The sequence below is a fragment of the Chelonia mydas genome, chromosome 12 (genome assembly GCF_015237465.2).
Source record: "Chelonia mydas isolate rCheMyd1 chromosome 12, rCheMyd1.pri.v2, whole genome shotgun sequence".
Taxonomy (NCBI): domain Eukaryota; kingdom Metazoa; phylum Chordata; order Testudines; family Cheloniidae; genus Chelonia; species Chelonia mydas.
The window spans coordinates 4,895,726-5,132,838 of NC_051252.2; the positions used below are offsets into that span (position 1 = coordinate 4,895,726).

Genomic DNA, 237,113 nt, shown 5'->3' on the forward strand with positions numbered 1-237,113 from the left:
CTCGAGCCGGTTTGCATTGTGTTATTGGAATGGAACCCCTAGATACTGAACCCGGCCCTTGTTGCTGCCAACTCTGACGGGCAGAAGGGTGACACATAGACCAGGGGGGGCCAACCAGGGGCTCCAGAGCCACATGGGGCTCTTCAGAAGTTAATATGCGGCTCCTTGTACAGGCACCGACTCTGGGGCTGGAGCTACAGGTGCCAACTTTCCAATGTGCCGGGGGGTCCTCACTGCTCAACCCCTGGCTCTGCCCCCGCTCCACCCCTTCCTGCCCCCTCCCCTGAGCCTGCCGTGCCCTCGCTCCTCCCCTTCCCCCTTCCCCCCCAGGGCCTCCCGCACACCAGGGAAGAGCTGATCGGAAGGTGCGATTGGGCAGGGAGGGAGGGAGAGGGCTGATCAGGTGAGTGGGGGGCGGCAGGGGAGTTGATGGGGGGCTGCTGACGTATTACTGTGGCTCTTTGGCAATGTACATTGGTAAATTCTGGCTCGTTCTCAGGCTCAGGCTGGCCACCCCTGACATAGACGATTGAGAGATGACTGGTTACAGTGTATAAATACTTTCCCAGGGAGAAAACGGTGGGTACTAAAGGGCTCTTTAATCTAGCAGAGAAAAGCATAAGAAGAACCTATGGCTGGAAGAGAAGGCCAGGCAAATTCAAGTTAAAAATAAGGCAAAGATTTTTAACAGTGAGGGTGATTAACCCTTGAAAGAAATCAAACTACCAAGGGAAGTAGTGGATTCTCCATCTCTTGATGCCTTCAGATCAAGAAGGGGTGCCTTCCGGAAGAGACTTTAATTGAACACAAGTTATTAGGCTCAATACCTGGGTAACTGGGTGAAATTCTCAGGCCTCTGCTAGACAGCGGGTCAGACTAGATGATCTAACGGGCCGCACTGGTCTGAAGTTCTCTGAATCGAGGGAGGTGTGATGTGCGATGCGGGGTTGGTGTACAGTGACGACACACTGCTGATTCCTGTAGTATTTCTGCAGAGTTGGGTGAGGGGCACTGCAGGAGATGGGCCGGGGGATGCCGAGAAGGGAGAGGCGATGCACGGCGGGAGAGCGGGCTAAGAGGACGATGCTGAACAATGTCAAGATCCCCAGCCCCAGGAGTGAGGGCATGAGAGAGTCAGCGCAGCCTGGAGCCGGTGTCCGAGAGAAGAACTCCCAAGGGAGGCCGGTGGTGACGGGGCCGTGAAGCTACCGGGGGCAGGGGGAGTATGCCAACCGGCCCTGGCACTCAGCTGCCCTGTTGCGGGGCTGGCGTGAGTCAGGGGACCTCCCAGCTGTGCCTGCAGCGGGGGTGGCTCCCGCCTGGTGCTCGGCTCCTTGCAGCTGCTGAGCGAGCGGCAGCCGGAGGCAGCGGGTCAGAGGGCAGTGCCGGCACAGCAGGGCCCTGCGAGGAGCCTGGGGACACAGCTGGGAGCAGAGGCCATGGGGAAGCGTTGCTGCGGGGGATCACCACGGGCCTCCCCTCCCCTTTACTGGCTGTCAGAAAAACAGGCTGTGTTGACAAAGCCGGCGCTGTCCCCGCTGTCCGGGGCTCTTCCTGGAAGCGGCTGCGGAGAGCAGGCCGAGGCTCATTTAGCTCGTTACCGATGCTGGGGAAGTGCATCGAGTGAACGTTTCTCCCGCAGATTAAAAGCTTTCAGTGAAGTCTGAGGCCGCCTCCCTCGTTACTGCATTAATGTCTTCCCCGAACCCACTCCTCCCCACAGAACATCCGCAGCACGGGCCGAAAACATCCCTAATGAGCCCGGGACGCCGGGGCCACGCAGGGCGGAGCAGGAATTAGCCATGCCCTGGGCTGCAGGCAAACTGTGGAAGTCGCAGGCATTCTGCATTCCTGGACAATGACCCCTGGCTTTTGCTCATCGACCCACGGTGTTAAGGCCAGATCACATGGTCTGGGCCCCAGAACACAGAGGCCAGAGTCCACCCAGCAATTCCCGCCTTGGGGAACTCCCCCCCTGCTTCCCAGGGACACAGCAGACCCAGTAGCTGGCACTTCAGTGAGGGACTATTTGCACTAGGAGGGCAAGGGCTTTTCAGTGGGCATGTGGGGTTCCAAGAAATCCCTCGTCTCTTCTGGGGGCACAGCCCTTAGTCCTCCTACCTACCTCCTGAATCCTGTTTCTTCACACAAATAACTGCCCCTGGCACATCACCAGGTTGTTACGTTGGAGCAGAGTGGCCCCTGTCATGATTCGGGGAATCTCTGTCCTTAATCACAGAATATCAGGGTTGGAAGGGACCTCAGGAGGTCATCTAGTCCAACCCCCTGCTCAAAGCAGGACCAATCCCCAATTTTTGCCCCAGATCCCTAAATGGCCCCCTCAAGGATTGAACTCACAACTCTGGGTTTAGGAGGCCAATGCTCAAACCACTGAGCTATCCCTCCCACCCCAAATCACACAGCGTTTAGTAAGGAAACCAGCCAACACAAACAGGCTTCTGCCCCACTTGGGATTTAGCAGGGCTAGCGTTGCCACCCTTCTAATTGCTGGTAACTGGACCCCTGAGGCCCTGCCCCCTGCCCCACTTCTTCCCCCAAGGCCTCACCCGTGTTGCTCCCTCTTCTCTCCCCCTCTCCCCTCGCTCGCTGGATCATCTCAAGGAGCCTGCCTGGAGGTAGGAGGTGGCCCTGGCTGAGCAGGAGCTGGTGCATGTTAATGACCCGGCACCTCCCCCTGCTCCGCGGTAACTGGGCTTTTGGGTTGGGTGCCATTTAGGGTTGCTCAGTCCCCAAAACCAGACATCTGGCCCACTTAGGAACTCAATGCAGCAAACCAAGACGTGCAAGCCGCGATTTCCCACCCTATGGAAGGAATTCAGCTGCCTAATTTTTATGAAAGTGTAAGCAGAGTCAGGATGAGCTCTACCCTGACATCCGGTGGCGAGTCGTGGTGGGTTGTGGAAAAGAACTTCAGGGGCTGATCTCATTTGCATAGGCACACCCACCCCGCCTAGATGGTCACTTTGGCTGCTGTAGGAGCCCCAGTTTCTCTGTTACTGGGGCAGGAAGAATAAACGGTTATTATCCTGATTATGTGAATCAAGGACAGTGGAACTGTATTTGGCCTTTTGTTATGATGGAGGGACTTGCTGTCAACGAAGCAGCACTTGCTAGGCAAGGGTCATGGGTTCCAACTCTCAGTGAATTGAGAGAGGTTGGGGGCAAGTATTAATACTTGGGGTAGGGGTGCCTGGTGAGGGACCCACATACCAATTGCACCTTTCTCTCTATCCACTGTGGACTATCAGAGCTAGTTTTGATTCTATTAAGAGCCTAATTATGGGCTGCTGAGCTGAATTCACTTTGGGTCAATGGTGCACCAGCACTGAGGCTCCCCTGCTATAAGCTGAAATCAGTGAGTGCTGCGTTAAGTAGTGGGTGGGCCTGAAGATATATTGTGGAGTAGCTCATGGGTTAGCTGGTGGAGTGGAGCAGTTTGCGGAGTGGCTGGTGGAATAGAGTGGTGGGGCAATCAGATTCTGACCTGTAAGGTGCCCCTTAAACCCCCCCCCCCATTTCCACCCAGGCTGGGAGGTAAAACTCTGCAGATAAACTTTTGAACTCTGGGGCTGCACTGACCAGGGACAGAGACTTTTGGGTTGTTGGATTTTTGGGACTTTGGGTGACTTTTGGGTTGCTAGACTCAAGAACCAAAGGGAAAGGGCACGGCCCAATTTGCTTGGGGTGGGTTTTTGCTCATGGGTTGTGTTATGAATCCTGTTGGGGGTATTTCCCCAGCATAATGCCACATTGTTTCTCTCTGTTATTAAAAGGCTTTTGCTGCATTCAGACTCTGTGCTTGCGAGAGGGGAAGTATTGCCTCTTAGAGGCGCCCGCGGGGGTGGTATATATTTGTTCCAGGTCACTGGGTGGGCGCTCAAGCCGGTTTTGCATTGTGTTAGTGGAATGGATCCCCTAGATACTGAACCTGGCCCTTGTTGCTGCCAACTCTGAGGGGCAGAAGGGTTACAAATAGATTCATAGATTTTTAAGGCCCATTTAGACCATCTAGACTGACCTCCTGCATGACGCAGGCCAATAATTTCATCAAGGGATTCCTGCAGTGAGCCCATAGCTTTTAATATATTAAGATCAGATCTTTTAGAAAGGAATATTTCATCTCAATTTTAAAAGACGTCACGTGATGCAGAATTCTCTGTGTCCCAGGTCACTTGGTCTAAAGGTTAATTGCTCTTATTGTTAAAAATGTGCACCTTGTTTCCAGTTTGAATATGTCCAGCATAAGCTTCCAGCCACTGGCTCTCCTTTTGCCTTAGCTAGATTTGAGAGCCATCTGTTCTCAGAAATCTTCTCTCCAGGTAGGTACTAATAGACTGTGGTCAAGTCATTTCTTAAACTTCTATTACGTAAGTTGAACGGATAAAACTTCTTACATCCCGCACCGTAAGGCAGGTTTCCCAGACCTCAGATCATTCTTGTCGGGTTTCTCTGAGCCCTTTCTGATTTTTAACATCTTTTTTGAAGTGTGGACACCTGAAGTGTGTACACTTCAGTAACTGTCTCACCAACGCTGTGTACCGAGGTCACACTACCTCCCTCCTCCTACTCGATATTCCCATGTGAATACATGTAAATATTGCGTTTGCCCTCTTAGCTACAGTGTCGCCTTGGGAGTTCACGTTTGGTGCTTCTGCACCATGCCCTTACCAGAATCACTGCATTGCAGGATATAGCGCCCCCTCCTGTATATATGTGTACGTGACTGACCTTTCTTCTTCGTTGTATGACTTTGCATTTGGCTGTATTAAAATCCATGGATTGTGAATAAGCCCAGTTAATCAAATGATCCACATTGCTCTGTAGAACAGACTGATTCATTATCATTATTTACCACTCCGTTGGTTTTGATGTCATCTGCAAATGTTACTAGCAGTGATTTTATATTTGCTTCCAAATCATTGATAAAGGTGTTGAATAACTTTGTAGGGACCCTTCTCAAACCCTCCCCTCCCTGGATGGTGATCCCTATTAAACAGTTACTTTCTAGCTCTCAGTTACCCAATCTCTAATCCATTTCATATGAGCTACATTGATTTTGTATAGGGCTAATTTTTAAAACCGTATTTTAATGGCATTTCTGCATTTTAATCCCCTATGTAGCTTTGAAAAGATCCACCTTACTGGCTCCGTAAAATACTAAGATCAAAGACATCGTATCTTCCTCCTTTGGGATTTGAACTCACTACAGATGCTAGGGAGATGGATGGACCTTAGTGAGAGAGACAAGGTAGGTGAGGAATATATTTTATTGCATTAACTTCTGCTGGTGGTAGATACAAGCTTTCAAGCCACACAGAGCTGGTCTTCAGGTCTGGGGAAGGAAGCGAAGTGTCTGAACTGCATACAAGTTGGGACCAATTGTTAAGCAGAAGGGGTAACACATGTGGAGGCGGTCACTTGAAATGAAGTGGGCAATTGCGGGTAGATTGTTATACTTAAAGGGCTAAAAATGGGCAATCAAGGGTAGCAGGCTGTGGAGCATGCTACAAATTGTTGTCATGAGCCATAAAACCAGCGTCTTTGTTAAGTCCACAGCTTTTGGTGTCTAGCAGAGTTATTAACTGATGTTCCCAAGCTCAACTTTTGAAGGTGTTGTGCAGGTTTCCCTTGAAGACAAGTATTGAAAGATCAGATATGGAGTGATCACTCTGTGAAAAGTGTCTGTGCACAGGTGGTAGGGTGTTTTTGTCTTTTATCATTTTTCTGTGTGAGTTCATTCAAGAGCATAGTAACTGTCTGGTTTCACCCATGTAGTTGTTGTTGGGGCAGTTGATGTACTGGATGAGGTACCCCACATGTTGTGATAAGCATCTGTAGGACCGTGGGACTTGACAGGTGCGTTGTGGGGGATCATTGTAGCAGTGGAGATATGTCTTCAGGTTTTGCATCTATTGGACTTAAGAGGGACACTGGTTTTATGGCTCATGACAACTTGTAACACGCCCCACAGCTTGCTACCCTTAACTGCCCACTTCAAACCCTTTATGCATAACAATCTGACCCCCAATTGCCCACTTCATTTCAAGTGACCATCTCCCATGTGTTACCCCTTCTGCTTAACAATTGGTTCCAACTTGTATTTAGCTCAGACACTCTGCTTCCTTCCCCAGCAGTGGTGGATTAGTGACTGGGCCAATGACCAATTGGGGGGGGGCCCCTGGAAAAATGGGTACCCCTGCACCCTGACCTGGTCTTCCCACCCAGTGCTCCTGCTGAGGAGCAGGGGAAGCCCCCATGCCATGAACCCACTCCCCAGCATGAGCACTGGGCAAGTGGGACAGGGCAAGCCCCTGCACTCTAACGCCGCTCCCCAACAGGAGCATGAGGGTGGACTGCAGCGTGAAGGGGTGGGGAGGGGCCCCCACTTGCTCTGGCCCAGGGCCCCACAAATGCCTAATCCGCCTCTGTTCCCCAGACCTGAAGAAGAGCTCTGTGTAACTCAAAAACTTGTATGTCTCATCAACTGAAGTTGGTCCAATATAAGATATTACCTCACCCACCTTGTCTCTCTCATATCCTGGGAGCAACAACACTGCAAACCACGTGCCTTAGTAACAGCCTTGGGATCACTTACCCTTATCACTGTCCTATGTGACTCAGTTGCTTCTGTGCCATTCAAGTGTTCCTTACAATCCTTCCATGTGCAATTTCTACAGTAGGGTCAGAGGTTGCACAGCCACAAATGCTCTCTGTCTGCTGGGATCCAGCCCCGCTGGGTCTAGGCACCGGGAGAGCAGATTGTCGCTGGGTGTAGGCACCGCGTGAGCAGACTATCACCAGGGCAGGGGTAGTTTTTGCTCATTGCTCAGTGGATATTTTCAGTATCCCCATGCAAAGAAGCCTTGCGTATCTCCAATCCCTCTTTACCGTGCTCTGGTCAGTCTGTGTCCAGCAGGATCTCAATGAAATGCTCTTCTCTCTCACTGCAGCTGAACTCACCCATCCCTTCTCTCCACCCAGTTCAGTTTTTACTGCCTCTTCCAGATGCCAACTCCCCTCCAGTGCAGGAACTGGAGCCCTCAGCTGCCTGCCCCAAAATGGGGCTGTGTTATCCAGCACAGTCAGAATAGCTCTGTTGCTTAATAAAGCTAAGGCACAGTCTTCCTGACACAGGGTTCCCTTTCTTGCCTGCCCAGCTCTTTCAGCGTCTCCCCATGCTTGAGGGCAATGCGGGAGCTGTGATGTGACTGTATCTTATCAGGAAAGCCTCACAATCCTGTGTGAGGTGCGGGGCAGCTTCTGCGACGAGCTCCACCCGGGCCTCCCAAGGAACGAAGGACTGCTTTGGAACCCTTGCCAGCCCCGCCTGTGGGTGCTGGGCGGGACCACAGCCTGACAGAGGGCCCTTGAAAGAAGGGAGGGAGTCCCCCAGTGGACTCGCATCAGTTTGTTTGTTTTCAGGTGGCTCCTTTTGGACTCAGCTGAAGGGCTGAGTTTCCTCAGCCGGGACCTGCTCTCTGTCTGCCCAGACACTGAGGACTGAAGGCAGGGTGAGTACAGGACACTGTCGTATCAGAAACCGGCGCTGTGGGAGACCATGCCCCGACAGTCCTGCTATCCAAGGGTGCTCCAGTGGGCCAGCAGGACACGGACGGACACTACTCTCCGGGTAGCTCTGCTTATTCCTGGCCAGCATCCAGTCAGCCTGGCTCATTCATTGCACTGGCTAATTCCCTGTATACTACTCAAATGCTGACCCATGGTGCTGAAGGCATTATTGTCCTGTTCACCACAGTGACAAGCCCCCGGACTCGGTTAATCAGTCTCTTGACTGGGCTCCAAGTTGCAGTGAGGAGACAAGTAGCAGGGTGGGGCTGAGACGGGTCAGGATACGAGGGAGTCAGGGTCAGGCACCAGGTTACAGATAGTAGGCAAGTAGCAGAGTTGGGGACAAGCCTGAGTCTAGCGTCCACAGCAAGACGAGGTCTGGAGCAGAAGCAAGCAGCCATGTGCATCACTGGTCAGACAGCTCCCCAGGCTGGCTTCCTGGTTTATACGGCAGTATGAGCCAATCAATGGGTTGCAGGGGGCTACCACTCAAGCACTGCTGGGCGGTGCTTTCTGCAGTGCCTAGCTTCACAGGGCCCTCCAGCAGAACCCCAGCCTAAGCTTCCAGTGGTGATGTGGAAGTGTTTGTGGTGCACAAGCCCCATGTTCCCAGGTTCCAGTCCTGCAGGTTCTTACATTGTTCTGCCCGTCAGGGTGGTGCTGGTCCAGACTTGTCTGGGTGAGTCTGGTGGAATTCCCCCAGCACGGCAGGGGCATGGGAAGTAGGTTCCCAAGTGTGCTTCTTGGGGCTGTAGCCTTCCCAGTCCACCAGACAGTACAGGTGCCCACTGGGAATTGAGGACAGCATGCACTTTGTACTCCTCGTTACCCCTTAATTGAGGGGATGGTGTGGTTCGATCAGGGAAGGGGTTCTCAGCTTAGGGCTTCAGAAGAGAATCCTGAAAAAACTGGGTGTGTTTGGAGACCGGGGAAGCTGTGGTTTAAAGGTAACCAGGATGATCTGCTGGTGTATTGGACTGATAGTCCAATTTCCGGGAGGGCTGACTGCTCTGGAGGTGCTTGTCAGCAAACCACACCCTCTGGCCTACTGTGAACACAGAAGCTTCTTGTCCCTGATGGTCTGCATGCTTCTTATAAGCATTCTTCACCTCTTCTAGGCTCTGTTGTAACCAGTTGTGGCGGCTGGGTTTGGGGAGGCTGCTGGTAATGCCAGGTGAAAACTAGGCTGGAACCCATAATTAGCGAAGGGGCTCTGACCTGTAGAGGCATGGTCAGTATTATTATATGAAAACTTTGCATATGGCAGGAGCATGGACAAGTTATCTTGGTGCTAATTTCCAAAACACTTCAAGGTCTGCTCCCATGTTAGGTTCACCCTTTCGGCTTCCCCATCTGTTTGGGGGTGAGGTGTATGGTGGTGGTGGATATGTGGATGTCCAGTAATCTGAATGCTTCATGCCAAAAACAAGAGGTGTACTGCAGGCATGGGTCCAAAACTTTGTGGTCTGCAAGTCTGTGGAGCTGGACCAGGTTTTGCACCAGGAGTTGGGCAGTAGTCTCAGCAGGGGGCAGGTGGTTGCAGGGATGAAATGGGCCATTTTAGTTACATGATCCATGATTGTTATGACTGTGGTGTGGCCATCAGACAGTGGCAGTTCCACAATGAAGTCTAGGCTGATGGCAAACCCAGCCTAGCTGGGTTCTCCAGGGGTACTAGGCTGCCGAGCAGTCTGTTCTGGGGTGACTTTGTACATGCACAGCACTTGCAGGAATCCACATAAGCTTGGACCTCAGCCTACACGCAGGACCACCAGAAAACACAGGTGACCATGTGGGAGCTCTTCTGGCAGCCAAAGTGACCCAGGCATCATGACACAGCCATAGCTCCTCCAGTCTGGGGCATCAAGATGGACATATGTGTGCTCCAAGTGTGTTATACCATCCCACACAGAAAGGTGCATCTCAGGCCCTAAGGGCACAGACTGTGTTCCTTGGGCAAGTGGGTCTTCTTTCAGGACAGACAGGGTGAGGGAGAGCAGGTCTTGCTGGACTGTGGCATTGACACAATTACTAGGCTTGAGGAGATAGGGGAGCTTGGAAGAAGGTTCCTTGTTTTCCAAGTAATAACCCCCTTTTAGCAATAGCACGTTGGCTTTCCCATTTTGGTTTCCTGTGTGGTAGGTAATTGTAAACGTGAATTGAGAAAGAAACAGGGCCCACTTTACCTGCCTCTGGCTCAGGGCTTGGGCCTTGTGGAGGTACTCAAGGCTTTACGTCAGTGAAAACCTGTACTGGAAACCAAGCTCCCCCAAGGTGGTGATGCTATTCTTCAAATTCAGTTTTGATGGTGAGCATCTCCTTGTCCAGTATTCCATCATGCATCTCTTCAGTGGTGAGATTCCAAAAGTAGAATGCATGAGGGTGCAGAATGGACTGAGGTCACTGTGAGAGTACTGCCCCGCAGCCCAGGCTGGATGCATCTGCTTCCATTACAAATGGGTGAAGTCGGGTCAGGATGTGCCAGAATCAGGGCTGTGGTGAAGGTAGCCTTTAGCTGATCAAAAGCAAGCTGGGCTTCAGGCAACCAAATTAATCAAATTGCTTTACGAAGAAGGGAAGACCGCAGGCTGCTTGTTCAGAGAAGTGGTGATGAATCGCCTATAAAAATTTACAAAGTCCAGGAAGCTCTGAAGTTCTCAGAAGGTCCAGGGCACTGTTCAGTTGCAGATGGCTCCCATCTTCTGCAAGTCCATCTAAATGCCCTTTGGGGAGAAGATGTAACCTAAAAATTCAATGGTGGATAGTGTACTACTCTAGTTTGGTGAAAAACCATGCTTCCGTAATCTCCCTAGGCCTGACTAGACATGATGACAGTGCTGCTCAGAGTTCTCAGAAAACACCAGTATATCATCAAGGTAGATGATCGTGTACTGCTCCAGGATGTCCTTGAACACATCATTTATGAAATGTTGTGGGGGCATTTGTTACGCCAAATGGCATTACTGTGTATTCAAAGTGGTCTTTCATTCGTTCCTTGGCTTTATGCGTGCTAGATTGTATGCCCCCCAAAGAGTTAGTCTAGTGAAGATCCTGGCAGTCCTCAGGCGTCCAACAATTCCAGGATGAGGGGTAGGGGGTACTGGTTATGAAAAGTCACTTGGTTCAATGCGCGATAGTCTTCACCGAGACATAGTGGACATAGACATAGTCTACACCGAGACCTTTTTTCACACAAAGAGGAATGGTGCCCCCACTGGGGAGGTAGATCTTCAAATGAAGCCCTTTGACAGATTTTCCTGGTTATACACACATAGTGCATCCAGCTCTGGTTCAGACATGGTGTATATCTGACCACTGGGTGCCTTTGCCCGGACTCTAGGTCTATTGAACAGTCATAGTCCCTGTGTGGAGGTAGTGAATCTATGTTTTTCTTTTCTAATACATTCAGGTAGTCTCAGTACCTGTTGAGAAGCTGAGGTTCTGGTCTGGAGCTGCTTCCTTCTGGCTAGTCTCCCTGTCTGGGGTCTCATTTCCAAGCATCTTATCCAATCCTGGGGCCTGTGGTGCAGATCACCAGGTTGGTTTGTTGGTTTGTTTGAGGCAATCTTTCTGGCAATATTTGGAGGGGAAGCTAATGCTCCTCCACCACCAAGAGAAAATAGGTCATGCTGCTCCAACCAAGCAATGCCAAGAATTATTGGGAAGAACGGAGAGTGGATCACATCAAAGCATATTGTTTCCTAGTGCCTTCCGCTACGGCCTCTAGGGGGATGGTTTCTTCGGTCACTAGTCCTGATGATAGGGGTGATCCATCAATCGCCTCCACCAGGTTTGGGATGGTTTTTGGCCAGATTGGGATTGGGAGGGTTTGGACTGCCTTAGACTCTGGGGCTACTGCCAACTTTATGGATGCTATCATCACCATTTACAGGGGGATCTACCACACCTGCCCCAAGACCCACAATCATAGCAGCAATTGGAAATGCGGAAAGACCCCCTGGTTCCTGGGTTGGATTCTGCTTGGGGGTGGTGGTTCCAAAGCATGGAGCTCTGGTGATGCCCACGCTCTACCCCGCCACTGGGACAGGGCTGCTCCATTTCCCAAGCTCTTTTGAGGTGGGCAGGAGGCAAGATCATGTCCTCATGCTTCCGGAGAGCAGCCTCTGCAGACCATATGTGATGTAGGTCATCAAAGGTGGTTGAGAAGGCTTGCAGGAAGGCGTCCCAGTCATGGGGAAGCCCAATCGAGTGCTTTGTTGGTGAGAAGGCTGACGACTGCCCCCACCTTAGTTTAGACTATGGGGTACGCTTGAAGGTGGAGTGGGAAGAGCAATCTGCATTAGTTCAGGAGCCCCCAGAATTTCCCCAGGGGATTAGAGAAGGGCAAACACAGCACCCGTCTTTAAAAAGGGGAACAAAGAGGACTGGGGAATTATAGGCCAGTCAGCCTTACTTCAGTTACTGGGTAGATACTGGCATAAATTATTAAACAATCAATTGGCGAGCACCTAAAGGATAATAGGGTTATAAGGAATAGTCAGCATGGATTTGTCAGGAACAAATCATGCAGAACCAACCGAATTTCCTTCTTTGACAGGATTTCTAGCCTCGTGGCTAGGGGGAAGCAGTAGACATGTATAGGCCTTTTGGAAGGGGTGCTTCTGAAATACCATATGGATCATCTAGGGGAATCATCCCTGGACTACAGCAGCAAGGTAGCCAAGGTTCAGGACTCCATTTCCCAGATTGCCTAGGGTTCAGGGCAGAGACAGAACTGGCTAGCAATACTACCAGAACCAATCATGAGCCAGAACTCAGAGATAAATGGGTTTGATTTTACTTTTGGTTTTGGCTGTGTTTGGAGCATAGCAAGGCAAGAAGCATCACAGCCAGAGAGGACCCTTCTCCCCTCCACATTCCTACCCCAAGGAAGACTCTGGGTCCTTTTGGGATTTCTGGGACATTGAACAGTGTCATCTTAGCAGAGACCAGAACCTCAGGAGACTGAGGAGAGTAATAGGCTACCATGAGCCCGCCTAACTACACATTGGACTCCAGACCAGAGAGCCCCAAGGATGACCTCACAATCCTTGGTGGGAATACTTTGTAAGAACACCCTTGTTTATTCTGATATTTTGTTCTAAGCCCACCATCAACTTCAGAGCTGCACCACCCACCAAAACCCGAGCCTAAGTTTACTATTTGCCTGGAGGGGTGCGAGGAGGGAGCACAGCATGGTTGGTACTGGCTGTAAATGTTGGGAGGGGTAGAGTTTATGTATTGTTGTTTTTATCTTTTCTTATCCGGATTTTTTTTCCCCCATTGTCCTGTATCCCTGAATTCCCCAGACCTAATAAAGCTCTGGATACTGTTTTATTACTCTGGAAATTGTGATAGCTGTTTTATTCATGTGTGCTCTGACTGACACTCCTCTGTATGAGATTGTGTGTTAAATATTTTCTCCAGGGACAAGCCCTTTGTGTTCTATGCACTAGGAGGGGGTTCCTTGGGTGGAGGCACCAAGTGCCTTTACATATGAACTCAGGACCCATGCCCCTGAGGAGAAAAGGGATAAGGCTGCAGCCATGATTCAGGGCTGGGTTACATGTGATTTAGTAAGGCTCGTGACACAGTCCCACATGACATTCTCATAAACAAACCAGGGAAAAGTGGTCTGGATGCAATTACTATAAGGTGGGTGCATGCTTGGTTGAAAGACTGAATACAAAGAGTAGTTATCAATCGTTCAGTGTCAGACTGGGAGGGTGTACCTAGTGGGGTCCCACAGGGGTCTGTCCTGGGTCTGGTACTATTCAATATTTTCATTAATGACTTGGATAATGGAGTGGAGAGTGTGCTTAAAAAATTTGTGGATGACACCAAGCTGGGAGGAATTGAAAGTACTTTGGAAGACAGGATTAGAATTCAAAATGACTCTGACAAATGGAAGAAGTGGTCTGAAACCAACAAGATAAAATTCAATAAAGACAAACTGGAACTAGTGCAGAGAAGGGCTACTAGGATGATCAGAGGAATGGAAAATCTGTCTTATGAAAGGAGACTTAAGGATCTTGGTTTGTTTAACCCACAAAATGGGAGGGGGAGATACGATTGCTCTCTATAAATACATCACAGGGATAAACACCAGGCAGGGAGATAAGCTATTTAAGTTAAGGGCCAGTGTTGACACAAAAGCAAATGGATATAAACTGGCCACCAACAAGTTCAGGCTTGAAATTAGATGAAGGTTTCTAACCATCAGAGGAGTGAAGTTCTGCAACAGCCTTCCAAGAGGAGTGGTGGGGCAAAAAAACCTATCTTGTTTCAAGACTGGGCTTGATACATTTATGGAGGGGATGGGATGATGAGATTGCCTACCATGGCATATGGCCTACAGTGTGACTGTTTTTAGCAAATATCTCCAACGGCCAGAAATGAACCACTAGCTGGGGAAGGCTCTGAGTTACTGCAGATAATTTTTCCCAGGTGTCTGGATCTTGCCCGCATGCTCAGGGCCTAACTGATCGCCATATTTGGGATTGGGAAAGAACTTCTCACTGGTCAGATTGGCAGAGGCCCTGGCCATTTTTTGCCTTCCTCTGCAGTGTGGGGCAAAGGTCACTTGCTGGTCTGAAACTAAAGTAAATGGCTTCCCTGTAATTTGAAGTCTTTAAATCAAGATTTGAGGACTTCAGTATCTCAGCCAGAGGTTAGGGGTCTATTATAGGAATGAACAGGTGAGGTTCTGTGGCTTGCAATGTGCAGGAGATCACACTAGCTCAGTGGTTTTCAAACTTTTTGTTCGCGGACCACTTGAAAATTGCTGAGGGTTCGCGGACCACTTAATGCTCTTTCCAAATGTTGTTTGTACCGTTAGCTAACTATTGTGAAGCACTTTGGATAAAAGCGCTATATAAAAAACTCAATAACAATTAACGTTTTTTTGTTCTACAGATAAAAGCACGACTCATCTTTTAATATCAGTAGTCTTACCCGCCACGGCAGCCCCCGAGCTGGGGCTGGGAAGGAGGGGGGTCTCTCCCCACCACGGCAGCCCCCAAGCTGGGGCTGAGAAGGAGGGGTGTCTCTCCCCGCCACGGCAGCCCCCGAGCTGGGGCTGGGAAGGAGGACTGTTTCTCCCTGGGAGCCGCAGCCCTGGAGCTGGGGAAAGTCTTTGGCTGCTACAGCCCTGCACATCCCAAATTCCCCCCACCCCCTCTTCTCACCCCACTGCCCCCTCCCACCTACCCCCTATTCCCCCGAAGGCTACCACCTCATCTTACATGTGGGTCTTCTCCAGGGTCCAGGCACCTAATTAGCACAGGTGTGGCCCCACTAATTAGGGGGTGTCAAAGTTTGACTCAGACTCACAATTTATCAGACCACTCTGTTTTATTAGCAAAGCTGCTCCGCTAATACATTTAGAAGTGAGCCCCCCGAGTGGGGCTTGTGTCTTTTAATTTATACAGTTTTTTGGAGAACAAGTTACAGAGAAGTTACAGACAAAAGAAGAAAAAGATTTTAGTCACCACCCTTCGAGATCCCTGAGACCAGTCACGTATCTTCAATTACCTGCCACCCTTAACAATCTCCTTTAACAGCTTCCAGTTAACTTAACTAATTGCCCTTCACACCTTTCATTCTGATGCCTGCTTCTTAGACGTGCTGGCTCTATCTTAATTGCTTCTCCATTCAAAAGCTAACTGTCCCTACGTGTGCTCCCTCAGATACTTTGTAACATGTTTTGGCATGCCCTCTCATATACAATGTATCCAGCATGTCCCCTTATACACCGTTATACTTATACAGTGTTATACTTCCACAGGGGGTGGCCCTTCATTGTCTCATGTGCGGCCGCCAAGGTGCACACCCTAGAAGGGACTATCCGCAGACCACCTGAATGGAGCTTGTGGACCACTGGTGGTCCATGGACCACTGTTTGAGAACCTCTGCACTAGATGATCATAATGGTCCCTTCTGGCCTTAAAGTCTAGGAGTCTATGAGTCTAAGGGCCAGATCCCTAGTTGGTGTAATTTGAGGTTTCTCCTTTGGAGTCAATGGGGCCAGTCACCATTGGAGTTAGTGGAGCACCACTGATTATACCAATTGGGGTCTGGCCCTTAGCTCCTTAGATGTTCCTTCACACTGCCAATTTCTGTTGCTCTTTTCTTAACTCCCTCCGGATGACCCTGTATTTCTGGTTAGGTGGTGCCCAGAAACAAATGCAGGATTCCTAACAGGGTCATGGCAGGGATAATGCCTGCCTTTGGCATCATGAGGACCATGCTTCTCAGACTGCAGGATATCCATACATGTAGCAGCTGGTGCCAAGACGGGGCTTGTTTGAATCAATGTGAGTCTGTGGTTGAATTTGGTGCATATGGCAGTGAGGGAGCCAGTCACCCTTCCTGGAGCCAGAGCTTGGCAGGGTGTAGAGAAGCAAATTCTCTCTCCCCCCCACCTGGACTCCCCAGCCCTTCCCTCAGTTGAGGAAGGATATGGACATAGATCTATTTGCAGAGAAGCCCACCTACTTGGTAGGTTAGCACAGTCATGTGGCTGAAGTACTTAATTACAGAAAGCCAATATAAACCCCACTCAGCTAGCAGAGGGGAAATCTAGACACAAAGGCACAGCATCTTTCCCAGAGAGATCAGCAGAGCAGAGCAGAGCAGAGCCCGGTAAGCCCCGTGACCATGTTAAGAAAGCTGTGTTGTGCTCTGTCTAGGACTTGTGGCATGTGAGGGTTATGTGGGAAGGTGTATGCAAACTCATGGTGACTGGGCTGTGGGTGCGGTGGTGTTACACTCCTGGGGAGATGGAGTGCGGGTGTGCATATGCATTTCACATTTGTGTGCTGGTCTCCGACGGTGACTTTCCTCAGACGGTCTCTAGTGTGGAGGTTTCCTGGAAGCAGGGCAGGTCTCTGGGAGTTCTACAGTGAATGGGGTGGGGAAATTCTGCTGGGAATGGAAACGTTACAAGAGAACAAGTGAACTTGCTCTGAGACAGCTGGACTGCCGAGAGCCGGGGGCTCCGTGTGATTCCCACTCCAGTGCTGATTACATGGCTTTTCAAACCACCCCGATGTGCCGCAGCAAGGGAGAACTAGTTCCATGATACCTGGGTGCAGGGGTCAAAGAAGTGAAAGAGAGGTGGAGTCAGCCCTGCGTGGAACCCTTTAATCCACCCAGGGGCAGCCGGGCGTTCTGCCACCTGAGGGACTTTGTAGTGTTCTCTTTGCAGTGCAGTCGTGCCCAAAAGGCCTGGTCCAGGAGCTGGAGCCCATTGTGCCAGGTGCTGCACAGACACGCAGGGAAAAGCCAGTTCCTGCCCAAAGAGCTCCTGGTCCAGATCACAACAAGAGGCAACAGGCGACTGAGATGCACCCACAGTGATGGGTGGGAATGGGAGCTGGAGCGCTTTGCCTAGGCTTGTTTTAAATATGCCAAGGAACTAGACTCCCAGTGCTTCCCTGAGGAGACAATTCACCGGCTCAGTACGATGCCCTGGCAGGAAGGTCCCCCCATATTCGGTGTCTATTTTGTTCACCTTAATTCCATCCCATTTTCTTCGCCTCACTTCCTGGGTTCTTCCCTCACTTCCAATCTTAGAAATTCCTCCTCCACCTCTGGCCTGATTTATCTGCTCAGGAAACCGCCCCGTCCCGAGTGCTCTGTTACCCAGGCTGCCAATGTTTCCTCGGTTTCCTCTTTAAGTAACTCCGTTCTGGCCCCTCGTCATTGCTTTGCTCCCCTAGGAGCTTTCCCCACTTTGTTTGTGACACTCAGGCGCAGAGGCAAGCCGAGCCTCATCTGCACCTGCACGGAGAGAAGCAGATGGGAGCCTTTTACCCTGCCTTGCCTCGGAGTAGGTGAGACGTGAGAGACCCAGGGACAATGTGAGGGGCTGGCCCTGGGGAATCCTGGACCACATGAAGGGCAGGGCACAGGGTATGAGGGACGCTGTGGAGGGAAGGCCGCGGGGAATCAGGGATGATCTGAGTGGTGGGCTGTGTGGAATCAAAGATGACGTGAGGGGTGGGACAGGCTGCCGGGAATCACCCCATAGTCTGCCCCATACCCCCTCCACAGCCTGCCCCCTCCCTCTCCCTGCCCAGTCCCAGAACTTATCCTCTACCCCTCCTTGTCTGGTCCCACAGCCTGCCCCATGCCCCCTCTCTGCCCTGCCCCATACCCTTCTCTGCCCTGCCCCGCAGCCTGCCCACTCCCTCTCCCTGCCCTGCCCCACAGCCTGCCCCTGGAAGAGAATGTGTCTAATTTATGGGAGTCTGAGGTGTCTCTGAGGGGTCAGCACTGAGCTTGGGGGCTGGGGCAATTGCACCATGGGGTCCCCTCTCAGGAGGGGGTGCAAGATGGGTAGTGAGAGGGACAAAGGCCGTGAAGCAGTACACGCACTCCCCTGGCTCTGCTCCTCTTGGGGATGGGATGAATGCCCCAATACCGAACCAGCTGTGCCCTCTGGAGAAAAGCAAGGCATTTGTCTGGGAAGGGAACCCACTTGTGAAACAGCCGAAGTGGGCAAGAACTCTAGGGACTGCCCCAGATGAGCGCCCCTCCCTGGCATTTACCGGCACTAGCACAGACCCGATGGGAGGACACCACCTCGACCAAATCCCCTGGGGAGAAGCAACTTTCACTGTGATGTGGTGCAAACAGGCAGAGAGGAGGCCTGTCACTGGCTGGCCGCCCAGTCGCTGTGGCTGCTCGAGGAAGGGGTGCTTGCAGCCTGCCCTGCAGTTGTACCTTGGCAGGAAACACCCCCTTGCGTTTCCTCACTGAGCAACTGGAGGCTGCCAAGATCAGTTCCCTAACGGAAGGCTGCTGCTGGGGGTCTCCCACTGAATGGAGCTGTGAGGTCCTGGGTACAGGACTTGCAGTCTATATCCCAGGTATGGAGCTAGTCTTTCTCCTCACAGCATCAGGGGAGAACAGCATGAGACACAGGGGACATCACACGAGATGTCCTAAAAGAGAGGCACCAAGAACCAGAGCGGTCTCTATTGTGAGTGAGTCGAGGTGTCTGCATTTGTCTTATTGACTCAAGTCAATGTCTGGTGACCCCAGTTTGTCAGGAAAATGGGGAAGAAAGGGTGCCTAGCCCAAGGCGACTCCAGGGAGAGTGGCCTTAGAAGTGATCACACCAATGGAGTGGCTCTGAGAGCTGGATCAAAGGCCTCATAATCCCTCTTCACCAGCAGGTCTGTTTGCTTGTCCCATGGAGCTTTCTGGCCCACCAGGACAATAGCTTTCCTAATGAGGCAGGCAGTGGACACCAGCAAACATCTCAGATGTATCCTGTGACAACACGATGTGACCAAATGCTCCCCTGTATTCACACCTGACACACTAACCTTTGCACAAAGTATGCCTCGTAAGGTACCCTTTGAAAACTTGTACCTTGCTGGTCAGTATCGTCCCGGGAAAATACGTGTGACAAGATTGTAAGTGAAGCTGTGAGCTTCCACTGTATGGTGTTATTAACGGCAACGTTAATAACGTATGGTGTTACCATATAACGTAATTACCATATAACGTATGGTGTTATTGGCAAACGGGTCTGTTGCAAATAAAGGAACGTGTGCTCTGCTTACTGTGCATTTAAGCAGTAAACTGAGTCATCAAGCAGGAAGGGGAGACAAAGGAAGTGCAAACAGGTGAGAACAAAGCTGCAGGGAACATCCTTCCACACAGACGTTTTGTCTCCTGGTTCTCAGCTGAAAATATTTTTCAAAATGGGGACTGAAACTATAAATAAGAGGGACCAACACCTCAAGGGACACCCCGCTTTCCCCCTGCCCATTGATTCACTGCACCTGAAGGGATATAAAGGAAGCAGCTGTTGGACTAGGGGTGGGCTCCTGCCGAAAGAAGTTTGGTCAGTCAGACTGCTGAAAGCAGTTGGTGAGAAAACTTTGCTTTGAATTTAACATAGTTTGTTGAGTTAGGCACCAGTAGAGTTTTATCTTTATTTTCTTTATAACCATTTCTGACTTTTATGCCTCATTCCTTGTGCTCACTTAAAATCTCTCTCTCTAATTAACACACTTGTTTTATTGTTTTATCTAATCCAGTGCGTTTAAATTGAAGGGTCTGGGAAACTCCATTTGGGGTGGCAAGTTGTGTGCTTAGTGTTCCTTTTAAAGAAATAACGGACCTAACATAGCTTGTATTGTCCAGGAGAGGGCTGGGTGGTACAGGACATACATTTCTGGAGGAAGATCTAAGACTGGGTGTATTGGGTAACCCGGCAGTATAACCAAGGCCACTGAGAGCCGGAATGTAACCCAAGTGTGGCTGTCAGGCTGCAGTCACACACGGACACTCAGGGTGTGGCTTGCATGCTAGAAGGCTGCTTGTGAGTTGCTATTACAGCAAGGCATTGTGGGGCACCCAAGGCAGCAGGGCAGGAGTGCCACAGCTGCTCATTAGTCTGGATTGTATCCTGGTAGGTTACACATGCTGGGTGAGCTGCACATCTTCACAGACACGGCTCAGGTGCCATTGTTCTCTGAGAGGACGAACGGTTTCCAGTGAAGGGCTCCCCGAAATCTAAGAAATAGAGGGCTTCAGGAGTCCCCTACGCCAATGCTTGTTTTCTCTAGCGAGTCAGGGCTGGGGTGCCCAGGCCCTCTATTTCTTAGATTTGGGGAGCCCTTCATTGGAAACTGTTCATCCTCTCAGAGAACAATGTGGCCTGAGCTGCGTCTGTGAAGCTGTGCAGCTCACCCAGGCCAAAGGCTGCTTTCCATCAGCAGTGTGTGAATCACAAGGCAGGACTGGCGGGCAGCTGGCAAAGTCACGGAACCTGGAAGTAGCAGCTAGGCCAGGTGCCCCCCGCCAGAGTGGACTCCTCTCTAAGCCATGGCAGGCCTGTCTGGGTATTCAGGCAAACCAGAGAAATGGGATCTTCTCAGCCTGAAAACACCAGCCAGGTTCTTTTTATCTGTCTTCTAGTTCCTGAGCCTTTAGGGGAGTCACTTCATGGTTCCCAGGTTTTCTTTGCAACCAGGAAGGCTGGAAGCTTACTTTTCTTTTTTTGATGAAAGCTAAGATTCTCATGCAATCAGCTGACTCCAGCAGCTGGGGCTCTAAGAAATACAACACAGATCATGAGACTCATGATAAAATCAGGAGAGTTGCCACCACCGAGTGCAGGTACCGTACCCAGAGTCCATTCCCGGTGCTCAGGGTCTTTGCCTTTCGTTCAAGTGAATAAACATGGTGAGCGACTCTAGGCCTTGCCTGTTTGCCGTGCAGCCAGCCAGCCAGGCAGGCACCCTCCCTCTCAGTACGGTGTCCACCTGAGATGATCAGTTCAGTGATTAATTTACCAGGGAATGGAGTTTGTGTTTAATCCATGTCCTATCATTCAGCCCGCAGAGCGGACGTTTTGAACTTCGGCCTTTGTGCCCAGCTCCTGATCCCCTTCCTGTTGTGCAGGTTCTGGGGGATCATGCTGAATATGCTGTTGCTGGGTTGGGGAGTGCTGCAGGGAATCCAGGCCATCCTCACCGCTGACCTCAGCAGCAGTCACCTGTCAGAGTTGCGCCCCATTCTGGATGGGGCAGAGAGGTCCAGCTACCCCAGCCTTCTGCAGAAATTCAAGGAGGCACCCGTGGGGCCCGCAGGTGAGTGTTTCCCTCCCGAAGGCTGCCTTGTCTCCCCAACGAGAGCAATGACCAGTGAGCTAATTGGCACATGGCAGTGGCCACAATCAGTGCTGCCGCTTCGTTCCAGTTCACAAGCAGGAGGTCAGACTAGATGATCCTGGTGGTCCTGTCTGGCTGTAAAGTCTATGAGCCTAGGAAAAGAGGAACCATTTAAAGAAATGCAGCCCCTCGTCCTGGGAGAGCCCAGCTTCCCTCGAGGGGTGTGATGTTCAGAACCACACCCAGGGTCCGGTGTGTCAGGAGTAATGGCTCACCCTTCTGCTCCTGCCCCAGCTCACTCACACAAGACAGGAACACAGTCGGTCCCTGGTTGACACAGCATCCCTCACAAGCTTAGTCATTTCCACGGCAACATTGCATCCCCTAATTAGCATAGCCACGCCCAGACTTGTAACTTGATACCTGGCTGACTCTGCCAAATTACTGCATGTTATCCTATGAGGTAAATAGAGATCCTCCTGCCCTGCAGGATCCCCCCTTTTCCCCATGCACAGGCGTCTACAGGGAAGACTGGGCAGTGATGGAGATCCCCTCCTGCCCTGCAGGATCCCCCCATCTCCTGAGCATGGGGATCTGCAGGCAGAACTGGGCGGTGATGGAGATCCCCTCCTGCCCTGCAGGATCCTACCATCCCCTGTGCGTGGGTATCTGCAGGAAGCACTGGGGGTGATGGAGATCCCCTCCTGCCCTGCAGAATCCCCCCTAACCCCTGAGCATGGGGATCTGCGTGGGAAGCAGCGGGTGGTGATGGAGATCCCCTCTTGCCCTGCAGGATCTCCCCTATCCTCCATGCATGGGGATCTGCAGGAAGCACCAGGCGGTGATGGAGATCCCCTCCTGCTGCAGGATCTCCTTACTGCGACTGTGACTGACAATAACTAAGAGTGTAACAATATTGGACTTTTTCCTCCCTTGTTTGGCTCTGTCACTCCTGAGCCTGGGTTCTGAGTTGTTGGACAGGAGAAGTGCAACCGGCTCCCAGCTAACACAGGAAGGGCATGATCGAGATCTTGGGGGCTTCTTTCCCATGGGACTCAGCCTGGGGCATTGAGATCTGCAGGCCGCACCCAGTGAAGGTGGTGGGCAGATGGGAGCTGTTCTGTGTGTGTTTAGACTTGTCCCAGATTGGTGAGTCCGTTGCACCTCTGAGGCTCATCATTGTTTAGTGACATTTGTGACCATTTAATCTCTCCCTGTCCCCCTTCACTCTGGGTTGTAGAGAAGTGTGTGTGGGGGGGTCGGGTCGGAGTGGAGCTCTCGCTCAGCCAGTCCCCAGAAGCCAATCAGCAGCGTCCTTCACTCTGTCTGTATTCCACAGGGACTTTACCAAGACCTGGGTTTGACAGGATGGCTATGGAGCTCCAGGTAGCTGATGAGGACCTCATGCAGGAAGCCAGTGTACTGGAGCCAGAGGTAACTTCCTATGACCCCTAACAACTAACGTCATCTCACTGACTAGATGTATTCTGAGACATGTCACAGATTCCTAGATTCTTAGGCCAGGAGGGACCACTGTGATCGCCTAGTCTGACTTCCTGCAGAGCACAGGCCAGTGGTCTACTGCTGAGCAATTCACTCCCTGCCACGCTTTTGTGCTCCAGAAGCTGAGATTTCATTGCTACTTTTCATGGTTGTGAAGAAAATCTTACACATGATTCTAGTGTAACAGATGCAGGATTGTCTGCCTGAGTCTGTAGAGAGCCTGAGACAAGCGCTGTGTGAGGTGTGAATTACACCATTCAGCTCAATGACATGTTCATTCCCAAACCTAAAGATGACAGTTTAAATGTCAGTATTGGTCACTGCTTCACCACTGATCATTTTAGTAGAAACATCCAGCAAATGACTCCCCACAGTCTCTGTGTGCCCCAAGCCCTAACTATCCCTATCATCCCCGATGCTAAAACCTTCAGCTCTCCCATGCCTGGCAACTGCTGAGGTGTGTTATGAGTTGTCAATACAGAAATCCACTGAAAACTAAAATGTGAGATGAGTATAAAATAAATTGAAATCAATAACAAGATAACCAGTCTGGAGGCTGCTGCATGGATTGGGTCATTATCTGTTTACATGGTTAATTCATTATGTAACCCTTCTGCCCGTCAGAGTTAGCAGCAACAAGGGCCGGGTTCAATATCTAGGGGATCCATTCCAATAACACAATGCAAACCGGCTCGAGCCCCACCCAGTGACCTGGGACAAATATATACCACCCCCGCTGGGCGCCTCCAAGAGGCAATACTTCCCCTCTCGCAAGCACCTAGTCTGAGTGTAGCAAAAAGCCTTTTAATAACAGAGAGAAACAATGTGGCATTATGTTGGGGAAACACCACCAACAGGATTCATAACACAACCCATGAGCAAAAAACCCACCGCAAGCAAATTGGGGCATGCCCTTTCCCTTTGGTTCTTGAGTCCAGCAACCCCAAATCACCCAAAGTCCCAAAAGTCCAATGACCCAAAAGTCTCTGTCCCTGGTCAGGGCAGCCCCAGAGTTCAAAAGTTTATCTGCAGAGCTTTACCTCCCAACCTGGATGGAGATGGGGGTAAAAGGCACCTTACATGATCTGAAGCTGACCACCCCACAGCTCCATAGGCCTTCGCTCCGCTCCGCTAGCCACCCCACGAACTGCTTCGCTCCGCGGCCCACAAGCAACTCCCGCCGTCCTATGAACTGCTCCACAAGGCACTCCAGCCACCCCGCAAACTTCTCCACAATATATCTTCAGGCTCCTCCACTCCTTAACACAATGCTCAGTGATTTCAGCTCTCAGTCAGTTCAGCTCTTTGGTGAATTCAGCTTGTAGTAGGGGAGCCTCAGTGCTGGTGCACTATTAGCCCAAAGTGAGCTCAGCAGCCTGTAACTAGACTCCTAACGAAACCAAAATTAGCTCTAATATTCCACAGTGAAGAGAGGAGGAAGTGCAATTAGCATGTAAGGCCCTCACCAAGGAGCCCATACCACCAAATATTAATACTTATCCCCAACCTCTCTCAATTCACAGAGTTTTGGAACCCATGACCCTTGCCTAGCGAGTGCTACTTAGTTGATGGTGAGTCCCTCCATCATAACAAAAGGCCAAGTACAGTTCCAAGCACAGTTCCCATAATCAGGGTAATAACAATTTATTCTTCCTGCCCCAATAACAGAGACACTGGGGATCCCACAGCAGCCAAAGTGACCATTTGGGCAGCTATGGCCTCATTCTAGGCGGGGTGGGTGTGCCTATGCAAATGAGATCAGCCCCTGAAGTTCTTTTCCACAACTTGCCACACCTCACCACCAGATGTCAGGGTGGAGCTCATCCTGACACTGCTTACATCTACAAACCTCACTTTTATCTGAAGCTACCACCCAATGTCACCAGAGTCTGGGGACTTTGCTGCAGAGAACACGGGGCCTGGACTTCCAGGCCAGACTCACCAGGTTTGTGTACCCTTCCCTGGAGATATGGGGACATACCCTGACATTGTGGTTCAGACCCTCTGTAAATGGATATCATCTTCAGGGCACTCTCTTTCCCCCGCGGAGCCAGTTCTGGCATATGCCTGTGCACCTGCTCCATGTCCCTTTCTGGAGATCTGATGAAACCCACATGCAGCACCCCTAAATCAATCCAACTTCAGTGCAAGCACAGCAAATGTTTAAACCTCCGCCCTCACACAGCATGCGACGGGGGTCCCAAGAACACACTGAGCGGTTCGCCATTCATGTGCATGTTTGTCCTGTATGAAACCCCTTTTCTTTTGCTCCTCCTGCAGGTGTTGTCTGCTGCACTGGAGGCTCAGGGCCGAGAGGAGCGCGCTCCCCGCAGATGCGTCCGCTTGCTGGAATCCTGCCTTGGGCACCAGCTCCCCTGCTGTGATCCTTGTGCCACCTGCTACTGCCGCTTCTTCAATGCCTTTTGCTATTGCAGGAAAATCAGCGCCACACTCCTGTGTGGCAAGAACTAGCGTTGGCGTGCTCCCCGGCCCCCCTTTTTTCACTCCCTGGATTAGTAACCGGGTTCTCTTACGCCCGGGTGCCCTTTGCAGTTCCAATAAACGACCTGCTAGTAAATAGGGTCACCAAGTGCAGTTGTTCTGCCCCTGGCTTTTTCTTTGCCTCTCACAGGGGTATTCTCCTTTAGCAGGAAACAGCAAATATCTTCATGCCCATTAGCGAGAAGCGTGTTACAGAGACCTCCCTGTGTCTGATTCAGGGAGCGCTTAAAAAGATCTTCTGCACTTTCCACTGTATGCATCCGATGAAGTGAGCTGTAGCTCACGAAAGCTTATGCTCAAATAAATTGGTTAGTCTCTAAGGTGCCACAAGTACTCTTTTTCTTTTTGTGAATACAGACTAACATGGCTCTTACTCTGAAATCTCTCAGAGAGGTGACTGCTGGGAAGGCAGGGGCTATCAGTCTTGTGCGAGTGCTGAGAGCCAGGTCATCTGTGTCCTGTTTCCACCAGATTGCCTATGGCATGGGAGTCTGTGGAATTTCACAGAGTGCTTTCTCCACATTGGAGGTGGTGTGGCTGGAAAGCAGAAGTGGTTCCTGTTTCGGGGGAGCAGCAATCCTCCATGGCACACAGATGGTCTCATACAATAATGTCTGATAACAGATGACCTCAAGAAAATCCTCACAAGTCCACCACGGTGATGGAGAGCAGACCTGTCGGGCTCATAGACTGTGGCCTTTAAGACTAGAAGGGACCATCATGATAATCTGACCTCCTGCACATTGCAGGCCACAGAACCTCACCCACCCACTCCTGAAATAGACCCTTAATCATAGGCGCCAACTTCCCCTCTCTTCCCTGGGTCCTCGACCCCCCCCATCCCGCCCCCACTCCACCCCTTCCATGAGCCCCGCCTCTTCCCACCCCTTCCCCACCCCCATTCCAACCCCTTCCCCAAAGTCCCTGCCCCATCTTCACCCCCTCCCTGGCAATATTTCGACTCCTTCCCCAAATCCCCACCCCGGCCCTGCCTCTTCCCTGAGCGTGCCATGTTCCTGCTCCTCCCCTCCTGCTTCCCCGAGTGTGTTAATGCAGCCAAACAGATGTTTGGCGGCAGCCGGAGGAAAGCACTGGGAGGTAGGCAGGGGAGCGGGGATGCGGCGCTCTCAGAGGAAGGGGAGGGGGAGGAGGTGGGGTGGGGGTGAGGGGAGCTTGGCTGCTGGTGGGTGCAGAGCACCCACTAATTTTTCCCCATGGGTGCTCCAGCCCTGGAGCACCTATGTAGTCGGCGCCTATGCCCCTAACCACTGGTTGAGTTATTGAAGTCCTCACATCATGGTTTAAAGACTTCAAGTTACAGAGAATCCACCATTTACACTAGTTTAAACCTGCAAATGACCTATGCCCCACATTGCAGAGGAAGGCAAAATCCCCCTAGGGTCCCTGCCAATCTGACCTGGGGGAAAATTCCTTCTCAACCCCAAATATGGAAATCAGTTAGACCCTGAGCCTGTGGGCAAGACCCACCAGCCAGACACCTGGGAAAGAATTCTCTGTAGTAACTCAGATCCCACCCCATCTAGTGTCCCATCACCAGCCATCAGAGATATTTGCTGCTAGCAGTCACAGATCGGTTACCTGCCATTGTAGGCAGTCTCGTCATACCATCCCCTCCATAAACTTATCAAGCTCAGTCTTGAAACAAGTTAGTTTTCTTGTCTCCACTGCTCCCCTTGGGAGGTTGTTTCAGAACTTCACTCCTCTGGTGGTTAGAAACCTTAGCTTAATTTAAAGCCTAAACTTGTTGATGGCCAGTTTATATCCATCTGTTCTTGTGTCCACATTGGTGCTTAACTTAAATAACTCCTCTCTCTCCCTGGTATTTATCCCTCTGATGTTTTTATATAGAGCAATCATATCTGCCCTCAGCCTTTGTTTGGTTAGGCTAAACAAACCAAACTCTTTGAGTCTCCTCTCATAAGACAGGTTTTCCATTCCTCGTATCATCCTATTAGCCCTTCTCTGAACCTGTTCCAGTTTGAATCTATCTTCCTTAAACATGGGAGATCAGAATTGCACACAGTATTCCAGATGAGGTCTCCCCAGTGCCTTGTATAATGGTACTAACGCTTCCCTGTCTCTAGTGGAAATACCTCGTCTGATGCATCCTAGGACTGCATTACCCTTTTTCATGGCCAGATTGGTGACTCATAGTCATCCTGTGATCAGCCAATACACCCAGGTCTTTCTTCTCCTCTGTCACTTCCAACTGATAAGTCTCAAGCTTATAGCAAAAATCTTTGCTTTATCAAATGCGTTACTGAAATCCAGGTAGATTAGACCTACTGCATTTCCTTTGTCTAGAAAAATCAGCTATCCTCTCAGAGAAGGAGATCAGGTGGGTCTGGCACGATCTACCTTTGGTAAAACCATGTTAAATTTTATCCCAGTTATCATTCCCCTGGATGCCCTTTCCTACGTTCTCTTTCCAAATTTGTTCCAAGACCTTGCACACACTTGGAGTCAACCTAACAGGCCTGTATTTTCTCTGATCGCTTTCCCCCCCTTTCTTAAAACCAGGAAAACTAATATTAGCTCCTTGAGACTTAACCCAGGAGCCATATAACGAATCTACCAACCGGGCTCATTATACAAAGTGAGGATACTGATGTAAGCACCTTTAGATTGGTGTGACCGTGTGCACAGTAGGGGATGGTGCCAATTTAACTACATCGGTTTCTAAATTGTTAAAGTGGTACAAACGCTGTGAGAGATCCTCTCTCCCTCAACTGCTGTTGCACCCAAGGCTAATTCTGCCAGGAAGAAAGAACTGGTTAGCATATGTATAATATAAGCCAATGCTGCAGAGGACAAATAGTAATGTGCCTAATGTATTCTTGCAAGGACTAATCTAAACCGACAAGTGAAAATGAACTTAGTGTTTCTCTCACCCTACTTCCTATTTGTGTACGTCACAAAAAAGTTACAATTGACTTAAGAGAGGCCCAGACTGGGCACAGAAGGTGCAGAGCATACTCGTAGGGGCACAGACAGGGCTACAGCATGGCAGGGAAGTCAATTTATTATTATTATTATAGCTTGTTGGAGACACTTAGGAAGAACCACTTTCCACTGGAGAATGAAGCTCTGTTGAAACTGAAACGCTTTGTGAAATTGTGTCAATTTCGTCGAAATTTTGGAGAACAAGCAGGAGGGGGGAAAATTCTAAAAATGGTGAAACATCGTTTTTGGACATTTTTTAACCAACTGTTTTCATTTTTTGTTTGAAACAATGAAGCCACATTTTGAAATCTTGAAATAGTTTGTGAAATGGAATTTCCACCTTCTGCACAGCTCTGTTAATTCTCAGTGTCCCAGGAGGACATTGAGGCGCCCTCCAGGATGGGAGGGCTTTTGCAGGAGCTGCTGTACATGCTAATACACGGTCCCTGCCTCGAAGCGCTCACACGCGTGACGGATGGCGGAGCAGCTGATGCAACGCGCGCACAGTGATCATGGCACTGGGGGGAATGTTATGTTACTTCCACAGGGCAGGCAGGATTTTCTTGTGCTTCTTTAATACACACAAAGAGACACGCAGAGGGGCATCCACATGCAGGCCTGAGCCTGCACAGCACAGCACACGCCTCTGTTTACACCAGGGCGAGGGACACCCACCGCCCTCAACAACACCACCCCGCCCCCTCCCCTGCCTCCACCCCGCCCCCGCCATCAACCCCGCCCCTGCAACAGCCCCGCCCCCTCCCCTGCCTCTACCCCGCCCCCTGCCATCAACCCCTCCCCCTGCCGACAGCCCCGCCCCCTCCCCTGCCTCTACCCCCGCCCCCTGCCATCAACCCCTCCCCTGCCGACAGCCCCGCCCCCTCCCCTACCTCTACCCCCACCCCCGCCATCAACCCCTCCCCCTGCAACAGCCCCGCCCCTCCCCTGCCTCTACCCCGCCCCCTGCCATCAACCCCCCCCCTGCCGACAGCCCCGCCCCCTCCCCTACCTCTACCCCCACCCCCTGCCATCAACCCCTCCCCTGCAACAGCCCCGCCCCCTCCCCTGCCTCTACCCCCGCCCCCGCCATCAACCCCTCCCCCTGCAACAGCCCCGCCCCTCCCCTGCCTCTACCCCGCCCCCTGCCATCAACCCCCCCCTGCCGACAGCCCCGCCCCCTCCCCTGCCTCTACCCCGCCCCCTGCCATCAACCCCTCCCCTGCCGACAGCCCCGCCCCCTCCCCTGCCTCTACCCCCGCCCCCTGCCATCAACCCCTCCCCTGCCGACAGCCCCGCCCCCTCCCCTACCTCTACCCCCCCCCCCGCCATCAACCCCTCCCCCTGCAACAGCCCCGCCCCCTCCCCTGCCTCTACCCCCGCCCCCTGCCATCAACCCCTCCCCCTGCCGACAGCCCCGCCCCCTCCCCTGCCTCTACCCCGCCCCCTGCCATCAACCCCCCCCTGCCGACAACCCCGCCCCCTCCCCTGCCTCTACCTCCGCCCCCGCCATCAACCCCTCCCCTGCCGACAACCCCGCCCCCTCCCCTACCTCTACCCCCACCCCCGCCATCAACCCCTCCCCCTGCAACAGCCCCGCCCCTCCCCTGCCTCTACCCCCGCCCCCATCAACCCCTCCCCTGCCGACAGCCCCGCCCCCTCCCCGCCTCTACCCTCGCCCCCCATCAACCCCTCCCCCTGCCGACAGCCCCGCCCCCTCCCCTGCCTCTACCCCGCCCCCTGCCATCAACCCCTCCCCTGCAACAGCCCCGCCCCCTCCCCCGCCATCAACCCCTCCCCCTGCCGACAGCCCCGCCCCCTGGCCCCCCCTCCCTGGAGGCTCCTCGGCCAATGATTCTCGCACCCTCGGTGCTAGGCTGGTTGGGGGCGGCCCCGCGCGGGGCATGCCGGGATCTCTCCCCCTCCCCGCACTCGCCCCTCTCTGTCACGTGAGCGCCGCGCGTGTCACGTGATTCGCAGCGGCCGGTCCCCCAGTCCCCGGGAGCGAGCCGGGTCCGCGGCCGCCGCCATGTCGAGCTTCCCCGAGCTCTACTTCAACGTGGACAGCGGCTACCTGGAGGGGCTGGTGCGGGGCTTCAAGGCCGGCGTGCTGAGCCAGGGCGACTACGTGAACCTGGTGCAGTGCGAGAGCCTGGAGGGTGAGTCCCGGCCCCGGCCTGTCCCCGCTGGGCCCGGCCTCACCCCGGTCCCGGTCCCCGGCCTGTCCCCGCTGGGCCCGGCCTCACCCCGGTCCCGGTCCCCGGCCTGTCCCCGCTGGGCCCGGCCTCACCCCGGTCCCGGTCCCCGGCCTGTCCCCGCTGGGCCCGGCCTCACCCCGGTCCCGGTCCCCGGCCTGTCCCCGCTGGGCCCGGCCTCACCCCGGCCCCGGCCCCGGCCTCGGCCTGTCCCCGCTGGGCCCGGCCTCACCCCGGTCCCCGGCCCCGGCCTGTCCCCGCTGGGCCCGGCCTCACCCCGGCCCCGGCCTCTCCCCGATCCCTGGCCCCGGCCTCACCCCGGTCCGCAAGTCTCTGGGGCCGCGCGGCGGGGCTCCAGGGAAGGCGGCCGGCCCCGGCGGGTCTGTGCGGGGGCGCCCCGGGCAGCGGCTCTCTGCCGGGGGGCGATCCGGGCCACCAGCCGCGGCTGTTCCGTAATCCAGCCGCGCTCCCCCCCCCGCCCCCCAGCTCCGGCGGAGACACGGGCCCGGCGCGGGGGGGGCTGCTCTGCGGCACGGCCTGTGCCCTGGGGAGGGCAGGCCCCCGCCTGAAAGGACACGGGCTCCAGAGAGGTGGGGGGCAGGAGTGGTCTTCACCCTCCAGCAGGGGCTGGGGCAGGCAGGGCGGATAAGGCCTTTGCTCTTCACCCTTCGCCTAACCCTAGAGCAAGGGGCCTTCACAGAAACTGAAAGGAGCAGATTTTATAACTCGCCAAAGGCCACACTTGCTTGTGCAGTTAACCACTGGAACTCGCTGTTAGATATTGGAGACCAAAAGCTGAACTGGAGCTTAAGAGCATAGGATATTTACAGTGCCGGGTTTACAATGGAGCCGGGCCCATGCTCAGAAGGGGCCCCAGCCTGCTCTGCTTGTACCCCGCCAACCCGCCGGCTCCCCCCACCCCGCCCACCAGTTGCTTCCCTCGGCCTGCCCACTGAGGACTCCTCTTCACCCCCTGGCCCCACTCGCCGGCTTCTCTCTGCCCCCTGGCCAGACCCCAGGGCACCTCCGGCTCCGGGCAATCTCTGCTTCCCACCACCTGTGGGGGCCCCCACCTGTCTCCCCAGAGCTGAGCCGCCTGGGACAGGTGCAGAAGCCTGGCCAATTGTGTGGGGGGACAGGGTGGGGGGCTTGACTGGGCCCTTTCAGGCAAGTGGGTCCTGAGGGAGCCTGGCCATCGCAGGCCCTGGCCTGGCTGATCGTACCACTCCTGAGGGGCCGGAGCAATTTCCTGCCCCGGGACCAGCCCTGGCTGCACTGGCAGCTTAGCTTGGCAGACAGTTGCCTCCCAGCAGGGCTGGTGAGTGAGGCCGGGAGGCAGGGCATGGGGAGTGGGTCTCTGGAGGGCCTGTGGGGGTGCTGCTGGGCTGTGAGGGGGTGGGGAAGGTGTGTGTGGGGGCAGTAGGGAGTGGGGGTTCTGCGTGGGGTGCTGGGCAGTTATGGGGGGGGCTGTGGGCAGGGGTGCGCTGGGCAGGGATGGTGTTGTCCAGGGCACTGTACGTTTGTGGAAGGGGTCTGGGGGGGCGCTGGGCATCGTGGGTCCGGGAGGGGTCTGGCCACAGGGAATTGGAGGGCTGTTCCAGTGTTGGGTGGGGTGCTCTGTGGCGTGGCATGGGCCCACTCCCAAGGGGAAGGGGCATCTGGCAGCACTGGGCTGGGCGGGCCACTGTGCATCTGGTAACTGCCGGTTTGTAAATAGTGTCCTCACACTGGGCTGGGCGGAGCAGGGCTGCCCCTGCCATGCCCCTGGCCAGCCGCTTGCTCCAGGGACTGACCCCCCTGCACAATGCTCCACTGCCCCCATGGGAGCCCACAAATATGGTGGGTGCTGGGCCCACAAAAGGTTAATCCGACTTGTCTGCATGGGGAGGTTATTCTGGAATCAGGTACTGTGAATTCAAAGCACTATCGCTATTCCAGAACTAGGGTACAGTAGTTTATTGCAGTCAGTTTCTTAAGTAGACAAGTCCTAACTGGTAGAAATGAAGAAGAACCTTTCTGTGGGAGTAGGTTATCCCACCGCTGCCTTTGGCTGGATGTTTGTATCTTCCTCTCAAGCAGTTAGTTTGGTCGCTGTTGGAGGCAGAATAATGGAGTAGATGAACCACTGGTTGGATCCAGTCTGGCAATTCCTATGTTCATGTGAAGCCCTAAAAGCTGGAAAAACATTCACTGAGTTGTGTACTGTTCTTTCTCAGATTGACCTGTTTCTTACTGTCTTGGGTGCTCGTCAGGCCTGGTCTCTCAAATATGTCTTCCAACATTTCACACGCTTCCATCCTGTTTCATACCTAGTCAGTTGGCGTTCTTCTGTGTGTGTGCCTGATTTGAATAAGGTTAATATTAGAACTATTTAATGTAACCTTAGTTGTGATTTGCTTAGGTTTTAATATGTTTTTAATTATGCGTAATGATATATCTTGTTCTGAACGGCATTTAGCAACCTGAACTACCAGTAATGAGGGCTCTTGTATGTGAATTTACTAGTTTTAAAAAAGGAATCCTGAAAGTTAAAATCAGGCAAGCGTATGTTAAAAATGCTCTCAGCATGTGAAGTTTTATACAGTACTAGGTATCGAGCATTTAACACAGAAAGCTGTTTACTGCATACAAGCTTTCTGTGGCAGAGGAGTTTGTCCTGAAGAGTTTTTGGTACCTTTTCCTGCAGAGAGGTGTGTGGAGGTTTTTCAGGTGACTCGGTGATAGGGTTCTCGGAAGTGAAGGGGAGTTACATACTAAAAGATACTGGAATCTGGAATCACCTGAGGCACGGTGTACATTTTAATTTTTAATCCCCCTGCAGTGGGGCAGTTGCCCCACACCAGGAAGAGGAAGGGTTAAAGAAAGCCAGAGGGAGCCTGTGCAGAACCCTCCCATTAGAGGAGGGCTCACTAAGCGAGCCCATCCGGAGGTGGCTTGTTGCAGTGGACAGGCAGGGTCAGCGGGAGCCATATATAAAGGGCTGCTCAACAGAGCAGAAGGCAGTCTCTCCCTGGCCGCCTAGGAGCACCATGGCTAGAGCCGTGCTGGGCAGTGTAGCAGAGCAGAAGGAGCTTCTGGCTGACCGCTGTCAGACTGAGGCCCTGGAGGAAGGGCAGATGAGGTGCTAGGGCTGCCCCCACTTGCCCTGAGGGAAGTGGCCTACACAGGCTGCAGTTTAGTCCCTTGTCCCAGGGACAGACTGGTGACTGCAGCAGGCCATTGAGGCAAGTGGCTGGATTATAGACTGCTGGGTCCCCCGAAAGCAGGGGAGACAGCGGAGTGGGGCATAGTTGGAGGGCTGTACACAGAAGAGGACGCCATGGTCCAAGAGTGGTGGAGACAGCAAAGCGGGAGTAGACACCAAGTAGGCAAGTGAGACGCCACCGGAGGAGGGCGCCTTGCGGAAGGACTTGAGATAATTCCAGAACGGCCAGCAGGAGGTGTTGCGGTAGGGAGTCTCGCTCCGTTACTACACCCCCTTTCTACACAGTCCTTTTCCTTTGTGAAGCTGGAAAGCATCTGGTCCGCTTCACTCTGCTTGGGGTGAAGCTGGGGAGGATGACTCGGAAATGAAGAACATGTGGGGAGAAGACCCCTTTTGCGGTAGCCAGGAGTGTTTGGGTGGGTGGGAGAAGGTGGAGAGAGAATGCATCTTCCCTGTATCAATCAGGTTGTTTGGGAAGTGAATTTTGCAGCACGCTCCCACTCAGACTCTGAGCAGCTGGAAGCTGATACAATACACAGATCCTCTGAACAGGTCTAGGAGCAGCACTCTGAAAGGAATCCCAGCAGCTTGGGAGGGTTGGCATCTTGCTTGGCTGATACCCTGTCTGCGGGGGTGGGGGGTTGGTATCTCTTGTATTGCTCTTGGCTAGCAGCCCTAGTTGAACTCTTACATCATGGAGTCTTTAAAACGAGATTCAGTATCTTTCTACAAGACCTGCTTTATTCCAGCTTCTGGGGAAAATTCTACAGCTTGCATATCCAGGAAATCAGTTTAGATGATCCTAGTTTAGACTGGGCCAAAAGAAATCTGATGAGGTTCAACAAGGACAAGTGCAGAGTCCTGCACTTAGGACGGAAGATTCCAATGCACCGCTTCAGGCTGGGTACCAAATGGCTAGGCAGCAGTTCTGCAGAGAAGGACCTAGGGGTGACAGTGGACGAGAAGCTGGATATGAGTCAACAGTGTGCCCTTGTTGCCAAGAAGGCCAATGGCATTTTGGGGTGTATAAGTAGGGGCATTGCCAGCAGATCAAGGGACGTGATCGTTCCCCTCTATTCGACATTGGTGAGGCCTCATCTGGAGTACTGTGTCCAGTTTTGGGCCCCACACTACAAGAAGGATGTGGAGAAATTGGAGAGAGTCCAGCGAAGGGCAACAAAAATGATTAGGGGACTGGAACACATGAGTTATGAAGAGAGGCTGAGGAACTGGGATTGTTTAGTCTACGGAAGAGAAGAATGAGGGAGGATTTGATAGCTGCTTTCAACTACCTGCAAGGGGGTTCCAAAGAGGAAGGATCTAGACTATTCTCAGTGATAGCAGATGACAGGACAAGGAGTAGTGGGCTCAAGTTGCAGTGGGGGAGGTTTAGGTTGGATATTAGGAAAAACTTTTTCACTCGGAGTGTGGTGAAACACTGGAATGCGTTACCTAGGGAGGTGGTGGAATCCCCTTCCTTCGGAGTTTTTAAGGTCAAGCTTGACAAAGCCCTGTCTGGGATGATTTAGTTGGGGATTGGTCCTGCTCTGGGCAGAGGGTTGGACTAGATGACCTCCAGAGGTCCCTTCCAACTCTGATATTCTATGATTCTAGTGGTTTCTTCAGGCCTTGGTGTCTGTGAAGTTGGGAAGGAAAAACAGAAGAGAAAAGCTAGGATGGTGCAATAAGTGGAACTTTTTGAGTATTTGTCAAATACTTCCCCAGTGTCTGTCCAGTAATTCACATGATAAATGCTGCTTGTGGCATTCAACAGCTAGCTCTGGGAGATCATGTTTTCTGTTGGATTTATAATGCAACAGATGTGGGAGAAACTTGTCAGATGTATGCAGTGAATGTTAGTTTGGCCAGCCCATTAGTGAGATACATTATTGTACATTGCAGAGGACATGGCCTTGGGCAGGGTGTGGCACACAGATGTTAGTCTATTAGCCAGAGTAAAAAGTCCTCAGGCTAGTAAGGGTCAGATTTTTTTCAAACCCTGTTCATAACAGCACAATGCATCTCTTTGGCATACTTTCTTTCTTCCTTTGAGGGGTTCTCTGGGGCACCCATCACTGTACTGCCTCCCTACGCTGTGTGCTCTTTCCCCATGTTCTCTCACTATTCCTTTTGTCTTCTGTCCCACACCAGAACCATGAAGTTATGCGCTCCCTTCCCTAGAGTTACTCTTGTGTCTCCCTATGCAATCAGGATTGGCAAATGTTGCCAAGAGCCAGAGGAATGACCTTACACTGGTTTTTGGCAAGCAAAAGATAGGGGCTCCACTGCTCAAGGGAAGGGCTTGGTTCAGAAGCCCATTTTAATTCCTTCCCTCCCTCCCCCATTGAAGCTTCTGGGAAAAGGGGGGATGCTGGGATTGGCTGAACCCAACTCAGGATTCCGATCTTGTATATCCACTTTCATCTAGTTTGTGTCAGGTAAACCTGAGTCCTCCCTCCCCTAGGTCCTGGGTGCTGCAAGGGAGAAAGGAGTATTCATTCTCTCTTTGCCCCTTCCCACCTCAGAGACCTCTGATGCAGGATGGAGGGTGCGTGACTACTACTCTACTTCTCTGTCTGATTTGAGGAGGTTAATCTCCTTCCCCTGGCTTCTGTTTTTAGATATTCTCCATTCTCTGCCTCTGGTCATTGCTTTGTTGAGCAGCAGCATAGAGTGAAATTGACAAGTCTTGTTGGTTTCACTGCTTCCTACAGAACTTTGAAAAGCAACAGCCCACAGCTGCCAGGACTGTGGCCAGTTCTGTGCATCAGTTGCACTCCGATCGCACTGAAAGATCTTCATGACTCTAAGAGCTAAAAAACTGACTTTTTTTCTCAAAAATGAAAGCTTTAATTCTGTGGTAGCTGATAACATTTGCAATGAGAAACTTCCTGTTCACTGCAGGTGAGCATGCTTTCTTTAATCTTCAACAAAGGAACAGATTGTCACATAGGGAGTTCTAGAGCTGGGGTGGGGGGGTGGGGAAAGCTAATGTTTAAAAAGAGTAAATGGATGACCTGGATAACTATAAGCTGATTAACCTGACATCAGTCCAGGACAAAATCTTGGAAAGACTGATGGGATACGTATTCTATCAGCATTTATTTCTTTATTGATTGTAACATGGATTTATGAAAAATGTCATGTCAGATTAACCTGCTATTTTTTTTTAAAGTTTTCAAGTATGGTGGATAATAGTAATTGTTGATGTAATATACTGGGACTTCTATTACGCTTTTGACTTAGTCCCACATGACATCCAATTGAAAATGAGCACCCCCCAAAAAAGTAGCATGCTGAATGGGTTAAAAACTAGCTAACTGATAACAAGTCATTGTAAATAGGGAATCACCATCCAATGAGAGTGTTTCTAGAAGGGTCCCACAGGGATCTGTATCTGGCCCAATTCAATTCTATATCCAATTATCCTGTTTTCTTCCCAGGCGACATAAAATTGGTGGAGTAGTAAATAATGAGAAGCCAGTTTAGTTTCATAGAGTTGAAGACCTCAAGAGGCCATCAGATTATCCATTTTGACCTGCACACCCCACACCATCAACCTCCCCCAGTGCCCCTGTGTTGAGCCCAATAACTTGGGTAGATGAAGGGATCTGAGTCTTTAGGAGGCTAAGCCCTTGTCATAGGCAGAGGACAGGAGACCCCAAGATACCACCAAAGCCCGAGGCCTCTGCAGTGTCAGGGAAATGATAAGGTGAGAGATGCCCACGTAGTTCATACTCCATGCTGCGGAAGAAGATGGGTGTGGGGGATGCAAGGGCCTCACCAATCTGATTTGGAGGAAAATTTCTTCCCACCTCCAAATCTGGTGATTAGGTTGACTGAGCTGGACTCACCAGACAGACCTCTTCTCTTTCCACGTCAGAGGACTAGACCACCCTGTCCAGCATCCCATCTCCAGCTGTGGCCAGCCCTGATGCTTCAGAGGAAGGCAGGAAAAAACCCAGAACACATCTGACCAATTGTGCTTCAAGGGGGAAAATTCTTTCTTAACCCCTGCAGGGAACTGGCTGTAGCCCTGAAACCTGATACTGGATTAGAGTCAGTGTCTTAAGGCTGAGCTGCAAGTGTTCAGGGCATTGCAGAACTTCTGTTCTCTCTGTGGCCTATGAAGGGAGAGGATGAACAGGGGGGATTAATACAGATTCAGACTCCGAGGTCAGAAGAGACTACCATGGTCATCCAGTTCAAGGCCCCACGCACGCAGGCTTTAGATTTCTTCCAGAAACTGGATTAAAGCTCGTCTTTTAGAAAGATTTCTAATTTCAGACTCCAGCTGATGGAGAGTCCACCACCTCCCTGGTAAAGTGTGCCACGTTTAATTACTCTTGCTACTAGGAAATTGCATCTTATTTCAAAGCTGAAACATCCCCCACTCTCGGGTCTCTTTTTTTCCATGTGTATGCGCCTGGACACAGTGATCAAATCACCTCTCAGCCTTCCCTTCGGTAAACTGACTAGACAGGGCCCTTCATTTTCAGTTTGTATTTTGTTAAATTTTTCTTGGGAATTTCTCAGTGTTTATTACCACAACAACAAAAACAGGTGAAAATCAGTGCAAAAAACTATTACTTTTTCTGGGTAAATATCAGGGTGTGTGTGTTTTTTTTTTTTTTTTGTGGATGGAAAGATGGAGGGGAAAAAGTATTCAGTCGATGAATGCTTTGAATTCCATTCACCAGTGTGGTTTGCTGCTTTTCCAGGACCGCAGCCTCCCTCCATGCCTTGTGCAGTCTCTCAGTACTTATATGGGGAGAAGGTATCTGACAGTAGGGGCTCTTTTAATTTAATAAAAAAATCAAAAGATGGAGTGGTTGAAAGCTGAAGTTAAACAAAATATGGCACATTTTTAACATTGAGGGATGTGGCGGATTCTCCCGTCAGTTGGAGTCCTCTAGAAAGACATCTAGTCTTGATTTAAAATACACTGTAGCTCGAAGTGGAGTAATGGTTGTGATACAGGAATCACTGGGTGAAATTGTTTGGTTTGTCCCATGCATGAGCTCAGACTAGATTCCAAGGCCAGAAGGGACCACTGTGATCATTTAGTCTGACGACCTGTACAACACAGGCCAGAGAATTTCCCAAAATAATTGCTAGAGCATATCTTTTAGAAAAACATCTATCTTGATTTTAAAATTGCCAGGGCGGAGAATCCACCACATCCCCTGGTAAATTGTTCCAATGCTTAATAACTCACTTTTTTTTTTTTAAAAGCCTTAATTCCTGAATTTGTCTACCTTCAACATCCAGCTAATGGATTGTTGTGCCTTTCTCTGCTAGATTGAAGATCCCATTATTAAATAATTGTTCCACAAATAGATACTTATAAATTGCAATCAAACCACCCTTAAAGTTCTTTTACGCTAAATAGATTCAAGGAACTCAATCACTACAAAGCAGGTTTTCTAATCCTATAATCATTCTCATGGCTCTTCTTTGAACCCTCTCTAATTTATTAACATATTTCTTGACTTGTGGGCACCAGAACTGGACACAGCATTTCAGCAGCATTTGCACCAGTGCTAAATGTAGAGGTAAAATATCCTTTCCACTCCTACTCAGCATTCCTCCCTTTATGCATCCCAGGATCACATTCGCTCTTTTGGCCACAGCATCACATTGGGAGCTCATGTTCAGCTCTTTATCCACCACCACTCCCAAATCTTTTTCAGAGTCTCTGCTTCCGAGGATTGTCCCCCTCCTATAAGTTTAGCCCACAATCTTTGTTCCTAGATGTAAACGTTCGCATTTAGCCATATTTAAACACATGATGAGGTGATCATAATGGTCCCTTCTGGCTTTTACAGTTGTGCATTATTGTGGTTTCCATCATGTCCATTCCATCCTGGCCCTCAGAGACTGTGTACAGGCTTTGGAGGCCAGGGTGGTGGAACTGGAGGAGCTCAGGGAGGCAGAGAGGAATGTTGATGAGGCTTTCCGGGACACTGTAGATTTGTCCCACCTCCGGTCAGACAGCCCTGCTCTGTTAAGGAGGATGAAAGGCCCAGAGAAGGAGAGCAGCCAACGGGAGCAGAGGGAAACCTTCCCATAGTTGGGACCCTCCTTCCAGATGATGTTGGGGTATCCTCTCGCACTGAGGTTACCTCTCCGGGGGAGGGAATTCCAGTCATTAGGAAAAGGCAGGTGTTAGTAATGGGAGATTCGATCATTAGAAACATAGATAGCTGGGTTTGTGATGTCCGGGAGAACCGTGTGGTGACTTGCCTGCCTGGTGCGAAGGTTGCAGATCTCTTGAGGCATCTAGGTAGACTTATGTGCAGTGCTGGGGAGGAGCCGGTGGTTGTAGTACATGTAGGTATCAATGACGTAGGGAAGGGTAGGAGAGACGTCCTGGAGGCCAAATTTAGGCTGCTAGGAAAGAGACTGAAATCCAGGACCTCCATGGTGGCATTCTCAGAAATGCTTCCAGTTCCAGGCGCAGGGCCAGGTGGGCAGGCAGAGCTTCAGAGTCTCAGTGTGTGGATGAGCCGATGGTGTAGAGAGGAGGGGTTTAGATTTATTAAGAACTGGGGAAACTTTTGGGATTGGGGGAGCCTCTACAGGAAGGATGGGCTCCACCTAAACCAGAGTGGATCCAGCCTGCTGGCACTTAACATTAAAAAGGTTGCAGAGCAGAGGCTATCAAAATAAAGAACTCAATAATAGTGGGGGATTTCAATTATCCCTATAGTGACGGGGTACATGTTACTTCAGGACAATGAAGAGACAAAATTTCTCGGTATGACAAAATGACTGCTTCTTGGAGCAGCTGGTACAGGAACCCACAGGGGGAGAGGCAACTCTTGATCTAGTTCTGAGTGGAGCGCAGGATCTGGTCCAAGAGGTAACTATAACAGGACCGCTTGGAAATAGTGACCATAATATAATAACATTTAACATTCCTCAACAGTCCAGCCCTGGCATTTAGTTTCAGAAAGAGGAACTATGCAGAAATGAGGCGGTTAAACAGAAGTTAAAAGGTACAGTGACTAGAGTGAAACCCCTGCAAGCTGCATGGACGCTTTTCAAAGACACCATAATAGAGGCTCAACTTAAATGTATACCCCAAATTAAAAAAACACAGTAAAAGAACTAAAAAAGAGCCATGGTGGCTCAACAACCATGTAAAAGAATCAGTGAGAGATAAAAAGGCATCTTTTTAAAAAGTGGAAGTCAAATCCTAGTGAGGTAAATAGAAAGGAGCATAAACACTGCCAAATTAAATGTAAAAATGTAATAAGAAAAGCCAAAAAGGAGTTTGAAGAACAGCTAGCCGAAAACTCAAAAGGTAATAACAAAATGTTTAAATACATCAGAAGTTTACATACTGCTAAACAACCAGTGGGGACCCTGGACGATCGAGGTGCAAAAGGAGCACTTAAAGACTATAAAGTCATTGCAGAGAAACTAAATTAATTCTTTGCATCAGTCTTCACAGCTGAGGATGTTAGGGAGATTACCAAAACTGAGCTGTCTTTTGTAGGTGACAAATCTGAGGAATTGTCACAGATTGAAGTGTCTCTAGAGGAGGTTTTGGAATTAATTGAGAAACTTAACAGTAACAAGTCACCAGGACCAGATGGCATTCACCCAAGAGTTCTGAAAGAACTCAAATGTGAAATTGCAGAACTATTAACTATGGTTTGTAACCTGTCCTTTAAATCAGCTACTGTACCCAGTGACTGGAAGATAGCTAATGTAATGCCAATATTTAAGAAGGGCTCTAGAGGTGATCCTGGCAATTACAGACCTGTAAGTCTAACATCAGTACCGGCCAAATTAGCTGAAACAATAGTAAAGAATAAAATTGTCAGACACATAGAAGAACATAAATTGTTGCGCAAAAGTCAACATGGCTTCTGTAAAGGGAGATCATGTCTTCCTAATCTATTAGAGTTCTTTGAGGGGGTCAACAAACGTGGACAAGGGGGATCCAGTGGACATAGTGTACTTAGGTTTCCAGAAGGCCTTTGACAAGGTCCCTCACCAAAGGCTCTTATGTAAATTAAGTTGTCATGGGATAAGAGGGAAGATCCTTTCATGGATTGAGAACTGGTTAAAAGACAGGGAACAAAAGGTAGGAAAAAATGGTAAATTTCTCAGAATGGAGAGGGGTAACTAGTGGTATTCCCCAAGGGTCAGTCCTAGGACCAGTCCTATTCAACTTATTCATAAATGATTTGGAGAAAAGGGGTAAACAGTGAGGTGGCAAAGTTTGCAGATGATACTAAACTGCTCAAGGTAGTTAAAACCAAAGCCGACTGTGAAGAACTTCAAAAAGATCTCACAAAACTAAGTGCTTGGGCAACAAAATGGCAAATGAAATTTAATGTGGATAAATGTAAAGTAATGCACATTAGAAAAAATAACCCCAACTATACATATAATATGATGGGAGCGAATTTAGCTACAACTAATCAAGAGAAAGATCTTGGAGTCATCGTGGATAGTTCTCTGAAGACGTCCATGCAGTGTGCAGCGGCAGTCAAAAAAGCAAACGGGATGTTAGGAATCATTTAAAAAGGGATAGAGAATAAGATGGAGAATATCTTATTGCCCTTATATAAATCCATGGTACGCCCACATCTTGAATACTGCGTACAGATGTGGTCCCCTCAACTAAAAAAAATATACTGGCATTAGAAAAGGGCAACTAAAATGATTCGGGGTTTGGAACGGGTCCCATATGAGGAGAGATTAAAGAGGCTAGGACTTTCCAGCTTGGAAAAGAGGAGACATGGTAGAGGTCTATCAAATCATGAGTGGTGTGGAGAAAGTGAATAAAGAAAAGTTATTTACTTTTTCCCATAATATAAGAACTAGGGGCCACCAAATGAAGTGTATGGTCAGCAGGTTTAAAACAAATGAAAGGAAGTTCTTCACACAGCGCACAGTCAACCTGTGGAACACCTTGCCTGAGGAGGTTGTGAAGGCTAGGACTATAACAGGGTTTAAAAGAGAACTGGATAAATTCATGGAGCTTAAGTCCATTAATGGCTATTAGCCAGGATGGGTAAGGAATTGTGTCCCTGGCTTCTGTTCGTCAGAGGGTGGAGATGGATGGCAGGAGAGAGATCACTTGATCATTATCTATTAGGTTCACTCCCTCTGGGGCATCTGGCATTGGCCACTGTTGGTAGACAGGATACTGGGCTGGATGGACCTTTGGTTTGACCCAGTATGCTCATTCTTATGTTCTCCCCCCATGTGTCTCTTCTAACTAAACAGTCCCGGCATTTTCATTTCCTCTACATGGGGGAGGTTTTCCAGGCTTGTAAAGGGGTTCACTCACTGCAGGAGTGCCTACTAATCTCCAGGCGTGGCATCTTTCACTTTGGTGCCCCTGCCAACAGTTGCTCCTTGCTGCGCTGGTCTCTTTTAACCCGGCCCTCCAGCCAGGTCACGATCTTAATGTCCACCCCTTTTGGGATAATGAAATTCAACGAATAATTCCAAGACCTTGCGTCAGGTCTCCGGCCCCTGACTCTGGGCTCATACCACTTTGACAGTGGCTGGTTGGGGAACCCAGGCCCCCCTCCTAGGCAGGGTTTCATCCCCGGGACCTGATAATCAGCAGCCAAGGTTGCACAATTGAAACAGGCTGTTATGAGCCCAGCATGTGACTGAGCACACACTGACCCATCACTTTGAAGTTTACCTTCTGTTTTCTGTGCGTACATTACATAAGGGGACTGCCGGTAGTTCATTATAACAGGGATGCATACGCTGAAGACAATATAGGTAATGTTAGTTTCATACAGTGTCTCACATCTTTGATCTTAAGGTTCACTGAACACAATTGCATACATAATGTAAAGACAATTAAGGCATGAAAGGGACTTGTCACCTACAAGCTAATTTGGTTATTTCTAACAGGACATAGGTAAACACACACAATGGTTAGAGACTGCTAGCCTAATTAACATTTCTTTGATATCCCCACACAAGTGAATTGTCCTGATTATAATTGCAGTGCCTCTTGTTAGGATGTTTGGGTCATAAGGCTATGATTTAGTCACAGAGGTCATGGCAATCACGGATTCCGTGACTTTACCAGACCTCCGTGACTTCTAGGCCTTCAGGAGGAGGAGGCAGGACTGTGTGCCCCTGCTCTGCAAGTGGGGCTGGCTGGAACCAGGACCCTTTAGCCTCATCCCTGCGGCTTCAGCCGGGGGCTGCAGCTGGGTCTGTGTGCCTCAGCCCGGTGGCTTCTGCTGGGGTCCGCAGCCAGGGCTGCGCACCCTTGCCTGACTGTGTCCCAGGCTTTGCGGGGGCTGCAGCTGGGACAGTGCGCCTCCCATTGTGGCTTCCCAGGGCTGTGTGCCCCCTGCTTTGGCAGAGGCTGCAGTTGGGCCCATGCACGCCTGTCATAGAATCTCAGGGTTGGAAGGGGCCTCAGGAGGTCACCTAGTCCAACCCCCTGCTCAAAGCAGGGTCAATCCCCAACCAGCTCTGGAGTGGGGGTGTGTGTGCCCCACATGGCTGCGCCCCCCACTGTGGCCACTGGAGCTGGGGCTATGCTCCTGCCATGGCGGGGGGCTCAGCCTGTTAGTTGTCCCCTGCCCCAATGGGACTCCATTCCTCCCCCCTACCTAGCCCTGCCCCGCCTTCTCCTCCCTGGTTATTTTTTAGTAAAGTCACAGACAGGTCACGGGCTCTGTGAATTTTTGTTTATTGCCCATGACCTGTTTGTGACTTTTACTAAAAATAACTGTGATAAAATCTTAGCCTTATTCATACACAGGTTAGCAGGTTTGCCCCCTCTGCCCTCTTTGCTTGGCTACTGTACCTCTCTGCCCCAGTGCAGGGATGCTGTAGCTAACTGCCTACTGCTCAGATCACGTTGCCACCTCCATCGTGTTCTGGTTTCCCCACTGGTTCTGCATCTTCACTTCCTAGGCTCTGTGCAGTGCTGTCTTTGCTCATTGCTCATGGCTCTCTCGCTCCTGCTTGCACTGTGGTTCTGCCACCTCCCAATCCCCTTCTCCACTTGCATTTTGTCACACTGACCTGTATGTCTGAAACAGCTTCCTGGGCACACCCTGTGCTCACTTATCCTTCAACTCACACGACAGGCTGACTTCTCTGTTGCCTTTCCGTCTGTTCTCCCTTAGTCTCTAAAACAGGTTCCTTACACTCATCTTAATTTAGTGACTCTTCTGGCTCTGCTCCCCGGTGCAATCCTGTAGCCTAGGCTGTGAACCTATGGCAATTGCCTCCAGAGGAAAGCAGCATCAGGAAAGTACGGGTGAATTTTTAGCCGTCTCTAGTGCAGTAAGTGTGGTGTCTCTTGAGGGAAGTTTATCACTCTGTGTCCTCTTCGCTCCAGCTCTCTGCTCATCTGAGAATGGGGGAGGATCAGCACTAGTTGCCATTCCGGTGAGGGGTCTGACTACAGTTTGGAACCGCTGCTCATAGACAAGGATATTTTAATTCCCCCTCCTCCTCTGCGTGATCCTAGGAAAAGACACATTCGATTGTGCAGCTCCTCTCATGGCCAGGTCAGCATTGCATCCCTTTCATGACAAAATATAACAGGACACAGAGGGGAAGAGTGAGGGCACATAAGTACGTCACTGTATGCAACTCTTCCATATGTGAATAGATGTTATCGTACCCCTTCCTGAGGCATGAGTTAGTTTTTTCTCTAAGGGTGCTACAGTACGTAGCTCTTTCTATGCTGAGTGGCTTAAAGTGTCCGGTCTCCATCTGTTTTCTCAATATAATAGGAGAGGCTGCAGCCTGTTTCTTGATGTTGATTGTGAGGCATCTCCTATCCCCAAAGCGCGCACACATCTGGTGAGCTTCCTATATGCTCTCCTAGTACCTGTGCAGCTTTCTGCAGGTGTGCTGAATCAGAGGCTGTTACAAGATCTGCCTGTAATAGGCATGTGGGATCCATCATAGTCTGTTTATAACGTTGAGAATATCTTAGTAGAGCTAGTTGTGTCTTTCACATTTGGCCAGCTTCAGGACTAGTTCTGCAGTATCTGCTTCAATATTCTGGTAGTGGGTCAGGTTTTAAGTCCCAAGTAAATAGTGCTTTTGGCCCTGTTTGGGGAATGACTCCACAGCCGGATTCACCTTGCTGTTAGGTAATGCTTCCCGATACTTGGCCTAAATTGTTCCTTCCTTATCCTAATTCCTGTGAATCACACAATTCTTCTCTTCTTTGCTGTTTACATCCAGCCTGTATTTGTAGCTTTTTATCCATCTGTTCCCACTTAGCTATTGCTCAGCCAAGCTCTTTAAATTGGAGAGGTGCTTCCCTCCATACTGACCAGTCATAGAATCATACCAATGTAGGGCTGGACGGACCTTGAAGTCCATGCCAGACCCCTGCGGTGAGGCAGGACCAAGTAAACCTGGACCATCTGTACCTGGTGTTTGTTCAAACTGTTCTTAAAAACCTCCAATGATGGGTTTCCACAGCCTCCCTTAGAGTTAGATATTAGGAAAAACTTCCTAACCTAAATCTCCCTTGCTGCAGATTAAACCCATTTCTGCTTCCTTCAGTGGAAATGGAGAACAATTGATCACCGTCGTCCTTTATAACAGCCCTTAACATAATTGAAAATTCTTATCAGGTTCCCCCTCAGTCGCCTTATCTCAAGATGAAACATACCCAGTTTTTTAACCTTTCCTCAGAGATCAGGTTTTCTAACCCTTTTCTCATTTTGGTTGCTCTCTCCAATTTGTCCTTATCTTTCCTAAAGTATGGTGCCCAGAATTGGACACACTACTTCAGCTGAGGCCTCATGAGTGTCAAGTAGAGTACACACAAAAGGGAATTTTCCTAACATGCAGTGCTCCTGTTAATCTACCCCAGAATATTAATTAGCCTTTTCACAACTGCATCACATTGCTGATTCCTGTTCAATGTGTGACCCACTGTAACCCCCAGATCCTTTTCAGCAGTGCTACTGCCTAGCTAGTTGTTCCCCATTTGTAGTTGTGCAAAATGTATACTTTGCTTTTTTCCCTTCCTAAGTGGTGTATTTTGAACTTTGTTCTCTTTATTGAATTTATCTTGTTGATTTCAGACCAATTCTCAAATTTGTCAAGGTCATTTTGAATTCTGATCCTGTCCTCCAAATTGCTTGCAGTCCTGCCTAGCTTGGTTTAGTCTGCAGATTTTATAAACACACTCTCCATTACCTTATCCAAGTTCTTAATAAAAATGCTGAATATACCAGACGTGGGGCTGACCCCCTGCAGGATCCCACGGGTACACCCTCGCAGAATAACAGCAAGGCGTTGATAACTACTCCTTTAGTACAATCTTTCAACCAGTTGTACACCTGCCCTGTAGTAATTTCTTCTAGACCACATTTCCTTAGTTTGCTTATGAGAATGTGATGTGGGACTGTCAAAAGCATAAATAAAATCAAAATGTGTCACATCTGCTGCTTTCCCCCCACATCCACTAGGCTAGTGACCCTGGCAAATTCCCGCTCTCTGGTTTTCCAAGCACTACCTGGTTATGATCTTCTTTCTACTCATCCCTGGCTGCCTCTCTCTCCTCCTCAATGACTTTAATCCATTATTAGCCTTTGACTTCTACAAGGAATCCTACAAAAAGTAGAAACAGGGATAAATTGCTAAGGAGTACAAAAAACTAATGTAAGCATGTAGGGACAAAATCAGACTGAGGCAAAAATGTTATACCGAGCAAGGGACATAAAAGGTAATAAGAGATTCTATAAATACATTAGGGACAGGGTGGATTTGATTTAAATCATTGATTTAAATCACTAGTCAGGAAGACTCTATTTAATCATGGATTTCTACATAAAAGTGCATTCTTGTTGGTTGTTATAACCTTAATACATCTATCTCTGAGTTTTGAAGATTATGTAGGTTTCATTTTTAGAAGGTACACTATACATTTTTAAAGTGATTTATTTTGAAAACTTTTCAGATTAGTTTTACAGCTATATCAGAAAATGAATGATCGTTTGGTTACTTCATTTACCAAAGGCAATTGAAGCAGATAGTTCACCTCCCATGACTTCATAAATATCTCCAATTCAACAGGTTAATCATTAATATTTGGAGGATTTTCTTGTCGTGCTGTATTAGGAGGAGAACATCACCAGACAGACATTTAAATTGTTTTAGTTAACTAAAACAACAATGTTGTGTTCTGGATTTTTTTTCTTCAAGAGCAAACATACAATATTTTAACAAAACAAGCATGTGAATTTTTGAATTTAAACATTCAAGTTTTTTAAACTCAGGTTTGTTTTTAACTATTTTAGTTAAAAACAATTTTAAATGAAATATTAACACCCCCCCCCCCCCCCAAAAAAAAAAAAAAAATTAAATCGCCTATGTCAGCCAGGTCAACGTGAGAAACTTAAAATACTGGCTTCTGCAGCTAACTCGGTCGTCTTCACCTTCATTTTTTGTTCATAATCTGGAAAAGAAAACCAAGCGTTCCTGCTTTTTCAGGTCCCAAACGATTTTTCAATTTGGAATGAATGAGTCCAAAGGAAGAAAATATTCTTTCTACACCAGCAGAAGAAGCTACTGCTGTTAAAAGTGAGATTATCACTTAAGTGACTTCCGTCAGTTAACTGGTGTGACTTTAAAACGTCATCAGCAAACATATATTTCTTGAATGGTTCTTATTCCCAAACTGGGTCTCTTTTACGGCCTGCTGCCATTATAGGTTTTCCCCTCTAGTGAGAGAATGGTATTGTAGATCTCAAATCAATGAAGGCTACACTCAGAAAGACCTTAAGACTTCTGGAATATGCTGCTCAAACAGTTTCACTTTTGTTTCTACTGCGTGTCCCTCCCTTCTCACGTTTATCTCCAGACTTCTTCTCCTTGTCCAGATCTGTTCCACCCCCAACAATCTTCTATTCATTGAACTTTTTTAAACTTTGCACTTTTAGAGAGAGGTAGAGGATTGACTCTGTGTACACAAATTTGCAGAGGGACAATAGGGTTGTTGTTTCTCACCTCTATATATTATTTATTTTTAAAAACAACATGCTTGTTAACAGCAAAAATATCTCTGGAGACACACATCCACAGTTTGAGAACTGCAAAACTAAGCGTCTCTGATGGTATCTTCTAGTCTGGGGACTGAATCCCATTGCGTAGATAGAAAGATTAGCCTAAATAATCTATACAGAAGCCTCCATAAGATTGGGCCCCTAAACCATGAACTATTGGAATTCGTTTACAAAACTTTTCTTAAACATTACATGAATATATTGTCTCATACTCTAGAATTAGAATTTATAATCCCTATTCCATTATGAGATATCTTTGAGCTATAATGTGTCTTTATCTTTAGATTGGATTTTTTTTATAAAATGCTTTTTGAGGAAAAAACCTATTTTTTTGGTTTTAAAAAAAATGGATTTTTTTTATCCATCCTGATTAGGAACAAGAGAAAAGCAATGGACCTACACTTTCCTTTGTCTATCAGGGAAAGAGAGCTAATAACAGATTACATCAAGGTGTTTAGTGCCTGTTTTGCTTCAGTCTTTAATAAAGCTTAATGGTGACCAGATACTTAACACAATTAACATTAACCACAAGGGGAAGGAACACAAGCTAAAATAGGGAAAGAATAGGTTAAAGAATATTTAGATAAGTTAGACATATTAAAGTCATCAGGGCCTGATGAAATTCACCTTAGAGTAGAGTACTTAAGGAACTAGCTGAATCAATCTTGGAACCATTAGCGATGATATTCGGGAACTCCTGGACGATGGACAGGTAAGGTCCTGGAGAACTGGAGAAGGGCAAACATAGTACCTATCTTTAAAAAGGGGAACACGGGACCTGGGGAATTATGGACTGTCAGCTAAACTTTAATACTCAGATACTGGAACAAATAATTAAACAATCTATTTGTAAGCACAGAGAGGATAATGGGGTAATAAATAATAGCAAGCATGGATTTGTCAAAAACGAAGTATAGTTATCAATGGTTTGCTGTCAAACTGGGAGGACATATCTGATGGGATTCTGCAAGGGTCTGTCTTGGGTCTGGTACTAGTCAAAACTTTTATTAATGACTTGAAGTGGAGAGTAGACTTATAAAACTTGCAGATAACGCCAAGTTGGGAGATGTTCCAAACACTTTGGAGGATAAAAATAGAATTCAAAAGGACCTTGACAAACTGGAGAATTGGTCTGAAATCAGCAAGGTGAAATTCATAGAGACAAGTGCAAAGTTCTGCACTTCAGAAAGAAAAAATCAGTTGCACAGATACAAACTGAGGAATAAGTGGCTAGGCAGTGCCATGTTTGTCGTACCTGGAGCCCTCTGGCGTTCTACTCAATCACTTTGTCAAAATTTCAGAACAGAATGTGTCGTCAGAGTGGTGAACAGGCTGCCTGATCTGCGGGCTCCTTGGTGATGGCATTGGAAATTTGCTTTGGCTTTAGTTCACTGCTGTTAGTGAGATGGTGAAAGGAGGTGGGGGACTTACAGTTTCTGCTGCTGGGATTGCGTGCTGTCAGTTTCAAATGCTGTGCCCTCTAGCACATTCAGACGGGATGTGTGGGCTATTGATCCCATAGTGCCCAGCCTTCTAAAGTAGGCAATGGATCAATGTCTTCTCCTCCCGAGTATGCCCTGCCCTATGTAGGCTTGTGTGTCGCGTGCAGGTGCACAGGGTTAATATCCCTGCTCTCTGCCCGTCTCACCAGAAAAGTGCAAGATCTTGTGTCCAACACAAGGTGGCACTCATGTACTACTTATCTGGCTCTGCCCCGTTCTCCTATGTGCTCAAACCAACCATATTGGAGAGATGTTGTGTCCCTTTGGGGACCTTGTCGCAGATAAGGGCGCCTGAATCTGCTGCCAGCCTCTGTTTCGTCAGAGGATTCCCTTCAGGGCTACTAAAAGCTGCTGCTTACAGATTTTGCCTGGAGCAACGATGTACGGTGCTCTCTTGGCATGCCCAGTTTCGGCTGCTCTAGAACTAAAAACATGTGGCATGATTGCAAAGCACGGTCGCTGAAGTACTGGACTGCCTTCTGCTGTGCTGCACCGAGCTTGTAGAGAAGGAATTTCTTCAGGGAGAACCCCAGAAATTCTCCAACCCTCCTAGAAATCAGTTGCCAACAAAAGAAATTGCCTTGCTTAGAGCTGCTCTTTTGGAGAGGTAAGGTACACAGTATAATCTGTGTTGCAGCTTGGGTGATCTAATGACCCTAAAGCCCAGTGGAGAACCTTCTATAAAACAAAGGCTACTGGGGAAATCTTATTTTAAGCAGCATTTCTCTGCTTATTCCATATGCAAAGATTTCCTCCCACCATTGCTTCCCACTCACGCCTCTTCATTACCCCTTGCTCACAAAGAGGGAAAGTTGCAGGCAGAAATGTTGTTTGGGTTGCTGGTGCTCAGCACTGCCCCGTCCTTCTTGTGCCTATCCAGGTTGAGAGATGCAAATCCCAGAGCTCAAATACTGGCAAGCCAGGGCCTGCCAAGCTAAGGTGACCCCCTCCCACACGGCCTTAATCCTGCCCCTGTGCTCCGTGTCCTGGGGAGTCCCTTGGGCATCACAGTACCTTTACTCCTCCCTCAGCCTCTGCCAGCCAGCAGCAGGTGTTGCCCAGCCCACGGCACGTGTCTGTGGGCTGTGGTGAATAGGAGGGCTGACTGGGAGTTGTGATGGGCCTGGACAGTGGCAGGCTGCGTTGGGGAGAGGTGAATTGTGATATTCCAAGTTCCTGTTGCCATCCCCGGGGGGCAGAGTTAAGGCTGGGTTGTGTGGGAAATGTCACCCCAACTCAGTGTTTCCTGGCTTTGGTATGGGTGTTGAGTCAAATGCTTGTGCTCTGCGAGGGCACGGGGAGCATGGGTGGTGCTGGGTGCCAGCACCACGAACTCTAGTTGAAAGGCGGGGGGAAGTAGCCTGTCATTGTAATCCCCTCAGTGGTGCATCTGTCCTCACTAAGCAGTGCCACAGGGCACCACTGAGTACAGATGCTGGTGGTGCCTTCCAGTGGAGTCTGTCACAGGGGCGTGAGCCCTTGCAGGGGCGGCCGGTCTGGAACACTGAGTTAAGCAACACTCAAACCTCTGAGCCAGGAAGTAGTTAAGATACACCCCATTCCTCAATGCAATATTAACTCTGCCACCCTGGAGCTGGCAGTAGTCACTGAGAGAGGCTTAGTATGGGCAGGTGCAGTAAGTAGCTGTGAAGAATGACTAAGAATGTGCCATTGTTTGGTTTGGTTTTTTTTTTTGCTCCATATTTGAATTGCAGCACTTATCGGCATGCGCTCCAGCTGTGTCAGGTGTAGCTGTATTGAGTAGTGGAGGGGTTAGCTGGAGCAGAGTGGCCCAACCTCTTGCTGCGATATGATGACGGACTAAGTAAGCATAACAACGAGGAGTCCTTGTGGCACCTTAGAGACTAACAAATTTATTTGGGCATAAGCTTCCGTGGGCTAAAACCCACTTCGTCAGATGCATGTATGTTCCGCTCCAGTAGGGAGGTATAAATACACAGCATATGAAAAGATGGGAGTTGCCTTACCAGGTTTGCGGGGGGTGGGGGGAGGGTGTCATTGCTAACTAGCCAATTCAGTTAAGGTGGAAGAGGGCTTTTTGTCAACCGTTGACAAGAAGGGGTGGAAACCACTTTTTTAGTGCTAATGAGGCCAATGTAAACAAGGTGGCCCATTTCAAACAGTTGACAAAGGGAGACTTTCTGGTTTGGCCAGTGTACATGTGAGAGGGGTATTGCTGGCACATGATGGCATATATCACATTGGTAGATGTACATTGTTTCCATGCTGAGTTCTCTAGGTTGTCAGAGGATCACTGGGTTTTTCTTGCCTTGGGGATTGTAAGCAGTCTGGCAACATACATGGCAGTGGGCTCAGGGCTTAGTGAAGGCCACGTCTCAGAAGGAATACAGAAATCCTCAGGGAAAGGCATGGTAACACAGCAAGTCTGGGGAGGTTTGTGTGGAGTAAGCTCAGTGTTTGAATAGAGGCCAGGTGCAGTAGCTTCTGCTTGCCACGCTTGACCTAAATCTGAGTTTTGCCTTCACAAAGAGGTGTCGCTCTGTCCTACGGTGCTCGTGTGCCTTGTCCCCAGCGTGTTCTGTGGCAGCAGTGAGGGCAGAATGCTAGCATGTGTGGTGTTGGTGTGTTGGGGCAGCGTTACTGTGTTGTGGGGACGGTGTTGCCTTAACTCTTCATTTCCTGGTTTTCAGACAGTTGCGCATAGCGGAAATCAGCGTTCCGGAAGGATGCAAGGCCCCCCAGGCAACCTCACCCCTGCATTAATGAAGCTTTTTGGGCAGTTAATTTCCTTGGTTTTTAAAAATAAATCTCAGCACCTTCATATTCAATAGTCCATCTCCCGCTCCCCACAGCCTGGAGCTCCTTGGCAATGAGAAAACCAGCCATAGCACGAACTGGCTGCATGTCAGCCCATCAGTGCCCCAGCGTTGTCCATGTCTCTCTGCCAATCCAGGACACCCCAGTCCTTCCTGCCCGCAAAGGAGGGCACAGGCATTGGTGAGAGACTTGCAGGTCAAGGTGCCTGGCAGAGGGTGCAGAAACAGGGCAGGGACTGACATGGAGTCAGCAGGGGCATGTTTTAAGGGGAGACAGCTGACCCCCTCGCCCCCTTTTCTCCCCACACTCCCCTGCGCTGCTCTGACCTCCTCCTTCACCTGGAAGCAACAGCACTGGGGGTAGTGTGAGCATGGTTTCCCTTCCCCACTACTGGAGGCAGATGGGGAAGGAGAGGTCTAGGTTCCTTCCCTGGAGTTCCTTCCCTAGCCTTGGGCAGTGGCGGTATGCATAGGAGAGATGGAGCCATCTGTGTCCTTAGCCACTACTGCTCACTTCCCCTTCCCACAGGATGTCACTTTGAAGGGAAAATGACCAGCTGGTTTTGCTCTGTCAGCACTTCTGAGCTCCTGAAGGTCCCTTTGATCCCTTATTGGCTGAGGGATCATAGAAAAATACAATTGGAAACCCAGTTCTTCATCAGCAACCAGCCATCAGACTGGATTTTCAAAACAGTGGCTGGATGGCACATAGGCTGTGCTCTGGCACAGCCACTGAGGGGCCGGCACAGCCCTGGGGGCTTGTCTTCACATACAGCAGTGCCGCTGTAGCGCTTTCGTGAAGATGCGGCTATGCCAATGGGAGAGGCGGTAGCTCTGTCGATGGGAGAAGCTCTCCTGCCGATGGAGCGCCATCTAAACGGTGGGTTAGCTTGGTGTAACTATGTCGCTGAGCCCTGTAGTTATACCAGTATAGGTCTGTAGCTTAGATCTGGCCCAGCTGACGACCCTTACTAGTGAAAGGTATCACTCAGTCACTGCACTGCTCCAACCCTCCATTTTCCCGAGCTCTGCCCCCAAAGTTAAGAATCGGAAAAATTTACCTTGAGTAACCTTTTCAGTATTGGTTCCCCAAAGCGACAGTGGGTACACTGCACTGGCTGAGATAATCCTGAGTGGGGGAGATCACTTTGAGGAGGATCAAAGCTGCAGTTTGAGCCCCAAGTGTGGGCAAAACTGTTACAAAGTCACCTGGCTCTTATAAGTGTCTGATTTTCTTTTTTTGGGGAGGGAAGGCTGTATTTTGGAACCCCCATGCTCACATGGTTCCAAATTTGGACCACTAACCTTACCCCATGCCTCCATGCGGCACAGTAAATTTTAAGACCGTCTGAGTCAGTGTGTGGCTTTTAAAACTTTTAAAACAGTTGACTTTTAAACAGTAAACTTCTCAACCTTAACTATATACCTGAGGTGCTACTCGGCTATAATTTAGTGCATTTTATCCAAAATGGTTCCAAGATGTACAAGAACCTTATTTGTAGAATGAGTCAGTCGATGTATTTACAACCTGAGTCCAATTAATGTGTGTGATAAATGAAAGGGGGCCTGGGGGGGGGGGGGCAGTATTAATTTTTTAGAGTCCTTGCGGGCCCCCACCTTCCGCACTGGAAGTGCCAGGATGGGGAATCAGCCCTGACAATGTGTGCATGCAGCAAACAGCATATGATAAGAGTTGGGCAATTTAAAAAACAAACAAAACCAGCATCAATTAAAAAAAGCCAAACTAAACCATCAAGCTGCATTTTAAGTTGCATTTTGTGGAGGGTTGCCTCGTTCTAAATTTCCTTGGAGTGTAGTTCCAGTGTTGCTCTAGTGCAGGGGTGGGCAAACTTTTTGGCCCAAGGGCCACATCTGGGTGGGGAAATTGCATGCAGGGCCATGAATGTACGGCTGGGGGCAGGGGGTTGGGGTGTGGGAGGGAGTGCGGGGTGTGTGGGGGGGTGCGGTGTGCAGGAGGAGGCTTAGGGCAAGGGGTTGGGGTGCAGGAGAGGTGTGGGGTGTGGCAGGGGGCTCAGGGCAGGGTTTGGGCTGCAGGGGAGGGTGCAAAGTATGGGAGGGCTCAGGCAAGGGGGTAGGGCTGCAGGGGGCTCAGGGGCTCAAGGCAGGGGATTGGGGTGCAGGAGGGGGCTCAGGGCAGGGTTGGGGGTGTGGAGTATGGGCCGGGGCTCAGGGTAGGGGGTTGGGGTGCAGAAGGGGGTACAGAGTGTGGGAGGGGGCTGAGGGCAGGAGGTTGGGTTAGGGTTAGTTGGCGAGAGCAAATAGGACACATGCCTGCTTTTGCCAAAAAAGTCAGGGCAATTGGGCCAGGGCTTAAAAAAGGCCCTGTCCTGGCTAAAATGGGATGCCTGGTCACCCTAGCATTACAGCTTCCCCTAAATCCATCTCCCTTCTTTCTGTTTGAAAGACTCGTGTATACAGGGCAGAAATGGACTCTGTTGCACACAGCATTGTCAAATGTGAACTGAAAAAATAAGTGACTACACTTCTCTGGTGTCCCTCCGTTTCAGTGACCCAGTTGGTGGGAAATGTGAGCCAGAAGTGTGCCTTCTTAAAAGCGGAGTGTGCCCAGATCTTTAGGGTATATGTCAACCGCAATAAAATCCTGCGGTACTGAGTCTCGGAGCCTGGTCAGTTGACTTGGGCTTGTGGGTCTTGGGCTGTGGGGCTAAAAATGACAGTGTAGCCATTTTGGAGTTGGGCTGAAGCCTGGACTCTGAGACCCCGCTAGGGGGTTTCTTATTGCAGTGTAGACCTACTCAGTCCATCACCCTGTAAAGGTATCTTCACCCTCAGACCCTGGTAGTTGGCCTACCCCATCACTTACCCCCAAGTGCAGAGAACCCATAACTGGCTAGTGAACAGAGTGCTGCTGGCTGTGGGTTGGTTCTGAAAGGCAATTAGTCGTTACATGCCCCCATCTGACAGTGGGGCTAATGAACTAGCAAATGACCTGAAGAAGAGCTCTGCATAAGCTCAGTAGCTTGTCTCTTTCACCAACAGAAGTTGGTCCAATAATAGATATTACTTCACCCACCTTGTCTCTCTAGCAAGTGTTGATACAAATACAAAGGCCTGACTGTGCAGTGAATGAACATGATGCATTCAAGTTCTAACAAAAGAATGAAGTCAGTCACTTCCCAGAAGTAGGTGCCCTGGAGGGCATCTGTCTGGAGAATGTCCTACTGCTTTGTGGTCCCCTCAGTGCTTCCTTTTTACTGGAGTGCTGAATCCTGTTATTGTCTAGAGAGCCTGGGGTGACTAATTTTCCCATCACTGGGGTCTATAGCATCCTGTGGCATTGCACACTGAGGGCTGTCTACGTCTGAGGGGCACTGGAAGAGTTAAGCTTCCCCTTTATTCATGTACTTATGTGCTGCTTCTCTGTCCCTGCGGTTCTGGAGTTCATGAACCTTGACTGAGGGTGGTTCTGTTCTTGTAACGCGCTCAGCGTGGTGCTCCCCAAAGCCCTTCACCTTCTATCCGTAGCTAGCATGTTGGGTTGATCGGAGGTGTAACATGCTTCTGCTCTATGCGGGGGCAAGCTAATATCAGAGTTGTTCCAGCTGCCCCTTCCTTAACTCACATAGTCGTCTTCTGCATCTTCTGGATTGGTATCCAGCCAGAGGGCACCAAAAATGGGGGATCTCTGGCTCCTTTTCCACTCCACGTGTCACTGCCAATAAAGCAGTCTTGAAGGAGAGTGGCTGGTGGGAGCTTGGGTTGTTGGGGGTCAGAGAAGCCACTTCCCTGGCGCACATGTGAGTGTGAAAGTGCTTTACCGCAGGAGGGAAAGGCTCCAGAGGGGCTAGAGTAGTGATGCTTAGACCTTGGGTTCAGGAGGCAAATTAGCAATTAGCATTCCCCAAACGAGCTACAGGTATGTGAATTGTCATTTATTTATGTATTATCACATAATGGTGGTGGAGTCTGCTATAGACCACTGGATCAGGGGGATGAGGTGGACGAGGCTTTCTTCCGGCAACTAACGGAAGTTACTAGATCGCAGGCCCTGGTTCTCATGGGAGACTTCAATCACCCTGATAGCTGCTGGGAGAGCAATATAGTGGGGCACAGACAATCCAGGAAGTTTTTGGTAAGTGTAGGGGACAATTTCCTGGTGCAAGTGCTCGAGGAACCAACTAGGGGCAGAGCTGCTCTTGACCTGCTGCTCACAAACAGAATTAGTAGGGGAAGCAAAAGTGGATGGGAACCTGGGAGGCAGTGACCATGAGATGGTCGAGTTCAGGATCCTGACACAGGGAAGAAAGGAGAGCAGGGAACTGATGGGCAGGATCCCCTGGGAGAATAACATGAGAGGGAAAGGAGTCCAGGAGAGCTGGCTGTATTGTAAAGAATCCTTATTGAGGTTACAGGGACAAACCATCCCGATGTGTAGAAAGAATAGTAAATATGGCAGGCGACCAGCTTGGCTTAACAGTGAAATCCTTGCTGATCTTGAACACAAAAGAGAGGCTTACAAGAAGTGGAAGATTGGACAAATGACCAGGGAAGAGTAAAAAAAATATTGCTCGGGGATGCAGGAGTGAAATCATGAAGGCCAAATCACGCCTGGAGTTGCAGCTAGCAAGAGATGTTAAGAGTAACAAGAAGGGTTTCTTCAGGTATGTTAGCAACAAGAAGAAAGTCCAGGGAAGTGTGGGCCCCTTACTGAATGAGGGAGGCAACCTAGTGACAGAGGATGTGGAAAAAGCTAATGTATTCAGTGCTTTTTTTGCCTCTGTCTTCATGAACAAGGTCAGCTCCCAGACTACTGCACTGGGCAGCACAGCATGGGGAGGAGGTGACCAGCCCTCTGTGGAGAAAGAAGTGGTTCGGGACTATTTAGAAAAGCTGGACAAGCACAAGTCCATGGGGCTGGATGCTCTGCGTTTGAGAGTGCTAAAGGAGTTGGCGGATGTGATTGCAGAGCCATTGGCCATTATCTTTGAAAACTCATGGCGATCGGGGGAGGTCCCGGAGGACTGGAAAAAGGCTAATGTAGTGCCCATCATTAAAAAAGGGAAGAAGGAGGATCCTGGGAACTACAGGCCAGTCAGCCTCACCTCAGTCCCTGGAAAAATCATGGAGCAGGTCCTCAAGGAATCAATTCTGAAGCACTTAGAGAGGAAAGTGATCAGGAACAATCAGCATGGATTCACCAAGGGCAAGTCATGACTGACTAATCTAATTGCCTTCTATGACGAGACAACTGGTTCTGTGGATGAGGGGAAAGCAGTGGACGTGTTGTTCCTTGACTTTAGCAAAGCATTTGACATGGTCTCCAACAGTATTCTTGCCAGCAAGTTAAAGTATGGGCTGGATGAATGGATGATAAGGTGGATAGAAAGCTGGCTAGATTGTCGGGCTCAACGGGTAGTGATCAATGGCTCCATGTCTAGTTGGCAGCCGGTATCAAGTGGAGTGCACCAAGGGTCTGTTCTGGGGCCGGTTTTGTTCAATATCTTCATAAATGATCTGGAGGATGGTGTGGATTGCACCCTCAGCAAGTTTGCAGATGACACCAAACTGGGAGGAGAGGTAGATACGCTGGAGGGTAGGGATAGGGTACAGAGGGCCCTAGACAAATTAGAGGATTCAGCCAAAAGAAATCTGAGGTTCAACAAGGACAAGTGCAGAGTCCTGCACTTAGGACGGAAGAATCCAATGCACCGCTACAGACTAGGGACCGAATGGCTAGGCAGCAGTTCTGCAGAAAAGGATCTAGGGGTTACAGTGGATGAGAAGCTGGATATGAGTCAAGAGTGTGCCGTTGTTGCCAAGAAGGCCAATGGCATTTTGGGATGTATATGTAGGGGCATTGCCAGCAGATTGAGGGACGTGATCGTTCCCCTCTATTCGACATTGGTGAGGCCTCATCTGGAGTACTGTGTCCAGTTTTGGGCCCCACACTACAAGAAGGAGGTGGAAAAATTGGAAAGAGTCCAGCGGAGGGCAACAAAAATGATTAGGGGACTGGAACACATGACTTATGAGGAGAGGCTGAGGGAACTGGGATTGTTTAGTCTATGGAAGAGAAGAATGAGGGGGGATTTCATAGCTGCTTTCAACTACCTGCAAGGGGGTTCTAAAGAGGATGGATCTAGACTGTTCTCCGTGGTAGTGGATGACAGAACGAGGAGTAATGGTCTCAAGTTGCAATGGGGAGGTTTAGGTTGGATATTAGGAAAAACTTTTTCACTCGGAGGGTGGTGAAACACTGGAATGGGTTATCTAGGGAGGTGGTGGAATCTCCTTCCTTAGATGTTTTTAAGGTCAGGCTTGACAAAGCCCTGGCTGGGATGATTTAGTTGGGGATTGGTTTGCGTTGAGCAGGGGGTTGGACTAGATGACCTCCTGAGGTCCCTTCCAACCCTGATATTCTGTGATTCTATGATCACAGCAAAATAACTGACCAAGTATTATCGTTTTATCAGCTACGGTTGGCTAATAACATAGTAGAAGCATCCTGATTGGTTAATAATTAAACTAGAGTGTTTTAATAGCATGTGCTGCAAAGAGCCACAGGAGACCCATTAAAGAGCCGCTTGCAGCTTGGGAGCCTCAGTCTGAGTATCCCTGGGCTAGAGAAACTCCCTCCTCCAGGAACTGGTTGGCCTAGATTCCCTCTTCTGTTGGGGACAGGCTGAAACCTTACTGCTGAGTCTGGGTCAGAACCAGCTAGGACCAATGTGTGCTGGACATATCGCAACGTGGTGCCTCACAGTTTCTATGCCCTTCACTAATGTCTTACGCTGTTTCCTCACTGACAGTCAGCCGAATCACGTGGGCAGCGCTTTGGGATGGTATTTAGCACCTTTTGGAAAATTCTGATGGCATTTGCACCTCTCACCTCAGGAGAAGGGCTCGGGCATAAGTTCCTGGCTCTAAAAAGAGTGGGGAATTAAGCCCAGTTCTGGGCCTGTCTCTTGTAAACCTGGCAGTAAGAGGTGTCTGCTCACAGATGGAGGCAATTCATACGATTTATAGACCTCAAAGAACAGCCTGTGCACTCTAGAGACCTGCAGTCCATAGCTGAGGTGAGCACCACTTTCACGGTGCAGCTCTCTCCTTTGCCATTCATTGCTCCCACAGAGCTTCTCCAAGATCTTAGCAGTGGCTGCTGCTACATGCACAACTCCCTTGCTGGGTCATGGTGCAAACAGGAGGAGGGTCGGCACTTCCAATCTGTTGCAGAACTTGAATTGCTCTTTGGATTTGTGATTGATTTTGGAGCAAGCCCGTCGTAAAAGCTGAACTTCCACACATCTTGATAGGGCCCACTTTACATATGGCCCAGTAGTGAGTCGAGGTTCTTGTTCATTTGTATTACGGCAGTGCCTAGGAGCCCTGCTTCCGGACCAGAACCATGCTATGCTTGCTGCTGTAGAAACACACAAAGACGGTCCCTGCCCCAAAGGGCTGACAATCTAAGTCACAGATGGCTACACACAGACGTAGTGGGGAGGGGAATATGCAAAGGAGTGTTGAGGGCTGTGAAGGAAGATAGAGTGGGAACTTCGTAGATATATGCGAGAAGCTCCTCCCCAGCATGAGGGGAACCACGGGAGAAGGCACAAAGGTGCTTGCTTGAAAACCGAATTGGGCAGTGGAGGCTGGTGTCCTCGTTGTGGGCTGATGGGAGGCAGGCGGTGACGTCTCAGCAGTGAATGAGAGATGCTAGGCAGGGTGGGGACCGGCTGTGAAGGGCCTTGAAAGTGAAGAGTAGTAGCTTATGTCTGAAGTGTTAGAGAAGAGGGAATCAGTGGAGGGAATGTGTAGAGATTGGGTGACATGGTCAAAATGGTGGGCTAAGAAAACAGTGGCATAGACTTTACATTGATATCTGGTACAGAGGCCTGGCAGGCCCAACATCCGGTAAGCTGGATGGTTTGCTGCCAGGATGCAGTTCAGAGCGCTGCCTTGCCTGCACTCTTCTGACTGGGTGGGTCACAGTCTGGTAGTCATGGTATAGTCAGGTCACCCTCCCCACTCCAGGTTTTGTGTCCCTGAGATGACAGAACTAATCTAGGAATCTGGCCAAGGGCAAGCTCTGTGCAAGATCCTGACAGGCTCATGCTAGCTGGGAAGCTTCCAAGGGGAAATGGAGGCAGTGGAGAACTAAGCCAAACTCCAACATGCCCAAACATGAGGCAGGGAGCTCACCTCCTGGAATCACTGTTTCGGAGTATCCAAAAATGTGGGAAGGCAACGCATCGGTGTCAAGTTGGGTCACATTTGGAAGGGTAGCTGCACAACCTGAAGGGCTAAACACGTAAATGAAGGTGTAGATTCTGCAGAAAATGAATGGCATGTGGCCACAACTCCTTCACTGGGCTGGGTATTTAGCAACTTTGCTCTAAAATAGCTGTCTCCTGATGGGTCCAGGAAGCAATGGTTCAATCTTATGGGAAGGCTGGTAAATCTCTTCCCAGTCTCTTAAGCATATTTGTCAAGGTCTCTTTCCACTCTAAGCCCTGGTCTACACTAGGAGTTTAGGTAGAATTTAGCAGCGGTAAATCGATGTAAACCTGCACCCGTCCACACGATGAAGCCCTTTTTTCGACTTAAAGGGCTCTTAAAATCGATTTTCTTAATCCACCTCTGACAAGTGAGGATTAGCGCTTAAATCGGCCTTGCCGGGTCGAATTTGGGGTACTGTGGATGCAATTAGATGGTATTGGCCTCTGGGAGCTATCCCAGAGTGCTCTATTGTGACCGCTCTGGACAGCACTCTCAACTCAGATGCACTGGCCAGGTAGACAGGAAAAGGCCCGCAAACTTTTGGATTTCAATTTCCTGTTTGCATGGTCACCTGCAGCTTGCCACGCTGGCCAGAGCTCATCAGCAGAGGTGACCATGATGGAGTCCCGGAATCGCAAAAGAGCTCCAGCATGGACCGAACGGGAGGTATGGGATCGGATCGCTGTATGGGGAGAGGAATCCGTGCTATCAGAACTCCGTTCCAGTTTTCGAAATGCCAAAACATTTGTCAAAATCTCCCAGGGCATGAAGGACAGAGGCCATAACAGGGACCCGACGCAATGCCGCGTGAAACTTAAGGAGCTGAGGCAAGCCTACCAGAAAACCAGAGAGGCAAACGGCCTCTCTGGCCAGAGAGGCCAACGGTCAGAGCCCCAAACATGCCGCTTCTATGATGAGCTGCATGCCATTTTAGGGGGTTCAGCTACCACTACCCAAGCCGTGTTGTTTGACTCCTTCAATGGAGATGGAGGCAACACAGAAGCAGGTTTTGGGGACAAGAAAGATAGCTCACAGCAAGCAAGCGGAGAAACCGGTTTTCCCGACAGCCAGAAACTATTTCTCACCCTGGACCTGGAGGCAGTTCCCCCGAACCCACCCAAGGCTCCCTCCCGGACCCGCCAGGCGGAGAAGGGACCTCTGGTGAGTGTACCTTTTAAAATATTATACATGGTTTTAAAAGCAAGCATGTGAAAGGATTAATTTGCCCTGGCATTTGCAGCTCTCCTGGATGTACTCCCAAAGCCTTTGCAAAAGGTTTCTGGGGAGGGCAGCCTTATTCCACCCATCATGGTAGGACACTTTACCACACCAGGCCAGTAGCACGTACTCGGGAATCATTGTAGAACAAAGCACTGCAGTGTATGTTTGCTGGCATTCAAACAACATCCGTTCTTTATCTCTCTGTGTTATCCTCAGGAGAGTGATATCATTCATGGTCACCTGGTTGAAATAGGGTGCTTTTCTTCAGGGGACATTCAGAGATGTCCGTTCCTGCTGGGCTGTTTGCCTGTGGCTGAACAGAAATGTTCCCCACTGTTAGCCATGGGGGGGGGGGGGGGGGAGGGGGGAGGGGCTAGCCACATGGTGGGGGGAGGCAAAATGCGACCTTGGAACAAAAGCACATGTGCTGTGTATGTAATGTTAACAGCAAGGTTTACCGTGAAAGAGCGTAGCCATTGTTCTAGAAAATGTCTTTTTAAATACCACTGCCTTTTTTTTTTTTCTCCACCAGCTGCATGTGTTTCAATGATCACAGGATCTTCTCCTTCCCAGAGGCTAGTGAAGATTAGAAGGCGAAAAAAACGCACTCGTGATGAAATGTTCTGAGCTCATGCTGTCCTCCCTCACTGACATAGCACAGACGAATGCGTGGAGGCAGACAATGTCAGAGTGCAGGAAAGCACAATATGACCGGAAGGAGAGGTAGCGGGCTGAAGAGAGGGCTGAAGCTCAAATGTGGCGGCAGCGTGATGAGAGGAGGCAGGATTCAATGCTGAGGCTGCTGGAGGATCAAACCAATATGCTCCAGCGTATGGTTGAGCTGCAGGAAAGGCAGCAGGAGCACAGACCGCCACTACAGCCCCTGTGTAACCAGCTGCCCTCCTCCCCAAGTTCCATAGCCTCCTCACCCAGACGCCCAAGAACGCGGTGGGGGGGCCTCTGGCCACCCGGCAACTCCACCCCAGAGGAATGCCCGAGCAACAGAAGGCTGGCGTTCAATAAGTTTTAAAGTTTTAAACTTTTAAAGTGCTGTGTGGCCTTGTCCTTCCCTCCTCCACCACCCCTCCTGGTGCTTCTCTCCTCCACCACCCCTCCTGGGCTACTGTGGTAGTTATCCCCCTATTTGTGTGACGAATGCATGAATGAATGAAGCAACAATGACTTTATTGCCTCTGCAAGCGGTGATCGAAGGGAGGAGGGGAGGGTGTTTAGCTTACAGGGAAGTAGAGTGAACCAAGGGGCGGTGGGTTTCATCCTGGAGAAACAAACAGAACTTTCACACCGTAGCCTGTCCAGTCATGAAACTGGTTTTCAAAGCTTCTCTGATGCGCACCGCACCCTCCTGTGCTCTTCTAACCGCCCTGGTGTCTGGCTGTGCGAAACCAGCAGCCAGGCGATTTGCCTCAACCTCCCACCCCACCATAAACATCTCCCCCTTACTCTCACAGATATTGTGGAGCGCACAGCAAGCAGTAATAACAGTGGGAATATTGGTTTCGCTGAGGTCTAACCGAGTCAGTAAACTGCACCAGCGCGCTTTTAAACGTCCAAATGCACATTCTACCACCATTCTGCACTTGCTCAGCCTGTAGTTGAACAGCTCCTGACTACTGTCCAGGCTGCCTGTGTATGGCTTCATGAGCCATGGCATTAAGGGGTAGGCTGGGTACCCAAGGATACATATAGGCATTTCAACGTCCCTAACAGTTATTTTCTGGTCTGAGAATAAAGTCCCTTCTTGCAGCTTTTGAAACAGACCAGAGTTCCTGAAGATGCGAGCGTCATGTACGTTTCCCGGCCATCCTACGTTGATGTTGGTGAAACGTCCCTTGTGATCCACCAGTACTTGCAGCACTATTGAAAAGTACCCCTTGCGGTTTATGTACTCGCCGGCTTGGTGCTCCGGTGCCAAGACAGGGATATGGGTTCCGTCTATGGCCCCACCACAGTTAGGGAATCCCATTGCAGCAAAGCCATCCACTATGACCTGCACATTTCCCAGGGTCACTACCCTTGATATCAGCAGATCTTTGATTGCTTTGGCTACTTGCATCACAGCAGCCCCCACAATAGATTTGCCCACTCCAAACTGATTCCCGACTGACCGGTAGCTGTCTGGCGTTGCAAGCTTCCACAGGGCTATTGCCACTCGCTTCTCAACTGTGAGGGCTGCTCTCATCTTGGTATTCTTGCGCCTCAGGGCAGGGAAAAGCAAGTCACAAAGTTCCATGAAAGTGCCCTTACGCATGTGAAAGTTTCGCAACCATTGGGAATCGTCCCAGACCCGCAACACTATGCGGTCCCACCACTCTGTGCTTGTTTCCTGAGCCCAGAATCGGAGTTCCACCGCATGAACCTGCCCCATTAGCACCATGATGCCTATGTTGCCAGGGCCCCTGCTTTGAGAGAAGTCTGTGTCCATGTCCTCATCACTCACGTCACCGCGCTGACGTTGCCTACTCGCCCGGTATCGCTTTGCCAGGTTCTGGTGCCGCATATACTGCTGGATAATGTGCGTGGTGTTTAATGTGCTCCTGATTGCCAAAGTGAGCTGAGTGGCCTCCATGCTTGCCGTGGTATGGCGTCTGCACAGAAAAAAGGCATGGAACGATTGTCTGCCGTTGCCCTGATGGAGGGAGGGGCGACTGACGACATGGCTTACAGGGAATTAAAATCATCGAAGGGGGTGGTTTTGTGAGAAACTGAATGGCCCCCTCAAGGATAGAACTCAAAACCTCAAGGATAGAACTCAAAACTGGGTTTAGCACGCCGTTGATTTCACAGAGGGAAGGAGAGAGGGAGGAGAAAATGAATACAAAACAAATCTGGTCTATTTCTTGTTTTGAGCCACTTCCTCTATCTTTATACATCTTGCTGGCAGCAGACTGTGCAGTACGACCGCTAGCCGTCGTCATCTCCTGGGTGCTCGGCAGAAGACGGTGCAGTATGACGACTAGCCATCATCTTCTGCTGGCTGGAGGTTAAAAGACAGCACACTGCCGGTAGGACTGAATCGCCACGAGACGAAACAAGGGAAATGACCTGGCTGAGTCACTCCCATGTTTGCCCAGGCGCCCGATTAAAAGAGCACCCAGGACTACGTCAATGACGGCTACCAGTCATACTGCACTGTCTGCTGCCAAAAAGCAATTAACTGCTGCTGTGTAGCAATGCAGTATGACGTCTGCCAGCACCCAGGACACATACGGTGACGGTGAGCTGAGCGGGCTCCATGCTTGCCGTTGTATGGCGTCTGCACGGGTAACTCAAGAAAAAAGGTGCAAAACGATTGTCTGCACTTGCTTTCACGGAGGGAGGGAGGGAAGGGGGGCCTGACGATATGTACCCAGAACCACCCGCGACAATGTTTTAGCCCCATCAGGCACTGGGATTTCTACCCAGAATTCAAATGGGCGGTGGAGACTGCGGGAACTGTGGGATATCCACCCACAGTGCAACGCTCCCGGAAGTCGACGGTTGCCTCGGTACTGTGGACGCACTCCACCAACTACATGCACTTAGAGCACTTGTGTGGGGACACACACAATCAACTGTATAAAACCGCTTTCTACAAAACCGACATCTATAAATTCGACCTAATTTCATAGTGTAGACATACCCTAAAAGAAGTTATGTATCCAATGAGGAAATCAGCAAGACAACAGCCTGGGCTTCTGCTTGGCTCTTCCATGAAACCGCAGCCTACAATCCTCCCTTAACTTTCAGGAAATGTCTAAAAAAAACTAATTCTCTTCCCTCTGAGTTGGGAGGGCCTTGCTAATTCCCAGTAGACTGTTTCAGATGGATAGATTACCTGGGCATGAGAAGACAATTTTGTCCTTACCTGGAAGTTTCTTAAACAGGGACAGTTTGTAGCCCTCAAACACTGACAACTGTTGAGTGAAAATCCAAACAGTGGCCATTATATATGAGGTGGACAGTGCAAGTTGAGAGCATATGTCTGGGTAGCAGCTGGATGCTAAACTTTGACCCAGTGAGCTGACTCCATGAGTACCTGTGAATATGGTGATCCAGTAGTTTCCTTCAGACTGATGGGTGACTGACTATGACAAAACCATCCTACAGGTAAGCACAAAATACTTGCTGTAGATTGCAAACGCCATGTGGCAAGGACTGGTTCCTCTGTTTCCTTACTGCGCTGAGCATGCTGTTGTCGCAACTTGTTTTAAATGACATATAAATAACTACAGGGTTATACAGTCAAACATGTAAGAAGTTGAGAAATGCTTGGTTGAAAGTAGCCATCATTCAGCTCTCTTGTGTGCATGTTATGGCGGTCTTTAATTATACTCTCTGCATGGGACGATCAGCAAACAAAAGAACAGGTCTCTGACAAGTTGTTGAACTCTTACAAATGGCAATTTTCTGGCACTTACGGCACTGCCATAGCTGGACATGCTCAGGGGAAGAGCAAAGGCACTACTCCGACCCAAGTGGGTGCCCTGGCCAAAATTCAGGTTCCTCCTCCCCAAATCCTTTAAGGGCTAGAGCCATTCACAGAATTTTGGGACAGTCTGAGCTGGTGAATGTACCTCCTCCCCTTAATCTTCAGAAATGGCTGAACGGTTTTTTCCTCCTGAAACTTAATTTCTTGAGGCAGAGGCTAAGCGTGGGAAACTCGCATCTGAATTGTCGCTTTTTGGCAGTTACAAGCAGCTGAAAAGGAGGGATTATAATGGAAGTGTGAGGAACCCAAAGAACAAGGGGCATTGCCAGTCGTCTCCCTAAGTATCCCCCATTTCTCTGCTGCCTTCTTGTGGCAGCTAACATCCGCTAGGATGTTCTTGCTGTTGCTCCTCTGCATGTATTCCCACCAAAATTCATTCCCACTTAGTGTCCCAGAGCCAGAGGTTGGCACACTTGGGACTTGTTCAGCAGTTGGCTCTTGTTTTTATTCACTAGCCATAGCGATGGCAGGGGCAGGTTTTCCCACTGTTTCTTTCTTGGTTGGGTGGTGCAAGCCATTAGACTGAAGTGATTGGTGATCAGCATTATTAAATGACTGGTCTCCTTGGCTGAGAACAGGTGACTGGCCCCTGTGGATGCAGGAATGCAAGTCAATGTGGGGACCACGTATGCCTGTCTGAGGCATCAGGGCCACGGAGTTGGGAGTTAGAAAGCAGAGCTAATCCAGCCTCCGGGAAAGTGCTTAATCTGCTTGGATACTAATTCATAGGCAGCGGAGGAGCCTAGCTGAAATTGATTCCTAGTTTCCAGAGTTATTGGACTGGCTCCCCTCTCACAGAAATCCATTCCAGTGTTACATAATGTGTTCCCAATTCCAGCTGGCTTTTGCTCTACTGAAACGAGTGCCTCTCTGAGTACCTCCGCACGCCATGCAGAATTGTCCAAACAAACGGCTAACGGACGCTTCCTCGCAGCCTTCCAGTTGAGAGGTTGCTTGGCAGAGCTTACTGCTTGTACTGCTCCTTCATCTGTTATCTTGAACAAGATTTGAGTGAAGCTGATACAAATAAAATGCACCTATTGGGAGTTAATAGTGCAGCCGTCCCTGCGTGTCTTTATGTGCCCAGAAATCACAGCTAATGCCTTACCAAGAAATTCCCTGACAAACAGACTTGCCTGTTTTGGGTGATCCCCTAGAGATTTTGGGGGGGAGCAGTGCATGGTGAGCACCTCTGAGAATTGGGCCGCGTATTTCTGTACTTTTAACATGGTATTCAGGGGCCTGATTCTAGCTCCCAGGGGCAGAGGGGAGAGCATGTTGGAGCAGATATGCCATCACAGGCACTGCTGTGGGTGTGGCCTTTACGCTGGCCACCAGAGCAGGGCCATAGGCGTAGTTTGACTTCGGTGTTTGAGGGGGGGCAGCTCCAGTCAGGTCAATGGAGTCGTGTGTGGGAGGCGGCGGCAAATTCCACACCTGACTGGGGCTTGCAGTTTGGCAATGTCCCTTAATTCCTTCCCTCCAACTGTGGCCAAGAGCAGGGCCTAGTTGTGTGATCTGTCACTGGACTGAAGGATGTGGGGATAGTGGGCGGGTTTCTGACAGGTCCCCCAGGAAAGAACTAAGTATCTGTGTAGGGATCCTTTGACTTGAAAAGGGCATCAGTGTATCAGTCAGCAGCATAGCTAAGCAGTGACAAGGGTCTGGTCCCAGTAGCATCAAAGATGGAGCTGGAGGATGGAACGGTGCTCTGGGCAAGCCCCCGATATTCCCAGTACTAGGAAGGGCATGACGTTCTTGTGTGTTTCTACCACTGAGACTGCTGCGTGAAGCAGCTGGGAGGCTGAGCAGAGGCAACAAGTCCTTCCTGTGGGAAGTGAAAAAGCAGGATGGTTGTCCAAGACTCGTTAGCTTGTGCCTGAGACGAGGGTTCGCTGACTTGTGAGAAGGAGCTCACTGTGTGAGTTTGGAGCAAGCTTGTTGGGTTCTTCATGTGGGAAGGTTACCAAGTACTTGAAACCAATTCAGCTTAAAAAACATGAGCTCCTGGAATCTCCTCTCTTCCTTCCCTCTCTTGTGGTACGTTTGCTCTGTGCTCTGCCAAGTGAAATGTAGACGAGGTGCCAAGTTAGGCGTCCAGCTTTGCCCAGCGATGTCAGGGCCCAAGACAACACTCACTTGGACTTCAAACCAAGCAAGTGTTGTTCCTGGTGGACCAGCGCCAGCAACTGGGAGCCAGTGGGGGAAAATGAGGGTGGGGACTGGAGGCAGTTTGCTGGGATGGCGGGAATACTGAGACTGGATGAGAAGCTGGGGCCAGGAGACTGGGACTAGCTAGACAAGGAGACTGGGACTAGGAACCAGGGTGGGGTTGGAGGGAAGGAAATGGATCTCCCCTGCATCCCAGCTCCTTGTCAGAGGTGGGTCTGCCTGGGCAAAGAAACTGGGACAAAAAGGAGGGAGGCTGGGTGAAGAGCCTGGACAGGGGAACTGGGATACTCCTCCTGAGTGGAGGCTGGGGCTAGGTAGGCACAGAGAAGGAGAGTGCAGTAAGGGTCGGGGTGGGGAAAAGGTGACAGTAACAAGGTGGAGGGGCTGCTGCAGAAGAGGTCAAGCTTGGAAGTGGGCAGAAGTCTGTGCCCACTGGAGCACACTCCCTTCTAGAGCTTGGAATGGAACACAGTATCCCTGAGTCTCCCCTCTCCTCTGCCGCAGGGGTTTCTCAGATATCTGCTGATGGCAAAGTGTCTGTCACATCCCATTCTAGGGCTGGCCCATCTTGAGGGTAACAATCTTCTGTTGCTATCAGTCCATTAGCTCAGGTGGCAGAGGTCTGTTCGATGGGTCTATAGATTAACCCTGCTGTTGAACCATGCGGGGGGGTTGATGGGATGGAATTTGTTTTTTTCAGTTTGTTTTCTTAAAAAACCTAGGAAACTGCACAAACCCCCCTGCATTAAAAGAACATGAAAGTTGTAAACAAGCACTCAAAAGTTAGGAGATGCCAGATCGCAAGTTGCCTGTGCTACCTTAACTCAGTCCCCTTGTGCGCGTGCATTGTGACACGATCCAACTACGTTATCACAAACTGTTTCCACAGGGTCCCTGCCTCATTCAGTGCACAGGGTGGAGCTGCTGTAGGGGTGAATCAGGACTGTGCAGGAAAAGGTGGGGTCATCTGTAAGACCCCTGCCTCATTTGGGGCAGAAACTGGGAGGTGTGCAGTCAATGAGGCAGGGGATGCAGGAAGAAAGGAGAGCCTCATTGTTAACTAATTGAACGATGCCCTGGAGAATTAGATTCTATCCCTGGCTCTGACGCAGATTTCCTGTGTGGTGCTAAGCAAGTCTCTACACCGTGGCTTCTTGTGAAGTGCTTAGCACTCGCAGCTAAAGTCAGCTAGAGTGGTGCATTGACCATAATAAATGGTATGACACTCAGTACACCAAAAAATCATTTATTTTAAGCATCTCAAATTGGGCACCAAAGTCAGTGGAAACTTTTGACCTTAATCTGCCTCCGTTCCCCATGTGTAAAGTGGGGATAATTCTGCCTCCTCATCTCAGAGTGGTGTGGTGAAGATAGATTAGTGTTTGCGAAGCACTCAGACGCTATAGTGACAAGTGCTGTAGAAAACCCAGGAGGAAATTAATGATTCTCTTCCAAACAGGGTATGACAAGGGTGCAGTAAATAAGGCCTGGGACTGCACAGGAACAGCGAGGCTACTGTACCACATGCTACACTTACAGCATGTTCCTTACAGAGCAGCTCTCAGCCCCAGAGCCTGTAGGAATGGTACCTGCTGGCATTGGTGTTTGAGCTGATCTCCAGGTGAAACCTAGAACCCACAGGTATCGAAGAGAAGAGAGACCAAGTCGGCCTGCTTCTCTTCTCTCCCCACCCGTGAAGTCCACACAAGGGTCACTATTAAATATTCTAAACTGTGCATGTGCAGTTACTGTATTTACAGCACAAACTGGGTAAATGCACATAGAATCATAGACTATCAGGGTTGGAAGAGATCTCAGGAGGTCATCTAGTCCCACCCCCTGCTCAGAGCAGGACCAGTCCCCAACTAAATCATCCCAGCCAGGGCTTTGTCAAGCTGGGCCTTCAAAACCTCTAAGGAAGGAGATTCCACCACCTCCCTAGGTAACCCATTCCAGTGCTTCACCACCCTCCTAGTGAAATAGTGTTTCTTGATATCCAACCTAAACCTCCCCCACTGCAACTTGATACCATTGCTCCTTGTTCTGTCATTTGCCGCAACAGAGAACAGCCGAGCTCCATCCTCTTTGGAACCACCCCCCTTTCAGGTAGTTGAAGGCCGCTATCAAACCCCCCCTTCACTCTTCTCTTCTGCAGACTAAACAAGCCCAGTTCTCTCAGCCTCTCCTCGTAAGTCATGTGCCCCATCTCCCTAATCATTTTTTGTCCTCTGTTGGACTCTCCAATTTGTCCAGATCCCTTCTGTAGTGGGAGACCCAAAACTGGACGCAATACTCCAGATGTGGCCTCACCCGTGCCTAATAGAGTGGAATAATCATTTCCCTCGATCTACTGGCAACACTCCTACCAGTGTAGCCAAATATACTGTTTGCCTTCTTGGCAAAAAGGGCACACTGTTGACTCATATCCAGCTTCTGTCCACTGTAATCCCCAGGCCATTTTCTGCAGAACTGCTGCTTAGCCAGTCGGTCCCCAGCCTGTAGCAGTGCATGAGATTCTTCCGTCCTAAGAGTAGGACTCTGCACTTGTCCTTGTTGAACCTCATCAGATTTCTTTTGGCCCAATCCTCCAATTTGTCTAGGTCACTCTGGACCCTATCCCTACCCTCCAGTGTATCTACTTCTTCCCCCCCAGTTTAGTGTCATCTGCAAACTTGATGAGGGTGCAATGCAGCCCATCATCCACATAATTAATAAAGTGGGGGGGAGGATAGCTCAGTGGTTTGAGCATTGGCCTGCTAAACCCAGGGTTATGAGTTCAATCCTTGAGGGGGCCATTTAGGGTTCTGGGGAAAAAATTGGGGATTGGTCCTGCTTTGAGCAGGGGTTGGACTAGATGACCTCCTTAGGTCCCTTCCAACCCTGATATTCTATGAAGGTTTTCATATGTTGAATAAAACCGGCCCGAGGACCGACCCTTGGGGCACTCTGCTTGATACTGACTGCCAACTAGACATTGAGCCATTGATCACTGCCCGTTGAGCCCAACAATCTAGCCAGCTTTCTATCCTCCTTATAGTCCATTCATCCAGCCCATACTTCTTTAACTTGCTGGCAAGGATACTGTGGGAGATCGTATCAAAAGCTTTGCTAAAGTCAAGATATATCACATTCATCACTTTCCCCATATCCATAGAGCCAGTTATCTCATCATAGAAGGCAATCAGGTTGGTCAGGCATGACTTGCCCTTGGTGAATCCATGTTGACTGTTCCTGAGCACCTTCCGCTCCTCCAAGTGCATCAAAATGGATTCCTTGAGGACTTGCTCCATGATTTTTTCCAGGGGCTGAGGTGAGTTTCCCCGGATCCTCCTCCTTCCCTTTTTTTAAAGATGGGCTCTATATTTGTCTTTTTCCATTTGTCCAGGACCTCCCCCGATTGCCACGAGTTTTCAAAGGCACATGCTAATGGACAGCTAAATTAATAGAAGGGACCATTATCTAGTCTGACCTGTACAGTGCAGAAGCTGGGACTGGACAACAAGTGATGGATCATATTGTTCAATGCCCTGTTCTGTTCACTCCCTCTGAAGCATCTGGTGTTGCCCACTGCCAGAAGGCAAGATACTGAGCTAGCTAGATCATTGGTGTGACTCAGTTTGGCCATTCTTATGGGTTTGATGGACATCATATCTTTAATTTAACATTAGATATCTTTCTAAAAGATTAAATCGTGGAGAATCCACCTCATCCCTAGTTAAATTGTACCTTATTTTAGCTGAATTTTTGTCCACCTTGAGTTTCCAATCATTGGCTCTTGTTCCGTTTGTTAGCTGAGAGCCCTTCACTGTCAGAAATCTTCTCCCCAGGTAAGTACTTACAGACCATGGTCAAGCACCTCTTATCCTTTTCTTGGATAAACTAAATAGACTCAAGGAGCTCAATCACTGTAAGGTAGGTTTTCCAGACCTCAAATCATTCTTGTGGCTCTTCTCTGAACCCTTTTTTTTCCTAACTTAATAGTCTTTGGGCACCAGAACTGGACACAGTATCCAGTAATGGCATTATCAATGCTGTCTGCAAAGGTAATATCACCTCTTCCTTACCTTACTTGAGATTCCCCTGCTAATATGTCCAAAGACTGTTAATCTTTTTGGCACTCCATGATGCCATGGCTCAAGTTTGGTTGGTTTCCACCATAACCACCAAGTCCCTTTGAGTCTTTGCTTTCCGGGATATAGTCCCCCTTCCTGTATGTGAAATCTGTATTCTCTATTTTTAAATTTTGCATTTTGCATTGTTAAAATATTCAGATGGACCCATTTTACCATCCAGACTGGTCTGTAGAAATGATCTGTCCATATTTACTGCTCCACTAATGTGCAATCTGTAAAATTTACTAGCAGAGACTTCATATTTTCTTCAGTATCTTTATCAGTGATGTGGAATAGCACTGGGACAAGAACAGATCCCCGCCAGACCCCCTCTGAAAATGCTTTCAGTGGATTAGTATTCTCCTTTTAAAATTACTTTGAGCTCCATCAGCTGTGTTTTGTTTTTTTTTTAATCCGCTTGATGTATGCTCCATTGAATGCTGTCTGGTGATAACTTTCCTCTGACGGTGGTGTAGTGGAGTAACTGCGTGTGCAGTTGGCTGTAACTATGCCTACAGGTTAAGGGCACAGTTTAGCAAAATCAGGCCCTTAGATGTACTTAGCTCATTTCTGAGTCTGTCCAGTGGTGATGGATATGCACCCAACCTTGGTACCTACTCTTATTCTTGGTGTAAAGCTGAAGTTGTTACACAATTCAGTGGTAGGGCAAGAGTGGCTCAAACACTTCGGATTCCAAGAAATCAGGAAGAGGTTTTTGGGTAGCATCTGGTTCAACTAAACTTCCCTGCCTATCCCTTTCCACCTCAAGCCCCTTGAATCCCTGGGAGAATTGGCTTGCCTCACTAATGCTCTGACAAGATGAAGCTGAAGGCAGAAGAACACTATGTACTATGCAGCTAGTAACACTTTGAGAAATACATGATTCTAAATGACTTAACATTTTTGGGTTCAGTTACAGCCCATGGAGATGCATTACAAATCTTACTTGAGCCAGAAGGGTTTATCTTGACAAAGGAGAGAGTTTGTCACATTGGGGTTATCCGATGGCCAGCAATGCAGCTTGCAGTGGGTCAGCTGACATTGCAGGGGGAACTGAGGAACAGAACTGGTGTCTGGACTTAGAGTCAACTTGTTTGCTTGCTTTATCGTTCAGATTTTCCTTACTCTCTCGTACTAGGCATTCCTTCCCCAAGGAAACACCTTCTGTTCCTCTTCACCAGCTCCACCTCTGACCCTTGACATAAGACTTGACTTTACCATGGTGTATTGTATTACTCAAATGCAGTTGCTGACCAGTACCTGCTTGCAAAACCAAACTGACTTTGCTGCCACTTCATCAGATTCTGAAACTCCCAAGGTGGTGCTCTGGGTTCCAAAATTGGTGTCTTGATCTGTAAAAGGCACCATGCACAGAGCAAACACGTGCCTCTTGACACATGTATCCTTTGCAGTGGACGTGTTATTCCTCGACTTTAGCAAAGCTTTTGACACGGTCTCCCACAGTATTCTTGTCAGCAAGTTAAAGTAGTATGGGCTGGATGGATGCACTACAAGGTGTGTAGAAAGTTGACTAGATTGTCGGGCTCAATGGGTAGTGATCAATGGCTCCATGTCTAGTTGGCAGCCGGTATCTAGCGGAGTGCCCCAAGGGTCGGTCCTCGGGCCAATTTTGTTCAATATCTTCATTAATGATCTGGAGGATGGTGTGGATTGCACCCTCAGCAAGTTTGCGGATGACACTAAACTGGGAGGAGTGGTAGATACGCTGGAGGGTAGGGATAGGATACAGAGGGACCTAGACAAATTGGAGGATTGGGCCAAAAGAAATCTGATGAGGTTCAACAAGGACAAGTGCAGAGTCCTGCACTTAGGACGGAAGAATCCAATGCACCGCTACAGACTAGGGACCGAATGGCTAGGCAGCAGTTCTGCAGAAAAGGACCTAGGGGTGACAGTGGACGAGAAGCTGGGTATGAGTCAACAGTGTGCCCTTGTTGCCAAGAAGGCCAATGGCATTTTGGGGTGTATAAGTAGGGGCATTGCCAGCAGATCGAGGGATGTGATCGTTCCCCTCTATTCGACATTGGTGAGGCCTCACCTGGAGTACTGTGTCCAGTTTTGGGCCCCACACGAAAGAAGGATGTGGAGAAATTGGAGAGAGTCCAGCGAAGGGCAACAAAAATGATTAGGGGACTGGAACACAGAGTTATGAGGAGAGGCTGAGGGGACTGGGATTGTTTAGTCTACGGAAGAGAAGAATGAGGGGGGATTTGATAGCTGCTTTTAACTACCTGAAAGGTGGATCCAAAGAGGATGGATCTAGATGTTCTCAGTGATAGCAGATGACAGGACAAGGAGTAATGGTCTCAAGTTGCAGTGGGGGAGGTTTAGGTTGGATATTAGGAAAAACTTTTTCACTCGGGGGGTGGTGAAACACTGGAATGCGTTACCTAAGGAGGTGGTGGAATCCCCTTCCTTAGAAGTTTTTAAGGTCAGGCTTGACAAAGCCCTGGCTGGGATGATTTAGTTGGGATTGGTCTTGCTCTGGGCAGGGGGTTGGACTAGATGGCCTCCAGAGGTCCCTTCCAACTCTGTTATTCTATGATTCTATGATTTTTCATCATGACTGTGTCTGAGCCACATGAGATCCTGACTACTTCTCCCTGCTAAAAACTCACTGAGGCGGGGCCTGCAATGAAGCCTGAGACCAAAGCACTGCTGGGCACAATAAAGCGCTTGGTATTCAGATGTCGGATGTGCTTGTTGACACAGCTCTAAGAATGAGAGTAGCCCTCAAACTCAGGCAGATCACCAGCACGCAGGACTGTAAACATGGGGGTGCAAATTTAAATGGTTAAGGAGAGAGAGGACAAACGTGTTTGAGACATCTGAATTTTTTTCAAGGGTAGAGGAGGAGGAGGGCATTGCTTGAGGAAAACAAAGTTGGGACTAAGATAAATGGCTGGCCTCTTCCTGGGCTTGGATTTGCACTTGGCAGGAATTACAATGTGCTGAATTACACAATACAAAAGCAGAGGTATCTCTCTGAGAAGCAGGTGTCACTGTGTGCCAGTGTAAGGGGGGAATGCTCAGATCAAAGCACAGTGTTTGCTGGAGCTTTTCCTTTCCATAATAGTTCAAAACAAAAATTTCCTGAATGGTGGTTTCTACTTTTCAGATTTGAAGCTGCACCTCCAGAGCACGGATTATGGGAACTTCCTGGCCAACGAAGCCTCCCCCCTCACTGTGTCTGTCATAGATGACAAGCTGAAGGAGAAGATGGTGGTGGAGTTTCGTCACATGAGGAACCACGCGTATGAGCCATTGGCGAGTTTCCTGGACTTCATCACGTGAGTACGAGCTTCTCCACAGCAGCACTTGGAAGCAGACTTTGCTGAGTCTTTCTCCCCTGATGGGCATAACAGCTCTAGGCTTGCAAGTTTGTGAGTGAAATTGCCCTGGGATCCTGCTGACAGCGTCCTCGTCGGCTGCAGTGTCTTGGGCAGATGTGTATTCAAAAGGCTTCCACTCCAAAGATTCTCCAGGTGTCTCCCCTGCTAACACAACTGCCAAGATCTGCTTCAGTACAGACTGACTTAGTCTTCTTTTTTGAAGTTTTCCATGAGCATTGAGATCTTCTAGTTTAAAATAAACCCCAGGAGCTGCCATGCTAGCAGTATTTTTCCCCAGGAATTGAAATGGGGGGGGGGGGGGGTTTCAAATTTATGGGGGAGTGGGGAGGTCAGGGCCGATGAGGGGTGAGACCGTGAGGGTGAATGTGGACTGTATGGCACCATAGTAAAAACTGAAAAATGTTTTGTGACCATTTTATTAGATTTTAAAATCATCACACAAATTAAAGTTGGCTACTCAAGCCTTCTGTGAAGCACTACGTCTACATCCTTCTTGGTTTCTTGTTATAATTTTGCACAGCTATGTTAATGAACTTCTTGAATATAATACATTCAATTTTGGTGGCTTCTCGTGTGTCAGATACTTCCATTCATTCAGTTGATATGCTCATTAGTTCATTCACATGATCAGGCAGAAGGCGGCAAATTTCAAAACACAAAATTCTATTCAATGATGAAAAAGAACGCTCAATTGTAGCTGTTGTGACTGGGAGTAGCAAGAGATGAATTCCTGCTTCTTTCAGCCCAGGAAACAGAGCGTAAAGATCGGGTCGAGTCACTAGCGATGATAAAAAAAGAAGTTGAAGTCAAATCTTCCTTCATTCATCGTAGGATATTCCATTCTGTGTTCAAATTCTCTATTCTGTCCCAAGCACATGAGAGCTCCATTGCTGGTCGTGCCTCACTCCACTCAACTGTCGGTGTTTTATAGGACAGGCATCTGTAAAAGCTACGTAGAGGTTGAGTGGAATCTAGAAGTTGCTGTTATAGATTTTTAAGAATCAAGTCTGTGTACTTTTTCAGTTATCTTAACAAACACTTCTTGTCCTCTTCAATTAAGGATTCAATATAAATGCCTTCATTTGTCAACTTCTGGATGGAAGTCTTTGCTTCTTCCAGTACCTTTTCAATGGATAGCTCTCTGATCCAAATGTAGCTTCTATTGCTGGGCAAAGATCTACTACTGTTGTAGCAGATGCCTAGATGGCATTGTTTAATGACCCAAGTGGTTTCAGCAGTAGACTTATGAGACAGAACGGCAATAGTCTTCTCTGAATGTAGTAGCAAAAGTAATCCACCAGCCTCGCTACTTTGATCCATCCCATCTTGGTAGATACTTTCCAAAGTCAGTAATAACAGCTGGAGTAATTTAAAGACAACAGCCAAGGATCGCTCATGAGAAAGCCAGAGGGTTTTCCCAGGTTGGACTAATTTGAACTTCAGTCCCAGTGTATCTTCTATATTTTCCAAGATATTCAGTGTTTTTGGACTTTTGCTGAAAAAAGAATATAATGAAGACATTAAATTTGTAGCTTTTTAAATGTCTTTTGAAGAGTCTGCAGCTCGTACTAGCGCAAGGTGGAGTAGATAGCCTCTGCAGTGTGTATAGGAGAGACTAGGGTTACACTTTTCTCTGAGCAAAGCTTGTGCTCCACCATGTCTTCCAGAGAAGTTTGCAGCTCCATCAAATGCGCAAGCAGCCATCTGTTTGGAGTCCAATTGACAAGCATTTAACTCTTCTAAGATGTGGATTGTCACAGATGCAGCCAATCTGTCTTCTATAACTTGAACATCTAGAAATGCATCTACTGGCCTACCACTGACATCAAGATAATGTACACAATGACTTAATACTTGGTGACTATTTGCATCGGTGCATTCATCATGCAAATTTTTTGAATGTGGTGAGAGAGTTCTTCACTTTTTCCACTGTTGAGTCTTTCACTGTTGCACCACATGCATTTAGCCAGTCAGTTGAGTTTCCTGCAGAAAGACAGCGAGCATTTGCTGGTCTTGTTCGGAACCAGTGTTCAGCTTCAGGATGAACAAGTGACAGTGCATTTAACATTGGCCTCCAGTTTGTAGTGTGTGGTATCTCTTGCTTAAATAGAAAGGCCATGTTTGGTCACATGAACTGTGTTGTGTAACAGCCACATTAACACTCACTGGTGTTGTCCTTGGTCAGTGGAGACTCAGAGTTCAGAGCTGCTTTCATGTGAGTTCACCTCCCAGCTGGGGGGTAAGAAGGCACCTCGCTCGTTCCTCCAGCTGCTCGCTGTTCGCTCTGGCCACTGTTGTTGGTTGTGCCACCGTTCACTCCATCACTCTGCTTTAAGGCCCTTCACAGTCCATAGCCATTCTACCTGTCGTCGTCTCTTTCTCACGATTGAGATGTTGATTCCCACATCATATTGGCCCCTGATGCCAACCTCCATCGCCCCCTTGTTAAATTTTCAGGTGAACACCTTGGTGCTTTTTTTCCCTTGCTGCCCCACATGCTTGGCGAGATCTGCAAAACTAGCTCGTTGTTCTCTGTACATCTCTCCTTCACCATGAGGCCTACAAGAAACTTGAGCACCACCTGTCACGCTGACCAAGATTGTCTGATTGTTTCCTTAGACCAATGGAGGGAGTACGTCAGTATTGTGTCATTGGTCTCCTGTCTTGTACTTAATTGTAAACTCTTGGGGGGAGGGGCTCTTTTTTTGTTCTGTGTCAGTCCAGCACCTGGCGTGATGGGGCCCTCATCCATTACTGGGGCTCCTAAGAGCTACCATGATACAAGTAGTAGTCTAACCACAGGACAGAGAATTTCACCTTTGATTCTTTCATAGTCCAGTAATCTCTGGTTGAGCTAGAGGATCTTTTAGAAAGACATCCAATCTTGATTTAAAGACCTCAAATGACAGACTCAACCATACTCTTGATTTAGTTGTTCCAATGGTGGAATGCCTTCACCATTAAAACCTTGCCCCATATTTCCAGCTTTAATTTGTCTAGCTTCAGCTTCCAGACACTGGATCTTGTTATGCTTTAGTCTGCCTGATTTCAAGAGCGCTCTGCTATTGGGAAAACTTCTCACTATATGGGGGCTGGTAGATAGTGAGCAAGTCATGTCGTAAGCCTCTCTTGGGTAAACTAAATTGAACTTCTCTAATTTCACTGTCGAACTGGGTTTTCGTTGAATTGTTCTTGTGGTTCTTCTCTGAACCCTTTCCAGCTTTGGACACCAGCAGTGGACACGGCGTCCAGTAACAGTCTCAGCGATGCTGTATGCCCAGGTAATACCTTCTCCCTGCTCCTTCTCCTGTCTATGCATCATGGTCACAGCAGCTGCCTTAGCACAGCATCATGCTAGAAGCTGATGTTGGCTTCTACCGTGATCCAAGTCCTTTTCAGAGTTGCTGCTTTCCAGCATGCAGCCCCCTCAACCTGTAAGTGGGCCCTAGATTCTTTGTTCCTAGATTTACAAGTCTGCGTTTGGCTATAATAAAATACACGTTTCTGTACTCCTTTTACCGTGCAGTCCGGATTGTGCTGTGTATGTGACCAGTCCTTATTATTTGTCACCCAATCAGTCTGTCTACAAGCTATATCAAAAATTTATTTTTTTTCCTGAATATTTGATAGAGCTTTTGAATTGAGATTGGCCACGGCAGATCCCTGCAAGACTCCCCTTGAAACACCCCCATTGCCAATTGCTTTTTGAGATATGTCAGCCAGTTTGTAATCCCTTGAATATGTGCTACACTGATTTTATGTAGTGCTAGTTTTTAATCAGTCTTTGCGTGCTAAATCAAAGTATTTCATTACCTTAATAAACCAAACTTGTAATCTCTTCAGATACCAAGTTCATTTCACAAGTTCTGTTTTCCATACAATTCTATTGATTGGTACAGATTGTTTCCACTCTTTGATAGTCCTGTATCACCCCCTTCATTGTTTTTTTTTCACTTGGAGTTGGCTGTCTGATCAATAACTGCTTGACTTATCCCATTTGTCCCCTTAAAATATTGGAACAATATTGGATTTTTCCCTGTCCCCAAGAGCTGACCCTAGTTCTTTAAGGTTTATTAAAACACATGTGTGCAAGTTTTCTGTGCTTGCTGATTTTCAGTAATCTAAGTTGAATAGATGCTGTTTATAATCCTCTTTATTGTTGAAATAGGAAGTACCTTCCCATTATGATACAGCATCCAGCTTTTCCAAATACTGGTAATAAATATTTATTGAGCATTTCTGTCTTCTCTGCTTTATTACTGACAACTTACTATCTGTAACTTGGAATGGACCCATACCAGCGTTAAGATTCTTTTTTTTTTTTTTAACCCTGTAGGCCAAATATTTTTCACAGAAACCTTTGTAGCTTCCTTTATTAAGTGTCTGCTCTTCTTAACTTATAATTTATATTCATTGCCATCAACTGATCTTAGTTTCCATTTTCTGTGGTGCTTTTTAAGTGTGAAAGGGTGCGGGGGGGTGTGTGTCAATTTTTTGGCATCTTGGCAAATGTATTTTAGATTTTAAAGCTGAAATCTAACAAACTAGGTTTGCCAATTTGATAGTGTTATAGCCAATATTAGACTGAATCTAATAGGATAACCCCTTCTTATTGAGTCCAGGGAGCATTAGCTTACTAACTTTAACACTAGGTTCTTTTCAGGTCAACTTTTAACTTGAACAGTATTTCTCAAATCAAAACACTTGGTTATTCTTAACCAATCAGTTTATTAATGCACTCAGAACCACATCAACATACTTCACCAATAAAGCGTAGACACAACCAGTGTTCTAGGTGTGTACTGATCACACCAATACCAACTTGCAATCAGTTATCCCAGACTGTGACTGCGGCTCAGCAGTTATACCAAGGAACAGTGCAGATCACCAAGATTTCTTATTGTAGTTATAATAATCATAGATTCATAGATATTTAGGTCAGAAGGGACCATTATGATGATTTAGTCTGACCTCCTGCACAACGCAGGCCACAGAATTTCACCCACCACTCCTACAAAAAAACCTCTCACCTATGTCTGTGCTATTGAAGTCCTCAAATCGTGGTTTAAAGACTTCAAGGAGCAGAGAATCCGCCAGCAAGTGACCCGTGCCCCCCTGAAGGCGAAAAACCTCCAGGACCTCTTCCAATCTGCCCTCGAGGAAAATTCCTTCCCGACCCCAATTATGGCGATCAGCTAAACCCTGAGCATATGGGCAAGATTCACCAGCCAGATACTACAGAAAATTCTTTCCTGGGTAACTCAGATCCCACCCCATCTAATATCCCATCACAGGCCATTGGGCCTATTTACCATGAATATTTAATTACCAAAACCATGTTATCCCATCATACCATCTCCTCCATAAACTTATCAAGTTTAATCTTAAAGCCAGATAGATCTTTTTCCCCCACTGCTTCCCTTGGAAGGCTGTTCCAAAACTTCACTCCTCTGATGGTTAGAAACCTTCGTCTAATTTCTAGTCTAAATTTCCTGATGGCCAGTTTATATCCATTTGTTCTTGTGTCCACATTGGTACTGAGCTTAAATAATTCCTCTCCCTCTCCGGTATTTATCCCTCTGATATATTTATAGAGAGCAATCATATCTCCCCTCAACCTTCTTTTAGTTAGGCTAAACAAGCCAAGCTCCTTGAGTCTCCTTTCATAAGACAGGTTTTCCATTCCTCGGACCATCCTAGTAGCCCTTCTCTGTACCTGTACCAATCATCAGTTCTTTAGTACCTAACACACTTATCACACTTCCAGTATTTCTCCAAGGAGTAAGGATGTACTTGTCTTCAAGGCACTTGTGGGAATATGTGAGCCTTGCTATTTGAATGCATTGGTCCAAAAGGACAAATTTAGAATATCAAAAGCAATTGCTTAAAGTTAAGGCTCAAATCTCACTGGGTCAATTTGCTTGGACTTATATAGGAGGGAATGCATATAGCACTAGTTAAAATCTAAAATATGGTCATGTGAGGTCTCACTAAAGAATGCAGACTCAGCAGGGTAGCCCTCAGTTATATATGTTAACGAACAAAAGGGGAAATAGTCTTTGAAATCACAAAAAGAAAAGGAGGACTTGTGGCACCTTAGAGACTAACAAATTTATTAGAGCATAAGCTTTTGTGAGCTACAGCTCACTTCATCGGATTTTGAAATCACAGAATCATAGGACTGGAAGGGACCTCGAGAGGTCATCTAGTCCAGTCCCCTGCACTCAAGGCAGGAGTAAGTATTATCTAGACCATCCCTGGCAGGTATTTATCTAACAAGTCTCTGTGAAATCTCCAATCTGAATAATGACCTGTCGTGTCTTGCTTACAACACTCCTGCTAATACATCCCAGAATGAGTTCCCTTTTTTTTACAACAGTGTTACACTGTTGACTCCTATTTAGCTTGTGATCCCTATGACCCCCGGATCCCTTTCCGCAGTACTGCTTCCTCGGCAGTCCTCTCCCATTTTGTATGTGTGCAACTGATTTGTTCCTTCCTAAGTGGAGGACTTTGCATTTGTCCTTACTGAATTTCATCCTGTTTACTTCAGACCATTTCTCCAGTTTGTCCAGATCATTCTGAATTTTAATCCTGTCCTCCAAAGCACTTGCAACCCCTCCCAGCTTCTTCTAGTCCTGTTAACCCTATGGTGAGGGTAGAGTCCTTTTTTCATAGGGCTGGTCCAGGCATCCATCACACTGGGATTCTGCAACTTAGTGGGTTCAGTCAGTGCTTGGTCATGGGATGCTGGACAAAGGGCAAGGCTGTCCATGGAGGTCCAGTGAGCTCCGGGGTCCCACATGTTGACCTCAAGTTTATGCATCCTGACTCCACAGCGCTTGGGAGAGGACCACCAGCTGATTTCTGTTGGCTATTTTCCAACTGAGTGCTCAGATTTCATCTTGCTGCTTCTGTTGGCATCCAGAAGATGGTGTTAGTGTGTAACGCATTTCTTCAATCCTTGTCTTATCGGAGGCTTTTTATATTAGATTCATTTTAAGGATTGTATTTCTGTATCAGCTTGTGGTGTTAATTCAAATTAAGCAATTTCTTTTAATAAATTAAACTTTATACCCTGGTTTGGTGATTCTTTAACCTTCCTTTTTGTGCTATACGATGCCTGTCTCTCCTAGAATGCAACAATAATTTGTATTCCATACATTCTTTGACTGTATAGGAACGTGTCACATTATTTCGGGCTTACAATAGAACAATAAACGTTATTCACATAGAGAGAGTTTGTCTGAGTCACAGGGCAGGCAAATGTGCAGCTTCTGATTTGAGGTGAAAGACATGACTGGAGAAAACATGGCATATTAGATTTATAAGGCAAACAAAGTATAGTTGGTCACTTGGGGTGAAAATCATGTGATTTGCATTTCTTGGGTTAACAAGCAGTGCCTCCAATCTCACAAGTTACTTCTAGTTGGCTTAACTCACAGCTTCCCCACTCATCTCTTGATCTATTCATAGTGGGCTACTTTTGCATTGCAAAGCATAGTGTTGGGTAACTTTTTTTTTGGAGTTCTTTTCAGTTATGTTGGAAGGGTGAAAGAGATTTTATCCATATACAAATTATGAGACTCTTGCTAAGGCAGTTAATATTGAGCCATTTTATTTTCTGTTCTTTGAAAGTGGAACTCCTAATCTTAGGTGATCTGTGGGTCCTTAGACAAAGTGTCTCATGATGTGAATAATTTTCCTATTGTCTTTACTTACTAGGTAGATCCTAGTTTGGGATAAACAGGGGTGGAGAGCTTTTCTAACTTTTCAGGGCCGGGGGAATTAATAGTTGTTAGTCATTCAAGTTCTCTGTACTCCTTACAGCTCTTTTTTGGAAACAACATTTTTTGTGATTGAGGAATTGTGGATTTTCAGGCATCTCACGAAGTGTTATTACACAACTCCTGCTTTATTTATTAAATTCACACTTCTGATTAAACTTTTCTTTCCATTTTTTGTTTGGGGAAATTTGCTTGTTTTAAAAAATCAAAAAGTATGGATGCACTTAGAAGCAACTGCATAGGTAGGGTTCCAAAACGAGCTTAATATAGTGCATTGATTCTAGCTTTTTCTTTTAGCATGAAGCCTTTCGGTCTGAAAAACCCCACTGTTCGTTTTACGCCCTTTGAATTTTCTGTACAGTCTTTCCTTTTCACATACTTCTAAAAGGAAGCCCTTTGAAGTGGGCTCTGGCTGACATTTGTTCTTGACAGTCCAATCTGTCATTGTTGACTGTCTTTTTAAAAAAACATTGTCTACACACAACACAGCAGAGATGGCTCTTGAGAAGATCTGGTGCAATGGGTAGCTGTCTCAAAAATGGGATTTGGGATAATATTTTAGCTGTTGTTGGTCATGACCAGAAGCTGGAGCTGTGCCCCTAAAGCAGACTGAGGGCCAGCTCTGTGAAACCTTCTCCATTAGCCACTACATCGGTCAGATTTTTTCCTACGGCAGAGGAGCGTCTGTGCGCAGTTGCTGAAGGACTGTCCTCCACCAGGATGGGGGTAAGAAATTCAGCTAACTTAATCAATAAAAAATCTCCAGGAAACTAAAACAGACTTGGTTGTGACGTAGTTAGGCCTGTACAATGTACCTGTTACAAATCCACAGAAGCAGTGATGTGTAGGTAAGCCACCTAACAAACAATACGTTCCTTCTATTGTCCTTCGTGTCAGACACTCCTTACCACTAATGCAACTACTGTACACCATAGACCAAATGCCATAACCTTACCTCAGCCCCACTAGGGGTGCCAGCTTTACAGCACTGCTGTAACTGCTAACAACCCTCTACCAAGCAACCCTCTCCAACACAACCAACCGCAGCACCAAACATCCACCACTACTGGTGCTGGGGAAAAGTCATGCAATGATTGATTCATAGTTTAAGGCCAGAGGAGATCATCTGACCTCCTGTCTATCACAGGCCAGAGAATTTCACCCACTTATCCCTGTATTGAGCCCAATAACTTCACATTTGACTAAAGTCTCTTCCAGAAAGGCATCCCATCTGGATTTGAAGATCTCCTGAGATGCAGAATGCACCACTTCACTTGGTAGTTTGTTCCAGTGAATGACACCCTCACTGTTAAAAAATATCTGACACATTCAAATTAGAAATAAATCTGGCTTAAGGTTGCAGTGCACAGCTAGGGCTGTGACAATGGAAAGAGGTGGAGGAGTAGGGGGATGTCTTGTGAGAGGGGTTAAATATACACTTACCTGCTTCTGTGAGTATCTCAGGTATATTGGGTAGCAACTGGAACTGCTTCACAGTGGAGTTATGTGCATATATGTGTTACTGGCTGGGATTCTGTTGACGCAAAACAAATATAACCGTGTCTTAGTCACTCATCCCTAAGGCTACGGTTTAGTCACAGAGATCACGGCAGTCATGGATTCCGTGACTTTACCAGACCTCGGAGGGCTTCAGGAGGAGGAGGCAGGACTGTGTGCCCCTGCCCCTGCCCTGCAAGTGGGGCTGGCTGGTACCAAGACCCTGCAGCCCCAGCCCTGCTGCTTCCTCCAGGGGCTGCAGCAAGGGCCGTGCGCCCTAGCCCTGCGGTGTCCTGGTCTTGGCAGGGGCAATGTCCGAGCCCGGTGGCATACCGGGCTTAGTGGGGGTTCCAGCCAGGGCCGTGCACCCCAGCCCCATGGCTTTCGCCAGGGGCTGCAGCTGGGGCCACATGTCTGCCCGGCACCCTCCTTGCAATTTCCCAGGACCATGTGTCCATCTCCTCTCTTCTCTCCCCCCCCCCCCCCCCCCCCCCCGCCCCCCAGCTGTGGCCAGGGCTTGTTGGGGGCTGCAGTCGGGGCTGCACACCCCTGTCCCGCAGCTGCAGCCAACTCTGGAGCTGGGGCTGTGTGCCCCCTGCTATGACGGCTGGGGCTCTGTCCCCCACCGTGGTGCCCCTCCACCCCCAAAACTCTATTCCTCCACTCTACTTAGCCCAGCCCCCCAGTGACTTTTAGTAAAGTAACGTACAGGTCACTGGCTCCGTGAATTTTTGTTTGTTGCCCACAACCTGTTTGTGACTTTTATTAAAAATAACGGTGATAAAATCTTAGCTTTACTCATACCTAGGTGCCCATCGATTGCTCTACTAAAAATCAGTGGCCACCTGTATAAGAGAATGAGGTCTAATGTCGACTCACCCCATGTTGGGAATAGTACTGCTTCAGTTAGAAAACTCACCTGGAATTGGCAGACAGGAAGGAGATTCTACTACTGATAGCATGAGGTCTCCAGTGTGTGACCCTGGCTGAAGGCCCCTGTGATTTGCCAGTCTTCTTTAAGCACAAGAGATGGTGAGCCCCCCCCAAAGCTGGCAGTGGAGTAACTTGTGCTGGCATTTTTCCGTCTCGAAGTCCCACTTAGCTCAACAGAGAAATCTCAGCATCAGCCATAACTTGTCAAACCTGCCAGTGAGAGTGACCTGGTAAACATTCTTCCCCTGGGCCTGTTGTGAGCTGCAGCTGTGCATGCATCCCAGTGCCGGGGGGGCGGGTGCTGCAGTGTCCCCTCTTGGGGGCTCAGACAGCATTGGGACAGGCCTGTGTCGTGTAGCTCCCAGTCAGGTGCAGGTGGTGGTACGCTGGCCCCGTGTCTGTGCACCTCTGGCTTCTCTACTGTGACAAGAGCTGAGCATGGGGATGGCTTTCTCCGTGGCCTGGGGCAGCCAGAGAATCATAGAGATGTGGGACTGGAAGGGTCATCTAGTCCAGCCCCCTCCACTGAGCCAGGACTGCTTATACCTAGATCACCCCTGGACTCTCTCCAGTTTGTACACATCTTTCCTAAAGTGTGGTGCCCAGAGTTTGACACAGTTCTCCAGCTAACGCCTCACCCATGCCAAGTGGAGCGGGATTATTATTACCTCCTGTGTCCTACTTAGGACACTCCTGTTAATGCATCCCAAAATATTTGTGTTTTCTCAGAGCTGCATCACATTGTTGACTCCTATTCAATTTGCGATCTACTCTAACCCCCAGATCCTTTTCATCAGTACTGCCGCTTGATCGCTTACTCCTCATTTTGTAGTTTCCTTCCGAAGTGTAGTAATTTGCACTTGTTTCTATTGAGTTTCGTCTTGTTGATTTCAGACCAATTCTCCAGTTTTGTCAAGGTTGTTTGAATTCTAATCCTGTCCTCCAAAGTGCTTGGTGTCACCCGCAAATTTTATAAGCATACTCTCTCCACTCAGCTATCCAAGTCCTTAATGAAAATATTGAATACGATCAGAACCAGGACTGACTTCCGTGGGATGCCACTAGATACGCCCTCCCAGTTTGACAGTGAACCATTAACTACTCTTTGAGTACGGTCTTTCAACCAGTTGTGCACCCACCTTATAGTGATTTCATCGAGACCATGTTTCCCTAGCTTGCTTATGAGAATGTCATGTTGAGACTGTGTCAAAAGCCTTACTAAAATCAAGCTATATCACATCTACTGCTTCCCCCATCCACTAAGCCAGTCACCTGGTCACAGAAGGAAATTAGGTTGGTTTGGCGTGACTTGTTCTTGATAGATCCATGCTGGCTACGTTTTATAACCCAGTTATCTTCTAGGTGCTTACAAATTGTTTGTTCGTTAAAGTATCTTTCTAGGTAATGATGTTAGGCTGATTGATCTGTAATTCCCTGGGTCCTCTTTGTTCCTTTTTTGAAGACAAGTTTTCCCTTCTCTAGTCCTCTAAGACCTCACCATCTTCCGTGAGTTCTCGAAGATAATAGATAACTGTTCTGAGGCCTGTTCTTTCCCTCTTTTGGCTTTCATTCCACCCTCCCTGCCCCTGTTAATATTGTTTTAAGTATGTGGTCACCATTAATGTTTATAGTGAAGACAAGCAAAATAGGCATTAAACACCTCCACCTTTGTGATTTCTTGAGTTATTAGCTCTCCTTCCCTGCTAAGTAATTTACCTATACTTCCTTCATCTTTCTCTTGTTCCTGAAGTGTTTATATAACCTTTTCTTGTTGTCTTTTGTGTCCCTTGCTAGAGTGTAACTCATTTTGTGCCTTTCCCTTTCTGAACTTAGCCTGGTGCAGTCTTGATCTTGCCTGATCATTCCAGATTTTATTTGCCAAAGACAATACAGCATGTTCCTTTGCCCTGTCATTGGTTTTTTAATAGTTGCTTTGCCAGGGAATGGCTGCACTAAAACAAACATCTCTACAGTGAAAACATTTTACAGCTGGTTGCAAATTGATCTGAAGAGCGTAAAACCATCTTTCTTGGCCTGTCTTTCTTTAGTGTTAGTTTACTTTTGGTGCCCTCACGCTGGCCTTTGGCGTTGGTAGAAAGTGCTGCCTTAGTAATATTCCCAGCCCCTGCCAGCTGGGGAGCTTGGGAATGAGCTGAGATGTGAATGCTGCTCCCCTGAGCTGGCCTCCTATTTTACACGGGGTTTTATCCTGCCCTTGTCAGGGTATTGGATGGTCTTCCAGTTGTACATTAGGTGAGGTGAGACTCACCTGTCACACACGTGGCTCATTTTCTCCCTTCCCTACAGGGAGAATTGTGTGTGTGTGTAGGTTTTGTTTCGGTAGGGTCTTGTTTGGGGGATATTTTTAAATGTCCATAGTGCTCCGTGTCTGTCAGAGAAAAGCAGTTGGAGATGTGAGCCTGGTACTTACAGTAGAAGGTGGGGAGGTTTGGGGTGGTCCTGTAGTTCCTGGAGTGGTTTTTCCCTAGACTCAGACTGTCGTGTCTGCCTGCCCACCCCCACTTCCCCCGAAAGCGCTGTCTCTTGCCTAGACATGTTTTGCCCTGATGGTCAATAGGTCCCATGGTGCCTTAGGAACAGAGATGTTCACCAAGTTCCTCATTTTGGAGCTTTGATTTCTAAAGAAGACCACCAGCGAAGCTGGGTTGCGTATTAACATATCAGCATAGCCAGCGGAGCTGTGTGTAGTCTGCATGCTGCAAAGCCAGCCAGGGAAGTTGCCATGGGTCTCCTGTGTGGACTCAGCGCTGTGCAGAAGCACTGGGAGGGGGAGAAGCTTCTCAACAGCAGAACGCTGTAACGTGATCTTGCAGAGGATTTTTCTTATCGGATGATATTAAGCTACTTTGTCAGCGCTGGTGACCTGTTAACCCAGTGTAAGGGAGAGGGTGCTGCGCGCTTCACACCAGCCACGTCTCAGTAAAAGTGGCCCCATCACTCAGCATGTGGCATTTGAGAGTTGATACCTGGTGGGCCTGGCCGAAAGAGCTGGCCATCTGAATAGACCAACGTGGCAAGCAAAGGTAACAGGCACTGGGGTGAGTGGGAAGGAACGAACCTAAGTCATGTTGTGCTGGAAGTGAGTCCTGGGAGCGCTGAGCTGAAATAGAGGGGGATGTGACTGGGGAGAGGTGCAGGCAGCATGGGATTGTGGTGAGCGGTGGAAGTGAAGTGAGGAGAGAGCACTTGAGGCACTGGAAGAGGGGCAGGAGCAGCATGGGGCATAAAGATGACGGGAAGAGAAGGCAAAGAGGGGAGACATCGGGCCTTTCAAAGTGCAGCTTGTCAATAGGTGGTGCCCAACTGTCATGTGTCTTTGAAAATCTACCCCAAAAGGAGAGAGAAGACCTGAAGAATGGGCAGCATCCAGGGCTGAGGTGGGGAGTCTACAGAGCCCCTTCTGAGGACCACAGGGTTCAGTTTTGTATTGTCCAAAGAGGTGGGGAGAAATGTTGACCCTGTCTCCATTGTTAAAAGCACACAGTCAAGGTTAAACCGGAAATGTCCTTGTTCAACCATGATTCTAGGCAAAAGGGCCAAACGTTTGGGGGGGGGGGGGTGGTCTCTTGGTGTCACTTCCAAATCCTTGCTTTTGCCCATCCAGCAGTAGTTCTCTTCTCCTCCCACTTAGGGGAGTAGCATTGATTTGTTTGCATCTCAGGAAATGCCCCTCTCAGAGACTTCCACGTGATGGGTGGGCCATTGTTAGTTGTGATAGCCTTTCAACACATGGCTTGTTGGAAATTTGACTTTTTTTTCCCCTTTTTTTCTGACGTGACCACTGTAAACTCATTTATTTTATTTCCTTAGTGAGTGTAGTTTACCATCCTTGTCCGTTACCAGGGAGAAGATGATTTCTGACTCCAGAGATTAACTTTTATACTGTTCTTAGAAGGCTAACTGCAATCTCTCATAAAACTCCTGATAGCGTCACGTCAGGGCAAATTACCTTGTTAGAGAACTCCTCTGTGGTCAATAATCTTTTTGCAAGGAGTGTCCCTGATTCTTTTATGCCTTTTGTAATAACTTTCAGACTCAGAGGCACAAGCTGGCTGTCAAAATGCTAGCTCCAACACAAATAGCTGACTGTTCGGCTCAGAGTATTTATAGAGTCATGTTGTAGGGCAGCTACCGCAGGTATTAAGTGTACTTGAAGCAGCAAAACCACTTCCTGAATTCAACAAATATCTATATGGACTTGCGGGATGGAAGTGATTTTAGGCGGTTCTCAATGTTCTGCCGCACTGACTTTGTGTAAAGGCTTTGTTCTTTGTATTAGCCTGACAGAACGAACTGTCCTGGTTTTTTTTTGTTTGTTTTTTTTAATGTTCCTTTATACGTTTTGGATAGATTCTTTATTTGTTGTTTGTTCGGGATAGCTCCCAAACAGTCAGTTTGAACCTGGTCAGGTTGTCTGTTGGGCTAAAAGCTTTTCTGAAGTGGATTGCACTTAGTGTGTCACTGTAACATAGGGCTGTCATTGGTGGATTCCCTCAGATACCACTGATGCTACAGAGCCTAAGGTTAACTCTCATGAACTGCCTCGTGCAGTTGCATAGCTTGATGTCTTCATCAAAGCAGAGTCACCCGGTGGGGTCAAACGCCCTGTAATAGACAGGTTCCTTACTTCGTGTCCTCAGTCAATGGAACGGCCATCTCTGCTCGAAACTCCCATTGTGTCTCTTCTGTCAGTGCCTTCCTGATGTCCAGAGAGATGGATATACCTGCCTCCTTGGCAGACCCAGGAGTTGGGGGTGGTGTGGAATCCCCTTGCTCTGGCTGGTCCTACATCCCCCTTTCTTTGGGCCGGGGCATTATCTTTCACCTAGGAGCCATGCTTAATATATTAAAGGTGTCTGAAAAGGGTGGGCAATGAGGTGGATAAATTTTCAAATCATGCAGTCATTTAGGTTAGTTGATTCTGGAGAAGACTGAGGCTAGGTTAAAAGGGCTCCCCTTGCTGGGCTCTAAGAAACACCCAGGGAAGGGACCTGGCGTTGCCGCACAGCTCACAGAGCCAGCAGTCTCGCTATGCATGAGAATGGGGCGGAGAATACAGAGAGCATTGCTGCTCTGTTCTAGAACCTCACCGGGAAGGCTGTTCGGCTCCAGTCACCGCCCTTCAGGAGGGGATAGAGTAGCAATAGATAAATGAGATCCCTGGAAGGCTTCTGTGTGAGGGGACAGGATGGTGTCCAAGCTAGCGAGTGGCGCCAAGGAGGGAGGCTGGGAACTCCTGATTGCTCTTTCCCATAATATACGAACAAAGACATTCACTGAAAAGCAGAACATGTTAAGAGAGAATGGGAAACAGTGAGCCTGTGGAACTCCTGGCCACAAAATAGAGTTGAGGCAGAGCTTAGCTGCATTAAATAATGAAATTGGTAGTAAAACCCACAATTAGCGCTTAGAGGACTCAGATGAAGACCTAGCACCTCCTCACTGGAGCTGCTATGGAGAAACTTCCGCTCTGGGCAGGCCATGACACACAGCCCACTGTGGTGTTTCTTGCACCCCTTCCTCTGACCACTGTTGGAGATGAGCTCGGTGGGCCATGGCCTGAGAGTTCTGTGCTTACAGGCCCCTGGTTTCTCTTGTATTTGTGTCTCTTCCCCTTTTCTCTGCCACAGGTGTGTATTGCCGGGGAGGATCTTCTCCGCACCCTCCAGCCCCGCCATTTCTCATTCTCACTCCTACTGGTCTGTTAAAGGCTGCCAGGAGAATGTGAGACTGAAGCCCAGCTGCGGGAAACAGCCGGGGGATGGGGTGGGTTCTAGCCCATGGAAGCTTTTGCCCAAATAAATTTGTTAGTCTCTAAGGTGCCACAAGGACTCCTCGTTTTTTTTGCACATCCCTGTTATTCCTGTGTAACTTAGGAACAGTAATTCCTGCCACTGGTGAGTAGGCTTTGAACTGAGTGACTGCTGGAGCCAAGTGGGCTGTCTCTGGTCAGTGAACGACAGATACTTTCTAAGCCGTCCCCCCTCCCCCCCCCAGCAGAGACTCCCTTTTTGGGCTGGCACGCCCCCTACCCCACTCCCCAACTTACTTCTGCTCCTCCTCTGCGCTGGGCAGACCTGGGTTCTGCTGCTCAACTTTGAATTGAAGTTAATCTTACAACAGTGCTATTGGATGGAGCAAAAGTCTTTCCATGGCTGCCTGGGTTAAGGGGTAGTGCTCCCTGTGACGAGCAGACCTTTCTTGACACTACATGGTCTACAGGGCACATCCCAGTGTACATGTGCTACAGGGCACATCCCAGTCAATGATCGAGAACCTACAGCAAGGGGAAACCATGCTGTCGCTAGTGTAAAATGAACCCCAGATCCAAAATTCTGAGGAGGCTTTCTTAGTGACACCATAGTTAAGGCTGCGTTGAAGTTTTTCCATTTGGAAGAGGGATTTGAGTCTTTATTTGGGGATGAAAACAAACATCATTCTAGGAGCTCTGCAGATCTCGGAATAAAAGCTTTACAAGCCACTTTGGCAAAAATGAAGAGACTGATTTAGCTGGCTGAAGAGGGGTGGTTCAGGAGAACTGTGGAAGATGATCCAAGGACTTTGAAGGAAGAAGTAACAGTGTGTCAGAACCATTTGCATAGGCTTTGAAAAGTCTTATAGGACCAGCAGTTCTCTGACCATGCCATCCTGAATGGCAGAGACCCCACTCCTTCCACGTCTGTCCAAAGGAAACCACGTTTTCATGGACATTAGGAATGAGCCTCAACATTGTGCTGGAAATTGTTGTATAACCCAGCTGCCTCTAGAACTGAACGATGACTTAAAGGAGCTATTTCTCCCGATGGGTATGAGAGCAGGCATTCCAGTTTGCTATTACAGTGGCTTTTAGTTCTTTAAAAAGGGGCCATGGAATTTGTTGAGGGTTCACTTCCCTTCCAAGGGAGAGGACTGTATGACAAGTGCACGATGAGAGGAGAGTTTTACACTTCTCACTACCAAACTTTCAGCGCACAAATGGAGAATTGGATGGAGAGTATTGGTCTGATCCTTCAGGCCTGATCCTGCTTCTTTCTTAGAAACACACAGTGTTGGTGATGTTTGTTTTCACCAAGGTACAGTGGGGCAATAAAATTACATAATTCAGTTCAAAGTAAACTTTGAGCGCATTACCTATGGTAGTTGGTAAATACAGAGCAAAGTATAGTTCAAGTTATTTCTTTAACAAACAACACTCTGCCTTGGTAACGAGCTATTACAGTACCAAGAACAGGGCTTGGCATGTTAACTGCAAGCCATCTGAGAGCCCGAAGGTGTGCTGCTCTCCCTGGAGTGCCTGCTCACCTCAATGTCTGGCTCTTGAGATGGGGCAATGCTGCGCCCAACTTTTCTCTGCAAGATCAATTTCTTATGCCTGGAGGTCAGGCTCTTCGACACTTTCCTTTCATCTTTTCTGCTCCTTTAAAGCCACATCACACTAGCTGCTTTTTGGGTTTACAGCATCACTTCAAGCATCTTACACTTGTTAAACACTGTCCATACATGCTTGTAAAATGTTGCAAACATCCCAAGGGCCTGCGTGAGGGTGCCAGCTCAGAGCAGGTCAAATACCTTGCTTTGCCGGGACCACGTTAGAATATCCCAGTTCAGTGCTGGTATAGACTAGAAAGTCTTCCCCGCAGAGGTTCTGCCAACAGTTCTTTGGGCAAGAGTGTTCACATTTGGCTGCCTTTGTCGGTGCAGCGTGTCCTCGCAACGCCAGGTAGCACCAGCAAAAGACATGTGGCACTGTGGGTATGCCTCCCAGTGTTTCAAGCACCACCATCGGGTGCTTCATGTTGTGGGAAATTTTTGTAGCATATTGTGGGATAACACTCTGCTCAGAATTGTGGCTGTTTAGGTTAAAAATCCCCCCTTCCCTCTGGTCCATCCCCAAATCTGCTCTTTCATACCAGTTTTCTATTTGCCATCTTGCTGTCAAACACAGATGTGAAACCATCAATTGAGCGCTTATCTGTTTTAGAGACAGGGTGACTGACTGGGGTTTTTTTGTATTTGTGGAACCGCAGCCCCCAGCAGTGTACTGAGAACACTGAGTGGATGATGTGGACAGTGAATTGAACTAGCCAGATGCCGCAGGCATTCACTGACCAGCTGCACGGACAGCCACGGTTCTGAGTCAGTGAAACAAGCACGCAGTAGTGGAATCAGATCATGATGCAACGCTGGGATGACTGAGTGACTGCAGGACTTTCAGATGCAGAAGGCCACGATTTTGGAGTTGTACAGAGCTGCCCCAGCACGGAGACCAAAGTGAGAGCTGCTTTGACAGTGGAGAAATGGGTGGCAATTTCACTCTGGAGGCTTGCTAACATACAGGCAGTTGTCATGCAGGTATGCAAGGCCATTAAGTGTATCCTGCTGCACAGGATTGTAATTCTAGGCAACACAGAAGAAATAAGAGAAGGATTCAATTAAATGGACTTCCCTAGCTTGGGGGGTTGGGGAGGAATAGAGGGGACACAACTTGATTCTGCTTCCCTCTTAGTAGTAAACAAAGGGGTGCTTTTCCCATCGTTATGCAAGCATTGGCGATTCGCCGGCTGGGGAAGGTGTACGACACTTGCATCTTTAGGAAGATAGGACTGTCTGGTAAGCTGCAAGCAGGCATTTGCCAGACTGGCATATTCATATGAGTGGGGTTGCAAAGGTAGCTGTGATTCTCAGGGACCCAGTCTGCCCTCTGCTTCCCTGGCTCCAGAAGCTGTATACCGGGCACCAGAACAGCAGTAAATAAATACTGCCTCCAGGATTGTAGAGTTTACAGTTCTTGGGCACATTAAAGGGACAGTGCAGATGTCTTATGATGACTAGAATGTGTCTCAGGGAGCCAGATATTCCTGTTGTTGCTGCGTGTTGTGTTTTGCTGTGAGGTAAAATGCGACCGGCAGGGGAGAGGTGGACAGGCCGTCACGTCACTTTGAGCAGCCAGACAGAAGGCTAATTACTAGCGCCAGCTGAGGGGCTGTGTGAATTGAGTTGCGGGCTGGAATCTCTTGAGGCTTTGTATTCTGCAGAGCCTTTTGAAATACCAGTGCTATGTCTTATCAGATGCATGGTTATATTTCAGTACGCTGCTTCCTGGGAATAGTGTCTCCTAACTGGGGTGGCAGGTATTTGTAGCAGTGGTGGGAACTTTAGGGCAGGTAACTTAGAGAGAGAATGTGGGTGAGGTAATATCTTCTATTAGTGAGAGAGACAAGCTTTCAAGCCACACAGGTATAGGCCATGTGTAATAGAGGCTGGGAGAGGCTAAGCCTCCCCAAACATCTGCTCATGCTCCCCGCCATGGCCCCGGGGCTGGGCTGCGGTGAGGCTCCTCCAGCGGGCTGGGGATTGGGGTGGTTTGAGTCGGCAGGCCGGGGCTCCTCAGGACTCCTCTGGGGAAGGGAGCGTTGCCTCAGGCAGAAGGGGTGGTGCGGGGGCGGGGTGGGTGGGGCTATCCTCCCCAAACAGGGGCGAGGTGCCGGGGAGAAGTTGTGTGCTCCCATGCACACAGAGCTCTTCTTCAGGCCTGGGAAAGCTACTCACAGCAAAATGCAAGGTGGGTCAGATTGTTCAGCGTGCGTAGTTAGCAGGTATTGTAAGGGACCATTCAAGGTGGAGTGGCCTGGTAACACCTCTGCAGTCATAAACAAAAAGAGAGGGTTAATGAGTTATAGATTTGTTGTAATAAGCCATAAATCCAGCCTCTGTAGGTACCTACCATCACAGACCAAAAATATACAGATATGCTAGAAAATAGATTTCAGAGCACACCGTGTGGCAGCATGGCTAAATATAAAATATAGGAGAGAGTCTGATATATTGCCAGAGCAAGTTCAGGTGTTTGGCCTTTTAAAAGCCTAGCCCTACAGAAGGCTGCCATTTTGCAGAGCAAAGGGGAGTCCGGATAAGCACTTATAGAATCCCTTGCATGCCAGCCTGTCTTACTAGTGTAAAAGGATTCTATGTGTCCAGCTATTGGCTGAGCCTTTGGATTGTGGCACCTGCCCTGCAATTCTAGGCGTGGACCACTTCTGGAGCAGATACATGATGTGTGTATAAAAGGTCTGCTTTCCAAAAAGTGTGTAAATTTGGGCAGGGGTAGAATGAGGGGCATAGGTAGCAGTACTCACAAACGCCACCACAAAATAAGCAGTACCCACCTGAGAGGTCTCTTGAAGTAAGCTGCAGATGTTCATATGCATATTCTCTGGGTTTTTGGCCTCAACTCCCCTCCTTAACTGGGGGAAAATAAATTAATAGATTTTTTTAAGGCCAGAAGAGGCTATTCTGATTATCTTTTCTGACCTGCCTGATGCTAGCTGGAGAACTCATCCAGCAATGCCTGCGTTGAGTCCCATCACTTGTGGTTGAACTTAAGTATATGTAAGTGGTGATATCTCCCCACCGCCATTTATCTGTCACCCAAATGAGCAGCAGATTGTGCGTATCTTCACATGTGTATTAGTGTCATGCCTGGCAGCCCCAATCATGAACCTGGACCCCGTTGAGCTAGGTGCTGTATAAGCACGACAAAGACTGTCCCTGCGCCAAGGAGCTGACGAGTGTAAGATGAGACAACAGATGGAGTACAAGGAGTCAGATGTGCTGTGGTCTCTCTCACTAGCAGCCTAACCATTATGATGGTTTTTGTAGATGCCACAGCAAAGGAGACTCGAGGAGGGCTGGGAAGGAAGGATGTTTACGAGAGCACCTCCCAGGTCTAGGGGCAGCATGGGAGAAAGCACGATGGTGCTTGTTTGCAGATGTAACAAGCGGGTGATGGAGACGTGTGATATGGGCCATCAGAGATGAGCGTTGGCGGCGGTGGAGGAGAGATGATCGTGGGGGACAGATTGTGAAGGGCCTTGAGAACAAAGACAAGCAGCTTATGTTTGATGTGGTAGAGAAGAGGGAACCAATGGAGGGGGATGCAAAGAGAGGGGTGACATGGTTAAAGTGATAGGCCAGGAAAGTGATCACTGCAGCAGCATATTGAATGGATCTGAGCAGGGCACGATGGTGTTTGTCAAGGCTAGAGATGTTGCAGTAATTGAGAAGTGAGAGGTTGAGAGCTTGGATGGATAAGAGAAGGTTGGATCTTACAGATGTTATGTAGGAAGAATCTGCAAGATTTAAATGCAGCTTGGATGTGGGGACCTCGAAAGCAGTCTGAGTTGAAGGTGATGTCCAGCTTGAGAGCCGGAGTCACAGCAGGATGGTGGCGGTGTCCGCAGAGATCAAGAGAGGAAGGTAGTGGAAGAAGGGCTCCTCTTGCTGTGATCAGCAATGAAATGGTTAATGTTGTTTAAATTCTCATTCAGCATCTGAGTGTGCCCCCACTGAAGTGAACAGGGGTGTCTGCACCTCTCTGAGCGAGCATCTCCGGCTCGTCGTTGTTTAACCACTATGGGAATCTCTCTTGTAATGAAAGCATTGATTTTGGAGTGCTAGGCAGGAGCTTGAAAGAAGTGGTAGTGTGCCATACTGCCACATACGCCCCTGCCCTTCTTCCACCACATGCACCCGGGCCCCAATTCACGCCCTGAGTTTAGGATGGTCTCGTTACTCGGGAGTGTGCGGATCATCGCAAAGCAGAGCCGAGTGAGCTCTCCCATGCCGTGCCATCTTGTACCAACCACAGGAAAGCTATTGTACAAATGTTGGAGGGATTTTCTTGTAATTGTAGTGACTTTTTGTTTTATCCCTCTGTCTGTTGAGCCAAGGACCTTAGTTCGCATGAGTTGGCTGTGCCGGTTATACGGAAGCCACATAAAAGCACTAAAATAGCCTGTCTAGACACTAAAACATCATGCCTTCAGAGCCTTTTTTTAGGGCATTTCCAGGGCTACAGCATCTGGGGTGTGGTGTTCTCCCTGGAAAGTGGGGAATTTCTGATAATTTGCAGACCTGCAGGCATGAGCTTGGGCTCTGAGGTCATGTTTTTATGCCCAGAAGCGTGTATGTGTGTAATCGTACACGAAGGTTCAGGTTGCAGGGTAAAACACTGGCATTTCCTGGTTTGAGAGTTGAGTTGCTTGGTCAGTCTCAATCTGACCCTTGCGCATATGCTTTATGATCCGGTGTGAACATGTCATTATCAATAGATAAGTATTCCCATCCTTCAGCACGCGGACTGTGCGGTAGTGGGATCAGCTCCCTCACAAGGCTACGTGTGTACAGTCGTCTATGTTTGGAGGTCTGGGGTTTCCATTGCTTGCTTAGGGTGGTCACGGACTCACATTTTGGAGGTCTCCCGGACAACAAACTAACTCCCGTGAGGCAGGTTTGTCTCCTTCCAAGTGCTGAGGTGGTTAGTGACTTGTTCATGGTGTCCTTCAACAAGGAGATGTTGGTAGTTAGGTGACTCTAGACTGCTCCTGACTGCATCTTGTGCCTTAACAGCAGCCCCAATCTTCCTATGCCCCAGTTGAGCACAGCCTCCAGCTTTTGTTGGATCTTTGTTGGTCCTTGTCGTGCCTTCCTGGAGGACAGTGCTTGGGACCGTGGAATATGGCAGCTGTTCCAGTACAGTGTGGCCGGGTTCTCAGAAGATTCATGAGACACACGCAACTCATCCCGTGTTCTGTCCTTAGTCATGCTCTGCAGCCACTTGCAACGTTGTTTATACGTTACCTGGTATCCTGGGGCAGAGAGCAGTTTAAAGAATATCCGCCTGTTGTCCTGACTGGGGATGAAACTATATTACCTGATGAGTTTGAGACTGAGCCCTATGTGGGCTTGAAAGGGTTAGATTTTGGGTTGATTTCACTGTACACACATCAAAAAGAGATTTCGATCGACAATAGAATTTTAAATTTGGGAGAAGTAAGAAAAAAGCTGCTTGCAAACTTAGTCAAAATTCAGTGATTTAGGCTTAGACAAATGGGCTAGTGAATGAAAAGGACCTAGGGGTGACAGTGGACGAGAAGCTGGATATGAGTCAGCAGTGTGCCCTTGTTGCCAAGAAGGCCAATGGCATTTTGGGATGTATAAGGAGGGGCATAACGAGCAGATCGAGGGACGTGATCGTCCCCCTCTATTTGACATTGATGAGGCCTCATCTGGAGTACAGTGTCCAGTTTTGGGCCCCACACTACAAGAAGGATGTGGATAAATTGGAGAGAGTCCAGCGAAGGGCAACAAAAATGATTAGGGGTCTGGAACACATGACTTATGAGGAGAGGCTGAGGGAACTGGGATTGTTTAGTCTGCAGAAGAGAAGAATGAGGGGGGATTTGATAGCTGCTTTCAACTACCTGAGAGGTGGTTCCAGAAAGGATGGTTCTAGACTATTCTCAGTGGTAGCAGATGACAGGACAAGGAGTAATGGTCTCAAGTTGCAGTGGGGGAGGTTTAGGTTGGATATTAGGAAAAAATTTTTCACCAGGAGGGTGGTGAAACACTGGAATGCGTTACCTAGGGAGGTGGTAGAATCTCCTTCCTTAGAAGTTTTTAAGGTCAGGCTTGACAAAGCCCTGGCTGGGATGATTTAATTGGGGATTGGTCCTGCTTTGAGCAGGGGGTTGGACTAGCTGACCTCCTGAGGTCCCTTCCAACCCTGATATTCTATGATTCTAATAGTAAAAATAGGTATGATTTGCTGACTTAAGGGTATTTCCTTTGCATATTTTGATGCGATGTTGACAGGATTTTAATGTTTACCAAACTTTAGCTTTTTGAATCTTTTAATCTTTTTGAATGTCTGCTGTCATTAAATTGTCTGACCCGCCCATCATTTCCTGTTATGGTGAAAATTTAAATGGATAAAAATCTAAGAACTTAATAATAAACATCAATATTATCTGTCAAAGTAAAATAAATCAAACTCTGCCAAGCCTAGCAGTAAGTGCTGGGATGTCTTTGGTCACATGTAGTCTCCTCCCTGGGACCAGTGCAATATTACAAATGGCCTGGAAAAGGCACTGGAGAACGTAAGTGTCCCAAGCCATGGGGCTCTGTCTGGTTCACTTGGGAGACTGCACAGTCAAATACACTCCTTGGTTACAAAGCTTTTTCTGATTGTTGCTATATTTTCTTCTGCTTGGTTTTATCTCTTTACACCACTCTGCTCATCTCAAATAATCCTTCTCTTTTGGACACTTGCATCTTTCAATATTTGTACAGAGTTATTTCTTCCTTTTCTCAGCCTAACTGCTGTTTGGCCAAGGTCCAGTTGTGGACCTCTCTCCACTCTTTAAGCTAGTTTCTTCAGCCCAATACCCACATAGCTTTGCTCCTTACTTAGTGATCTCTGACTTACTGACATCTTTGTTTACTAGGTGCAGTCTCAACAGAGTCCAAAAGACAAGGACGATCCTCTCCTTTTCATGATGTGTTGCTTCTGCTGTGAAACACACTAGGTCTTTTCCTTCGGCTGTTGTATGTCATTACAAGCCTGTCTAATCTGCTGCCCTTCCCTACGTCCGATTCAGCATCGCTGCTTTCCAGGTTTCTCCCATGAACTAATAGCTTCGTGCCCCAGTGGTCTCTCCAAGTCCTGTTACCTTGCATTCTCCCACCGTTTGTTTTCCTGTCCACATTTACACAGCTTGGACCCTTTGGATCTCTCTCCTCTCTGGCCACAACATAATTTACCTTGCTCATTTTATTGTGCTCTTTGTATCTTCCAAAGTTACAAGGTTACTGAAGCTGGGACTCAGTACCAATCCAAAAGGCAGTACCTCAGATGGCTCCTGGGGATAAGTCCCGGTATTTGCATTAGTGCCTGTGGATTGACTGAAACATGACCGTGTTGTACTCCAGGTGGATTAGCTAGCGTGGCACACAGTTTAGTGAAAATAGCAGCTCTCTGTCACAAACCAGTGCCTACCACTGGAGCAGAGGCCAGCATTTGTCAGCGAGCGGGCGAGGTATGGCTTGATGTGATGTGAGAAAAGGAGCCATGAATGGGTCTCAGCTGGAAGTTGTCTGTTGTGGAATGCACTGGTTCTGATGGCTGGTGAAAAAGTGCAAGCTTACATGCTGGCTTCTCTGTGCTGTAGTTCATCTTTGCGTTGGGATGGGGGCGGGGGGGGGGGTGAGCCTCAGAGCCTGGACAGCGGAGAGTTGGAGCATTACCAAGCAGACGCCTCCTCCAAGGGGCGGTACTGTGTCTGTAACATGGCAGTCACCGCTTGTGTGACTTCTGGGTAGTGAACAGAGCTCTCTAGCAGGTTTGGTTCCTGCTGTCAGCTGACGGCTGTTGCGACATGAGCCATGATGCAGGGAGGGAAAAAAACATTCCTTCTGGGCCAGAGGGGGGCAAGACTGTACCCTGCTGGTGCAGGGAGGGATGGAGATGGGGGTGGTAATGGGGCATTGACGTTCACCCTGGTAGCTGCTTCCTCTGTGTATGTTGAGATGATAGTGTACAGAGAATAGGTTGAACCGGCAAGACAGAACTCCTGGGTTTGTTAAGGGATTGCCCTGAAACCAGAAGTGAAGCTGATTTCCAAGGCCATTTGGTCTTCATGCTCCCTCTGCAGTGATGCTGTGTACCCAAACGGATAGAGTGTGCGGGCACACGCTGCAGTGTTGAATGGGGCACAGAAGTCTGAGCCACTGCTGTGACAGTACACGCAGAATTTCAGTGGTTGGCTAGGCCAGTTCCAGCGAGCAGAACGGCAGTTTGTCAGCTTACTTAGCTGGCTAGCAAGCTGTCTGTCTGTCTGCCATGTCGAGAGAGGGTGTGTTTGCTGGGCTGGGAGCTGCAGTCAGTGTTGCATGTGGCTGGACCACCTTCCTTCTGGGCATTACTTGTTTTTAACTAGGTCTTTTCAGGTGGACCTAGCCTTGGTGAAGGAGCTGAGGTTCCTGAAACTCCACATACCAGGTCTCCTGGCTGTGGCTCTCCAAAGTGATAAGTTGCTCGCTTGGCTGGAACACGGATACATTTTTGTTCTGCTCCTGTAGATTCTTGGCTTCCTGCCCAGAAGGTCAAAGTGAAGTGGAGATGAGGCTTACCAGTTCGTGTTCTGCTGTCAACATTCACTGCAACAGGAGAGCTTTGTCAGCCAAGAACATTTAAAAATATGTCCCCTTATGATCAAAGTTGTTTGTGAGGCTGCGAGTATGAAAAACGAGCTGCTGCCCTGTGATCTGTGGCTTTTGTGAGCACCACTACAAACCCTGCTACTTCTCGCGTAGACTAGGAGCTGCTGCGACTTGTCTTCACCGCATCCAGCGAGCTTCCCCAAACCATCTGTCCCTTACTCTGTGGCCTCCACTACCAGACAACTAAATATTGACCCATTTTATAAGTGCTTGTATATAAATCCTAAAAGTCTAAATACTAAGATGGGTGAACTTGAGTGCCTGGTATTAAATGAGAATATTGATATAATAGCATCACAGAAACATGGGAAATGACAGTCATTGGGACATGGTAATCCAGAGTGCAAATATATCGGAATGACAGAGTAGGTCACACTCGTAGGGGAGTGGCACTATATGTGAAAGAAAGCAAAGTCAAATATAGGGGGAACCCCCCCCCCCCAAAAAAACCCTTAAATGACTCAAACTGTTCCATAGTATCTCTATGGATAGAAATACCATCTTTGAATAATAAAAGGATAACAGTAGGAATATACTACTGATCACCTGACCAGGATGGTGATAGTGACTGTGAAATGCTCAGGGAGATTAGAGAGGCTATAAAAATAGAAAATTCAATAATAATTGGTGATGTCAGCTATCTCCATATTGACTGGGTACATGTCACCTAAGGACAGGATGCAGAGATGAAAATTTCTAGACACCAAGAATGACTGCTTCCTGGAGCAGCTAGTCCTGGAACCTCCGGGAGAGACTTAATTCTTGATTTAACCCTAAGCGAAGCACAGGATCTGGTCCAAGAGGTGAAGATAGCTGTACCACTTGGTAATAGCAACCATAAAGTAATTAAATTTAACGTTCTTGTTTGGGGGGGGACGACCACCAAAGAAGCCCACTACAGTAGCATTTAACTTCAAAAGGGGGAACTACGCAAAAATGAGAATAAGAGGAACAGTCACGAGTGAAATACCTACAAGCTGCATGGAAACTTTTAAAAAACATATAATAGAGGCTTAAATTAAATGTATATCCCAAATAAAAATATGCCATCATAACTAAATGACTGAGTAAAAGGTGGTTAGAGGCAAAAAGGCATTCTTTTAAAAACTGGGCATCAAATCCTATTGAGGAAAACAGGAGCATAAACTCTGGTAAATCAAGTGCAAAAGTACAATTAGGTAGGCCAAAAAAGAATTTGAAGAGCAACTAGCAAAAGACACAAAGTAACAGCAAAAAAAAGTTGAGTACATGGGAAGCAGGCAGTCTGCCAAAAAATCATTGGGGCCACTGGATGATCAAGGTGCTAAAGGAGCCCTCAAAGACAAGACCATTGCAAAGAAGCTAAATTAATTCTCTGCTTCTGTCTTCGCTGCGGAGGAAGTGAGGGAGATGCCCACACCTGAGCTGTTTTTTCTAGGTGAGGTACTGTCCCAGATTGAGGTGTCAGTAGAGGAGGTCTTGGTACAAATTGATAAATTAAACAGTAATAAGTCACCAGGACTGCCAGATGGTATTCACCCAAGAGTTCTGAAGGAACTCGGATATGACATCGCAGAACCACTAACTGTGGTATGTAACCTGTTACTTAAATCAGCCTCTCTACCAGTTGACTGTCAGATAGTAAACACGATACCAATTTTTTAGAAAGCCTCCAGAGGTGATCCGGGCAATTACAGGCCAGTAAGCCTAACTTCGGAACCAGGCAAATTGGTCGAAACAATAGTAAAGAACAGAATTCTCACAAGTGTAGATGAACACAATATATTGTAGAAGAGTCAACATGGCTTTTGTAGATGGAAATCATGCCTCGCTAATCTATTAGAGTTCTTTGAGGGGGTCAGCAAACGTGTGGACAAGGGTGATCCAGTGGATATAGTATACTCGGACTTTCAGAAAGCCTTTGACAAGGTCTCTCACCAAAAGCTCTTAAGCAAAGTAAGCAGTCGTGATAAGAGGGAAGGTCCTCTCATGGATCAGAAACTGGTTAAAAGATAAGAAAGGGGTAGGAATAAATGGTCAGTTCTCAGAATGGAGAGAGGTAAAGAGCAGGGTCCCTGATGGACCTGTACTGGGAGCAGTACTGTTCAACATCTTCATAAATGATCTGGAAAAAGGGGTAAACATTGAAGTGGCAACGTTTGCAGATGGTAGAAAACTACTCAAGATAGGTAAGTCCAAAGCAGACTGCGAAGAGTTACAAAGGGATCTGACAAAACTAGGTGACTGGGCAAGGAAATGGCAGATGAAATTCAGTGTTGGTAAATGCAAAGTAACACATATTGGAAAACAATCCCAACTACACATACAAAATGATGGGATCTAAATTAGCTGTTACAACTCAAGAAAGATCCTGGATTTATTGTGGATAGTTCTCTAAAAACATCTGCTCAGTGTGCAGCAGCAGCCAAAAAGAAGCTATCCATGTTGGGAACCATTAGGAAAGGGATAGATAATGAGACAGAAAATGTTATTATGTCTCTGTATAAATCCATGGTACATCCACACCTTGAATTCTAGGTGTAGTTCTGGTCATCCCATGTCAAAAAAGGTATACTAGAATTGGGAAAAGTACAGAGAAAGATGACTAAAATGATTAAGGGTATGGAACAGCTTCCATGTGACACGAGATTAAAAAAGACGGGGACTTGTCAGCTTGGAAAAGAGATGACCAAGGGGGGATATGATAGAAGTCAATAAATCATGAATGTTGTGGAGAAAGTGAATAAGGAAGAAAGTGAATAAGGAAGTGTTGTTTACCCCTTGTAATAAAAGAACCAGGGGTCAGCCAATGAAATTAACAGGCAGCAGATTTAAAACATACATAAGGAAGAAGTACTTCATACGATGCCCAGTCAACCTGGGGAACTCATTGCTAGGGAATGTTGTCAAGGCCAAAAGTATAATGGGTTTCAAAAAAGAATTAGATAAGTTCAGGCTATTAGCCAGGATGGTCAAGGATGCAAACCCATGCTCTGGGTGTACTAAAGCCTTTGACTGTCAGATCCTGGGACTAGATGACGGGATGGATCACTAGATAAATTGCCCTGTTCTGTTCATTCTCCTTGAAGCATGTGGCATTGGCCACTGTCAGACAGGATACTGGGCTAGCGGGACCATTGGTCTGACCCAGTGTGGCTGTTCTTATACATTGATTCTTGCCCTCAGGCATACGTCTGCTCCTTGCAGATTTCTTAGTTTGCAAAATCTGCTATAGACCTAGTAGGGGGGTAAGTTAGGTCCTAGTCCTACCTAGTCATTCCCATCAAATTCGTCATCCCTGGTAAGTCTGCAGCAGGTCCTCTGGATTTTATTCTTGCTCTCCTTCCCAACTTTGCCGCTTTTCTAAAGTTATGGGGCAAAGAAGGCTGGAGAACGAATAGCTGGCTTCAAAGTCTGGCTGGGAGCGTCAGAGACCATGTGACACTCCTAAATTCCTTAGGGTTTCATGTTCAGTTTCCTCCCAGTGCATGCCAAACCATTTAGAAAAGGGTAAAAAAAACCTCATCTAGTTCAAAAGTTTCCCAGGATGGGCGTTAAGGTTGGTCGACCGCATCAGTAACTGAAGAGTGAAAACCCATCTGAATGCATTACAGAAATGTACCCACTATGTGATTGTGCAGCTCTCCAATGGCCACGGCAACAAAGGATAAAAGGCCCAGCAGTGGGAAATCTGGAGGGCGGAGGCAGAGGTCTGTAGTTTTTATGGCTGTAGGAGCAAGGTTCTGCTCATCTTAGTTTTTGGGCAAAAGCCGCTGTATATGCATGATGACCAAGCTGAGGGAACTCTGACATGCAGCGACATGCATGCTTCAGTTCGTGGCAGGACTCCGGGTTTACTATATGTAACCATTAGCATGTCTAGGGTGCTGCACCTTTTCAACCCATGTCACTGCAGCAGCATTGAAACCCGTAAGTACAAATGTCAGTTAGAATCTATGGCTTCCACCGAGCACCTGTGTTAAGGGATTCATGTTAACACCAGCCACAGTGATAAAGGTCCTGCCGTCCTGCAAGAGAAGCAGTGCCATGGCGCCGTGAGCCTGAATTGTTTGAATTATTCAGTGTGTAACATCTCATCATTGACCTTTCGCTTGTGGGCTGAATTTAATTGGTATCTTTTGTATAATTGAAGGTGACTCAGGGACTTGTCCTACATTACTGTACAAAAACATTAGCAGGCTCTGGGTGGTTTGCTATCGGATATGCTGTCCTCTTGCATCATAGCTTCCTCTCCACACAACACACACACACACACACACACACACACACACACACACACACACACACACACACACACACACACACACACACACACACACACACACACAACTCTGGGGGCTGGAGAGGGTGGGAGGGGAGGGTTTGCTGGGCTGAACAAGAGACTCTCTCTTTCAAGAACAAGGGTCTCCCTCATGCCAAGTGCAGGATCTGGAAAGAGCCCTTCCAGTTGTTGTTGTGAATCTCCATGGTTTCTGCTCTTTTGGCCCTTTTCTTGTTCTGCTAACGTTGGTGTCTGAGAATTTCCGTCTTAGACATCTGACCTGTTCTCAAGGACCGCCAAGAAAATATTTCTGAGTTCAGAGACTAATTACAGGTCTGTGGATGCAGATGATCTACAGCTGGCATCTTATGTGCTGCAAGATACAGGGCTATATTCCTCTGGATGTGCCAGTGACTCTATATCCAGAACTTTGTGCCTCTGGCCAAGCTCCTAGTCTGTTGACAACTGCTTTCACAGCTGCAGGCAGGCAGATTCCTGTTCTGTGCCACTGGAAACCTCATTATGCCCTTGGCGAGGGTTTGATCCTGACTTCAGAAAGGGAAGCGATTTAAGTGAAGAGTTTGTCAGGTCCTGATTCCTGTTCTTCAGTCCCGTCCCCCCACAACCTTATCCCCTGTACAGATTTACCATTGCCAAATATGCTACAGGATGACATCAGAGTTTAGCTGTTGTCTAATGTAATCTCTCCCATTTCTTGCTGCTTGCCTGTTCTTACTTAGGTCTCCCTAAACCTCTTTTGCTAGCTCTCAATACAGCTTCCTTGGTGTTTACACTAGTCTTTACGCTCCCTAATTAACTCCTGGTGCCTGTTACCATTTCTCTGGGGGCGATTTTCTATCTTAACAGCTGTCACCACCTCCCCCTCTTCTGCGGTGGCTTTCCTGGTTCGCGTCACAGTTCTTGGAGAATCCCTCAACCCAGTGGCCCACTTCCCAGCACAAGTGGGAAGATTGGGTGTCTTCCCTCCAAGCTCCTGTATTATCCTTGCTGGTTGAGAACCTTGATGTTCCTGAACTGTTGTTCCTCTTAAGAGGTGCAGCATAACCTGACTTGTTAAAGGGAGTGCTGGAAGGAGCAGTCCCATATGATTAACAGGTTGCTCCCATTGTTCTTCACATAATAAAACAGGGGAAGTGATTATCCTCCGGTGGCACCTTTCTAGGCGTGGAGGTGTGAGCACTGATTAGCTCTGTGAAGCCGCTGCGGAATTCTGTAACCTCGGACAATCTGGTTATACCTGTGTCTGGCTCTCACCAGACTAGTGGCATTGTCTGCTGGAAAGCCTCTCATTCCCAAGAGGTGATTTGAGCATGACCTAAAAATGACACGTATGCAGGTGCTGAAGCACTCAAGGCCCCGAGGAAGTTGTGGGGAGGGAGGTGAGGTGCATAAACAGGCACACCATGTTCGATGGGCATTTGGGGGATCAGTGCTACCCTGTAATAAATCAAACCAACCAAACCCCGTAGGGCTGGTAGAAGAGACCGTAGCAGAGGCGAAGGAGGTACTGCTGCTTCGCTGCCCGTGCTGTAACTGGTATACAAGAAGGCCGCTGCACCGGAAAGCAGGTGCATCCAGGCATGGCTGGGGGGAGGCTTTTCTGACTGCATCCCAAACACTCGGTCAGTGTGTTCTGGCTTAATTCTCTTGTTTAGTCAGAACTTCGATGGTCACCTGGAACAGGAAACATGAAGATCTCAGCCTCTAGTTTGTTTTATCTGGAAAGAGCGAGAGAGAGCTGGCATAAACACAGCCTGGGCTTGCTAGAGAGTGGAACTGCAGCTCATATTTAGCCAACGCTATTGCTAAGGCGTGTACTCAGAGCTGCTGCTGGACGGTTGGCCTTTTCCGGACCGTTAGGTTAGGTCCTCTACAGCACATGTCTTCTCATATCTGGGTTTATGTGGTCCTCCGGGAGAGCTGCAGGCAAACAAAAGGCCAGTTCCTTTTCCTGTTGCACCGGTTTCACCCTAGGGAGTTGATATCCGCACTAGTATTCTAGCAGTGAATGGGAACTGTCGGATATTGAGCATTGCCTTGTTTGCGTGAGCCGGCTCCTTATCTCCTGGGCTCGCCCTGTGTCCTGTTGTATTGGGCATAGATTATAAGCACTTCAGCCTGGAACCTTTCTCCTCTCTCTCTTGATGAAGTGTCATGCACACCTATGGCTCTGTGCACATATCCTGGGACCTGTGCATGCACACTGTGCACATATGAAGCTGGTCCCAGGTGAAATCAGCCTGGGGACCAGTAGTAATAGGCAGACTTGTGAGTCTGAGATGCTCGATTTGGTGTACAACGTCATGTGATGGATTTCTGTCGTTGGAAAGTGGTGCAGGAAACTGGGGCAGGTGACAGGACACTCAAAATCGAGAGTGGGAAAGTAGTGTAGTGTGTGCTCTCACACTTATGCTCCTCCCCCAGCAGTGTGTGTGTGTGTGTGTGTGAAGGATGGCCCATCAGCCCAGCTCTGCATTGCCTGGTGCTTGTCGGTGTCGAACACAACCTCAGTTTGTTTCTAGCAAAGCTGGATCAGAGAGCGTGGTTCTGGAGCCGTTTCTGTGTTCACAAGTAGCTGTAGAAGTGTTACCTTACCGTTCCCATGTCTGTGGATGGCTTGGGTCTAACTCCTTGCAGGCTGCCCTTGTCATGATGACGGCAGGACTTGAGGTGAGCTAGGGCAGGTCAAGAGCCGTTCAGCACGTAATTGGTAGGTGCTTGTGCTGGCAACATCAGAGCGCTCTATCCTCCTTTCCCCTGCCTGTTCCTAGTTGCAGGTTAAGCTCAGGAGGCTTCTGGCTGAATGGATCTTATGCCTTGCGAGGTTCAGCGTGCTTTGCCTTGCTGTGCGTAGGTGATGCCCTAATGCAGCCTTTGCAGAGTAGGGGCGTTACAGATGGGCACATGACGACCTGTCAGGGCTTTTCCTGAAAATCATGGCATGCAATCTTGGCTTAAGTTGCATTTGTTTGTAAGCAGACAGTATAGCCTGGAAACTGCTACCTTCGAGCCCCTGCATGGCGCTGGTCCTAGCAGTGCATGCTTCAGCCAGGGCTTGGTCTGTGTGTTTCACTGAGATGCATCTTGGTGGCTTGTGGCCTCTCATCCAGTGCTAATTACGCTCCTGGGTTACAGCTCTGTCTGCTTCTCTTCTGTTACAAACAAGTTGGGGGGAGGGGGCTTCCCTTCAGGTGGCCTTGACCATGTTCTAATCTCCACAGTGGGGAGGGGGCTCTGGTCTAGGGCGCTGTGGAGGCAGGAGCGGGGTTGCCTTTGAGCTGGGAGACTGTTAATAAAGTCATGCGGTTGTGCCGACGTGTAGTCTTGGTAAAGTGAACCAAATCTTAACGTCCTTTGTCAAAGTCCTTTGTCATAAGGGGAAGGCAGAGGCAGAAGCACGCGGGGAAGTGGAGGGCAGTTGGAGGGGTAGTTACCCACCCCATGTGGTATGGGGCTTGATCTTGCTTTCTGCTTATTCCCGGAGACACGGCAGCCCCCAGCTTCAGCAGGCCTTGAACAACTCACCCAGCCTCTCCTAGCCAGGCTCAACTAAGTTCTCGAGCAGAGCCAGGCCATGTCCTTCCTGCTTGGTTCCTCAAACCCCATCTCTGCCCTCCCCTCAAGTCCCTTCCCCTCAATAATTTACTCTCCGGCCATCCAGAGAACGCCCTGGACCCCTGCTCCCTGCCAGGCTGGGCCTCCATTGCCATTCTCCACTTACCTCCGGACGCGCTCAGCGTGCCTCCTCCACCCGCTCTCAGGATCCAGTCTAGCCCCACTCCCTTTTGCCCTCTCTGCTTCCCCAAAACAGCTCTCGCCAAGGGCTCTGATGGCCTCTTTCCGGTCAAAAACTTGTACTCCTCCTCCTGGACCTACCAGCTTCCTTGGACACTCTCCATCATGCCCATCCCAGTCTTGTGATCCCTCGGCCTTTGGCTCCATCCTCTCCCTGTTCTCCTCCGACCTCACAAATTGCTCCTTCAGGACCTCGTCATCCTCCTTGCTCGCTGAGGTCCATCAGGGCACCATGCTTGGCACCCTCCTCGTCTCCCTTACTCTCCCTGGGTGTCTCTGAGCAATGTTTGCTGATAGACTCCTGCCGTCTCTGTCGGCCTCTACTTTGCACGTGTCTCCCTCAAACTGAAATTTCAGCCTGTCTTTCTGACCTCCTTGTGTACTTCCAGCTCTCAGCTGAAATGCAGCATGGCCACAGCTGAGCTGCAGCTCTTCCCCAAAGCCCTTCCTCCTCCCTGCCTCTGTCATGCTGGGCAGCACCAAGCCACATTCTGGCCTTTTCCCGCCCTCTAGCCCAGCATCCAAGCAGTGTCTAAATCTCACACGTCTCCTTCTGTATAGGCAGTCAAAGCATCTCTCGAAGCCCTGACCTTGCTTCCTGATTGCTGCAGCTTCCGCCCCTCCAGCCTGTCTTGTCTTTCAAGCTAAAATCTGTGTGTACAGTGCCTAGCGCAAGGCAGCCCCTGTTGGGGTATGGCCTGTGGCCTCTGCTGCAGTGTAAATGATTCATGGGTTAAGGACAGAAAAGCCCTTTTGGATCATGCAGTCTGAGCTCCTGTAATAATGCAGCCACAGACCTGCACCCAGTGATTTCTCCATCAAACCCATAAATTCCGGTGGAGCTAGAGCAGGTCTTCTGGAAACCTCCAGTCTGGAGTTAAAGGCTGCAAGGTGATGGTGGTTAATAACATGCAGTTTTCCTCTTACTGGGTTTTTAATAAGGCTGCCCAGCGTATGTGCTCCCAAGTGAGTAGCCACAAGGTACAGGGGCCAGACTTGGCACAGGGCTGCAGGAACGCTGCATTCTCCCCACTGCGCCTGTACAATGCTTCCCCAGATGCAGCAGCTGAACTGCCAGAGGGATGAAGACCTGTCATCCTCATCCCCATCAGTTTCCCTGGCTCCTGCTGGCCTGGCTGAGGCAATGCTTTGTACAGCCACAAACGGAGGAGTCTTCACTGGGGCATGTGACATGAGGGGGGTCCCAGTGGCTTGGGAGAGGGAGGGGAGTGGCAGGAAGAGATGTGTGGTTGGCAGGGGTCTAGCTGGAGTGGTTTAAAGTTGGGAGTAAGCTTGGTTCCTCTCGCCCAGGCTGGTAGACTGTGAGTGTTGGAAAGGGGGCTCCTCTGCTCCCTGGAGGAGGGGGGTGCACCTGGCAACTTCCTAGAGAGCCTTCAGGTGGCCTGAAGAGCCAGCAGTGACTGTGATGTATCTTCAGTGGGCCAACACGTGCATCCACCCTACTGCCCTCGCGTCCGTATCAGTAACATGTTCCCCTCTCCTGTTCCTCCTAGTTACAGCTACATGATTGATAACGTCATCCTGCTGATCACCGGAACGCTGCACCAGCGCTCCATTGCGGAGCTGGTGCCCAAGTGCCATCCTCTAGGAAGCTTTGAGCAAATGGAAGCTGTGAACATTGCTCAGACCCCTGCGGAGCTCTACAACGCAATCTTGGTGGACACGCCCCTGGGTGAGCAGCGTTTATTCAAAGTGCCTTTCAGCTGGGCTTGGAACCTGTCTGCCCATTCGTGCACGAGGATGGGCACAATCCCGTGTTTCTGAACCTGGGACTACAAACTGTTCTAACCACCCAGACAGGCCTGGCGGGTTTTTCTGCCTTGTATGTGTTACTTGAACTATCTTGTGCAGCTGCAACTCAATGATCATATAGCGACCTCCTTAGTTCCCCATCAGGTGCTGTACAAACGGTCTTATGCAGAAACCTGAAGGTAGAAGGTTGAGGCATGTTAAGAAATGTAACCTTCTTTTAACACTAGTTGTCTTGACTGACACAGGTAATGCAGGGCAGTTTAGTAAATAATCTGAAGTCCCTCTGAGGGAGTGAGGTAATTTTACTTAATTTAGCAAGTTTGTAGCATAGATTTACTATTCCCACTGGAACACTGAGCAGTTTGGTTGGTATGCTGGGCAGTTTTCTATGGGCACCTTTCCCGATAGCTACCACTTCCATTCCTCTCTGCCTTTACTTGTACCGACAGAGGCAGTAAATACAAGCAGTCGCTCCATAAACCATGAGTGCTGTAAACCAGGAGTTCACTGACTTACCTTATAACGATCTGTAGAATGTGGACTCTAGCAGAAGCGTTACTATGATGCATCACAGCTTGGCTGGAAGAATGGTCAGCAGAGCCTTCTCTCGCCAGCAGCGAGACATAACTGTAGAGGGGAAAAGTAACTCCAAGTGGGAGAGGCCACTAACTTTGTTAAATGTTGGTAATTGCTGTGGTCTGCAGAACCAGACTTGTCTATGTCCCACTGTGAAACAAGTACTTGAAACTCGTCCCAATGGCACCTTATCCCAGCAAGAGAGAGACAAGACCTAAGGCCAGCAGCGAGCAGTCTGGGAGGAGGTGAGCGAACGCTTCCACTGTGGCTGTCTGGGCACACAGGCCTCCTGGGCTAGTGTTGGCAACCAGAGTTAATGGAACATAATCGATGGGGTGATCCATGAGCAATTCTTCTAGCTGCTCCAGAAAGGATCCAGTTCCCCAACAGACTTAGAGTCCTGGTGGTACAGTTGGTAGCAGCCTAGATTTTCTTAGCTGGGAAAGAAAGTGCTTCCCACAAACACGGCCTGGGACAATGAGGCAGAGAAATAGTCGATGGGAAAATGATTCATTAGACAAGGAGCCAAGAAATTGAACAAAAACTGAACCAATAGCGAGAGCTCTTGCTTCCATGTATTGAGTGTTCAGATAGGGAAGGGTCACCTGCAGCAAAGCCAAAGCATTTACATGCATTCCCTGAGCATGGAACATGAGCATGGGAAACCAGAAAGGGAGCCCTAGCATAAAAGGGGCAGCAAGATGGAAGCAGAATGAAAACCAGGACCCTTAACGCAAATAGTGACCGCAAGTGTAACTGAAGGTACTGCAAAGCGTCGTACATGGGATGTCCAATTCCCAAGGCTGAAATGCATTGTTTAAAAAAGTCTGACCAGCTGTGCAGTGTGTCCATCTCTTGGCTCTGTGTCCAGGGTTTACTGAATGAAAATGACCATCTCTTGCTGAGAAACAAGGCGGTGTAGAACATTCCTGTAGGCCAGAGTCTTTGATCCAGCTCTTTACCTTCCTAAAAACTTAACATCCACTGCCCCCGTGAATGTCCCATCGCCATTACAGGCATATGGATTTCCCTCTTGCCCCACTTGATTGCATATGCCTTCTTTTTGTCTACTTCAGCGTTTGTTCACCACCATGTCTGATGCTGGCCCAGTCCTGGGGAATAGCATAGTGCTGCCTAACAAACAAGCCGCTAACTGGTACTGCAGTCTGACTTGCGCCCGAGTCTGGGATCTAATAGCCTTGCAGCTCAAGGCACCCTAGGAAATTAGATTTCTAAATGGCACTATTGTCACCACCATAAAACTGCTGGTTAAGACCCTGCCCCGTCCTGCAGAGCTCTGTGGGACGCCTGGTGGTTCACTGGCTATGCGGCACCAGAACTCCCGGGGACTAGAAAAGTCACGGCCAGTCTTTTTCAGGAGAGTTTGGCTCCCATCTAGGCACCAGAATACAGGCCTGATTACTCCCAGCTCAGCCCCCAATACGAGCGCTTCTGAACATCCAGCCGTAAGGGTCATGCCTTTGGAAACCTGGTCTCCTACATGCCAAGGTTTTACACTCCACTCCCTCTCCGAGGAGCACAGTGTACAACTCAAGCAGCAGGAGCACCCTGCAATGTTGCTCATGGCTTTCTGTGTCTGTTTCAGCTGCCTTCTTCCAGGATTGCATATCCGAGCAGGACCTCGACGAAATGAACATCGAAATCATCCGAAACACACTGTATAAGGTAAATGTGGCCCTCTCGGGGAGGGAAGGAGCTAAAGAAACAGCTTCCTGGAGTAACACACATCAGTGACTCGTGCTGTGAGGGGGTGGGGCATTGCTGTCTGCCTGGTGGTTTCCCGCCACACAGGGGGAGCGCTCATGGAGCACTGTCCTGGCTGGCTATTTCCAAAGACAGCTTTTCCAGGCTGGGTAAGAAGGCAGCTGTTAGTGTGTTCACTGTATATTGTAAAGCCGTCTAGAAGAATCTCCCCCAGGGAGCAATAATGCAGTTAAAAAGTGACCGAGAACAGGGTCTGTGTCCAGGATGGAATGAAGCCGTGTTCCGGGCTGGGGGGTCTGGAGGCTGGTTCACGCAATGCTATTATATCCAGCTTGCTAGTGCCAGCTGCTTCCAATCTCTGCTGCCGTGTCAGCCGGCTGGCAGCGAGGGTGTCCTTAAAGTACCCTTTGACCTTGCCCCTCTCTGTTGAATAACCTTGCATGAGTTGTGCAGGCTCTGGCAGAGGGCTGCTCCTTGGCTGACAGAGGTGGCCACAGAATCCATGTGAAGTGGAGGCTTGACCTAGCCAACGTGGAGAGACTGCTGCCTCGGGCCTGGCTCCGAGATTATGGACCAGTAACGTGCTTTCTTAAAAAGTGAAGGTTTACTTGGGAAAGGCTTCAGAGCCCCAGCCAAGCTGTTGGAACAATGGATACCCCAGCAACGCAGCAGCTTAGAGGAATAAGGAGATGGCATGTGACTTTGAACCCAGAATCCCCCTCCTTGGAGGGCAAAGAGGTCTTTACTCTGAATAAGCTTCCCTCGTGGAGGGCTGGAATAGGCATGGGGGCTGCAGGTGTGGATTGAAGGGCACTGGCAGAGCTGTGTGTGGGGAGCCCAGAGAGGGAATGGCGGTGGGTCTGCATTGAGGAGCACCGGCAGAGCTGTGTGTGGGGAGCCCAGAGGGGGAATGGCTGTGGGTCCGCATTGAGGGGCACCGTCAGAGCTGTGTGTGGGGAGCCCAGAGAGGGAATGGCTGTGGGGGCTGTGGGTCCGCATTGAGGGGCACCGGCAGAGCTGTGTGGGGAACCCAGAGAGGGAATGGCTGTGGGTCTGCATTGAGGGGCACCGGCAGAGCTGTGTGTGGGGAGCCCAGAGGGGGAATGGCTGTGGGTCCGCATTGAGGGGCACCGTCAGAGCTGTGTGTGGGGAGCCCAGAGAGGGAATGGCTGTGGGTCCGCATTGAGGGGCACCGGCAGAGCTGTGTGTGGGGAGCCCAGAGAGGGAATGGCTGTGGGGGCTGTGGGTCTGCATTGAGGCGCACCGGCAGAGCTGTGTGTGGGGAGCCCAGAGAGGGAATGGCGGTGAGTCTGAATAGAGGGGCACCGGCAGAGCTGTGTGGGGAGTCCAGAGAGGGAATGGCTGTGGGTCTGCATTGACGGGCACAGGCAGAGCTGTGTGTGGGGGAGCCCAGAGAGGGAATGGCTGTGGGTCTGCATTGACGGGCACAGGCAGAGCTGTGTGTGGGGAGCCCAGAGAGGGAATGGCTGTGGGTCCGCACTGAGGGGCACCGGCAGAGCTGTGTGTGGGGGAGCCCAGAGAGGGAATGGCTGTGGGGGCTGTGGGTCCGCATTGAGGGGCACCGGCAGAGCTGTGTGGGGAACCCAGAGAGGGAATGGCTGTGGGTCCGCATTGAGGAGCACCGGCAGAGCTGTGTGTGGGGAGCCCAGAGAGGGAATGGCGGTGGGTCCGCACTGAGGGGCACTGGCAGAGCTGTGTGGGGAGCCCAGAGAGGGAATGGCGGTGGGTCTGCATTGAGGGGCACCAGCAGAGCTGTGTGGGGAGCCCAGAGAGGGAATGGCGGTGGGTCTGCATTGAGGGGCACCGGCAGAGCTGTGTGTGGGGAGCCCAGAGAGGGAATGGCGGTGGGTCTGCATTGAGGGGCATTGGCAGAGCTGTGTGTGGGGAGCCCAGAGAGGGAATGGCTGTGGGTCTGCATTGAGGGGCACCGGCAAAGCTGTGTGTGGGGGAGCCCAGAGAGGGAATGGCTGTGGGTCCGCACTGAGGGGCACCGGCAGAGCTTTGTGGGGAGCCCAGAGAGGGAATGGCTGTGGGGGCTGTGGGTCCGCATTGAGGGGCACCGGCAAAGCTGTGTGTGGGGGAGCCCAGAGAGGGAATGGCTGTGGGTCCGCATTGAGTGGCACCGGCAGAGCTTTGTGGGGAGCCCAGAGAGGGAATGGCTGTGGGGGCTGTGGGTCCGCATTGAGGGGCACCGGCAAAGCTGTGTGTGGGGGAGCCCAGAGAGGGAATGGCGGTGGGTCCGCATTGAGGGGCACCGGCAGAGCTGTGTGTGGGGAGCCCAGAGAGGGAATGGCGGTGGGTCCGCATTGAGGGGCACCGGCAGAGCTGTGTGTGGGGAGCCCAGAGAGGGAATGGCAGTGAGTCCGCATTGAGGGGCACCGGCAGAGCTGTGTGTGGGGAGCCCAGATTGGGAATGGCGGTGGGTCTGCATTGAGGGGCACCGGCAGAGCTGTGTGGGGAGTCCAGAGAGGGAATGGCTGTGGGTCGGCATTGAGGGGCACCGGCAGAGCTGTGTGTGGGGAGCCCAGAGAGGAAATGGCGGTGGGTCTGCATTGAGGGGCACTGGCAGAGCTGTGTGTGGGGAGCTCAGAGAGGGAATGGCGGTGGGTCTGCATTGAGGGGCACCGGCAGAGCTGTGTGTGGGGAGCCCAGAGAGGGAATGGCGGTGGGTCTGCATTGAGGGGCACTGGCAGAGCTGTGTGTGGGGAGCCCAGAGAGGGAATGGCGGTGGGTCTGCATTGAGGGGCACCGGCAGAGCTGTGTGTGGGGGAGCCCAGAGAGGGAATGGCTGTGGGTCCGCACTGAGGAGCACCGGCAGAGCTTTGTGGGGAGCTCAGAGAGGGAATGGCTGTGGGGGCTGTGGGTCCGCATTGAGGGGCACCGGCAAAGCTGTGTGTGGGGGAGCCCAGAGAGGGAATGGCGGTGGGTCCGCATTGAGGGGCACCGGCAGAGCTGTGTGTGGGGAGCCCAGAGAGGGAATGGCGGTGGGTCCGCATTGAGGGGCACCGGCAGAGCTGTGTGTGGGGAGCCCAGAGAGGGAATGGCAGTGAGTCCGCATTGAGGGGCACCGGCAGAGCTGTGTGTGGGGAGCCCAGATTGGGAATGGCGGTGGGTCTGCATTGAGGGGCACCGGCAGAGCTGTGTGGGGAGTCCAGAGAGGGAATGGCTGTGGGTCGGCATTGAGGGGCACCGGCAGAGCTGTGTGTGGGGAGCCCAGAGAGGAAATGGCGGTGGGTCTGCATTGAGGGGCACCGGCAGAGCTGTGTGTGGGGAGCTCAGAGAGGGAATGGCGGTGGGTCTGCATTGAGGGGCACCGGCAGAGCTGTGTGTGGGGAGCCCAGAGAGGGAATGGCGGTGGGTCTGCATTGAGGGGCACTGGCAGAGCTGTGTGTGGGGAGCCCAGAGAGGGAATGGCGGTGGGTCTGCATTGAGGGGCACCGGCAGAGCTGTGTGTGGGGGAGCCCAGAGAGGGAATGGCTGTGGGTCCGCACTGAGGAGCACCGGCAGAGCTTTGTGGGGAGCTCAGAGAGGGAATGGCTGTGGGGGCTGTGGGTCCGCATTGAGGGGCACCGGCAGAGCTGTGTGGGGGAGCCCAGAGAGGGAATGGCTGTGGGTCCGCATTGAGGGGCACCTGCAGAGCTTTGTGGGGAGCCCAGAGAGGGAATGGCTGTGGGGGCTGTGGGTCTGCATTGAGGGGCACCGGCAGAGCTGTGTGTGGGGGAGCCCAGAGAGGGAATGGCTGTGTGCGTGGTGTATCAGGATTGAGGGGCACCAGCAGAGCTGTGTGTGTAGAGCTAACTGCAGCTCCTACTAGTGTGGTCTGGTTTTAGCCAGCACTATCAGGAACGTCTCATTAATATGAAAACCAAGTCCTGTGTTTGTCACAGTGAGTGCTGCCATGAGGCTGTCACTCCATCTTGAGTGTCTGGGTAAAGGGCAGGATACAGATTATATCTGTCTTCCTTGTTTTCACTACAGCTGGGGTGTGACCTCTGCTTCTGATGGATGGTAGTGAAGGCCAGTTTCAGCATGGAGGCTAGTTAGGGGAAAACCTGCTAAACTGAGCAAATGTGCACACCTGTGTATATGCCTGATGTGTGCAAACAGCTTAGGGCAGTGTATTTGTGTAAAAACACACACATCTCTGCATGTACCCTGGTCCTTCTCCGTGCTCTTTTCTGAACCCCTCTGGTTCTGCAGAAAAAGACCTAGGGGTTACAGTGGACAAGAAGCTGGATACGAGTAAGCAGTGTGCCCTTGTTGCCAAGAAGGCTAATGGCATATTGGGCTGCATTAATAGGAGCATTGCCAGCAGATCGAGGGAAGAGATTATTCCCCTCTATTCGGCACTGGTGAGGCCACCTCTGGAGTATTGCATCCAGTTTTGGGCCTCCCACTACAGAAAGGATGTGGACAAATTGGAAGAGTCCAGCAGAGGGCAACAAAAATGATTAGGGGGCTGGGGCACATGACTTACGAGGAGAGGCTGAGGGAACTGGAGTTATTTAGTCTGCAGAAGAGAAGAATGAGAGGGGATTTGATAGCATCCTTCAATTACCTGAAGGGGGGTTCCAAAGAGGATGGATCTAGACTGTTCTCAGTGGTAGCAGATGACAGAACAAGGAGCAATGGTCTCAAGTTGCAGTGGGGGAGGTCCAGGTTGGATATCAGGAAACACTATTTCACTAGGAGGGTGGTAAAGCCCTGGAATGGGTTACCTAGGGTGGTGATGAAATCTCTATCCTTAAAGGTTTTTAAGGCCCGGCTTGAGGAAGCCCTGCTTGGGATGATTTAGTTGGGATTGGTCCTGCTTTGAGCAGGGGGTTGGACTAGATGACCTCCTGAGGTCCCTTCCAACCCTGATAGTCTATTCTAAGATGCTTTTGAAAATTTTACCCTCTGTTAATTCTATTCTGTTCTATCACGGGACGAGAGGCAAAGTATGGTCACGGATCAAAAACTGCCGAGGAGAGAGAAAGCAATGAGTAAGATTGAATGGCTTCACCACCCTCCTAGTGAAATAGTGTTTCCTAATATCCAACCTAGACCTCCCCCACTGCAACTTGAGACCATTGCTCCTTGTTCTGTCATCTGCTACCACTGAGAACGGCCGAGCTCCGTCCTTTTTGGAATCCCCCTAGTTCCCTCAGTCCATGAACTACTTAAACATGGGCACCCTTGCCACCCTTCGGTTCTCTGAAACAGTGGCTGTTTTAATAGATGTTTATCATGCCACCAGCTTTCCCTCATGCCTGGGATGTCAAGGACCTCAGTCAACTGTCAAACATTCTACGTCTCCTTATTTTGCTTTTAAACTCCTTGCATTTGTATAGAAATTTTTCTAGCTTTTGTTTTTGACTAATCATACCCAGCTCCTGTAGGGTGATTTTTTTTTGTATTTTATTTTATTTTATTTTATTTTAAGATGAGGCGTTTGATTTGTATTTAATTCCTTTATAGGACACTCTGGTGATTTTACAGACATTGCCCGTGTTCTTCCCTCTTGTGGGTGCTCTAGTATTGGAGGCAATACTCCTCAGCACAGGGACCGTCTCTTGCTGTATGTGCACGACAGGATGGAGCCCCTTGAGACCCTTGGGAGGGGGCTGGCTGCTTGCTCTGGGCCCCTGAGCGGGCAAAGGCTGGGGGTTCCCCAGTAGCTCTACTGCACTGGCTAGCAGAAAGCTCTAAAATGCCGCAAGTTTGTCCGGCTCGTGTAACTCAGTAGCAGGAAGGATTTTCCTCAACTTTTCTCCCCAGATGTGCTTCCAGGCTGAGGCCAAACATGGAGCAGGGAGCGAGCGCTCTCAGGGAGCTGGTCAGAGAGCTCTGCGTGAGATCTGGGGCTGCCATGGGAGTCCTGGCCCGAGTGCGGTGAACGGCAGAGCTGAAGGCATTGAGTGTTGGGCAGATGCCGTCACCCTGGGGCCCAAGCGAGAGCACCCTATTCTGGGGCATGTCGCATTCTTGACTTCTCGGTTGAAAGCCCTTGTGGAAATGAGGGACACATTTGCCCAGAGCAGCAGCTGTGCAGGGCAGCACTCCCCACGGCCTCCCACTGGTGTTCTTTTCTCGCGCCCTCCCTGCTGAGGTTTCCTGGCACGTTCCAGTTGTGAATGTGCAGCGAGGTGACTCCCTGTGAGACAGCATCTTCCTAGGAAAAGGTTTACTTTAACAGTACTTCTCTGGTCTCTCACTGGAGTCTGAAGCGACAGCCTGGTATCCCAGCATGTGTCTAACCCCAGAGGCACTTTAATCTCTCCAGCTGGCATTCCACAATGACACACCATCCTCCCCTCACCCCCCTCCACTGCTCCCTTGGGGAGAGGGGGGATGCGGGGAGCTTGTCTTGATACAAAGGGTGGGGTGAGGGTGTCTTGCATTTTCTGTTAGCAGCCCAAACATAGATGGCACTGCACAGAACCAATGAGCCTACAGTCTGCGCATAGATCAGGCCAGAGTGGTTCTCAGCTACAACAATGAGGTTGTGGTTCCTTTGGTTTTCCTGTGGCCATCAGGCCCTCAGTGGGGACTTCTTAGTAGTGACCCTGTGTAGTACAGCGCAGCTGAATAAGACAGTCCAGGAGTTTACATCACTGGTCCTGCAGGTGGTTGGTGTTGCAGTCCTAGGGCAGGTGTAGCTTTACATCTCTTGTATCTTATCAGACAGCCTGGCCCGTGGGAGGCACAGGACCTTCAGCAGGAAGTGCCTTCTGACCTGGAAGTGCTACGCTATGAACTATGACGTGTGTTAGCACAAATTCAGGCAGCCTATTACTGGCTAGCTGGGGAGACCAGCGTGAGTCACCCCACACGAGGAACTCCAACATACCCTGTGTCATTGCCTATTTGTTTGGGTCATAGACTGGAAGACAAGAAGGGAGCAATTAGAGGAGCCATAGATGTATTCACAGCTGTCAGGGCTCCCCTTGGATTTGAACTCAGAACCTCTGGCAATGCAAGTGGGGCCCATGCTGCCAGCTGCCGAGCCACTTCTGAAATCAAACTGCAGCCTTTCTCCTCTTTAGCCTCCCTCCCCTTCCATGGAAGCGTGGTCATTGGAGTGGGTGGAACTTAATGGGGACGTACCAGATGAGCAGTAGTGGCGTGAGACATGTGCCAGGATGCAGAGGTCCTACTGGGCTCGTGTCTTGAGGCCATTTGACACGTTCAGAAATGCTTGGGGATCACGTGGGCTGTAGATAAGTGTCACTCATCCTCTCGTCTGCTTGGCTTTCTGCTCAGGCATACCTGGAATCCTTCTACAAGTTCTGCAAGATCCTGGGAGGCACAACTGCGGACGCCATGTGTCCAATCCTGGAGGTAGGCTGCAGACGGGACACCCTTGCATGTTCTGCACAGTATAATGTAACCGTAATCGCACTGTGCGCTGCTCAGCCAGAGCAGATCAGAGCTGCCTATTGACCGCAGATAAGTTGGTTTCTAAAACTCCTTTGCACCTCCGTGCATGTGGCTAGCTTGCTTGGTTGGGGAGCCAGGAGAAGCTGTTGCCTGTACTGGGAAGCAGCTGATGTCATCACAGCAGGCCCCACAAACACCTTCCCACTTTGCCCTCAGCCAGAAATGCGAAAGGCTTGGGAGGTGGCGCATTTTGGCTCGGAGAGGAGCCCACATATGATGCCGGGGACAGAGTAAGTTATGAAGCAGCTGGAAGGGCAAGGGGTGATATGTGGCTCTCCCCATTCCTGGCAGCCAAGCCCATGAGTATTCCTTCCACGGGTCTCTGCTTAAGTGGCCCAGCGCATACCTGTCCTTGGGTGCACTCTGCCCCTCAGCCAAAGGGACTGGTGGACACCTCCTGTGGCCAGAGCTTTCACACACCTTGTCTCCGTTGCGAACTCCTAGCACTGGAGTGCAACGCTGGGCATCTTGCAAGGCTGTCTCCACCAGTTCAGCCTTGTACCCTATGATTATTGCACACTAGTGCCGAGGAGCCAGAAGATGCATGAATCTGACCAGTGATTCTGCAGACAGGCTGCACAAATCTGTGCCTGGCTTTAGAAAATCAACCCTGGGGCAGTGACTGCGTGCGGCACACGAGCACCCGAGGGCAGTAGGTGGGACAAGCAGTTCATTTGCTAGCACAGAGACCAAACCGATTAGTCGAGACGTGGTCCCCAGGTTTTCAGACCATCCCTCGGTTAGTGAGTGCTCATCAGCCCGGCTCCGAAGCCACGTTGCCCAGTAGGAACGGTGACTCTCCTCTGCACCTGGCATTCTGCCCCACAAACGGCAGCTGCATGGGGGCTTCGGCCACGTGTGCCGGGCTTGTGCCACAGGCTGCGTAGCCTGGCCCTGCTGAGGGTGGCAGAAGTGTGGCTGGTTTGTGCCCTCTCCAGTGCTCTCGCGTGCCCTAACGAAGCCGGATTTGCTCTTTATCACTGTCCTGGCCTTGCTCCGTTCGTCAGCCTGCAGCTTGAGCGCTGGATTTGCCAACTGGCAGCTGAAGGTTTGCGCTTTACCCAAGGGGGACGGGCACAGCACTGCCTAATGCGACTTGTCTTTCTCTTAGTTTGAAGCTGACAGGAGAGCCTTCATCATCACCATTAACTCGTTTGGCACGGAGCTCTCCAAAGAGGACCGAGCTAAGCTGTTCCCTCACTGCGGAAAGCTCTATCCTGAGGGGCTGGCCCAGCTAGCCAGAGCAGATGACTACGAGCAAGTCAAAACAGTAGCGGACTACTACCCTGTAAGTACCGTCGGGGGGTCCCAGGAGCTGACTGTGGACCAGGTTGGACTGCTCTCTGCGGTTTGTGGCACAACAGCCACGGAGGAGGATGGGGGCGGGATACCCCTGGTGCGTTTCAGGGTTCGTCTGGCAGGGGCTCTTGTCACAGCAACGCTTCCTTTGGCTGAGAGAGGCCTGGACCGGGCTCCCTCCAGCGTCACTCGGTGCTGTGCTGGTTGCAGGGTGGGATACAAGGTGCTGTTTATTTTTTTGCCCCTGCTGAAGAACCTGAGTCATCTGCTGCATGGGGGCATTCAGACCCAGTTCTGAGCCCCCAGGTCTCCATCCGTGCCAAGAGGCGCTGCAAGGCTGTTCTCCCAGACCTGGCTGGGGTCACGGAGCAATGCAGGTGGAGGTGGTGGCTGAAGGGACCCCCTGCCTTACAACTGGACCCTAGCGTTAGAATGCTGTATGGCGAGGGCCTGGAAACCTGCCAGGGACCTGCTCAGATGGCATGAAACTTGTTGGGAGCCGGGGATGGAGAGACCCATCTCCCCTAGAGTGATGCACCGTGGCAGGGATCTGTGCCCAGGGCTTGTCTCAACACACACTGCCCTGGTTTACCTGTTGCCTGGGTTAGCTTGTACCTGTAAACTCTCCAGGAGCCGGGTTTAAACCAGTGAGTGCCCACACAGAGTAGCCCTGGTTTATTCATAGACTCCAATGCCAGAAGGGACCACTGGGTTCATCTATCTGACCTCCTGCATAACACAGGCCAGAGACCTGTCCTGAATTAATTCCTGTTGGAACCAGAGCAATGAAATCAGTTGTCTACACCAGGTTCCAAATCTGCTGTCATTGACACCTGTAGTTTCAGCGCAAGCCTGTGTGGACACTCTCACTCCAGATTAAGTGCCCTATATCTAAATAATGTAAGTGGGTGGTAAATCATCAGTGCTTGCTGCAGAGAATCCTGTCCTTCCTCCAGGAGCCAGCCCAATGCCCTGCTGCTGGCAGCCTGGCAGAGGGACGAGAGTCTGCTTCACTTCTGACTGTGGTTTCTTGCCGTCTGTGGTGGAGGCTGCTGTGAGAAATTGCCCGGGATGAAAGGGTTTCTGTCTGGACCTGGCACTTCGCTCCTCTCTGCAGGGTGGGAAAGAGGCTGACAACCCCCCACCGGCCAGGAGGGCTGGCTGATGGATAAGCACTCTGCAGGGATCCTGCTCTCCAGCAGGACCGGGAGGGATGATGCTGATGCTGTGCTGGGTTCTTGCTTTGATGCATTCCTTGCCCCTTCCTCTTGCCATAGGAATACAAACTGCTGTTTGAAGGAGCCGGCAGCAACCCTGGAGACAAAACCCTGGAGGACCGTTTCTTCGAGCATGAGGTGAGGGAAGGACCCTCTGTGGTGAGCCTTAGGAGCTGCTGCTCAGTGGAAGTCTCCAGAGCGTCTGCAAAGGGATGTCCAGCAGCAGAGTTAGTCACACGGGTGCGCGGGGCGACTGGCTCAGATGTTCTGTGTCATGCCACCTGCCCCAGCTTTCCAGGCCTGGCTTGGCAGCTGTGGGGAGCCCTGCTTTTCTTCCTACTCCCTTACTCCCTGCCAGATGATTTCACTGTAGAATCTAGGGAGCACCAATGAAGCTTGCAAAGGGTTCTTGGGGCTTCCCCGGAAAGACAGTGGCAACCCAAACCTGGTGGGTATGTCCCTGTTCTCCTCCCCACACACCACCCGCTGCCCTGGCAGCAATGGCTCCTGGTGCCCAAGGATAGGCTTCTCCTACGGACTCCGCATAGCCACTGAGCCTGCACTGCTGGTTGCAACAGGAGCTCCACTCTGGCTGGGGCCATTCATCCTCCCAGCAAATACCCAGGAGCCCCATTCTCCAGAGCTCTGGGCTGCTTTGCTGTGGGCCTGGGAATGGAGGTTTCTGAGGGGGGAGGCAGTGCTGCAGGGCACTGACCCATGCCCTTTGCTTTTGAAGGTGAAGCTGAACAAGCTGGCTTTCCTCAACCAGTTCCACTTCGGGGTTTTCTACGCCTTTGTCAAGCTAAAGGAGCAGGAGTGTCGCAACATCGTGTGGATTGCCGAGTGCATTGCGCAGCGGCACCGCACCAAGATTGACAACTACATCCCCATCTTCTAACCGCCCTCGGCCCTCCTGCTGCCGCGTGGAGCCCAGTGGAACTGCCCCCCCCCGCCCTCCCCAGTACCTTCTGAATGGTCACTAGTCCTAGCTCCGGGGATGGCTCCTCTCTGGCACTGGCTCTGATGGAAACTGGACAGTCTGTTGTTCCGGAGCTGCCATTGTTTGCGTGAGTTGTGTGTGCTGTGCGGGTCCAGTGGGCCCTGGGAGGCGATGTAGCAGGAGGGCTCCAGTCCCTGTATTATCATTGTACCTGTGTCACTGTACTGATCAGCTGTGTGTGCGTACACTGAGCGAGCCAGTGCTGATCTCTGAGGGAACTGGCATCTCTCAGCAATTAACTCCTTGCTCTAGAGTGACTCATTAGATGTGTGTTGCCGGAGTTTAAATGTCCCCTTTACCAAGGCTAAGACTCGAGCAGTCTAGCTCCAGTAAAGTATTGTCCCCCAGAGGCTTCCTGTGAGCGTGTTTCTCTTGCCTCCCTTCGTGCGGCAGATGCTGCCGTGTAATTCCTGCATCATCTTGTGTCTGAATCCTCCGAGGGCAGAAAACCGAGCAGTCCTTGTCCGGAGAGCAGAGGCAGAGGTTCCTGCTGGCTATTGCAGGGCTCTGAGCAGCACGCAGTGACCCCGTCCTTCTCCCCCCCCCCCGTCGCCAGGCTGCACTTTCTTCCTGTGGACCTGCTGGTGCTGAGGCAGGCCAGTCACCTGCCTGGGGGGACCCAGCGAGCAAATGCCTTTGCCCCTGAAAGATTCTTGCTAACCTGCCCTCAACCTGGGAACGGGTCTCGAGCGAGGCTGGCCCTGCAGTGGCTGTGGGGGCAGTACGTGCCTACTGCTGAGTGGAGGTGCTAGCCAGCCTGTCCAACCCCCATGGCTACCTCAGGGTCCCCTCTGCATTGCTCACCTGGCCCCACTAGCTGCCACTCTTCTTCTGGGAGCCCCGGCCTCTGCCCATTCCTGTGGGCTCTGAGCTGGCTGTCCTGCCAGGCTGGCTGCCTATATCCCAGGAGCAGCCCATTGCTTCCTTTACAAACTGCAGTGACAGGCCATCTGCGAGCATGTCCAGGTGTGCAGTGAGCAGGCCCCACACCCTTCTGCTCCATGGTTAGGAGCACGTGTCCCCATAACTGCAAGCTCATTCCCAGATTCTGGGGGCAGGTGAGTGGCTGCTGGCTCGGTTTCCCCAGGTGGTAAGATGGTCATTCAAAGGGATCCAGAAGGCCATTGAAGTGACCTGTTGCTCTTTCTGGGCCAGGGGTTTATGGGAAGCTGCCAAACCCCATCCTACCCCTGCTGGGTGTCTGGCACGAACACTGGGGTGTTGGCAGTCAGCGTGGGTAACTGCCTCGGCCTGTAATCGCCCTGCGCAGGCAGGCTGGCTTGAAGAGCAGACCTGCCTTCAGCGACATGGTCTTTGCAGCCCGTTAATGGAAGTTGAGACAGGGAGGGGGAGACCTGAGGAGCATGGACTTTGAGCTTCTCCTGCCTTCCCTGCTGCTGGCTTGGGGTCGCTGCTGCTCTGCACATGGAGGGAGAGAGGGTGACTTCTGGTGCCCTTAGCTGCCTCCCACCCACCCACCCACTTGCTCTCTGCTCAGAGTTCCCTTGGCCTGTGCTGAACTCCACCTTCCTGGCCCCAGAGCACCCTTCTTTTCAGTCTCTGCAGCCCAGGCCCTGCTCTGCTGGGACCTGGAGTCAGGTTCCACTGGGTCTGTTTCCGCAGATGAAGGTTGCTGGAATTGCACTGTCCCCAAAGCAGGGTGCTCAGCAGGCGGGGGGTGGTCGTGGTTCCTGTCCAGGGCCTGGCCCAGCTGCTTAGCTGTCGTGCTCCAAGCTGGCATTAGAAGGCTGTCTGTTCTCCGCTGCCATGAAGCAAGCTTTGTGCTGCTCCTACATGCATGTGTAGGAGACTGGTAGGAACAGCCTGGCCGCCCTGCTCTGTCACTCTCTGCAGAGTGGTTTGCTGTTCTGGCTCCCCTCCCCCGTGACAATAAATATCTGCCTAAAGCACCCCGCTGCCTTGACTGGTTTCTCGCCTGCAGCTCCAGGAGCCCTGCCCATCTGCAGCGGTGAGACGGGCGGCCCTGTGCTGGGATGGCAGGGGCAAGGCCAGTGCTCAGAGCCTGCAGCGTGTCACGGAGCCCCTGCTTTCCCCCTGGGGGCTTGAACTGGGCTTTGAGCCACGTGTCAGCTCACTGTGGGGCCATCACAGCCCCTGGCAATCCTTGGGCATGGTCAGTGCTGCTACTGTGGTGCAGGCCTGCGTGTATGGGGCCGCAGCCGCCTCACGTGCTCGTGCTGGCTGGGCGAGCGTCTCCACAGGCCCCCAGGCCAGGCAGCTGCTTTCTCTGATGCATGGGCTGTGGCTGTAGGTGGGGGGTAGGCTAAACAGTCCTGTGGGCCCAGGGATCATGAGGGATGGGCCCAGGCTGGGGGGAGCTTGGTTGAAGCCTTCAGCTTCACCAGGGTCTGAATTTGTGTTTGGAGCCATCCAAGGGTAGGTAACCATGGTGCAGCTGCTGCTGTTACCCCCTGGCACCTGCAGGGTTGGTGCTGCCTGCACAGATCTGACGCCTGGGCCTGCAGGCAGGATTATCCCCATGTCACGGCTGAGTGACTTAGTCATAGATATTAAGGTCAGAAGGGACCATTATGATCATCTAGTCTGACCTCCTGCACAATGCAGGCCACAGAATCTCACCCACCCACTTCTGCGATAAACCTCTCACCTATGTCTGAGCTATTGAAGTCCTCAAATCGTGGTTTAAAGACTTCAAGGAGCAGAGAATCCTCCAGCAAGTGATCCGTGCCCCACGCTACAGAGAAAGGCGAAAAACCTCCAGGGCCTCTTCCAATCTGCCCTGGAGGAAAATTCCTTCCCTGACCCCAAATATGGTGGTCAGCTGAACCCTGAGCATGTGGGCAAGATTCACCAGCCAGATACCCAGGAAAGAATTCTCTGTAGTGACTCAGATCCCACCCTATCTAACAGGCCCTTGGGCCTATTGACCATGAATATTTAAAGATCAATTAATTGCCAATACCATGTTATCCCATCATACCATCTCCTCCGTAAACGTATCGAGTTTAATCTTGAAGCCAGATAGGTCTTTTGCTCCCACTGCTTCCCTTGGAAGGCTATTCCAGAACTTCACTCCTCTGACGGTCTAACTCTCAAACACGTTCCTCCTGGGCCCCAGCCGTTCCCACCAGCCTGCCTATCCCCTGTCACCAAGCAGGAATCCTGCAGCAGCTGTTGGTCAATCAGCAATGCCCATGTTGTTTCCCGCGTCGGTAATGGCCTAGTCCCTTGTCACGGGCTGTGGCCACGCAGGGAGACTGGCACTTGGGGGTGGAGCTCCTGCAGCCTGGGCCAGCACGTCAGCCGCAAGCCCATCACCCCCTCCCTCGCTCTACTCTGGTGTAGCACCATGTCCTGCTGATTCTGTGGGGTCCTCTGGGCTAGGGCTGCCCTCGCTGCTCCTTCCGCCACTTTGCATGGGCTGGCTGCTGCTACTGCTGTCACCTGGCGAGGAGCATTCACATCACTCCAGGAGAGTCAAGGAGCTGATCCTGTGGGACGGTGCCCTCCCCCCTCCTGGGGAGACTGGAGCCAAGTGGGCCCCCAGCCTTCCTCTGCCCGCTGCCCTTCCCAGGCCTCAGCTGGTGCCCCAGCCCAGCACTCAGTGAAACGTTTCTCTGTGGAGCCTCAAAGGGTTGAGTGTAGCCAGTGACTCCCAGCTGGGCTCCTGGCCTCACTGGGGCTCCTGCTCTTTATAGGACATGAACGCTATGAAGGAACCACACGGAACTAGACCTGAGCAGGCCAGGCCTAGGTCCAGCCGCACGCTGCTGCTCTGGCTGGGTTCTGGTGACCTCTACAACCCAGCTGGCGCTGGCCTGGCCACTGAAGTAGGTGGGACTGTAGACCTGGCCGAAGAGAAAATCTTAGTGGTGGGTGATGCTCTTATTTTGAGTCTCAGCTTTACTTCCACTGTTCCCCTTTGGAGGGGGTGTGTGGGCTGGGGTGCCAGCAGTGCAATCTGGTATCATGGGCATTGGAAGAAAGGTGTGATAATCCTTATTCTTTACTTTGTAAGACTGTGACATGGTTCGCTCACCAGTGCCTCCTGCCAGCAATCTCCGGGATGAGCTCTCTTAGGGGCGTGCCCTCTCCTGGGGGTGCCTCTCCCGTGGTCATCTCTGCCTGCTGACCCACATCAGTCCAGGGCCCACGGTGTCCGCCTCATGCCTCGGCCCTCAGGCTGTGTCACTGTGTTTTCCCTCTGCTGGGGGAGGATTTTACCTCAGCGGGCGGGACTGGTGAGACAGAGTGGGATACCGCCACCAGGTCTGGGCTATGTTTTAAGAAAGGTGTGGAAAAATTGGAGAGGGTGCAAAAAAAAGCCACGCAAATGAGTTGTGGGTGGAATGAAATGCCTCAAAGGTAGAGCCTTGAGGCCGCCAGCAGGTGCAGCTCTGCAGAAGGAAGATGGATGGGTGTACGGTGCACAAGGGGCCAAGCGGGCGCTTTCACGTGAGTGGAGAACGGCAGATGAAGAACCAGGGGCTGGAAGCTGAAATGGGAAATGGCCCAAATGTTGAAGTGCGGTTCAGCTGCTGGATTGGGTGGCTCTGCCAGTTCCTGAAGGCTTCACATCACAGCTGGCCGCCTTTCTGGAAGATGCTTTAGCCCAGGGGTCGGCCACCTATAGCACGCGAGCCAATTTCAAATGGCACCCTGCTGCTGGCTGGGTCCCAGCCGCCGGCCCCGCTCAGCCCGCTGCCGAACCCAGGCCGGGACCCCGGCAGGCAGCAGCGAGCCATTAAAAATCCTGCCCGCCCCGGCCCGCTCTTCGCCGCCCCCAGGGCAGGGTGAAGAAGCTTGGTCCTGCCGGCTGCTACTGCAGGGCAGGCAAGCTCCCCCTCCCCCCGCGGTGCTGGGGTCCTGCCCCTTCTCCTCTCCCTCCCTGCTGCCAAGAGCAGCTGATGGCCCTTGCGAGGGAGGGGGAGAAGTGGAGCTACAGCACCGCGCTGCTCCAGGGAGGAGGCGGAGGAAGAGGTGGGGAGGGGATGGGGAATCAGGGCATATCCCCTCCAGCCCCCTACCCTGAGCCGCTCTGGGCAGGGGGCTGGGAGCACCCCCATGACCCTAGTCCCCCCCAGCCCTCTGCCCTGACCCCTGCACCCCCCCACGACCCCAGCCTTTACTCCAGCACCCCCCACACATACCCAGCCCCCCAGCCCCCCAGCCCCTGACTCTTGCACCCCCCACAATCTCACCCCCACCCTTAGCACCAACCGGGAGCTCCTGCACACACTCCCCACATTCCTTTCTGCACCCCTTGCACCAAATGGGAGCTGCCCAGGTAAGCACTCCACACCCAAACCTCCTGCCCCAACCCTGAGCCCCCTCCCTCATTCTAGCTCCTGGCCAGACCCTACACCCCATCCCCCAGCCTGCTCCTTCGCCCCCAGCCCTGTGCTCAGTGCACTCCCACCCTCAGCTCAGTGCAGAGAGAGGAAGAGAAGGGGCTAGAACCAGGGAGAAGGTAGGTACCCACTCTATGTGGGGAGGGCTGGGATCCCAGACCAGCAGTGGGCTGAGCGGGGCTGGCAGCCAGGACCCTGCCTGGCAGGAGCCGGCGGCTGGAACCCCAGACCGACAGCGGGCTGAGCCCCTCAGCCCACTGCCGGTCTGGGGTCCCAGCCGCCGGCCCCGCTCAGCCCGCTGCCGGTCTGGGGGTCTGGCTGCCGGCCTAGGTGAACGGAACCCCAGGCTGAGCGGGCCAGCGGCGTAAGATCAGCATTTTAATTTAATTTTAAATGAAGCTTCTTAAACATTTTGAAAACCTTGTTTACTTTATATACGACAATAGTTTAGTTATATAATATATAGACAGAGAGAGTGACCTTCTAAAAAAACATTAACATGTATTACTTGCACGCAAAACCTTTAAATTAAAGTGAATAAATGAAGACTTGGCACATCACTTCTGAAAGGTTGCTGACCCCTGCTTTAGCCAAACAAGTTACACTTGAGTCAAATGCAAGTTCCTGGGCGGGCTCCAGCCAGGGTGAAATGGTAACAGGGCCTGCCTGCGTGCTACAGGTCAGACCAGCTGAGCGAATGATCTCTGAGCCTGCCATCCAGCTGTGAAAGCGCGGAGCGCTCTGTGCACGCGGTGACCTAGCCCTGCCTGATGAGGCATGGAGAGCCGGGACTGTTTTATGCATGGCAGCATGGGGCTGCAAGCTTGTCTGCAGATGCAGTGTGGCCCAGGCTGGCACATGGCACTAGTGCAGCTGCCTCACGTTTGGCTTGTGCCCAAGAGTAGACAGTTGTGCTTGGGCTGGCACCCTGGGCACTCTGCCACCCCCCGCACCTAGGCTACTGGAGGGCTGGGTGCAGGCTGTGCAGTGAAGGCCGTCTAGGACCTGGTGAGTGGACTCGGTGCTGCATGGCCATGCTGGGTTATGGAATGGGCAGTGAGCCAGTCTGGCTTTGCTCTAACAGCAGCACTGTGGGGCAGCGCCTAGGGAGGTCACAGCAGGGGGGCAGGTGAAACACCTGTTGGCGAGCCGCTCAGGAGGCTGCGAGACCAGGCCTGACGCATTAGCAGGGATGAGGCTGTTGTGCCAAGGCAGGGAATGTAGCAGGGGGCTGCTCATGAAGAGCAGATTGACACAGAGGTGCCTGCTTGGGTGGGGGTGGGGGGGATGAAGGCACCAGGCCATTCTTAAGTTTACCAGCGCAGCTGGCACTAGGCTAGGCGAGCCTACAGCCTGTTTAGCCCAGTAGAAGCCTTTTCTCTCAGGCTTTGCCTCATTTCCCACTGTGAAGCTTACACAGGGCTTTGGGGTGAGGTGCTGTCTGAACCCAGGGTCACAGCTCCCGAAGGGGTGACCTGCCCGTGCTGACCCTGCTGCGTAATGGCAGCTGGCACACAGGATGCCATCAGCTGGTGGCCTGGCCTGAGAGGGGACAGTCAGGGGATGCGGCCTAGGGAGGAGCAGGGCTGGCCAATGGCAGGCATGCCCTCAGAAACCAGGGCAGGGTCATGGGCGCCAGGCACACACACGGGGCAGCAGCTCCTTGGTGCTGGCCTTGTGGTCATGGCCGGGCCGGCGTCATGAGAGCCGGATGTCCATCACTGAGGTCCCCCCAGCATCTGTGCTGCTCTGCCGGGAGCGCACAGGTGTCAGGACAGGGACATGTTTGCTTCAGGCTTGGAAGCACTTGCCCTGGGGCCTGTTGGGTTCTGGCACTGGGTAAGAGGTGGCACAGCCTGAGTGCTCTCTGCCAAGCCTCAGGAACAGCAGAAAGGCAGCAAAGGCCCCTCAGAGCTCAGCCAGCCATGTGGCTGTTCTGGGCAAAGCGGGCAATCCTGCCCCCCGGGGATGTCACTCCAACAAGTAACATGCATTGAAAGGCCTAGAACCACCCCTGCTCCTAAGCTCAAGCGAGCGGGCTCACATTTCAGCGTGTGAGAGATGGCCCCTGTGTTGTGGCTGCAGGCCTGGCCCCAGCCACCCGAGTGGTGGTCCCGTGCCCGGCCAGCCCCCTCGCTCTGTATTCACACATGCTGCAGGCAGGTTCTGAGCACAGGCAATCACCCCTGTTGTAGGCCTTGTAAGCCGGCTTAGCTGCACTGGCTGAGAGCCCTGTCCCCAAGTTCCTGTCGCCCAGCTGCAGCGAGTGAATTGCACTGGGCGGGGAGCGCGGGGCATGTAGGGTTACCAGCCTGGCACAAGGGCTCTAGTCCCCTGGTGCTCGGTTTCCATGGTTAGCATTGCGGCTAAGCCAAACCAGGCCGTTCCTTGCAGAGAGTGTGGGGCGTATAGCGGAGGGGCCAGGCCTGGGGAGAGGGACAAACAAGGCTCTGCCCCAGCCCGCTGCCGTTGCTGCTGGGCGAGGTTGCCAGTGCACAGGAGGGCAGAGCGGGGAATGGGAACCACTTCTGCTCTCCTGAGCGCTCAGCCTGGCCTGGAGCAATTCAGGCTGCTCCCTGCCCCGGTTAGAGAATGGAAGGGAGCCGGAGGTGTCCCAGAGCTCCTAGCCCAGCCAGCGCCCGTCCCTCAGGTGGCCCCATGAGCCGTGTTGCTGGGGGGGCTGGTAACTACGGGGGTGTGGGGGAGCAGGCTGGGGGTGTCGTGGGATTGGGGGCAGCAGAGGTCCCAGGACCCGGGGGTGCTGGTGCTTCCTATTACCGAGTTCGCTAGGCCTCACCCCCCAGGAGGAGGTGAGCTGTGCAGTTCCCCAGTGCAGCTGGGTTGCGTGGAGGGTGAGATGGGAAAGGTGCTGAAGCAGCAGCTTCTCTTCCGTGCCATTGCAGTGGGTTCCCGCAGCAGCTGGGGTGGGGGGAAGCCATCACCCTGTGCCTCAGGGAGAGGCCCTGGGCTGCCCCAGCATCCCCTGCACCTCACAAGCTCCCTATCCTGTCAGTGGGGTGCCCCTCCCCAAGGCCTGTGCTCATCTCACACCCTCACAGGCCCTGGGCTGCCCCCCCAACAGCACTTGGGCACTTGTGCCACCACATGCCACTGCCATGGGCAAGTGTCCTGGAGATGGCTTGGCAGAGCCAACTGTCCCGGCTCCCTGGGTAAATGGGCACTGGCCTGCCTGCCCACACTGCAGCACATCCCACAACAGCCACAACCCTGGACAAACACACTCAGCCCTGCACACTGCCCCCGCCCCTCCCCCCCACAGAGACCCACAATCACTGCCCTGGAGGGTAGCCCGACAAATGGGTCGATGTGCCAAACCTCAGAACATGAACACAACCATCACAGCGCCAGCCACGCACTAACATCCCCGCACACCGATCCTCAAAGAGCCCGAGACACTCAAACATCCAGAAAACAGCACCCTCAGCCAGCGAGCTGCACCCCTGCAGGGCTGCTTCTGATAGAGGTACACGCTGCCCCCACCCAAAGACTGTCCTCCCCTTGCCAACTCTGGTAGGGCCCAGTCGTGCACTGGGTGAGGGATGGACTGAATGACCATTTCCAACATCTATGGGTGTGGACTTCCCCTGGGAAGCCCCACCGCCTTCCACTAGGAGAGAGCGAGACCTCAGGGGTTTAGCTGAAATACAAATAACCGGTTTATTTAAAAAGTGACAATCACATAATTCATCCTGTGAAAAGATCTGTAGACCGTCCGCTCGAGACTTGGCCACCACAGTCCCAGCTGAAGTCCAGGAGAGCTGGGTCCTGGGCTGGAGTGTGAAGAGCTGCACAGAGAGGCAGACACAGGTTTGGTCCATTGACAGGTAAAAGCCACCATTCTTGAGCCAGTCAAGAGACAGCTGAGAGATTAACACTTACATCCCAGCAGCAGCAAAGAAAAATTCACTTAGCTGAGAAAAATCACTTAGGTACATGACATGGTGGGGCAACTGACCCATACGTGATTCCGCGTCTCGCCAGCGGCCTTTTCATGAGCGACACCCAGTCGGAAAAATAATACCCACCAAGGTCTCTCGAGCACTTTGATTCTTACACAGTAGGAAATAGATCTGCATCACTTTGATTCAGAGAAAGCAATTTGGTTGCTGAGTGTGCTGATTCGCCCTGCCCGGCACACAAGAACAACGCAGCGGCCGTGTCATGCACGTGCGCGCTCTCGGTTTTACCTAGTTTTGTGCCTAAGATTATACAGTGAGAAGACTCCCTCCACCCCGCCACTGCTTTACAACATCTCCAGGCGCCTTCCTGGCTCCCCCGCAGCCTGCGGCAAGGGTTATTCTTGCTTGAGCCCGTTCTGGTGCTTTGGCTGCAGCGCCCTGGGGAGTTTTTGGTTGATGAAGAATGCTTTAAGGAAGAGGTCTCTGATGACGGAGGGCAGGTAGTGGTGGATGAAATAAATGAGCCGTATGCCCCGCCCCGGGTAATAGCGCGGCGCTGGAGTGGTGGAGATGAGGGCGTCGGCGATGCTGTTCACCACTAAACTCAAATCCTCATTCGCAATCTTCATGAATTTAACAAACTGCTTGTTGATCTCATGGATGTACTCCTCCCCGTAGGCCTGCAGCAAGTCCGTGGGCAGGCTGGCCAGGAGCTGCTCGTTCTTCTCGTGCCAGTAGGCAGGGTCGCAACTCGTACCTAGAATGAACCCAACAGCCTTAAGCCCTGGTCCCTGCTGCCTGGCCGCCCTATCCCAGACGCACGACCCGGGAGAATGCAGAGAGCGCAGCATCCCCCTCCTCCACCCAGGGCGTCCATGGATAGCAAACCTAGGGAACCTTCCCTCCTCCCAGCCGTGGGGTCGAGAACAGGCCCCGCCGGCCTGTGCTCCTGGCAGGAGGGGGCAGGATCATGCAGTGGTTCTCGTCACATAATCCCTTCCAGGGGACCTGCTCTAAGGGCCAGGCTGCCCAGCGAGAGACAGTCTGTCAGCAATGAGAACACGCCACCTGCTCGGGAATGGCCTCTGGTTCTCAGGGGACATCTACACAGCAAAAATACCCTGCGGCCGTGCGGCTCAGAGCCTGGGTCAATTGACTCTCGCTTGCGGGGCTCAAACTGCAGTGTAGATGCTCGGGCTGAAACCCGGTGAGTGGGGAGGGTCTCAGAGCCCAGGGGTCCAGCCCCAGTCTGAACATCCACAGTGCTTTGTTGAGCCCCGCAAGCCCAAGACAGTTGTCCCGGGTGGAGACTCACTGCCATGGGGGTTTTTTGGCTGCGTAGATACAAGTTGGTGACCCGTCCCCACTGGGTAGGGCCCTACCAAAGTCATGGTCCAGTTTGGTCAACTTTATGGTTATAGGAATTTAAAATTAGTCAATGTCACGGTTTCAATGTTTACACCTGAAATTTCACAGTGTTGGAACCATGGGGGTCCTGACCCAAAAGGGGGTCATCATGGGAGTGCCACCCTCACTTCTGCGCTGCCTTCAGCCCTCATCCTCAGTCCTGGATTTTCCACTACCTCAGTGTCCCCCGCCTGCTGCCTCGGCACGCACCTCACGGCGCCGGATCCTCTGTTGCCACGTAAGGGTTCGTCTACACAGGAACTTTGTTCCGGACTAGGGTGAATTTACAGTAGAACAGCCACTCCAGAACAGCTCCATGTGTGGACAAGCCCACGCTCCTCCTTTGTGCAATGCAGTGCAAAAATTTTTAAAAGTAACTAGTGGCATCCAGGTTGCAGCCCTGCCTCCTGCTCACGTTCCCCCGGGGACATATCTCCCTGCACTTGCTGCCTTTGATCTAGCTGTGAGTTGTGCATTGCGGGGTTTCCAATCTTTCTGTGACACTCCCTGCCCACCGTTGCTGTTAAGTAACAGCATCATAATGACAGGGCGAGGCAAACAGCACACGGACAACGTGTGCAGATGATGACACTAAATTGGCAAGAGTTGCTAACATCAGTGAGGCCCGTGAAACCCAGTAGCAGGTCCCAGAGAGACAAGACACACGGGCAGCAGGTAAAGTGAGAGTCAGCCTGCAGAACGCTTGCTAAATAGCTGGGGAAAATAATCCCATGCCTTGATGTGCCCTGGGAAACAGAACTGCTGAGACTCGGGCCAAGTAAATTAGACGTGATACTGCAGACCAAAAGCACCACTTCATCCAGCAGCCAGAAGGCTGCTTAGTGCCCCATCAAAACAGAGCGAGGACAAGATCTCTAGCCCCGGGAGACACAACACGGCCAGGGAAGGAGCTGCCAGCAAAGTTAGTTCCACGATATTAAAGTTCCATCTCCCCTGCGGACCACAAAAGTGACCTGCCCCCATGTTTGGACTGGCTGGGGTTCGAATAGCAAAATCTGTCCTTGTTGCTCTCCTCGGAAGTGGAGCAGAAAAAGCCCCGTGCAGTTTTGGTCTGAACCCCGTGTCAATGAAGCCCCTCTCCTTCCAGCTCTGGGGACTGCCCAGCTGGCAGGTCTCCTCTCACATCAGAAAAACGCTCCTCTCTAAACCTGGGGTACGAACACGCCTGGAACGTGGGGTTCGGTTCTGGGCACTTCAACGAGAGGAGGGTATTGCCAATCTGCAGAGTTCAGAGCAGAGCAACTGACGTGACCGGGGCCGGAAGGATGGTTAGCACAGTCCCAGAAAAGAGTGAGGTGTGGCTAAGGGACAGCTAAGGCCCGATTTTCTAGAGGGGCTCCGCATCGCAACCAGAGCCAGATTTTCTACACAGCTCAGCATCCAGCAGCTGCCGGTGTTCTTCCCTGTGGCCACGAGGGCGACATTTGGACAGTCTCGCCCCTTAGGACACTGGGCAATTAGGCACAGCACAGCTCAGTACATAGCGCTCCCAAAAGGGAAGCAAATGACAGCTAGTTCTGTGACGTTAGAGAGTTCAGGGTTCTAGTCCTGGCAGTGCCTGAAGTGATCTTGAGCAATCTCTCAGTTATCTGATCTTTACCAAGACGCGGCCGCGGCTGGTCCTTTCCTCCTCTCCTGTACAGATCGAGGCTTTAATTAATTAACACCGGCTGTGAAACGCTCAGTAAACATTCAGGGGGACAGCTGGGACTGGGCGTCTTCCCACACAGCCGGCTTTCGGGAGCTTCACTCACAGCAACGAGTGCGGGTTGTTCCCTGAGGCGGGGGCCGTTGTGACAAACCTGCCCAATACACCACCCCAGGCAGGCCTCACACCACGTGTCCCCCCATCACAGCCCGGCTGGCGGGTGAGGAGCTCTTACCCGTTTTGAAGTAGCCGGGTAGGATCACGCTCACTTTGACCCCCCAGGGCTCCAGCTCGCTTCGGAACGTGTCCATGAGGAGGGTGAGGGCAGCTTTCGAGGCCCCGTACGCTGCTAGACACGGGTACGGCATGTCGCCTTGGAGAGAAGAAAACACACGGGCCGTTGCTGTGGGGGCAGAAGTATTTGCGAGACAACGTAACAGTTACGGGTATCAGAACTCCTGGGTCCCGGTCCTGGGGGGAAGGTGTGGTCCAGCACTTCAGCACAGCACGGCTAAGCACAGATTGGCACGTCCTTTCCAAGAGACACAGGGGGTGAAACTCAGGACTGTCACAGCTGAGACCCGAGTCTGAGTCCTAACTCCACCTCCAGTTGAGAGCACCTCACCCCCGGCACTGCATACCCCACTGGCCTCCGTCTCGAACAACAGGCGAGTGTCACGATATCACTTCTCCTCCCCAAAGACCCCCATGACATTGGAGCAAGTGACCCAAAGCCGCGCCACTCGCCCAGGGCGTCAAGCTCTCGGAACAGTTCCCAGAATGGACCCGCCAGCCTCCAGGGGGAGGCGTGTGGCAGCAGGGGTCGGAAATTCGTGGCAAGTCGCACAAGGCTATGGACCTGCCTCCTGGGGGAGAGAACGCCCCCAACGCTTGGAGCTCTGCCTTCAGAACAAGATGCAAACCTCACAATGGCAGCAGGGGAAGAGGGAGCAGCTGACCCTGCCCAGCAAAAATAAAAACATTCCGCAGCTTTCTGGGCAGGAAGGAGGCAGCTAGTCCCCTTGCTGGACTCTTGGCTGTGTTTGCTGCTTGGTACGCGGAGATGCTGCGGCCACAGTGGGGTGACCAGGTGTTCGGTTTTCGACCGGAACACCTGCTCGAAAGGGAACCTGGCAGCTCCAGTCAGCACCGCCAACCGGGCCGTTCAAAGTCCCATCAGCGGTGCTGCAGAGCTAAGGCAGGCTACTTCCTACCGGTCCTGACTCCGCGCTACGCCCCGGAAGCAGCCAGCACGTCTGGCTCCTCGACAGGGGAGAACGGGGCCAATGGGAGCTGCGGGGGCGGTGCCTGCGGATGACAGCAGTGTGCAGAGCCACCTGCCGTACTTCCGCCTAGGAGCCAGACCTGCTGGCCGCTTCTGGGGCACAGCGCAGTGTCAGGACAGGCAGTCAGCCTGCCTTAGCCCCCCCGCTGCACTGCTGACTGGGAGCTGCCTGAGGTAAGCCCTGCCCCAGCCCTGAGCCCCCCCAAACCCGAAACCCCCTCCTACACCCCAAACCCCTCATCCCCAGCCCCACCCCAGAGCCCGCACCCCCATTTAGATCCCCCACCCCAGCCCGCACACCAACCCCTTGTCCCAGCCTGGTGAAAGTGAGTGAGGGTGGAGGAGAGTGAGCCACTGAGGGAGGGGGAATGTAGTGAGCGGGGGGCAGGGCCTCGGAGAAGGGGTGGGGTGGGCAGGGGGCGTGGCATCGGGGAAGGGGCGGCGCTAGGGTGCTCAGTTTTGTGCAATTAGAAATTTGGTAGCCTAGGCTACAGGTGCCAGATAAAACATACATTACTGGGGATCGGGGCAAACCTGGCTTGGTATCTACGAGCTGAGGCCAGATGAAAGATACTGGGGCCCTAGTGAGCAGCTCACCATCAAATGCAACCAAACTACAGCTCCTGGGAAACCTCTGACTGCCAGAAGCTGGGAGTGGACGACAGGGGATGGCTCATTCGCTGATTCCCTGTTCTGTGCATTCCCTCTGGGGCACCTGGCACTGGCCACTGGCAGAAGACAGGACACTGGGTTAGATGGACCTTTGGTCTGACTCTATGTGGCCGGTCTTATGAGGCACTGTGGCCTGGTCCCCCCTCAGCCCCACTTCTTCCCCACCGGGTGGGGACCGGGCCTTTACCTGCCGGGCTGCTGACGGTCACAATCCTGCCCCGGGAGGAGCGGAGCAGGGGCAGCAGTGCTTTGGTGAGCTCAAGCGTGCCAAAGAAGTTCACATCCATGCAGGTGCGGAATTTGCAGAGCGGGGAGAGCTCGGCGTCAGCGATGGTGTCATCGAAGCCTGCGTTGTTCACCAAACCCCAGAGCCCTGTGGGGAGGGGCGCGGAGAAGGAGAGCGTCAGCGGGATGCAGGCGTGGGACCAGCGCGGCCTGACGCTGCCCCCCATTCGACTGCCTGGAAAGCCCGCGCCGACCGGGGATGCTTAGGGAACTCAGCTTTACCCTGATGCAGGGAGGGGACCCACCAGGACCCGTGAGCTATCCCCTCCCACCAAAGGGCGCTCCCCAGGTCAGGAGGGGACAGCGGTTCAGAGCCAGGCACAGATCGTTTTCCATGCACCTGCAAAGCTGGAGCCCAAGGGTGAGGGGAGAGCTGAGTTGGGGGCACAGCCGCTGCCAGGAAGGAGCAGGAGAAACGAACAGCTGACTCCCGCACGGATCGTGGGGGGAGGCTGTGGGTGCAGCCTGAGCAGCGTAACCGGAATACCGGGCAGAAGGGGCTGGTCTGGGGCCCTGCTCCACAGGCTGAGGTCACCGCCCTAGCAGGGCCCCGCGTGGGGTTGCTCGTGATGGGCTGCCCCCAGCGGTCTGATGCGGACGGGGGCGCCCGGAAGCCAGGGCTCCTACCTGTGCTCGCCGTCTGGGGCTGGACGAGCTGCTGGGCTTTCCGGATGTCGTCCGGTTTGGTCAGGTCCATTTGCAGCAGCGTGAGGCTTGGCGAGCAGCTCTGCCGGAGCTCCTTGGCGCCAGCGCTCTCCAGGTCCAGCACGCTCGCAAACACCTTAAAGCCCATGGAATCCAAGTGGCGCGCGGCCTGCTTTCCAAACCCAGAATCACACCCTGCAAGAGCCAAGAGAAGACTTAGCGAGCGAGGATGCTAAGCGCTGCCCACAAAATGGCCCAGCTGCAGCCTCCGCACCCTGAGCTCCAGGAAACAGGGATGGGGCCCACACATATCCCCCCTTCCGCCCCCAGCTGGGAAGATGCCCTAAAAGGGCAGCCAGGATTCTCTCTGTGTCAGGGAGTTTGGGGGTGGTGTGAAGCCATGGCAGCTAGCTTGACACCACATCCTCCCCCTACACATAGAAAACATATCAGGGGCAGGATGGGGGGCAGAGTCAGGGCACCGTGACCTGGCCCATCCTCAGCCAACAGGTCCTTACTTATGGGCCTGCTGCAGCCACCATAATTTATCCCCCACCTCAGCCCCAGCAGGAGTGGGGTGTGTGGAAAGGTAGCTAAGCCATCTTGCCCTCTCACTCCCCACCAGGCACAGCTGAGGATCTGGCCCAGAGCGGGATGCGTGCACAGAGACCCTCTGCTGGAGCAGCACCTATGCGCCTTGCGGGCAGGGGGGCAGGATCTACCCCATGGGGATTTCGTAGCAACAATAAAATCTGTCATGAGAACCATTCAAAGGGCCTTCAAAAGGCAGGTAAGTCTCATTATGCCTCGTTTGTAGATGGGCACAGGCAGGCCAGGTTGTCATAGGGAGCTGGTGACTGAGGGGCAGAGGGTGCCCCTAGCTGTTAAGCAGAACTCCCCATTAACTCCAGCAAAGAATGGCACCATACGGTCCAGAGTCAGGAGCAGAACCCAGGCTCCTGGCTCCCAGTCTGTTCATCCAGCCACTGGGCAGCACTGCCTCGAGCACAGCGGCAGCTCCCAGCTGAGTGCCAGCAGTGACCGGGAGCCCAGCTGTGAGATTTGGCAGCCAGCGTGGGGGAGGTACGTTTTTAAACCCACGTACGACGCACCCCAGAGACGCAACTGCTTTCATGCATCTCAGGCGGGGTGTCTGGATAGAGTTTGTGGTCCTGGGTTAACTTGAGAGAAGTAGCACAACTGGAAACACTACTTGAGACATTCCGGACGTGTGTGTGTCACCCGTGGCTAGGAGCGCTCCCGGGGCCAGCGAGTGCTGGTACACAGCGCAGGCTAAGCCCTCCTGCCTGCGAATGCAGCTACATCAGCAACACTGCGCTACATATTGGCATAGCACAACCCCGAGCAAAACAAGCTATCCCCATAAAAGGGCAGCTTTCCCAGTCCAGCTCCATTTACACTCTGGGCTTTTGCCAATCAGGACTCAGACCTCTTCACACCCCGGCCAACACAGCTATTCTGGCAGAAGCCTGCAGTGTAGACTTGACCTTAACTAAGGACTTAAAGTTCGAACAGGACACCAAGCTTTAGTCATCCCCTTTTTAGCCCAAGATGTTAACAAAAACAACCAGCAAGGACCTGAATATTGGTTAAGAGGAGACGCTGATGATGAGGTCAGGTGTTTCTGTGATGCAAACCTGTTTATTGACAAAGGACAGGGAAAGTCCTGTTTGACGTCTGCTGTGTTCAGTGCTAAGAGCATGACCCTGTGAGAAAGCCAAGACACAGAGCTTTTTGGGCAGAGTGCTTGCTGGGAAGAGGCTTGGATTTGTGAACAAGGAAGCTCTGGCAGCCTCCTTGGGTTTCTCTGGGCCCTCTCCTCTTGTCTGCTGTTTGTGTTTAGCGCATACATACAGCTCCACCAAACCATACACAGCCCGTTGTGTTTGCGTTAAGATCCCTGGGAAAACCCCTCAGATTGCGTGGCTCGACTCCTACTCCAGTTTTGCCACATTGGCCTGTGATTTGAGTGGTGGCTTCTACTGTCTCAGCTATCACTATATGAAGGGACATTTAACTGCTCTCCCATTTAGTCCACCAGCTTCAAAGTGCTTTGCTGCTGCCCAGAGATCAAAGACACATTTCCTGGGATCCATCCCACCTCCGGCATAACAGATTCTTACGGAGAAAGCCTAGCACGGACTGGACATGTGGAACTGTCTAAAATATACTTATGGTGCCTACTACAGGGTAATACCTGTGCACCAAGCCGCAGCCCATGGCACAAACCCAGCAGTGCAGGGGCCTTCTTCCCCGTGGGAGCGGTCACAGCCGCCCAAACCCAGGACGCAGAGGTGCCAGTCCGGCCGGCCGGCCCGTCCCTCTCACCTCCCCACAAGCGGCTGGGCTGCTTTAGGCTCCACAACGAGGTTCAGGAACCAACGAGCCCTGGAAACTGGCCTCTCTCCTCCTGCAGCGCAGGCTGAGGTACGCTGGTGAGCCAGCCCACGGCGGACGCTGCTCTCCAGGCCGTACCTGATATGGGGATGAGCTGAGGACTTCGGCCCCCAGGGCTATCAGCAGGACACCTGCCACCACATGAACGTCATCCGCTCCAAATGCACGCAGCTTTCCCAGGGCCTGCAGTAACAGCCCCAGCCTCCTGCTGCCCTTCCACCCCTTCCCACGCCGCCCGGGAGCCAAGCCCTACTCATACTCCACCACCTCCCTAATCTTCCCCTCCGATCTCATCGCAGACAAGCAGCAAGGGAGGAGGCCCCCATCCCATGGGGACGTGACCTTGGCACAGGGATTTATTAGGTCACTCAGCTGCTGTTTTTACCTCACAGAAGAGGAACAAAACACTCATTTATCTCCAAACCCATCACAGAGCAGAGCTCTAAAAATAGCCCCAGATAAACACCCTAGATCATTCACACTGCCAAGCCGAGAGCGGGAAGGATCAGGGGCCAGCCGGATGATACCGCTTGTCAGATCTAGCACCCTGTCCTGTCCTGGCTCCTGCTGGCACCGCGTCCCCCACTCAGCACCGCTAGCCCCATGCATTCAACACTTGGAGGCTGGCTACAAAGTCAGGAGGGTTTAAAAATGTGGACATTTGGGATTCTTTTAATTCATCTTCTGGCTTTTCAAGTCACATTTTCACACAGCCACGAGGGCTAGAAACTTTCATTTAAAAAAAAAAAAAAAGCCAGTGAGACTCCCACCCAATCACCTGACTCCAGAAGCTGGGGTTTTGTGACAGATGCCAAATCTCACAAGACTAGCAATGAAAGTCAGCAACACTTCGCAGCCAACCAAGATCTCCCAATCTCCAACAGCTGGTCTCATGTACCCTGGGCTGAGGTGGGAAAACTGAAGGAGATGGCTCCCAATGTGCGACCGCTGGGAGCACAGAGGTGGAATTCTCCAGGGTCGGTCAGCACAAGACTTCTCCAGGATACAGAGCAAGATTTATAGTCATCTAACAGCTTGTTCCACGGGCTGAAACTCCTGCAGCAGCAATTCATCTGCAGCCTGGTAATGGGGCAACGCAAGCCCTATGCCACCGGCACCTTGCAACCCACCTTGGGCGGCCTTTCACAGGGAAACCACCCGAAACTAGGGACTGTTCTGCCTGAATTTGATCGTTAACAATAATCTCGGTGGAAAACGCTTCCTTCCCTGGATATTTTTAGCCTTCTGAAGATCGTTTACAGTTCCAGTCAAAGGGAAGAGAATCTGAAAGTCTCTGCAAAGCATCCAAAGAAAAGGAGGGAAATGGTAGGACATAAAAATATTGCAGAAATGCATTCACACATTGTTAAGTCCACATGTTACCATCATGCCGTGGAGGGAATATGGGCAACAAGGATTGAATCTGCTTTGGAACAACTCAAGAGAAAGACACCGAACGTGTTCAGAGCGCCGGCGTGAACACCAGAGCAAAGAATGGGCTCCGTTGGTTTACAGCAAGGGAGCGAATGCGGACTCTGCAATGCTGTGGATAGTCCCACCGCAGTTACAGTGTTGTTAAGGTTGCAAGACACTTTCCATTCGCACCCTCTGTTCTCTGTCCTTTGGGGCTGAAACTGTCCATTCTTTGTCTCCACCCTAATTGGGGTTTTCTGTAAAACTGGAGTGAAATCATCTGCTAAAAATAGCCACAAATATTTGAGTTAGACGTAATTTTGATTTATTTAGATGCCAGAAAGAAAAGAAGTTCAGAGACGCTGGAAGAGAGATGGCAATTTTACTCTGCAGCCTTTGGTTTCCTGCCGATTAAAAAAAAGTATTCGACCATAAAGGGGCCACCCTGCCTCATTCACCAAGCCTCACCTACTCTGTACACTGAAACGCTGCAGTCTGGAGAGTACCGACGCCAACGGGAGGAACTCTGCCATCGGTACAGGTAATCCACCGCCCTGATAAGCGGTAGCTAGGGCGATAGAAGAATCTCTGTTGACCAGCACTGTCTACACTACGCCATGTACGGGTGTGGATTTTTCACACCCCTGGGTGACGTAGCTTAGTGTAGACCAGGCCACAGGCTCCAATCCAACACCACCCGCTTACACACGTGCTTCCCTATAGGTGTCTGGGGCCTAACCAAGTCAATGGGACGTGTCAGGTGCTTCGGCAAGTGCAGCCGTGGCTCAGGGCCAGAATTCTCACACCCCTAACAAGCTGCAACGACCTTAAAGACCATATGAGATATGGCCTTAAAGACCATATCAGTCCCCTGCCCCGCCTGCAGCACCCCGCCCGGCCCGGCCTTCTCGCTGGGCAGTAGCGGCAAAGGCGCCTTGTGAGGACAAACGCAAGCCGCTCCTCTCTCGGGGCTCTCCGTGTTCGTCTTTTAGGGGGAGGCGGGCAATCTCAGCCCAGCAATTCTCTGGCCACGTGGCATCTGTGAGGTTTAAACTCTCCCTAGCGTCTAGCAATGCAGCCCGTCCAGCTGGCCCCCTCCCTGGGAAGGGGCCCGTGCGCGCCAGACAGTCGCATTCACGCAGCAGCCTCCTGCCTCCAGAGCCGGAGGGACCGTTACTAAGAGCATAGAAGCGGTTTGCACCACCGTTACAACGGCAATTTCAAGCCCCGCACCCAATCAAACCAGCTGCCAGCAGCCCCGGGGCGGGTTATTCCCCTGCCACGCTCCAGCATCCTGCCCCGCTCATCCTGGTGCCGAAGCCGGCCCAGAAACGCTCCCTTCCATTCGATCGGCCCAGCAAGGCGGGTTGGGTCCCTCTCCTCGCGCTTGGAAATCAGACTTCCGGGAAAAACTCCCCCTCGGGCAGAGCCCAGGCCTAGCCAACGTGTAGCTGACCGGTGACCGCCGAGACCCGTTCGCATGGAAACGCTCAAGCTCCAGCCAGAGTAAGCGTTTAGCACCCTTTCAGCACGCTCCGAAGTGCGATGCAAACACGAGTGAGACCTGCTGGAATCACCGTTGTCTTCAGTTTGATTTGAAAGCCACCAGTCTGCTGCAGAGACCGTCAGTAAAGCCAACAGCCGCCGTTTATGCAGGGCCTTCAGAGCTGTGCCAGCCACGCAGCAGTGGAGGGAGGAGAGGTTGCCTCGGACGCCCCCGTCTCCCTGCCGCAGGCACCAGGATTCACTCCTCTCGGGCAGCGGGTTGGCAGGGCAGACGGGCGGGTGACTCAGGAGGCTGCGGCCCCCGGGGGTGCACTGGGACAGATGGCGGCACGGGACGAGGGGCTTGTCCTTTGAACAGGGACCCACCCTTTGCCGAGCATGATTCAGGACCTTTATTTTCTGGCTTTTCATATCAAGGATGGCTGAAGACTAACACAGACCACTCAGCCCCCCTGCACTCCCCCCCGCTGTCCCTTAGCAAAGGCTCTTTCCCGGACAGAGCACCCTGCCTGAAGGACAATGCAAACCGCAGCACTGCTGGGAGCTGACGGGCGTTATGGCAAGCAACTGGCAAGTGAGTCAAGCACAACCAAGCCCCCCGCGCCCCTTTCCCAACAATTCCTTAGCCAGTAGGACTGACACCTGCTCGCCACGGAGCCCCGGTGCTGCAGAGCAGGGATAGGGTGTCGTGGGTGCTGGGGGAGGGCGGTGACCGCTCCTTTCCGTACGCGAGCTCTGGTGCCTCGGGCCGAGCCCCCGGAGACGCAAAGGCTCAGTCTGCAATGGCGAACACGCGGCTGGCCCGGGCAGTTCTGGGCCCCCAACGCACCCCCCGCCCGGGGGGCAGAGCAGGCCCCGGCAGGATTTATAACGGGATTGCACCAATCGAGCAGCACCAGCACCGAGCCCGTGCAGCGTCGACGCACCGCGCTGGGGAAGGAGGGACTCGCCGTGGTGTGAAGACCCACATGGGTGAGTCTCACTGTGCCTCCGAGCTGGCCTGTGGGAAGGAGGAGATACCAGGTGAGATGCCCAAGAAGAAGAGCAGGAAAACCTGGAATCACATCCCATCCCTGCCTGCTTCAGACACACGTCCCTCTTCACAGCACCGGAGAAAGCAAAGGCTCCCACTACCCGGGCTGGACCCCCACCATCCCCAGCACCAGAGCTCCCCCCTCACCTGAGCACCATCTAAGGCTGCCCAGTGCCAGGGAGGACAACGGCCCTGTGTGCCCCAGGGCCCTCTGCAGAGGGAGCTTGGTGGCAGCGCACCCTGGGCACTGGTCAGTCAGGGGAACGACGCTGGAGCCGGGCCCAGGCCCCGCTGGCCAGCCACACGGCTGATTCTGCTGCGCCAGGCTGAGTTCGTCTCCGGCTCTCACGCAGGGGCCAGCGTCTGAGGGAGCTGCCGGGGATCAGGGTGTGCAGGGCATTGCATGCGTGTGAGTGTGTGTGGGGGTGCCGTTCTAACTCCCTTCCCCAGGTGGGTATGACCAGGTGTTACCGACCAGCACAGCTTCCTGGGGCAGCTCTGAGCTGCAGCGCGGCTCTGTCTGCTGGATGCCCGGCCTGCCAAAGGGAGTGGGCTAGCACAGGGGGCAGGCCCAGGGAACTGCCCTCACGCATGCAGCTCAACCCAGCCTGGCCCGGCAGAGCGGGCGAGCCCGTAGGGGCGCTGGGAGGTGGCTGGCTGGAGCAGGGCTGAGCCGAGGCCGGTGCGTGGCGGGCAGTGGCGCCTAGCACGCGGCAGCGCCGGGGAAGATTACAGGAGTGCAGAGCAGCAATCCCGTGGGGCTGATTAGAGCCCTGTGCACCTGCAGGTATCATGTCCCGGGGAGAGGAGAAAGGAATGAAAACAAACCATCCCACCGAGGTACAGTTTGTTCTCAGTGCTGATGGCAGGGCTGATAGCTCCTGGCGGGAGGCTGTGCACCAAGCCGCTGGCTGGCAACATTAACCATTAACAGGAGCGGGGCCTGGCAAAGGAACACAGCTCGCTATGCAGTCTGCACGCTCCCACGCGCACCCCCCCTGCCCCCGCCTCACCCCGGCCCTGCACGCCAAAGGTGTACACGGCGCGCACACTCACTCCCGCACTTGTGCAAATAGCATCCCCTCACCAAGGCAGCCCCCACACCCTACTCACACCACACGCCAGCTACTGTCACTCTGGCCATGGGGTACACACCATCCTCCGCTCCCTAGCCACACACGGAGGGGTTTGCACCAACCCCCAGATAGCACCTGCTCTCACCCCCTGCTGGGTACGTACCCCCACACAGCCCATCCACTAACTCAGGCTGTGGGGAACATGCCCCACCACCCCCCAGGACTCAACCCACCCTCCCCACCCTGCTCCCATGCCTTCCAGAGGACACAGAACACATGCCCAGTGAGCCCCCACTCAGCTCCCAGCCATGCAGCTCCCTGCCCGTTAACCAGCACCGCTCACTCCCTGCCCAGGACAAGCCTGTTGAGGGTTAAGGGGCGAGCCCGTTGTCCACGGGCGCCCTGCCTCAATTGCTGCAGCAGCCGAAAGCATGCAGATCCCTTCTGGCTCGGGACCCACGAGTGCTGGGTTCTGCCCCTGATTCTGCCAGAGGCTCCCTGTGCGATGTTGAGAAGTCACCCGGCTTTTCAGGGGTCGACCCTGCGTTGCCAACCAAAGACGCCTGGGGCGTGGTTTTCAGGATGCAGAGTGCTGCATTGGCGCCCCCAGCCATACAAGCCCCCAAACCCGGTGGGCACACTTCAAGCAGGTGTCTGTCTCTGTAAAGCAGAGAGGGATTATTCCATTTTACAGACGGGGAACGGAGGCAGAGTGGTGTGAAGATCTGAGGTGCTCTGCGAGTGCATTCGAGAAACCCGCATGGAAATCAGATACTCCATCTTTAGCGCAGGGGTTGTTTGTTTGTTTGTTTTTTTTGGGGGGGGGGGGGCGCATGAAATAAGGCTCAGGGCCACGCACTGAATGACCCCAGGAAGGAGGAATACCAAACCGTGGCCGCATTCAGTTAGCGCCAGCGACCTTGTTCGCGGTGCCATAAAAACGCCAGCCTGTGAGCATGGAATTACAGGTTGTGCCTGAATGCATGTGCCCAGGGGAGCTGAATGAATGTTGCACGGGTGGGTGCAGGGTCTGGTAATTGCATAGTGTCCCTTTAGACAGTGGGAGCCCTCTCTGGGCACTCCCTGTGTTTCAGGATCACAGCCCGACCAGAGCAGCGAGGTATATGGAACTGGCCCTTGCACGTTGTAGGTCATTCAGAACCATGGTGATTTGGACCCCACTGCGCCCGCGTGGCTCCTTCTTCCTACATGTGTTGTGTGAAGAGCAAAAGACAAATCAGGCAACCTTTGGCATAACTACATTGGGCAGGGGTGATCCCCCCAGTTATGCCAGCAAACCCCCCAGGGAGAAGGCAACAGAATCGTGCTTCCGTCAGCACAGCTTCCTCCACTCAGGGAGGTGTCTTACTGTGCCGGCAGAAGAACCCTGCCTGGCGGCCAGGGGTGCGTCACGCTGGTTTTATAATAGAGTGGTGGTGTAGCCATGTTGGCCCAGGCTACAGAAAGACAAGCTGGGTGAGGTAGTATCTTGCCCAGACCTAAAGAAGAGCTCTCTGTAAGCTCAAAAGTTGGTCCAGTAAAAAGATATTACCTCACCCACCCTGCTCTGTGACGTTTTCAGTGAGGCCTGCGGTTTTTCACTTGCATGCAAACTGGCATCTGCCCTGTGGTGTGACCATAGAATCATAGAAGATCAGGGTTGGAAGGGACCTCAGGAGGTCATCTAGTCCCACCCCCTGCTCAAAGCAGGACAAATCCCAACTAAATCATCCCAGCCAGGGCTTTGTCAAGCCTGACCTTAAAAACCTCTAAGGAAGGAGATTCCACCACCTCCCTAGGGAACGCATTCCAGTGCTTCACCACCCTCCTAGTGAAAAAGTTTTTCCTGATATCCAACCTAAATCTCCCCCACTGCAACTTGAGAGCATTGCTCCTTGTTCTGTCATCTGCTACCACTGAGAACAGTCTAGATCCATCCTCGTTGGAACCCCCTTTCAGATAGTTGAAAGCAGCTATCAAATCCCCCCTCATTCTTCTCTTCCCAATCCCAGTTCCCTCAGCCTCTCCTCATAAGTCATGTGCCCCAGCCCCCTAATCATTTTTGTTGCCCTCCGCTGGACGTTTTCCAATTTTTCCACAACCTTCTTGTAGTGTGGGGCCCAAAACTGGACACTGTACTCCAGATGAGGCCTCACCAATGCCAAATAGAGGGGAACGATCACGTCCCTCGACGTGATGTGGCAGGAATGGTGCACGTGTGTTGTTCAGAGGACACCATCTTGTTTTACAAAATGGCATCCTCCCTGCGTGTCCGGGGGCTGCAGGCACAGGCACGCCACAGGGTTCTCTGCATCCTCACTAGGGGCCAGGCCGGTCTCGCTACAGCAGTAGAGCTGTGCCTACATAGGCTCTGGCATCTGGACGTGGCCTTCCTGTCCTTTACTCAGAGTTGTTGTACGTAGTACTTGCTTTCTCCAGTCTCCTTGCACCTTCCCAGTTATCCAGGATTTAAGTCATGACCAGGGGCCTAAGCGCTGTTCCCTGACCCCTTCTGGACGCACCTGCCTTGTGTGGGTTGCATCTATTCCACTTTCCAAAGAGCTTCTCTCCTGCTTTTTATCCGTTAGTTACAGGGTTACATTTAAAACGCATAATTGGGCTAACTCCTGAGATTCCCCTCTCTGTCCCCAGTGGGGCTTTGAGTCAAGGCCTCAGATAAGTTTGAAGGGTTTCAGAAACTAACCTGAGACGCGTGGGCATGACACCCTTGAGAACCAGGGGTTTCACACCGTGGTGAATACAAACTTCTCCATACGGCAGTGTTTTATAATGGCGGTGAGCTGGCTCCGACTCTTTCACAGAGACCCAGAATCTCCATAAAGGCGGGGATGGAACGTCTAATGTTTGCGAATTGACTGTTTCTCAGAAAGCCAGCTTGTGAGACTCCTGGCAACCCACTGTACCAGCACCGCCTGCCACCCTTACAGTGTTTGCCAAGAGGGTACGGGGGTTTCGAATGGCACCCTGCTCTTAGAGTAGCCAAGCGCTCTCTGAACACTTCAGTTTTGCCAAGCACTTCACAGCTCTGCTCTGGGGAAAGGCTTTTCCTAGCTACCAGTTTGGCCCCAACCCAGGCCCTGCTGGCCAAGTTCTCCTTGACCATCTGCCCTTTCCAAACCTCTCCATTACGGAGACACGGGTGAGCCAAAACTGAAGATCAAGCCGCACTGGAAAGGGGAAGCCACACGCTGATCTTCCTAAATTCTCTTACCCAAAGGTGCCAAGACCTTGACTACGGCATTTCTCAGGGGGCTCCACACTCCCTGTGAATCGCGCATTTAGTGCGGAGGTTAGATATGATCCAGATTGTGTCACCGGTCAGGGTACCTGCCCCTCTGTTTCCCCTTCAGTGGTCCAGCCAGGGCACCCACTCTCCGGTTGCTGGCTCGCCTGACCCTCACCTCTCTTGGGTGGAGACCTGTGTCTCTCTCCCTTCTGCCCCGGCTGAACAGATCCTTGCCTTCACTGGGTTACTCCCAGGAGAGTCTGCTTAACCAGTCCTGTTTGCTTTCTCTTCCAAGACTGAGAACAGTGCGATCACCCAAGGTTATAAGTCACCACAGATTTTCCTATTTTATTCTTAAGGTAAAAGCAGCTACAAGGGTTTTCCTTGTGGGCTCAAAGTTCATCACAGTTTAATCCACCTTTTATACAGCCTGGGGTCATTGCCTGGAGTTGGCAGGAGCAGGTTATGAGTGGACAATGGGACGCTTTTCCCAAGGCATAGCTGCAAAAGGATGGCTTGGAAGTGGGACGTTTGCATTCCTCCCCCCACCCCCCGGTATTTCCTAGGAAATCTACTTTAAGCTCGTTGGCCCCAAAAGTCCTTGGACATTCTTAACCTTTCCCCCAAGGTTGACACTAGCCAGTCTCCTAGAAAAGTTACACACAGGCCCACACTAACACACCGACAATCGCATTTTTAATACAATGGACCCCACAGGTATTAACCCTAATTCAAGAACGTTTCCCTTTATTGAATTAAGTGTATGTTAATTGCATAAGGTTTGTCCGGATGGTGCAGACCATTGTCAGTCTGTCACAGTAACCACAAATAGAATCTTGTTTCCATGAAATGTCATTGCAAAGTTAGATTCTCCTTGGTGTCCTAGAGACCCCCTTTGCCAGTCCTGCAGTCCCCTGTTACCCAAGCCTTGGGCTCCCCACACACAGTGTCCCTCAATCCCAACCCCAGCCCGCTGCTGTGCCAGCCCTGAAACGTCACTACCCCTCAATCCCAACCAGCAGTCCCCACTGCTCCTCTGGTCCTCAGGAGCTCTTGATCCAACTGGAATCACACTGTGGTTTTACGACAGGCACAAATGGGAACTAGAACCTGAGGACCCACCTCCCCGGCCTTGCTCTAGGGCAGAATGTGACAGAGAAGGGCTGGTGCATTCACTGGGGGGGGGGGAGGGGGCGCAGAACCCCTTCTCTATTGGAACGTACAGGGCCGCGCACGGTGACACCTTGCTGCCACTGGAAGGGGAGAGATCGATGCAAGAGGCAGAACTTAAACGTTTTTGTCAATGAGCTGGGAGAAAACAAAGTCATCACTGATAAAGTCTGCAGATGACACAAAGATGTGGGGAGTGGCAAATAACAAAGACAACAGGTCATGGATACAGAGCGATCCGGATCACTTGATAACCTGGGCGCAAGCAAACACTATGCATTTTAATAGGGCTAAATGTAAATGTGGAATAAAGAATGCTGGCCAGACTTCTAAGATGGTGGATTCTGTCCTGGGCAGCACTGACTTGGACAGAGACTGGGGGGTCACGGTGGATAATCAGTTGAACATGAACACCCCGTGCGATGTTGTGGCCAAAAGAGCTGATGCGACCCTGGGATGCACAAACCAGGGAATGGAGAGTAGCAGTAGAGAGGTTTATATTACCTCTATTTGGCTGGTGCGACCACTGCTGGACTCCTGTGTCCAGTTCTGGTGCCCACGATTCAAGAAGGATGTTGATCAATTGGAGAGGGTTCAACAAAGAGCCAAGAAAATGATTAAAGGATCAGAAACCTGCCTTATAGTGAGAGACCCAAGGAGCTCAATCTATGTAGCTTCACAAAGTGAAGTTAAGGGGTGACTTGATCACAGTCTATTAGTATCTACCTGGGGAACAAATAGTTATTAGTGGGCTCTTCAGTCCAGCAGAGAAAGCTAACGCGATCCAATGGCTGGCAGCTGAAGCTAGACACATTCAGCCTGGAGAGGAGGCGTACGGTTTTAACAGCGAGCGTAATTAACCGTGGGTACAGTGTGCCAAGCGCCATGGCGGATTCTCCATCACTGGCCGTTTTTAAAGCAGGATTGGATGTCGCCGTACCCAGTGCACAGCCAAAGCCAATGCCAATGCCTCTCCCGTTTGACCTGCTAGGGCCCCAGCTGGTAGGTGCTGGAGCACGGCTAGCTGGCTGCCAGTGCCAAGCCTGGGTCAGGGAAGCCCTGAAGGAGGCCTGCGGAAGGCAGAGCTGTCTGACCCGGGGGCAGGGCACCGAGTGGTCTCTTGCAGCTGAGGAGCAGGAGGCAATCTGGCAGCTCCCAGCCCAGCAGCAGGGAGTGTCCCAGCTCAGCAGTCCATGGACGTATGGCCCCAATGCTGCTCCAGAGATCTGGTGGTGCCAGGGAAGCCCGTGAGGTCAATCTCCGTGCTTCTGGCCATAAAGCTCCTCAGCCCTGCCGTTCCCTTGCACTATGGAGACCCAGGGCAGAGGCCAGGTCTGCATTACACCACTAGAAATGAGGATCAGTTGGTTTAATCCTGACTGCTTGGCAGCGCAGGCCCCAATCCTGGCTGGAGCCGTTCAGCCCACGCTCCCTGCCAGGGAGAGATCCCAGAACTCTGTGCCAGAGCCTGCCTGCCTGGGGATGGGGTTTGCCTGGCGCTCCTGCTTCTCCAGCCATCCCGCCAACGTTTCCAGACAGAACGTTCGTCAGGGAAAGAACGCCGAGCGGGCGACACCCAAATAGTGTGTGAATTCTCGTCAGTTTCACCTAATTGTCAAAGTTTCGATTTGAAACAAATCAATTTTTTAAAAAATAAAATGAAGGGAAGTTTGAAATTAGTGTTCAAAACCCACAGCGTTGAGAGAATTGCTTCGTTCCTGGCCAAACAATGTTTTGTTTGACCCCAAACGAATGTTTTTCCGACTCTTTGTTTTGCCAGACGTTTCGAGACCTTGCGGGTTAATACTGTTTTGATTTTGGGGACTTGCCAGTTAGTGGCCCAGCTCTCCCCAGCTCGGATGGCGCAGCCAGACGGCCCCACCACTGTACCCACATCTGGGACACTAGCGATAGGCACACACACCAGACCCACAGCTAAGGGACTGAGAGCAGCCCATTCTCTGGGCCCCAAGACACCCCTGGGGCCCACGGACAGGCTCCTCAGCCTAACAAGGAGAACGCGGCTCCCAAGGATCTCGGGGTCTGGCGCTGGTCCACAGACCAGTCCTAGAGAAACACCGAGTTCCAGCACCCGGGAAGGGATCAGCCAAAGGGACTGTGTGCAGTGTGAATGCTCAGCCCCAGGCCTGGTCTCCACGGCACAATGAAGTCGACTTACATTAGGTTGATGTTTAGCCACCACAGGAATTGGGGGCGGGGGGGGGGGTGCGTGTCCTCACCAGGAGCGTAATTAAGACTTGCTCTGACTTAAGTGGGGCAGTGTGGGGGGCTGACAGCCTGATCTCTCAGCTCCCCATAGAGCTCCCAGCCGCCTGGCACGGAGAGCTCTGTGCAGCGCGGACGGGCAATGTAAATCTACCCAGGGCCAGGGTGCCGCACTGCAAATCCAGCCACCTGCCACCTGCCCTCCAGGGGCTCTCTCGTCTCTCCATCCCCTCTGCCCTGCGGTTACCACGGAGCCTGTGTGAGTGCGAACAGGCCCGGCTGCCAGAAGCCGGCAGAGATAAAGGGCATTATGTGTTTCCCAATAGCAGGAGAAAACGGCAATAAAGATAAGATTTAAAAATAAAAGTGCACTGGGCCGTGTCCCCGGGGCTCCTGCCTGGCTTTTATTGGCCATTAGCCCTCTTGGTGCCTGACATCCTGCCGGCTGGTTCCCAATGTTCCTAACGCAGTTAGAGGCCAGCACCCAGGCCCCCCGGCCCATCTGGACCTGCACTGAGCTGCTGGCAGGAGGGTAACTTAATTTCACAAGCCAAGAAAGTCATTTGTCTCCCCAGGCCCGTGCAGAGCACAATGGGCTCCAGCCTGTGAATCCATCTGCAGCCTGCCCAGGACAGCCCTGCTGCTGGGTCACTACTCACAGGAAAAGCCCCTACAGAGAGGAGCATTTGCTGACCAAGAGTCAGCCCCTTGCTCCCAGGAGGGCCAGTAACTTGTAGCGGCAAGAGCTACGCACTCACGCTGGGGGGCAGCCTAGAGCGACACCCAGTCCACGCAGCCCCCTGGCAAGTCACATCTCGGTGGCCAGCGCTCCATGTAAAGTCTGCAAGAAACACCAGAGTCTGAAACCCCATGGGAGGGGGGCCTCCACACCCCTGGTTTCCTTTGTAAGAGTCATCCCCGTGAAGGCAGAGCCTTCTCTTCTCTGGGTGCTGGGGTCTGCTACACCTGTCTCCAGCAGCAGTAGCTAGCGGCAGTCTCTCAATCTCAACCATAAGGCAGTGTCACACAGGAAAATCCAGATCGGGTAAGGAGGATAGAAAACGCCCATGGCCCATGAACGTGGGTAGACACATGGTCAGCAGTTATCTGTGGGCACCGATGTTTTTAATCGGAAAGACACCCAGGGAAAGACAGAAACTGCTCCCTTGTGCCCAGGTAGAAGAGCAGGGCTACAAAGACAGTCATAAGAAAGTCCTGGACAAGCCCTCCAAGAGATTCAGAGATTCCCAGGTCAGAAGGGGCCTGACCTCCTGTCTAGCACAGGCCAGAGAACACAGAGGAGCGGCTGCTAGGCATCCCTGTGAAAACGTAAAGCCGCCCTCACCCAAACAGACTCCCAAGGACTAAATCCTCCAAGCAGCCCATTCCTCAAGCTCCGTGGCTTGTTTCGTAGACACCCGACACACATCCAGCCTTCCTGGGGAGAGGCAGAAAGCAGCCGTATAGGCAGTTCCTAGGGCACTTGGGACAGTCAGCCTGCCCCGCGTCCGGCACAGGGGTCTCCCTGCATCCAGGATCGCCCCTCTGGGCACGAAGTGCTCCTTTCCTGGGATTTCCCCGCACTCATCCCATGGGGGCAGACGCTTCTCCAAGCACTTGCGTGAAACACAATCACAGGAGACGCTGTCAATCAGCGCCAGACCTGAGCTCCAGCATGACTGCCGTCAGCGGCAGCAGCCCTTGGGAGGCCGAAGCCCATTCCGAACTGCAGCGCGGTGCCCGAGGCCCTCTCCCTGCCCTGCCGTCCCGCACAACGCTCCGGCTCGGTCCCGTGTGGTACATGGTTACAGCCAGCCTGCAGTCACCCTCCTCAACACACCCGGGCGATAGGCCATGAACGCCAATCGGGCAGCAGTGCCCAGGGTGCCTCCTTTGTGCCCGTCTTTGGGCCTGAGCTGATCAGCACCTGCCTTTGCAGCAGCATCAGGCACACAAGGCAGGGAAGGGGACATAGCGGGGGAGGGGGAGCGCGAACCCACAGTAATTTCCATTTGGGCTCCTTTGCAGTTTTTGACTTCACCAGTAAGTGGCATCAGCCATTTGTCTCTGTTGCCGAAGAAAATTGCCATAGCAAGTGGCCTGAACACAGGAGCTTTGGGCTCGTCAGATATTCCTCGTGTGAAACTGGCAACGCCTAGCAACAGTCCTAGCAGGGAACCCGCCGTTAGCCTTTGCCGCAAGGAAAGCTGACTCCATATTCCTACTCTTAGTTGCTTACTCCATTTCTTACCCACGACAATATTTTGGCTACCACCCCTTGAGTACTTTCCTTACCAGTCTCTTGACTTTGCCAAAAAACTGTCCAAACAAACATCCATCAAATCTCCTTCATCCACTCCTCTGTGGATGGGCTCAATCCATTCTAGGAGATTAGCGAGGCAGGATTACCCTTTGCAGAATTTGTACGGATTCTTCCCCATTGGATCATGCCCATCTAGGTGTTCTCGAACTTGAGTTTGAATTATTATTTCAGCCACTTCGCCAGGTCCTGACGCAAGGCGCCCAGGTCGGTAATGCCCCGAATCACTGGCGCCTTGCTCAGAAGAACAGCTACAACATTTGCTACCCTTGAGTTCTTGGGTACAGGAGCAGATTTGAAATGTCAGATCTACCCCACGATGCCATTGGATTAGGTGTTATTTGCCAGTGCTCCGAGACTATGGAAAGCAAAGGCCTTAGTTACAGGCCTTGGTAGTTTAATGGAGAGTTTGATCCAAACTCGCAGCCCTCCCCCAGACAAAGAGCTTGAGCTTTCTTAGTTCACGTATTTAATCACTATTACGCACTTCTGGACACAGCCTTTGCCTCCTCCCGCTCATGCCACGGGGTCAATGTGCCCTGCTGCCTGTCTAAGTCACCAGTAAGAATCTCCCCCTGCCCTCCGGCTGGGGCCCGCTGCCAGTGCGGCGGGACGCAGACGCTGCCTTGGGAGCCTGTGCCAAAGGACAGGGACATGGCATTTCCCTGCTGTTTCCAACAGCCTGGCAGTGGCTGGACACTGAAATAGGTGCCCTTTCCTCCCTTGTACGGGTATGGGAGAGCTCCCCAGTGCCACGCAGCCCCAGCTGGCCCTCACCACCCAGCAGGGCACCTGCTACCAATGTGTCCTGTCCAGAACAAACCACCCAACCAGAGTGCCAGCGTTACCTGGGTTTCGCACCGAGACAAAGGAAAACAGCCGGGGAGGGCCCACAGCCGGGGAACTAGAGCAGAAGCTCAGTCCCAGGGCGGAGGGGCCCGCCTGCTCGGGGCATCAGCTGGACGCCTGGGCTGGCAGCTCACGCGAGCAGCTGGGCAGGAGGTCCTGGCGGCAGCGGGGGTGCTGCGGGAACAGCCCTGCACAGCTGCTGCACCTCTCCCATCAGGGAGGAGAAGGAGGAGGGGCAGGTTCCCAGCTGTTTTGCAGGCCCAGGGCAGGCTGGGATGTGGTCCAAGCGGCGGCGAAAGGGGGCTAGTCTGGCTGAACCAGGCCTCCTCACCCTCCAGCTCACAGCCTTGAAAACCGTCAGGAGCCCGCGGTCCCAGAGCCCGCAGAGCGCAATGCACCCCTCCGTGCGTCCCGGGCTGCCTCCCCCGTCCCTGTCCGCGCCCTCAGAGACACAGCCAGGAAGCAGAGCCGGGCTGGAATTCGGATATTTCACACCTAGCCTTACAGCAAGACGGGCCATGGGCGCGACAGCGACGGACGGACAAACGAGCGAGATGGGGGGTGCAGGGGGCGGTGCAGGGCGGGGGCTTAACAGACCATGTCTCCTCTCAGGCCGGGCTGTCAATTAGTGCCTTACGGTCTCATGGCTGGGGTGCCTGCCCAAGGCCAGAGAGAGCCCCGTGATCTGGGCACAGGGGCCTCCCCACCCCCAGGCTGGGGGACAACCAGATCCGAGCTCTTTCCGGCTGCCTGCTGAAATGGTTCCCTCCAATCAGTCCGGAAAGATCCCACAAGGCGAAACTTCTCCACTACCCCAGCCACGAGGGACACAGACTTGTGCTCAGGGCACGCACAGCCTAGCCTCCGCGGTGCCCCGTCATACATCATTTGCCCAAGGAAAGGTTGCACAGATGCTCATTCTTGATTCTTGGCTCCCTGCTACTGACTGCCGGGGCTCGTTAGAAGAACAAATCAAGTCCCAGCCAAGCCCAGCAGCGGCACCCAAGAGCGCGGGGGCAGCGTAGCCCCCGGCAGGACGTAGAGCAGGATAGATTCCGAACACAGGCTAAGCACTAGAATTGCCAAAATCTAGAATTTACCAAAATCTTTCCCTTTGGAAACGCAGTCTAATTACCCAATCACAGGCTACTGGCCTCATTCAGCACAGGCCATCTTCCTTCTAGGGGTCACGACACACCCCAGTGATCACAGACGGAGGGATTTCATCTTGTGTATCAGAGTTCCCAAGCCTCATTCAATACGCACAAGAGATTCAGCTGTGCCCCCAGCTTGCTTGGATGGCTGGACCTGCCCGACACAGACGCTACACAGAACAGAGCTCTTCCTAGCCTACCCTCGCCTTTGGGGCTACCCTTCAAGGAGGGGCAGGAGGACATGCTTGTGCTTTGGAGTGTGCAAAAAGAACAGGAGTACTTGTGGCACCTTAGAGACGAACAAATTTATTAGAGCATAAGCTTTCGTGGGCTACAGCTCACTTCATCGGATGCACAGAATGGAACATACAGTAAAAAGAAATATATATACACATACATACAGATAAGTTGGAAGTGACCATCCAAACTGTGAGAGGCTAATTAGTTAAGATAAGCTATTATCAGCAGGAGTGTGGAAGAAGCTCAGAGACCTTGGCTTAAGTACTTGAGACAACATGACACAGCTCTTAAGAGTGTGTGGTTGTGACAGCGGGATTCTCCCTGGAGAGCGGACACAGTGTAAGGAGGCCTGTCCAAGAGGCAGACTTGCATTGCTCCCCCCCACCCAATTTAACACCACCCCATCTGCAGCACCCTGCAGTGGTAGGAGCCTCTCCCCACTGGAAGTACCTTCATTCAAAGACCAGGATGAAGGTTCCTTCAGGAGAACGGAGCGAGGGTTCTTTGATAGTGACCAGCAGGGTTTTCGTGACAGTCGGGAACTCCAAGAAAAACAGACACTGCAATATGGAAGATTAAGAGACTTCCAGAAGAGCTGTCCTACAGAGGGAGGGGTCATATGAACCCCCCCGTGATCCGCATTCCCTGGGATACGCCATCCACACGGAGAAACCACACAACGCCCAAAGCTGCACTGCTCTGGGGGTCTGGCTGTGCACACCCAGACACTGGATGGAATCGCCAGGATGCGTCTTGGCCCACACCGGGAATTGAACCGGGGAACCGCCAGCGCTACAAGCAGAAGCTGTAACAGCTTAAGCTAGAGAGGCAAGGCTCTGCTGCTGGAGGCTGTAACAACTCATCCTCTGGGGATCAGCACAGGCAGGGCACTACAGCGCTCCCCAGCGGGCTACCCGGGCATGTGCCAGGCGGAGTCACCTGGCACAAGCTGGCAGTGTCTTGAGGGAGGCAGGGTTTGTAGGTGATGAGGCAGCCCGCAAACCATGCTCTGCCAAGGAGCAGAGCGCCCGCCACAGAGTAAATGGGGCCGGCTTGGTCAGGCCAGGCAACTGGCACTGCCCCGAATCCCCAAGGAATGTGCAGGGGCAGCTCCCCTGCCCGTGTGGCCTCCACAGAAACAGCGAGGTACAGATTGCAGCTCCTTGCAGCCCTTGAGTCGGGCCCTCTTGCTTCACTGGCGCATGCAGGGTGACATGCCCCATTTGGTGCTTCTCTCCCAGAGCTCAGAGCTGGGCCCAGGTTCCCAGAAGGAAAGTGAAACAGCTCGGGTAGCTGCTACCCTGCAACCAACCTCGACACCTGGTCAAATATGAGACTACAAAGTTTGCACACAGCGTCAGAGGGAGATGGGCCGGGAGAGAACAAGCCAGGGCAGAGAGAGACACGTCACAGGATTTAAAATAAAATCAGAGCGGATAAAAGGAAAGCAGCTGATGTCCTCCGATGTTGGACAGTGCCTCCAGAATTCCTACTTGCACCAGTAACTCCTGCTGGCTTGCCTGGAAATGTGGACAAGTGCACCTAAGGGTGGGGAAGGGCTCCAGACACAGGACACCGGAGGGAGTTGTAAGGAGGTACGTAGTAGGCTCTTGTCTTATTTAAGATCTTCAGCAATGTCTGGAAAGCAGGAGCAAACCGAACGAATCCCCAATGACACGCAATTGGCAGAGTCGCAAACACCAGTGAGAGCAGAGAAATGGTGAGTCAAGTGCTGGGAACAGAACAAAAGCAAGATTCATCTTGGGGAAATGCAGGTGAAGTGTCCGGGATTAGCGACTCCGGGGAATACAGGCCTGGGAAGCAGCGATGTCTCAAGGGATGACAGCGGAGAGCGCATTACAAGAGGGTGCAGAGGAGCAAAGAGCTGAATGACGGTGACCGTGCAGAGGCAACAGCCGGATTCGTGCATCCGAGGGGCAGCGTTCCCCTCTCCGGTGCTGATGGGCTTGCACCTGCTCTTCTGTTCTCAGAAACTTGATACCGGCTTCAGACAAACTGAAGGGAGCTCAGAGAAGAGAAACGAATTAGTGGGCCTGGAGGGAGTCATTTACCGGGAGGGTTTCAAGCCCTGCTAAGTTCAGCTGTGCTAAGCAGTAACTGACCGGGGAACTCCTGAGAACCAGGCACAGGCATATAACCAGGAGTAGAGCCAGCTGTTTGAGGGGGTCTGTGAAGAGGCAGAGCCCCTCCCCCACCCTCAGACTTGTAGCTCAAACAGTTTGAGTTTGCTGGAGTTATGCAATTGCAGACGGGTGGTTATAATGGTTCAGGCCTCTCTGCTTCTTCCTCCGTACTCTGGGGTGGTGCATTCCGGGAAGACCCCCAGGCTGAATTCACTCCTCTCTTGGCTTCATCTCTGCCCAGGTTTAAGGTTTCCGATCGCTTGCAGAGCTCATCTCTGCCCGCCGAGGGGATGCAGCCATCGTGCTGTTCTGCAATGGCTGTGCCGTGTTTGGGCGACGTGGCACATGCCGCACGGCGCTGATGGCACGAAGGCAGCCTGCGGGACAGAGGTTTTAATCGGTGGAGTTGGCAAGGGGCGGGGGGCGTTTAGTGGTTGCCAGCAGGTCCAGGGCTTGTTTTAAAGATATTTTGTTTACTGCCTGTCTACGCCCATACCTGCTGGCACATACAGGTTGTGACATTTCTCGTGTCAGATGGATCTGAGGAGGAATATTACCCAGCCCTGACTTCTGGCAGTGCTGGTGATGTGCCAGGCACTCCTGCCAGCCATGGAAAGCTGCACAATGGATTTGGCCACCAGGAGTGAATGACTCTGTGAGATGGGAGGATGGTGATTGTCTACGGAACAGGGCAGGGCCAGTTTGGCTTAGAGCAGTATCATGTGGATGGGGTGAGTGAGGAGGAGAAGCAAGCAGCAGGCATTCTCCAACCCGAAGACCCCACCATTACACCCTGACACCCCAATATTCCACTGACAGTTTGGACCCCCCCCCCCCCAATCTGGGATGCCACCTGAGCTCATCCCACTCCACCAGCCAGGGCTTCCTCACCCTATTTATGCTGTGCCAGGCCCTCAAGCCTTCGCTAGCGTGCGCGCACACACACACACACACAGGTAAGGCCACACCCAGCTGCAGACACAGACTGAAGTCAGCTGTGTGAGAGAGGGTTCAGCTCTCAGGTTCACCCAGCACTCATGTGCACACGCCCTTTGGGGAGTAAATCCAAAGTAATATTGTCTTGCAGTGTATAGAAAGATCTGCACAGCGCAAGCTCTTAAAAATTCACTCTCCCCCTCCACGTGGAGAGAGATATGCACAGCTTCTTGCCCCCCCCCAGATATGAATTGCACAAACTAGGTTATGTTATAAACAAGAAATAAGGTTAACTACAAAAGGTAAATTTTAAGTGATTATAAGGGATAGCAAACAAACAGATCAAAAGCAGATTACCTTAGTAAATAAATAAAAACCACAAACCGAGTTTAACACACTAGATAGGTAAGATATCAATGAGCAAATTCTCACCCTGAGCGATAAACAGGCTGGCAGATTCTTAAGGCACAAGTTGCCTTGGCTTTCCCAGGTTTTCATACACAGGTTAAAAATCCTTCTGGCCTGGGACCAGCACTTCCCAGAGTTCAGTCTTTGTTCCTCGGGTGTTTCCAGGTGTGTTTTAGGAAGAGTGAGGACCATCCATAATGTCATTTTCCCTCTTTTATAGCTTCTCCCCACTTGCTTGAAAGCTCTTCTGCTGTGACCTGGGTCAAACAGTCCCCACTGTGCAGTGCTTCCTCTGCGAGATTTCTCTTGTACACAGTTCCTGCGGTAACCCTGGTGCTTGTGTGCATTTCCTCCATGAGCCTTCACACACGACGGCAGCATGTACAATCCAACGAGATATTACTGCCTCGCAGATCAAGACTTTTAGAATGACACCTCACAAGGCATCCTTTGTACAAAACATATCCTAATTCCATCCTGAGTATCGGGGTGTCAGGGTGTAACACCCATATCCCTTCCCAAGCCTGACCGTGATGCATTCCGAAGTGCGTGGTCCTGGCAGGCCAAAGGAGAGCAGCTGGGTCTGGCTTTTCAGAGGACAGTCTGCCTGTAAATTCCTAGCCAGTTCCTGCGATGTAGCAGAAAGGTGGTTCTGGAGACGCTCAGACAAGAGCTCCACTCTGGAGAAATGCGGCCAGACTGCAAGCCGAGAGGAGGCTGCCCCTGCTAGGACTGCCCAAGCACTGGAGACGCCGGCTCTGGGTGGTCAGCACCCACCAGCCACAGCTGATTGATGGCTTGGGGAGGGGGCTTGGGGGGAGAGTGGAGAGCAGTGAGTGGCACACGGCCTCGGGGAGGAGGCGGAGAGAGGGGAGGAAGAGGCGGAGTGAGGGTAGGGCACCCCCGGGGAAAAAATAAATGAGTCGGCGCCTATGCTAAGCACCCGGTGCGCCCAGAGCAGGGAGCTCTGCTCCCGTCCCATTGCACGCTGACGCTCCATTGGGCACCCGCGTCCTAGGGAGACTGCTTGGGTGCCCGCTCCCAGCTGCAGGAAGCAGCGTTCCGATACCACCAGGGATTTCCAGCTTACTAAAGGGCCGTCTATGCTGCGTGACTGGAGCGGGGTAACCAGACCCACGCGCGCTTTGGGCAACAGTGGCTGCGTAGACCTTGTGGCATGGGCATTCAGCATGGGTTACCAGAGCACGTCCCCAGTGGGCAGGATGGACTGGGGCAGCGAGCCCGCCCACCCACGCCGTCGTGTCCACACTGACCGTTCGCTGCACCAGCTGGACGAAAGCTGGTTTTCCTCCTTTTCAAAGCATTGTACAGATCTTGGTCTTCAGCGCACCGCAGAAACGGAGGCACCCCCATCCCCTGGTCCAAGGCCGTACAACAAGTCAGTTCCAGCAAGATGAGGTTAGAACAGCGGCTTCCAAACCTATCCTCAGCACCCTCCCCAACAGCCGGCCTGCTGCAACTAGGAAGGGTCAAACACAGGTTCAGTTACCAGGAAAGTCATGTCCTTTATCAGGCCCAGACCAGAGCCTGGCTTTGGAGAGCCTAGAGATCAGAGGCCCCCGTGCTTTCCCTGCTACAAGCGATCAGTGAGATGCACTGACAGAGTCACCGCACCTACATTCCCCTCCCCAACATCATTCCCACGTCCTTCACGCCAAACAGGAGTGTGCAGAACAGGGGAAACTGAGGTAGCAGTTTTGCAGTAAGCACCCTTGGGTCACCTCGGCATTTTAACCAGCGTGTCACTTGGACTAGCTCTAGGAGACATGGTGGTTAAAGTGCTGCGGGCTGCTGCAGGTCTTGTCTACACTAGCAATCCCATTGGTGACGCTGGCAGCGGGGAACTACAAGAAACATTCTGGCGCTGGCAAGGCCCTGGATCAGAGTATGTCCAGCAGCTCTTTGCAGGGATCCGACATGTCAAAGACATTTGCATGGAAACCTGGGCCAACTCCCCACGGCCCCGCAGTTTGTGCGGTTATTTATACAGGCCCATGGGGGTAAAACAATCCCCGATCCACATGGCAGCTCTTTACCCGCTTTTTCCTTGGTGCAACCGTGAGTCAGGCCCAGGATCTTTGTCCTTTTCAGAGTCCTTCTGCCCTCACGGCAGACTGCTCTGCCAGACACACAAGGGTCCATCTGTGGGACACAGGGGCTGTGGAGAGGTGTCACTCCAGCCCCAGATTCTAATGCCAGGAGTACCCAGGGGCAGAGAACCTCTCAGGAGCAAGGTGCTGGTTCGTGCAGTGATTAGCTTTGCTGGGGACAGGGTAGCACTCTACAGAGTCACGAGGGGCCATGGTACATTGGTCGGTTACCAAGCTACTAACCCATCTCAAAGTGTAACTGTTAATTAGGAATCATCCTCCAGTGGGTCCTGCTGGGGTCTGTTCTTAGCCTAAAGCTATTCAATATCTGTATTAATGCTCTGGAAGAAGAGAAGAGAATTGCTGACAGAGCATGGAGAGGACAGATTAGTGGGATGGTAGATAAGGACAGGGCAGTTCTACAGAGCCGTCTGGCGCACTTGGGATGCTGGGCACAATCAGACAGACGTCTGATATGGCCAAATGCAAAGTCATACAACTAGGAACAAAGGCTGCAGGTCAGGCCGACAGGATGGTTACTCAGAAAAAGGTGGTAGGGCTCCTGGAGGACACCAGCTGAAGAGGAATTCCCCGTGCGACGACGGGGCCAGGGCGAACAGGCTGAGGAATGCGGAGCTGGAGTAGGGAGGTGACGTGACTTCTCTAAATGCCCTGGGGGGCCCATGACTGGGCACAGGGTCTAGTTCTTGGGCCCTTACTGCAAAAAGGACGTTCAAACCCTGCAAGGGGTTCAGAGACGAACCAGGTGAATGACTCCGGGTCTGGAAAACCCACCTGACAGCGAGAGGCTCGAGAAGGCCAGTCTCGAATTTAGCCAAGAGAAGGCTCAGAGCTGCAAAGTACCCACAGGGGAGAAGGGACCAGAGAGCAGACACTTTGCTCTAGCGGGCAGAGGCAGAAGAGCCAAGCGCTGCGAAATGCCAACATCAGCCAAGCTGGAAACAAGGTGCCCCGGTTTCAATTGGGCGTCACTCACTGGTGCGCCAGCTCAGGCAGGAGTTACGGGGCTGGCTGCAGGAATGGCCGAGCGGGATTCTCTACCTGGATCATCCAGCCCACCCCGCAGCAGGACAGCGACCCTTAAATACGGAGTCTGTGGAGGCCTGCAGTGGTCTGCAGGAGGCCGCTGCTAGCTCTCAGGCAGGGGCAGTGAGTCCACACAGCTTCCACAGGCCTCTCCTCATGCTGGTCCCATGGAGCTCCTCAGAGCATTCAGCTGGTCTCCCCGGGGAGTCCCGGCAGCCAGGATCCCCAGTGCTGAGGCGAAGAGGGGCTGGTCAGTGGGAGAAGGGCGCTGAAGGAGCAGTGGCTACCTGACGTGGGATCCCAGGACTGGTTGGGAACCCCTGGCCCGTAGCCTGTGCAGAGCAGGTCCCGCACGGCTTTACATTGAACTCAAGCAGGGATCCTTACCACGGAGAGCCATCTGCAGAGGCCACCTGTGTGCTGCGGTTCAAAGGCCTCCCACAGCTTTGCCTTGGGTTTCAAGCCGCTCCTGGCTTGCGCTCCGAGCTCGGTGGCTAGTGCTCGAAGAGAAGTAGTATCAGAATTCCGCGAGTGAGTTCAAGCGAGCGCGCCGTGACCTTGCAAGGTCCTTTCCTAGCCCCGGGGAGGCTGAGAAGCTGGTGTTTGTGTTCTTGATTCTTTAAGTCACCCTCAGACCAGATAGTCTGGTTTGGATTCTTCTCCATTGCCCCGCCTTGACCTTTACGGAGATTCTCAGGCTGGCTGGCTGTGACCAGAGTGCAGGAGGGAAGCCGGGAGCTCCAGCCGGTTTCCAAGCCCAGCTCTGCCAACGACTGGCTGCACCTTCCTGTGCCCAAGAGGCCTTGCCACCCTGCAGCCAGGTGGCAGCAGTACCTAGCCGGCGAGCTACAGAAGTGACTTCTGTCCTGTTCCACAGCCCAGCAGTGGCTTTCGGCTGCTTGGCAAGACCCGGCATGGGGGTGGAGGGGAGGGAAGGGGGAGATGGGAGCTTTCTGGGGTCCTCTGCCTCCGGTGGCAGCTCTTTGCAGCAGAGCTGGGAGTCCCAGTAGATGGCTCTGAAGACGACTGCCAGCGCGGCTCGTTCTAAGGGGACAGGACACTTGGGTGAACTCTGCCCTGCTGCAGGAACGGGCCCGCTTCTCTGCCTGATGGAGCGTGCCCCCCCCCGCACGGCACAGCCAGGTGCCAAGATCCCAGGGGTGCCGCAGGGGAGTCATCAGCACCCCAGGAAACAGAGGCGTGACTGGTGGTAGGGTCTGAACCCACCGCCACCCCATGCAGCTCAGCGGTTCTGCCTTCACTAGGTGGCCCTCCACAGCCCACTCACCAAGGTGCTCTGCTCTGCTGCTCATGCAGCCATTTCCCTCCTGGGAGGCACCAGGGTCCCCCCAGCCCACATCTAGGGGTTCTTTCCATATAGAGGGGCTGCGCTCTCCAGCAGCTACACAGGGACTGGGGCCAGCCCAGGCGCACTCTAGGCCCAGGGTAATCAGCCCTACACTACTCCTACAGACAGTGTGCCAGGGCAGGAGATGCCTCCATGGCAGTCAGTGGTACTGGGATTCCAGGTGGTGACAGCCCAGCCAGCCCTCTGCAGGTGGTTGTGAAAGAACAACCCCTGGGGCTCCTGTCTAACCAAGGTATCAACGCATTTACCCACCACACCCGTAGGAGGCAGGGCAGCGCCCGCCTCCCCACTGTGCAGAGGGGAACTGAGGCACCGAGAGACTAAGTGACTGGCCCAAGGTCACACCGGAAGCTTGTGGCGGAGCAATGACTTGAAGCCCGGTCTACCAAGTTCCCACACTAGTGCCCTCACTACTAGGCCATCCTACCTGCTCTGTCCTACCCAGGGCCACACTGCCCAGCCAGCCCAGTGAGCGCTAAAACACATGGGACTGTCTGCGCCACGCCCCACTGCTGGCCTGGTTGCAGACACCCTGACGTAGGCTTTGCCCTCCAGGTGCTACCAATGTCCCTGCTGGGAGGGACGGACAGGTGTCCTTAACATCCCCAAACCTCCAGAGACCTGCAGAGCCAATGCTCTTCTGAGTCGCACCTGGGCTCCTCCCAGACTGGGCTCCTGCCCAGAGACTCTAAGCACGCCCAGTGCGGAGCGGAGGGTGGGGGTGGGGGTTGGGGGGGGCAGGACCACCCCGTACATGTAGAGGGTGAACTATACATATGGGGCAGACAGGGTTTGGAATAGGACAAAGAGGCCCTCTAGGGAACCACTGAGAGGTGCAGCCGGGATGGAAGGGAAGAGGGGTAGGTGAGTAATGCTCTGCTCTTTTGTTTCCAGCCCCAAATTCAAACCCCACATCAGATCCTAAATGAAACAAAGCGAACACTCCGGTCCCAGGAGCTCCTTTAGGCTGCCGAGAGTCCCCGCAAGGCTTGCCTGGTTTGCGGCAGAGAGAGAAGCTCAGCACCGGAATCGCAGGGGGCTGCGGGGCAGGCCTGCCCTATACCAGCAGTATTCGCCATTAGATTCCCCCTCTAAACAAGTCCGAGTGAGGGCTCTGCACAGAGGACGCTGTCCCTGGAAGGCGCGGAGGGACCAGGAACCCAGCCATACCTGGCTTACAGTAAACACGAAGGGCCTCTTGGTGCTGTCCTCAGAGGCTGGGCGATCTAGTCTGTAAAAGGAAATACACAAAACCCCGCCAGCTGCATTCTTTCCTGGAAACCAAACATGTTCTCTGAGGGTTTGCGTCTCCGGCTTCGCTGTTGCCCAGCTCATGGGTTTGCTGATGGCTCAGCGAACAAAGACAGCTGGTATTCTCCTGTGCTGGAGCTTGCCAGGAGCAGGTGCCCAACGAGACCTTGCCAGGAAGGGTCAGAGTCAGCTGGAATCTGATGCTTACATCATGTGAGTAAAAAGCTCTGCTGAACTGGGGCCTAAAATCACCATCCCCGCTCCGGGTGGCTCACCGGCATATGCGAGGACAGGGAAGCTTGGACCCGGCCGCCACAGGCCAATGGGACTCAGCCTAGTACGCAGCAAGGGAATCACAGAACGCAGGCGCGTGGAGGCCTGAACAGAGGCAGATTCCCCCAAGCGCACAGACCAGGTTTCAAGGGCTCAGCACCCCCAGCTGGGGGCCAGCAGCTCCCACTGGGACGTCCCTGCACAGATTCGCAGGAGCTGTCCTGTTGGCTGCTGAGCTCCTTTGAGAGCAATGCTGCTCCTCCCCATTAAGGTGCGGTGGAAGCAGGCCAACACTCGAGAGCACCCACTGATTTTGGGTGCCCAGCTTGAGGAACCAGGGTGTCTAAAGCCAACAGCGAGGAGACAGACAACCCAAGTCCGTGGGCACTTCTGAGGACATTGGCCTTCCGACTCCAATTCGGCACAGCAGGTGTTCAAGGTTTGCTAAGGGTCGGAGGCCTCTCAGAACCGGGCTAGAATGCCAAGGTGGCAATAGCATCGTTCCCAAAAAAGGGAGATTCTCAGACTGGCTGGCTGTGACCAGAGTGCAGGAGGGAAGCCAGGAGCTCCAGCCGGTTTCCAAGGCCAGCTCTGCCAACGACTGGCTTCCTTCGCTGGAGGTGCTGGTCATGGGCCACAGTGAACGTTCTGCGCACGAACGCAAGTCACTGCGTGCAGCTGAAAGCAAACCGCCCAAACCCAGGCAAGGAAAGTCTCCGCGGAGGGAGGGAGGAAGGAAACCTTGACATATTATTTAGAAGAGTGCAAGTCAGTGGATGCCCCTTGGTGCGAATGGACTGGGCGGCTGTGGATTTGACCAGCGAGGGGCTGGGAAGGGAGCCAGGCTGGACAAAAAAGCAGGGCTCCTCTGTACTGCAGTCAGCTGGAGGGTCCGTCCAGCCTCCCAACCCTTCACCCTGTCTGAATAACCAGGCACTCACAGGGGACAGAGGAACAGTCCTGGGGACAGAGTAAATAGCTGCGCCTCAGGAGGCCTGGCAGCAGCCCCATCCCAGAGCTTCTGGGAGCATCACAATGCGAGAGACAGAGCCCCACTCCTCCCAAGAGGGGAGCTAGGTGGCTACTACCCGGAGAATGGAGCCTGGCCTCAGGAGAGCTCAAGGAACCAGAGCTCCCTGCTCAACACGCGCTCTGCTCTTACGCCAGAAGCCCCCACACCCGACCTCCCCCCAGCACAGAACTGGAACCTGGTTCACCAGCACCAGAGCCTGGTGTCACAACCGCACATCACTAATAAGTGCAAGCAGCGGAGGAGGGGTAAGCTAGTCAGACAAGGGAAGGAGTACAGGCAGCTTTGTTAGGGATCGACCCGGACCCCCAGACCAAACACCCCTGGTGTGGAACTAGATCAGAACCCGGGCACGCAATCTGCAGCTTGGGGCCAACGCCTGGTTTCACACCTGCTCCGAGAAGCCCCCTTTGACCCACAGGTCCCAGCACGTGCCCACGCTTGGCCTCGGACGATGCTGCAGCTTCAGCGCAGCTCCCTCCGGGCAGGTTGCTCGTTCAGTGCCTGCCACTCCCAGCGACGGTTTACTCAGCAGCTCGTGAACCGTGCTGGGACTGGCCACACAGCAGCTGGCCCAGGTCTGCTGGCTCGGGCTCAGGCTGCCAAACTGCAGGTGTAGACGGGCTGCAGCCTGAGCTCGGACGTCTACACTGCAATTAAAGACTCCCGCAGCCCTGAGCCCAAGCCAGCAGACACGGGCCAGCTGCGGGTGTTGACCTGCACCATAGCCAGTGAGCATTCACTGACAGCCAGGGACACGGCCCAGGAGCTGACCGATCCGCATCCCTGCCAGTGACAGCTTCCTCCCCGGCTGGGCTGGGCTCCGCTGCGCCAGGCTGGGATCTGACAGCTATTGTCCGCACTACCGGGCAGCGCCCTGCTTGCACTGTGCCTGAGGGAGTGGTACGGGGACGGGCCTGTGACCAGCACGCTGCCTAGTGCCGCTCTGCCTGCCAGATTTGCTTTTGGCTTGGGGGGAGCCTGCCCCGTAGCACATACTGCTCCATACAGCCCCCGGCTGCATCCTCTGGAGAGGACACCCCAGACGAAGCAGGTCATCTATACTAGCCCTGTGAGCTGCCCTTGGTGTGTTCCCCCCACTGTCCAGCTCATCCCAGAACCATTCACTCCAACCTACTGCCCGTGGACAGCTGCTGCTGCTGCAGAGGCGTGCCAGGTTCCCACGCAGGCAGCCCCCAGGCCGGGAGAACGTTCTAGCGACGGCAGGCCGCGAGGGGATGCAGAGGGGTGACCAACGGCAGGATCCGGCCCAGGCACGACCTGGCAGCTGTTACAGCCAGTGATGGACACAGACCTCATGGTCTCGCTGGCTCGCAGTGCGCTGGGGTGGAGCTATTGCAGGCAGACCTGTTCAGACACTGGGCTGTCTCTGAATAACCTGGTTCTAGCTGAAGGGTTTTCTTTGGAACAAATATTTTGCATTGGGAAACAAAGATCAGTGATGCGGAAAGCCCAACAGTTCATGCAGAGGGCCCCAGGAATTGGATTAGTGGACAGATTCCAGGTGGCAAGGCAGGAGGAAGCACTTTAGGCTAAGAACTGGCCATGCAAGTCACACGGGGACAGGCAAAATCCAGACTCAGGCCCTTCCAGATGGAAGGGCCCACCAAAGAAAAACGCGGGCACTTGAGGAGAGGAACCCGACTGAGCCCACGCACGCTGCTGCTGCACCCAGGGCCGAGGAGGTAGCAGCCCAAGGGCCTTCAGACATGAGTCATGCAGCATCAGCGGTACCTGCAAGCCACGTGCCATGTTCTGCATCTGTTCTGTAACCCACTGGGCAGCTCCCCGTCCGGTTCCATTACAACGGCGCCTGCTGATGGCTGGGCTAACCCCCTCCCTCGGCCCACACCTGTACGCCCTCGCCTGCGATTGCCCTGGACGGGGGGTTTATTCCCAGGATTACAGTTTGCCATGGTAAGTGAAACAGAGTCCCGCCCTAGCCCCCCGGGGAAGAGGCAATATTCAGGATTTATAGAGGGAAGAGTGTCCAGAGGCAACGCTGGTGCTAATGAGACAGCTGGCCTGGGTAAGCAGGTAGGATCAGTGGGGATCAAGACCCTGTGCATATGCCAAACCCTTCAACTATTCTCCTGCCAGACGCTGACCCAGACTGTGCCCTTCACTTCACTCATTAACCTCCTGCTCTCAGGGTCAGCCTGCCCTGGTTCTCACACGCCAGCTGTTTGGCTCACCCCTCTTCCTATACATCGAGTCATGGTTGGGGCCCCCAGTTACTGCAAGGCAGCCACTGCAGTCTTGGTGAAGACTAAAGAGCACAGAGCTCCTTACTCCTGGTCCCCCAGGAGTGGGACTGTTGATGAAGTGGGACTGTTCTTAATGTTTCCTCTGAATATTGTGGGGGTGCCTCAGTTTCCCCTAGGCAGTTCTTAAGTATCTAGGTGGTGGGATAAGAGTGTATGATCATTGCAGAGCCCTAGAGGGCAGGTGTGTGCAGGGGTCTGGACACAGAGAATGGCCAACACCCTCTTTCCTGGCAACTGATGGCCTGGGCCCTTCCCCCCTGCAAGGTGAGACCTAAAGGGTTGAAGACAAAGATCAGGTGACCTCCTGGCCCCGGGAAAGGGACAAAGCCCAGAGGAGGAGGGGCTGGAGAGAGTTTCAGTTTGGGGCTGGCTGGGGACGTGGAGTGAAGTGCAGACATGGTTGTCTGGCTCACTACCCCCCAAAATGCACTCGGCGGAGGGATCCTGTTCTCTGTACCTATAAGCTCTGTTTTAGACCATGTTCCTGTCATCTAATAAACTTCTGTTTTACTGGCTGGCTGAGAGTCACGTTTGACTGCAGAGTTGGGGGGCACACTGTGGGAAGCACACGGAGGGGCAGAGGATGCTGAATGCTCCGAGATCAGACCCAGGAAGGTGGAAGCTGTGTGAACTGTGTGTCCTGCAGACAGTCTGCTCACAGAGAGGAGACTTCCCCAGAGTCCTGCCTGGCTTCGTAGGGAGCAGCTCCAGAGCATCGTCCGGGAACTCTGACACCCCATGCTTCCTCCGATGTGCATCCCTCCACACAGCCTCCCGCGGCCCGTGACTGACAGCCTCTGCCAACGCAGAGAAGATTCAGATGCACGTTAGCCTTGGGCAACATGGCCTGTAACTGAACAGATCCTAAAACTGAAGGGCAGAGACATCCCTGCCTCCCCCCAGACAGAGCCATCCAGGAAAGGCCCCTCCAGGCTCTGGCAGCGGGCCTGTCGCAGGCTACCTTTGACTAATCCCAGCTCTAAACAGCCAGCGCTCAGTAACTATCCCCTAGGATGCTCAGCATCAGCTCCCGTCCCCAGTGCAGCTGGGAGGCAAAGCAGCAGGCAACCTGGGCTGAGACGGAGCCTTACAGACCAACCGCAGGGCCCTGACAAGCACTCCCGGGACCCAGCAAGCTCGGACTCCCCTCGCTGGCAGCCCTGCAGCAACGGCAGCCTGGGAACGGCTCAGTGGCAGCGAGCCCGGAGGACAGGCAGGCATGGGGCAGAGAGGCCGTGCAGATGCCAGGCACAGAACACCCGGAGGAAGAGGATCTCCAGTGTCAGGTTTGATTCTGGGAAGGGGAAACAGGTGAACAAAAGGGTGTGTGTCTGTAGGGGAGCCGCAGAGCCAGCACCTCCTGGCCGCAGCGCGAATCTGGAACGCCGAGTGATGAATGGGGGAGGTGAACTCAGGCTGGAGAGAACAAATTCTTGGCATGGCCCATGTGGAGGGAGAAGGCACAGAGCAGCACCTCTGTCCCGAGCAGCTGAAACATAGCAGCCACCTGCCAGCAGCACCAGGATTGGACCAAGAGGCATAGCCAGCGTTAGCTCCCTCTCCACAGGCTGAGGTGGGGAGCGTGCTGCAACAGGGCTGATTCTACGTGGGGGCCAGCAGGGTGGTCACCTGGATGCCTGAGGGCAGGGTGCCTAGAGTCCTGCTGGGAGGGACAGGGGAGGCCCAGGGCAACCCCTCCAGAATTAGAGCTGTGTCAGAAAAGGGGGTTAAAACGGGGACCGAGAAGGGGAAATGATACAGGGCTGCTATGGATAATTCTGAAGGGCCGTACAAGGAAAATACCAGTATTAGAGAAACTGAGGTAGCACTGAAAGCTACCATCCATCAGAACTGCTGTTGGGGGATCAGACCAAGGGTCTATCCAGCCTCCTGATTCCTACAGGGGCTGGCACCCAATGTTTCAGAAGCTGCAAGACCCCCCGATGTGGGAAATAATGGAACCAGCAGGAGCATTTTGCTCTCCCCATGTCTGTTTGTTTTCTTTTAACTCCCGCCTAATGTCCTGGTGGGGGATGTTCCCGTTCTGAAGAGCAGGGCCCAGGACTTTATTCCTGCAGAGCAGGTGGGCTCAGCGATATTATGGGGCAGCGAACTCCAGACCGGGCATGGATTGCGTGTCCCCCTCAGGCTGATGCAAGTGGGGGGGGATTCTAAAGTCACCATAAATCTCAAGGTAGGGTGCAGGAGCTCTTTGTTAAACAGGCCGGAGGGGTGAAGGCAGCAGGACTGTTTTCTCTTTCCCTCACAAACAGCCCCAGTGCCTGGGCTGAGGAGTCTCACAGTCTGGTGCACCGGCTCCCTACACTCCTACGGGTATCGTTCCTGAAGTAGGGGAACACCCATAGTGAGTGCTGGAGGCATCGCGCAGCACCACCGCTTGCTGACCGGTTGCTATTGGACAGCCCTACAAGGCAGGTCAACTCCACCCCATCCTACAAGCGCAGGACCCTCCCACCCAGCCAGCGCCACCTGACGGAAGTGACCTCTCGTCTGCTCTCTTTGCACTCTGATATTCACCTTCTGCAGTAACCCCGGTTTACATCACATTTCGGCCAAAAAGCAGCATTAATTGTTTTCCTTCCCAGGAATGACCTAGTTGCCAGGCTCAATTTCAGACCTTTCCACCTTCCTGAACGTCTCCTGTATTAGCTACTCAATATGAGCTCCCCTCTGCCAGGTAGGTCACTGCTCCCAACACCCTCCTGACAACATCTCTTCCCCCCTCCACTGTAATCTCAGACCCACGCTCTAGGCATAAAGCGATTGCTTGAGGGGGAACAGTTACTGTGACCTGCAGGAGATGTCCCGGGTTGTGTCCTTCCTGCCCACAGGAGGAAGAGACATATGAAGTGCAAGTTGGCAGCTGTGTTGAAAGAAGAAGAGGATTGTGGTCTTCAAAAGCAATTATTGACCTTACGTAGTATCCTAGAGGCTGCAGATTTATTGGACAGCCAGACAGGCACCACCACCAGGTACAACTGGGGGAGAAATCTGCAGTGAGGAAGCCAGAGAGTATTCGAGATTGGTGGTTGTGTCCTCCAGAGGAAAGCAGGACAGAGAAGCTGAGCTGTCTTGTGACTAAGGAAGAGAGCAGGAGGGACTCAACACAGCTAGAATTACTATGCAGCATGGTGGCCAGGGAAACATCTGAGGCATTAAATCGAGAGGCAGCACAGAACTACAGGGGCCATACTTGAGGATGGCTGCTCAGCCCAAATCAACAACAGGCAATCCGCACTGAGGACTCCATGTTACGACAACTGGACAGCAAGACTGTGTGCTGTTTTCTGGAGTGAAGCCAAGGGGATTGCGCTGGAAGGGATTCTGAAAGCAGCAGGCCAATACGCACATTGTCATGCATCACCAGCGGAATCTTGCACCAGCCACATGGCATCAGGGGACACTTCAGAGATCTCAGAAGGGAATAAGGAAAGGAAAGTCCAAGTAACCTTCTCAAGACTTTCCCTGTCCCATGAGCAAGGAAAAGCAGATAGCAGAGGATACTGGAGGTAAGTCATTGGTAGGTAAGTAGAGGGCGTTGGTTCCATTATGGGGAGAGGGGGCTATATATGGCCTCTAGCGTATGAGCACAGGAACCAGTCATTAAACTAGCTATGTGAGGGGAAGGTGGCAAGGAGACAACCAGCCCAAACGATCGAACACACAACTCAGGCTCAAGGCACATGAAGGGGATAGGTTCTTTGCCCACAACCTAGTGTTAGGAGCCCAGATAACAAACAGGAGGAATTAGAAACGCTCGCGCACAAGGACAGTTCTGACAGTCGGTGTTTCCGAAAGCGTTGTGGGGCTCTGCAGGACTGGCATGCTAGAGTCCCTGGCTCCAGCCCATGCAGATGGGGCTGAGTGAGTGGGAAGAGCGAAGCGCTCTTCACCAGAAGGCACATTACATGGCTCAGAGTTATTGGGGACCTGGACACGGGATCTTGACTGCGTGTGGATCGGCATTGCAGCAGAGTAGCGGCTGGGAGACTGGAACAGACCCTAAATCACTTCATCGGGCTGGGGTCTCATGCTGCCCGTCACAAGACGATCTTGAGTTTCTGCAGATCAGATACTTTTCTAACGTTTTTACCCCCCACCTAGAGAAACAGCAGGGGCGGGGGCTAGAGATGGACAAGTCACCCTTCAATGGCCTACAATCCATCCCCTCCTGGGAGAGGGGGCACAGAGTAATTCAGTATTAGGTCTCATCCTGATGGTTAGACTAATTGATCTTTGGATTAAAAATTAGCGATTGCCTTCATTATGAATGATCATGAGCTGGCTAGATCAGCCTTGTAACCGCCCCAGGCACCAATATCAGCAAACGAAGCTAAATGTTTGAGCCAAGCTGAGTCAGCGTGACGGAGAATGGGGAGTTGTTTAAAGGACACTTTCCGAGATGCCAGGAAAGGCACAAATTCGGCCACATAAAGTGCCACTTCAGTGAAGGCTACTATGGTGATTGGAGAGAGAGGAAAAAAAGGGGGAGGGTGTTTTTATATAGATCAATGGGGGGGCGGGGGGGGCATGGCTACAAGTCACCCGTGAAGCACTACAGACAACGGACAACGATAGCCGGAGATCAATTAAACCCCCATGGCAGGGCTAAGGGCACCAAGGAGGGATTTTTTGAGAGAGATCCTGGCACGGGAGACAGGCCAGCAGCAAGCATTAACCACCACTTCCAGAGCCCACTCAGGCCTTTCTTCGGGGCACCATCATTCAGCATAAACCCCACAGCTTCCTTACCAGGCACCTCTCCCCCAGTCTGCCTAGGAATCCCACTGCCCACCACAGCCCCCCAGCCTACTTCCTGCCCGTCCCCCGCACCCTGAGCGCTCAGGCTTTCTAGGACTTGGGTGCTCGGCCGGCAGGCCCTGGACCCTCTCCCAGCTGGCTCTGATCACCCCCAGCAGCAGGGTTTAATGGGCGCCGTCTCCAAAGAGGGCTGGCTGAGCTCGGCCTACCCTGCTGCCCATACTCAGGAATTAGAGGAATTTGCACACCGCAGAGGCCTGGTGCTAGATGGAAAAGGAAGAGTTGTCAGAATGATGCAGAAAAGATGGAAGGGTCAGAAGGATCCACAAATGAATCCAGATGCCTAACTAAGCAGGGCCAGGTCTGGGGATGAGCAGTTTCCCTGGGCACCATCTTCAAGGGACTGCTGCTGCATTGGTTTCTTGTTTTGTTTGTTTTTAAAATATTTTCTGCCCTGGTCTGTGTCCCAATGTTGGGTGATCCCTGAAACCCCTGCTCAGCTGCTGCCTAGCCCTGTAGGCAGCTACGGTTCTGCTGCCAGGGTTCCCTCGGCACCTAGGTCGGGACACATGCGCTGCTTCCTCTGTTGGCGTTGGGACGCCTACCCCGCACCCGAGCCACGAGCCAGGTGACCATGGGCATCCCTCCACCTGTCTTCTCCAAGGGCCGGCCTCGTGCGGTAAGCTCGCCTAGAGAACGCTTAACTCTGCACAGAACAGCCCCGGGGGGGGGAGCCAGCTGCCTCCAGCAGAACCTTCAGCCCAGGGGTTCGAGCACTCGTCCAGGGTGCGGGAAACCCCATAATCAGCCCTCCTGTGTCTGAAGGGGTCTCCCCCATCTCAGGAGTCTAACCACTGAGCGATGGGATACCTGATGTCAGTCTCTCTCGCTGAAGCCATTCCACTTGAATTCAATATTCCCAGGACCAGAGAGAGTGGAAGATGCTCTCACCCAGTGGTGAGGGGGGCTCACTTGTGAGGTGGAAGACCCCTGAACATAAGAATAACCATACTGGGTCAGACCAAAGGTGCATCCAGCCCAGTATCCTGTCTGCTGACAGTGCCCAATGCCAGGTGCCCCAGAGGGAGTGAACCTAATAGGTAATGATCAAGTGATCTCTCTCCTGCCATCCATCTCCACTCTCTGACAAACAGAGGCTAGGGACACCATTCCTTACCCATCCTGGCTAATAGCCATTAATGGACTTAAAAGAGAACTGGATAAATTCATGGAGGTTAAGCCCTGTTATAGTCCTAGCCTTCACAACCTCCTCAAGCAAGGAGTTCCACAGGTTGACTGTGCGCTGAGTGAAGAACTTCCTTTTATTTCTTTTAAACCTGCTGCCCATTAATTTCATTTGGCAGGCCCTAGTTCTTATATTATAGGAACAATTAAATAACTTTTCCTTATTCACTTTCTCCACCCCACTCATGATTTGATAGACCTCTACCATATCCCCCCTTAGTCTCCTCTTTTCCAAGCTGAAAAGTCCTAGCCTCTTTAATCTCTCCTCATATGGGACCCGTTCCAAACCCCGAATCATTTTAGTTGCCCTTTTCTGAACCTTTTCTAATGCCAGTATATCTTTTCTGAGATGAGGGGACCACATCTGTACGCAGTATCCAAGATGTAGGCGTACCATGGATTTATATAAGGGCAATAAGATATTCTCCGTCTTATTCTCTATCCCTTTTTAAATGATTCCTAACATCCCGTTTGCTTTTTTGACTGCCGCTGCGCACTGCGTGGACGTCTTCACAGAACTGTCCACGATGACTCCAAGATCTTTCCCCTGATTAGCTGTAGCTAAATGATGGTCAAGTCCCGTGTTCTCACCAGGCACAGGGAGGAAATTGAACTGGGGACTCCCGGATCCTGGGGGAGTGGCCTAATCACTAGGCTAAAGGTTATAAGGGAGGCCCCTCCCTGACCTGCCCACCCTTCTCAGCCATTTTGTGCACAATTAGGCGGGTACCTAAGCTATTTCGTGCAAGAACGGCTTAGGTACTAAAGCAGCCTGACTCCTGGTAGGGGATTGCTAGCAGAGGGGGGCACCTCTGAGAAGGACGCCTCTCTCCTTAGCCTTTCCCCTGGGCTAGCTTCAGCAGGGCTTTTGGGGGTCCCAGTCGAAGGTGCCGGGCTCACCCCATTCATTGCACAGCGAGCCTGGGTGCATGGCTCAGGTTCTGTGCAGCACAGGGATTTTCAAGGCACCTGACGCTGCCTATGTCCCTTTGAGGCTCTGGGCCTCAGTGGTAAGCCACATTTCTTCCCACCAGTTACTAAAGAGGATATTAAACAGCATCTGCCACTACGAAACGGTCTTGAAGCTTGCAGGACCAGAGAACTTGCACCATGCATTTTAAAAAGAACCGGGGAGGAGCTGCCTGGACTGTTAGTTTTTAATAATTGGAGGCAAACTGGGGAAGTTCCCGAAAATTAGCTGATTTTATGCCTCTCTTTAAAAGGTAATTACAGGCCAGATAGCTGTTCCACGGCTTCGTTTCCGGGGAGGGCTGTCAGGCGGACGTGGGACTGTGTCAATAGAGAACTAAAGACAGAAATATAATTAACCACAAGTCAACATTGTGCCATGGGAGACGTAAAGGTCACTGGACAAGACCTATCTGGTTTATGAGAGTACAAGTTTGGTTGATTAGTGTGATTGATTTCTGTGAGGCATCAGATTTAGCATCATGCAACATTTGGATTAAAGTACGAGCTAGTTTCTAATCCAGTTAATACATCACTTTTAAAAAATAATAATGTTATCGGAGAGATCTGAAAATGTGTTAATGGGACATGTCTAGTGGAACCCTGCAGGAACCTGATCTTAGACCAATAATATTTCATTCCCTTATCAATGCTCAGGAAGAGGATATGAAATCACTGCTGATGAGCTTTACAGCGGACACAAAGATTGATAGGGTGGTAAACTACGACAAGGACAGGTCGTTGCCACAAAACAGGGTACATTCAGACATGGATTTTGATATGGCCAAATGCAAGATCACATATCTAGGAATAAAGATTACCCACCACACTTAGAGGATCGGCGACTGTATCCTGGCAAGTAGCGGGGCGGGGGGGAGGGGGACTTGGAGGTCATGGTAGATAAGTGCAATGCTGGCTAAGAGGGCTAATGAAATCCTTGAATGTTCAGTGGAGCACTTAAACATAGGATTTAAGGAGCCCAATCTATGCAGTTTATCAAAGAGAAGGTAAAGCAGTAATTTGATCACACTCTATAATTACCTACAGAGGGAGAACAGATCGGATGCTAGAGGGTTGCAATCCAGGAGGCAAAGTGTAACAGGTTCCCGGGGGTGGAAGTTGAACGCAGCAGAGCTCGGACGGGAAATAAGACCTCTTTAGAGCAGTGAGGGTGATTCACCAGTGGAACAGATGGGCAGGGCAGGGTCTTTGGCAGGATTGGACGCCTGTCCAAGAGACGTGCTCTAGGTCAGTCACCAGTATTGGGATGGATGCAACAGAGTCTGTGTGAAATCCTCTGGCCAGGTCAGGCTAAATGAGCCCATGCAAAATGAAACTGTCGGGGCCCAAAGGGACCTGAAAATAGAGCTGCTCAGGAATTTTCTGACAGCGGGTTTTTGACGAAAAAACGTAGTTTAGACAGTGTGGAAATTCTCTCGGAAAGTTCGGGATTTCCCCACGTTTTTATTTTTCTCTCCTCTCCCCTTTAGGTTGGTTCTGTAGCCCACTGGTTTAGGAACCCGTCTCACACACTCGCGCGCTCTCAGATTGTTCTGGAAATACTGAACTACTCATTGGGCCAGAGAGGACGACTCTGTAGCCTGGTGTTTAGGGCCCCCTCTGGGAGGCGGGAGACCTAGGGTCCGGTCCCCTGCTCTAATCACCCTTTCATTACTAATCCAGAGTGGAACAGCTTCCACAGGAGAGAATGAGGCAGCCCCACGTCAGACTCTCTCAGACCTGGGCCCCACACATGAGGCTATCGCAGAGCTGGGCCTGTGTTTCTCCAGCCACGAGGGGGTAAGCGAGTTGAAGCCAGAGACAGAAGCTGCATTTTCTCTCTTGGCTGTTCTTTCCTCTCCCCTTTTGCATGTGTTTGTCTTGCAGGAAACGTGATTGGACTTTAACAGCAACAACAAAACCAACAGCTCCAGCCCGTTTCTACTAACTTCTGATCTTTGCCCCGACCGGACAGTTATTCCCATCTTTACACCAGCTAAGGGACTGTCAGACAAAGGTTTTTTCCTTCTAAAGACTCTCTCCAGCTAAAAGGGAAAAGTAACAAGGGCAGAAGCCTGATTTAACACCTTACGTTTCAAAGGCTTTAACTGGGTTGCCTTCTTCTGTATCTTTAATAAAAGGTGAAATGACGTTTAATGCTGTATTTATCATGGGACTAAGCAGACAGAGATCTCCGTATATCAGCCCCCGAGCTTTGTTTAACACTGTAATGTTGGACAGTGACAGGGTCTTGTTAGCACCTGTCAGTCTTTGGGCCCATATACTCCATCTAAATACAACAGATCATTAGATCCTCTAACCTCCTGTCTATCACAGGCCATTACATTTCACCCAGGTACCCCTGAACTGAACGGAACCCAGTAATTTGTGATTGGCTAAGGCCTGGTCTAGAAACATCCAGTGTTGACGATACCAAGAGATGGAAGACCTACCATTTCCCTGGGTTGTTTATTTCACTGGTTACACTCACCCATTGTTGAGTGAGGTCAGTTAAAGTTCTGTGTAACCAGATGAATTTGCTCATAGATTCATTTGTTTATTTTCAGTAAATCTTGGAACACAAGGGAAGTGTCAGAAGACAGGAAGAGAGCGGTTATGCCAATATTCAAAAAGGGAAGACAGGATGACCTAGATAGGTATAGGTTGTGAAGCTGTATAAAAAGGAAGGGGACCGTCTTCACTAATATTGTCACAGCAGTTCTACAATTGCGATAAATCTTGTACAAAGTATGCCTTGTAAGATATCATTGGAAAAGTTCATAGAATATCAGGGTTGGAAGGGACCTCGGGAGGTCATCTAGTCCAACCCCCTGCTCAAAGCAGGATCAATCCCCAATTAAGTTAAGTTAGCACTGTTCCACTGATTACATCTCAGGGAAATGTGTGAAGCATCATTGAGTATGAAGATATGAAACTGTATGCTGTCTAAACATGCTTGTTACTAAAGATGTGTTCCTGGGTAACACCCACAAGACAGATTTACATCAAGACAAGCCTGTCAGGTGTTGATGGGGCATTAAGCAGAATCAACTCTTTCAGTGGACTCAGGGGCGAAATAAAAATTCAGCTGCTTATGGAGGGGAACTTTGTGCCCCCTGCAGCCAGAGGAGCTAGTTCTCCCCGCCACAGCCCTAGGGCCAGAGGAGCTGGATCTCCTCGCATGCCCCAGGGCCAGAGGAGCTGTCATCTCCCACCCCAGGCCAGAGGAGTTCACTCTCCTCACCCCGGCCCCAGAGGAATTCTGCGCCCCCACTGATTGGGGGGCGGGGGGGGTGGCATGCCCCTACTTCCCCCCCTTGTGCATGCCCCTGAGTGGGCCCCTCCCAAAAGGTGCCTCAGAGAGCACAGAGACAACGGAAACCCTGTGATTCAGCAAGGCACACAAAGCATGTGTTTGAGCCCGCACTCTGCTATGCACATGGACTGGGGGTGGTGGTGACATCACCTCCTAGCCTGATTCCTGCCCCACATCTCTGGATTGTGATTTCTAACAAGGAGAGCTTTGAACACTGGACTGAGGACCCCAATCTTTTGGGTGAACCAGGAAGATGTATTGCAAACTAGCAGATTTAACATCACTACTATCATACTGATCTCCAGACTGATATCAATACGATTCACTTTAAAATGAAAGGTTTAGTAAACTAACCTTTTAATAACTCTTTTTATTAATAGAGGATTGGCATCAGCGTGGTTTTTTGGAAAGATCCTGAAGTCCATATTGACCCTGGGTGAGCGGGTGGCTCTCTGGGGCTGGAAGAACCAAAGATGTGATGAACTTTCGTTTTAATAGCCTTTCAACATAGGCTGTCTGGGTGGTGCATGACGGGCGAGGCCTGAGGGAGATTGTCTGTGGCTTCATAATAACTAGTAGTATTTTGGAAGCACATTTGTTCCTGGCTTGGTGAAATTGTATGATCGGACATACCACCAGTTTGGGGAACATGCTGCTGGCATACTGTCCAGTTCTGGTGCCCACAATTCAGGAAGGATGTTGATGAATTGAAGAGGGTTCAGAAAAAAGCCACAAGAACAATTAAAGGATTAGAACACCTGCCTTATAGGCGATAGACTCAAGGAGCTCAATCTGTTTAGCTTGAAGAGAAGGCTAAGGGGTGACTTGATCACAGTCTGTAAGTACCTGCATGGGGAACAGATATTGAATAACAGACTCTTCAATTTACAGAGAAAGGTTTAACCTGATCCAGGGACTGGAAGTTGAAGCTAGATACATTAAAACTGGAAATAAGGAGTAATTTTAAACACAGAGTAGTTAGCCACTGGAAATTACCATGGGTACGGACTGCTGTGTCTTAACCATGGGGAATGTTGGAGAGGTCCAGGAGGATGCGAATGGACGTCTGCCCACCTTCCATCCACGGACAGCAGCAGCTTGGTCATCAGTGCTCATGCTACTGCTGGGACGCAGTGTCCTGGCCGGAATCCAGACAGTGCCAGCTCTAATGTCTGCCTTGGGCGAGAGGAGACTGGAGGTGGCCTTTGGCCAGCACCTCTCTGAGCTGGCTCAGGAATGGCAGTTCGCTGCCAACCCTGCCAGGTGTTTGAGCAGTTTCCGTTTGCCCTCCAATGTGCCTGGCTTCGCAATCGATCAACACTGAATTCCACCCGCCATCATTTTGGATGGGTCCGGACACAGCCTCCATGGCCATCAAGGAGCATCTCAGGCCCAGCCGACCACCTGGGGCTGGGCTCAGGTGTCGAGTCCGAGTCTCCGCTGGAGCTGCCCCGTCCACGCTGCTTTTTGGCAGGCTGGCTTGAGCCCACTTAGTGCAAGCCCCTCGGGACAGCAGCTCAGCTGCTCCCAGAGCCCTTCCCTGGGCTCCCGGCATCCTGCAGCTTTCTCAAATGCTTTAAGCTTAGGGAGTCTTGCAGGAGTGGTTGTTCCCATGGGCTTCCGTTACCCTGTCCAGAGTGGGAGGATGGATCTCCTCTCTCCCTGCTCCCTCAGTGTCTTTGCTATCAGGGCAAAGAGCTGTGCACTTTCCCAGGGCAAGAGAGTTAATGCTTCCTTTACCACCACGGGGCGTGCCGGTCCCATCCCATCACACTCTTCTCGTTCGGCGCATAGACATCAGTAGCCGGGCTCCCCACCCATCCAGGGCAGAGGTCTGCACATCCCACTTACAAGTTACTGACTAAAAACTTCTAAACACAAGGAGGTGCAACAGCCCCATAAGGGAGCCCCCATCTTCACTCACTTCCCAAAACACACTACAGCTGCCCATGGACGCCTGGAACCTGGCTAGGGCCAGGAGCAACTACCTGCCTGGAGCACATCTGCCAGCTCAGTCCTCCCCACCTGCATGGATCCTGCCTCTCCACCCTCAAGCAGGTGACCCCCCAGGACCCAAACAAACATGCAGGAGGGATGGCCACAGGAACGCCTGGAGCACACTGCTTCCCACCACAATTGCCCTATCATCCTGGTTTCGACACAAAATCCGTTTGAAAGAGATCTGTCTGTTGAGTGACAGCCCACCCCCACCCCCACCCCATCGCCCCGAGATCAGCAGCACGGCCTAGCGTCTGGCAGATTCCCAGCTCAGAGCCGTACCACTTGAGCTGCAAGAGGAACTGCTTCCGCTTTGCGGACCAGCCAGTAGAAGAGGCTTTCTCCACCCGTTCCCATTGGGTTACGCAGCTATTGTATTCTAAAAATGCTCGATAAACAAGCAGACCCTCTGTCTATCCGCTCCGGTCTGAATCGGCTCACGACGCAGCAACGTCGAACAGCAAAACGCAGATTCTTGTAGCTTTCACACAGCCTGCAACCAGGGTCCAAAAAGTGAAAAACTCCGGTAAATAAACTGTGAATGCAACTTGAACCAGGGGCCAGCGCTGCTGCACCCACAGTAGAGAAAATACTGCTGTTCCACACGGCACAGGTAACTTGTCTAACTCACTGCCCAACAGGAACCTCCTGCGGATGGTGAGCGAGTGAGGGCCGAAGGAAAGAGCTGCCAGAGGGCCGAAGGAAAGAGCTGGAGGCTGGTTGTGTATGCCACACGCTCCTGCGGCTGGCATTGTGCAAGAAGAGAGGAGCCTCACCACCCTGCCTCAGGCCACCCTGCCCCTAAGGCATGGGGCTGGGGAAGACAAAGGCCCCCACCTCTTCCTGGGGACTGGGTGCCTCTGTCTGAGGGAGTGACACACGCAGAGTGTGCCCTGAATTAACCCCCCAGGGAATGGGACTACTGATTATGCAAATGCTAAATTGATTTGATGCCCGTCCTGCCTGAATGAAGCACTTGGCATCCGGCCCTGCCAAGAGGTCCGGGCCAGGGCACAGCTAATAACTGACCCGGGTCACCAGCTGCACCTGAAACCACAAGGTAATGCCAGCTAACAGCAAACCCCGCAGGCCTGCAGTGTCCCTTCCTTGCCTTCCAGGCAAGAACACCTCGTTCCACTCGCTGACTCACCAGTTACACAAGCAGTGCCACGCACAGGCCTCACTCGACACGCTCTGCCACATCCCGGGTCAGCACACTGCATCGAGAGCTGGAGTCACTGGCACTTTGGGGATGCCAAGGGACCCGAGAGAGACACGCACATGTGCGGACACAGGCGAACATCCATGCGCTCAGGAACACGGTAGGTGTGCACATGCAGATCACGCACGGCAGCTTACGGTGAACACACTTGTTCTTCCTTCCCTAGCATGGCCTGTATCAGCTGCCGCCTTGACCTTCACTCAGCTGAATCACTCATTCACACCTGCTGCATCTGTCAGCTCTCACCTTGAGCTCTGGAGCTCCCTCTCGAGGCCACTCTCCGGACTGCACTCTGCTCTGCAGCCACCTTCCCAGCTGTATGTGCGTGGAAACACCTCCCACCTTCCCATGGCTCCCCAACTGCTCTGATCCTCCAAGTCTGTCCCAGTGAAGTCCCTCTAGCCTCCTCTCCTCCCATAGGCCCTCCTCTCTTCTCCACTCCCACCTTCCTCTCTTGGCAAGGCCGTCGCCACTCCAGACACCGCGGGACCTCTACTCCATCAGACTGCAGTTGCTGGAAACAGCCAAAGAGCAAACCCCACTCTTCCTGCAAGGAGACGGGCCTTGCTCCCTTGGGAAGCACCTGCCCAAACGTCCCCCACGTGCCAAAATCACACCAGCCCCCGGACCACGGCTCTCACCCTGTTGGAGCATATTGGGATTTGCATCAGTCAGTGGGCTCCTTCCAGGAGGGATCAGGATCCAAGAAGCCAGGAAGTGCTCATGGAGAGCTACCTCAGCCCTCCCTGCCAGCCCCTGGAGAGGGAAGCCCATGGCCATTACAACAGACAGCTTGGCACTCTCCAAGGGCATGTGTGTGTGTGCGTGCATGTGAATGAATGGCCCCATTTTACAGAACAGGAAACAGAAGCCCTGGAAGATTCACTAACAAAGCTAGTTAAGGGCAGAGCTGGAGCTAGGACTGAGGAGCCCCAGGCTCCCTTGACCTTGCCCTCCTCACTGGTGCATGCTTTCTCCCATAAAGGGGCCCTCACGGTGTTCATCAGCCCTTTCTCAGCTTCACCGTCAGACAGGTAAGCAGAGCCACGCAGTACCAGCAGGCCACCAGGCTTCAGGGAGCAAGAGGGAAGTGTCAGAGACTCATCCCCGGTAGCAGCACAGCCCAAGGCTAGCCAGCCATACAGTCGTGGGGCAGCGTGCCAGCACCACACTGGAGACACCATCTTCGAGGGACAATTCTCAGGCTCCTGGAGCTTGGGCTGTGGGGCTGTTTCATTGTTGCGGAGACTTCTGGGCTCGGGCTGCGCCCAGGCTCAAGGCCCTGCAGGGTGGGAAGGTCTCTGAGCTCAGGCCCAAGCCCAGAAGTCTGCGCAGCAAAGAACCAGCCCCGGAGCCCGAGCCCCTTGAGCCCGAGTCGGCTGGCCCGGGGCAGCCGTGGGGTTTTCCTTTGTGTCGTAGATGTACACTCCTTCCGCCAGGAAAGCGCTTCTAAGTGCAAGTCCAAACTCTGCTGACCCAGCTCAGAGAGCAGGAGCCCGGGACAAAGGACAACTGTCTGTTCTGCTAGGCCGGGCAGAGATCGCCAAGCGCAGGAGGAGGTGGAAGGAAGGTGTTATTATGGGGCAGCCAGTGGTAGGCCTTGCCCACGGAGTGGGGACAGTTACCGTCCCAACCTCCCGCTCTGACCCAGGCAAGTGCCACGTGATACAAGTGTAACTTACCCTGGGTTCTGGGAGGAACCCCTGGTCTTGAGGCTAACACACCACCTGCAGGGGAGCACTCTGATGGCAGAAAAGTCCCAGAGCGGACCCTGAACACATCACCATACCCTGCTCCAAGGGGCATCCCGCCTCCCTCGGTCCCAGGCACTGCAGCGGCCGATACAGTGGGCTGGATCACCATGGCCCTCCAGAAGGTCAGAGCCTCACAACCTAGCCCCATGCAGATCCGGGAGGCCCCACTGCAGGCATCTGACCCACTTTGAGCCTTCAGAACGGAGACTCTGCTGCACAGGCCAGGGGGGCCCTTACCCCAGGACATAGGCGTCCTGGTGCAGGAACCTAGTGTGAACACATGCCGTTGACATCACACCATTACACCGACGTGCGCATACACACACACACACACACACACAGAGTCACCCGCCCGGCACTGCAGCCGGGCACACGCGCCAACCAGAGACAAGTTCACCCGGCTCCTGGCACACCCAGGCTGCCCAGGAACACAGGCGTCCCAGCGACAACAGGCCGATTAAACATTAACCGCCGGGGCGGAGGGAGGCTGCGCCCTGGGCCCGGGATGCCAGGCTCACTCACCTGTGATGAAGACGGCTTTCCCCGCCACCGGGAGCCTTCGCCGCTGGGCCCCGTGCCCCAGGGCCAAGCAGCCGGCGGCGGCGAGGCTGGCGCCCACTGGCAGAGGCAGGCACGCCTGGCACAGGTACTGCAGCAGGGCCAGCAGCCCCAGGTGCAGCAGGGCCCGAGCCGGGAGCAGCTGGGAGCGGGCGAGGCGCAGGAGGAGGCTGGCCGCGAAGAGGACCCAGAGCGAGCCGTAGACCCAGCGCTCCATGGCTCAGGGCCAGCGGCGCCCGGCACGGGCAGCGGCCAGGCGCGGCACCTACTTATAGCGGGTCCGGGCGGCAGAGGGCGGAGCCGGCCCTGCCCTGCCAATGGGAGCCGGCCCGCGGGCTGGGCCGGCTCGCCGCGCCCCGGCCGCAGCCAACTTGGGGCGAGAGCGCGCCGGGGCGCGGAGGAGCCCCCGGGGCCAGCGCCCGCCCGGCCGGCCGCGGCTTTCGGAGAGTCCAAGTGAAAGTGGCCGGCGCCGGGCGCCGCCTCCGCCCCACGTGCGCCCCGGGCGGCCCCGCTGGAGGAGCCGGGGGCCGGCCGGGCAGGGCCAGCCCCCGGGGGGCCCGGCTGGGCCTGGGCGACGCTCTGCGCTGGTGGCCGGCCAGCCCGGGGCGCCGTGCCGGGGGGCGCAGGGGGGACAGCCCCTCCGGGGGCCCGGGAGCTCCCCGGCCAAGCGGCACTTTGCGCTGGCTTCGCCTCCGTTTATTTATTTCCTCTCTGGGGAGTGAAAAGTGCCCCATTGCCAGCCCTGGAGGGGCGCCCCCAAGCCAGGGCAAGCGCCCCCCCCTCCCGGGCCCATCTCTGCCAGGCTTTCAGTCCTTGGGACTGTGCTGCAACTGGGGGGCGATGATTAGGGACAGCTGGGGGGAGTGGGGGAGGAACAGCTCTAGTTATCCAGTGGGGCCAGCTCTCCTGAGTTTACTGAGAGTCTCCCATTACTGGGTGCGCTTCCTAAAGCCCCAGCTCCTGGAGTCAGGTGAGCCAAAGAGACTCACTGCCTTCATTCAATACAAAGTAAAGTTAGCTGTCCTCCTGGCTGCAACTAACCACTTGGAACAGTGACCCAAGTGTCCATCCCCCTAGGGGCTTATAAACCAGAAGCCGAAGAGAGAGCACCCACCTTTGGTTTTTTTTGTAAACGGTTGTGATTCTTTGTGGGCTGATTGATGATTCTGCAAAAGGTGGGGTTGGGAATTCGGTCTTTTAGGTTCTAATAGGAGGACCCTCATCACTGGAGTAGCCAAGAGCCTCACCAACGTTGGTGCGTTTATCTTCTCAGCACCCCCGGGCAGGCCATTACCCCCAAGTCTCAGCTAGGGAACTCCGGCAGGGAGGGGCCAAGGGCCAGACTTTTAAAGCTATTTAGGTGCTTAAAGATGGGCTAATATCCTAGCCCAAAGCAACTTGTCCAAGGTCACCCAAGGACCTGGGCCAGATGTCCTGACTCCTAGGTGAATACCCTAACCCCTGGGCATCCTTCCTCTGGCCCACGGTCTGTTTCACGCTGGCTGCTGAGCAGTCATCGGACAGTCGCAATTGTTCTCTACCCACCCAGTTTGGATTCAGGTCGGCGAGTAACCCCCTATGCCCCAGCATTGTGAGCAGTTACCAGGTGTGATCACCTCCCCCACAGGGGTGTTTGCAAAGCGTTAGCAGAAAGGGTTGTGTGAGGTGAAAGAAAGTTTAATGGTGTTGTTGAATATTTTCCTTGTTGTAAATAATAACACCAAAAAATTGGATCAAGCTATGGCCATGCAAAGACAAAGAACTGTTCATCCCCGAGAGAAGCCTGTAGAATCCCTGCCCAGAACCACCATGGAAACAATAAGAGAGATTAAAAAGAGAAACCGTGTGCGGCGCGAGCTCCCAGCCAGGTCCCCCGGCTCTTGTCTGGGCTGACCCTTGGGTTGATCAGTAATGCATTCTCACAGGACACATGCATCCGCGTCCTTAGTCCAGCCTGCACGGAAAGGACAGATTCCTTTGTCCAAAGTCTCATTATGCACGTTCCTGCTGACGCTGTTGCTGCCCCTTGAAATAGGCTCCCCTCCTGATCCTGCGGAGAGACACTCTGTCCCTCTCCACACCGTTAGTCTTTGCAGCCAAGCTTCCCTGGGCGCCTTCCGTCCATTAATAGAGCTTCGTTCCTGGTGTTCTGCAGCAGGAAGGCAAGGAAAGGGTTAACCACAGTCCCACCTCTTGCGTGCGCCACCTGTCCTCACACCAGGGAACCTGCCCAGATTCCAGGCTCCAGGGGAGGATGAAACCTTTGTCCTGTGGCAGTGCAATCTCTACCCTCCTGCAGCCTGTGCTCTCTTCCCCCTCCTGGGGCCCCTAAATCCGTAGGGGGGCCTCTTGGCTGATCCCGGGGGCCTCTATGTCCGTGACGCTCACGCCGTGGAACCCCACGCGGCGAGGCTGGAGTCACGCCTGCCGCTCTGCTGGTGGCCCAGAGCTGCGCGGCTGTGCTCCGATAACAACCCGCGTGGGCACTGCCAGCCTGGTCTGCAGAGAGCCCTGCCCGCTGCTGGAAAGGCCAGAGATCAAGGGAAAGGGCATTTCAGCTCCAGTGGATACTCTCATTTATGAGGCCCAAGCCCCAGGGCTGGCGCAGCTTGGGGGGCTGGGGTAAAGGTAACATCCCCTGCACCTTTCAACGTCTGATTTTGCCTCCTGTTGCCACCCACCTCTCCACCAGGCTGGTGCAGCGGGGTTTCCCAGGGGCCAGTCAGGGTGGCTTTGGGGGCCCCTCAGGCAACCAAGCACACAAGCAGGGCCCTAGTCCATTAATAGGCCAAACTGGGTTATTTCCCTGCTCCTGTGCTGTGATTAGGTGTGAGGATGGGGCAGGACGTCAGCAGACCTGGATTCTATTCCTGGCTGCTGCTGACTGACGTCCCGGGCAACCTTGCGCAAGCCACTTCCCCTGGCTGTGCGATGGGGGTAATGACCCTGACCTGCTCCCAGGGATGTCACAACCGTCGACAGCTGTTTGTTCAGGGCTTGAAACAGGCAACCCGCTGCATCAGTGCCAAGTGTTATTGAAGAGTTTTAGCAGCCACTGGTGAGCTGGGCCGGGGCCCTGTTGCGCCAAGCTCTGTGCAGACACGCAGGAGACATCACGCAGTCCTCGCCCTAGCAGCTCCTGGTGCAGCGCAAGCAGGAAAGGAGCTGCCAAGGAGGCCAGGCAGCCGGGGCGGGGGCTGGTGGGCAGCATTAGTCATGTGCGTGTGATGATAACATGATGCCCAGCCCGTGGCTGAGCGAGCAGAGTTGTTCGTTAGTTTGGCTGGGGCAGGTGGGGATGTAACAAGGGGGGCTGGGAGCAGGTGGGGAGGTGAGTGTGGTGGGAAAGGGGGCGTGAGGAGGGAGGCAGAGAGAGGACAGGGCAGCAAAAAGCCAGCGCTGTGAACTTGAGCAGAGCTTATCAACTGCAGGTAGGTGTCTGCTCTCAGGAGGCAGCTGTGAGGGGGATTCCAGGGGCCAGAAGCCACCTCAGAAGCTCCCCCCGATGGTCCCAGCAGGTGAGTTGGAGCTGGGCTGCTTGGGGAAGAGAGCCAGATGTCTAGCGGTCTCTGAGGTCAGGCAGACAGGAGTGGCTGAGTCCGTGAAGGAGCTGGGGGTTCAGGTGAGGCTGGGCAGACTGTGGAGGGAGCTGGAAGGGCACTGGGGGCTCTGAACGATGAAGATGAAGCATGACAAGACTGACCCATTTTGGGTATCCACAGACAAATGGCTGAGTTAACCGAAATGCCCCACTTTGCCTCAGACTTTCTTCTTCTTCGCATCCAAACGCCCTGGCCCTGGCCCGCACGCCATCATCTGCGCCGGTGGAATCTGGCCAGCTCAGAGTGATGGCGTCCCACCGTCGGGCTGGGCAGGGCGCTGGGAAGGGGCCGAGTCCATGTGATGAACAGCGCGGCAAGTCGGGAGCTCCCCACCCTCACCCTGTGAGATGGTGGGTCAAAGTCCCTTTTTGTCTCCTTATTTATTACACAAGGCAATTGCTTCTGCCTTGTTCACTTAATAAAACACCTTTTTTAATATCTCACTGAGTCAGTAGTCGGTGATCCTTTGTGCTTCTCTGCCCTGGATCACCAACCGCCTCCTGCAACAAGCCTGACCCGTGGCACCCTCTGCGTGTGTTTGTCTGGGAGCCAGAGTCCCTCCCGTGTGCCGACCTCCAAATCGCACCCGGTTCCAGGAGCTCTGCCAAGGCTCTGCCAATTGGTTCGTGGTCACTGCCGGCTTACCAGAGTTGCCAGTTCCCTCGCTGGAGGGCAGTGGGTGGGCACAGGCGGTGGGGGAAGGGAGCAGCAGCAGGCAGGGCCAGGCGTGCTGGCACAGCCTAAGAACCCGGCCCGTAGAAGAGATGAAGAATGACGTTTGCATCCTTCTCAGGAGAGCTGCTGGGCATGTTACAAAAACAAACCCCATTGCGCTGGGGGAAAAACACATTTCACAACCCCAGCAGCAGCTTAGCAGGAGCTGCAATGTCAAACTGGCCTGGGTGGTTTTTCCTGGGCGTGGTGCTGGAACCCAAGGTCCCAGTTCACAGCCTTTCCATTTCAACAAAGACAATACAGGAAATGCCAGCATGGTGGGGGAGGGGAGGGGAGGGGGCATGTTCTCAAACAGCATACGACAGGCATTCCCCAAGAGGAATTCAGGCATTTTCTGGCGGTGGACTTGGGCATGGATGAGATGCAAAGCTTTCCCGCCCTCACCCCCCACATGGCACAGAGCACTCAGATAGGCCCATTCAAATCAAAGACATTTCCTCAGGTCACCAGGCTGCTGGTCACTCAGAAGGTGAATAGCCAGGCATCTGCCAGGGGTCACTGTGATGGGCTGAATGGGCTTCATGAGTTGGCCCAGACCGGGGGGGTTGGACAAGTGGAACGTGGTGGGTTCCATGGGACATTCTGAGCTGACCCAGGTCCGGGGTGCTGGGCTGGCTAGAGATAGGCCGTGCTGCGGCAGGGTGGGTTGAGTGTTTTGGGCTGGACTGGTGGGTGGATCAGGACTAATGTTGCTGTCTGTCCCAAGTTTGCAGGCTAGGCTTTATGTTCAGGAGACTGTTCCATTGCCAGGAGCTCCAGAACATCCAAAATCCTTCTCTTCCAGTTCTCTGAGGGCAAAAGTGTAGTGAGGAAGAAATAGACCCATTCCTCCCTGGGATCTGCCTGAGAGGAGGTACGCTAAGGGCTGCATTAAGGAGGCTGTGTTGGTGAGTATCTGAGTGTCTGTTGTGAGGACAGTTTGTCCGTGTGCTTGATTGGTTGTTTGAAAAGTGTGAATTGGGAGTGCAAGAAGCCTGGGAAACAAGCAGGGAGACCGGGAAGTCCTGGCACAGTCAAGGAACTATGATGTGATTGGAATAACAGAGACTTGGTGGGATAACTCACATGATTGGAATACTGTCATGGATGGATATAAACTGTTCAGGAAGGTCAGGCAGGGCAGAAACGGTGGGGGAGTTGCATTGTATGGAAGAGAGCAGTATGACTGCTCAGAGCTCTGGTATGAAACTGCAGAAAACCTGAGAGTCTCTGGATTAAGTTTAGAAGTGTGAGCAACAAGGGTGATGTCGTGGTGGGAGTCTGCTATAGACCACCGGACCAGGGGGATGAGGTGGACAAGGCTTTCTTCCGGCAAGTAATGGAAGTTACTAGATCGCAGGCCCTGGTTCTCATGGGAGACTTCAATCACCCTGATAGCTGCTGGGAGAGCAATACAGCAGTGCACAGATAATCCAGGAAGTTTTTGGAAAGTGTAGGGGACAATTTCCTGGTGCAAGTGCTGGAGGAACCAACTAGGGGCAGAGCTCTTCTTGACCTGCTGCTCACAAACCGGGAAGAATTAGTAGGGGAAGCAAAAGTGGATGGGAACCTGGGAGGCAGGGACCATGAGATGGTTGAGTTCAGGATCCTGACACAGGGAAGAAAGGAGAGCAGCAGAATATGGACCCTGGACTTCAGAAAAGCAGACTTTGACTCCCTCAGGGAACTGATGGGCAGGATCCCCTGGGAGAATAACATGAGGGGGAAAGGAGACCAGGAGAGCTGGCTGTATTGTAAAGAATCCTTATTGCGGTTACAGGGACAAACCATCCCAATGTGTAGAAAGAATAGTAAATATGGCAGGTGACCAGCTTGGCTTAACAGTGAAATCCTTGCTGATCTTCAACACAAAAAAGAAGCTTACAAGAAGCGGAAGATTGGACAAATGACCAGGGAAGAGTATTCAGAATTGATTCAGCTCCCAGACTACTGCACTGGGCAGCACAGCATGGGGAGGAGGTGACCAGCCCTCTGTGGAGAAAGAAGTGATTCGGGACTATTTAGAAAAGATGGACGAGCACAAGTCCATGGGGCTGGATGCGCTGCATTTGACAGTGCTTAAGGAGTTGGCGGATGTGATTGCAGAGCCATTGGCCATTATCTTTGAAAACTCATGGTGATCGGGGGAGGTCCCGGACGACTGGAAAAAGGCTAATGTAGTGCCCATCATTAAAAAAGGGAAGGAGGAGGATCCAGGGAACTACAGGCCAGTCAGCCTCACCTTAGTCCCTGGAAAAATCATGGAGCAGGTCCTCAAGGAATCAATTCTGAAGCACTTAGAGGTGAGGAAAGTGATCAGGAACAGTCAGCATGGATTCACCAAGGGCAAGTCATGCCTGACTAATCTAATTGCCTTCTATGACGAGATAACTGGCTCTGTGGATGAGGGGAAAGCAGTGGACGTGTTGTTCCTTGACTTTAGCAAAGCTTTTGACACAGTCTCCCACAGTATTCTTGCCAGCAAGTTAAAGAAGTATGGGCTGGATGAATGGATTATAAGGTGGATAGAAAGTTGGCTAGATTGTCGGGCTCAACGGGTAATGATCAATGGCTCCATGTCTAGTTGGCAGCCGGTATCAAGTGGAGTGCACCAAGGGTCTGTTCTGGGGCTGGTTTTGTTGAATATCTTCATAAATGATCTGGTGGATGGCGTGGACTGCACCCTCAGCAAGTTTGCAGATGACACTAAACTGGGAGAAGAGGTAGATATGCTGGAGGGTAGGGATAGGATACAGAGGGCCCTAGACAAATTAGAGGATTGGGCCAAAAGAAGTCTGATGAGGTTCAACAAGGACAAGTGCAGAGTCCTGCACTTAGGACGGAAGAATCCCATGCACCGCTACAGATTAGGGACCAAATGGCTAGGCAGCAGTTCTGCAGAAAAGGACCTAGGGGTTACAGTGGATGAGAAGCTGGATATGAGTCAAGAGTGTGCCGTTGTTGCCAAGAAGGCCAATGGCATTTTGGGATGTATAAGGAGGGGCATTGCCAGCAGATTGAGGGACGTAATCATTCCCCTCTGTTTGACATTGGTGAGGCCTCATCTGGAGTACTGTGTCCAGTTTTGGGCCCCACACTACAAGAAGGATGTGGAAAAATTGGAAAACGTCCAACGGAAGGCAACAAAAGTGATCAGGGAACTGGATCACATGAGTTATGAGGAAAGGCTGAGGGAACTGGGATTGTTTAGTCTGCAGAAGAGAAGAATGAGGGGGGATTTGATAGCTGCTTTCAACTACCTGAAAGGGGATTCCAAAGAGGATGGCTCTAGACTGTTCTCAGTGGTAGCTGACAACAGAACAAGGAGTAACGGTCTCAAGTTGCAGTGGGGGAGGTTTAGGTTGGATATTAGGAAAAGCTTTTTCACTAGGAGGGTGGTGAAACACTGGAATGGGTTACCTAGGGAGGTGGTGGAATCTCCTTCCTTAGAGGTTTTTAAGGTCAGGCTTGACAAAGCCCTGGCTGGGATGATTTAGTTGGGGATTGGTCCTGCTTTGAGCAGGGGGTTGGACTAGATGACCTCCTGAGGTCCCTTCCAACCCTGATATTCTATGATTCTCCCTGTGCACAGACAGGTCCCTATAGCCTCAGGGTATGGTGTATGGAAAATTTTGTTAGAATTCTGCTCTATCACTTTAAATTCTCTGGGGTTTTGCAGGTCCTGCTTGCAGGTGGAGGGCTCTGTAGGGCAGCATGCGACCTGGGCCAGACACCCTAGAGTGAGGAGGGTTGAGTTGTACCTCTGCCTGCCTTAGGGAGCAGCCTGCTTCATCTCTCTCTGGTTTTGAATTATTGGGTGTTATCATTTTGGATTCTACGAAAAAAAGTTCTGTTACGTTGCAACCTTCCCACAAGAGTATTTATGTTTTTATCTAAGGGGTGTGTGCGTGTGTGTGTGTGTGTGCGCATGTGCGTGCGTGCGCGCTGTGAAACATGACACAGGGAAGGTGCACAGAGCTAAGAGCCCAGCAACCATGAGTTTAAGTCATCTCTTCAGCTGTTACTATCTCTGGGTAGGTCACATCCCTTAATATTATGGAAAGCTTATGATCTCCCTATTCGGCAGACATGTATCAGCCTCTCTCCCCCTCCCCAATTTTACACACACTGTAAGATGAAGGCAGTTGGGAAGAGACCCCTGATCTCTCATATTGCAAGCGTAAGTATAATCCACCCCGCAGAGCTGCCTGTACTTGGCCAACCTATTATTAACTGCTGCTTTAATTCCTCAACAACCCTCCCCTCCCAGCGCAGGGAACAGAACAAAGGATTTTGGATACCGAAGGTTCTACTGTTGCTGGCTAGCAAATAGTGGTGTGATTCACTCGTCGAGTGTGTGTTACAGCCCCCTTGTGAAATTGGTCCACGTAGAGGATAACAGCCGACTTCTGTTAGGAACTGCTCTTTTAGCTCCTGTAGTAGGGGACTGTGCTGTGGATCTGAGAGGCGTCAGTTCAAACCTTCATGCTGATCCACGTGGGAAGGTGGAGTCTGCACTCCTGCAGCTCAAGCCTGCCTTGCTGTATACGTGCATGGAAGCCGAACTAAGGTTGCGTGGGTAGCATTAAGTCTGGCGTTTTCTAATGCCCCAGTGCTCGACTTTGCACCCTTAATGTTCTTTTCAGGTCTTTTTGAGCGTGCGCTAGCTAGCTAGCTATGAGCCCTCTCCTATGCTAGCACATTCTGGCGATCCAGCTGCCTCAGTGCCTTGCTATTGGGGTACAGAGCCCATTCCCTGCCGCTCACCCCTTTGAATCCAGCCATGCTCAGTAGAAACTAAAACTTGCACCCAGCTGGTGGATATTTTAATGTCCTCTTCCCATCTGAAGACACGCCTGCACTGGGGGAGTAAAAGCCACTAGATCCCAAGTGGATCTGGTTACCCTCTGAGATAAAACTCCAGCCCCCTGGGAACGGCCCAAACAGACTGTTTGCCTACAAGAGAAGCAAAGCTAAAAAGTGACTGAAAGCCCAGTGGTACCCTCACAGCCACTAAAATACCTGTCTGTCTGTGGGGGGCATTTCCTCTCTGCTACAGCATCCCACTGCAGGGGGAAAAGCACACGCAGCCCATTGCCTGGAGACACTAGGGGCTAGAGCAACAAAGGGACTTAGGTGCCTAAGTCCAAAACGTGGATCTTCAAAATCCCGTTCAGCTGCAACCAAACCCCACCGGTTTCTAAATCCCTGCTGGCGAAGTCCCCTAGGAAGCTGCTTTTCTGCCAGTGCCCATTTACAAAGCTGCCTCAAGCCTGACCCGGCTCAGCACCCTGGCTCACACCTAAGCCCTGGCAGGATTCTCAAATGAGGTGTTCCTCTGCCTCCCTCACCCGCAGGGCCTGATCCAGTAGGTGGGTGCTCAGAGCACACCTAGCCCACCCCCCATCTATACCCAGGGCCAGATTTCCAATTAGGCACCGTAGGCACGTGCCTAGAGGCGCTGGCGTTCTAGGGGCACCTAAAAGTGAGTTAAAAGTTACAGAAAACATGACGGTCAGGTGTAGGCGGGGACACTGAAGATGCTGTGCCTAGGGGGGTGTAAGGTGTAAATCTGGCCCTGTTTATACCTCGTAGGAAGGGCACGCTCTCAAGCTATAGGAAACCCAGGTTCTAATCCCCACTCTGCTTGCTATGGAGCCGGGCTATGAACCCAGCTCTCTCACCGCCCAGCTGAGTGCCCTGACCACCAGGCTAGGGTACGTTGCCCTCTCAAGCCCTGACACTGAAGCTGTTCCACTTTGTTTGAAAAATCACTGGGCCAGAGAGTGGGGGAATGACTCCATAGTTCAGCTCTACCTCCCATGCAGGTAGGAATTTAAAGACGCAGCACCCAAAAGACAAAAGGCGAGATTACATAGAGTGTCAGCTCTTGGGGGCAGAAACTGTTTCCTATGTGTGTTTCCACAACGGCTTGCACAAGAGGGGGGTGATCCTGGCGGAGGCCTCTAGGCGCAACCATAATACAGATGAATAATAATCCTACTCACACAGCACAGGGCTCTAGGATTTTATACATTGGCTTATGACATTGTCTGTTGCGGCACTTGGCGTGTATTTCTCTCCATCACGTTCCCTGACGGGCACTCATGACTTAGTGGAACATAATGGTGTTTTCGCTCTGATTTTTAATTCCCTCGGTTACTATAGTTCTCTGTGCACAAAACCATCCCGTCGATTTAGTTTCCCGTCAAGTCTGCAGCTAGCCTGCTCTGAGCAGGGGGTGGGACTAGATGACCTCCTGAGGTCCCTTCCAACCCTGATAGTCTATGCTTCTGTGATCCTTATATTAGCACGAAAGAGGGAGGCAAAGCGCACAACAGCTAATCAGCCATTTTCTCCGCATTTCAGAAAGACCCTTTTCTAGCGAATCTCTTTCCAAATCTCATTCCAACCTAGTGAAAATACCCTCTTCACCCTGGCAGCGAGGCCTCTGTTTCCACAAAAGCCCAGTCAGTCGGAGTGCTTCCTTGTGTCCATGCCCAGCCGGGGGCAACCTATGGCCTCGTTTTCATAAGGGCTGAGCACACAACACTACGGCCGACAGCTCCAGTCCACTGAGGCCTGGAGAGCTGTCAAATCGCCCTCCACAAAGCAGGGAGTGCTGGAGAGTGTTCTCGTCAACACCTTATCAACAATCTGCCTCAATCGAAGGGTGCTTCCAATCCAAAACCCAGTGACAACTGGACAAAGCCTCAGCTTCAAAGAGACCATTCCCTGGGCAAGGCCTAACAATCACTTCTTTAAGAGAAGCTGGCGTCGTGCCCTCCCTCAGCCAAGTGCTGACAGCCCGCTCCAGGAATGGCCCCAGCCAAGGGGTACAGGGATATAATTCACAGATCAGAGCCTTCACATCTCAGCCCCCACTCAGCATCTGATCACATACACCAGCTCAGCCCAGGGCCGAGCAATCAGAGCCACAAACAGCTTTGAAAATTCTTCACTGCCAGGAACGCTGGACTCTGGTAGCTGGTGCAAACAATCTGGATCCCCGGAGCACTAGCCACCTGCGACAGTTCAGCGGATTGGGGCTTTGCAGATGTTTCTGTGGAGGCAAGGAAAGGAGCACAGCTAAGTCAATACTAAGGAACGCACCCAGTGGCGTAGCCAGGTGGAAAAAACAGGGGGAGCGGAGATTAAAAAAAGGCACCACCCCTTGGTACTCACCCGGCGGTGCTCCGGGTCTTCAGCAGCACTTCGGAGTCGGGTCCTTCACTCGCTCCGGTCTTCGGCACTGAAGGATACCCCCCCCCCCCCGGCCCCTGCCACGACAATGCCGCCAAAGACCAGAGTGAGGGTCAGTAGGGGGAAGAGATCGGAAGATCTTAGACCTGGTCTACACTAGGAGTTGAGGTCGAATTTAGCAGCGTTAAATCGATTTAACCCTGCACCCGTCCACACGACGAAGCCCTTTTTTTCGACTTAAAGGGCTCTTAAAATCGATTTCCTTACTCCACCCCCGACAAGGGGATTAGCACTGAAATCGGCCTTGCCGGATCGAATTTGGGGGCGTGTGGATGCAATTCGACAGTACTGGCCTCCGGGAGCTATCCCAGAGTGCTCCATTGTGACCGCTCTGGACAGCACTCTCAACTCAGATGCACTGGCCAGGTAGATAGGAGAAGGCCCACAAACTTTTGAATCTCATTTCCTGTTTGGCCAGCATGGCAAGCTGCAGGTGAGTGCAGAGCTCATCAGCAGAGGTGACCATGATGGAGTCCCAAAATCACAAAAGAGCTCCAGCATGGACCGAACGGGAGGTACGGGATCTGATCGCTGTATGGGGAGAGGAATCCGTGCTATCAGAACTCCGTTCCAGTTTTCGAAATGCCAAAACATTTGTAAAAATCTCCCAGGGCACGAAGGACAGAGGCCATAACAGGGACCCGAGGCAATGCCACGTGAAACTTAAGGAGCTGAGGCAAGCCTACCAGAAAACCAGAGAGGCAAACGGCCGCTCCGGGTCAGAGCCCCAAACATGCCGCTTCTATGATGAGCTGCATGCCATTTTAGGGGGTTCAGCCACCACTCCCCCAGCCGTGTTGTTTGACTCCATCAATGGAGTGGGAGGCAACACGGAAGCAGGTTTTGGGAACGAGGAAGATGAGGAGGAGGAGGTTGAAGATAGCTCACAGCAAGCAAGTGGAGAAACCAGTTTTCCCAACAGCCAGGGACTGTTTCTAACCCTGGACCTGGAGCCAGTACCCCCCGAACCCACCCAAGGCTGCCTCCCGGACCCGCCAGGCGGAGAAGGGACCTCTGGTGAGTGTACCTTTTAAAATACTATACATGGTTTAAAAGCAAGCGTGTTTAATGATTAATTTGCCCTGGCATTCATGCCAGTACAGCTACTGGAAAAGTCTGTTAATGTGTCTGGGGATGGAGAGGAGAGGAAATCCTGCAGGGACATCTCCATGAAGCTCTCCTGGAGGTACTCCCAAAGCCTTTGCAAAAGGTTTCTGGGGAGGGCAGCCTTATTCCATCCACCACGATAGGACACTTTACCACGCCAGGCCAGTAGCACGTACTCGGGAATCATTGTAGAACAAAGCATTGCAGTGTATGTTTGCTGGCATTCAAACAACATCCGTCCTTTATCTCTCTGTGTTATCCTCAGGAGAGTGATATCATTCATGGCCACCTGGTTGAAATAGGGTGCTTTTCTTAAGGGGACATTCCCAGGTGCCCGTTCCTGCTGGGCTGTTTGCCTGTGGCTGAACAGAAATGTTCCCCGCTGTTAGCCATGGGGGGGGGGGGGGGGAGGGGCTAGCCACGCGGTGGGGGGAGGCAAAATGAGACCTAGGAACGAAAGCACATGTGCTGTGTATGTAATGTTAACAGCAAGGTTTACCGTGAAAGAGTGTAGCCATTGTTCTGTAAAATGTGTCTTTTTAAATACCGCTGCCTCTTTTTTTTTTCTCCACCAGCTGCATGTGTTTCAAGGATCACAGGTCTTCTCCTTCCCAGAGGCTAGCGAAGATTAGAAGGCAAAAAAACCGCAGTCGCGATGAAATGTTCTCTGAGCTCATGCTGTCCTCCCTCACTGACATAGCACAGACGAATGCGTGGAGGCAGACAATGTCAGAGTGCAGGAAAGCACAAAGTGACCGGGAGGAGAGGTGATGGGCTGAGGAGAGTAAGTGGCGGGCTGAAGAGAGGGCTAAAGCTGAAAGGTGGCAGCAGCGTGATGAGAGGAGGCAGGATTCAATGCTGAGGCTGCTGGACGATCAAACTAATATGCTCCAGCATATGGTTGAGCTGCAGGAAAGGCAGCTGGAGCACAGACCGCCGCTACAGCCCCTGTGTAACCAACCGCCCTCCTCCCCAAGTTCCATAGCCTCCTCACCCAGACGCCCAAGAACGCGGTGGGGGGGCCTCCAGCCACCCGGCCACTCCACCCCAGAGGATTGCCCAAGCAACCGAAGGCTGGCATTCAATAAGTTTTAAATTTTTTAAGTTTTTAAGTTTTGAAGTGCAGTGTGGCCTTGTCCTTCCCTCCTCCCCCACCCCTCCCGGGCTACCTTGGCAGTTAACCCCCTATTTGTGTGATGAATTAATAAAGAATACATGGACTGAAGAACTTATTGATCTAAAGGCAGAGGAAGCCTGGGATTACTTCAAGTCAAAGCTGCAGAAGCTATCGGAAGCCTGCATCCCAAGAAAGGGGAAAAAATTCATCGGCAGGAGTTGTAGACCAAGCTGGATGAGCAAGCATCTCAGAGAGGTGATTAAGGAAAAGCAGAACGCATACAGGGAGTGGAAGATGGGAGGGATCAGCAAGGAAAGCTACCTTATTCAGGTCAGAACACGTAAAGATAAAGTGAGAAAGGCTAAAAGTTAAGTAGAGTTGGACCTTGCAAAGGGAATTAAAACCAATAGTAAAAGGTTCTATAGCCATATAAATAAGAAGAAAACAAAGAAAGAAGAAGTGGGACCGCTAAACACTGAGGATGGAGTGGAGGTCAAGGATAATCTAGGCATGGCCCAATATCTAAACAAATATTTTGCCTCAGTCTTTAATAAGGCTAAAGAGGATCTTAGGGATAATTGTAGCGTGACAAATGGGAATGAGGATATGGAGGTAGATATTACCATATCTGAGGTAGAAGCGAAACTCAAACAGCTTAATGGGACTAAATCAGGGAGCCCAGATAATCTTCATCCAAGAATATTAAAGGAATTGCAAGCCCATTAGCAAGAATTTTTAACGAATCTGTAAATTCAGGGGTTGTACCGTATGATTGGAGAATTGCTAACATAGTTCCTATTTTTAAGAAAGGAAAAAAACGTGATCCGGGTAACTACAGGCCTGTTAGTTTGACATCTGTAGTATGCAAGGTCTTGGAAAAAATTTTGAAGGAGAAAGTAGTTAAGGACATTGAAGTCAGTGTGCCCTTGTTGCCAAGAAGGCCAATGGCATTTTGGGATGTATAAGGAGGGGCATTGCCAGCAGATCGAGGGACGCGATCATTCCCCTCTATTCGACATTGGTGAGGCCTCATCTGGAGTACTGTGTCCAGTTTTGGGCTCCACACTACAAGAAGGATGTGAAAAAATTGGAAAATGTCCAGCGGAGGGCAACAAAAATGATTAGGGGACTGGAACACATGAGTTATGAGGAGAGGCTGAGGGAACTGGGACTGTTTAGTCTGCGGAAGAGAAGAATGAGGGGGGATTTGATAGCTGCTTTCAACTACCTGAAAGGGGGTTCCAAAGAGGAAAAACTTTTTCACTAGGAGGGTGGTGAAACACTGGAATGCGTTACCTAGGGAGGTGGTGGAATCTCCTTCCCTTGAAGTTTTTAAGGTCAGGCTTGACAAAGCCCTGGCTGGGATGAGTTAGTTGGGGATTGGTCCTGCTTTGAGCAGGGGGTTGGACTAGATGACCTCCTGAGGTCTCTTCCAACCCTAATATTCTATGATTCTGTGACCCCACAGGACTCCATTAAAAACACTGGAAACACACCTGCTCCATGATGATTCCCCATTCACAATTATATTTGGAGACTGATCAGCTGGCCAGTTTGAATCCAATTAATGTGTGCCATGCTAATTTTGTATCGTTCTAGTTTCTTCATCAAAATGTTGTGCAATGCCAAGTCAAATGCCTTGTAGCAGGTTATTACATCAACATAATTATCTTTGTCAACGGCACTTGTAATCTTATCTAAAAAAAGATGTCAAGTTTCTTTAATCCAGGTCATCCCATGTACCCTTTTAAAAGATTGGCACCACATTAGCTTCCTTCCTGTCCTCTGGGACTTCCCCAGTGCTCCAAGATGTAGAGAACATCAGCATTAATGGTCCAGGGAGCTCCTCAGCCAGCTACTCGATCTGCCCTGGCGGCCTGAGCCCCTCTGCTCACATGAGTTCTCGTCCTGGCAGTAGCTGCTGGAATTGGACCCATTTCCTATGCAGTCCCCCACAGTGTCTGCCTCTGGCGGCCATTAACACTCCCCTGCGCCGGGAGGGTGCGTGGTCTCCGGCTAGCTGAAGTGCCCTTTCTTGGGCCTTGTTGGTCCCTTTGCAGTTATGGAATCAAAGGTCTCTCTCCCCAACCCTCTGGTTTTCCATTTCTTTCCCCTCCTGACGGATATCTGCCTGGCGTGTCACTGGCCTGCTTTCCTGTCAGGCTGGAGTCCTCAGCCCAGACTGCCAGAATGGTCTGGCCACCTCCCAGGCTGCTCTGGGCCATCCATCGCTGCTTTCCCCATGGCTCGGGCCACCATCGCTTCCTCTCACATCTCAAAGCTAGTCACCAGTGGGCTTTCTCCTCTGCCCCTTTCAGAGGCTCACGTAGGGGTTTGCTCTGGGTTGCTCCCATGTGCCAGGATCCCTGGAGCTGGCACTGGGGAGGATAAAAGGCAGGGTTCAAACCCAATGGAGGGGGATGCTGAGGAAATGCAGCGAGGGGATGCATGCCCTCCCCACCCTGACTATTCCCCCAGCCTGCCTCCCACTCATTGTGCCGGGCTTGGGCTGCAACCTCCCTCCCGGGAGCCAGGCTGCCTCGGGCCCTGCCAGCTCCTGCCCAGTGTCTCCAGCAGGCGAGTGTGTGCTGGCTCCGGCTGTCTCGCAATGAAGTCTCTTGTGCTTCCTGGAGAGGAGTGGGGACAACTGTGTGATCTGGCACATCCCAGTCCTTTCGGAAACATTCCCACAGGGCCTGTAATGCCTTGTCTGTCCCGCACCGTGAACTCTTGCATTGCTGAGCTGGTGCCGGCTGCTTCCATGCTAGTTGCCCCGCTTCTGGGGCAGCAGGGCTTCCCAGGGCCAGGCCCAAACCAACCACCCAGCCAGAGCCCGTCTGCTGGAGAGCAAGGCAGCCCCCTTCCCGGGAGCTGCGCGGAGCCGGGTAGGGAGCCTGTCAGCCCCGCGCCAACCGGACTTTTAACGGCCCAGTCAGCGGTGCTGACTGGAGCCATCAGGGCTCCTTTTTGACCGGGCGTTCTGGTCAAAAACCGGACACCTGGCAACCCTACCTCTGGCTCCTCGTCCCGCCCCATTTCTCAGCCCCTTTGCTCTGCGCTCCTCTTGCCTCCCCTTTCTTTCCCTGTCTTATCACTCCTCCATCCCCCAGAGTGGACCACTTCACTCTCCAGTTCCGGGGGAGGGATATGGCTGAAGACACTTCCAGTGCTGCTCTCTCCCCCCGCACAGCAGGGCCCAGGACCAGCTCAGGGCCCCCCCCAGCATCATTGTCCGGCCCACGGCCCCTCAGCTTTCCCTTTCCCCATCTGTCTCCCAGGCCCTGTGCCCAGACAGGAAGGTCATTGGTCTAGATGGACGGAGGATAGGCGCCCTAGGAGTGGAGATGTGCCCTTAGTCCTTTGAGGGGTCCCTCAACGGCGCTCAGCCAGGAGCGGACATGGCTACACCCTTAGCTGGGAAGGGACTGGTCTGTGGGCGACTGAGGAGGGGGGAAGGTGCTGCAGATGTCAGCAGTTCCACTTCTGTGGTGGGGTCCTGCCTTCCCTGTGCCCTGGGAGCAGGCTAATGACCACGGGATGGCCGGCCCGGCTACATTCTCAGCCGTTTGCATCCGTGCTCGTCACCGTGGGTCGGGGCTGGGAAGTGGCAGCCACACCGCAGCAGAAACACCGCACAAGAGTGCTGAGGATAGGACGTGCTTCATTGATTCCAAGACCAGAAGGGACCCTTGGGATCATCTGGTGTGACCTCCTGCATGACACAGGCCCTCGCACTGACCCAAAATAATTCCTACAGCGGATCTTTTAGCAAAAACAGCCACTCATGAATTAAAGGATGGAGAAGCCACCACAGCCCTTTGTAAAGTGTCCCATTGCCTAATTACTCTCAGTGAAGAATAAATCGACCAGTTGCAACTGCAGGAGCAATTCTAGGGAGGCAGAATATAATTACCACGCTGGAATTTGGTCAGGACCATGTGGTTAACACCCTGGCTCTTGCAGGCAGGGCTATGACATCTCCAGCCCAGAAACAGGTCTGGGGGTTGTGTCACGTCTCGGCAGAACAGTACATCCTGTACGCCCACAGCAGGGCTTAGAACAATTGGTGCTGGCATGGCTCCTAGCCCCCTCCTTACGATGATTTATTTCCTTTCTGCCGCTGACTAGAAGCAACACGCAGCACTCTGCTCTGCTTAGCCTGGGAAAGATAATGGAAAAGCCCATGGGAGATTCAATCAATACAGAATTAAAGGAGGGGAATATATTGTATGCCAGTCAACATGGGCTTATGGAAAATAGGTCACGTCAAACAAACCCGAGTCTATTTTTTTTTATGAGCTCTCCAGTTTGGTTGGTAAAGATAACTGCACAGGTGTCGTAGATTTGGACTTTGGTAAGGCGGTTAACGCAGTACCACCTGAGATGCAGATTAAAAAACTAGCACTGTGCAATCCCAGGAAAGCACACGTTAAACGGCTTAAGCACTGGCTACCCGAAAGATCTCTGAAGTCAGTGGAGCATCAGCCTCAGAGATTTCTAGTGGGGATGCCCAGGGATCGGTACTAGGCCTGATGCGATTCAATATTTTTATGGGTGACCTGGAAGTAAATATAAAATTACTGCTGATAAGATTTGCAGATGACCCAAAGACTGGCGGAGAGTAAGTAATGATGAAGACAGGGCAGCCATACAGAGACGTTTGGATCACTTGGGGAGCTGGGCCTATTCAAACAAAATGCATTTAAACCCAGACCGGTGGAAGGCCCCCTATGTAGGAACAAGGCATGCAGGCAGATTTGAAAGTAGCTATATTTGAACCAAAAAAACCTTCAGAAACAGACTTCAAAGAGAAACAGCAGAACTAAAATTAATTTGCAAATTTAACACCATTAATCTGGGCTTGAATAGGAACTCGGAGTGGCTGGCTCATTACAGAAGCAGCTTTGCTTCTCCTGGAATTGACACCTTCCCATCTATTGTTGGGAGTGGACTATATCCACCCTGATTGAATTGGCCCTGTCAGCACTGGTTCTCCACTTGTGAGGTAACTCCCTTCTCTTCGTGTGTCAGTATATTTATGTCTGCATCTGTAACTTTCACTCCATGCATATGAAGAAGTGAGGTTTTTACCCATGAAAGCTTATGCTCCAATAAATCTGTTAGTCTTTAAGGTGCCACCGGACTTCTTGTTGTTTTTATGATACTAACAGGATCTGGAATCTGTCAGAAAAAGGTGGAACAAGAACCAGCGGCTAGAATTAAAGCCAGACCAGTTCAATTAGCAATAAGTCACTGTTTTTAAAATCAGTGAAGGTGGTTAACCATCAGAGAAGCAGATCACATGATAGAACGGGCCACCCAAATACCCCGAGAGAACCTGTTTCAATGCAGAAATAAAACCCTCTCTGACCGCACGCCTCTAGTTGTCACCTACCACCCCACACTGGAACCTGTCCATACTCAATGGGGACCATACCTTGAAAGAAATCTTTCCTGAACCCCCACTTCTGGCCTTCAAACAAACCTCCAACCTCTCCAAGGGCATCATCAGAAGCAAGGTCCCCACAGACCAGAACACACCAACTCAAAGCTGCACCAGACCCTCCCAGAACAACAGCTGCAAAACCTGTAGACGTATCATCACTGCTACAATGATCTACACTCCCCACAACACACCTTTCAAGATCCGTGGGCCCTGCACATGCCTATCACAACATGTGGGGTACCTCATCCAGTGCACTCAAGGCCCCACAAACAACTGTGTGTGTGAAACCAGACACTCACTATGCTCTCCATGAACTCACACAGGGAAATGATAAAAGACAAAACACCCTGTCACTGGTGGGTGATCACCTTTCATCACTCTGTGTCTGACCTATGAGTACTCATCCTCAAAGGAAACCTGCGAATCACTTTCAAATGAGGAGCCTAGGAGCTTAAATTCATAACTCTGCTCGACACTAACAATCATGGACTGAACAGAGATACTGGATTTATGGCTCATTACAACAATCTGTAACCCACTAAACCCCCCAACTCCAGTGTTCCCTCTAATTTTTTATATCCATGTGCGGAATGAATTTTGTTATGTGCACCAATATGGAGGTGATGTGTGGCGGGGGTGAGGCCGAGGGGTTTGGAGTGTGGTAGGGGGCTCAGGGCTGGGGTGCGGGGGAGGGAGTGAGGGCTCTGGCAGGGGGGTGCAGGCTCTGGGGTGGAGCCGGGGATGAGGGGTTTGGGGTGTGGGAGGGGGCTCAGGGCTGGGGCAGAGGTTTGGGGTTCTGGGGGGTGAGGGTTCTGGCTGGGTGGTGCAGGCTCTGGGGTGGAGCCGGGGATGAGGGGTTTGGGGTGTGGGAGGGGGCTCAGGGCTGGGGCAGAGGTTTGGGGTTCTGGGGGGTGAGGGTTCCAGCTAGGGGTGAGAGCTCTTGGGTGGGGCCGGGGTGGGGCCAGAGATGAGGGGTTTGGGGTGCAGATTGCCCCGGGGCTGCGGTGGGGAGAGAGAACTCCCCCCCAGCCCTCTCTCGCTGCAGCAGACCGGGGGAAAGATGCCTCTCCCCGCCTGCATGGCCCTTGATCGCCTGCCCAACTCCCCAGTCCCCCCATCCCGTGATGGGAGCGGTGTTACCAGGCTGCTTCACCTTGAATGGGCCCCTGAAATATGTTAACTACTGACGCTAAACTCTCTGTTCCCCTCCCACTTGTATTTAACTGTGACACTCTGATACATTTCCCAGACCTGAAAAAGAGCTCTGGGTAAGCTCCAAAGCTTATTCTCTCACCGGCAGAAGTTGGGCCAATAAAAGCTATTACCTCCCCCACCTTGTCTCGCTAATATCCTGGGACCAACTCGGCTACAGCACCACTGCATTAAAGCGAAGAGAAGGTTAGGAAGAGACTTGATTATAGTCTATCAACAGCTACACGGGAGAAGATTTGTGACAGAAGAGGGCTGTTTAATTTAGCAATCGCAGAATTAGAGCCAATGGCTGGAATATGAAGTCAAATTTAGACTGGAACTGAGGCACAAATGTTTACAGTGAGGTAGTGGGGGGAGGGAGAGCTCAGTGGTTTGAGCATTGGCCTGCTAAACCCAGGGTTGTGAGTTCAATCCTTGAGGGGGACATTTAGGGGTCTGGAGCAAAAATTGGGGACTGGTCCTGCTTCAAGCAGGGGGTTGGACTAGATGACCTCCTGAGGTCCCTTCCAACCCTAACCTTCTATGATCTGTGAACTAACCATTGGAGCAAATTACCAACAGATGTGGTGGATTCTCCATCACCTAGGAGTCTTTAAATCAGAACTGGATGTTTCTTTCTAAAAGATCTACTCAAGCTCATCCAGAAGATGGATGGAGGAGTCACGGGATGGGTTCTTTGGCCTGTGATATGGAGGTCAGCCTGGATTATCATGATGGTTCCTTCTGGCTTAGGAATCTATGAATCCATAAAATAGCTTCGCAAATTCTGTTGCAGAAAGCAACTGCGTGCCCTTACCTGGAGTACTGCGTTCACTTCTGCACCCCATCCAAACAGAGATGTAAAGACTGCAAGGCCTAGAAAGAAGAGAGACAACAACCATTCAGGCTGTTTAGTTGGGGAGGAGATAAAAAAGATGCCACATGATAGAAATAAAGAGATGAAGGTAAAGAGGTGATAAATTAGGTCCTCCTGCTTCCCATTCCTTGTAATACAAGAACAAGGGGGTAGTCCATGAACATGTAGGCGGTAAAATTACAGCTGAGAAACAAAAATACTTTTTTACACAACTCACAAAAAGCATGTGGAACCCATTGCCACAAGATAACACTGAGGCCAAAAGCTTCAGATGATTGAAGCAAATTAGACATTTTGACGGATGATGAGAACATCCAGAGCTAGATTAGCAAAGAAACATTTTAGGGGGTATAAACCCTGGTGCTCTGGGGCATGAACCACTAACAGAGTGGCTAAAGAAGAAACTTCCTCTATGGGCAGCTTATCCCACAAATGACAATCATCAGTATTCTTGTATCTTCCTCTAAGTATCTGGTGCTGGCCACTGTCAATGGGAATGACCAGTAGATTCATTACGCAGTCCTGGGCTACCCTGAACCAGAGCTTTGCCAGTGCCCCTAGTTTTGAGCAATGGCCACACCTGCTGTCTAGTCCTTGGCCTCCTTTGAGCAAAGGCTGTTACTTGCGCCAGTTGGGTACTGGCTGCGTGATGGACAACTGACTTCAAGGGAGGGACTAGGTGATGCTCACCAGATTCCTTTAATCCATGACCCATTTCTCCTGTTGGACCCACGACTCTGGGAGCATGGCCAACATTTGCAAAAGTGCAAACAGCCACCGGAGCCCTGTCCCATGTGCGCAAGAGCCCTGCCAGCCAGACGCCGCTGGGCAGGCATGCGGACATTCACAGTACGTTAGAGGGCAGAGGCCTCTTCGGTCACACCTAGCCCAGTCTCCTGGCCCAAGCAGGACTGTCCTCAACATAATGGTGTGTTTTTAAGTTCTTAGGCCAGCCCATTCTTAAATAAACCAAGAAGCGGCCTCTATCCCTGGGGAGATTATTTCACTCCTGCAAGTTCTCAATGTCAGGAAATGCTTCTTGAGACCCAACCTCTGCCTTTGCTTTGTTCAGCTTATCACTCTGGTGCTAAGTTCCTTGCACTACCCTGCCCCGCCTGGCTGTCCATTCGCTACAGATATGGGGAGGTGTCTCTCAGGCCCCCCAAGGTCCTGTCAATAAGGTACAGCGCACGGCAACTAAGAACTTTCCACACGTATCCCCACCCCTGCCAGCCCCAAATCACATGGCTGCCTCTCTGCACTTCTTCCCTTGACTGGGAGTGGCTGGGTCACTACAAAAAGTAATTTTCTTTCTGCTGAAACTCACACCTTCTTGTCAATTATTGGAAATGGGCGACGTCCACCTTGATTGTGTTGGCCTCGTTAGCGCTACAAAAGTAATTTTCCCTCCCTTGATATTCACCCCTTCTTGTCAACTGTTGAAAATAGGCCACTTACATTTTAATTGAATTGGCCTCTTTAGCACTGATCTCCTTTGTAAGGCAACTCAATATCTTCATTAATGATCTGGAGGATGGCATGGACTGCACCCTCAGCAAGTTCGCAGATGACACTAAACTGGGAGGAGAGGTAGATACCCTGGAGGGTAGGGGTAGGATACAGAGGGCCCTAGACAAATTAGAGGATTGGGCCAAAAGAAATCTGATGAGGTTCAACAAGGACACGTGCAGAGTCCTGCACTTAGGACAGAAGAATCCCATGCACCGCTACAGACTAGGACCTAATGGCTAGGCAGCAGTTCTGCAGAAAAGGACCTAGGGGTTACAGTGGATGAGAAGCTGGATATGAGTCAACAGTGTGCCCTTGTTTCCAAAAAGGCCAATGGGGCATTGCCAGCAGATCGAGGGACGTGATTGTTCCCCTCTAGTCGACATTGGTGAGGCCTCATCTGGAGCACTGTGTCCAGTTTTGGGCCCCACACGACAAGAAGGATGTGGAAAAATTGGAAAATGTCCAGCGGAGGGCAACAAAAATGATTAGGGGACTGGAGCACATGAGTTATGAGGAGAGGCTGAGGGAACTGGGATTGTTTAGTCTGCGGAAGAGCAGGAATGAGGGGGGATTTGATAGCTGCTTTCAACTACCTGAAAGGGGATTCCAAAGAGGATGGATCTAGACTGTTCTCAGTGGTAGCAGATGACAGAACAAGGTGTAATGGTCTCAAGTTGCAGTGGGGGAGATTTAGGTTGGATATTAGGAAAAACTTTTTCACTAGGAGGGTGGTGAAACACTGGAATGTGTTACCTAGGGAGGTGGTGGAATCTCCTTCTGTCATAAATAGAAAGGGAAGGGTAAACCCCTTTAAAATCCCTCCTGGCCAGAGGAAATCTCCTCTCACCTGTAAAGGGTTAAGAAGCTAAAGGTAACCTCGCTGGCACCTGACCAAAATGACCAATGAGGAGACAAGATAATTTCAAAAGCTGGGAGGAGGGAGAGAAACAAAGGGTATGTGTGTCTGTCTATATTTTGTCTTTGCCGGGGATAGACCAGGAATGAAGCCTTAGAACTTTTAGTAAGTAATCTAGCTAGGTACGTGTTAGATTATGATTTCTTTAAATGGCTGAGAAAAGAATTGTGCTGAATAGAATAACTATTTCTGTCTGTGTATCTTTTTTGTAACTTAAGGTTTTGCCTAGAGGGGTTCTCTATGTTTTGAATCTAATTACTCTGTAAGGTATCTACCATCCTGATTTTACAGGGGGTATTTCTTATTTCTAATTACTTCTATTTCTATTAAAAGTCTTCTTGTAAGAAAACTGAATGCTTTTTCATTGTTCTCAGATCCAAGGGTTTGGGTCTGTGGTCACCTATGCAAATTGGTGAGGCTTTTTACCAAACCTTGTCCAGGAAGTGGGGTGCAAGGTTTTGGGAAGTATTTTGGGGGGAAAGACGTGTCCAAACAGCTCTTCCCCAGTAACCAGTGTTTGTTTGGTGGTGGTAGCGGCCAATCCAAGGACAAAAGGGTGGAATATTTTGTACCTTGGGGAAGTTTTGACCTAAGCTGGTAAAGATAAGCTTAGGAGGTTTTTCATGCAGGTCCCCACATCTGTACCCTAGAGTTCAGAGTGGGGGAGGAACCTTGACACCTTCCTTAGAGGTTTTTAAGGTCAGGCTTGACAAAACCCTGGCTGGGATTATTTAGTTGGAGATTGGTCCTGCTTTGAGCAGGGGGTTGGACTAGATGACCTCCTGAGGTCCCTTCCAACCCTGAGATTCTATGATTCTATGAACTCCCATCTTTTCGTGTGCTGTATTATATATTCTGCCTACTGTATTTTTCACTCCATGCATCTGATGAAGTGGGTTTTAGCCCATGGAAGCTTATGCTCAAATAAATGTGTTAGTCTCTAAGGTGCCACAAGGACTCCTCATTGTTTTTGCTGAGACAGACTAACATGGGTACCCCTCTGAAACCAAGTGTGACAGTAGCACAGAAGGAAGAGCTGGGGCTGCAGGGGCCTTCCCTGGGAGGCTGGTAGTAGGACAGCTGTATCCAGGGTGGCCTATGCTTCTTCTCCCTAGTAGAAATGGGTGTGCTGCCTCCTAGTGGTAAGCATATTCAATAGCAAGGGTAACTGTGAGAAGTTTTCAGGGTGGAATTTGGGTGCTTTGGCGCTCCAGGAAGGCAGGCGCCTGTTCCCAAGACAGCGTTGTAGGTTTCGCTCAGGCCTCGGAGTTGTTACAGAGGCCCCAGTTCAGCAAGCTGCCCAAGTGAGGGTGTCTCTGGATTGGTGCAGGTACAAATCATAAGAACGGCTACACTGGGTCAGCCCAATGGCCCATCTAGCCCCGTGTCCTGTCTTCCACCAGTGGCCAATGCCAGGTGCCCCGGAGGGAGTGAAGAGACCAGGCCCGGGAGCCTGCCCCTTCCTCCAGGAGTGGCCTTGTGCACCCACCCAGCCCCATCGCTCATTCTAGCTGTGCTCTCCGCACCAAGAAGACCTTTGCATGACTGATGCTTTATTTGCAAGGCTTTATTTTCATCAGAGCGAATTCAAGTCCTTCAGGTACCATTCAAGGCCAGCGTCTGCTTGGAGCCAGCTGAGGAGCCTGGGGGACAAGGTCGGGGGAGGGAGGCAAAGCAGCTCCAAGGCTACAAAGCCAAGATCTGCAAGAACAACAAGCACTTGTTCACTCAGGCCCTTGCTCAGTGCGTGAAGTCAGGGGTGGGTGGCACCCATGGCATGAGGTGAGCCCGGTCTGCTGCCTACTGCATGCCAGGCTGCCCTTTACAACCTGCAGCAGAGCGGTGGAGCAGCCTGGAGAAAGTCAGGGAGGGGGAAAGGTGCCAGCCTGGCAGTGCGGCATCCTCTCTGCATAGGCCAGGTCTAGCATAGGCAGAGGCAGTGCAAACTTCCCAATGTGCCACAGCCCTTGTGCTGGAGGGCCCCACGCGTGGGGTGAAAGGAGAACACCTTTGGGCCCATTCAGCCCTTGGCTGCTGGGCTGGTTCTGCCAGCAGGGCAGGTCATGTTAGGTGATAAAACTCCCTCCCATCCTCCTGGCTCTTGGTGCTTCTGGCTGGATTTGCGTCCCCTCCAGCCATGACAGTGCCAGGATTCGACAGAGTGCCCCCATGAGCCAAAGGGGAACAATGGTTTTATTTTGGGTTCAAGCCAGCCCAGAGCTTCTGGAGCCAGCCTGCCTCCCCATGAAGCAGAACACTGAGCTGTGACCTGCCCAGCAGCTAACGTGGTACCCTCCTGCTCTCCTACTCCCTCCAGTGTCATAGAATCATAGAAGATCAGGGTTGGAAGAGACCTCAGGAGGTCATCTAGTCCCACCCCCTGCTCAAAGCAGGACCAACCAACTAAATCATCCCAGCCAGGGCTTTGTCAAGCCGGGCCTTAAAAACCTCTAAGGAAGGAGATTCCACCACCTCCCTAGGTAATGTATTCCAGTGCTTCACCACCCTCCTAGTGAAAAAGTGTTTCCTAATATCCAGTTTAGACCTCCCGCACTGCAACTTGAGACCATTGCTCCTTGTTCTGTCATCTGCTACCACTGAGAACAGCTGAGCTCCATCCCCTTTGGGACCCCCCCTTCAGGTAGTTGAAGGCTGCTATCAAATCCCCCCTCACTCTTCTCTTCTGCAGACTAAACAAGCCCAGTTCCCTCAGCCTCTCCTCATAAGTCATGTGGCCCAGCCCCCTGATCATTTTCGTTGCCCTCTGGTGGAGTCTCGCCAATTTGTCCACATCCATTCTGTAGTGGGGGGCCCAAAACTGGACGCAGTACTCCAGGTGTGGCCTCACCGGTGCCAAATAGAGGGGAATAATCACGTCCCTCGATCTGCTGGCAACGCTCCTACTAATATAGCCCCATATGCCATTGGCCTTCTTGGCAACAAGGGCACACTGCTGACTCATATCCAGCTTCCCGTCCACTGTAACCCCCAGGTCCTTTTCTGCAGAACTGCCGCTTAGCCAGTCGGTCCCCAGCCTGTAGCGGTGCATGGGATGCTTCAGTGTTCCTGCAGGCAGAGCTGATACGTAAACCTCATGGGCTTTGGGGACACGAGACTCCGGGGGGAAGAGACCAGGCGAGTTCTGGCAGCACGCGGAGTGTGCTGCTAACCTCCACCTGACCTGGCCACGCTCTTCACGGGTGTAGTGCTGAGACTCCATGTGCTGAGAAACCTCGGTGTTCATGCCAGGGATGCCTCTAGAGTGGGACAACAGCCTGGCGCTGCAGCCCATCCTTTGGCATCATTGCAGTGATCCCGGGAGGCTGCTGACTCAGTGGGTCAGAGATGTGACTGGGGGGGTAAAGGGGGGGCAGTGTGGTGAGACTTAAAAATGGATGTTAACAGTGTAACTCCCTCTGTGGAGTTTGCTACAGGAACATAGGAAACGTAATCCTGGATGAGGCCAGTGGCCTTCAGTCCAGTACCCTCTCTCTATCCGTGGCCAGAACCAGCTGTTCAGAAGAAAGTGTAACCCCCCGGAATGGACAATCGTGCAATAACTCCCATGGGGAACATTTCTTCCTAACCCCAGGCTGTTAATGCTTGGTTTAGACACTCAGATGTCATGGTGATGGGCCTGGTAAAAATACGGAGAGAGATTGAGAGCATTGTCCTTAACCACGGAGGTGTTTGGCTCAGGAGACCCGGGTTCTCCTCCTGGCTCAGCCGCTGGCCTCCGAGGGTGACACTGCCCAAGTCACTTTCCTTTGTTGCAAGAACCGAGCCTTCAAACTAACCTTCCCTGCGAGCTCAACTGTAAACAGCGAAAATTCAAAACGTGTCACAATAACCAACAGCGGAATATGTTGATGGGAAAAGGGGGACGGAGACTGAATTAGTCCAAACAAAGAGGCGAACGGACAGAACTCAAGGACGGGGTTAGGATCATGCCTGGTAAACTGACAGCCCTCAGGCAGGGCACGCCAAGCATGGTTCTGCTGTCACCACTCACACCACCACCTTCCTTCACCCCTGCTGCCAACGCCAGAGTGACTGGCAATCCAACACCAGCCAAAATCAATCCTTTGGGCAAAACAGCTCCATCGTGCTGCGCAGAAAGGCAGAGTAGACACGTCTCTTCAAACACGGTTGGTTCCTGAAGTCTTTTCCCCCAGCTTATCATTCGATGTCAGGGGAGAGCCAATTCAGACCCTGCTGAAATCAGCGACTACAGTTGGTTAGATTTCAGCCATAAAAAATAAATGGAACCCTGGCAAATTCATACATAGACCCCCCCACCCACCCCTTCACCCTCACCTGCGCCATTTCCACAGCACCTTTACGCCTCTGCAAAGGTGACCTGCAAGATCACAGCTCCGCCGCCTGTCAGGGCTTTGTAGCTGGAGCTGCTAATTGCTTCAGCGTTGCAAAGACTCTACCCAGGAAAAGAGAAAATGGGGCAGGGGGGGGAGTGTTTATCACTTCAAAGTCAGCAGGACTCAAACCTGCCCGGGCACTGCCATGGCCTTGTCATTCCGCCCCCATACATTGCCAAAGAAAGGCTAGAGGAAGAAGCAGCAGGCTCCTCCTCCCTCTTTCCAATGGCAGAAAGGCCTAGGTGCCAGTGATTTCAGCTCTGCAGCGTGTAACAAGACTCTCCATTGAGTCTAAATTAGCTCTTTTATTATACCATGGAGAGACGGTGGGGACAGGTACTTGCACCGGGTGGGGTGGGCCCTGTTTAAGGGTCCTAGACACCATTTGACCCTTCCTCGCTCCATGGTATAATAAAAGAGCTAATTTCGATTTAATGGAGAGTCTTGTTACACGCTGCAGAGCTGAAATCACTGGTACCTAGGTCTAAGTATTAGACCTACTTTGGGACAGTGTCTCTATTGCAAGAGACTGCCCAGTGTGCACCACCAGTGGGCTCCCCCACTAACAGCTGAAATCACTGAGAGCTGTGTTAAGTGTGGGGTGGCGGGGGGGGGGGGCCTGAAGGCATTTGGCAAGTGGGCGGCTGGCGGAGAGGCATGGCAGGTGGCCAGCAGGGCAGCTCACAGAGAGGCGTGGCAGGCGGCCAGCAGGGCGGCTGGCGGAGAGGCGTGGCAGGCGACCAGCAGAGAAGCTGGCAGCAAGGTGCGACCAGCAGGGCGGCTGGCGGAGAGGCGTGGCAGGTGGCCAGCAGGGCGGCTGGCGGAGAGGCGTGGCAGGTGGCCAGCAGGGCGGTTGGCGGAGAGGCGTGGCAGGTGGCCAGCAGGGCGGCTGGCGGAGAGGCGTGGCAGGTGGCCAGCAGGGCGGCTCGCGGAGAGGCGTGGCAGGTGGCCAGCAGGGCGGCTCGCGGAGAGGCGTGGCAGGTGGCCAGCAGGGCGGCTGGCAGCAAGGTGCGACCAGCAGGGAAGCTGGTCGAGAGGCGTGGCAAGCGGCCAGCAGGTCTGCTGGAGGAGAGGCGTGGCAAGCGGCCAGCAGAGAAGCTGGTGGAGGGTGCCAGGGCAGAGCCCCGCAGAGGTGTGACAATCGGCCGTTGGGGTGACGAGTGAGTGCCCGAGCAGTGCAATGTGTAAGGTGCCTCCTTACTCATCCCCCCTGTCTTCCACCCAGGGTGGGTGGTGAACTCTGTGGATGAACCTCTAAACCCTGGGGCTGCACTGGCCAAGGACAGCAACTGTGAGTGGGGTACAGAGAAGGGACGGGCACGTTAAAGGGACTTTTGGGTTGCTGGATTTAAGACCCTGAGGGGAAAAGGACACTGCCCAGCTTACTTGGGGGTGGGTCTTTTCCTCATGGGTTGTGTTTATGAACCCTAGTTGCAGTGTTTTCCCAAATTAATGCTGGAGTTAATTCCCTCCTTTTATTAAAAGTTTTTGCTACACTCAGACTTTGTGCTTGTGAGAGGGGAAGTATTGCCTCTTAGAGGAGCCCAGGGGGTGGTGTGTCATTGTCCCAGGTCACTGGGTGGAGGCTCGAGCCGGTGTTGTGTTGTATTGTTGAAAAGGAACCTCTAGAGACTGAACCTGGCCCTTATTGCTGCTGGCTCCACCTGCCAGAAGGGTTACATTTGCTTTTCTCAGGGCTGCAGTCCCTTGAGCAAAGGTTCTCTGGGAGATGCCTGGATCTTTTTCCTGGGTGGTTACTATTAATTCACAACCCAGCAATGTGTCTGAATGGTCCAAATTGTTCCTCCCAGTGTACATTATCTTGCAATAAAGAAGGTGCATTTGGAGCCACTCCTGCTACACTTAGATCCCTCCGATTTCCTTCAGTCTGGTTTCAGGCCTGGGAATGGAATGGAAATTATGAGCCAGATTCCGCGTTTCACTCTGGCTGCTTTGTCTAGGTCCCGTGGTGCAGAGCAGTTGAGTCAGGTTTGCAGCAGCTTCACGGTGCTGAAGTGGCGCCCAGCGGACAGAGTGCACTGTGGATCTGACCCTCTACTGAGCTCAATGGGGGGTTGTCTCTTCCAGTTATGGGGGGTGGGAAGGTCTCCGTGCTGATCTGATGAGATCTGCTGGCAGATTTTGAGAACAATGACCCTCCTCGGCCTCCTCTTTGAAGGTGTTTTCCTGCCTTTGGCCACGCTGGGTCATTCCTTGGCGGGTCCCAGTGGCTCCATCATCTCAGGAAGCAGCACTAGCCCGCAGTGTGTCCATTATGTACAGCTGGCCAGGAGGCTGCAAACTTTCCTCTTTGATGTGGTCCTTGCAAATTCCTTGGTCGCCTTCAGGGCACGGGAATGCACCGCACACTGCTTGGAGCTGCCCTTGCGTCACACATTTAAGAGGAGGAAAACGACTGAGTCAGATGAACTTGTTCTTCATTCCTTGAAAGTCTCATCAGCCGGGGCAGCTCCAGGGCGGGACTGGAGGTGGAGTGGCTGCGGTGACTCCTGACTGACTGACTGCCTCAGCCCTGTGTGATGGAGCCCACTGAGAGAGAGAATGAACGACACACCCATTTCACGGAGCTCACTATTAGAGTGAACACTGCAATTACAGCAAGCCCTGGGTCCCTCCTGCACATACAGCTTTTGCGACATGGGGCAGCTGGGAAAGGACTCCCTGGAGGATTAACAAGCTCCAGTTGCTCCCCTCCTGGCCTGCCCACTCGGGAACCCAGCATGCACAGAGATGATCTTTCAGGAAAAGTGGTTGATTTGGGCAGAGCAGGCCTGGAGATGGCACCTGAAAATACTCCAAGACACTGAGGAGGAAGTGGCTTATGGGAGACGTCCTTTCTCATTGCGCAATCCCTTGCCTCATTCACCACACACTTGCCCAACTTCTGCAACAAATGAGGCTGGGGTCTTACTACGCAGCCCTGATTCATCCCCAGAGCAAGTCCGTCCTGTGCACTGAATGAGGAAGGGGTCCTATGGGAAAAATCATATATGAGGGGGGAGGGATAGCTCAATGGTTTGAGCATTGGCCTGCTAAACCCAGGGTTGTGAGTTCAATCCTTGAGGGGGCCATTTAGGGATCTGGGGCAAAAATTGAGGATTGGTCCTGCTTTGAGCAGGTGGTTGGACTAGATGACCTCCTGAGGTCCCTTCCAACCCTGATATTCTATGATTTGTCCAATCTTGCACTTCTTGTAAGCTTCTTTAAATTTTGGGGGGAGGGATAGCTCAGTGGTTTGAGCATTGGCCTGTTAAACCCAGCGTTGTGAGTTCAATCCTTGAGGGGGCCATTTAGGGATCTGGGGCAAAAATTGGGGATTGGTCCTGCTTTGAGCAGGGGGTTGGACTAGATGACCTCCTGAGGTCCCTTCCAACCCTGATATTCTATGATTCTATGATTGTGTAATTAATGCATGTATCATAATGCATATGCAGAAGAGGTTGAATTAAGAGGTTACAGAGAAAACCTTAATGCTGGCAAGGAGTGCTTGACTTTGCAACCTGAATATTCCTTAAATAATGTAATTTCCTATTTAAAAAAAACTTAAAAATTGAAAAAAACAAAAATGTCACATTCTGGAACTATATTGACCCCCACGTGGGATCTCTGGCTCCACAGCACAGACCTCTTCTATGGGAGCTAACAGAGTAGCTGGTAGCAGTAGAAGGCTGTTATCTTCTACATGTACTGACCTGCCACTTGATGGGGTAAGACACACACCTTGCCAGTAGGTTCTGCAGCTATTACAGACCCTTTTGCTCCTGTCCCTTCCAGCCTCTTTCTGCATTTCCTACAGTTCCTGCCCCCCCTTTCCGCATTTTGTTCCTATCCCTCCCCCATTTTCTGCCCCCCACTACTCCTGCTCCTGTCCACCCATAGAATCATAGAATATCCAGGTTGGAAGGGACCTCAGGAGGTCATCTAGTCCAACCCCCTGCTCAAAGCAGGACCAATCCCCAACTAAATCATCCCAGCCAGGGCTTTGTCAAGCCTGACCTTAAAAACTTCTAAGGAAGGAGATTCCACCACCTCCCTAGGTACATTCCAGTGTTTCACCACCCTCCTCATGAAAAAGTTTTTCCTAATATCCAACCTAAATCTCCCCCACTGCAACTTGAGACCATTACTCCTTGTTCTGTCATCAGCTACCACTGAAAACAGTCTAGATCCATCCTCTTTGGAACCCCCTTTCAGGTAGTTGAAAGCAGCTATCAAATCCCCCCTCATTCTTCTCTTCCACAGACTAAACATCCCCAGTCCCCTCAGCCTCTCCTCATAAGTCATGTGTTCCAGTCCCCTAATCATTTTTGTTGCCCTCCGCTGGACATTTTCCAATTTTTCCACATCCTTCTTGTCGTGTGGGGCCCAAAACTGGACACAGTACTCCAGATGAGGTCTCACCAGTGTCGACTAGCGGGGAACAATCACGTCCCTCGATCTGCTGGCAATGCCCCTACGTATACATCCCAAAATGCCATTGGCTTTCTTGGCAACAAGAGCACACTGTTGACTCATATCCAGCTTCTTGTCCACTGTAACCCCTCGGTCCTTTTCTGCCGAACTGCTGCCGAGCCATTTGGTCCCTAGTCTGTAGCGGTTCATGGGATTCTTCCGTCCTAAGTGCAGGACTCTGCACTTGTCCTTGTTGAACCTCATCAGACTTCTTTTGGCTGAATCCTCTAATTTGTCTAGGGCCCTCTGTATCCTATCCCTACCCTCCAGTGTATCTACTTCTCCTCCCAGTTTAGTGTCATGTGCAAACTTGCTGAGGGTGCAATCCACACCATCCTCCAGATCATTTATGAAGATATTGAACAACACCGGCCCGCGGACCGACCCTTGGGGCACTCCGCTTGATACCGGCTGCCAACTAGACATGGAGCCATTGATCACTACCTGTTGAGCCCGACAATCTAGCCAGCTTTCTATCCACCTTATAGTGCATTCATCCAGCCCATACTTCTTTAACTTGCTGGCAAGAATACTGTGGGAGACCCATCTCACCTGAGCTCTGCTTTCTCTATTCCTCACTTTCTGCATTTGAGTCCCGGTCCTTTCTCCTCCCCTTCCAGGCTGCCTGTTTCCAGCAGCAGGAGCACGGAGCCCACAGGAGAGACAGGCTCCCCGCTCTCAGTTCAGGTGCCCAGCCAGCCCTCAGCCCCTGGCATTTGGAGGGAACCACTGCAGGGAAAGTCCTTCTCAGCCACTGCAGCCCTGGGCAGGAGCATGCTGAGTCTGGTCGCACACAGGGGCTCTGGAGGGGGGGCCAAAGCATGCTCAGTCTGGGCAAACTCTTCAGAGAATTTTGCTGCCGAACTCAAACAAGCCTCCACCCAACTGGGGTTGTTTGTAACCTGGCCAGATGTGTACAGATTTTTGTGGGAACAGCGAAAGGCACGTCCTGACACCAGAGTGCCCCTTCCCCCCGCCAAACACCAAGTCCCTGCTTCAAAGCACGGAGGCGCCGGAGCGTCTCAACACCCAGTTCTACGGATACTTTGAACCTGGCAAAACAACGTGGTTTCCCTGCTCTTGTTCTGGGCAACGGCCGAGCTGGTTTAGCGGAAACGTTCCAAACATTGAGCCCAAGGCAGATGCCCAGCATGGAGAATTTCAGCCTGAACAACTGAAGTTAGGCAAAGATAGAAGCATCTGAAAACAGGGTCTGATAATGAGAACTGCTGGACAACCTTAACTCTCGCCGGTGCTGCCTGCATTGCTGATAATATGCTGGGGTGGGTCTGTCAGTCCCCCCCAGACACGCTGGCCACACGAGCAGCTGGCACCATCTCCCTGGCAGGCAAGCGGGGAAGGAGGTGTGCCAGCTGCATGTGGTGCCTTGCACTGGGACACTGGCTAACCCGTCCCCCATTGCGTCCAGGAGCAAACCAGCCAAAGCTCAGGTTCCAGAGTCCAGAAGAGAGAGCAAGAAAATAGGAGAACCGGAAAAGTGAAGGCAAACGAGCGGTTAAAAATTAAGACCATCAGAACGGCCAGACAGGGTCAGACCAAGGGTCCATCTAGCACAGTTTCCTGTCTTCCGACAGTGGCCAGCGCCAGGTGCCCCAGAGGGAGAAAAGGACATTCAAAGACAGCACATTTGCAATGCTTGCTGTACATTTATGATTATTACACGGTGTTTGTCACTGATCCTGAGTTGTGTCGCATTGCACAGTAACAAGTAATTGGTCGCTTTCAGTACAGCGAGGCATGCTGCAGCGTGTGTTGGGAACTAATAAAGAGGATTTATTTTCCAAATAATAGAATTTTATGGAGTAACAAAACCACTGCAAAAAAAAAAAATCCATGCAATTTAAAAGCAAACACATTAACAGCTTAATAAATTAATGGAACGGAACTTAACAAGGGAGAGAACATTTCTGTCCATTGTAGTTACACATCCAGAAACGGTGGCGCTCACAGGCCAGCGTAAGCGAAGCGGTGTGGCCCCTCGGTGTGGTGCGCTCGGCGCAGGGATGCCACGTGGAAAGTCGAGTGCGATGTGAGCGTTCCCCAGGGACTGCAGAGGGAGGGGAGCTGGGATGGTTCCACCAGAGTCTGCAGCAGCTGGGTGTGCTGCCGGAGAAGCCCCATTATGTCCTGGTGCATCTTCCTCTCCTTTTCCTGCTGGGCCTCTCTCCTGTCGCCTCTTTCCTTCTCCAGGCTGTCTTCAGTGTTCACCCTCCGGGCCCCGGGCTCACGGTCTGAGGCAGCGCCGGCTTGCAGGGTCTCGCTGAACATGTCGTCCTGAGTCCTCGTCTTCCTCCTCCACATTCAGCTCAGGGGTCCTGTGGATGTGGTGGGGGAGCGTCTCCAGGATGCAACAGCCGCAGCTGCAGATAAAACACCCAGAGAGGTGCCGTAGGCAGGGTAGTCACCAAGGAAATGAGTCCGGGCTGTTACAGCCTCAGCTGGAGTACTGGGTCCAGTTCTGGGCGCCACATTTCAGGAAGGATGTGGACAAATGGGAGAAAGTCCAGAGAAGAGCAACAAAAATGATGAAAGGTCTAGAAAACAGGACCTATGAGGGAAGATTGAAAACACTGGGTTTGTTTAGTCTGGAGAAGAGAAGACTGCGAGGGGACATGATCACAGTTTATAGTACATAGAAGATTGTTACAAGGAGGAGGGAGAAGAATTGTTCTTCTTAACCTCTGAGGATAGGACAGGAAGCAATGGGCTTAAATTGCTGCAAGGATGGTTTAGGTTGGACTTTAGGAAAATCTTCCTGTCAGGGTGGTTAAGCCCTGGAATAAATTGCCAAGGGAGGTTGTGAAATCTCCATCATTGGAGATTTTTAAGAACAGGTTAGACAAACACCTATCAGAGATGGTCTAGATCAGGGCCTCCCAAACTTGGTTCATGGCTTGTTCAGGGTAAGCCCCTGGCAGGCCGCGAGACGCTTTATTTACCTAAGCGTTCACAGGTACGGCCTCTCCCAGCGGCCGTACCTGCGGCTTGGATTCTGACAGGCAGGGATTACTGAGCATAAGCAAAAGACCCCCCGTGCTTGGCCTGGTCTAGCCCTGCTTTGTTGGTGAGATCTCAGCATAGAACTCACAGCCAGGGTGGGGTTTATACCCGAGTTCGTAACAGTCTGTCCTGAAGTTGGTACCCGCACTCCTGAGTTGGGGAGGGGGAAGGTGATGGAGGGGAACATTCGGGGCTGAGGGAAGGTGATGGAGGGCAGTGCTGGGGGAAGGGCTTGGAGGAGACCTTTGTGTGTCCAGTTGCCTTATTGTATGTCTGAATGGTGTTCTGTATCGGCTTTGCACGTTGTCTCTGGGGGGCTGGCTGGGTGTCGTTCAGTCACGGTGTCGGGGGGGGGGGGGTGAGGCCCCCAGGTCTCCCTCTGAGCACAGACATGCTGGAGGCTGGGCTGGGCATCCAGGAGAGTAGTTGGCTTTTGTGTTGCGTTATTTATGAGTGCAGTTCCTTGGGCTGTGTGATTAATGAAGGTGGGGGGGGAGCTTCATTTTATGGACACCCAGCCAGCCAGTTAGCTATAAAATCCCTCTTGGTAGCTGTACTTTACTTGCTCTACCCTGTAAAGGGTTAAAAAGTCTGACTGCATGCATAGGTGAAAGGAAGTGAGTGGCATCTGGCCAAAAGAGCCAGTGGGATGGCTAGAACTTTTTAAAATTGAAACAAGACTCTTCTTTTGTCTGTCTGTGGTGGTTCTCCCGGAGAGCAGGGACAGGGCTGGACTATACTGTAACCAGGTATGAAAAATCATCAGAGCATACCTAGAAACTACTCATTTGAAACCCCAGCTATGTAAGTAGATCAGGGAATGTCTAGGAAGACACGATTAGGTTTCTCTCTTTTATTTCTTATTGGCTTGTGGATTCCTCTGTGCTAACCCCAGTTGCTTTTGTTTTGCTTGTAAGCCTAAATTCCAGATGTATTTTCTTTCTTTTTGTTTTTAATAAAATTTACCTTTTTTAAGAACAGGATTGGCTTTTTGTGTCCTAAGAAGTTTGTGCAGATGTTGTTTGATTAGCTGGTGGCCACAGCTGATTTCCTTGGTTTTCTTTCTCAGCTCTTCCTGGGGGTGGGTGTGGGTGAAAGGGCTTGAGGGTACCAAGCAGGAAGGAATTCCCACATGCACCTTCTTGGGGTCTCACCGAGTTTTTTATGCACTTGGGTAGTGGCAGCATCTACCCCTCCAATGTCAAAAAACAGCTGTAATCTTGGGAGTTTAATACCAGCCTGGAGTGGCCAGTAAGAATTTGTACAATCTTTGCGGGTCCCCAGCTTCTGCACTCGAAGTGCCAGAGTGGGGAATCAGCCCTGAAAGTGTGCAAGTGATTTTCTGGGCCATGATGGAAGGCAGGAGGCCCATATTTCGTCTCGGTCTCTGCTCGGGAAGCTGGACGTCTGAGTATTGGTTGGTGCAGTCTGATTGCTGACGTATGTAAGATTCCCATCACCCCAGTACGTGGGAAACAGCTTTACAGGCTCTGGCTAGCTCCTCTCTCAGGAACTTTTAGTAAACGTTCTCCGTGTAGCTGATTGGCACTAAAGTGCAGCTCTTCTTGCTGCTTTGCTTCGAGCTAATTGGTTAGCAAAGGCATGAGCCCAGGCCTTTTCACTGGGTATTTATTGTATTTAGAGTTAGTAACAGGGCTAGTTCTCAGAGCGTCGATCTTTAGCCAAGCCCAGCCAGAGGCTGCACAAGAGAGTCCATTTGCGCCGCAGGGTTCTCTCTCCTGGAGGGCCGTCCCTCTTGAGTTGCTATGGCAGCTCCTTCTCGGTGCTCACGGAAAACATCGGTCCCTGTCATTTAACACAGGACTGATTGCTCTGCTCCCCACTAAAACGTGATCCTGGTAAGAATCTAGCGACAAACCCTCATCTTCTCCCCGGCAGAGCAGTGCAGAGAGGCAACCCTGCAGCCTCACTCCAGTGGTGCGGCTCCTGATGGAAATAAGGCCTGGTCTACACTACGAAGCGAGGTCGACGTAAGCTGCCTTGGGTCAACCTACTTGCGCTGTGTCTACACTTAAATGTGTCTCCCACCAAAGTCAGCGCCCTGTTATGTTGACGCAGTAACACCAACTCTCTGAGCGGCGTTGAGCCATGACGTACTGAGGTCAACGCAATGCAAGCGTAGACACTGTCATACCTCTATTGACCCTAACAGTCCTCCAGGAGCTGCCCAACAATGCCTGACGCTGACCCACTTTTACAAAGAGCTGCATGCCAAGCTTGGCAGAGACCCCAGAAGCACCATGGAATCGGAGACACGGACATCTGGCCTGAACAGTGAGGATGAGGAGGTGGAGGAGGAGGAAGAGGAGGATGGGGAACATGTGGCCAGGGGTCCAGCTACGCTGTGAGCAGGGCCTGTTTGAGACTCCGCTGCGATCCCGTCAGTCCCAGTTCTCAGGCACGGGCCAGCCAGATGCAGGGGAAGGAACCTTGGGTGAGCATGTAAAAGCATTGCCCATTGCAGTGATGTCCTGCTGGTGCCCCCAATGCAGCAGAACACAGCGATCGACTTCCCAATAATTTACTCGTCCCAGAAGAAGGAGTGGCGCAGCAAAGGGAGGGAGAGTTATCCTCTGCTTTGCATCCCCTGTAAAGTTAGGCAGGTGGTGGCATATGGAGCAGTTTGCTCATGTACACCGGGATGTCCCTGGAATCACCCTGAGAGATGCTGATGAAACCTTCATGGAGGTTCTCTGCAGTCCTCCACCGAAGGTTTGCTGGGATGGCAGCCTTATTTCTTCCTCTGCGGTAGGACGCTCTCCCCTGCCAGCTGGCGAGAACGTCAGCAGGCACCATCACAGTACAGGCTTATGAGCATGGGCAGCTTCAGGACTGTTCAGCTGCCCTGCAGCGGCTCGAGAGCGCGGGTACCAGCCTCAGGGCAGACTGTTACGAAGCAGGGCACAAACCCCACCCTGGCGGTGAGCTCTATACTTAGGTTGCACCACCCAAGTATCACGTGTGAACTCCTCAGGCGCTGTAACAGCCTTAACGTGGAGTCCCAGACAGTCCCCAGGGGTGCTCCGTCTGCCTTGCCACCCAGGGGAGCCTGCCTGCATGATAGATGGTCTCTTACACCAAAGATCGCAGCAATATTCAGGTTACTTCCAGTCCCAAAGGACCAGTCGCTTACCCCAGGTCAATTGCACCGTATATCTCACACCAAAGACAACGCTTGAAGCCAATCCTATAACAAACCATCTACAGATGTATTAAATAGGAAAAGGGATCAAGAGTTATTTACAAGGTAAAAGTAGGTAAGAGATACACAAATGAGTTCCAAAAGGTAATAGACCCTTCTGAGATAAGCAAGCTCTATATGTCCTTTAGGGCTAACCCAGGCTAAGCAGATGGGGATCTTTTGCTTATGTCTAGAAAACCTTGCCCCAGAGTCCAAGCAGCATCGAGATACAGCTCCTTCTTGTCAGGGGTTTTTATCCCCCTCCTCACTTGTGCGCTGAGCTTCAAACTCAGCTGACGGGAAGAATTCACTTGCATGACTCATCTTCACAGGAGATTGGGGAAAGCAAAACAACAAATGTCTTTTGTCCTCTTTAATGTTCCACAATAGTCTATCTGGCATTGTTGAACCTTCCCTGTGAGGCAGAAAGTAACTCCCTCCGTTGGAGATCAGCCCTTCACAATAGGTAATGTCTCTCTCCTGTCTGGTGATTTACACAGGTACAGAGGCTCACAATGGAACCACTCATCTATTACCATACAGTGTGGGATACAGCTGTTACAAGTCAGATTACTGCAGGAAGCAATTCACAAGCATTCCGTAACAGCTAAACAGCTAAACACAACCCGAATACCTATTTTAACAATACTAATGCACAGGTGACCCAGGCTAATCCCAGCCATGTATTTGTCAGGCCTGGTCTACACTGCAAAGGTAGGTAGACGTACGCCGCCTTGCGTCGACCTAGATGGGCATGCGTCTATGCTTAAATTTGTCTCTCACCAATATAAGCGCCCTGTTATGCCAGTGGTGTAACACCACCTCCCCGAGTGGCACAGAGCCATAGTTGATGTACTGAGGTCGGCGCAGCATGAGTGTAAAGACTGAATTACTGATGTTGTCCCTAATAGTCCTCCAGCAGCTGTCCCACAATGCCCCCCCCCCCCCCGCTACACACCACCACGGGTACTTCCAAGGAACCCAAGACTCAGACCCCTGGTGTGAACAGCGAGGATGAGGAGGATCACTTAACCTAGGACTTTTGTTCAATAAACGTGCTATACTTTTGACTACAAACCAATCCAGTGCTTCGAATAAAACAGAGCATTACATGGCAGTTCTACTGTTCCTTTAAAGGGAACAGCGAACTTCATAAGGTCTGTGAGTGTGCCAGGAGAGGGCTGGACATTGCAGGGCAGACAGTTTTAGAGACATTCGGGACTGGGGGTGTGCTGGGGTCAACCTGCAAGCAGTAACCCAGGCTGGTGGAGACTAGGGTGGGGCTGTTGTGTCATAGGCAGGCTGCTGGGCTCAGAGCACTGAGACAGGGCTGCACAGACAAAGACACTCAGGGTGTGACCTGCATGCTTGTCTGCTGGTGTCCTGGCTGGGAGCCACAGCAGCAGAGCATTTACAGCACCCAGGGTTACAGGGCAGACGGTGACACAACCTCTCATTGCTCGGGGTTGCACCCCAGAACATCACACCGGGTCAGCCAGGAGACCTGTGGCTGAGGATACCCAGTGAAAGTGAGGGCATGCTGGGTGCATGTGGTAATGGGCCAGGAGGCCCCCTGAGGGCTGAGAGACTTGGCTTTACTGAGCGATGATGCTCAGGGGGTTAATGAAGCTCCCCTAGGCCTGGGAGCTCCAAGCTAGGCTAACCAAGCAGGAGCTCCTCCCGGCAAGGGCTGGCACCTGCCTCTGCCTTGCTGGCTCCAAGACACATGGCTCATGGGTGGATTGCAGGCCAAGCAGCTGGTTTCTCCTCTGGCATGAGCATACTCAACCCATAGACACCACAGGAACTGACGGGGAGCCAAGAACAATAAAGGTGCCTGAGCGGTGCCAGCCCGTCTCTGACAGTGAGGAAACAAAACAGGTAGGAAAACAAATGTACCTTCACAGTTCCCAGGGTGAGAAATCCTGGCCAGGAACCCAGCACAATCCATGGCTTGGTTCCCACCACGAGGTGCTGCCAGTGCCATGCCAGGTGGGCACCACCGCTGGCGTGCAGAGATCCATCTTCACCAAGCAGTGATGAACAGGGGGAGCGGGCAGGACGGACTCTTGGCTGCCATCCATCCGCAGCTCTACCTGGGTGTGCTGGAGCCAGACGTGAACTCTGGCTGCCATCCCAAGGCAACTTTACCCTCTCCAACTCTCCATGGCAGTGCGGTCTCCAGCCCAGAGCTGGGAGAGGGGCTTGCGCTGGGCTGGGCACCGGCACACTCTGGGGACAGGGCCACAGCCACAGGAAGAACTCAGGGGAAACCCTCCTGGGCTAGCATCCCCATAAGGGAGCTGCTACTACCCACAGCTCCTGCGCCCTCCCTCATATAGATATGCACACGCAACCGCACTCAATCATGGCACTTGTCCCACCAGCTCCTTCCTACCTAGCAAACAGCAGGTGAGATGCAGCCACCACTGCAGGGTCACAGGCTGACTGAGCAGCTGCAGACAGAGGAAACAACTTCAGAGGCACTTTTTAAAGCAAATCCATTTGACCCTGCCCCCGTCAATGACCTGCCCCTCTATCGCCTACCACCATGCGTTCACCCTACACTGGAGGGACCATCTCTAAGGTTAAGAGGAGACTGTAGAGTTCCTGGTTCACAAGCTGAGAAAGCCAAGAAGGGGCCAGAAGGGGTTACACTACCAGCAGGCTAATTGACCCAGATTCAACCTTCAGAGACAGATTAGTAGATAATGGTTGTGGTTTTGTGTGTTTACATTTATATTGTTAGAGGTTAACAATGTAACCAAACAGTTCCTGACTATCACTGTATTCCGTTAATTCAGAGATCAAAAAAAAAAGATGTTAATATTTAAATGAACTGCAAATGCAGTGATATCACTGTCTTAACTCCTCCTAAAAGCTTGTGGTAAATCACCTGCAAATGGCAGGAGACAGGCAATTGCCTTATGTTAATCCATGTAGCTAATTACCGGTGATGCTTAGGAAACAGGAGGTCTACTTCAAAGCTAGGATAATTGCCTATTGTTCACCCAAGGACTACATGCTGTCAAGAGGCTATCATAGCCTGCCAATAATCTCTATAAAAACTCTGGGCCCTGATCCTTTCATCTCAAATCTGCTTAAGCTTCATCAGGGGAAGCTTGAGCCTCAAGACTGAGGTCTCCAGTTCTATCTGGATCACCCTGATATTGGACATTGGACGGCAACCTAAGGACTAATTCTGAATGGACTCTTGCAACTCCAAAGCTCACCATCTCGACTACGAAACTGACCTAAGGACTCTATTCATAGCTGTATGTATAATGATCTGTTAACCAATACTCCATTTTCTTTTTAAAATAAATTTTAGTTTAGTTAATAAGAATGGGCTGTAAGCGTGTATTTGGGTAAGAGCTTGAGATATTCTTTAACCTGGTGGGTCATGTGTCCGATCCTTTGGGATTGGTAGAACTTTTCATATGATTAACAAGATTTTTGGTAATCCTCATCATATTTGACTAGGGTGTCTGGGTGGAAGCCCAAGGCTGGGTTGCTTTAAGGGAACTGTGTTTCCGGTTTCTGGGTAACGAGTAAGGGATTGAAGAAGCTATTCTGTAGCTGGCTTGGTGAATCTAAGTATTAGAAATAACCACCAGCTTTGGGGATTGTCTGCCCCATTCTTTGCAGTTTGCCCTGATCAAGCAATCTCAGTGTGGCCCCTTGGGGACCCCGGTCACACTGTGTTGGTCAGTGGATCACTAACTGAGGCCTTCATGCGTGCATTGAGCCACAGGTGACCTGCTCAAGTAAAGCTGGAGCTCAGGTAAGAGTCCCCTGTCCTGTTCCATTCACCAACAGCTCCCCAGATGGAGTCCAGGCCTGGCCAGGAACGACTGGAAGCTGTTCCTGGCTGAAGGCTGTTTGGCCCCCTGATTCATAGATATTAAGGTCAGAAGGGACCATTATGATCATCTAGTCCGACCTCCTGCACAATGCAGGCCACAGAATCTCACCCACTCACTCCTGATCAATGAGGCGGTCAACTTTGTCTGGTTCCTAGCTGGAGCCATCACCTTGGCATTACGGGGCCCCTTGTTGGCCACTCAGCAGAGAACAGTCCATGGAAACAGACCCATCCTCTCTCCTTTAGAGGTGGGGATGTCTTCAGGCCCCAGGGGCCCTGCAGCTGCTTTGCAGAAGCTGTTCTGTGGCCAGAGGGTGTCAGCGTCCAAGCCTTTCACACCGGCACATTCTACCCACACGGGATTCACTCAGAGAATGCTGGGAGACTTGAGCATCTTGACAGCTGCTTGAGTACTTCCACTCTCGTGCTTTGGGAGTTCTCAGCATGGGGTACATTCAGGACAGGCAGGTCAAGATGTCCAGGGCTCTCTCCAGCTCTACATGGGCATAACATCCTTTCTGTTTCATACTCACTTAAGCTGTATCTAATTTGATCCCTCTCACCGTAGCCACATACCTTACTGACTCAGGCTGACCTATGCAGTAGGATGAGGCAGGCACCAGTTCTGCAGGACTTCTAGAGCATGGTGCAAAAGTTTGCACAGTGTTCTTCCTTTGAACATACTGATAGCAAGATGCCATCAGCAGTGTCTGTAGCTCCATTGAGTCCCTCATGTGGCTCAGGAGTCTTGCTCTGGAATTCATCTTGGACTGACATGAGGCAAAAACAGGCAAAGAAAATCTCTGTTCACATAGCCTAAATCGGGGTAGTCAATTATTTTTTTGTCAAGGTCCAAATTTCTTGGTCAAGGTATAGTCAAGGTCCAGACTCCAGAGAAAATAATACAATAATAAGAATATTAATAATAATAATTAAATAAAAAGATTTCACAGTCTGTTCCAAAGCATCTGGTGGTCCCGATTTGGCCCTTAGGCCGCCTATTGACTACCCTGCCTTAGATGCTCTGGTGATAGGTAGAGATGGTTGGAAAATGGAACTCCCGTTCCACAGAAAGCCCAATATTTCTAAAATAAATAAAAAATTATGGATTGCAAACTGGAACAAAAAGCCAACATTTCAAAATTTTCTGGGGAACGGAAATGTCAAAAACCATCGAATCAGGACCACTGAAACATTTCATTTCAATAGTGTCAAACCTTACCATATGAAATATTCAGTACAATATTGTGACACTGGCAGGCCAGGTGCCAGCTCACGCCAAGATCCCCAGGTCTCAACTGGACACGAACAGATACATAGCTGGAATCTGGCTCACTTGTGGATTAATACTAATATGGTAGATATTAGAATTATAAGAAAGTTTGGAGTGTCTGGGCTCTACTAAATGCTTGTAAGTTGCTGCCTGCACTGATCTTACTGGTAATATCTGTATTCCACATTGTAATGTAGTACCTGAGCAATTGTTCTGTGACCGCACATGGATCCCCATACAGGAGAAGGACGTTAGAATCACAGGACTGGAAGGGACCTTGAGAGGTCATCTAGTCCAGTCCCCTGCACTCCTGGCAGGACGTACGTTAGTGGGAAGAGCTGTTCTACAGAAATTGTTACGCCCCCTCTGAAAGAGGAGACCCTTTGATACCAGACAGGCTGTGGTTGGACCATACAACTGGACACTCCCCACTTCTGGATTGATGAATCGTCAGCTAAAGGACTAAAGACTCATTGTTCTGCTCTTCTCCATGTGAAAATGAGCTATGCAAGTTAACTCCTCCTATCGGCCGAGCTTGCAGCTCAGAGCACATGGCCGGAGAACCCCAGACCAAAGGAACTAGGTATCTCTGTGCTGCTTGTACTCTGGGGGGCTGGGGGCGGGAGGGGAGGGAAGGTGTTCCTAGGCATAAGCAAGAGATCCCCAGCTGCTTAGCCTGGGTTAGCCTTAAGGGACAAATGGAGCTTGCTGATGATAGAAACGTATATTACCTTTTGAAACCTAAGACTAACTCATTTGTATGTTTATGCTGGCTTGCTTTAACCTTGTAAATAACTCTCTAATGTCCTTTTCCTATTTAATAAATCTTCATATAGTTTACTAAATGATGGCTAAACAACAGAGTAAAAAGTGGTCAGAGGCAAAAAGCATCCTTTAAAATTTGGAAGTCAACTCCTACTGAGGAAAATAGAAAGAAGCAAACTCTAGCAAGTCAAGTATAACTAGACAGGCCAAAAAAGAATGTGAAGAGCAACTAGCAAAAGACACAAAAACGAACAGCAATAAATAAATAAATAAATAAAAATGGTTAAGTACATCAGAAGCAGGAAATCTGCCAACCAAGCAGTGGATGAAGGAGGCATTAAAGGAGCACTCAGAGAAGACAAGGCTGTTGCAGAGAAGATACATGAACTCTTTGCATTGGTCTTCAGTGCAGAGGATGAGAGGGAAAATCCCACACAATTTATTCTTTTTAGGTGACAAATCTGAGGAACTGTCCCAGATTGAGGTGTCAACAGAGCTTTTGGAACAAATTGATAAATTAAACAGTATTAAGTCACCTGGACCAGATAGTATTCACCCAAGAGTTCTGAAGGAACTCAAATGTGAAATTGCAGAATTACTAACTGTGGTATGTGACCTGTCACTTAAATCAGTTTCTGTGACAGATGCCTGGAGAACAGCTAATGTGATGCCAATGTTTTTAAAAGACATCAGAGGTGATCCTGGCAATTACAGGCCAACTTCAGGACCAGGCAAACTGGTGGAAACTATAGTAAAGAACAGAATTATCAGACACACAGATTAATATGATTTGTTGAGGAAGTGTAAACACAGCATTTGTAAAGGGAAATCATGTCTCACCAATATATTAGAATTCTTTGAGAGCATCAACAAGCATGTGGACAAGAATGATCCAGAGGATATAGTGAACTTGGACTTTCAGAAAGCCTTTGACAAGGTCCATCACCAATAGCCATTAAGCAAATTAAGCAGTCATGGTACAAAATGGGTCTGTAACTGGTTAAAAGATAGGAAACAAAGGGTAGGAATAAATGGTCAGTTTTCAGAATGGAGAGAGGTAAATAGTGGTGTTCCCCAGGGATCTGTACTGGGACCAGTCCTATTCAACATCTTCATACATGATCTGGGGAAAGGTGTAAACTGTGAATTGGCAAAGTTTGCAGAAGATACAAAATTACTCGATAGTTAAGTCCAAAGCAGACTGCAAAGAGTTACAAAGGGATCTCACAAAACTGGGTGAGTGAGCAACAAAATGGCAGATGAAACTCAAGGTTGATAAGTGCAAACTAACGCACATTGGAAAACATAATCCCAACTATACATATGAAATGATGGGGGTCTAAATTAGCTGTTACCACTCACGAAAGATCTTGGAGTCATTGTGGATAGTTCCCTGAAAACATCCACACAATGTGTAGTGGCAGTCAAAAAAGCTAATGGATTGTTAGGAACCATTAAGAAAGGGATAGATAGTAAGACAAAAAATATCAGAATACCACTATATAAATCCATGGTACGCCCACAGCTTGAATACTGTGTGCAGTTCTGTTTGCCCCATCTCAAAAACGGTATGTCAGACATGGAAAAGGTGGAGAGAAGGGCAACAAAGGATTAAGGGTATGGAACAGCTTCTGTATGAGAAGAGATTAAGAAGACTGGAAAAGAGCTTGGAAAAGAGATGACTAAGAGGGGATATGATAGAGGGCTATAAAACCATGACTGGTGTGCAGAAAGTGAATAAGAAAGTGTTATTTACTCCTTCTCATAACACACGAACCAGGGGTCAGCCAGTAAAATTAACAGGCAGCAGGATTAAAAACAAACAAAAGGAAGTATTTCTTCACACAACACACAGTCAACCTGTGGAACTTGTTGCCAGAGGATGTTGTGAAGGCCAAAACTATAACTGGATGGAAAAAAGACCATAAGTTCCTGGAGGATAGGTCCAGCAATGGCCATTAGCCAAGATGGTCAGGAATGCAACCCTGTGCTCTGGTGTCCCTAAGCCTCTGACTGCCAGAAGCTAGGTCTGGATGACAGGGGATGGATCACTCAGTGATTGTCTGTTCTGTTCATTCCCTTGGAAGCACCTGGCATTGGCCCCTGTCAGAAGACAGGACACTGAGCTAGCTGGACCATTGGGCTGACCCCGCGTGGCTGTTCTTGTAACATCCCCATGAGATTGAGGCTGCGTGAGGCTCCCCTTCTTCTCCCAGAGAGACTGGGGAAGCAGCATAGGATCCCACTCTACACTCACGTGCAGCCGCAGGCCCCTGCTGTGTTAATGTCGATGAAATACATGGTCCCAGAGAGTCAAAGGTGGTAACCCGGCCCTGTTTGGGGCTTGGCACACAGAGACCTCAGCCTGCTTAGTCCCACAGCAAACACACCATTGACAATCCTCTTAATCTTTTATTAAAAGATACAGAAGAGAAGGAAAAATTCAAGCATTTGCAACGTCAGGCTTTCCTTGTAACAACAGGCCTCGTTCCCTTTCCTGTTAGCTGGAGAGGGTCTTTAGAAAGTATTGGCGGGTAGCCGTGTTCGTCTGTATCCACAAAAACAACAAGGAGTCCGGTGGCACTTTAAAGACTAACAGATCTATTTGTGCATATGCTTTCGTGGGTAAAAAACCCACTTCTTCAGGTGCATTTGAAGATGTATCTGAAGAAGTGGGTTTTTTACCCACGAAAGCTTATGTCCAAATAAATCTATTAGTCTTTAAGGTGCCACCGGACTCCCTGTTGTTCTTTAGAAAGAACCCCCCACACACACACCCAGTGGTGTTAAAGATGGTAATTACTTACCGTTTGGGGGAAAGAGAAGGCGTCATGTGGCTTCCCAGTGCCCTAAGAACAGGGATGGGCTCAGGCAACATGCTGCAATGGCACCAAGCTGTGCCAGGGAACACAGACTAGATACTGGGGGAAAGTGTCATCGCAATAAGGATGCGTGGGACAGAGAGAAACTCCCCAGCAGGCACCACAGAGACTCCAAGGAGGGAGGCACTATGTGGAGTGAGGGGTCCGGCTGGACATAGGTGTGCTAAGCTGCCACAAGGGTTGCTTTATGGCATTGTTAAATGCTGGGTATCTGTAGAGAGCCCAGCCCCATCCCCGAGCTGGCCTTTTTCTCCTGCCTCTCATGGTAATGGTGCAGCTTAAGAGCCTTCCAGATCACACACCTTCTCAGGATCCTAGTAACCTAAGTCACTTTTGAAAATGGGATTCAGGCTCGTAAGTCATTTAGCCGCTTTTGAAAATTCTCCCTGCCACAGATTTTTCACTGATACTTTTAGCTTCCCTTTTCAATTGTCTGCATTTCTTACCTGCTGATATGTACTCCACGGTATCAGCTTCCCCATTTTCCCATTTGTAATGTGTATATTTTTATTGCTTCTTTCACCTCTCCTCTTCACTAGGACTTTTTTTAAATTAATGAAAAAGCCTTCTTTTGTGATTGCAGAACAGTGAGTGTTTGTTGTGTGTTTTTGCATCTAATAAAGCATTCTTAAACCATTCCCAATTACCATTCACATTTGCATGTTTAATTATTTCCTCCCCTTCAGTTTTGCTCATGGTTGTTTTCACTTTGGGGAAGTTGACCCTTTTAAAGCATCAAGTATCTATATTCCTGGACTTGACTATATTGTTTGCACCTAGTAAATGAAATTGTCATGATCGCTTATACCTACACAACCATCAAAGTTAGTTCTATGATCAATTCAGTCGTATCTATCAGAAAGAGGAACGACCCCAATTCTTGTGTCAGAAAGTCGTCTATAATTTTTAGAATCTTTCAAGGATATCTTACTAGTGGCAGCATGAAAGCTCCAGCATGCCTCCCCCCC

General features: G+C 51.5%; 3 protein-coding genes across 5 annotated transcripts; 2 read left to right on the forward strand and 1 right to left on the reverse strand.

The window, feature by feature from the left end:
- Window positions 1-7,442: 7,442 nt before the first annotated feature.
- Window positions 7,443-25,529, forward strand: LOC102944696 (agouti related neuropeptide). 2 transcript variants are annotated; one of them, XM_043526122.1, is made up of 4 exons: window positions 7,443-7,532; window positions 21,016-21,196; window positions 22,557-22,658; window positions 25,008-25,510. In XM_043526122.1, the coding sequence occupies exons 2-4, from the start codon at window positions 21,029-21,031 to the stop codon at window positions 25,197-25,199; spliced, it is 462 nt and encodes a 153-aa protein (XP_043382057.1). In that variant the 5' UTR covers window positions 7,443-7,532; window positions 21,016-21,028; the 3' UTR covers window positions 25,200-25,510. The 2 variants fall into 2 exon arrangements, with proteins under 2 accessions (XP_043382057.1, XP_037734072.1); XM_037878144.2 differs by lacking the exon at window positions 7,443-7,532 and adding an exon at window positions 18,359-18,464 and having other exon boundaries at window positions 21,016-21,203; window positions 22,564-22,658; window positions 25,008-25,529.
- Window positions 25,530-30,033: 4,504 nt separating this feature from the next.
- ATP6V0D1 (ATPase H+ transporting V0 subunit d1) lies at window positions 30,034-126,324 on the forward strand. The gene is made up of 8 exons (XM_037877591.2): window positions 30,034-30,349; window positions 76,333-76,504; window positions 112,456-112,634; window positions 114,897-114,976; window positions 122,282-122,359; window positions 123,570-123,746; window positions 125,035-125,112; window positions 125,711-126,324. Exons 1-8 carry the CDS (start codon window positions 30,220-30,222, stop codon window positions 125,870-125,872), a joined length of 1,056 nt encoding a protein of 351 aa, XP_037733519.1. The 5' UTR covers window positions 30,034-30,219; the 3' UTR covers window positions 125,873-126,324.
- An 8,642-nt stretch (window positions 126,325-134,966) lies between these two features.
- Window positions 134,967-188,814, reverse strand: HSD11B2 (hydroxysteroid 11-beta dehydrogenase 2). Of its 2 annotated transcripts, none has more exons than XM_027830641.3 (5): window positions 188,508-188,814; window positions 141,173-141,385; window positions 140,448-140,633; window positions 138,539-138,676; window positions 134,967-135,984 (listed from the first exon to the last, which is right to left on the reverse strand). In XM_027830641.3, exons 1-5 carry the CDS (start codon window positions 188,758-188,760, stop codon window positions 135,623-135,625), a joined length of 1,152 nt encoding a protein of 383 aa, XP_027686442.2. In that variant the 5' UTR covers window positions 188,761-188,814; the 3' UTR covers window positions 134,967-135,622. The 2 variants fall into 2 exon arrangements, with proteins under 2 accessions (XP_027686442.2, XP_043382058.1); XM_043526123.1 differs by lacking the exon at window positions 188,508-188,814 and adding an exon at window positions 186,160-186,247.
- Window positions 188,815-237,113: the final 48,299 nt, after the last annotated feature.

What these genes read in the sequence shown, in the direction of transcription:
- LOC102944696 (XM_043526122.1), top strand. Translation starts at nt 21,029, where the DNA reads ATGCTGAATATGCTGTTGCTGGGTTGGGGAGTGCTGCAGGGAATCCAG. An exon ending in TCAAGGAGGCACCCGTGGGG is followed by an intron (nt 21,197 to 22,556) that starts CCCGCAGGTGAG and finishes CTCTGTCTGTAT; the next exon opens with TCCACAGGGACTTTACCAAG. An exon ending in CCAGTGTACTGGAGCCAGAG is followed by an intron (nt 22,659 to 25,007) that starts GTAACTTCCTAT and finishes CTCCTCCTGCAG; the next exon opens with GTGTTGTCTGCTGCACTGGA.
- ATP6V0D1 (XM_037877591.2), top strand. Translation starts at nt 30,220, where the DNA reads ATGTCGAGCTTCCCCGAGCTCTACTTCAACGTGGACAGCGGCTACCTG. An exon ending in GCAGTGCGAGAGCCTGGAGG is followed by an intron (nt 30,350 to 76,332) that starts GTGAGTCCCGGC and finishes TCTACTTTTCAG; the next exon opens with ATTTGAAGCTGCACCTCCAG. An exon ending in TCCGAAACACACTGTATAAG is followed by an intron (nt 114,977 to 122,281) that starts GTAAATGTGGCC and finishes CTTTCTGCTCAG; the next exon opens with GCATACCTGGAATCCTTCTA.
- HSD11B2 (XM_027830641.3), bottom strand. Translation starts at nt 188,760, where the DNA reads ATGGAGCGCTGGGTCTACGGCTCGCTCTGGGTCCTCTTCGCGGCCAGC. An exon ending in GACCGTCAGCAGCCCGGCAG is followed by an intron (nt 138,677 to 140,447) that starts GTAAAGGCCCGG and finishes CTTCTCTCCAAG; the next exon opens with GCGACATGCCGTACCCGTGT. An exon ending in ACCCGGCTACTTCAAAACGG is followed by an intron (nt 135,985 to 138,538) that starts GTAAGAGCTCCT and finishes GGTTCATTCTAG; the next exon opens with GTACGAGTTGCGACCCTGCC.